The following is a 217,500-nucleotide window of genomic DNA, read 5'->3' as shown; positions in this document are numbered from 1 at the left end:
CGCTGTCATTCTAGCGGAGGACCACCTGGCGGTGCATCCCGTTGGTCTGGGGGCCATCGGTCGGATGCCGGCACCACCCCGGCCGATTCCTGCCCCGCGGAGGAGGCTTCCACCGCAGATCCTGGCGTGGCCCTTGCCGGCTCCGCGGTCGGCACCCTCGATCCGGTTCCCCGATCTTTCGACCCCAGCTGACACCGGCACCCTTCCCAGCCCACGGGGAGTCTCTAAAACACCAGGGCAGGAGTGTTGGAGGTGCGGGCAGCCCGGACACTTCCGGAGGTGTACCCCCTAATCTTGGGAACAGATTGGCCAGGGTTTAACAAGTTAATGGGACAGGCTGCGGGGGTGCGTTCATGGCCAACAGGGACATGCAATATCTGCGCTGTGCTCAGCGGCGACGCAAGGTCGTCCGAGACTGCAGATGGGGAGGGGGAACCGGCGGAGCCTCCCGTGGAGACTCCACCGGCTCCCGAGTTTTACTCCATGGAAGATTTTCCACTCGAGCAGTCTCGTCATGATACTCTATGCTCAGCCTTTGACCAAGTGATAAGAATTGATGGTCAGTTGGTGCGGCCTGACGCAGCGCAGTCATATCCGCACTTTTCATTGATTAGGGACAGACTGTACAGAGTGAGCCGTGACGCTCAGACAGGACAGGAAAACACACAGTTGCTGGTGCCGAAGAGCCGCCGGGAAATGATTTTCCAGGCGGCTCATTATAACCCGATGGCTGGTCACATGGGATATGATAAAACACTGGACCGGATAATGACCTGATTTTACTGGCCAGGCATCCGGGCGGATGTGCGCCGTTGGTGTGCGTCCTCCCCGAAGTATCAATTGGTAAAATCCCCCATCCATTCCGAGGGCGCCTTTGCGTCCTCTGCCATTAATGGAGGTACCGTTCGAGGGAATCGGCATGGACCTCATCGGGCCATTTCACCGGAGTGCACGCGGATATCGCTTTGTGTTAGTCCTGGTGGATTACGCAACACAATATCAAGAGGCAGTGCCGTTGCGCAACATTTCTGCAAAGAGTGTTGCGCAGCCGCTGTTTCAGGTCACCTCCCGAGTCGGAATCCCGAAAAAGATTCTGACTGACCAAGGCACCCAGTTCATGTCAAGAACACTGAGAGAACTTTACGGGTTACTGGGCATTACGTCTATTCGGACCAGTGTGTACCACCCACAGACAGATGGTCAGGTGGAACGTCTGAATAAGACTTTAAAGTCCATGATCCGTAAATGTATTAATGACGATGTACGTACGGATAAATGGCTTGACTCTGTTGAAATAAATGGCTCGACTCTCTGTTGTTTGCAGTACGGGAGGTCCCCCAGGCCTCCACGGGATTTTCTCCCTTTGAACTTTTTGTTCGGCAGGACTTAAAGAAAACTGGGAAGAGGGGCCTAGCACCAGTAAAAGTGAGATACAATACGTCCTGGACCTGCGAGCAAAGCTCCACACACTGGGTCGGCTGTCACGTGAGAATTTGCTCCAGGCCCAGGGGCGTCAACAGCGGCTGTACGACAGAGGGGCCAGGCTGAGACAATTCACACTGTGAGAGAAGGTACTTGTATTGCTTCCTTCTTCCAGCTCTAAACTCCTCGCCAAGTGGCAAGGGCCCTTTGTGGTCACACAGCGAGTGGGGTATGTCGACTATGAGGTGGTGCGTTCTGATAGGGGCGGAGCTACACAGATTTACCACCTCAACCTCCTGAAAGCATGAAGGGAGGCGGAGTCTGTTTCTCTGGTGTCTGCAGTATCTGAGAGAGAGGAGCTGGGGCCTGAGGCTCCAAAATCTACTAATCCGGCCTCGCTCCTTTTGTGAAGACCATCTCTCCGGGACCCAGAGAACAGACATTGCCCAGTTGCAAGAGCAGTTTGCTGACGTGTTCTCTCTCCTGCCAGGACGCACAAACCTCATTAAAGCACCGAATTGAGACGCCCGCAGGCGTGGCTGTGCGGTCGCGACCCTATAGGTTACCTGAACACAAAAGAAAAGTGATTCAGAGGGAATTAGCGGCCATGTTGGAGATGGGGGTAATAGAAGAGTCCAACAGTGCCTGGCGTAGTCCCATTGTTCTTGTGGTCAAGAAGGATGGGTCTATACGGTTCTGCGTGGACTATCGCAGGGTGAATGTCGTGTCACGGTTCGATGCTTACCCAATGCCCCGGGTCGACGAACTCCTGGACCGACTGGGCACTGCGCGTTTCTTTACGACACTGGCAGATTCCTCTGTCGCCAGAGTCCAGGGAAAAGACGGCCTTTGCCACTCCGTATGGGTTATACCAATTCACCATGCTTCCCTTTGGGTTGTTCGGGGCCCCAGCCACTTTTCAATGCCTCATGGACCGGGTGCTGCGTCCGCATGCTGCATATGCGGCCGCCTACTTGGATGATGTGATCATCCACAGCACCACCTGGGCGGAGCATGTGCAGTGGGTGGGCGCGGTGCTGGAGTCCATGAGGCAGGTGGGGCTGACAGCCAACCCGGGGAAGTGTGCAGTTGGACGGAGGGAGGTACGGTATCTGGGGTACCACTTGGGTGGCGGGCAGGTGCGCCCACAGGTGGACAAGACTGCTGCCCTCAATTCAATTCAGTTTCAATTCAGTTTATTTTTGTATAGCCCAATATCACAAATTACAAATTTGCCTCAGAGGGCTTTACAATCTGTACACATACGGCATCCCTGTCCCAGGACCTCACATCGAATCAGGAAAAACTCCCCAAAAATAACCTTTCACAGGGAAAAAAGGGAAGAAACTTTCAGGAGAGCAACAGAGGAGGATCCCTCTCCCCAGATGGACAGATGCAATAGATGTCATGTGTACAGAATGAACAGCATTTACAAAGTTACATAAACACATTACATGAATATGACAATGTATGAATGGAACTCCAATCCATGAAACAGAAGGAGGTAGAGAGGGGGGGGGGGACGCATCAGCAGGGCCAACGCGGGAGGCCGGCTCACCAGGCATCAGACACCTCCAGTTCCAATGGACCCTCTGAGACGTGAAGTCACAACGACTCCGGGGAGGAAGCAAAGTTAATAAGGTGCAATGGAGAGATGTAAATTCATCCATAAGGAGAGAGAAAAGAAGAGATGGGTGCTCAGTGTATCCTAAAACATCCCCCAGCAGCCTATAAGCCTATAGCAGCATATCAAGGGGCTCGACCAGGGCAAACCTGATTCAGCCCTAACTATAAGCACTATCAAACAGGAAAGTCTTCAGTCTATTCTTGAATGAGGTGACTGTGTCTGCCTCCCGGACTGAAAGTGGAAGCTGGTTCCATAAAAGAGGAGCTTGATAACTGAAGGCTCTTGCTCCCATCCTACTTTTTAGGACTCTATGAACCACAAGTAGCCCTGCATTTAGTGAGCGCAGCTCTCTAGTTGGGCAATATGGTACTACAAGCTCCTTAAGATATGAAGGTGCATCACCAATCAAGGCTTTGTAGGTGAGGAGAAGAATTTTAAATGTGATTCTTGATTTTACAGGGAGCCAGTGCAGAGCAGCTAATACAGGAGTAATGTGATCTCTTTTCTTAGTTTTTGTGAGTACACAAGCTGCAGCATTCTGGATCAACTGGAGGGACTTAAGAGACTTATTAGAGCAGCCTGATAATAAGGAGTTGCAGTAATCTAGTCTGGAAGTAACAAACGCGTGGACCAGCTTTTCTGCATCTTTTTGGGACAAGATGTGCCTGATTTTTGAAATGTTACGTAGATGAAAAAATGCAATCCTTGAGATTTGCTTCACGTGGGAGTTAAAGGACAAGTCTCGGTCAAAGATAATGCCGAGATTCTTTACAGTGGTGTTGGATGCCAGGGCAATGCCATCTACAGAAACCACATCACCAGATAATTGATCTCTGAGGTGTTCAGGGCCCAGTAAAATAACTTCAGTTTTGTCTGAGTTTAACATCAGGAAGTTGCAGGTCATCCATGTTTTTATGTCTTTAAGACATTCTTGAATTTTAGCGAGCTGGTTGGTCTCCTCTGGTTTGATCGATAAATATAATTGAGTATCATCTGCATAGCAATGAAAGTTTATGGAGTGTTTCCTGATAATGTTGCCCAAAGGAAGCATATATAATGTAAATAAAATTGGTCCAAGCACAGAACCTTGTGGAACTCCGTGATTACCGTTGGTGGTCATTGAGGCTTCATCGTTTACAAATACAAATTGAGATTGATCTGATGAATAGGATTTAAACCAACTTAGTGCGGTACCTGAAATGCCAATCGACGGATCCAATCTCTGTAATAGGATGTCATGATCAATGGTGTCCAACGCAGCACTAAGGTCTAATAATACCAGTACGGAGATGAGTCCTTTATCTGATGCAATTAGGAGGTCATTTGTAATTTTCACCAGTGCTGTCTCTGTGCTGTGGTGTTTTCTAAATACTGACTGAAACTCTGGCTCCTCTATTTTTACAGCCAGCTTGAAAATGTTCTACACTTCCACAGTGGTAGCAGTACGTGCAACGTTCCTCTGACCCTGCCTGCTGGCAGACAAAACACCTCCTTGGAACATAATCAGGGCGGTTGGTGTACAAGTGAGGTGCAGACTGGGGGTGAGTTGGAGTGGGGTTTTGGGGCTGGCTGTGGCTACTATGATACTGTTGTTGTGAAATATGTGACTGGGGGTCTCTCTCTGGCCTTCTAGCTGGTGGTGGATAGGGCTGCGACTGAAACCTAGGCTGCTGCAATGTCTCTTTAATCTGAGCTATTTCTGCACTCGGGCCTTTAAGAGAAGCAACACCTGTCTTCAGTTCTGCTAACTCTGTTAACAACTCATTAGCATTCAAATGACAGATAGAACCAGTTAGATTAGAACACAGGTGAAGAGTTGCTCTCTCTGTGTGGTTCCTCCAGGCCTATTAGGTTGAAGCAGCTTCTTCACCATATCACCTTTAGGAACATGTGCCACATCATTTTCCTTTATAGCAAACGTGGGTCTCTCCCACTCTTTCTTGTTTCCCTGGATTCTTCTGAGGAATTGTGTAAGAACTTTGTCATCCTCAACTTTCTCAACCATGCCAATGTAACGGAGACTCCTGTGTTTGGTTGCAAAGTTAACTACTGACAGATCTGTGTTTCCAGGATCACTTCTCTCATCCTCAGAGCTCTCGCTGTCAAACTCATCATCAAGTGGGACAGGGTCATCACTCTCCTCAGAGTCGCTATCTATGATTTTCTTTTTGGGTGCTTTCCGTTTCGGTTTTCCCTTTTCTTTGCTATTTTGCTTTTTCCCTGCCAGTTTCTTTTGTCTCTCTTCATAAGCCTTTTCTATTGTCTGCTTCTCAGGAGTATCAGTTAGGATGGCTGTCTTCACACGCTTTCTTTTGGTTTGTGCTCTAGGGGGACATTTGGGAAGTGGTAGGATTTCACGAGGAGGCACATATCCAGGTCGGCTGGGAACACGTGGCACATCTGAGTCAGCTGGCGAGGCACATCCATGTGGACCATGCGCAGTGGATGGATCTGCATCAGCGAGTGGATCATCTGCAGCAGGTGGTTCAGCTGCAGGTGGTTCATCTGCAGGGAGTGGACCATCTGGATCATCTGAAGGGGATGGACCAGTGGATGCAGGCTGCAGCTCAGGATTTGGCCGGTCTGACACCATGGATGGTGCAAACGCTTCCTCAGGAAAAATATCTTGGTTATATGGGAAAATCCCAGTGGACTTGAATCCAGAAGTGATATTCCGTGGTGTCACTGCTGAAAAGAAGGCCTCATTCACAAGTCCTGCAATCTGGTAGATGGAGACTGTTTTGCCAGGGTTAGATCTCATCCACCCATCAAGAGCTTGGCTGTATAGGGTCTTTAACGGGCCATACACGGTCACGTCGAGAGGCTGCATGCGATGGGATGTGTAGGGTGGAAGGGTGAGCAGAACAATACCGTTGCTCTTTGCTTTTTCTACTGCCTTGAGTGAGATGTGAGCTTTAAGATTATCAAGGATTAGCAGCATGGGAGGGTGAGGAGTGCATTTAGTGTGCTGTATCAAGTAATCAAGGAACTCAGGCCAGGTGTCTTCATTCATCCATCCCGTTCTGGTGGAGGCACCTTTGGCGCTTGAAGGTGCTCCTATCATGAAGTGGTCCTTAAACCTAATTCTGGGGAAGATAAACATTCCCAGCAGCATTCACTGCACACACCACAGTCACCAGTTCTCCTCTCTCAACCGATGTGATAGAACCAACTTGCTTTTTTCCTTTCTCTGTCACAACCTGAATCAAATAGAAAGTTTAGAATCAATGGCATGTGTAATCAGTAGGCTACTATTGGTCTAAAGGTACATTGTATTTCGTATCGACCCAAGGACAACAGTAGAGGCTATTTATTTTATTTTATTTTTTTGGGGGGGGGGGGGGTATATAACGCGAGGACAAATGCAGTTGAAGTTATTGACTCTGGAATAGAGGGACAATGATTCAACACATCATTCTCACATCTCTTCGCGGGGAATGGTACCTGTGTGTGTGTGTATATATATATACTTCTGTACGGTTGTGGACAGGTACTCGCGTGTGAATACATACGATGTGCACACCATTACACACACACACACAAAGTTTTGTGCATTCAGTACCTTTTTTTCTTTTTTTACCAAAAGATGGAGCCCCATAAAGAATCTTCCCCCCCAGCAGCTAATTTTTTTACACATCTTACGCAGAGGAGAATGCGATTCCATCAGGCTTTTTAATATACAATATACAACATAATTGCCAAGACTTTCAGTGACACAGCATCCATTTAATCCTCTGTTGAAGCTCTCCTGAAGGGTTCTTCCCGTTGTTGTGTTTTTTTTTTTTCCCCTTCTTTTTTCAGCAATTTATTCTTTTTTTTTCTTGGGACAGAGGGCCAGGAAGGAAGAAAATGTGTTATATTTAGTACCTTTCTCTGACCGCTAGGTGGAGTCCTTACCCTTCGAATGGGGGAGGGGAACGAGCGTATCGCTCCACGGAGATCTTTTCTTCACACTCTTCAATTCAATTCAAACAGTTGAAGCACACCAACATCACAAATTACAAATTTGCCTCAGAGGGGCTAGGTTTACCATCTGGACACATACGACATCCCTGTCCCAGGACCTCACATCGGATCAGGAATGTGAGGTGGCAGGATTCGTGGAGATGGGTATACATGCATGTGTATGCGTATAAACAGATATGCGGGTCAGTTTGACCACAGGATATCAGATGACTAAATAATAAGTATTTTTTATCCCACAATTTTAATACTGATAACAAACTGGACTTTTTTCATCACAGAAACTTGGCTATCTGAGGGAGATGGTAGTCCGCTTATAGAGGCAACCCCCCCCCCCTGATTTTACCCACCTTTATCAACCCCGGCCGTCAGGCAGAGGGGGGGGGGGGTTGCTATTACTCACAGAAAAGGTTTCAAATGCTCTCCCATCTCACATGGTAACTATACATATTTTGAACATCTTGGTGTTATGGTTAACTCTAAAGACCCTGTCATAATTGTTATAATCTACAGACCGCCAAAGTCAATCCAAGAGTTTGCCGAACTTTTAGCCTATTTTATGTCACAATATGACAAAATTCTTATTTTAGGGGATTTTAACATACATGTATGCTGCCCGTCTCAGACTCTTGTCAAAGATTTTATGGACACTTTGGAATCTTTTAACCTCACTCAATACAACAGCCGACACATTCAAAGGGTCACATCCTCGACCTCGTCCTGTATAATGGTCTAGGCCCTGAAAACTTAAAAATTAAGGATATCTGTGTGTCTGATCACAAAGCAATTTTGTTCAGTGTGGTTTTATCCTAACTTCCCACAACTCACAGTACACCTGCCCGTTGCCGGGTTTTTAATTCCATGTCTGCTAGCACGCTCACACAGCAGTAGTAAAAAAAGTGTTTTTACTACTGCTTTTAATCCACATTCTGATACTGAGGAGCTGGTCTCTCTTTTTAATCACACCGGTCAGACTGTCCTGGACTCTGTTGCCCCCTACAAGGTCAACAAGTTAAACAGAACACCACAGCCCTGGCTAAATGAATCCACCAAAGAACTTAAGAGAGACTGTAGGAGAAAGGAAAGAAAATGGGAAACAACTGCCCTCCACATATTTTATAATATTTCGAAAGAGGCAATGAATAACTATCAAAAGGCAGTTAAAGAATCAAAAACCTCTGTCTTCGCCAATTTAATTCTAAACAATCATTCAAACCCCAGAGTCTTATTCAAGGTCATAGACAAGGTCATAAACCCCTCCCCCTGTCATTTTATTGATGCTTCACAAGAGATGTGTGAGAAGTTTTTACATTATTTTAATAATAAGGTAAATGAAATAAGACAACAAATTACCCCCCCAACCCGTGTTTTACATGCCAGTAGGGACATTCAAAACTATTTTAGTCATTTTCAGCCTGTATCATTGCCCTTTTTATCCCTACTTATATCACACATGAAATCAGCCACATGCAGCCTTGATTTTATTCCTACTAAATTTCTCAAAGAGGTTTTTGGCACTCTAGGGCCCAGTATTTTATTAATTATAAATAGCTCCTTAGCAAGTGGTACTTTCCCATCGATTTTTAAACATGCAATCGTACAACCTCTTTTAAAGAAACCTAAGCTTGATCCTTCTGTTGTTTCCAATTTTAGGCCAATTTCAAAACTTCCATTTTTATCAAAAGTTTTAGAAAAAGTGATTTCAACACAACTCCTAGCTTTTATGAATCATAATAACATATTTGAGAAATTTCAGTCAAGTTTTAGAGCACTTCATAGCACAGAAACTGCCCTCCTCAAGGTAACTAATGACCTCCTTTTAGCAGCAGACAGGGGGGAGAGCGTTGTTTTAATTCTTTTAGACCTTTGATACTGTACATCACGCCATTTTAATAGATCGCCTCAAAACCTGGGTTGGCATCAAGGACACTGCACTTAGCTGGTTTTATTCTTACCTTTAAAGATCGTACTCGGTCACCATAGGTAATCACTCGTCTTCCACGACTCACATTACGTGTGGTGTACCACAAGGTTCAATTTTAGGTCCACTTTTATTTTCTATCTACATGCTTCCACTCGGCCAAATCCTCCAGCGACACAACGTATATTTTCATTGCTATGCAGACGACACACAGATATACCTTCCGCTGAGACCTGGTGACCCAGAGAGCCTGGCTGCTGTCTTAGATTGTCTCTCTGACGTTAACTGCTGGATGGCTCAATATTTTCTTCAGCTCAATAACTCCAAATCAGAAGTCATATTATTCAGTTCCCCAAACAACAGTCAACTTGGTCCCCTGGCTGCTTATTTAAAACCTGTTGCCAGAAATTTGGGTGTAATGTTTGACTCTCAATTAAATTTTGAATCACAGATCAAAAAAATTGTCCAGTCCTGCTTCTTTCAATTAAGAATAATCTCAAAAATCAAACCCATATTGTCACGCTCAGATCTGGAAAAAATCATTCATGCACTCATTTTCTCTCGACTCGACTACTGCAACTCCCTCCTTTCCGGCATAAAACAAAAATCCATCTCCCGCCTCCAACTAGTCCAGAATGCAGCAGCTCGGCTTCTGACTGGTTCTAACAGACGGCATCACATGACTCCAGTCCTGGCCTCTCTCCACTGGCTCCCTGTTAGTTTTAGAATTGATTTTAAGATTTTGCTGCTCACTTTTAAAGCACGCCTGGGTCTGGCCCCAAGCTACATCATTGAAATGTTAGCCCCATATGAGCCAGCTCGCAGCCTTAGATCCTCCGGTGGGGCCCTTCAAGGCCCTTCAAGGCCCTTCTGGCCGTTCCAAAGTCAATGCTTAAATCAAAGGGTGACCGTGCTTTTGCCATCAGAGCCCCTCGACTTTGGAACGACCACCTGAGGGGATAAGACTAGCAGAATCAGTAGCTTCTTTTAAATCACTTCTTAAAACCCATTTTTATAGAACTGCTTTTAAGTGATGTCGTCCTTTTATGCAGTTTCCCCTTGTTTCCCCTATTTTAGTTTGTCTGTTCTGCTTTATTTTGTATTTGTAATTTTCTATTCCTCTATTGTGTCCATTGCCTCATGTATTTTCTGAAATGTTTACTTGTATTGATGTTATGTTTTTACCTTGCTTATATGTAGAGCACTTTGTAAACTGTTTTTAAAGGTGCTATATAAATAAATGTATTATTACAGCATCATATGACATCATACAGCATCATATGACATCATACGACATCATATAACATCATACAGCATCATACAGAGTTTCAACAGAACAATGTCTATGAATTCTGGAAAGAAGTTAAGGTTGCCAATAGCATTAAGATGCCACTGCCATCCAATATTGATGGGGCTATTGGTTCAGACAGTATTGCAGATGCAGATCTGTGGAGTAAACATAGGGATATTTTCAACAGTGTTAAGAGTGACACATTTAATATTGGTGATTTTCCCAATGATGCTGGTGTGTGTATTATACCTGATGAAGTGTTGTATGCCATTGAAAAATTGGCATTGAACAAAGCATGTGGCCTTGACCAAATAAGAGCAGAACATCTGAGTTATGCTAGCAACAGAATGTCAGTGTTACTCGCTCTGTGTTTCTCTGGATTGTTAATGCACGGCGTACTTCTTCCTGACTCCATGCTCGCTGTTCTGTTAGTGCCAGTAATCAAAAATAAAACCGACAAAATATCCAGCATTGAAAATTACCGACCAATTGCTCTGGCCAGTATAATTTCTAAAGTATTAGAACAAATCCTCTTAGATAGGCTTCAAGATTACATCACTACCACTGATAATCAATTTGGTTTTAAAAGTAAACATAGCACAGACTTATGTATATATGCACTGAAAGAAGTTGTTAGTAAGTACAGGAGACATAACACCACAATATTTATGTGTTTCCTAGATGCATCTAAAGCTTTTGATCGAATTAATTATTCCAAATTATTTATCAAATTGCAAGAGCGAGGGGTCCCTCCATATTTGATTAGAATTTTGCACTTTTGGTATTCACGTCAAACCATGCGAGCTAGATGGGGTAAGAGTGTATCTGCACCCTTCCTAGTGACCAATGGGGTCCGACAAGGTGGAATACTGACACCTGCTCTTTTTAATCTATATATGGACGACCTTTCTAAAGAGTTAAAAGAGTGTAAGACAGGATGTATGGTCTTATTAACGTCTTATTAACCATCTGATCTACGCTGACGACTTAGTGGTCCTGTCCCCTTACAGCGCTGGTTTACAACAATTGCTCAGAGTCTGCTCAAGATATGGGGTGCACTATGATATCAAGTTCAACGCTAAAAAGAGTGTTATCATGAAAGCTAAAACCAAGGAGGATCAGAAGCTACATTTTCCTTGTGGTGCAGAAAGTCAGATATTTCACACAGCATCACACAGCATCATATAACATCATACAGCATCACACAGCATCATATAACATCATATAACATCATATAACATCACACAGCATCATACAGCATCATATAACATCATACAGCATCATACAGCATCATATAACATCATATAACATCACACAGCATCATATAACATCACACAACATCATACAGCATCATATAATATCATATAACATCATATAACATCATACAGCATCATATAACATCATATAACATCACACAGCATCATATAACATCACACAGCATCATACAGCATCATATAATATCATATAACATCATATAACATCATACAGCATCATACAACATCATTTCGTTGGAGTCTTTCGGTGGTGGCTGAAGGCGGCTGAGTATAAACATTTCCCTGTGAAAATGTGTTTTCTTTTCATACCTGTGTGCACATCTACTCGTAGATATTATAGACCGCGGACTCGGTCACACATGCACCAAAATCCTTCCTCTCTTATTTATCCCACCCGCTCTACACAGACCCAGCGCCTCGTCACAGGGGGCCTCTGGAACTGCCAGTCAGCCAACCGCAAGGCGGACTTCATCTCTGGCTTTGCTATCAAGCAATCGCTGGACTTCCTGGCTCTCACTGAGACTTGGATCACACCAGACAACACATCAACCCCTGCTGCTCTCTCCTCTGCCTTCTCCTTCAGCCACACACCCAGACCCACTGGTCGGGGTCGTGGTACAGGTCTACTCATCTCACCCAAATGGAGTTTTGCTCTCTACCCGCTTCCATTTACCCCTCTATCTTTTGAGTTTCATGCAGTGACGGTAACTCATCCGGTTCATCTAACCATTATCGTTCTCTACCGTCCTCCTGGTTCCTTGGGAGACTTCTTGGAAGAACTAGATGTCCTCCTATCAAACTTCCAAGAAAACGGCCCCCCGCTCATCCTTCTGGGTGACTTTAACATCCAGACTGAGAAGTCATCGGACCTGCTACTCTTACTGTCTTCCTTTGCTCTCTCGCTCAGTCCTTCAACTCCTACTCACAAAGCTGGCAACCACCGTGACTATATTTTCACCAGAAACTGCTCTACAGCTAACCTCACTGTAACTCCACTTCATGTTTCTGACCACTTCTTCATCTCGTACTCTCTCCCACTCTTTGGAACTGACAACCCTCCCACAACGGACTCTGCACCTGTCCGTCGCAACATCCGCACCCTCTCACCCTCCTCTCTGGCCTCCTCTGTCAGCCCTCCCTTCAACCGATTCCTTCGCACTCATGCAGCTTAACTTCGCCACTGACACTCTTCTCTCTACGCTGTCGTCCTCTCTTGATTCTCTCTGTCCTCTTACGACTCTAAAGGTCCGCAAGTCCTCTCCGGCTCCGTGGCTGTCTGAACCGGTGCGCGCCAAGAGAGCCACTAGCAGCAGCAGCGGAAAGGAAATGGCGAAAATCCAAACACGCCAGCGACCTGCTTGCCTATCAATCTCTTCTCTCCTCCTTCTCTGCATCCATCTCTGCAGCCAAAAGTATGTTCTACCAATCCAGAATCGAATCCTCTTTATCTAACCCTAAAAAGCTCTTCTCAATTTTTTCCAACCTCCTTGACCCCCCTGGTCCCCCCCCCCTCCCTCCACCCTTCTACCAAGCCACTTTGTTGACTACTTTACAAAAAAGATAGACGACATACGCTCCTCATTTACTAATCCATCTTCCATAACTACACCTCCAGTAACTTCACCTTCTTCCCCCTTGTTTTCCTCTTTTATCCCCCTGTCTCCCAATCAAGTTCTTTCCTTGGTAACCTCTGCCCGCCCTACCACCTGCCCCCTTGACCCCATCCCGTCTCACATTCTCCAGTCTATTGCTCCTGACCTTCTTCCCTTTCTCACCCATCTTATTAACACCTCCCTCTCAACCGGCTGTTTCCCCAACCTCTGAAGGAGGCAAGAGTCAACCCTCTCCTGAAGAAACCCCACTCTCGACCCATCTGAAGTCAATAACTACAGGCCTGTCTCTCTCCTCCCCTTCCTTTCCAAAACTCTAGAGCGAGCTATCTTTAACCAAGTCTCCTCCTTTCTTCACAGTAACAACCTTCTAGACCCCCACCAGTCTGGATTCAAGACAGGCCACTCAACAGAGACTGCCCTCCTTGCTGTCTCTGAGCAGCTTCACACTGCTAGAGCAGCCTCTCTCTCCTCTGTCCTTATCCTTCACACTAGAGCAGCCTCTCTCTCCTCTGTCCTTATCCTTCTAGACCTTTCCGCTGCCTTTGACACAGTGAACCACCAGATCCTCATGTCCTCCCTCCAGGACCTGGGTATCTCAGGCACCGCGCTCTCACTCTTCTCATCCTACCTCACCGACCGCTCTTACCGGGTAACCTGGAGAGGATCTGTGTCTGAGCCTTGTCCTCTGACTACTGGGGTCCCTCAGGGTTCAGTCCTCGGTCCTCTTCTCTTCTCTCTGTACACCAACTCTCTTGGCTCTGTCAGTCGCTCGCATGGCTTCACCTACCACAGCTATGCTGACGACACCCAACTGATCCTCTTGTTTCCCCAATCTGAAACACAGGTAGCAGCACGAATCTCTGCCTGTCTGACCGACATCTCTCAGTGGATGTCCGCACACCACCTGAAAATTAACCCGGACAAGACTGAACTTCTCCTTCTTCCAGGAAAAGGCTCTCCCACCCACGACCTAACTATTAACTTCAACAACTCAGTGCTGGCTTCGACTCCGACTGCCAGGAATCTCGGAGTGACACTCGACAGTCAACTCTCCCTGACTGCCAACATTACTGCAACAACACACTCCTGTAGGTACATGCTGTACAACATCAGGAGAATACGACCCCTTCTCATTCAGAAGGCGGCACAGGTTCTGGTCCAGGCTCTGGTCATCTCACGGCTGGACTATTGCAACTCCCTCCTTCAGGTCTACCTGCTAATGCCATTGGACCTCTACAGCTCATCCAGAATGCAGCAGCTCGACTGGTCTTCAACCTCCCGAAATTTACCCACACTACTCCGCGACCTTCACTGGTTACCGGTGGCCGCCCGCATCCGCTTCAAAACATTGGTACTTGCGTACCGTGCTGCGAACAGATCGGGTCCGGTCTACATCCAGGACATGGTCAAACCGTACACCCCAGCCCGGTCACTTCGCTAGGCTTCTGCCAATCGGCTTGTAGCTCCTTCACTTCGAGCTAAACACTCAACAAAATCACGATCATGATTCTTGTTGTTCTGAGTTTGGACTCATGGTTTAATGCACTTATTGTAAGTCGCTTTGGATAAAAGCGTCAGCTAAATGACATGTAATGTAATGTAATCACACAGCATCATACAGCATCATACAGCATCATACAGCATCATACAGCATCATATAACATCATATAACATCATACAACATCATATAACATCATACAGCATCATACAGCATCATATAACATCATATAACATCATACAGCATCATATAACATCATACAGCATCATACAGCATCATATAACATCATATAACATCATACAACATCATATAACATCATATAACATCATACAGCATCATACAGCGTCATATAACATCATATAACATCATATAACATCATACAGCATCACACAGCATCACACAACATCATATAACATCATATAACATCATACAGCATCACACAGCATCATATAACATCATACAGCATCATATAACATCATACAGCATCATATAACATCATATAACATCATACAGCATCATACAGCATCATATAACATCATATAACATCATACAGCATCACACAGCATCACACAACATCATATAACATCATACAGCATCACACAGCATCATATAACATCATACAGCATCATATAACATCATACAGCATCATATAACATCATATAACATCATACAGCATCATACAGCATCATATAACATCATATAACATCATACAGCATCACACAGCATCACACAACATCATATAACATCATATAACATCATACAGCATCACACAGCATCATATAACATCATACAGCATCATATAACATCATATAACATCATACAGCATCACACAGCATCATATAACATCATATAACATCATACAGCATCACACAGCATCATATAACTTCATATAACATCATATAACATCATACAGCATCACACAGCATCATATAACATCATACAGCATCACACAGCATCATATAACTTCATATAACATCATACAGCATCACACAGCATCATATAACTTCATATAACATCATATAACATCATACAGCATCATACAGCATCACATAACATCATATAACATCATACAGCATCACACAGCATCATATAACATCATATAACATCATATAACATCATACAGCATCATACAGCATCACATAACATCATATAACATCATACAGCATCACACAGCATCATATAACTTCATATAACATCATATAACATCATACAGCATCACACAGCATCATATAACATCATACAGCATCATATAACATCATACAGCATCACACAGCATCATATAACATCATATAACATCATACAGCATCATATAGCATCATATAACATCATATAACATCATACAGCATCATACAGCATCATATAACATCATACAGCATCACACAGCATCATATAACATCATATAACATCATACAGCATCATACAGCATCATATAACATCATATAACATCATATAGCATCATATAACATCATATAACATCATACAGCATCATACAGCATCACACAGCATCATATAACATCATACAGCATCATATAACATCATACAGCATCACACAGCATCATATAACATCATACAGCATCATATAACATCATACAGCATCATACAGCATCATATAACATCATATAACATCATACAACATCATATAACATCATACAGCATCACACATCATCATACAGCATCACACAGCATCATATAACATCATATAACATCATACAGCATCATACAGCATCATATAACATCATATAGCATCATATAACATCATATAACATCATATAACATCATATACCATCATATAACATCATATAGCATCATATAACATCATATAGCATCATATAACATCATATAACATCATATACCGTCATACAGTTCAGTTCAGTTCAGTTTATTTTGTATAGCCCAATATCACAAATTACAAATTTGCCTCAGAGGGCTTTACAATCTGTACACATACGACATCCCTGACCTTTGACCTCACATCGAATCAGGAAAAACTCCCCAAAAATAACCTTTGACAGGGGAAAAAGGGAAGAAACCTTCAGGAGAGCAACAGAGGAGGATCCCTCTCCCCGGATGGACAGATGCAATAGATGTCATGTGTACAGAATGAACAGCATTTACAAAGTTACATAAACACATTACATGAATATGACAATGTATGAATGGAACTCCAATCCATGAAACAGAAGGAGGTAGAGAGGAGGGGGCGGGGCATCAGCAGGGCCAAGGTGGGAGGCCGGCTCACCAGGCATCAGACACCTCCAGGTCCAATGGACCCTCTGAGACGTGAAGTCACAACGACTTCGGGGAGGAAGCAGAGTTAATAAGGTGCAATGGAGAGATGTAAATCCATCCATAAGGAGAGAGAGAAGAGGAGAGAGGTGCTCAGTGTATCCTAAAACATCCCCCAGCAGCCTATAAGCCTATAGCAGCATATCAAGGGGCTCGACCAGGGCAAACCTGATTCAGCCCTAACTATAAGCACTATCAAACAGGAAAGTCTTAAGTCTATTCTGGAATGAGGTGACTGTGTCTGCCTCCCGGACTGAAAGTGGAAGCTGGTTCCATAAAAGAGGAGCTTGATAACTGAAGGCTCTGGCTCCCATCCTACTTTTTAGGACTCTAGGAACCACAAGTAGCCCCGCATTTAGTGAGCGCAGCTCTCTAGTTGGGCAATATGGTACTACAAGCTCCTTAAGATATGAAGGTGCATCACCAATCAAGGCTTTGTAGGTGAGGAGAAGAATTTTAAATGTGATTCTTGATTTTACAGGGAGCCAGTGCAGCGCAGCTAATACAGGAGTAATGTGATCTCTTTTCTTAGTTTTTGTAAGTACACGAGCTGCAGCATTATGGATCAACTGGAGGGATTTAAGAGACTTATTAGGGCAGCCTGATAATAAGGAGTTGCAGTAATCTAGTCTGGAAGTAACAAACGCGTGAACCAGCTTTTCTGCATCTTTTTGAGACAAGATGTGCCTGATTTTTGAAATGTTACGTAGATGAAAAAATGCAATCCTTGAGATTTGCTTAACGTGGGAGTTAAAGGACAAGTCTCGGTCAAAGATAACGCCTAGATTCTTTACAGTGGTGTTGGATGCCAGGGCAATGCCATCTACAGAAACCACATCACCAGATAATTGATCTCTGAGGTGTTCAGGGCCCAGTAAAATAACTTCAGTTTTGTCTGAGTTTAACATCAGGAAGTTGCAGGTCATCCATGTTTTTATGTCTTTAAGACATTCTTGAATTTTAGCGAGCTGGTTGGTCTCCTCTGGTTTGATCGATAGATATAATTGAGTATCGTCTGCATAGCAATGAAAGTTTATGCAGTGTTTCCTGATAATATTGCCCAAAGGAAGCATATATAAGGTAAATAAAATTGGTCCAAGCACAGAACCTTGTGGAACTCCGTGATTAACGTTGGTGGTCATTGAGGCTTCATCGTTTACAAATACAAATTGAGATCGATCTGATAAATAGGATTTAAACCAACTTAGTGCGGTACCTGAAATGCCAATCGACTGATCCAGTCTCTGTAATAGGATGTCATGATCAATGGTGTCGAACGCAGCACTAAGGTCTAATAATACCAGTACGGAGATGAGTCCTTTATCTGATGCAATTAGGAGGTCATTTGCCAACTGTGGTGTTTTCTAAATCCTGACTGAAACTCCTCAAATAAACTATTCTGATGTAGGAAGTCGCACAACTGATTTGCGACTACTTTCTCAAGGATCTTAGAGAGGAAGGGAAGGTTAGAGATCGGTCTGTAGTTAGCCAACACCTCTGGATTAAGAGTGGGCTTCTTCAGGAGAGGTTTAATTACAGCTACTTTGAAGGAATGTGTTACATGGCCTGTTAGCAAAGACACATTAACAATATCCAGCAGAGAGGTGCCAATTAAAGGCAACACGTCTTTAAGCAGCCTCGTTGGGATGGGGTCTAAGAGACAGGTAGACGGTTTAGAAGTAGAAACCATTGAGGACAATTGGTCTAGGTTAATGGGAGAAAAGCTATCCAAATATACACCAGGGCATACAGCCGTTTCCAAGGCCACTCCTCTTGATGACAGATCGGTAGTAGTTAAGGGCAAGAGAGCATCAATCTTGCCTCTAATAGTTAAAATCTTTTCATTGAAGAAGTTCATGAAGTCATTACTACTGAGGTCTATAGGAATACACGGCTCCACAGAGCTGTGACTCTCTGTCAGCCTGGCTACAGTGCTAAAGAGAACCCTGGGGTTGTTCTTATTTTTCTCTATTACTGATGAGTAATAGGCTGCTCTGGCATTACGGAGAGCCTTTTTATATGTTTTAAGACTATCTCGCCAAACTAAGCGTGATTCTTCCAGATTGGTGGAACGCCATATGCTTTCAAGCTTTCGTGAAGTTGGCTATACAGCATCATATAACATCATACAACATCATATAACATCATACAGCATCACACGTCATCATATAACATCATACAGCATCACACAGCATCATATAACATCATATAACATCATATACCGTCATACAGCATCATATAACATCATACAATATCATATAACATCATACAGCATCACACATCATCATATAACATCATACAGCATCACACAGCATCATATAACATCATACAGCATCACACAGCATCATATAACATCATATAACATCATACAGCATCACACAGCATCATATAACATCATATAACATCATACAGCATCATACAGCATCATACAGCATCATATAACATCATACAGCATCACACAGCATCATATAACATCATATAACATCATATAACATCATACAACAGCATACGTCATACAACATGGACCTCTTCTATGTCCATGTCTATTTTCACAAGATTTTACTGTACAGTCTTTGAGAAGACAAACTTAGGCAACAAGAAATATTTATCTTTTAAAGCAGATCCTTAAAAGTGTATATGACAATGACACTGGATCGTTGTTCAGGACTTCTGCTATGTCCATAGTTATATACATGCAATTTTACTGTACGGTTTTTGAGAAAATCAAAGTTAAAGTCAGCTAAGAAGAAATAATGATATTCATAATATTCTAATGTATCATTTTTAAAGCAGATCCTTAAAAGTGTATATGAAAATGACACCGGATTGTTATTCAGGAGGACCTCTGCTCTGTCCATGGTTATATCCCGCCTACTAGTCCAATTAGATGTAGAGATACAATGGTGACTAGCCCCGCCCACTTACTGTCAATATGAAAAACTACTCGCGCAGCGATGTCAAAGTGTTCGTCAAAGTAAATTACACGCGCGGCTGTTTGATGGCTCTCATTTGCGCTCTGTGGTGTTCTTCATACCTCCGTCCAGCAGCTTTAACCGACGGGGAGCTCCCACTCTCTTCTCGGGCCACTGAGCAACACAGTGCGCTCAGCATCCGACCAACGTGGAGCCTCTGCTCAACATTCAAACAAAATGTCAGGGTCCCTTTCATTAAGCTTTGGAACTCACCGCCAGTTAACTGCCTCTCCTGTGTGTGGATCAGCATTAAGCTTTCCTTCACTCATAAGCTCCAACTAACTGTTGTCCAGCCTGAACATGGGCTAGTTCAGCCTCCCGAAGAGTGCAGTCTTTATTTTTTTCTAACTCCAAGATTTTTATATTCCTCTTGCATTTGTAGCAAGATCATTTCTAAATCCAGTCCGGATAACAGGAAGACATTGCTAACACAATAACTATGACCTATTTATTAAATAGAGTACAACTATATTGTATTCTTACACTGGATCTCCAGCTGACAGTTTATAACCTACTGAAATTGAACAACACACCCCTCTGGCCTCTCAAAAACAGACATGTCCACAAGTCATACATAAGACAGACAAATGATACAGAAGCTAGTTTCACTCTTTCAAATCACTGAAATAGTTACTAAAACAATAGCAGTAGACACATTATGGTTGAGTCAGCGCAAGTATTTTCTGTTTTATGTATTCATTGTTGCAACATATAATGCAGCACTTCTGGCCAATAGTATTTAGGATTTTAATGATTTGGTTTAGACCAAAGGGGCTTTTCTCAAGTCAAGCCTTTATGTATTATCAATTATTATTTTCTTTGTAGCTATAAAGAACCCGTTCAAGTGGGACCAAAGGATACACAACTACATTTGAGAGGAAAAAATCCAACTAGTACATCATTTTGTCTTTTTCACAGATTTTATTTCATCAAAAGAAAAAGCCTCTAAGCTTTGACTGCAAATGTGCGGATCGAGTAGAGGAGGTCTTTCCTCTGCTGTTTCTTGGTCCGCAGACTCTCCTCATGCTTGTTGAGCCGGCGGCGCAGAGCTCTGGTCTTCTTGGGTCTCAGATCCAGGGGCTTGTACTTCTTACCCTGTAACAAAATTAATTACTTTCAGTTGAGCTGAAAATAAAATTATAGTGATACAACCGTGAGGTTGAGGAGCTTTCCCAAGCAGAGCTTACATGTCACATTTTAATAACCTGCATGTTCACTACATTTACAGTGTAAGAGCTTCCCCTGGACAGGCTCACAGCAGGCATCACATTAAAGGCTTTTAGCCATGAGCTCATCTGGTATGTCATTTAGCAAATAATCAGCCAATCTGCATGACTGACCAGACATTTTGGGACATGCACTACTGTTTAGCTTTTACATGTTTGTATCCATCATCATTTTTATCCACTCATGCATCAAGGGAATAGTTTCAAACTATTTTGAAAAGAATGAATTACATTTTTTTTTTAAATCCAAGGACAGCTAGTCATTAATGGGCTTCTTTCTGAAAGCAGCAACCCCAGTAAACAGCCATAGCAAAGAAATATCTTAATCAGGATGTTCCTCAGACATTGATAGTGAGGAACACTCAGGTCATCTCCAGTCTCAGTCTTTTGGTAAGCAGTTGTGAATGCATCAGCAAATCATCAGCTCAACAAGTATCATCTTCGACTAGAGGACCACACAGACATGAGTTCATGCGGGGGTGTTACTACGAGCCATGGTAGCAGGTTGCTCTTACCTTGTAGAACTTCCTCAGGTTCTCCTTCTGTGTCTGGTTGATTACAGTCAGGACTCTGGCGATGGATTTGCGGACAACTCGGCTGCAATGAACAAAGAAAACCAAAATAAGACCCTATTTGTGCACGTTGACTGAAGTTAGACTCATACAGCTACACATTTAAAAGGGGTGGTTAGCCTGTGTACATGCAACTCCCTGCCTCACAGGATTGCTTAATTATGTGGTGGTTGATTGGGCTTCTGACAATCCATAAACTACAATATTGAACAGGTCATGTGTTTGAAAGTAGTAACCTTTCACAGTTCAGAATGCATTCATTTAACATACATGTCTTACGTCTTTACTTTTAACTTTGTGGTCATAAACACAGCAATGATGTTACTAGCAATCTGTCTCTTACACTACCACCCGTATGTAGCACGACCATATAGTCATGGACAGTCATGTCAAATCGGGGCCGAGTTCCCCACCAGTGTCGTTCGATCATTTCCTTACATTTTGGAAAGCTTGGAAGCGGCTCCGCCGGTAACCTTGGCCACACGGAGCTGGGACAGCTCGTTTTTCAGGTCGTCCAGCTGCTTCAGCAGCTCCTCCTTCTTCTTGCCCCGCAGATCTCGAGCCTTGATCTTGGCCTGGACACGACAGAATTATAAGGTGTAAGTAACAGCAATAACGCTCTCACCACTCAGAGCGCGTCTTCCCGACACGAGTCAGCCAGGCTAACGCAGCTCGTTGGGGTTAGCAGGCCGATAATCGCCTATTTACAACGTTATGGTGTTCATGTGTCTTCACTAACATGTACCAACATTAGACTAATTTAAGCCAACTGCTCGTAAAGACACATTGGCTTTACATTGTCCGTAAACATTTTACATCGATACCAGTTATTGTAAAGATACATTGGCTTTACGTTATCCATATATATATATTGTACACAAATACCAGTTTTTATAAAGACATATCGGTTTTAGATTGTCCTTAAATATTGTACATAAATACCAGTTTTTGTAAAGACACATAGGCTTAAAGTTATCCGTAAATATTGTACAGTAATTCTATCTAACAGGCCATCAATAATCACCCGTTGCGATTAGCTTACGGCTAGCAACTCAGGTTAGCCCCGTAGATCGGAAGCAATATACCATTTTATTACGTTCCGGCAGCAGCCTACTTAACAACACATGCACCAACGGATACCTGAGTAGCTTATGTCAACGTATAACAAACATGTAACGGGCTTTAGTTCCACTAAACCGAGTAAAATCCGAGTTAACCGACGGGTCTCGAGCTCCTCACCATGTTCCTTCTCGCTGCCCTGTTAGAAAGGCCGGACGCACCGCGTGTTCACAAAAAGTAGCTTCCGGAGACCTTCTTCTTCGTTGCTTTGTGTTTCACTTTAACGTCACGCAAACAGCGCCGCTCATTGGTGGAGTTTGGAAAAGCAGAAAACACGGTGTATCAATTCACAACAGCAATAATAAAAGTCAAGATTCATAAATAAATACACAAACTCATTGGAAAGGTAATCCATTTATGAAATATAAAATAATTATATTATCAAAGAGTTTGTAATCAAGAAAAGGGAATTATAATTTAAATATATGGTCAACATATAAAAAATAGAGTGATCATAGTGAGGAACATTTTTGAAAGGCTTTGATTTCTTCATCACCCTCAGAAAACATCTAGAGCTGAATTCAGTTATAGATGTCACAGAAAACTATTAGTCACAACAAGAGGAAATCAAAGAAAAACATAATACAACATTAACAATGTGTATCCAAATCAATGATGTAATCCACTGTGGCAGATTAAACAAATATACTACAGGAGGGGACTCAGCTGGGAGGCTGGGTAACTTACCCTATCACCTCCACACGCCCGACCATCGCTGACTAGTGGTCATAACTAATAAAGGTAATTAAGTTTACATCACACAATTTCACTCTTACATTAACAGCACTAACTAGGATAGTTAAATGGGGACTCCTAAATATCAGATCTCTGTCATCAAAAGCTCTATTAGTAAATGATTTAGACAATCACATTGATTTATTGTGTCTTACTGAAACCTGGCTGAGTCATGAAGAATATGTCAGCCTAAATGAATCAACTCCTCCAAGTCATATTAATACTCACATTCCTCGAGGCACCGGCCGAGGAGGTGGAGTAGCAGCCATCTTTGACTCAAGCCTATTAATGAATCCTAAACCTAAACTAAACTACAACTCATTTGAAAGCCTTGTTCTTAGTCTTTCACATCCAACCTGGAAAACATTACAGCCAATTATATATGTTATACTGTACCGGCCACCAGGTCCATATTAAGAATTTATATCTGAATTTTCAGAGTGTTTATTAAGTTTGGTCCTTAAAACTAATAAGGTTATTATTGTAGGAGATTTTAATATTCATGTGGATATTGATAATGATTGCCTTAGTGCTGCATTTATCTCATTGTTGGACTCGATTGGCTTCTGTCAGAGTACAGAAACCCACTCATTGCTTTGGCCGCACCCTCGACCTTGTTCTTGCATATGGCATTGACATTGAGCATTTGGAGGTCTTCCCACAGAACCCTCTTCTGTCAGACCATTACCTCATAACTTTTGACTTTATACTCCCGGAGTGTACACCGTTAGTCAAAAGTTTCTACACCAGATGTCTAACTGACAGTGCTGTAGCTAAATTTATAGAAGCGATTCCTTCTGCATTTGATTCAATACCACGTCTCAATGTGACGGAGGACTCCTGTGCTAACTTTAGTCCGTCCCAGATTGATCATATTGTCGATAGTGCTACAGGCTCACTGAGAATGACACTAGTGTTTGGCCCAATTTGATTTACCTTTTATATGCTTCCTTTGGGCAATATTATCAGGAAACACTCCATAAACTTTCATTGCTATGCAGATGATACTCAATTATATCTATCGATCAAACCAGAGGAGACCAACTAGCTCGCTAAAATTCAAGAATGTCTTAAAGACATAAAAACATGGATGACCTGCAACTTCCTGATGTTAAACTCAGACAAAACTGAAGTTATTTTACTGGCCCTGAACACCTCAGAGATCAATTATCTGGTGATGTGGTTTCTGTAGATGGCATTGCTCTGGCATCCAACACCACTGTAAAGAATCTCTAGTTATCTTTGAACGAGACTTGTCCTTTAACTCCCACGTTAAGCAAATCTCAAGGACTGCATTTTTCCATCTACATAACATTTAAAAAATCAGGCATATCTTGTCTCAAATAGATGCATAAAAGCTGGTTCACGCATTTGTTACTTCCAGACTAGATTACTGCAACTCCTTATTATCAGGCTGCTCTAATAAGTCTCTTAAGTCCCTCCAGTTGATCCAGAATGCTGCAGCTCGTGTACTCACAAAAACTAAGAGGCCTAGTACTCATTTCATGAATCATGTCCGTCATATTCATTGAATGTGCTGTAACTGTTATGTGGTTCATTCTGTAAAGATCTATTGTAGTTCTGTCAAGCCTGATCCTTTGTTTTTCCTTCTTCGTTTATCTCAGTGGCCTCAGGTTGTTAGACAAAATGTCTACATGGGTTTTTACACCTGTGTGTATAGTTCTGAGAGTCTGAACGAGTTCTGAAGGCTCTGTGGCCTTCCATGCATATAGGTTACATTACCTGGAGAACAGATGATCTTGGCATGCATCTCAGTAGTCCTCAAGGACAGCTAAATTACTGGTACTTGCAGTAAAATCACGCTGGCTGAATTACATTTTTTCATTGCCAGGTCTGACTTCCTAACTATTCAGTTTGACAGTACAGACATCTAATACATTTCACATCATGGAGCGCCAATAGAGCACTGGTAACCACAGCAAATACAGATGAATTACATCCAAGCTTTACCCTCAGGCCCCCATGACAACGACAAAGCCTGCCTGAAGGTTTAACGCACAAGCTCTCCGATTCAGGACACCAGGAGAAAGTGGACCCACATACCTCAACTTCTTTGATGATAAGCTTTATGAACATGAACTAGACCAGCTAGAGAGCCCAGTGAACATTCTACCAACTTAATGACAAATTAAGGCATTAAGACTCCGCTGATTTGGACCAAAGGGGCTTTTCTCAAGTCAAGCCTTTATGTATTATCAATTATTATTTTCTTTGTAGCTATAAAGAACCCGTTCAAGTGGGACCAAAGGATACACAACTACATTTGAGAGGAAAAAAACCCAACTAGCACACCATTTTGTCTTTTTCACAGATTTTATTTCATCAATAGAAAAAGCCTCTAAGCTTTGACTGCAAATGTGCGGATCGAGTAGAGGAGGTCTTTCCTCTGCTGTTTCTTGGTCCGCAGACTCTCCTCATGCTTGTTGAGCCGGCGGCGCAGAGCTCTGGTCTTCTTGGGTCTCAGATCCAGGGGCTTGTACTTCTTACCCTGTAACAAAATAAATTACTTTCAGTTGAGCTGAAAATAAAATTATAGTGATACAACCGTGAGGTTGAGGAGCTTTCCCAAGCAGAGCTTACATGTCACATTTTAATAACCTGCATGTTCACTACATTTACAGTGTAAGAGCTTCCCCTGGACAGGCTCACAGCAGGCATCACATTAAAGGCTTTTAGCCATGAGCTCATCTGGTATGTCATTTAGCAAATAATCAGCCAATCTGCATGACTGACCAGACATTTAGGGACATGCACTACTGTTTAGCTTTTACATGTTTGTATCCATCATCATTTGTATCTACTCATGCATCAAGGGAATAGTTTCAAACTATTTTGAAAAGAATGCAGGATAGCTCCATGACAGCTGTGCCATTGATTGAAGGAGCATCAGAAGTCATTAATGGGCTTCTTTCTGAAAGCATCAACCCCAGTAAACAGCCATAGCAAAGAAATATCTTAATCAGGATGTTCCTCAGACATTGATAGTGAGGAACACTCAGGTCATCTCCAGTCTCAGTCTTTTGGTAAGCAGTTGTGAATGCATCAGCAAATCATCAGCTCAACAAGTATCATCTTCGACTAGAGGACCCCACAGACATGAGTTCATGCGGGGGTGTTACTACGAGCCATGGTAGCAGGTCGCTCTTACCTTGTAGAACTTCCTCAGGTTCTCCTTCTGTGTCTGGTTGATTACAGTCAGGACTCTGGCGATGGATTTGCGGACAACTCGGCTGCAATGAACAAAGAAATCCAAAATAAGACCCTATTTGTGCACGTTGACTGAAGTTACTCATACAGCTACACATTTAAAAAGGGGTGGTTAGCCTGTGTACATGCAACTCCCTGCCTCACAGGACTGCTTAATTATGTGGTGGTTGATTGGGCTTCTAAAAATCCATAAAATACAATACTTTATTGAACAGGTGTGTGAAAGTAGTAACCTTTCATAGTTCAGTGTGTGATATGCACCACCAGGCCATTTTACTTTCCAATTGGGCTCAATTATCTTGCAGTTCTGCTAGTTTTGCATAGTTGCACTACAAGAATAGACAGGTTGTGCAAATCTATGCAAAACTTATGGTGGCCTGCTTGCTCTCCACCAGTTAAGATTGGTTTTGGGGGTGTCACATTAAACGCAACCTGTTTTTTTTTTAATGATACATGTGTGCTGCCGTTTTTGAAAACCAGGAGGTTTTTTTTCTTCTTCCAGTTTACAAGTGTCAGTTTCAGCAGTACTAAAGTGCTTCTAGTGCAGGTAGTGTTTTTTCTCCCATCTACTGCAATGTAAGCACTTCTAACTGCATCTTTCTGAAACTCAGATGTTCATAATCAGACGATCTTTGAATCATCACACGGTCAGTTTTGCATTAAGCTTTAACTGATGTTTGTTGTGCAAATCTGTGTAAAACTGAATAGGTTGATGAACAGGCTTGCTTCATCAAGAACTTGGTTGTGTATGAGTTTTTGGATATTTGGAGTTGTCCCCCTCCTGTGAAGGTGAGGATTAGTAGCAATGCTGCGTACCTCGAGGTATTGCACTTGTCCCGTCCTGTATAGGAACAAGGAGATGGGGCTGACCCGGATCATAACCCCAAGTGATAAGAAAACCTGCTGCACTCTATGTCCTGTAATGCTTTGCACTGTATGAAAGGCATGAAATTGTTGGGTTGTTTGAATGTAATGTTCCTTGAAATACTTTTAAACACTTTTTCCCTCTGAATCTTTTTAGTCAAATAACAAGATGTACGTTTAACGCAAGGCTGTGCTAGATGTTGCATTGTTTGAAGGAGCATCAGAAGTCATTAATGGGCTTCTTTCTGAAAGCATCAACCCCAGTAAACAGCCATAGCAAAGAAATATCTTAATCAGGATGTTCCTCAGACATTGATAGTGAGGAACACTCAGGTCATCTCCAGTCTCAGTCTTTTGGTAAGCAGTTGTGAATGCATCAGCAAATCATCAGCTCAACAAGTATCATCTTCGACTAGAGGACCACACAGACATGAGCTCATGCGGGGGTGTTACTACGAGCCATGGTAGCAGGTTGCTCTTACCTTGTAGAACTTCCTCAGGTTCTCCTTCTGTGTCTGGTTGATTACAGTCAGGACTCTGGCGATGGATTTGCGGACAACTCGGCTGCAATGAACAAAGAAAACCAAAATAAGACCCTATTTATGCACGTTGACTGAAGTTAGACTCATACAGCTACACATTAATCACGTGTGAACCCGATGCCCGTGCCTAGTGTTCTACTAGTCAGTCTGCACGTGGAACTCCACTTCCTTTAAAAGATGGCGTGTTCAAACGCGATGGGATCCGTTTAGTTCCGCTAAACGTAGCTTATGTCAACGTATAAGAGACATTGAACGGGCTTTAGTTCCGCTAAACGGAATAAAATCAGAATTAACGGTCTCGCGCTGCTCACCGTAATCCCTCGCGCTGTAGGAAAGGCCGGATGCACCGCGTGCTCACTATATATAGCTTCCGGAGACCTTCTTCTTCGTGTGTCACTTCAACGTCACACAAACAGCGCCGCTCATTGGTGGAGCGTGGAAAAGCAGACGGTAAACAACCTAAATATATGAAAACGAGCAACCTTTTATAATTCCTGTGGATTTGTAGTTCTTCCTCATGATGAGTGGAAGGAAACGAGATATACCATGTATTCAGAAACCATTCACACGTTTAAGTTATGGTACAGCGTTATGTAAAATGAACTGTTCCCTCATCAGTTTGCGTAACAGCCTCCTCATAAGAGTGAAGCAAAACATTCTTATAGCATTATGGTACATTTCATAATTGTGTTACTTTTCTAGTGATTTTGTGTAAATCTTTATAACTCTTGACTTTTAATATTGCTTTTGTGAATTGATACAGACTGTTGCTGTAAATGGTACTGTATGTACTGTATATGTGATAGCAGTTCTGTGGTTGTAGTCCTCTGGAGGACATTTGTTCAACGAAGCAGCTGATTTCACTCGATGCCTCTGTGCCAGTCTTGTTCTCTGTGAAACGGATACTATCTACTTGTTGGATTCAGCAAGATGTGCATGGTTACAAGTGTCTGAAAAGGTCATTCCTTTTTATACATTCTAAAATGCTGCTTTTGTATTATCTTTATACGGTAAAAGGGTTTAAAATGATTTTAGCATTAGGCTGCAGGATAATAGAATGTTGAAAAAGGCGAGGGGGGTCATCACAATATGGGAAAATGTATATCGTATATTCTCTACATTTTGCAATCAAATGTTTTCACCCAAACTAAAAAAAAAAGAAAAAAAAGGCTATTATACAGCAACAAGCACATCAAAAATGCATTGCTAAAACTGCAAATGACTGTGGTACTATAATAAATACAATGAGATATTTCTATTTCGTATTTGTTTGGTAGTGTAATGGGGGGTTTGCTCTGGCTGCTCCCGCAGTACAAGAACATGTCGTTTAGTTTCATTGTTCAAAACTGCAGCTGACCTTACGGACTGTTACTTGTAGTATGAATTCTATTGGAACATACCACTTCCTCATAACATGGCACCTTGATCTTTGACCCTTTGGTCATATCTGCTGCGCAAACGATTGTGGGTCAGAATAGCCAGAAAAACATGCTGGCTTGTGTACTGTAAAATGCACTAGGACATCCTGCTATTTTTGGTATACTGCATTTTACCTACTATGTATTGGAACATACTACATTTTTGAAATGGTAGGTTGAATGTCTATTGGAACGCAGACAGTCCATGTGTGGTTGACTGCAGCAAGGTCTGTCATCCAATGTCAGCTGCTCCTGTCGGCTGTGGCTGCAGTGTGTGAACGGGTAAGTGCTCAATGAACTGTTCTTGTATAGAGCTTTTCTTCCGACCACTCAAAGCTCTTTAACACTACATGTCATCATTCACCCATTCACACACTGATGGGAGGAGCTACCATGCAAGGTACCACCTGCCCATCAGGACTAACTAACATTCACACACTGATGGGAGGAGCTACCATGCAAGGTGCCACCTGTCCATCAAGATTAACTAACATTCATACACTGATGGGAGGAGCTACCATGCAAGGTGCCACCTGTCCATCAAGATTAACTAACATTCACACACTGATGGGAGGAGCTACCATGCAAGGTGCCACCTGTCCATCAGGACTAATTAACATTCACACACTGATGGGAGGAGCTACCATGCAAGGTGCCACCTGTCCATCAGGACTAACTAACATTCATACACTGATGGGAGGAGCTACCATGAAAGGTGCCACCTGTCCATCAGGACTAACTAACATTCATACCCTGATGGGAGGAGCTACCATGCAAGGTACCACCTAACCATCAGGACTAACTAACATTCATTCACACACTGTAGACACAGCCTGTGGGAGCTTATCAGGGTTAAGTGCCTTGCCCAAAGACACATCGACAAGGACTAGTGGATCCTGATTGATGGACAACCATGCTCTACCGCTGATCCAGTTAGTTGATGTTAGTTAGTCCTGATTGGCAGGTGGCACATGGTAGCTCCTCCCATCAGTGTATGAATGGGTGAATGATGACATGTAGTGTTAAAGACCTTTGAGTGGTCAACAGACTAGAAAAGAGAAATACAAGTAACCATTTAGCATTCCCACCAAATATGCAGTTCGTAGGCAGGATGAGTGAATTTATCATTTCAAGTTTATTATTAATAAATGTTGGAAAAAGAAACCTTTGCAGTGGCGGATATTAAATGATAAAAAGCAACTTGAAATCTAAAATACAGTTTTTTGTTCCTGTGACTGATAAGATTGCTCAGCATTTCTGCATCATATTATATGCATACAACTGGAAAGAACACACATTCAGAATGATGTGGCTTTTAGAAAGGAATAGAGTTGTAAAAGATTCAACATGCAGATTCCCTGGGCTTCCCACTGATGTCAAAACAAAGCTCACCAAGTGACCGACACTGAGGAAGCATGGTGGTGATGGGTAAGTGACAAGCAAAGGCAGAAACGCATACAGGTTCTGGCTTATGATTATGATGATAAATACTGCAAACTGGTCACAACAAACCATTTGCATCTACTGATTTATAAAGTTCTCAATGCATACAGTATGTACATATTTCTCTATATAAATAGACACGTGGAATGTACTTTCATTTACATTAGCAAAGGCAGGTAAAGGTAGAGCCCGTCGTCATGTATCATTGCATTCACTTATTTTATCACAATGTAATATTGCCCAAATGGAAAACCATCAGCTAACTCATTCATATTGGTGTTAAAGAACAGTCTGTGCGTACAGCCGTGGCAGCCATCTTGGTTCCTCCAGTAGCAGACTGTTTAACCCTGACCTGAGCCTCCAAAGCAGCCCTTCCAAGCCCTGTATGTGTTATCCAACAGGTAGTTGAGGTTTGGGACCATGGTGAGATTAATCCAGAGGACTCATAATAGTAAGAGCACTGGGACCCATTTCAATGAGCTGTTGAGCTGCATCCTGGCTGATAGCTCACCAATACATACTGTGTCTTCCAGAGAGCACGAACACCTATATTATTACACTGGAATATCTCCCATAGCTCTTTATTAACCAAATCCAAGGGATCCTTATCCAAAATGTGTTTGTGTAAAAGTAGATTTTACATATAATGTCCAATATATTGTCATTGATATTTTTACTCTGTATTTATTATTCTGCAATACTTGTATGAGCCTAAACAATCTGTACCAGACCATCTCAGTCTGTTTAATACACCTCAATGCAACCTGCCTGGCCTGATACCTTTCATGGTCAAAGGAGTGGCTGTAAAACATGGATAAATACAATGCATTTCCTATAAATTCTTCACAATAAAAGTCCCACATTATTTGTGCTGCTTACTCTTCCTACGTACAGTATTAGTGGACTGGTTTTTATTGCAGGATAGCCGCTAACAACGCTTTGCTGATAAAATACATTTTCCAATAATTTCTTCACTCTAGAAGTCCCCAGATATTCTGTTCATTAAAATCATTTATTTTGAAGCAGCCAAATCCTGGAACAGGACTTTGACAGCAGGCCTTCCCTTTGTGGTCTGGATTGTGTCCACATGATGTCCACACCTCACTGAGATCTGAACTCAATGTGAGCCAGGCCACCTCGGCACGTGGTCCGGTTGATCGGATCCCGATGAGAGCAAGATCCAATCTCTGAGCGTCCAGACTTGACAGTTAAAGCGTCCTGAGTGATGGACGCCAGAGGTCGCTTTGAAAAGTGGAACCAGAGTGTGAAGAAATTTGAAGAAAATGTCATTTGGAAGAGAAATAAAACCAAAGGAGGTTTTGTTAAAACCTCCACCCCCAACTTACATTTGAAGATTTAAAATTCAACACAATTAAATCACGACTTATCATCAATCCCAAAAAGAACATTTTTGAATTCGTACCGTTGGACGTAAAATCCAACCGGGAATGGATTTCCTCGATTGTGCTCGGAGCTTTGTAAAATGATCCTATACCAACTGCATTCCTTGGCCATCAGAACATAGTCATCACACATTCCCTCCAACGCCATCACCAAGGTCTGCACAGGCTTCAAGCCTATGGAGACCAATTTAGATCCTTCCGGCACAAATGTGAACCATTTGAAGGTTCTATTAAAGTCTCACTGCTACCGACACCAAACCAGCTGTGGCACCCTGTACCAGCCCCTTTCATTGAGAAGCCCTCTGATTTAAATATAAAGATTAGCCAGGTAACACGCTAAAAGGTCCTTCAGCAATCAATGCTGCACCATTTGTCCAAAGAAGACATTTCAAGTCAGATTGTTGTTTGTTTAAAACAGACGGGACAAATGAGCCGTTATTTCGTTCATATGCTAGGTCTCATTTTCTGACATGCTAACTCACTTTTTGCTGTTTTCGCAGAATTGAAAACATGTTTTTGACATATGTCAGGGAAGAAAAATTGGACTCTCAAAATTCCAGTGTGAATGTGTGCAAGTTTACCCTCTATAACATATGGCCAAACGTCTGCCTTAACCACAGAGAAAGAAATAATGTCAGTTAAAAGGCCCTTCTCTGTCCCCACAGAGCAGAACACGACAGTCCACCACACAGAGCAGGCTGCTCAACGTGGACATCTAGAGAGATCCTTTGGTTCCCATATCTCCAACATTTCAGCTCTTCCTGCTGCTCATCAGCTCCACTGAGGCGAGGTGCCTGAGACTGAGGGGCGGATGGTACCCTTTGGAGAAGGCTTGGATCCAAACCAGGACATCTGCAACCCAAACATAGCAGTCACCAGGTGAAAAAGGCCTTTGCACACGGTGTGTTGTTTTCATGAGATTAATTCACACGTCAATATATCTTTGTCATCTAAACCCAACTTTCACACAGCGCCATCATTTGTTTTTTTGGAATGAGGCTGAGCTTTTGCACGGTGAATAAAAGCATCAACCGATCACGTTGTGATAAATGGACATATTCAATACGTACATTATAGTGAACAACAGGGAGGCTCAGTGGTCCAATACAAGATGGCAAACGTCTCACTCCTTTCAATGTTGACAAAGAAAAGCGCAGACCAGATTCACTCCTTCCATTCTTACTTTTCAGAATAAAAGCCCTCGACATATGCACTGCATTCCCAGAGGGGACTGCCATTCACAGAGCATTTCATGAAAAGGAAACGCATTGAAATGTCTTGCAGCAGCTTCATGAGAACAGTTTAGCTCAGACAGCCTGCCAGACGCTGCTCTGGGTCAAGAGGAACCTTCCAGTTGGTCCTCTGCCTGCACCAGTCTACTGGATCCTTTTATTCAAACAGTGTGTCACAAATTTGCATCCCTGCTGTTATGAATACTTTTAATGTCAAATATTTGCAGGCAAGTATTTATCTTTTAGAAATGAAATGCTGGAAGCTGCAGACTGAATACCAACCTTGTACTCCAGAGTTTGTTTCAACATGTCCTCTTCTTCCCGAGTGAAGTTTAGCAGCACAGATACAGCTCGTATTAGTTGGAATGCCTGACACACAGATTCAGACACGGTCAGTCAATAAATATCAGGCAACACTTCACAGCTGCACACACACTATTTATTTATTAATTTCAGCTTACATAGGTGTTGAATTGAAGGCACAAATGGGCACTGAGGACTTACCTCAGCCTCTCTGGATGACATAAATTTGAGAACAACGTGTTTGAGATACTCAAAATTGATTTCTCGTGAGTCGTTGAGGTCCGAGGTGTTGGTCACCAGGGTGTTGGAGGTCGGGGGGCCCATGGTAGAAGCTGGCAGTGGGTCTGGAAAAACCCTCTCTCGGTTTTCTGGGAACTTCTCCTTCCCTTCAGCTTCCGACTCAGGCTTTAGCTTCTATGGAGGACAGAAGGAAACACTTGTACAGGGTATTTCACAAACTCAAATCATTTAAATTCATGTTTAGCCTCACCAATCTACCCTCAATACCCCGTAGCAACAAAGTGAAAACAAGATTTTACATCGGTTGGGTTCAAGTGTGGGCTCTGGCTCGGCCACTCACGGACATTCAGTAAATCCTTTGTGGCTCTAATTAAGGCCACCCAATGACCATAAAGTCAACTTTGTTTAGCCTGCATCGCAAATAGAACAGCCGTGTTTTGGTTTAACGAGTGACCGTGTTAACTGGTGACTCTTAGCCCAATGGGCATGGTTGCTCTGGTGACGGGCAGCTGATGAAAACAAGAACAGGGTGGACTAGCTCCCACAAATGCTCAGTTTGCAGACGTATTGTCAGAGCAAAGGACAACTCACCAGTTCCTTCTGCAGCGTCCTCTTCAGTTCCGCCAGTCTCTGCTGCAGCTGCTTGATGATCTGCAAAACAATGCCAAATGTTTTATGTGAAGTAATCGATATTTATATTTTTTCACCCCCAGGTCTGAGCGACTGTAAAAAGTGGACAAGGAAAATCAGGAGACACGGCAGCCAGAGCTGATGACAACTAGCTACAGTAGCGTGGAAAATATCTATTTAACTGCCATTTATCAGATCACAAATGAGACAATAATTACACAGTTTCATCAACTCACTCCCCACTGCTGGGAGACAACTTCAGCAGGAGAGCAGGCGGCAGCTTTGGAGACGGCCTGCAGCAACTCAAACCCTCTCCGTCTCCAGAGGGGCAGCCTGCTCTCCTCCTGCTGTCGTCTCCTAGCCACCAGCCTGCTATTCAGCACATTTCTAACGTGAGCATTACATGTGGTGGACTTAGCAAGCTAATGTTAGCATGCTAACTAGCCATTAAATACAAAGACGAATAATTAAACCAATGAATGCTCCATCTTCACACACTTGTCACAGCGTAGGAAAGCCCATGGCTATCACCCAGTCCTTAACACTGATTCACTGGTTGTTGCGATGTTGATGGCTTCATTTCCAGTCCACAGAAAAGGAGAGAGCGAGCTTGTGCTACACAGTGGTTACTGAAACCGTCAAATAGAAGAGGCGAGGAGGGGGGTCTGATTTGAGGGCGTTTACATTCTTTACACAGACTAGTCCCAAACAGTCAATTCTATCTCACAAGTTGATTTAAAAACAGCAGATGGAGTTTTGGGGCATTTTCAATTTTCTCTGAAATGCAAAAGTGTAAAAAAAAAAAAAAAAAACTGGTAAGAAATGTCAATCTCAACACCAGTCGTATCCTTGGGTTTACTCTTTAAGAGCCAGAAGGAGTAAACAAGTAACGGACCCTGTTCTTGTCGGAGAGCTGCTGCTCAAGCTCTCTGTTGACCTTCTGAATGTGATCCAGATCATCCACCGTCACACTGCCGTTCTGATCCTCCTCACACACTTCAGGCGTGTGGAGCTGTTCCGTCAAGGTTTCCACCTCAACCTCCAGGTACGAGATCTGAGCAACACAGACAACAGCACACTGACCGTTAAGTCACTTTATATTAATGGCACTTTCCTCTTTGCAGAAAATAGGTTATTAGACACGAGACAAATCAGTATGTTATCAAGATGAGAGCAAACTGATGGTGCGCACAGAGAATACATAAATAAATGTATAAGAAGTAATTACAGCAACACATCAGCAGTGCAACACAAATGATGAGGTCAAACTTAAGTACTGGTCCTTCCCTTGATGTGTTTTGTTATGTGTGATGGAAAATGAGCAAGAGACACCGACTTCTGGGAAGTATTGAACAAAACAACAATTACATATCAGATAATAAATCAAATGAATGAAATATTTTTTTTTTTAAACTGCCTGCAAACTGTATGTTAAAGTTAAATTGAATTTCAATTGTGTGAATAATTTGTCAAACTAAATATTAAAGGATACATTTCCAAAAAGCAACATGACTTCAAAATGATGGTACACTACTACCTCAGGGTTCAGATTCTAGGATCATGCTGGTATGTTCATAAGCATCATAGGGTTATATCAAACAGTTATGTTATTTAAGAGAAAACATGAAAATAGAAACATAAATGGCATAACCTGCAAATAGATATTATTAATAAGCCTTATGGCGTGCTAACCCGCGCCTGGCAGCTATCGAGCTGCTGTGTCTGGCTGAGCAGTTCCTCCCTCAGGCGGCTCAGCTGGGACTCTTTGTCCAGCTCCATCTGCTCTCCCTTCTCCTGCAGCTGGACCAGTGATGCCTGCCGACACTGCACATCTGCAACAAACATTTGTGGATATAAAAAAAATTCACAATATCAAATATTAGACCTCTTTTATACGGACAAAATATTCAGAGTAACTAATATAGCCAACTCATTGTTGTGATTGCTCTCAAGTCCACTGCTGAGAGGTTTGTCATTTGATTTGCAAGTGTCCCACTAGTTTTAGATCAAAGATACTAATAGCAGACATATGTATCACACATATCATTAGTCTAGTGGAGGAAAAGCCTTTGAAACAACATTGAGAAAATCATGTAATGTTAAATCTAAAGCCATACTTTCTTTTCTATTCTTTCAATTCTACCATTAGAATGAAATGCATATTTAAGTCCACCATTAAGACAAAGAAGAAATAACTTATGATTATAGTATGTGTACCATTCTGAAGTGTTTTGACGTCTTCCCCCGTCAGTGCTAGCTTCTCAGTGACCGTGGACAGTTCCTGCTGTGAGGTCTGTAGCGATGAGGTCAGCTCTCCCACCTGACAACAAGCAAAGGCAGGTTTTACTACACCTTATAACCTGTGGCTGATCAAATGAAGGTTCCCAGTGTTTGCAGCTGGCCCAGAGCGAGACGGGCATCATTTGAGGAGGACCACATGTTGGCTGTTCTCTCTCTACTAGTGTGAATGGTGCATGGTGTGTGTTTGCCTACAGACCCGTGTTTGAAGCTCCTCCTTCTGTCGTCTGCTGTCTTCTAGAGCTTTGGCAATTTCCGTGCTGACTGTCTGCCGACTCTTTAGCTCCACCTGAGGGAACCAAGACCAAGACAAGAGGACCGGTAATACACCGCTTTCCATTCTGAAACATACCGTTATTTGAGAGAACTCTATATTTACTAGTAGTTCCGTCAATTTTGGTTAATGTTCAGTGCAAAGTATAAGGCTGTATCACTATATGTGATTAAAATGTGTAAGGTCATGCATGTAAGCCCATAAGGGACTTTATTAAAACAATAATGTAAACTTTAAATTGAAAATACAATTTTATAATTTTCACAGGTTGTAACCTGCTGTACAGTGGACAATATTCAAAGGTAAAACTCGTTTTTTTAAAATAAAATTCAGCATAAAGAGCCTATTTTCCTTTTGTACAGGCATTCTTTAAGCAACGTTAAAAATGAAAATGCAATTTGAAAATATAAATGGCATTTGACGTTTCAGGGAATATGAAAAGAATATGACTGACCTGCTGTTAAAAGGTCAATCATTAAAAAAACAAAAACAGACAGTGTGTTGTAACTGATCTTACCCTGCTCTGTTCCAGCTCTTCAGTCCTCTGGCTGAGAGTGGAGGTTACCTCGTCCCTCTGCTTATCCAGATCACCCTAGAACAAGAGAAAGTATCCGTCACCATAGAGCAAACGGTACTCTCTCTTCACTGCAAGACATGTATTCATATCTACCGACATCAAGTCAAACAGCATGACCACTGCGTCGTGTCATAGATCAAAAAGGAGAAGCAGAACATACCAGTCTGCCATGCAGCCTCTGTCTTTCCGTCTGTAAAGAGGTGATGCTTTCCTCCATGCGGCGGGCCTTCTCCTGACTCTGCTGCTCTAACAAACACACCTGCTGATCCAGAAAGGCCTTCTCTGCACTCCACTCTGCTTGCTGAACAAAACACATACCAATGTAGAGTTAAAACCCACATTCACGTAATATGTCATTTTGAATTCCAGTTGGCTGAGAATAACATGTGACGGGTCAGTGATGAGTCGGTCTACTTGAAGTATCAAGGCCTTTTCTGTGTCCGGACTGTTGTGGGACTCACCAGTTTATCCACATGCTGCAGCTTCTCTGTGAGCTGATGCTCTGCACTCTTCAGTCTCTCACCACTCTCGACGACGTTCTGCTCCAAATGAGCTATCTGAAACAGAGAGATTGATTATGACCAGACTGTCACACAATGAATCCATTTATATGGGATTATGGTGAGGAACCAGACATATTAGTATGTCATACATATTAGAAGTTAGCCCAGCCAGAATGCCCTGGCCATTGCCTAATGTTTCACTGTTGCCAGCTGTCATCAGTCAAAAGGAACAATACGTTAATTAGGGGCCCTTAATAATTTCAGTATCTGTTATTCTGCATCCGATTGCTTACTTGTGTGTCTGTTCTCTCTTTGTAGGCTCTGGAGGAGTCGTCTTTGTGTCGGAGAAGTGTCTGCAGCTCAGTGATGCTGCAGCTCATTCTGGATACCTAGATCAGACAACAAACACACCCTATTTTTCCATGTTTTTGTGTCTCTTATGACTACATTTTTTAAATATTGCTACAGTATTGCAAGAGCACACTGCAGGCGGCAAACGCAAAAACGAACTGAGAGGGCAATTTACGCAGCGTCAGCATAAATTACTTCCATTATGTTGTTTTTGCCTCCGACAGGCTGAGACTGTTATTAGAAGTGTCTGACAAACATATTGAGAGAACCTGAAAGACAAATAAAACACTTTTCTTTACCTTCCACTTGATCAGGTAAGTTTGTGTCCAAGTCCACCCTTCTATGTCTGCCTGCCTCCCTCCCTCCCTGGGTTCAGTGAACAGATGCTGCAGTTTACCTGAGTCTCCAGAGAGCTGACAGTATCAGCATGGTTTGTCCGAACCTCCAGCAGCTCTGCTCTGGTCTCTTCCAGACTCTTCTCCAGGCTGGACTTCTGAAAAGGCAACAAATGGACTGAATAATAATAATAATAATAATAAGTGGTGTGGGTCCTATATTGTTCCCAAGAACAGGGACATAATCATATTGAAATAAACTTAAGGTAAGCTGAACATTTCATCTACATGTTTAACAAAAGGTGTTCTAAACTTCTATAAAGAGATCGAAAACTCTTGTAATTACAAATAAACAGACAAGAACCTAATCAGGTTATGCATATTTTCTGATAATGAGAAATGTGTGTTTACACCAATGCTGTTTGTAAACATAAATGATATTACTATTGGTTGCCCCAACATTATTTATCATTACAAAAACATTAATATAAACAAAGACAGATGGGACCTTTGACTTCATCCTGTATTTGACTTGTTTCATTTGATTGATAGATAACAGTAGAGAAATAGATAATTGGTCTCAAATAACTGAACGGACTGAATGTATGTACATACTGTACATACATACAACGTCTATCAATTACAGTGGAAGGAATCTTTCAACATCTGCCACATGAAATAAGGTAGTAGGTTCCTACACTGAGCCCTGTTCTAGATGTTCTTCACCTCCTGGAGAAGCTCCTGTAGATGCTCGTCCTGGCTCAGGTTCCCCTGGAGCCGTCTCTCCAGAGACGCCACTTTCTTCTGAAGGTCCAATAACGAGCGCTCCTTGTCCACCTCTGTTACAGCAGCCTGATGATGTCAAGGGACGACATGGAAAAGGCTTTGTCTAACCTTTCATTAATCAATTTAAAAACCTGAAATGTTATTATTGTCCAAAAGGCTGATGATATATTTGAAATTAACTCTGTACTTCCTGTTCGCTCCACAAAAGAATGAGGAGGCTCTGAATGTCCTGCCTTGAATAATTCTCATTCTGAATTATTTGATGCTTGAGTTCCACAGAAACCTAATAGCTTATTGGACAAATGCACACATTGTACACCATAACATTACAAATACTCTGTACTATGGCCGTCTATTCATATGCCAACATTTCCATGAGAATTCAAAAGTGGGAACATTTTCAAAAAATGAAAATTCTCACTCTGGTTAATTATAGGCTGTTTGCAAAAAACGTATGCATCATGTGCAGTTTACAGCATACATATAGCTGGAATATCTCTATTGGATTACGTCCTGACCTTTTGTTGCTGCAACTTCAGGGCGTCGTGCTCAGTCCGTAATTCCTTGAGGGACTTCTCTAAAGTCAACACCATACTCTGTGACTGAAACACAAACATTTCACAAACTCACTTGACTCTCAGTTAGCTGCCGTGAAAGGCGACTTATTATTCATAACTTGAGTAAAGACGTGGCGGTAGCTTGTGTTGAGGACCGACCTTCTGGAAGTCTTCAGAGACCTGCTGGACGACCGACTGCAGCTCATTGATCTTCTGCTCGGCCTCCTCTCTGAGCAGCAGCAGTTCCTCTCTGTACAGATTTAGTCACATGCACGTTGTCTTCTGGTGTTCTCTCACAAAAATCATTGTTCAACAACAAATGTAAACAGAGAGCAAATCTCCAATGGAACTGTAACATAAAGTAGAACTATCTGATAGCACAGCTGATTCAGAAGCTTGACCAACAGACCAAAATGAAGGTTTTCAAAAGAGCATTCGTTCTCACCGCTCTATCTCAAGCTCAGAGTTGAGACTGCAGCTCTCCTCATGCTGCTGTTCCAGAGTTTGGAGTTTCCCTTGAGCCTCCAACAGCCCTTGCTTCGCCGACTGAATTTCAGCCTCCTTTTGCTGGAGCTCCAGGTCCCGCTGGCTCAGCTGCTCCTCCTCCTTCAGCAGCTGATGAATGGGAAATAAATGGTACTCAAAGAACATACCATGCACTACACTGCTATGAACCCAGGTGAACTCAAATCTCAAACACTGGCCTATCCCGTCTGAAAGCGCGCAGAATGCCCTAGTTCTAGAAAAATTACGGCAGATCAGTTTTCTATTTAGAATCACAAAATAACAAATAGAATATAGACAAACTGGATCACAGTTTTTAACCAACTAGAAAAACAACCATCCAACTCCACATGTACGCACCATATGTTTAACTTTAGCCATCTCCTGCTGCTGAAAGCCCTCCAGTTCATCCAGGTCATCCCTTTTCTGGAAGAGTGCTAAGCTTTGCGCCATCATGTCCTCTACCCTGGCTGACAGGGACGCCTTCTCCTAAACAAACACAACAGTGATACCATGAACGCACACGTGCATTGGCCACGTTCAGGACATGAGCAGGTCTCAAGAAACACAAAGATATGACATTGTTTCCCCTTTAGTCACTCGTTTCACTGATTAAATAGACAGAGTTGGACCAATGGTAAATAAACTGTCCTTGTATTTCTCTTTTCTAGTCTCTTGACCACTCAAAGCTCTCCAACACTACATGTCATCATTCACACCCATTCACACACTGATGGGAGGAGCTACCATGCAAGGTACCACCTGTCCATCAGGACTAACTAACATTCATACACTGGTGGGAGGAGCTACCATGCAAGATGCCACCTGTCCATCAGGACTAACTAACATTCATACACTGATGGGAGGAGCTACCATGCAAGGTGCCACCTGTCCATCAGGACTAACTAACATTCATACACTGATGGGAGGAGCTACCATGCAAGGAGCCACCTGTCCATCAGGACTAACTAACATTCATACACTGATGGGAGGAGCTACCATGCAAGGTGCCACCTGTCCATCAGGACTAACTAACATTCATACACTGATGGGAGGAGCTACCATGCAAGGAGCCACCTGACCATCAGGACTAACTAACATTCATACACTGATGGGAGGAGCTACCGTGCAAGGTGCCACCTGTCCATCAGGACTAATGCAGAACACACCAGGTGTTCTCCTTTTCACCTTCTATCATGTCAGGGAACATCGGTGCAGTTATATGGTGACATGCGTGACAGCATGGTTGACATGATCTTGCAGAAATATAGTTTATATGTCACATATATCAGGATATGGCTTTCCAAACCATTCACAATCAGTGGATAGCTTTTGAATTCATGCCAAAGTCACACACCTGTTACCCCAACCTCTGAACTGTCTGAAGACCCTCCTTTTCAGGGGATGTCCATCTGGTGGTTTAGTCTGCACCAGACTTCAATACACCACTTTCCTACCAGCCCAAGCGAACCAACCAAAACAGGCAAACCAATTGAAAGTTCAACTGAGCTCCATCAAAAAGGTTTCGGTGCAAAAGCTCCCCATTCTTTTGTCCAGTGGCAAAGACTACCCACTAACATCTGGCTCTTGTCTCCAGTATGAAAGGTAACAATCAGCATTCATTCCCAGGACAAATGACACACAGGTCACAGGTCTGCATTGCCTCCAGCTCCTCACGGCAGAGAACATGACACGCTGGTAAATTTGAAAATGTTCGTCCCTTTTCTACAACTATGCATCTGATGAGAGTTGGACAATTATTATAATTAATTAACGTACAAACCATACAATCATATTCTCTCCTCAAAGCTACCAGATTCCGATCAGACAACAATGATTTTAGCTGACTGATCGTATGTATTAAAACACTTCATTCAAATTAGACAGAAAAAAAATCCTCATGTTAGTCCAACAATCAGCAACTCTGGTTTGAATAAGTTAAAGATATACAACTCAAAATTCACTGTTTACTAAACCTGTTTTCCAGCATGTTTCTGAGATTGAAACAAATAAAACAAAGTCATACCGGTCTACTGGCAATGAGACAGGAGGAGGGGAAAAATACAACTGCATATACATGCTAATTATTGTGGAAATGGTTTATTTTAGGCTCTTCAATATCACCATAAACAGTATATTATTCGAAGTCATTAAAGATATTTAAAAAAGACTTGCCTTTTCCACGTCTGTCACCTTCTCCATCCATTCCTGCAGGTAAAGGACAGAGAGAAATAAAGTAAAGTAGGTAGAGTAAACAAGCTGCAAATCAGGACTGTACAATAGTGCAACCGAGTGTCACCTACCTGGTCCTTCTTTTCCAGTGCTAAAGCCATCCCGTCTGCCATTTTGGCTCTGCTGGCCTGGTGAGACTCGTTCTGGTCTTGAAGTTTCTTTATAGACGCTGAGCAGTGAAAGTGAGAAAGAGCAAAAGGGGAAGATGGAAACCAGACAGAGGTGTGTATGCTACTAGAGAGAACATCAACATTAAATAGCACAGACAGTGGCACCGTTAGTAGCTGTGAAAGGTTAAGAGTCAGATTAAGAAGTGTGTTCACCCCAAAAGCAGAGACAAGCAAAGCCAAGCAATGCATGGCAACTGAAAAGAGTTTATCAAAAGCCAACACTGCAATATCTGTGTGAACTGAGAAAAGAAAAATCCACCCTTCAGTCTACATCTCGCTGAAGCTGCACTGTTCTTTACAATACTTCAGTGCCAGAAAGAACCGACGTCAAACTGATTAGCCCATTCTTGATACTTGAGAATAAACCTTAATAATCACTATATCAGATAAACCTTTTAAGAGACAGTTGAATCCAAATCTAAAATACATATTTGTTCTCACACCTGGAGTGCTATTTATCAATCTAGATTGTTTTGCTGTGGGTTGCCTAGTTTGGGAGATATCAGCTGTAGAGACGTCTGCCTTCTCGGACTGTGGTGCTCAAAGCACCTAAATATTATTTAGAAAAACTCAACAGCCATGTCTTTTTCCAGAAGTCATGACCTGGTAATCAAGATAATCCATTGACCTTGTTGTGGGAAGTTTTTTGTAGGAACTATGATAATAGTTCCTATTTCTGAATGATCAGAAATACATGATGGCAGATATGCGAGTCTCTCCACTGGCAGTAAGCCCAACAGACCAGAATGCAACACAGCTATAAGATATGTGGCTGCAATCATTGTCTTAATGTTGACAACCATAGAGATGGTAGCCCCCGTGAGCTATATTTCTATCATACAGTCCGTTTCTTATACGTGTACGTCTACCTGGAAGCACCAGGACAATCAAGTCTTCAGGAGCAGAAACCAAATCTAAAAAAACACTTAACTAAAGTAGTTTGTGGGCAAATTGAGAGAAAGTGAGTACACCAACAAAGAAACAGACAATGCATACATAACTCTGAAATCAATGTGCTGAAAAACTACCAGTGTAAGATTTGAGGGTGGATTTCTAGATTAAAAAGAGGATGCATTCAGCCCATGATATTAGCTTCCCACATAAAAAGATCATCTTCATGGGAGGAAGTGATGATACGCCAGGTGATGTGATTACAGCGGACAGACAGAGGAGAGATAGGAAGCTAACTGAGAGGAGAGTAGAGGTACGTACAATCCTGATGCTTTTCTAATGCAATTTCAAGCTTCTCCTTGGTCGTCTGCATAATTCGCAGCTGCTCAGCATAGTCTAGTGTTGGGAAGTAGGGTGATGGTATCAACACACACACACACACACACACACACACACACACACACACACACACACACACACACACACACACACACACACACACACACACACACACACACACACACACACACACACACACACACACACACACACACACACACACACACACACACACACACACACACACACACACACACACACACACACACACACACACACACACACACACACACACACACACACACACACACACACACACACGAGGAGGAGGAGGAACCGGCAGATGACGGTAAAGAGGAGGCAGGAGAGAAAGTGAACAAAAAGGAAAGGGAGAAAGCAAAAGGGAAAACATGATTGAGAAATAATGGAAGGTAAAAAAAATGGTCAGAAAACCATACTGGCTGAAAAGGCTGCATGAGACTGTGCGACCTTTAACCTTTTCTAAGGGTGCAAAGTCACATACGCCACCCAAAGGAAGGAGGGGCTATTACACTAGTAGAGGAGGAAAAAACTTCAACGATGTCAGGATTGTGTCCCATTGAAAATAGGTCACCAGGCAAAGATTTAAACAGAAGGAAGTGATCATATTTACTCTGAGGCACCGTGTCGAGCCTGGTCAGGTTCTCCTGCTTGCATTCAAACAGAGCTTTACATTTCAAATGTTGTGGGAAATTTAGATGGTTGAGGGAGTGAAGGACAAAATATAATAGAATTAGCATATCACTAACTTGCTATTGATTTATTGATGCTTAACACGCTTGTCCTTTCTGATAAACTGCTACCATCTTATTGGACATTGACTCACTCAAGATTAGAATCTGGATCACTGCCCAAAACATATTGTATTAACAAACTGAAGAGTGTGTAGTGTGACGTGTTTGTAGTGAGGCAAAGATCAAATCACTGAAGATTAACTTCTTAATGACAGAGGCAGGACTGATTCAATGTATTTTGCTGTAAACAACAGGAGGCAATCAAGTTTCACTACCAAGACCAGTGTTTTATTTTGCCTGTTATGAGTGCAATGTAGGGCTGGGTGCAATATGTTGATGGGTTCATCGATTACCAAAATACCGCGATTTCGGTGGAGCGTTTCAGGAAACAAGGATTCGAGACAGAGAGCCGACAATGTGGTGCTCTGCACACTCTACAAATTGGAAATGGCTTATCACAGCAGTACAACGGCGACGCACAAACACTGAAGCATCCCGAAGCGACCTGGTCATGACGCAGCAGCAGCAAGACGGCACCGTTTTCTATTTTCGGTTTACGGACATGCATGGACGAGAAAAGGGGCTTTAACTAACGTTACAGGAAGTTGTTACAGCGTGCACAAATACATTAGATTATCTTAACTGCAGTGATGGAATAAATCCATGTCATAACCATTTGAAGTTTTCAGTCAGTCTCCAGTTCAGGGAAAGGGTTGCTATGACATACATTGACAATCTTTTTAATTTGAGGTCCAGTATTTCTTTGATCAGGCATCTGACATAGGGTCTATTATCATGCTACATCTTTGTTTTTAAGAGAAGATGATTGAATAAAACATTTAAATATTAAGACAAGTTTATGATGTTTATTTTGGGTAAATTCATTGTAATATTAAATGGGAATTTTAAGAAAAAAAGATGACCGTTGGATGAATCGATAAAAAGATGACCATTAGCTATAGATCAACGTTAGATGCAGCCCTGGTGCAATGTTTGTCTTGATGGATGCTTCAGGTGGCTGGTCCTGTGAGGTTGGTCAGAGGTCTGGTAATTATAAACTTATGTGCTTTCATTTATGTGGGAGTGACAGAGAAAAGAGGCATCCAAAGTGGGGTACATTGTGAGCTTGAACATTAACTGATCATTTATGACATAATTTGCAGGTAAAATAAATCCGTGTCAAATATTTATCAACGCCGCAATGACCAATTTTGAGGAATGCGTCAACCTTGGCGATTCAGAATTGGCCGTTTGATTTTAATTCTGATATTTCATCAGTCAACAGGTATGATGGAATATATTGCTAACAGGTACACGTTGCACTTGGGTTGCATTTCTCTGGTCCCGAGTACTGGTCTCGCCTCAGAGCTACAGCTGCTCAACCTCAGTCTGACAGTCCTACCTGAGAGCTTGGCCTCCAGCTTCCGGATCTGATCATTCCTTCTGAGAAGCTGGGTGGGCAGGTCGTCCCTGGAGCTGCTGCCATCAGATGCCTGAAGACAGAGACAGACAACACAGAAACCAGGTAGGACTTATTCATCCTGTTTGTAGTGGGGCATCCTTCTGAAGTTCCTCTTTCACAGTCTGAAATCAACGTGTGTATGAAGCATTTCAGTAGTAACTTATTATTTTTAGTACATGTAGCATTGCTCTAACTGGTTGGTTTCTGATCTAGTGACTAGTCAATCATTTCTTTTCTTACCCTAACCTTCTTATGGCTAATCCTTGCCAACCCAACCAACAAAGACAAGGGGTTCTAGCCAGAGGCAGAGTAGGGCAGCTCATGACTTGACCATCCACCGCTAGTGATTTTCTCTGAAAAATCACTAGCGGTGCCTAAAAGGTTATCCAAGTTAGGCTTTAGTATTATTTGTACCAGGAACACAATGTCACATATTAGCTGGCAGTATTGCTACTTACTAAATAATTTAGTTGAGTGCAACCAAGACTACAGCCTCAGGAGTCTGGCTTCCCAGAATGTCACCTGCTATGTGTTATTCTGAACTTGGGGCCGACTGTGGGTCAGTGGTTAGCAGGTCCGTCTTTCAATCAGGGGGTTGGTGGTTCAATCCCCGCCCTAGTCGATATGTCCTTGAGCAAGACACTTAACCTTAAATTGTTCCCTGTAGCTGTTCTACAGTGTAGTCACCCCCACTGAAATGTAATGTAACCTGACAAAAAAGCATAACATTATAACAATATATAAGCATTTATATTATCAATAACCAGATGGGATGAGATAGAAAAAAGCCTAGAAATATCACTGCACGCATTGCAACCCAGTGAAACAGGTGAAATGAGCAGCTCAGGAACAAAAAGAAGAGTGAAGTGTGAGAGTGTGACAAGAGGGATGATATAACTTTTGAGTTCATACTCCCGCAGGCAGTGTACACCGTTAGTCAAAGGTTTCTACACCAGATGTCTAACTGAATTTAAAGAAGTGATTCCTTCTGCATTTGATTCAATACCACGTCTCAATGTGACTGAGGACTCCTGTGCTAACTTTAGTCCGTCCCAGATTGATCATATTGTCGATAGTGCTACAGGCTCACTGAGAATGTCACTAGACTTGATAGCCCCACTGAAGAAGAAGACGGTGAGGCAAAGGAGGTTTGCTCCCTGGTAGAACCCTCAGCCTGTAACACCCCGTTAGTTCTGTGTCTGTCTCCCCAGTGTCTGTTAATTACTCATTCCCTTCACCTGCCCTCAGCCACTCCACTGCCTCCTTAATGACTCATGCCCTACACCTGTGGTTTTCCCCCTTATATATACACTCCCATTCTTTCCCTTGTCCCCTGCCAGATTGTCATGTGTTTTCATCATGCGTTTAGTCGTTGTTAATCCCTGTTAGTCTTTTGTGTCACTTCGCCTTCCCAGCCTGAGTTCCATGTTTTTCCTTTTTCGAAGTAAAAAGAGTTTTTTTTTTTTGTTTTGTTTCCCCGTACCTGGACTCCTGCCTAATTCCTCTGCACCTGAGCTCTTGCCTCACCACTCCCCGTGACACCAGTGACACAGACCCGGAAACTAAAGCAAACATCACGAAAGCTTGAAAGCATATGCTGTCCACCAATCTGGAAGAATCACGCTTAGTTTGGTGAGTCTTAAAACATATAAAAACATATAAAAAGGCCTTCCGTAATGCCAGAGCAGCCTATTACTCATCAGTAATAGAGAAAAATAAGAACCCCAGGTTTCTCTTTAGCACTGTAGCCAGGCTGACAGAGTCACAGCTCTGTGGAGCTGTGTATTCCTATAGACCTCAGTAGTAATGACTTCATGAACTTCTTCAATGAAAAGATTTTAACTATTAGAGGCAAGATTGATGCTCTCTTGCCCTCAACTACTGCCAATCTGTCCTCTAATGGAGTGGCCTTGGTAACGTCTGTATACCCTGGTGTATATTTGGATGGCTTTTCTCCCATCAACCTAGACTAATTGTCTTCTACGGTTTCTACGTCTACCTGTCTCTTAGACCCCATCCCAACGAGGCTGCTTAAAGACGTGTTGCCTTTAATTGGCACCTCCTGTCATGGCCCTGCTGATGCCCCCTTCCTCCTTCTGTTTCATGGATTGTGGAGGTCTGGATCATGTCCCATGCCTACTCCTCATTATTCGTAATTTCTGTCATATTCATTGAATGTGTTGTAACTCTGTAACGCTGTTCATCTGTACACATGACATCTATTGCTTCTGTCCATCCGGGGAGAGGGATCCTCCTCTGTTGCTCTCCTGAACGTTTCTTCCCTTTTTTCTTTTTTTTTAAAGTGAAAAACGGTCAAAACTGTAGACTGGAAACAACCGTTTGATTGTCTGCCTGGTCACCAAGAAACTCCTCCAATGGTCACGTTTAAGTCATTACTTACTTATTTGGGATTTATATTTAATTACCACTTTCAAAAAGACCTAGACATGTTGATATTTATGAATTTTCCTAAAAGTTGTCCCCATTTCCTACTGTTGGTTGGGCAACAAATGAGTGACGCTTTAGACTTTTAGGTTTTAGACTGTATAGTAATACAAAACCAATGCAATAATGCAAACAAAGGTTGCTATTTGTGCACTGATTAAGCCAGTGACAGGTGATGAGTTCCCAATGTACTTACAAAGTCATCTCCCGAGTCTGCCCCCACTGAGGTGATGGATTCCTTGCTGATGGTGCGCGGTATACGAACACCACTCCGAGGTGCTGTGGCCGCCTCCTCTGCGAGCTTCTTCTTCAACTTGGCAAACATGTCTGTCTTTAAAGTGTGTCTTTCCGAGTGCAATTGGAAGTTTGTGTAGTGGCTTCCCGCTCCTTGTTGTGAGGTTCGAAACAGAGCTGCGTCCTCATGCAGAACCACTCAAGACAAACTTGTACTGGTAACTCCATCCTGCTACTGCTGGAAAAGAAAAGGAGACGGTTATCAAAAGGCCACCACTGATAACAGTGGCTCATTGTCTGCAACAGACACATTGTTGTAACGAGACCAACAAACAAGATAAAGATATTTATGGCATCCATTATCATCATGTCATCTTAATGAGACACATGCTAGAACCGTTTTACTAATGGCTGAATTATACTTCACTGGATGTCAAACTAATATGTCTCTCATATCCAATATTTAGCTCGTAAGTGTAACGACTCAAAGAAACCTTCTGATGTAAGTCTTAAATACTAAACTCAGTTAGCTTGTTGATGAATTACATTCTTATGAAACATAAGAATGTATCAACAATGACTGCATTGGCGAGATTGTGAGTTTGGCTGAGCTACCATGCATCCTAACTAACTCAACCTCCGATATGTGAGGAGACGTCAGGTCACCGGCTGCTGCACAGGAAAAGCTCCGCGTGTTGTCTCCTCGCCGGGGTTCGTCCCGGTGGGACACGGACTCGGTTTGACAGACAGATAGCCAGCTAGCCCCTCTCGCCATAACAATGAGAGTGAACGTTACCCCGCCATAGGGCGATGCTAACTGACGTTAGCTCGCTCCTGCACTCAGGTCGCCTCTCTCTTACCATATTAGCTCCGTAAAGTATCAGTCCGTGACTTCGGTCGCCTTCGGTCTGCCTCCACTCAACGGACAGCTGCCGTCGTGTCAGTCGGTATAACCCCGCTCATGACGTCCCCGTCTCGTCTGACCAGCTAGCTGCTGCTGCTGCTAGCAGGTGAGATACACGTAATCACCAACACAGATGACTGGAGACGTCACGGCTGCGCCTCTGCTCATTGGGCAGATCGGAGAATGTAGCAAACGGGCGCCGCCTACAGGCACGAACAGTAATGGCAGCTTTAGACGTGCACACATATTTTACAAATATCAACTGGCTGAGAAATGCTCCATGCTGGAGCTTTCCCTGCCGAAAGTGGCTGCATTTGGAGTGGCAGACTGACAGAAGAAGCAATTACTGTATTTTCTGTTGGAAATACAAAAAGTATTTATCTTTTATGCCTTATGGCCTATTACTCCCTAATTTGGTTCATTTTCTGTCACCATTTTCTAATAGTTGTAATGTTTGAACTGCCATGTGATCAAAGTGCTCAAACTCAAGATTGTGCTAAGACAAATGCTTTTGTGCCTGCTTATTGCTCATTCTTAGGAGAACAGTAACATGCTGATGAAAAATTAGAGGGAACATTCTTTACCTGAGACCTGTGAATATTCTACTATACTCCACAGTGTGATACAAATGCATATTGAGAAACAAGTCAGGTTATTTTTAAATTAATTTACAAAAAATTAAATAAATGCGATAAACATATAACTCATAGGGTTTCAAAATGTGCTCTGCCTCCATGACTGTCGACTGTAGTGGTTTACTGCAAAATAATGAATATCCAGTGTGGGGGTATTCCTGGATCTCAAAAGAGCATTTAAGTAATTAGCTACATGTCTTAGAACTGCAGCCACCTGAAGAATAATATCAATATGTTAAAATAAATAACTTGAATTATCAGTTATTCAAGGTTACTTGTGCTGGAGTTCCCCAAGTCTCAGTGTTTGGTGCACTATTTTTTTTACAACAATGATAAATGTGGGGCTTCCAAAACATTACAATCCAATGAAAAATTATCCCTGAATTTGACTGAAATTATATTTCTGATAATAGATAATAAATTGTGTTGGAAACCATATGTAAATCAAATCAAAGCAGACATTTGTAAGTCAATTGCATTAAAATTAAGGCTTTTCTAACCCAAGCTTTTTAAAATAGCTTAACTCATGCTTCTGTGTTACTTAGTGGAAGTCTGGGGGAATACATACACAACAAATACAATATGTTTACTTCAAATGAGCCGCGCACCATGAGCCAACACACTCGCTGTTTATTAAATGTAAGACTAACATTTAGAATGTCAGTCAACCTCAAAACAGCATGAATCAGGTCTGGTTAAAAAAAAAAAGTAATTACCTTCACAGGGAAAAAAGTGAAGAACCCTTCAGGAGAGCAACAGAGGAGGATTCCTCTCCCCGGATGGACAGAAGCAATAGATGTCATGTGACCAGATGAACAGAGTTACAACACATTACATGAATATGACATACATTCACGCTCACATTCACACCTATGGGGAGTTTCCAGTTAACCTGAGCTGCCTGTCTTTGGACTGTGGGAGGAAGCCGGAGAACCCGGAGGGAACCCACGCTGCTACGGGGAGGACGTGGAGGGAACCCACGCTGACACGGGGAGAACGTGGAGGGAACCCATGGTGACACAGGAAGAACGTGGATGGAACCCACGCTGACACGGGGAGAACATTACATAGTAATGTGCAATGGAAAGATGTAAATTCATCCATAGAGGAGATAGGTGCTCAGTGTATCCTAAAACATCCCCCAGCAGCCTATAAGCCTATAGCAGCATATCAAGGGGCTGGACCAGGGCAAACCTGATCCAGCCCTAACTATAAGCACTATTAAAGAGGAAAGTCTTAAGTCTATTCTTGAATGAGGTGACTGTGTCTGCCTCCCGGACTGAAAGTGGAAGCTGGTTCCATAAAAGAGGAGCTTGATAACTGAAGGCTCTGGCTCCCATCCTACTTTTTAGGACTCTAGGAACCACAAGTAGCCCCGCATTTAGTGAGCGCAGCTCTCTAGTGGGGCAATATGGTACTACAAGCTCCTTAAGATATGATGGTGCATCACCAATCAAGGCTTTGTAGGTGAGGAGAAGAATTTTAAATGTGATTCTTGATTTTACAGGGAGCCAGTGCAGAGCAGCTAATACAGGAGGTTCTCATCCCCCACTGCCCTTTGTGGAGTGTATAAACAATTGCCAGTCTGAGGCCCAAGTTACAACACATTTTTACCATTACATTTTGGTTATTAAATCACAATACATAATGCAAAATCAACTGTTAGGTTATACTAATTTTGATGTATGCTCTGTGTTTCTTGCCTTTCACTCAGGGCAGCACTTCTGGGATCTCAACTTTACTCGACAGGGGGCAGCACATCACTCCTGTACGGTCAACTTTAAGGACAGCAATTCTGAGTTGTATGCCTCTGAACAGGTGACAGATGTTTTCAGGTCGTCTGTCTGTAAATTCTCGTGAAGGCAATGTCTCAGGAATCTGGAGGGAAGTTCTTCAAATTTGGCACAAATATCCACGTGGACTCAAGGACGAAGTGATTATAGGCTTTATGGTTAATTGTCCTGGTGACCTAAAACAAATTAAATAATTGATTTACTAAATGAATGAAGATATACTTTCCTTCTAAACAATGCAGACAATACCTATCCTTTAGTCAAATCATCATCTCATGTAAACACAGCCCTGAGAGTACAGTAGACACATGGTCTAATGACAACCATTAAACTCTTTTCATTGGTTTCACGGCCCATTTAACGATAACGTTATTTACCACCAATATAAGTTATTGATTATGATGAAGCATGGTGGTGTTTTTGCCCTCTTACCCAGGTAATGATGTTTAACCTTTTTACAACTTTATTTAAAAATAGTATGGTGACACACAGAAAAAGAATAATGGTCATAAAAGGACTGATTCATATCTGGAAATCAAAGAGAACATTTTAGGTTCCACATGTTTGACAATACAGAAATGTATAACAAATTGATAAAGTCAAATTTTACACATCAACTCTCAGGTTTACATGTTTATTTATAAGATCACATGATAACACTAAGTATAAGTCCACTGAAATATGTCAGAATAGGTGAAATGGTTCTGCTCTTGTTCGGAGCTTTATTATCCAACCCTCAGCTTTAATACATAACTGTAACAAAATAAAAATATAACACTACACCTGCAATTTGCTCAGCAGAGTGAATCTCTATAGTAAAGTAAAATCCAGATTTATAAATATGAACATTTCCGTGTCATTTTAATCCTTCCTCTAAAACAACAACACAGTGATACTGCTGAGCTTTAACTCCAATATCTCAGTGTGATTTAAGCTGCAGAATAACGGCATTAAATGCCCACGTGGGAATAACAATTAGTTGGCACCAAGAAATGCACTGTAAATACTCTTAACTGTACAATACGAAATTCATATGGGATCACAAGTGCTGATGCCACTGTCCCAGTCTGCATCTGTGCACTGAACAAATGACTGCGTTCTTTTGCTTGTAATGTGCTTACAGGAAATAAGGTGTTGTTGTTCGAGGTGGAATGACCCTCTCAGAGTCAGGCACCGCTCTGAAGAGCTTTGGCTCTCTTGTGTTAGCGTCTTTGAAGACCATGATGGAGGCGATGTTGCCACAGCGATAGCAGTAGTTAGGAGCCGACCACACTGTGACCAGCTTCTCATCGAACATGAACTTGTAGCCTTCGTGGACAAGTTGATGCGCCCTGCAGATCAGCTTCAGGTTGTTGATGTGAACAAACTGCAGGTTGTTTTGGAAGATGGAGAGAAAGAGAAAAAGGTAGCCCCAATTTAGCAGACTAAAATTGAACTTGTATGCAGTGTTTTATTCCATGACCATTGATTTAGGAAGACACGCGTGTCGGTAAAAGTGCCTTTGCACTCATATTACAGAGAAAGTTAAAGCAACCTACCTCGTTGGTGACCTTTGCACCAAAGAGCCAGCCAGCTCCTCTGGGGCTGATGGCCCAAGTGTCCACATCTTCAGGGTCTGACCACACCAGATCACAAAATGCTCCTTTGTGGGGGATCTCCTGGTTCCGCTCAATGGTTCGAATTTGATCGAGAGTTTTTATGTCGGGGGAGAGGCCTCCGTGGACACACAGTATCTGCTCGTCCATCAGCTGAAAACACAAAACAGAAGAGTAAGGGCATCACATATCATTTATTAATTGAAGAACAGTGACATGTTTAAAATGACCAATGATGAGGTAAGAGATATGGAGAGATATATTTGAGCTGAGAAGTTAGTTTCTTCATTGTGTGAAAGGTAATGTCATATTTGTGATGACTTCTCTTTGGAGTGTATACAGCATCAAATTTGATTCTGAAAAAGGTGGCGGTGGCATTAATAGACTGAAATGTGAAGGTAAAGGATAAAGATGAATACTCAGACAAAATGAAGTAAAAAAAAAAAACTATTTCTCATGTATATGCAAATAAAAATGGTCTAACTCAACAAATGTTGTGGCAGAATGTCCTCGTTTTCTATCTTTGCCATTTCCCATGTAAATCCTAGGAGCTTATAAATGTAACCCAAGTCAAGTCCATCCTGTCCTTTATTAGCAATGCTTGACAGATGTATGGCCATAAGTCACACCACAATATTACCGCTTTGGTACAATACTTATTCTAAACAATGTGGAAATGATGGCTAAGCATTTACCTGGAGCAGCTCAGACAGCAGCATCATATTAAGCAATGATGGTTTTAAAGAAACCTAATTCTAGGCTTTTAAAGCATGAAGAATTGTCATTTATAAAGTCATGTCAGCCATCTTTGTTTTGAAATGACAACAAATTAACACAAAGCCCAGTAACACTTCAATACTTACAGCGGCTACCGTCAACATGTCGAACACTTTGGTACAATAACGCCAGGCATTTGCATTCCCATACTTGGTCTGGCACTCATCTGTAAGACAAACAAGTGCTCACTTATTTCTAACAGTAAGGTGTGATTATAGTCCAGGGAGTGAGGTCAGTGACAATGTCGTCATTATCTGACTGCCATAAATCAAATTTCACCATAAAAGCCATAGACTTGGGTGATCTGTCGGCTCTCATGGTTTCCACGAAGAAGAGTGATGCGGTCGGGCCATTTGGCTTTCAGCACCAGCAGGTAGGTGAACGTCTCCAGGCTGTAGTATCCTCGGTCAACAAAGTCTCCCTGCAGATGACACAGGTGTATTAACAACACTCTGCCAAAACATCAGTCGACAGAAGGAATGAAGACAGATGCCTCTCGAGTGCAAACTGATTTCAATGTACCAACCATAAATATGTAATTTGTGTCTGGAACCTGGCCACCAGTTCGGAAGAGTTCACAAAGATCATAAAACTAAAAGGAACAGAGAGATAGAAATGCAGTGTCAGGCATTGCATTGTATATGTACAACAGATACAGATCTCACGGGCTGTGTGGGACAAACAAAGTGCTTCTGGCCAAGCACTTCTTTCTTTTATACCTGTCCATGTATGTCCCCGCAGACTGTCACAGGGGTGGAAACGGGCTGGACATTGGACTCTTCCAGCAGAAGGTCACACACATAGTCACATAACCTCTGTATAGATGACAACACAAAACAGACAGAAGTGGGTCAGTCACGATTGAGAATTGGCATTCAAAATGTGACCACTTTCATGAAAATCTTCTTCTTGTGAGGCAAACGCCTCTGAAACATTGTTTACTTTGTCCCACTGTGACACATAAACTGTGTGTAAAAGAGAAGACATTATTCTTAAACTTCAGACCGGTAACAGACCGGTAACATGTCATACCCCATCACGGCGATCAGCATCATCACGTAACTATACATATGTGTTCCTTTTGACGGCTCATTGAGGCGCAGCTCCCCCTCACGCGTGCTTCCTTTTAGTCGGACTGTATTTAGCTGTTGTTGCTCAACTGAACGCGTTGGACTTCCTGGCTAACAGTACTAGCTAGCTCACCTTACTGTTAGCTAGCTCGCCTTAGCTAACAGTTATTGATGCTGTTACAACACACCGAGCTCGTCACGTGTCTTCGTCAAAGACATTTCTATGAAGTCACGTTTACCTTTAGGTCATTTTCTGGGAGGTATTTACACTGTTTTGCAATCTCCGCATATTTATCCAGATCCAGAGGCGCCATGGTGCCGAGCTAGTCGTCATGCGCAACTTCCTGCAACAATTGAGTGTTTCGCTACTGCCACCTATCGGCTGTGGAAAGGAATACAACTCAGGAGCACGCTCTCTTTTTCATTTATGACAGCCAAACTATTGAAAACGAAGCTGCAACTTCAGAACCACAAGTTGAATGAATATAGAAATATCCTCTGTCCTCTTTCTTCCCCATTCATAAACTGTATAACCTCACCGTGACGTAACACTTCCAGTGGGAACGTCACGGTGAAAATGTGTCGGACTTGAATGACAGTTCTAATTACCGTAATTATAATCCTGAGGGTTTCTAGTGATGCTCATTGTGAAAAACAAGCACATTTTAAAAATTGTAATATATCCTTTATTGATCCCCGTGGGGAAATTATTCTCAACTGCACTTTTGGAAATAATACAGATAATTCACGAATACCTTAGCATACAAGCAGAGTATATCAGGTCGCGTTCAAAAGACAGGAAAACAATAGAACATGAATAATTAGTTATATTGTTGATTACATTAAAAAAACGCTACAATTCAAAATCAAACTATTTCATTAAACATAGATGAAAACTTCACATTATGACCACCGGAGGGCACAATAACCCACAAACTAATGTAGCTCATGTATTGACCAGATATGCTGTTGTCTGCTTTCCACTAACTCACGATAGAAACACACTATTTACAAATAACTACACACCGTGATATAGTTTATATCAAAACTAAAGCCTATCTAAGTTGTTCACATGGTTGTTTGCTCAATTTAGACATTGAAATAACACAATATGTTATCAATCACCTGCACCCAGAATGCACCTGTGAAAACACCTGTAACCATAATTGGTTACTTTCACCAGAGATCAGATCACCAGAGCTTAATGAATAGGATTCAGGTTTACACTTTGGTGTGAAAAAAATGGAGTAAGAATTAGAGGACAGTAATTATAATATACAGAATTGTACTTTTTCTCTATATTCATGTCATCTTCCGGTAAAGTATTTGTCTATGATACTGTAATGAATATGAGAATAGACACATTGCATAATACAATTGAAAATGACAGGATACAAGTGTGTCATACTCAGCACAATGGGCAGTTGGCATGTGCACATCATTATTCATCTTAAGTGTTTGTAAAGTTGTGACGCAAAAATACAATTGTTAGAAGAGTTTATATAATTGTGCCTTTTACAGTAGCTCCTGCTCACTACCTAGTTTTTTTTTTTTTCTTACATTCTGTTATTTTTGTTACTTCTTGTCGCTTTTTCCCCGTCATATTAGTTACCGTTCCTAATCGGTACATTATGGCAGCTAGACACGTCGAGCTTGTCGTGGTCTATCTGCTGCTAATCGAACTTTTCACCTCCGTGTCTGGGGACCCAGCATGCAGCCATGGTCCAGTTGTTGTTTTTTCAAGGGACCAACTGTTGCTACTACCCGTGGAGAGGACCCGATGTTCCCCGTGAGTTGAGGAGGAAGAAACGTGGATGCCGGGCGGGGGCGGACCGTCGCGCCAGGAGAAGACGTTACAAACCCGTCCTACCCTCCATCATCATGGGAAACGTGAGGTCTCTCTCCAACAGGATGGACGAGCTAGCGGCGCTAACTCTCCATCAGAGCGAATACCGGCAGTGTAGCCTCATGGTGTTCACGGAGACTTGGCTAACGGAGCTAATTCCGGACACGCACGCTACGCTGGACGGGTTCCGCATCATACGGGCGGACAGGACAGTGGAGAGCGGTAAGAGGAAGGGAGGAGGACTGGCAGTGTTTGTTAATGATAGATGGTGTAACTCTGGGCACATCACTGTTAAAGAGCAGACCTGCACAACGGACATTGAGCTGTTAGCATGAGGCCATACTATCTGCCAAGGGAATTCTCGCATGTTGTCATGGTGGCTGCGTACATCCCCCCCCCTCTGCTGACGCTGAAGCGGCCTGTGACGTCATCCACTCAGCGACGAGCAGGCTGCTGACACAACACCCCAATGCCCTCATCCTTCTCTCTGGGGACTTTAACCATGCCCCTCCGTCCTCCACTCTGCCCACATTCACCCAGTACGTCACATGCCACACCAGAGACAATAAGACACTGGATCCCCTCTATGCCAACACCAAGGAGGCATACTCATCATCACCTCTCCCTCCCCTGGGCCGATCTGACCACAACCTGGTGCACCTCCTGCCTGTGTACACCACTCTTGCACAGAAGCAGCCAGCTGTGACCCGCACAGTTAGACAATGGACCGATGGAGCCGAGGAGGCTCTGAAGGACTGTTTTGAGACAACTGTGTGGGAGGTATTCAGTGATGCCCATGGGGAAGACATCGACGGTCTCACCGACTGCATCACAGACTACATCAACTTCTGTGTTGAGAACACCGTACCCACCAGGACTGTACGGTGCTTCTCAAATGGCAAACCCTGGATCTCTCCAAAGATAAAGGCCCTCCTCAAGGAGAAGAAGAGGGTCTTTAGATCTGGCAACAAGGAGGCGCTGAGGACTGTGCAGAGGGAGCTGAGGGTGGAGATCAGGGAGGGTAAAGATGTCTACAGGACCAGGATGGAGGACCAGCTGCAGCAGAACAACACCATCGGGGTCTGGAAGGGCCTCAAGACGATTTCTGGGTTCAAGGGGCTCAACAAACAGCCTGAGGGGGACCATAAGTGGGTGAATGATCTGAACTCTTTTTTTAACAGATTTGACCAGCCATCCTCCCCTCCCCCCACCCAGACCTCCCTGCTGCGGCCGCTGCAGCCCCCATCTTTTGCACCCCCTGCGGATTATTGCCCCCCCTCCCCCTGCACCTCCCCCCTTTCTACAGCACTCGGCCCCCCTTCACACCTCTCATACTCATACTCATTCTCAGCACTCTACGACCGGCAACCCACCCCCACTCCAACACCTCACAGCACCACACCCCCCAGCGTGTCCCGTCACCAGGTGAGGAAGGAACTGAGGAGGATCAAGGTGAGGAAGGCCACGGGTCCAGATGGCATCAGCTCAAGGCTCCTCAAATCCTGCGCAGACCAACTGTGCGGGATAGCGGAGCACATCTTCAACTTGAGCTTGAGGCTGGGGAAAGTACCACAGCTATGGAAGACATCCTGCATGGTACCGGTACCAAAGACCCCGCGGCCCAAGGACCTCAACAGCTATAGGCCGGTGGCGTTGACATCCCACCTGATGAAGACCCTGGAGAGGCTGGTCCTTGTCCATCTCCGCCCCCTGGTGAGCTCATCCCTGGACCCACTTCAGTTCGCCTACCAATCTGGCATCGGGGTGGATGACGCCGTCATCTTCCTGCTGCAGAGATGCCTCTCTCACCTGGAAAAGGCTGGAAGCACTGTGAGAGTCATGTTCTACGACTTCTCCAGTGCCTTCAACACCATTCAGCCTTTGCCCCTGAGGGACAAGCTGAAGCAGACTACCTCACCAACCGTCCACAGTATGTGCGGATACGGGAGTGTGAGTCAGATCGGGTGTACTGCAGCACAGGGGCTCCACAGGGAACCGTTCTGGCTCCATTCCTCTTCTCCATCTACACATCGGACTTCAAACACAACTCTGCCAACTGCCACCTGCAAAAGTTCTCTGACGACTCTGCGATCGTCGGCCTCATCTCGGCCGATGATGACAGGGAGTACAGGGAACTGAACCAGGACTTCTTAGGATGGTGCCAGCGGAACCGCCTCCAGATCAACTCCAGCAAGACCAAGGAGCTGGTGGTGGACTTCCGCCGTGGTAAACGCTCTCCTTCAACACCAGTGAGCATCCAGGGACTGGACATTGAGATTGTGAAGTCTTATAAGTACCTGGGTGTTCACTTGAACAATAAACTGGACTGGTCTGACCACGCTCATGCACTCTACAAGAAGGGACAGAGCAGACTCTTTCTGCTGAGGAGACTGAGGTCCTTTGGGGTGCAGGGAGCACTCCTGAAGACCTTCTTTGACTCGGTGGAGGCATCAGCCATCTTTTATGGAGTGGTCTTCTGGTGCAGCGGCATCACAGCAGCTGACAGGAGGAGACTGGACAAACTGGTGGGGAAGGCCAGCAGCGTGCTGGGGTGTCCTCTGGATACTGTGGAGGTGGTGGGAGACAGGAGGATGATGGCCAAGCTATCGTCCCTGATGGACCACCCCTCCCACCCCATGCAGGGTACTCTGGCAGCGCTGTACAGCTCCTTCAGCCACCGGCTGATTCATCCCCGGTGTCTGGGGGAGAGGTACCGCAGGTCCTTTCTCCCCGCTGCTGTCAGGCTACACAACAAGCTGAGCTCCCAGTAGGCCACAAACACTTGAACACTTTGGACTTCGCACTGAACAGCACTTTAGCCCAGTTGCCCAGTTGTGCAATACTAATACGTTTAAGTACTTTTTAAAAAAAATTTAAATTTATTTTATACACTTTATCCACTTTATTCTATTTCTACTCCGTCTGTATATATAATATTCTTCTTGTTTTTACTCTTTTATCTTAATTCTGTTATTATACTACTTGTTTTACTTATTACTGTGAGCAATGCTGCTGTAATCCTGTAATTTCCCCACTGAGGGACTAATAAAGGATTATCTTATCTTATCTTATCTTACATACATACATAGATACATACATACATACATACATACATACATACATACATACATACATACATACATACATACATACATACATACATACATACATATACATACATACTTAGACTTTTTTGGGACGGCTTTGCCTATTTAACCGAACCGTCAATGAAAATGTATTTTTAATTTTTTTTAATGAGCGATTTCAGGAATGTGTTGCTGCAACCTAGACAAAGATGATGGAGCCTTCGCGGAACAGGACTATCCTCCAGCTGCCGCTGGAGAGTCCATCTGGAGGTGATGCAGTCAAATGCTGTATTTTATTGGTCATATTACATATGTTTTACATGCATACATGAAATGTGAGTCATATGCACACGCATGACCACATCACTGACAAAGTAATTATATATTTACGAAATATGCGTCCTCGAGTGTGTCACTTAATGCAGCCGGTTATGTTCAGATGATCTTCAGACGTTTGATCATTTCCGACGTATTGTGTTTCAGAGGGTGTCTGTGTCTGTCCAACCAGCGAACGAACGAGCGCCCGAAGACACTCTTCAAGGTGTCCCATTGGCTGAGGAGCCCGTCAATCAAGGGAGGCCCACGGTAGGTTGCAGAGCAGGCATGTTGACTGTGGTTCATAGGGCAGCACACAGCAGCGTACGCCGCCGGGGACATCAATGGTGGAGTACGCGTCCATTCAGGGAAGGGTCTGAGAGAGACCACTACTGGGGCTTACATGGAGAGCTGAAAGTGAATATGAGGTTCACGTCCTTAATGATGTACATATCTCCGGCGCTGCTATTTATTTTGTATGTATATATTGGATTTTCTGAAGCTGCTCCCCGCATCAGACCCTACGATGCGTCGCCTCTTTCCGGGAAGCCCGGCTCAGCCTCTGACACCTGGGAGACCTTCCACACCGACGTGCCTCGTACTGTACCCGAGAGCCGGTTCGCTCTCGGGTCTCTAATCGAACTCACACCGTCGCTTGTCATTGTTTCTGCCGGCTCGACCACCACTAGCCCCATCACTAAAACTGCAGCCACCTTCCACCCTCCACCAACGGACCCGACTACCACCACGGCCCCGGATACCGGAATAATCCCAGCTATCAAGGAACAAATAACAGCGCCGGTTTCCAGATCAACCGGTAAACGATCCACCGATGCACAATCATCACTCTTTGCTCCGGAGAAAAGGCTGCAGACCATGGTGTCCATGGTGTCCCAGCGCACAGCGAACGACGCCTGGGCAGCAGATGGTACCGGCCCGTCTGCTACCTCAGTAGAGAGTCAAGGTGAGTACCGGAACCATCGACCCACACAGCCCGGAGGAGCAGTCGGGCTGCTTTAGCTTCTGCTAAAGACGCTTTGCAATAACGATGAGCTGCGTGGTGTTTTTTAATATATATTTTTTTAGCACATTCATATTCCGAACAGGAGTCTCATTCCGACTGCCAGAGAGCCGGGTGGCCGCACGGGCTTTGACGCAGAGAACGACCAAACGCACCAGGTTGCAACAATGGGCCACGGTGCCCCCCTACAGACAGTCCTGGTCTCAGACGTGCACTGTTGGCCCTGCTGCGTTTAGATGTGCAGCCTAATGTTCCAGAACACTTTTATTATAGGACAAGAGTGCCATATATTACAGTGGGCTGGGGCTGGGAGGGGGGGTGGGGGGTCTCCTGTTGTTGTTCAGTCAACGTATCCGATCCGTCAGTGCAGACCCGGGGTCCTTTTGTGCTCCGCCAGACGTGTTTGATGTTGACAGGGACTTCAAGGAGCTGCTTCCCCTCCATCCTCTATTGTTGTTTGCATGGTAGACACGGAGCAAGGCCGTGCAACCAAAATGGCCAGGCAGGCCAACCCATGAATAAGCTGCCAGAGGAGCCCCTCCTCTCACACCTCATGTCTCCATGTGGATCTGTGTTGTTCTCGGCTGTGGGGGCCTGCCCAAAATGGTTCTTTAAGGAGTGGGAAAGTCTGCCGAAGCCATATTGTTACCCTCTTGCTATCAAGAGATGGAGCTTATTCATTCTTCATGCATTAAACCAGCGATGGATCGGTCCCCTTCCAGTATTAGAATTGTAAGTCTGATATTAAGATGTAACAAATGGAACGTGCAGAAATGGTACAATATTGGTTTCTGTGTCAAGACCGTTTCACTTTATTTAGACTTTAGGCTAGGATGTGTGTGTAAAGTGCAATTAATTAAAGATGTGCTCAAACCAGATTCAAGTAGTGCTATTTACAAACTGTCACAGTTGGCAACATGTTTTCAAAATCTATTTCAGAAAATGCATAATGTTATAGTTTTAACTTCATGATGATTCATGACGCTCCAAAACACACACCCCATATTCTGACTGCCCCTCAGTCATGTTTTTACAATGACCCTTTGTTCTCCCACTGTGTACTACCTTACTGTCAGCATTCATCTCTGTGTTAGGAGGAGGTTAGTTCTTTGGTGTGCTATGATCATAAATTGCTGGTTTTAATGTTGAAGAGGGAGAAGCGGGATGGAGGTTTTGATTGATCTCCATGGTGTACCTCGTCACTTTCAAACGGGCGCCGAGTGGCCGGTTAAAGAGATCCAGATGTTCAGTGGAATATTTTTAAAGTCTGCTGTGATGCTTGTGAATAGATTTTAATGATATATTTGATTTGGTGCTGACATCCTTCTGAACAGTTACATTTGGACTCCTCCTACAGAAGGTCACACAGTCACATAACCTCTGTATAGATGAAACACAAAACACGGACAGAAGTGGGTCAGTCACGATTTCAGAATTGGCATTCCGTGCTTTTTAAATGTTACCTTTCATGAAAATCCTGTGAGGGAAACGCCTCTGAAACATTGTTTACTTTGTCCCACTGACACTTAAACTCTTACACTTATCACACAAGACCAAAAAACTGGTACTTGTGGCAGCATTCTTGAAACCACGAAGTCATGTAGCATTGAACCGTAAACAATTTCAGCCAGATTTGGAATAGTTTATTTAGTAATTGAATATTTTTATTTATTATACATTTGGCTTTTTTTTTTTTCAATGTTCTATTTAGTCGATTTAAGTCTTTCTTTTACTTGCAAAAATGCCCAACATCGTTTCCAGCTGCTCAGTCGTAAAGATGTGCTTTTTTTTCTTTGTCTCATGCGACCGTGAACTTAATGTGTGTGGGGTTCGGACTAACACGCAGTAAGAACATGTTCAGCTTCAGGAAATTGTGATGACCGTTGGACCAATCAAAAAAGCAGGGGCAGATTAATCTATGAATCTACATACTTAAGTATTTTGCGTCCCGTTTTGCAGATGTCTTGAGATAAAATGGCGGCGTGTTCAGGCGCTTCCCTTCGGAAAGCTGTCGGGTGTTATTTGTTAGTCCAAATGAAGTCTTGTGGGAGCTCACACACACAAGCCTCACCATACCTCCATTGAAAGCCCCTCCAGGAATCTCAGCAGCCGTCATTGTTCTAGGTGACGGCCACTCGCAGTGGAGGCCCATCAACAAAGACGTCACCTGGTCCCAGCACACATTCTCTGGCGAGGCTGACGCGAGGTGTGTTTTGACGCGCTCTCCTTCCTTCAACATCTCTCTGTACTTACTGAAAGCGGATCATGTGGGTTGACTCCCAAACCCAAATTCTACGTACAGCGAATGTTCCCGTGCAGGGGCGTCTTCCTCCGCACGAGAGGACTTTTGAGACGGGACTTGTTCTGAGCAGCATGTCTGAATACCACCACCGCTTCACAGCAGTCAATGAGATCGGAGAGAGGTGAACTCAGTTTCCCCCCTTCTCTGCCCACTACACACAGGTCCAGTCCAATCCACATCAAACCTGTTGTGTGGGCCGTACAGACCACCCCACAGGGCCCTATTCCACACCTAGCGGAAGCCCGACTGCAGCGTGTGAGGGGATACGCATTCACCCGAGCTCACGCATTCTCAGGCGTGATCGAGGCCGACAGTTCTTCAGTGGACCTGGCCGAGGGCGAAGGGCTTGATGGTAGACTCCACGTTGCTTTCATTATCATAGGCCTGTTTCGGTACCATAAAAGTCCACGCATCAGTGAAAGAGGAGGCGCCAGGACAGGAATGCTGTCACATTCAGCCGTCCTTTTCTCTTCATCAAACTGCTAGCTGAGGTTTTGTGTGCTACCTGTATGCATACGTACGTGACCAGCATTTTTATTTTGCCCTCACAGCTCTCGCCTGTCTGACTGCTGAGTACATGTTGTAGACAGGCAGGCGGGCAGTCGCCACACCTAACCTGAGATCAGATGAATAATAGATGGCCACTCTACTCTACGGGGTCATCCACATGTCTGTCATTGTATCCTCTGGTTTCTTTGAGTGCACCCTCCATTGATGTCTCAGCTGGACGTCAACGGTTTGCTATCTTTGTTTGGGGCAAAAAAAACCTTATGAGGTGAAGTCATCATAAAACAAAATGACATCAAATAGTACAAGACGGAGCTGATGCCAGTGTGGACCTTTCAAAAGCATGAAGGAGGACGTATGATGATATACATTTGATATCTGGAGTTCCAACCCACAACCTGTGACATAAGACAACCCATTCAGTTTGTTAGGAACTGCCTGGAGCAACAAAGCATGCTCATTTTCATATTTTAATGTTGAAAAACACTATTTCTCACCAGGTTTTTTATTCACCACCTGTCTCCTTTAATCATGTACAGAAGAGGATAAAGGCCTACAGTGGTATTAAAATACAAATTCAGTGAGGTCCAGTTTTGAGATTTCATCACGCGAGGAAAAGCACAATAATAATAATAATTACTAACTTGTGCTATGATTTTCTTTTTCCCATATTGAAGTAGCCAACCGTTGTATTAACGTCTGCATGTAGTCGATCACTGTTATTTCAAATGAAGAAAGTTCAATTTAATAATATCTCAACATTTATTGTCAGCTTTCAAATTTAACTGGATGAACTAATAGATACTCCTCTGAAAAAATAAGTAAATTAAGGGATGCATTTAAAAATGAATAACTTAAAGCACCTTGAAATAAAGTATTTAATTCTAGAAAAAACTGAATTTTGAATTGTCAAAAAAAGCCACTATATTATATTATTCTCGTCTTCTAAAAAGAGAAAATTGTGTGTAGAGATTGTATCTGTGGTTGAAACCACTTGTTTCCGCTCTAATCTCCTCTCTGTTTACATCATTCTGATCATATTGGGCTCTCAGGTTTATTTTCTCTATTTAGGATGTGATGGGATATGTTTGCGCATAAGAGTTGTGCTTGTCCCGTAGTGGAGCTTCACTTTGCTGCTTTTCATAATGGTCATGGTCTCTGGACATATGACACATACTGGTGTTGAACTGCCTTTGGGAAGTAAGAACGTATAAGACTCGGTCCATTCTTGGTCAAAGGCTCTGGTCTCACTGTCCACATTCCTCTTTTTGGAGAACGCCATATGAAATATCTGACTCATATTCTCCGACTGTTGGCTCTCTACTGATCAGAATACACATATTTGATCGGCCGAGTAGCATCACGTGATTCCTTCCATTTTAGTTGCACCATGGTTGACGTACTTCTACTGTGCCATAAAACAAGCCTTTAATTTAATAAGTATTATTATATTTCCATAGCACTTTTCAAGCTTAGGCACAACGGCTAGAAACCCTATAGACTACGACAGATGAAACATAACCTCTTTGCTAAGGTGATATTCTTTTAATGTGCACTTTCTTTACCAAATTAGCCAATACATAAATGCAAGCCTTTGTATAACTTAAGATAATTAAGAATACGAGAGTACACTTATCAAGCTGACCATGCATAAACAGATGAACGTGCAAGTGAAAAATATAAGAAAAGTTCATATAGACTTAAGGAAGATGTGGTTAAGACAAACTCCGACTGCAAATCAAAGAAAGTCTTGAATTTAAAAGAAAAGAGCAAAATATTTGTGCATAAAGAACACTAAAAGAAGCAGAGTTAAATGTAAATACCCATATATTGTTCAGACAACCTCTCATGACTTGTGTGTGTGTGTGTGTGTGTGTGTGTGTCCCCCCCCCCATCCATCCACCAGAGGATCTTTGTAACTGCAGCAGTGGTGGTGAGGGGATTTTGGATCCGGACGAGTGTGACTGGAGCAGCGGTCAGTGTTCCTGTGTGTTGGGCTACACCGGTCTGCAGTGCGAGGACTGCGAGGAGGGACACTTCACCAACGGCAGCGGCTGCCTGCCCTGCGCCTGCGACTCCTTCGGCGCAGTGAACCCCCTCTGTGACAGGTCAGGCTGCTCTCCCCCTCTGGTAGCCATGTTGGACATGTTTGTTTGTTTGTTTGGTCAACATACCTATGTTCTGTGTTTTGCTGGAAAGTGGTCATCTCAGCAGAAATAAATTGGATTTAATATATATTTGGATAGCGGTAAATAGTTTCTAAGTTTTTCACACTGCATATTCTTAGGCCTGGTCGCACAGTGTTAACCCAGGGTTGACCTGAGCCCAGGGTTATAAAATTCATAAATGAGATTAGGTGATAAGAGACATACGGTGCAGACTAATACGGAGCTAAAAGGAGAGGGAATATTGTCTTGTATTCTTTCGGTGGCCTGAAACATGAATATAAAAAAAGCTAATGTTACACTGTGTAAATAGACAACTGTTTGCTAACATAACTTAGTATGGTAATAATCCAGCATGAAAAACAAGTCAAGCTTGAACCTGGCATGGCCTAACCTTCCACAAATTTCAACGAAATCTGACGACGAATGGGATTGAAAAGACACTCTTGTAATTACTTTTTTTGAGAAGCAAGTTGGTATTGTATGACTATTTCAAACCAGCCAGTACTGAGAGGACCTGCTATTCCAGCTGCACTAGCATTAGCTGTGGCTAGTAGTTGCATGTTGGTCTCATCCACATTTGCTGAACAATCATGTGATTGGATGGAGATAACAAAACTGTTGCCAAGCATAGATTACGATGATAGATAGTGTAACAAGCGTGTGTTACCGCGGGTGGTATTACCCTAGCACAGAGACACTAGAGACAGGCACTAGTTAGGTGTTTTTATTAATTGCAGGCGGATGCGGTCTCCGTAGTGCGTTCCACTGATCTGCTCCTGTAGATAGCAGCGTAGGTCCGGCGTTCTGCCGAATCCCAGCACCGCGCTCCTTTGTCCACCTGCACACTTATAATGGGAGCAATCATCATTAGACCCAGGTGAGGCCAATTAGGCCTCCACCTGGTACCGTTCCCTGAGCGTACTCCCCTCTGCAGCTGAGCTTAACCACACCCAGCCACCACAGATAGATAGATAGATAGATATAAAGTTACAGATGGTTATGATAGCTAATACATAGCACTTTGATGTCATTTCTGTATAGGGTTTGGAGTGTTTACTAGAATTCTGCTGCTGACCCAAGACACTGGTTGAACTTGGACTTTTGTTGGCGCTAAAAGCAGGTCTTTGGATTTATTTGAGTGCAAGTGCATACTTGGACAACGCCGAACACAGTGTTCACCTAGCCTTCAGTAACTGAGAAGCAATATACTGGCAGCCATTAGGTCTGATAGCCCACCGCAGCATTCTGCAGAGCTTGGGAAAAACAGGACAGCTCATTGTGTCACTGTGATCTAAACTTTGAAAGAAACTTTGAAAGAAATCCTCTTTGTCAGACTGAGATTTATTTTGAGCCTTACTGAATATGTTCAGGTATCTCTCATATAGCCTCGTTGTATATGTGCAGTGGATTTTCATTACAAAGGTTCTGTAAGATATGTGATGCATCAGCAAAGTGTCTGCAGCTTCTTAAAGATCTTTAGCAACAAGTGCTGTGGTCTACCAAGGCCAAACGTCTGATGTGAATGAGTGTTATCTCATAAAGACTGAGACCAGGTGTTCTGGGGCTCGGCTTTGCTCAGACGTGATGTCCATAACACCAAAGCCTTGCAGAATCCTTATTCAAGGTTGTGATCCCACAGGCCTCCCTGAAGGCAGCAAAATGAACTTCAGATCCTGCTTACTCCTGAAATTCCAAGCCAGAAAACACACGGCAAACCTTGCATGCAGTTTCTCCGGAAGTCACAAGAGCTGTGACTTGGAATGAACCTGCGTGTGTGGGTTGGGAACGTGGTAAAAATAGCGACTGTACTTTCTGCCTCCTAGCCATGAAAAGGAATGCTGCAGCGTTTCAAAAAGCTCGAGTCAGTGTCCAATGTGTGGAGGATTTGTGTTGTCATGCTCTGGAACAAATACGTCACAGTGTAGCTTACATAAACCCAATCCTAATGGGTGCAGACCTTCGCTGGAAACACAAAATGTCTTTTTCCTGTTCATTACGCCTAAAACGCTGTGTCTGGAGTTCAATGTGATGTAGGTGAAGGTGCAGGCAGCTTTCACATAGTGACGTACCTAATACAGTCCTTCTCAGACAGTCTAAGCCTGGCCACTGCTAACCCTGCTAGCCTAGGGTCGCCTTCAGGAGCTTATCACCATGAGTTACACAGATTAGCCAGTTCCCCCCACCCACCCCCTCACAACATTTGGGTATCTTTCCCATTTAGTAATGAGACAGTCACAGGGCTTTAGTTGTGTCCACAGCTACGGGAATCAACACAATGACAGTGAAAAAGAAACCAATAATACGGTGATTTGAGCTAACTAGCTGCAGACATTTTGGGTTTTACTGTCATCCTGCCAGAGAGATGCACACTGGGTATACGCGCTTGTAGATGTCATGAAAAAATGCCAGTCAGAATATCATCATGACATACCCGGTGAGCTCATCTGTTTTATTGTTAACAGTCCACAATATACTTAGGATACTGTGGCTTAACCAAGGACCTGACTTGATGTGGACATCACAGAGGCATTAGAGTTTGCACAATAACTAGATGCACTGTGTTAAGTGCTTGTAGCGAAACGCTAATTTACAACACCTGTCCACAGGAGGCTTTTTTTAAAAAGAGAAAATAAGAAAATACATCCAGAAATGCATCCACAGATACATACACAAAGTACAAGTGTGTTTACAGTGTTGTTTCTCTGTTAACCATGATTTAATAACCCTAATAAATAACCTGTTTCATTTTCAATTCTGTTGGTAGACAGTTCCATGCTTTTGCTCCTTGAACAGAGAAAACTGATTGTCCAAATGAGGTCTTGCGCAATACGACAGTTCCCGTTCACTGGGGCCCATGTGTTCACTCTGCTGGTTTCTTGTAATACATTCATTAAGCAGGGAGGGGTATGACCATGTAGGTATTTAAAAAGCTAGAATAGCTTATAAAGCTTTCAAAGCTGAACATATTGTGTTTTTGCAAGATATGACAATGGTGCCACCTCATTGTTTTTTTGTCCATCATTTTTAACGTCTGGTTATACAGTGATATGATGTGTTGTATAGTTGTTTGTGAGGCTTGTGACCAGGTAGTGACGCAGCATGATAGTTGTGAAAATATAATATCATGCATGTAAAGCTAGGCTGTACTGAATGGTAGATACTTTCTGATGAATCTGAAGCAGTTGAGATTTGTTTTAACTTTTTTGCTGATATTACGCACTTGCTTATCAAATCTTAGATGTGAGTCGAGGATGATTCCTAAGTACTGCACATTGTCAACCTCACTGATTACCTTATTGTTTATTTTTTACCATGAATCTTGCATTTTCATGTCGTTTACATATTGAAAAACAAATTTGAGTCTTTTTCTTTTTACATTCAGCGTTAAGTGAGAGGACTCAAGCCATTGCAATATGGAATGTAAAGAGTCAGTAAGCTGATCAGCGGCCTTGCTAGATGTTTTGGCTGATGTATAAATAACTGTATCATCGGCATACATTTGGCAGACAACCCCCGGACAACTCTCAGGTAGGTCGTTGATATACATGCTAAATAGCAATGGACCTAGAACCGACCCCTGAGGTATCCCCATGCTATTGGCATGGATGGTGGACTTTTCCCCATTGATTCTCACACATTGTACTCTTCCCTTGAGGTACGAGTCAAACCATTGTGAGGCAAGTTCAGAGAATTGGAATTTGGGAAGTTTGGCTATCAACACACTGGTTAACAGTATCGAAAGCCTTTTTTAGGTCTAACAAAACTGCTCCCACAGCATGGCCCTTATCTAAAAGACCTTTAATCTTTTCAATTAGATGGCAGTTTGCGGTCTCAGTAGAATGTGTGGTGTAAGAGTTCAGAGAATCTCGAGCTACCTGGTGCTTGGAAGAAGAAGCTCCGAAGCCAGAGATATATAATAATCATTATTTAATCATAACAAACAAGAGTCATCTGTATACATACATGGTCCAGGCCCGGACGTGCTCACATGGCTTCGCTTCCACAGTCTCCTGACGTAGCCAACAGTTTCTGTCTGGCGTCACCACGTAAGAGACCAAATTCGCGTCTTACAATTAGTTTTATTCTCAGTCCATTCGCTGAGCTAAGCTCCCATTGGTTAGTGGAGGTATTCATGCAAATACCTTTCAGAGACACAGCATGCTACGCTGACCAGCGAATAAGACATAAGGTTCACACCTGAAGGTTAGTTCCATTGGCCACTTCAAAGAATGCCTCAAATCGATAAAGTAGCGGGGTCAAAGCTCACACTTCCGGTCAAGGACAGGAAGTTCCTCTTCAGAATAAAACCCTATTATCCTGCCTTCAGAATAAAAGCAACATCTCAGGTTTCAATCGGCATCCCTTTAACTATTGTCTAAACAATAAAACATCCATTCATTCTCATGCATCATACAATGAATCATTACATTTGTCATTAACAAACAGAATAATAAAACAGTGATCCTCTCTTATGCTTCATAATACATTCCTCAGAATATTCCAAATTAATTATCATATCTTCCTTTATGTTTTAATTTAAAACATAACCTCTCTTATCTACATGTGCAAGTGTATATAAAATCCACTACAACTCAACAGTGGGTCTGAATCCAAATTGTTGTTGATAGAGTAACTCATTTGTTTCTAGATGTATTATGAGTTGCTGTGCTACAATTGTTTCCAGTATCTTGGAGACAACTGGAAGGATGGCAATGGGTCTATAATTGCATGTCAAGTCTTTCTCACTAGATTTAAAAATCTCTAATTGACAGGTTCACAAGGTGTGTTAATGGCTCAAGTAGTTGGGTTCTGTATTTCCTTATCAGTGCAAAAACAAGATTATGGATGTCCTTGGCCTTTGAGCTACTGAAGTGACTCGTAATTTTGTTTACTTTCTCAAGATTAACTGCTTTGATATAAAATAGATTTTGAGAGTTCTGGTCCACCGTGTTGGGTGGCAGTTCTACTGGTTTAAAATGGTTTGCGAGTTCCTGTACTGAGTCTACAAAAAAAGCATTGAACTCATTTATGGGTGTTTGAGTTTGGCCAGAACTATGACAACAATGAACACAAGACATGATGCAACGTGGCCAGAATGTGGACATTAGAACGTGGACGTCATCTTTGTATTTAGTAGCCGCTTGGTCTTAGTCATCTTAGATTTCTTAAATAAATTAGTTGTGTTTTAAGCTTTCTTTCATGCTGAATGACTTATTTCCTCAACATTTATGACCACAACTCTGGTAGACACAAGATTTTAAAGTGGTGTTTTTTGGTTATTCTTTGCTTTACAGATCTGTTGATTAAATCAACTAATTGATTAGTCGCCAACATGGCATGAGTGTTAATTGACTAAGAATGGATTTTGGATTCGGTCAATGTCATTTCAGAATCATACCAAAAACTATTATATCCACCATACCAGGATAATATGCTACTGGTTGCTTGACAAAACAAGAAATAGTCACATAACTCCCTGAAAAAACTGCATCAGGGATTTTCAACCACTGATGTCGGGGGTGAAAGGTCTGTCTTACCATCGGTGTTCCAGTTCAACCCAAAGGTGTTTGAGGTAGTGGTGGGGGTTCTGTGCAGGCCAGTCAAGTTGTTCCACACCAAACTGGGAACACCATTTCTTATGGATCTGGAGTTGGACATGTTGGGCATTGTCATGTTCAAACAAACTGCCACAAAGTTTAAAGGGCACTATTATTAGCCATGTTTCCATTCCCAGACGAGGATGCACATTTTGAATTGTGGCATTACAAAAGCTTGAGGTGGTTTTTGATGCGTTAAATTGAATATGGAAACATCTTTACAGAATAAATTCCGAGCAATCATGTCACTCACATGATTACATTACATTACATGTAATTTAGCTGACGCTTTTATCCAAAGCGACTTACAATAAGTGCATTAAACCTTGAGTCCAAACTCAGAACAACAAGAATCAAGCAAGTACAATTTCTTCAATAACGTTAAACTACAGAATACTATCTGTATGTGCCATTTAAGTGCTACTAAAGTGCTAAACAACAAAGTTCTATCGGACATTTAAGTGCTACTACGGCTCTACCCTCCCTATTCAAGGTATAGTCGAAAAATATGTGTTTTTAGTTTGCGACGGAAGATGTAGAGACTTTCTGCTGTCCTGATGTCAATGGGGAGCTCGTTCCACCATTGAGGAGCCAGCACAGCAAACAGTCGTGACTTTGTTGAGTGTTTAGCTCGAAGTGAAGGAGCTACAAGCCGATTGGCAGAAGCCGAGCGAAGTGAAGGAGGTGGGGTGTACGGTTTGACCATGTCCTGGATGTAGACTGGACCCGATCTGTTCGCAGCACGGTACGCAAGTACCAATGTTTTGAAGCGGATGTGGGCGGCCACCGGTAACCAGTGAAGGTCGCGGAGGAGCGGAGTAGTGTGGGTAAATTTCGGGAGGTTGAAGACCAGTCGAGCAGCTGCATTCATGACTGATCAGCTGATGGAAAAGCATTTCTTTTTAGAATTTATTTCAAATGTTTGTTTCCAATTAGCTCGGCAGTTGAACATAATCAAGGCTATTGCAAACCGTAGCATTTCATTCATTGGAAGTTGCCCCAAACCAAACGTGCACAGGGCCATGCAGTGGGGGACGAAGCAGGTCAACGGGCACAGGAGAGCAGCCACAGCCTTTAGCTGGACATATAATTTGCACTTTAGCTGCAGTTTCCTCATGTCTTAGGACGAACAATGGACCCAATTATTCTCTCGAGCTGACTGGGCCAGTGTGCTTTCTTCACATCATTCTCATTTACAACCAGCTATGATGTACGGAGCGTTGATTGACTCACCAGCAGGTTCACTTCCGGACACCTGAGAGCTGACTGACAGCCAGCAATGAGAGTGAAAGGCTCAAAACCAAGCAGTCACCCATATGCAACTCGGTCTGAGGTGTTAAAGTGTTTGCTGTGATTGTCTGAGGCAGTATTAACTACTAGTAGTGTAATGGACCACTATTGATCTGTACGGATCCCCCTCACGGTCCGGCACACATGGGAACCGCAGATTAATAACCTAGTTTAACGTTAACCATCACAGTGTAAATAAAGGGCCAAAGGTACATTATAACACTTTTTAAATCTAGTGTTGGTGAGGAACTTGAACAAATTCAGTTGTTTGAAGGAGATGTTTTTTAAACAACATAAATAGATATTGGAAATGAATTATGAGCCGTTTAACTTCCTAACAAACTAAACCTAAACTAATTATTATACGTAATTACAAATACAACTACCAACGACAAATTTTAGGCAAAAAAATACAATAAAAAAAAAAAAAAACACTATAATTGACTTATGTAAAAGAAAAACATTTAGAATTTTGTTATGGTTTATGGACTTCAGAGCAGTTAAAATATATTTTTAGCACCGTGGCAAAAAAAACAAATGGTCTAGCGCTTCGTATAACCAAACAACAAAGCAATCTGTATCTGCCAATATTGATCATCAATTACTATCGGTGGCAAAGAACGTGATCCGGGATCTCTAAACGTTACAGTTGCTCCCTTTTTTCTTTTGTGCTGATCCGATCTGGACCATGAGTTGTATGATCCGTTGCACCACTAACTACAGTAGAATGTATATATAAAGTCAAAAAAGCTCTCTTTCGATGTGAAAACTCAAGATCTGGATTTGTGTATAGATTCAGTGATGTGACTCCAACTGTTATGGACCTCACTTGTATTTTACAGTCTCTGTTATTGTGTAGTGGTGCATTTGTCTGGCTAGCTGGCCAAAAATAGATGACATGAGGAGATATTTCCAGAATACTTATTTTCAACCATCTAAAAGATCTACGTTAACATCACAATCAAAGAGCAAGACCCTCGCTCGTGGAAATATTGTACATACCAATTTAGCAATATCATAAAAGTAGAAATGCCCTGTGGAAGATCAATTTAATTTCATAACCTCAAAGAAGCAGAATGCACAGAAGCCACAAGACATTTTGAGTGAAGCCCACTCAATTTCCTTTTCCTTTAGCTCAGACTTGATTCACGTAATAAAACTCTACCTTGTTCTCCTCAGTGTTGGAATAAGAATTGAGGTTCTTTAAAGACAAAGATTCCAGTGGGTTCATTAAATGAGGAAACTGCCATCCACCAGAACAAACAAGCTCATTTTAGATTCAAGTTTTCAGAGGGGAAATGTATCTGGCAAAGACACGCTTGTATGACTTAACAGTTATTTGCTATTTCCAAGGCACCAAAACTGCTACTTGTGACAGTTATTGGAAGCACTGACTCATGTAAACGCATTGTGTGCTTTACACCACGTTTGAAATCCTTAAACACACAGTTGTCTACATCAGACACGTCAACCATAGCCAAAAGTGTGTGTGTGTGTTTGCTAAACTGCATCCAGAATGCACCTGTGAAAACGCTGGTAACCAATTAGAAGTCAGAGCTTGAACACTAAGGTTTAATCTGGGTGTGAACCGCAAATTGTTTCAGAAATTGTGTTTTGGCAGTTATACCAACCTGTATTATACAGCCGTGTCTCTGGGACAAACGTCAAAAGTGTTGTGTGAATGGAATCCATACAAAAACAGAACAAGAATAAGGGCCGGGTGATAGAAAATAACTAGTTTACATGTTGTCCGACCACATTGGAACGTGGCGAGGTGAAAAGCCAGCTGTCAAGGAGAGGCAAATAGACACAGTTTTAATATGGGGATATTGGGCATATGTTTTCACGGAATATATGAGAAATGGATTTATAATGGCTGAAAAAAACAGTGCTTGAAGTTCAAAGGTGTTGGGGGAGGGGCTTTCAAAAGTACCGCCGAAGAGCTTTTCTGATGCAGTATACTGGTGCCTTCATAATACTAATGAAAGTAATAATGTATTCATATAGTATATACTATACTTTTAAAACCAATGTCTAAATTGCTTTACAAGACAATAAAATCCAGATAAACAAATAAAACTAGTATTTAGAGGCTACAGTCATGCTAGTAGGCGGATGTGTGACGCCGTCTCGGCACAATGATGCAAAGAACTAAATGCTAACCTCATCATACTAAGATGCTATGCATGACAACGTCACCATGCTGATGTTTCAGGTATTGGACACATTGTAATTGATCCAAGATATTAGGGACTCGATGTAAAGTCAACAAGGTCATTGGGATTTATCCTCTGGGGACCATGTACAGAATGCCATGTGCAGTCCGGTACTTGTAAAGGTCCTAAACTCAATAGTTAGAGCATTTGTAAAGCAGCAAACAACTAGTATCTTAAATTATAGTGCAGTAATTTCGACCTGAGTGTGTCTCTTTCTGTGTTATCAGAGCTTCTGTTTTGCTAACGTGGCTTGCCACACATGTCTTCTAGTGCACCTGAGCATGCCCCACTGGCAAGCTCATCTCCACTGCTCTCATGCCGCTGTCTCAGCTGGTAGCCTTAGTCAGGGAGGTGTATGACCAGTCCTCCGGTTACCCCTACGGTAATCACAGTTGGCTCAGTAAGTACTGTTTGCTCAATCAGCTCAGTCGGCACTGTTAGCAATGTTAGCACTGTCGGTACTGTCAACAGTCGGCACTGTTAGCTCAGTCGGCACTGTTAGCACTGTTAGCTCAGTAGGCACTGTTAGCACTGTCGGTACGGTTAGCACTGTTCACTCAGTAGGCACTGTTAGCACTGTCGGTACGGTTAGCACTGTTCACTCAGTAGGCACTGTCGGTACGGTTAGCACTGTTCACTCAGTAGGCACTGTTAGCACTGTTCACTCAGTAGGCACTGTCGGTACGGTTAGCACTGTTAGCTCAGTAGGCACTGTTAGCACTGTTGGTACGGTTAGCACTGTTCACTCAGTAGGCACTGTCGCCGCCTTGAGAGCCAAGAGGAGGCAATGGATATGCTCTGACTTTTGAATTGAGCACCTTTCACATATTTCACAATTTCAACCTTAAAAAGCCTGATGACTTGACTGGTACATTTACTGATATGTAAATTAATTAGCATTATCTCTACGAATGAAGGAAATGTAACTGCATCCTTATTCAATGTTCTGAACAACCAGAATATTATTTCTCCTCTTGTTCGCTGCTGATGATGCTGCAAATCATGCGATGTCAAATGGACACAAGAGAGCTGTATTAACCACTTAAATCTGTCATAACAAGTGTCAGCACTGTATTTGGGTCAGCTCCTGTGGGCTTTGCCTTATAAGGCATTCCTTTTTACAATATGGTATGGAAGGCGTCACAGTCTGTAATGAAATATTGATTTTGGGTGCAGATGTTTCGGCCTCTGCATCGTGTCACTGCAGTGGATGCATCATGCCATCGATGTATTTTTACTCCGTGTCAGTTTGATTGGATTATGTATGAGATTGGTTTGCAGTTTTAAACTAAACTGTGAAGCAACCGTACCTGTTTTCATTCATGCGTTTGAGGACCGTGAGTTGCTGCCTGATCAAGTGGATGCGGTGAGCTCCTTCCTGCATCCTGCTGTCATCACACAGCAGCAGTGGACCGCAGGACTGTGGGGGGGGGGGGGGTTCAAGCCACGTGTCCGGCATAATGGCCAGACCCAGGGGACCTGCAGTCAGCGCTTCACTGCACTGCCCCATCTGTGTCAGATACACAGATAAGCAGATTGATTCAAGGCCTCGTAGTTATTCAGTCTTTTTTTAATTCAGTTCCTGGCCTTGTACCGTTGAACATGGCTTCAAGGAATAGTGTGATATTTTGGAAAATGAGTTTGCTACATAGACGGTGTGTGTGCTAAGCTAGGCTAAGCTCGTACTAGATGGAACTGACCGTTTCATTCATAATTTTATTATTTTTCATCACTGCGGTGTAAAGTCGACACGTAATATGAGCCGTGACCTCTGACTCTGGTTCAGATTGTAAACAAACCTTTTTCCCAAACCTTTTGGATTTGTTAATTTGAGGAAACATTGTTGTAGTTTTTCAGTGCCTCATCAATGTTTCTCAAACATGGCTCTAACCCTGCACTGTATTTAATGTTTCACCAAGCTCCACCCATACATCCATGATGTAATGACAACAAAACACATCTGATTGCTCTGATTACATGCCTTTGAATGTTGGCCTTTTGTCTAAACGGAAAACGATTTGGATGTGTGTCTGGGACCGTGGAGAACAGACCAAAAGACCTGCTGCTGTGATGCTTAACACACCCTGTCAGGAAGTGACTGCACGCCCGCAATGCAACTAAACCGGCTCAGTGGAGTTCTGATTTATTTTTTCCTTTTGGTAATATAACCGGGATTCAATTCAATTCAGTTTATTTTGTATAGCCCGCTATTACAAATTCCCCTCAGAGGGCTTTACAATCTGTACACATACGACATCCCTGACCTTTGACCTCACATCGGCTCAGGAAAAACTCCCCCAAAATAACCTTTCACAGGGAAAAAAGGGAAGAACCCTCCAGGAGAGCAACAGAGGAGGATCCCTCTCCCCGGATGGACAGAAGAATAGATGTCATGTGTACAGAATCAGGGATCACTTCCCTTTTGCAGGGAGGGCGTTTGCGACTGTCTGCTGTTATCCGACACATGTTATAGCCGACGGCCGGCGCAGAATGGGGTTAAGCCTTATCGGCGTGTAATACTGACCTACTTAACATGCAGGTCTGATGCAGAGCGGCTGGGCCAGTGCAGGGAAATCACACCAAAACAATAACAACCCCCCCCTGACCAAACATGGATTACTGATCAGTGAGGGAGAAAGTTTCTGCATCCCCCAAGCCTCATCTCTGTACATAATTATCTTTGTATCCATTTACATGATCATAATATATACATTTCTATAAAAAAATTAAATCAAGTATTCTATGAAGGTTACTATTATACACTCCTATTTGGTAATGGGTGGTTGAAGGCTTAGAAATACTGTTTATTGAAGATCAGTTGTACCAGCATGTACTAGAATAGAAGTGAAGACACCTGTTGGGCTTTGGAGTGCACCCCGAGTTAAAGAAAGTAGACCCCAGTGCAGCTGCAAACATCTACATCCTCCTGCAGCATTCTTTAAAGGCTAAAGGCTTCTAGTTGTCAACAAAGATGGAGGTGTTCTGTGTCCAGACTACGTTGGCCTCGACTTTAAGATGGCCCCAGGCGTTTATTTAAAAAAAAAAAAAAAAAAACTAGATTATAGCTTGATTATTTAAAACAGAAAACTAGATTATAAACATAATCAAAGTATGTCCAATGTCGGAGTATTTTAAATGTTGTCACGTGTGTGTGTGTGTGTCCACTGAAAGAGGACTGTTGATGTCCCACGCCCCACCAAGCATCGCCGTGGGCCTCCTCATTTGCATTAAGTTCAGTTGTTTTAACAAAGCCCAGATTGTATGTAGACCCACGCACATGCTCATGGAACGTGCTCCCAGTCACTCTTGATTCGCTTCAATTGTGTTGAAGTTATTGTCCTCAGATTATGCTTGAGTCCATTGTGTGGGTTCGAGGTCTGATCATTCTTGACTTGGCGCTGTACTTGAGATCGGAGAGCCATGGAGGATTTCTCACTGGGAAGAAATGAAGCCTCTCACTGCAACTCCCTATTCCCATATGTATAAATGAGCATGTATATAAACTGGGTTTAACAGCCAGAAACGGGGTGAATCCATCCAACCTGAGGAAGACACATTAGCTAATGAAACAAGGTATTGATGTGTGCATTATATCTTTTAGTGGAGCATTCTGAGATCATCTCAGCCGAGAGCAATCATACATGTAAAACACTTGAGTTGAAATGCTGATAACTATTTGAAAGTGCAAAGAAAATCTATATTTCCCTAGAAATTGTGTTTTTAAACTGTAAACAAAATGAGTGAACTCATTGCAGATGTCCGCCAGCTGTGTCTGCGACAACCCCTGCTCTAATGTCTGATTGAATGAATACACACCTCGATTGTCTCACCCCTCTTCTAGACTCACTCACCCGTCTCACACAACGGATACACGCTCACTTTAAACTATAGAGCTGTCGTGAAAATCAAGAGGAACACTTTGTAACCCGTAGTGGTGGCAAGTGTCCAAACTGAAGCAGTTGATCACTTGCAGCCCCGACCGGCCGGCTCAGCCGAGTGAGGAGGCAGCAGTCAGTGGTGCTATCAAGCAGTTCGGCCCATTTGTGACTGCAACCACAGGAGGTCCGTGAGCATGCAGTCATAAACGATTAGATTAGATTTGACTTTATTCATCCCCAGGGGGAAATTACTTGAAGCGGTAGCAAAACATTTTTTTTTACAAACATACAATACAATAAAGAAAAAGAAAATAGCAGGGCGTATTACATTTAAGAATTTTAAATAATAATAAAGAATTTTAATTAAAGTATATACAGTGTCTCTAAAGTATAAAGTGACCGCGATGCAAGGTTTATTGATGTTCAATTTGAGGAGGATTTGACCAAAGGTGATTTATTATAAAGTCTAATGGCTGTATCAGGAATGTTCTCCTGTATCAGGAATGTTCTCCTGTATCAGGAATGTTCTCTGTCTGTTGGAGAACGTTCTCCGCTGTCCCTGCAGTAGGTGGAGAGGGTGGTCCGGGTTCTCCAATATGGACAATCATTTCTTCAGTGTCCTCCTCTCCATCACCTGTTCCTTATAGTCCTGTTTGCAGCCAATGATGGAGCCGGCCTTCCTCACCCGTTTAGTGAGTCTGTTGGTGTCTCCGGCTCCAATGCTGCTCCCCCTCGGGAGACATTGTGGGGGATCGACATGAACTGGAGGAGCTGGGAATCAAACTGCCGAACGTTTGACTGGAAGACGACCCGCTCTATCTCTGTTGCCATATAAGACAACACGCATATTCAAGCCATTTCAACTCGCATTAACTGTATATTGTATTATAAGAAAAGGGGCTCTGATCCCATATGGGTGGCAAAGCCCCTGAAGCTGTTTGGTAACTGACAGAAATGTAGTTTAGTGCCCACAGTAACAGTTTAGACCGCTAAAAGCTATCTGTAAAACAAACACATGAATGACTGGCATAAAAGCACTCGACACGTTTTGTTAGAGTCTGAGTTAAAATCACTGGAGCTGCTAATTGGAATCACTGGAGCTGCTTTTTTTTCTGTCTCTTTAATGTGACAGGGAGACAGATGGTGGATTTCAGAGTATTTTTCGATGTCATTCCGCTGCAATCGCTATGCTGTAAGAGCAATTCCTCAGATTGCTCACTTACATTGTTAAAATTGAGCTGAGTAAATATTACGTATGGGTCTTGGAGAGACTGATGTGTTTCCACCTTTTTTAACACCGTAGTCTGACTCAAACCATATTTTTGGATGACTCACTAATGGAGAATCCGAGGTGAGCTCATGTTTGTGGAGGCTTTGGTAGACCGATTCTTTACAGACAAAAAGACATATTAAAGAAACACGAGGTGGCAAACAGGCTTTGTCACAATGTGGTGCTGGACACCATGTTCAACGTGTAGGAGCCTGATATGAGCAGTGTGGAGGGATGGAAGGTGTTCCCCACATGCGTCATACCTGGAACAGAGTTCTAGAAAGCAGGAAGTCAAGTGTGGAATCACCAGGCTGGACTTCACATCCGATGACATCACATCTCTGGCATGGTTTTCTGAAATGTTTGTCTGGGACTGTATTTTCTGATTGCTTCTCTTCTGTTCTGCTCCTTTCAGCTCAGGGATATGCGTGTGCAAGACGGGAGTGTACGGACCAAAGTGTGATGAATGCCACCCGGGTTTCTTCCACTTCAGCAGCACGGGGTGCCGGCCCTGCCAGTGTCAGAACCACACCAACTACTGCCATCCCCAGTCCGGTGAGTCACGAGAAATGTTGGTGTCGCCTGAATTTCCCATTTCAGAATTTGCTTCATAGTATGAGTTACAGGATTAGTAACGATAATTAAATCAACATATAATGCCACAGCAGGTCCAGTAAGAAACATACACATTACCTTCAGTTTGTGTCCTGCATTGAAGCTCAGAGTTACCCAAATATCTTTATCCTTATCTCGTTTTGTATCAACACTTTTCTTTTCTTTATGATTGTTGTTTCATTTGGCTAAAGCACCTGTCTAGAAGATCACACATCCTGGCTTCAAATCCAGGGAGACCATCTCTCAAATAAGTGGTGTAAAGTAGCTCTGAGCTACTTAAAGAGGACGTATGATGAGGAAGTCACTTGTGCTCATACATTTGATATCTGGAGTTCCAACCCACAAACTGTGACCCATTCAGTTTGTTAGGAACTGCCTGGATCAACAAAGCATTCCCATCTGGCTGTCCTTCATGTGTCACATGCAGCCTCATTTGAACTACCTTTTGGGAAGGTATGACATATTCTTCCTGCGAGCCAATCGGAGCAGACTGGACTGTATTGGGACCCCTCCCATCCTGGCTTAAAGAGACAGGCGCTAAGACGGAGCGATTCAGACAGGGTGAATACAGGCGTATTCAGACTGTGAGAAATAAAGTGTTTTTGAACATTAAAACATGTTCTGGTAGAAACCTAAAATACAATTATGAACCTGAAAATGAGCATGATATGTCTCCTTGAGTACAGTTTATACATCCCTATACTTGAGTATTTTTAATTTTATGCTACTTTATCCTACAAGTTACTTTGTAGATTAAGACTTTTAGTTTATGAAATGAATTTCAACTAATGAGCATTGATACATGCATGATATACATTGTTATAGAATAAACTCCCCAATAGTATATGTCAGGATCTGTAGTGTTGTCGTGTTTCCTGTTTTATTTTGAAGTCCTTGTCTCTCGTGTCCTCTGTTTCTCTGCACTTCCTGTCCCTGTGCTTGTCTGCCCTGTCCCTGATTGTTTCCTCCTGTGTCCAATCACCTGCACCAGCCCTCTGTATTTAAGTCCTGTTTGTGTCATTCCCCTTGGTCGGTTCGTCTTGTCTAGATCGTGGAAGATCTTGCGTGTAAGACTGTTCTGTATCCTGTTCTGTATCCTGTTTTGGAATCCTGTTTTTGAATCCTGTTTTTGAATCCTGTTTTTGGATCCTGTTGAGCAATAAAGTTGCTTTTCCATCGTTGACGGCGTTTGGGTCCAGTGTCCTGTAGCTGCGCACATAACAGTATATAACGTAGTTAATATGAGCTCCATCTCGAAAAGCAACTTTTTCATGCTACTTACATAATTATACATTAAAGGAATATAAATCAGTATCTGCTGAGACTCTTCAGACTCTATGTTATGAAAATCATCAAACTAAATCTGTTTCATTAAAGCAGCAGAAACAGCCTACATGTCCCCTCTCCAATGGCAATACTGATGGAATGAGAGGAGCAGCTGTATCTGCCTCTTTCACCAAGCAGTTCCTTTGCAAATGGACTCTGCACAAGGAAGCTGAAGCTTAACAGTCTGGACTTTGCCAATGAAATGTTCATGAAGTTCTCCATAATTTTCCTCTGGAACTTGCTGCAAGTTGACACCTTGGTACTTGGTACACTGATGGGTTTAATTAGAGCGTATGCAAACCCTCCAGTTTGCCTAGATTAAATATTGACTGTGTGCAGAAGGAACTTAGAGACCAGGAAAGCTGCTGAATCAGCAGGCAGACATCTGTGGGATTTAAGGTGGATTTATCCTTCTCATCACATGTACACGAGGTTTGCTGCTCACCTCCGAGCAGTCAGGCTGGGGGGCTGGGGAGGGGGAAGGGTCAGAAGCCACATGTATGCCACTATAATGCCCGGGCAGATGGAGTGCTGAAGCCGAGCCTGGGCTCAGTGCTCAGTGCTCAGTGCTGTGGATTACCGTCGCTCAGGTTTGACGGCGCCCTTTTAAAGGCTGACCCCGGCCTTCCCTGCTTACACAATGAGCAAATGCAAATTATACAGTGTCCCAAACACTGTGGACCACAGATAAACATGACAGGGACTCGTCATTTCTAACAGGACAGAGACAGCTTGTCCCCGCACTGACCCATCGTTTTCTACTGACAAAATATATAAAGGCTGAATAAAAGAATGCAGAGATAAAAGCAGTTTATTATCAAGAACACACGCTTTACAATAACTTATTTACCTCTGAACCTGAGTGCACTTAAGGCTGACGTCCATGTGGCTTCAAAATAAACAAACTTCAATTTGGTCTCACTTCTCTCCTGTCATTTATCAACAGAAGTGGTGTTAAAGCTGTTATTTCTCATCACTGGTCCATCATTTGGGGGGGAGAAGCCCTTTTTTTCTCCAGGACAAACCCCTCTTCATCTCTCCTGTAATGCGTAGGGTGTGCACTTCTCAGCAGCTCCTTGAACCTGTTAGCGGCTCCTCTGTTGACGCCGTGGTGGATGCATGGTGGGAAGACTCTTCCACAGCTCATGGTTGAAACCAATGTTACGCAAAGATTTAGCATGCGCTGCAGTCTGGACGGCTTCAGTCATGTCTGGAACCTCTGATTATTATCATGGAGGCTCAACCACAGACGGAGGCTCAACTACAAATGGCACAATAGTGGTAACACCTACACAAAGATTTATAATAACAATAATTAAGGACTTTATTGTGGGAATTTCAAGTGGTTTTTTTGTCATGACGAAAAAGCAAATGTACACATTACCTTCATCTTATCCAAAAGGACTTCCTTTAAGTGCATTCAACCATGTGGATGCAACCCCAACATTGCAAGAATCACACGTATATGAAATAATAATAATAACCACCTCAAGAGTGTACTTTTATAGGTCAAGGTACAGACTGAACACTGAACATATGAGTTGCGATGGAAGATGTGTAGAGTTCCTGATGTCAAGAGGGAGTAGAACGGAATAGTTTACCCAAAATAACAATCTTTGAAACTTTCTCAATTCATGTTACCTTGAATTTGTGAAATAAAGTGTGTGTGTGTGTGTGTGTGTGTGTGTGTGTGTGTGTGTGTCAAATGTCTGGATGTCCTTGAATGCACCATCATTAAGTTTCACAAACAGAAGATGTGCATGCAAAATTTGGGCATAATAAAGTATTTCCACCTTCTCTGCACGTCGGACATAATCATGTCATCTAAATCGTAATTCACAGTTAGTGTTCTACAATTACGCTAAAATTAAACTATAAGCAGGTTTCTAATCACTAAATGTGATTTAAAATCATTTGAATTTTAACTCATTTATTTGTCCTGCCATTATTTTAAAAGCACAATAACTAGTTTATCATCATTTGGTATTTGCTTTGATATACATTTACAAACACATGAATGTTACTAGCATTTTCTTTTCTCTATCTGACAGCTTAGAATAATGACTACATTGTTCAGAGGGGAAGAAATCCGGAGTAAGATGAGCAGGAAATGATGTGCATTCACACACACATTTTGATCAGGAGTTGGCCTTCCTTAACATCCTGATCTTGTCCACTCGTTGTGATTATCCTTTGAAATGATGGATATAATGTGGTTTGGTTGGTTTCTTTGTACTGCTAAAGCAAGATAGCATCTACCTTGAGACAATTCCCATGTGTCATGTAATTGATAAAACCGTGGAGCGATATCCAAAAATGAAGTCAACCTGATGAATTACATAGAGGAGCGTGTACTTTGATAAGTAGTGCAATTCAACCATTTCTATGAAATGGTGAAATTCAGATGAAAGAAACGGAATATCATCCTTAAATAAAAGCTGTTAGCCACACCAGTACAAAGATAATACGAACCCCAGACTGGAATTACTTTTCAACTTAACTATGATTAAGAGTTATACTACCAAATGATCTCACTTTCTGTATTGTGTACAGTATACAGATCCAGATAACCTTTGTTCTGTCTTCCAGGAGTGTGTGTGAACTGTGAGGGCAACACCCAGAGATCCAACTGTGAGGAGTGTAAGCCTGGTTTCTACCGCAGTCCTGGAGCCGCCCTGACCACAGCCTGTGCACCGTGTCCCTGCTCCTACTCCACCTCTAATGGCACCTGTCACACTGGTCAGTGCTCACTGCTCACAACCACACATCAATCAGGGAATTGGCTAAACTCCACCCCATGAATGCGAACCCATCGGTTGTCAGATATTGGTTTACATATTTCTTTTTCCTAGGCCTGTTTCAGATGAAATGTCCGGATTAAGGGAGTCAATGGAGCCTTAGATAGTTTAGATGGAGCCTTTTTGCATAGGAGTCAATCAAAGATCCAGGTTGGTGATTAGGAAAGATGGGATATTCAGACTTGTCTAATCTGTAGAAAGCAGAAATTAGGCAGGTCAAATTTAGCGGACAGTCCTGCAAAATCAATAAAGTCCCTTATAAAAGTCTTTAATACTACGTAGGACTTTGTCGCGCCACGCACGAAAAGTAGGGTTAGACACAGGTGAAAATAAGTGTTTTCTAAAGACTGCAGCCAGTCCAAAATGTTTACGGAATTGTATCCAGATGTTGAGGGAGTTGGTAACTATCGGATTTTCTGAGATCTCGTGGGTTTTAAGAGGAAGTCATGCCGTGACGAGGGATTTAAGGGAGAACTTGGAAGAGGTTCCATTTGGGCCCACAAGGGACCATTTCTGAGCCCATTGTTCATCCAGTGACGTAGCTTTTTCAATGTTACAGGCCCAATAATATTGGATTATATTGGGTAAAGGTAAACCGCCTATCATTTTAGGATGTGATAAGATTGCTTTCTTAATGTGAGGAGGTTTATTAGCTCACAGAAATTAAATAAAGATTTGGAATATGTTGAATCATTTTCATGATGACACAGCCAATGAGGGACAGGGGAGCAGACCAGCGGATTATATCGGATTTACAATTGTCAACAAAAGGGATAAAGGTTCTTGGTGAAGACATCCATAATTGATGGTGTAATGACAAGCCCATGGTATCTAAATCCTTCCAAGGTCCTCTTGAATGGAAAGAGAGACTGTGGTAGTTACTTGGTTAACGCCTTTATGGAGAGAAGTTCACCTTTCTTTGAATTAGTTTAATTGATAACCAGAATATCTTTGACAACTCAAAGGGATGATTGGAGACGTATAACAAGAAATCATCTGCATATAGTGACAGTTTGTGTGTGTGATTCCCATCCTGGAAATGCCCTCGAGTCCTTCCTCACCCTGGAGCCAGATGGCTAAAGGTTCAATGGCAAAAGCAAACAAAAAGGGTGATGGGGGACAATTTTGTCTGGTGCCACCACGTAAAGCGAAAGGGCGGGATTTCAAACTGTTAGTGAGAATGGAGGCAGTCAGAGAGTTATAGAGCAATCGATTCAGGCTACAAAGTCTGAGCCGAAGCCAAATCTTCACAGAATATAGTATAGATACTTCCATTCGACCCTGTCGAAAGCCTTCTCAGCATCTAAAGATAATATTGCCGCAAGGGTGTCATGGTTTGGGGAGCTGATTATGTTAAGCAGTTAAATGAGGATCTCCTTCCTGCCATGTAGCCCGTTTGGTCTGTAGAGATCACCGATGGTAGCGCTGTCTGCAAAAGTGAAGCTAGAACCTTAGCTATGATCTTCTGGTCAACATTCAGATCGGCACTCCAAGATTGTTAGGTATGTCCTCACTGATTTTGGGGAGTGGGATAGATTCCAAAGGGTGTTCGGGTGGTTTTTAATGTGTGTATTGCATGTACCAATGTGCCACGATCAGCTTTATCTTTCTAGTGGGAGTGGAAAGCCCTTTCCTGATGCCGCCTAGCATTACGCAACTCTTTATCACAGCATGGCTATTATCTCAGCACTAAAGCCAGCCTCACCATACTCCTGCTATGCCTCTCTGGTATTAAAGCCAGCCTCACCATACTCCTGCTGTGCCTCTCTGGTAGTAAAGCCAGCCTCACCATACTCCTGCTGTGCCTCTCTGGTAGTAAAGCCAGCCTTACCATACTCCTGCTGTGCCTCTCTGGTATTAAAGCCAGCCTTACCATACTCCTGCTATGCCTCTCTGGTATTAAAGCCAGCCTTACCATACTCCTGCTGTGCCTCTCTGGTATTAAAGCCAGCCTTACCATACTCCTGCTGTGCCTCTCTGGTATTAAAGCCAGCCTCACCATACTCCTGCTATGCCTCTCTGGTAGTAAAGCCAGCCTTACCATACTCCTGCTGTGCCTCTCTGGTATTAAAGCCAGCCTTACCATACTCCTGCTATGCCTCTCTGGTAGTAAAGCCAGCCTCACCATACTCCTGCTGTGCCTCTCTGGTATTAAAGCCAGCCTCACCATACTCCTACTATGCCTCTCTGGTATTAAAGCCAGCCTTACCATACTCCTGCTGTGCCTCTCTGGTATTAAAGCCAGCCTCACCATACTCCTGCTATGCCTCTCTGGTAGTAAAGCCAGCCTCACCATACTCCTGCTGTGCCTCTCTGGTATTAAAGCCAGCCTCACCATACTCCTGCTATGCCTCTCTGGTAGTAAAGCCAGCCTTACCATACTCCTGCTGTGCCTCTCTGGTATTAAAGCCAGCCTTACCATACTCCTGCTATGCCTCTCTGGTAGTAAAGCCAGCCTCACCATACTCCTGCTGTGCCTCTCTGGTATTAAAGCCAGCCTCACCATACTCCTACTATGCCTCTCTGGTATTAAAGCCAGCCTTACCATACTCCTGCTGTGCCTCTCTGGTATTAAAGCCAGCCTCACCATACTCCTGCTATGCCTCTCTGGTATTAAAGCCAGCCTTACCATACTCCTGCTATGCCTCTCTGGTATTAAAGCCAGCCTCACCATACTCCTACTATGCCTCTCTGGTATTAAAGCCAGCCTCACCATACTCCTGCTATGCCTCTCTGGTAGTAAAGCCAGCCTCACCATACTCCTGCTGTGCCTCTCTGGTATTAAAGCCAGCCTTACCATACTCCTGCTGTGCCTCTCTGGTATTAAAGCCAGCCTTACCATACTCCTGCTATGCCTCTCTGGTAGTAAAGCCAGCCTTACCATACTCCTGCTGTGCCTCTCTGGTATTAAAGCCAGCCTCACCATACTCCTGCTATGCCTCTCTGGTAGTAAAGCCAGCCTCACCATACTCCTGCTGTGCCTCTCTGGTATTAAAGCCAGCCTCACCATACTCCTACTATGCCTCTCTGGTATTAAAGCCAGCCTCACCATACTCCTACTATGCCTCTCTGGTATTAAAGCCAGCCTTACCATACTCCTGCTGTGCCTCTCTGGTATTAAAGCCAGCCTTACCATACTCCTGCTATGCCTCTCTGGTATTAAAGCCAGCCTCACCATACTCCTGCTATGCCTCTCTGGTATTAAAGCCAGCCTCACCATACTCCTGCTATGCCTCTCTGGTAGTAAAGCCAGCCTTACCATACTCCTGCTGGTAGTAAATTGAATTGAACAATGGAGGCCAATCTTGGAGGATGGTAAGTAAAATAAACAATTTTTGTTTACAATACAATACATAAATATGTTCTTTTCATATTCAAAGTAATTTTGTCTGATACGGTTTTGATTTTGTGAGTATGAATTTGTGTTCATAGTCTAAAGTTACGACATGCAACAAATAAAAATGACAGTCTTTGTATAAAAGTGTTTTATAAAATAATGATTTACCGTATCAAGTGGCGCAAAAAAACTTTTTTTTACTTTTGCAACTTCATATAGAAGTTTGCTTTTGTAAGAAATGTGAGATATATAGTTATGTTTAAATGTTTCTAGATTTTCAACAAAATGGGGCCCGTTTTCAGAAATGGTGTTCTAGCTATTGCAAAAAAAAATAATGTTTTGATATGGTAAGAAATAATCCAGAACCTTAACTGGAGTGCTTTTGATCTCTATTCCCAGACAGTGACTGAGATTACCAGTGACCCTCCTGTATGACCTCACTTCTGTCACCTCCGGGCTGCTGCTGCCCTACTTACACAACACACCCAAAGGTCTCTGTTGGGTTGAGATCTGGGTTGAACTACAGTCACTACCATATAACCACCTTAGTTCAGCTTCAAATGCCTTCACTAATCGTAAATGAGTGCACCTAGCCCACTTTAATGCTTGAGGTACCAAATGAGCTTAATGTAAATCAGGAAAAAAGTAGAAAAACCCATATTAGTACACCAGCCTGTGCTGTGTGAGGCGTGATGGACTCATAACACAAACAACCATGATCCATTGGAGCAGGCAGTGTTCAGTCTTTTTCTCTGAGGAACGTCCCTAACTGAGTGAAATTATCAGAAGTTTTAGGCAGCCATGAAAAGAGCAGTTTATATTCTGGCTAAGGAGAATTAAGCCACACTAAAGGTGCTTCGATGCTCCCTTTCTTGTCTTCAAATGACACTGTACCATCTTCTACCAAAGGAGAAGGAGAGATGAGAGCTCATGTCATTTCACAGTTCCTTGGGGCTGCAACATTTAATGTGACACATCATCATGCTGTAGTGATTAGTCACAGAAATGAGTCAGCATTTTAGCACTTTAGCACCGGTTTAGTTTAAAAGCCTGACATAAGGTCTATGGTTAACACAAGCTTAAGAGACCTTAATGTTTTGTTCTGTGACATAAATACGTCGGTAAATTCTCCTCATGTGAATTTAGACGCTTTTACATTTCTTTACAAAAAAGTGGTTGCTAACAAGGTTAGGTTGCAATCAAGTGTCTAAAGGAGGGGACTAAACCTCCTCAATGGAACACTAGTTCTCCTTTAGCTTGGTGGTCATGTGACCGTGTTGGTTATTGTCTAACATTAGCTTTTTACCTTGCAGTCATAAAATAAAAAAAGTCATAAAATAGTGTTAATTTGTGAAGATTATCTTGCTGAACAATCATGTGAGTGTCATGTTTGTTTGCCACAGAGACTATTTTCACACCGGTTTCCTCAACGAACTTCTGGTTGGACTACAACAATATGTCTTCCCTGCAGCGCTGTTGTACAGTTAAATAAATAAATATATACATAAATAAATATATAACTTGAGTGCAGTCAGATTCTCTAAGCACCGTGGTTGTCTTTTTCTAATTTCTCATGAAGTCTCCTCGACCTCATGACGCTTTCCGTCAAGTAAAAAGGTGTTTTTTGACTCTTCCATGGCAGCCTTGGTGATAAAATGCCCACAATGCTCCGTCCACTTCAAGCTTCCACCCACTGTGTATGAAATGCCCCTCTGCATACAGTTGTTTACTGATCTGGTGTCAGTGTCTCAATCAGTTCTTTAGGTTTACACTATGGTTTCTATTAAGCCACACATGTCAGATCAAATGTACGCATCAATTATATGTCTAACCCAGTTATCAAGTAACCTAGTTCAGTGTGTTCATACGAAGTTAAGTTCATTAGGCTTTCTCATTACTCCTCTATTAAATGGGCCACGCTGCCAAGGAAACTGCTTATTCTCATCATTATTCATTATTTGTATTATTAGATGGGGTTAAAAGATCCGTCTATAAAATTCACAAAAACCTGAAGGTGTTGATCTGGTACCACTACAGATTATTTTATTAATTGTTCGGTCTATAAAACGTTGGAAAGACTTTTTGTCCAAAACCCAGAGATATTCAATTTGCAATGACGTTAAACCGAGCAAAGCACCAAATCATTACATTTGAAAAGCTGGAAAAATCAAATGTTTGACATTGATGATCCAAATAGTTGCTCATTAATTTGCTGTTGATTGACCGAATAATTGTTTCAGCTCTAGCTCAAACATTTACGTACAGGAAACCAGTAACGGATGATTATTGTGACACCTGGTTTATTTGTGCTAACGGGAGTCAAAAGATTAACTCCAATTCCAAGAGCGACCAGAAGTCATGTTCCGCCATCTGGTGCGCATGGTTTGACTTCATCTGGCGCTAACATAGATAGATAGATATATACTTTATGAATCCCCAAGGGGAAATTTGTTAACATCACACCGTGACACGGTGGCTTAGATCACAGCTTAACCACGTCAACCTGCTCCAAACCTTTTCTGCAATTGAGGTTTCCACTCGGCATTGCATCACTGATTGGCCTTCCCCTTTCTGAACCAATCATTAACAGCATTGCCACGTGCTGACGCCACGACCCGCCATTGGCAGCGGCCCGCGTGGCAACACGTATAGACGCACTTAGGCTGTCAGGTTGCGTTTGGCCCTGCGGATGTGGGAGGGAGGGGAAGGGACACAAACCAGGCCGAGCTGAGCTGGGACAGCATGAGCACAGCTGGGCCATTTCAGCGCCAGTCAGGCAGCAGCAGGGGGGGGAAGGGGGGGAGAGGGCAGCATCACGGCCGCTGTTTAGACGGTACCGCTGTAGAGCTGCGCTCCAGAGGAAATGATGAGAAACATGAGCTGCTCTTATGTTAATAGTGTGTGTGTGGCTGTGAAGGATGTTTTGGAGTAGAGGTTGCTCGGGCAACAGTGACAAATGGCAAGATGCCACAATGCCGTATCATTGCTCCACACTGGGGGAGAGATGCTCTCTAAATGTGCTGATGAGGCCTGTTGCAGTAAATGAATAACCCTCCACACTGACACACAGGGAGGTGAAATGGAGCATTGTACCAGTTCAGAATGTGGGTCACACATATTAAATCATCCATGTATGATTGCATCTCTACTCAGTGGTGTGGGATGGCTGGGCTTGTTTCAGTTCAGCCCGAGGTTCATCAAATATTTGTATTCCTGTTTTCATTTGTCCTTCCCTCTCTTTAAGTGTGTCAGACGGTGACTTTGTGGCCAGAGAGGAGGAGGAGGAGGAGGAGGATGGTGAGTTCAGTGCAGAGCAGTTCAGTTTTCCTCCTGGTTATGTAATCCAGCAGGCCGCTGCCGTTGAACCCTCAGCAGAGGTCAATTCAAGCTTCTAAGGAGAAGCCTGCTCAGTCCTGGAATACAGCAGTCGCATGACCACACTAGATAGACCAACATCTAGGCCATTGCATGTCTAAATCATTCAACGAGAGAGCTGTGGTGAGGTGAGGACTGGCTTCTAAATGAAGAGCATCGTCGGTCTTAAGAATGTGTTTGGTTACTGTCATACCATATATCCCTCACATGTATCCATCTTTGTGACTGCTTAAACTTTCAATGACCGGAGGGTCTGTTATGGCACATCCCTTTGTCCCCTGTACTGCTGGCACACACTGCATCCTGATTCTGCTCCGTACTGGGACAGTCCCACCTTAGCTCCAGCCAAGCGTCTGTCCCAGGCAAAGCTCAACAACAGCCATCGCTGCTTCCTTCCATTAAAAGGAAGTAGTTGAGGTGGTTTGGGCACCCTGAATGCCATCCTCTGGAGGTATTTTGGGTATGTCCCGATAGGAGGAGAGCACTGGGCAGACATAAAACACACTGGAAGAGGATTATATGTCCCATCTGGCAGAGGAACACCCTGAGATCCCCCAGGATGAGCTGGAGGACATAACATACCTAACGTTATCATTTATAGGTTTTATGTTTGGCCCACAGTGTACACATGTTTAAATCATGTTTTTGAAGCATATCCAGATTAATGGAACAGGAAGCCAATATAAAGTTAGGTCTTTGTCAGGTGTGGTTCCACCGAGAGCCTCAGAACAGCTCCAGTGACGTTCTACTGGAGGCAGGAACGGCACTCTTCCAAAACATATTCCCTCATTTGGTGTTTTGATGGCGGTGACACGTCACTCAAGTCTTTCACAGGGGATCCGTTGGTTTCACATTCAGATCAACTTTATTATGCAATGAGTACACCTTAGTCACATGCCCAATAAGACAAACACACATAGTGAAATGCATGTAGACTGAGTCAAAACATAGGACATTCACTTTTATGAAATTAAATATGACGTAAAAGTGCTTGTGTTTCACAACATTTTCATACTCCTCAAACAATTCAGTGGGCCCTCCTGCCATGTGATCAATATCGTCAAGATAGAAATGTGTTACTATGTGTACTTATGGAAGCATCTGTATTTGCTCCGGTTCTCCACTCATCTTTTTAGGCTTAAATCTGGTCCCCATCTGGATGTAAACTCATGTTTCAAATAACCCTTTCAGTTGAGCCTCACCCACTGGGTGGTGCAGGATGACCAGACCATGACCTCCGGAGATGAAGCAGCATATTGTGGACTGGAAGAGCTCCCCCAGATCTACTGTCGTCTGGAGCCACCTAGTGGCGCATGTTAGCTGTTGCGTTTGCATTAACTTGATCGTACTATTATTGTTATTCCACCAGGCACTGGTGTTATTTTTTTCTTCTTCAATCGTTTTATATTTTGACTATTTTTGTTAGTTTATAGTTTATTACTTCTTCTGTTGTGTTGTTTTTGAATAATCTCTGGCATACGTAGTCCCTTCAGGATTTCCTATGTTGATGAATACTCAAAAGACAGGAATCATCAGGGACTTGAATAAATGTGCTTCTTCACTGGAAACCGGCAGCGTATATATATCTTCAGATGTGTGTCTTTGCATCCGGTGGAATCCAGCGCAAATGTGTCTCAAATGAAAGCGTTCGCCACAAGTCTAACAAAAGAAGCCGCTGGTTGTGGTTCTCTTCACGGCCTCCCGTCAGCAGAGGTCAGGTGTGACGGTCGCTCTCATGTGTTTCTTTGCCTGTTCCTGTGCAGATCCCAGTGGCTCCCCGGCGTGTGACCAGTGCCTTCCTCGGTACGGCGGCCCACAGTGTGACCAGTGCAGCGCCGGCTTCTATAAAGCATCTGGGCTCTGTGTTCCATGCGACTGCACTGGGAACGCAGACCCTCTGGGCCCCCCCCAGCTCTGCCACCCCGACACTGGCCACTGCCTCCGCTGCACCAACACCACCAGCGGGCCCCAGTGCCAGCGCTGTGCTCCGGGCTTCATAGGGGACGCCCGAGCACACAACTGCACCCGCCCAAGTAAGACCAAAGCACAGTGTACCGTTTTCCATACTTCTTCTGCACATTTTCATTTCCTTTTGTGAGGAAATAGAAATTGTCCATGATGATCTTCGGGTAGTTCTGACTGCTTGTAGCATGTGTACGACTCCGACTAGAGTCCCTAGATCTTTGAGTGAGGTGTTGTTGGAGCTACTCAAAGCAGTAAAAGAAGGAACGATGTGTGCTGGTTCTGGCTTAGAAAACCCATTTTAAGGAAGTAAAAGACCGTTCTCCCCAGCAGACACTAACTAATAAACTAATAACATGAACTTATCAGACTTCTGCTCCGGTTGACAGGAGTCTAATGAGACCCGCCTTACAGGGAGATATCAATCAATCTACACAGTGCTTAGAAGCTGCTATTATCAAAGGTTTATAATACGATTGTAATAAAGTGTTTTGAACAGACCTTTTTTTCCCTCTAAAATATGTTAACATGTGCATCAGTACTTTCACAAATTCAGAAATATTAGTAAATCGGAACTAATAACATTAAGAATGAGTACATCCCATGTGAGGCAGAATTAAATAGACTGCAGCCATCATCGAGGGTTATTCATTAATGACGTTTACGGTTGTACACGGCCCGTCCTGCAGTGCCTTGTACAGGCCTGGCCGTGATGAGGCCAACACACACACACTGGTAGTTGTGACACAGGTGTTGAAAGAAAGAACTCCTGTGGCTGATATAGATCAGGTATGTTGAGCCACAAGCACATTGGCTGCTTTACACCTTTACAAATCCCAACACAGTTATCGACATCAAACGCAACCATTACATTTAAAAGCTTGTGTGTGTTGTTTGCTAAACCGTCAATCACCTGCACCCAGAATGCACCTGTGAAAACACCTGTCACCAATTAGATCACACTATGAATAGGATTCAGGTTTGCCCCTTGGTGTGCACAACAAACACTGTTGTTTACAGTACAACACAGTAATGTGTTCCTGGCATCGTCAGGTCAAGTCTTTGTGCCTGATACTGTTATGAGAATAAACACATTGCATTTGTCTTCATAGTCTATATTTACTACATGGAAATATGTACAGTTGGCATGTGTAAAGAGCTATTTATTTGGTGTTTGTGTGTCTAAGACAACAGAGACTCCTCTCTGAGACTCTTCAGAGCAGAACATCAAACCCTGTTAAAAGCTCCACACTCACGTGACCTCAATGTTAGAGCTGTGCACACTAACATTTGTATATTATCTTTACAGAAGTGTTTGTAATGTTATGTTTTATCTGTTGGATCACTTTTTTTAATTTTGCGTACATTTTCTGTGTGTCACTGTTAAGTCTGATTTTGCTACGGAGATAAATGACTTATGTTTTACGGTGGACAGTTGGACATTATCTCACATATTACTTTACACAGCTGTACATCAACTAAAATGATGACGTAAAAGCTTTTCATTGAGAACGAGAATGCAGCCGGTACGAAGAAGTAGTTCTATATCTTTGCCACAAGGTGTCACTAGTTACTTTGGTTATTCATAACCTGAGGTTTAAGCCAGCGTTCTGCTCCCTATGAGGATTGTGAGGTCCAATGTTCTCTCGTGCTTTTCTCTCCTCAGCCCCCCGGCTCCTTGCCACACCAGCATTTACGACCACATCGGAGGCCCCCGCGTGGAGTACGTCTCCCCCCTCCACCGCCACCAGCACCACGGTGACCTCCCCCACAGCGAGAGGCGTCCCGGCGTCCACGTCCAGCAGCAACACGAGCACCGCGCTGAGCACCGCTGCCACCACACAGGCGTTGGTGACCAGCCCGAGCAGCCCCACTGACAACACCACAGCGGCCCTGACGGAAGTCTCCTGGACGCAGTTCAACATCATCATCCTGGCCGTCATCATTCTGGTGGTGCTGGTGCTGCTGGGCTTTGTCGGAGGCGTGTACACCTACCGAGAGTACCAGAACCGCAAACTCAACGCCCCCTTCTGGACCATTGAACTGAAAGAGGACAACATCAGCTTCAGCAGCTACCACGACAGCATCCCCAACGCTGACGTGTCAGGCCTCCTGGAGGACGAGGCCAATGAGGTGGCGCCCAACGGCCAGCTGGCACTCACCACGCAGGGCAACTGCTACAAGGCTTAGCCATCCATCCCCTAACTTTACCGCTGACACAAAGCTGCTGGAAAGTACCAAATCCAAAGCTCCTTCATGTATGCCTGCTTGTTGTTACCCTGCTGGTCTGCGGCACCTCTAGCAGATTCAATCAAAGATATGGAAAAGAGACGCAGTGTTTCCACCTGAAACGTGTTCCCGGTTTGATATGATTTAGGGTGGAATGGGTGCTCAGTGAACATCTGTGTTGGGTTGTGGCTGCAGAGAGCACTGGTGTGCAGATCAGTGAGGTAATTGCATGGCGAGCGCCTGCTGGCTGAAACGATGACCCTGACCCTGGTTACAGGACTTACAGGAGCCCAGCATTTCAGATATTTTTCTTTTAATGGACTTTTGACTGTTTAAGTTATAACTGGATCACATTGACAGTGATCCAAATCTGAGACAATGATTGTTATTTAATGAATTTTTATTCCGTTCTTATTTAATTCAATTCAATTCAGTTTATTTTGTATAGCCCAATATCACAAATTACAAATTTGCCTCAGAGGGCTTTACAATCTGTACACATACGACATCCCTGTCCCAGGACCTCACATCGGATCAGGAAAAACTCCCCAAAAATAACCTTTGACAGGGAAAAAAGGGATTTATTGGTTGACGTTTCATTCTTGGGAGAAATGCTGCACATGTACGTGTGTTTTATTCATCGTGTTTGATCTTATGTGCTGTCCAATGGTAATTTGAATTGCCCAATATGTTTCCATGTATAGTTTGTGTATTTCGGAGAGAATCCTAGGGGAAGACGAAGGGTGCTGGCCCAAAGCCTTTGAATGACCGCATCTTTTGTTTATAGCTTCCTGTCTGTTGTTAAAGCGTGCCAGCTCACCTGCGTATCTACGAGGAGTGTTTCTTCCGACACAACTAGCGTTTAAAAACTCTCCACCGAGCACTACTGCAGGTAGTGACTCAGGCTTAAACCACTGTAATCTGCTCGGGATCTAATCTGCTCCTTGCTTCCATCCTCGACAAAAAGGTGAACAAAGCATTTGAAAAATGTTTCAGGTTTATCTCGAGGTTGGGTTCTGTGACACGTGTTCCAGTATTGACACTGTTGTTTAGAGGGCCCGGCCTGCACCGGGTCGGGCTTCCTCATCCCACAATCGAACTAGGTCATCAGCTAAAAGGGCAAGTGGCTTTAAAGTTGACTCAAAGCGTCACACCTGGTCCTGGACACGGGTCCCATGTGTTCTGTGTTGTTTAGGCTTCATTTTACCACGGATATGAGTAAAGCTAATTATGGAACTAACTCCTCAGGTACTGGCTCTTTCCCTAATGTGATCACTGTAAATATGATTATTGTACAGATGAATGTGAATAGTAGCACTATTATTGTACAGGTAGAATACTGTGTGTACACTGTCACTCAACACGCTCCTCTCACTCTCCAGGGTGTGATTCTGCAGTCGACCCGCAGCGGTTACTCTTTATTTCTTTTTATCAGTAGACTTTGCCATAAACGCAGTTGCGTGACTAAAATGCACCCCCAGAACTCCAAAACAAAGAATAAAATGATGTAAATAATACCCCAAAAGAGGTCAACTCTCAAATAAAGATGGTTTTAACTGTTGTCTTTGTGTTTCTCACTCTCAAAGCTTTTCATTTAAATCACTCGAGTTGTCACAAAATCTTGCTGGGTAGTCTTCTCGTGTGGAACTCTGCACGTCATCCTGTACGTGAAAGGCATTTGAATGAATCTGCGATTTATTGTGAGCGCGTTATGTTCCGCTCCAAAGGATGAGCACCGCTCACATCCTGATGAGTCGGCATTCAAGTCTTCTGATTCTCAAGTGTTTTTTTGAATGGGTTTCTGTTCAGAAACCTGAAGGCCAGTGTTCAACACATGTTTAGGATACTTTAACGCTTTCTTCTGCGATATAAAATACATCTGCAGATTGTATTCACGCTTCCAGAATCATAAAAGTGGTGTTCCCTTGTGAAGATTGCTTTGCTGAACAAAACGGGTAACTTTTTTTGCCACAGAGATTATTTCCTTAAATTACCCAAAATCTAAATGAAAGAATCCCATTGGCTTCTAGATCTGGGTCATCCCGGCACCACTCTTCTGGCTCCATCATGTCATCTTGAGTCCTTTCTTTCACTCACCTGCAGTCTGCTCCATCCACCAGTTGATACACACACACACACACACACACGCTCACTCTCCCTCTCTTTTCTTGTTGCTGTAATATTAAACTGCAATATTAAACTGCTGACAGGAGGGATCTTTAACGTCTTCCCTATTAATATTATGGACCTTTCGGTTTCCAAAGTGGTCTGAATTTTCTGGCCACTTGCACAACTATGCTTGAGCAATATGTGCTAATTGTTTGGGCACGACAGGTGTTATAGAAGTGGAAACTTCTCTACAGAATGCACATTGATAAAGATGAGAATGCATTTTATTTAAAATATCAGTAAAAAAAAGATCCGTCAGAATTTCTGAATCTTTTGTTGTTGTTTGGGATCCTTGATTCAAGATTTATGAAAATGAGTCATCCTCAACATGTGTTGTGTGTTATGGTTTTAGAATGATGACGACATTTCATTCGATGAAAAAAAGAGTCACCCCTGTCTCCTAAAAAGTAGGTTACCACAGCGGTTTGTGAATTGTGCCTAGAGGGAAACGTGTTCTCGTGGTCCCAAGGTTCAAAGTGGAGCCGTTCGCCACGAGATCGCGGTTCGAGTCCCGGGTGAGCCAACTCCATTAGCAAGTATTTATATGTTGCGTTTCAAAGTTGAACTTCTTTTAAACCAAACCATGATGTTTTTGTTCTAACCTTACTTTACCATATGTTACACCAACACATATATGTAACGTGATGTGTGTACCCATATCTCCTATATATACACTTTGGAGCCAAACCAACCCGAACGCATTCCAGTGGGAGTATGAAGGTGTGTTGGCACATAATCCTGTCGTGTCGGTACTCCGGAAAGATAACCTGAAAAAGAGGAAGTTGGTGTTTGAAACTCGGATGAATGAAACAATGAAACTCGGTACAAACTCGGGTTTCACGTGGGCGACCGCGCGCTCATAAATAAAGAGATGGAAGGCTGATCCGTGACCGGGACAACGCCTCCATGGAGGAAGAGGGGCACGCCGGCTACTGCTGCAGCGGGGGGGGAGCGGGACTACTTCGGCAAGACGCGCTGGTCCGACTGCTCCGCCAGAAGGAGCGCCGACAGCAGCGACTGGCTTGGGGCTTAGCCGCCGCGCTCCTGCTGCTGCTCTCCGGGGCTCTGGCTCTACTCATCACGGGGGTGTTTCGAGGAGGCCGCCCGCCAGCGGAGAGCCAGGTAACTTGGCCCCCACTCATGGTACTGCTGTTCTATTATGGGAGTGCTGCGTTCGCTGTCTGGACCGCAACACAAGCTGCTCAGGGGGTTCGGGTTCGGGTTCCCTTCAGTCCTTGTGGTTCTCTCCGGCGGCCTCCCACGGTCCAGAGACATGCAGCGCTGGTTGATCTAAAGGGCCCGTGGATGTGAGTCCCAATGGGATCGGGTCCAGCCCTGTGACCCTGAACAGGATCCGGGTGGTTGGCATGCTGAGGGGCACCAGTCTCAGATATGATTCTGATTTCATCATAATAGGATTTCATTGAAAGAAGATTAATTATCATATTGAAATATCACAGTTCTGTATTAAGACCACTTAATGTCTCAGGGACAGCTAGTGTTACTGAGCAGTATCAGCCAGGAGTGTGATATTACCATTTGCTGTATGTTTAAATTCTTTGTTTTCATATTTATTGTCAAAATACTGCCGTTCTGCTACTGCTGACACACAACAATGTCGTAGCAACATTTAAATGAACGTTCAAATATTACAATATGCTGTAGAATGAGCAATAGCAACTGGGGTCAGCTCCTATTTTATAATTGTGTTTGTTTCCTGACAGCCGATGATGCAGCCTGACAGGCATTCATCAGGTAAATATCTAGTTCAATATTCTATGCTGATTTCTGGTCAGGAAAGATCAAATGTGCAAATCATTGATCGATGTGTTGAACAACACTTTGAATCTGTCTCGTAGGGGCCAGCTCACAACAGCACCAGGAGGACTTCAGGAATCCAAGTGCCATGCTCACAGGTAACAGGCCGAGCCAGGGCCCCAGGAGAGGCCCTCCATTAGCATATACATGACTTCCTTTGCTTATATATACATATATACATATATATACGTATACGTATACGTATATATGTATATATATATACGTATGTGTGTATATATATATATATATATATATATATATATATATATATATCGGCAAGACCTGCTGATCCGACTACTCTGCCAGAAAGAGCACTTGGCTTCGGGGTTAGCCATATATATTTATATATATATATATATATATATATATATATATATATATATATATATGTATGTGTGTGTATATATATATATATATATATATATATATATATACATACATACATACAATATACATATATAAGTAAGACAGTGAAGCAGAGGCAAAAAACTAAAACTCACAAAACCTGTTTTCAGAATCAGAATCAGGTTTTATTGGCCAAGTAAGTTTGCACAAACAAGGAATTTGACTTGGTAAGGTGACTCTCAGTGTGCTTACACAAAATATACAACACAATACAATACAATACAATACAGTATACAAATATACAACTTAATACAAATATACAACACAATACAATACAGTATACAAATATACAACATAATACAAATATACAACACAATACAAATATACAACACAATACAATACACAATACAATACAATACAGTATACAAATATACAACTTAATACAAATATACAACACAATACAATACACAATACAATACAATACAGTATACAAATATACAACTTAATACAAATATACAACACAATACAATACAGTATACAAATATACAACATAATACAAATATACAATACAATACAATACAGTATACAAATATACAACATAATACAAATATACAATACAATACAATACAGTATACAAATATACAACATAATACAAATATACAACACAATACAATACAGTATACAAATATACAACATAATACAAATATACAACACAATAGTCAGTGTTTGGTCTCGGCAGCTCAGGTTCTGAAGGTTCCTCCACCAGTCAGTGTTTGGTCTCGGCAGCTCAGGTTCTGAAGGTTCCTCCACCAGTCAGTGTTTGGTCTCGGCAGCTCAGGTTCTGAAGGTTCCTCCACCAGTCAGTGTTTGGTCTCGGCAGCTCAGGTTCTGAAGGTTCCTCGCTGCAGCTGAACAATGTTGAAATTACAACACTGAAAAATCGACTTACTTACTCTGCACTCATATTTTTGGGATGTGAATTTCACTGTTGGAACCGTAACACGAGCAAAGAGAAACTAGAAAGGTCTTGAGCGGCTACCAAAGCTGAATCGGCACACTGAAGGTGTTCCTTCACTGTCACTGGATGAAGGAAGGACAGCAGATTCTGCAGAAACATTGAGAACATGAGCAATAACAGCTGTTTTTCACACTTTATTCCAAACTCAGATAGATAGAGATGAGCTGGAAAATAAACCACGCCTTTCTTTTGAAAAAAGATGACAAATGTCATGTTCTGTAGAAATGTTCCGGAAGCAGGAGCACTTCTAACCTCATTGTACCTCTCTGCTCTCCTCCGTAGCGCCTAAAGGCAACAACTTTAATGGGAAATATCTTGAATGGGAGCGGCTCGCCGGACGGGCCTTCTGTAATGGAGGTTTCAACTACTCCAGTGGGAACCTTATGGTGCCCAGGCTGGGCATCTACAGAGTCTTCCTGCAGATCACTTATGAGAGCAAGAACAACCTTGAGTGTGATGAGGAGCTGAGACTCTCCAACTCTGTGTTTCTTATCCGGGATGACTACAAGACCCATGTGCCTCTCCTGTCATCAGTGGACACGCTGAGCTGCAGCATGAAACAGTGGAGTAAGACCCTCTACACGGCCGGCCTGTTCTCCCTGGAGGCTGACAGCAGACTACAAGTGACATCATCACACCCCAGCCTCATTGTTGAGTCAGAATCCAAGGTGTTCTTCGGTGCTGAACTTCTGTCTCAGTAACCAGCTACAATCTCCTGAATCCGATCTCGAATGTGTTTGCACCTTCACCTCCCAGGGTAGTTTTCTGGTTTGCTTTCATGATTACGGCTCGTGACAAATCTAAACTCACTTTTGAATTATCAGCAGCAATCAGCAGCAGCTAATTGTATCTGCTCGACGATAGGTTTGCTTTATCTCATTGAAGTTATAAGCTGCTTAGTTTTCAACTGCTCACAGACACTAATGGCTTAAAGCAGTATTGGAGAAACCTGTGAGAGTCCACTAGATTGAGAACGTATCCATTGTAAGAACACTGATACTGTTGCAAACAGTTTCCCTGTGAAGGTAGAGCAGCACTAGCCAAAGAGTGCTAAATCTAGCAAGATAATCGCCAAGTCAGCTACATTGACAGCCTTCATGCCTCCCCTCGAAAGCCCCTCCCCCAAAATGACCCTTATGAACGTAAACAACAAACATGGCTATTCTTATAGTACTCGTAGCTTGTGGAGGACCCTAGGTAGACATGTAGACAGACAGTATGGTAGACAGTAAGGTAGACAGACAGTAAGGTAGACAGGCAGGCAGACAGACAGACAGACAGGTAGGTAGGCAGACAGACAGACAGACAGGTAGGTAGGTAGACAGGCATTGTTCTCCCAGACGAGTCAGCATTTCATCTCACAAGCTTATTTGTGCTCAGCATTAAAGTAACTTGAATACATAATAAATGGTCCGATTGTGTTGTAACACCAGACGAGGCGGAATCACTCTGTTTTATTTCTATTGCCATGGTTTGATAAGTAAGGGGTTGAAGAGTAGTAAACAGTGCAGTTTCCCGGTAGACACACAAACCAGTCCACCCAATTACCTTTTTATGGTTTGTCTAGACATGTTATGGTTTATTTAGTAATAAAGAGATGAATTGCAGAACTACATAACTAGATTAAAGTAGGTGAGGACGGCGAGGACCCCCCTGGCTGCATGTCTGAGTCCAGATGCTCGAGGAGTGTTCAAAGGGACCACGACACCTGCTGTGTTGATGCGTTCAGCTTCTGTCCCTCACATATGGAAAGGTTTTCTCCGTTATGGATCACTCACACGCTGCTGCTGCGCTTCACAGGCTCATTAATACAGGTAAAGATGTGTTTTTGATTCATTATTCACTTCATTGGTTGCACTGTGTTCTCTGAGTTGGTGCTATGCAAATCGACATGTTCCTGCTTTAAAGGCATATTATTTGTGATCTTTTATGTTTTTTTATGTGTGTTGTACAGAGTTTGTGAAAGAAAAGTCAGAAATAAAAACATAAATGACAAAACACCAAACTATTTCCTTCTTTCAGTGAGCAGCACAAATGTGTGAGGGGTTCATTCATTCCCCGAATGCTTCTCTCACTAGCTCAGTAACTCAGTAACAGATCCGGCACAATGAGGCCAAGCGGCTCCACAGTGAAAGAGGAAGAGAAGCTATTCCTTCTATATGTGGGACGATTTATTGTTTAGTAGCACCTACTGTATGATAACTGTTGTTATCATCATTATTATTATCACGGGGACTAACCACCATAATGTTGTAGAATGGTGGGTAGCCGTGATCATTGATCCATCCACGTGAATCACGTTGGGGAATGTGTTTGTGACTCAGTCAGGATGTTCCTCAGGGTATTCAGACGTGTTGGGATTTATGTCCAGTTTCTAAGCTGGGTCATTTAAAGTGAATAAAGATTTGTTTTTTAATCATTTCTAGAATGAATAATCATGTAACAGCCTAGAACAAATATCAATGTTTTTGAAAAAACATATTGATAGTATTATTATCATTAAATTGAATGTTCTGGATGAGATATCTGGTTATGTGGCACGCTTCACTGAGATTTTGTGAAATGTTCACTGGGTCACGACCTTTGTCCAAAAATGATCTAAAGAAACTACTATTCTGATGAACTTAAATTAAACCTTGGAACTTAGTTAATCATAATTAATAATGTTCATGAAACACTGTGAATGAACTATTGAATGAATAAAAGGAACTCCAGAAATCAAATATTGGACTTCCATAAAGCTGCAGGAATCACAAGGGTCAAAATAAAAAATAATGGTAAAAATCAAAGGCACATAAGTCAAGACATACTAGTAATAATAATAATATTATTGAGCAACAAATTGAGCAACAAATATATACAATATAATTATTGACATATATACATGCAACATAAAATTCAAAGTATCCTGTAAAGATTCAAAATCACAAATTACAAACTATCCTCAGAGGGCTTTACAATCTGTACACATAAGACATCCCTGACCTCCCAAATAATAACCTTTGACAGGGAAAAAAGGGAAGAACCCTTCAGGAGAGCAACAGAGGAGGATCCCTCTCCCCGGATGGACAGAAGGAATAGATGTCATGTGACCAGATGAACAGAGTTACAGAGTTACATAAACACATTACATGAATATGACAGAAAGTCTGCCAGTTATCTATGTAGCCCACATTGTTTGCAGGGCACCACCTGGACAACCAGCGGTTGGATGACGACATGTCATCATTGATCAGATTGATCAAATTAAAGATTACGCATTTTCACTCCTGCCTCCTACATGGTCTAGTTTTAAGTTACACATAGGGTAGGGATGAATTAGTCGTAAACATCATTATTAATAAGCTTGAAACCAATTTGAATCATACCGTGCTGGAGTAGAGTAATCTGGCCTGCTCTAATTTAAAATCCCCAACAATGACAGTTTACTGTGGTCTTCAATACTCTGATATTAGGCCAACAGAAGGTATTTAAAGACATTCGGGGCCGGATTCCCAGAATGAAGCTTTCTTTCTTTCCTCCGTGCCGCATGGTGTGACACATGGAGTGCATACAGGAGGAACGCCTTAGTCTGTATTTGTGTTGATAATCTCTTACAATTTGAACTACTACAAAGCGCTCATGCACTGATGTTTGCATATTTGGTCTTGTTTTTGTTATATATTTATATGTTCTTGTTATATATAATATAATACAATGATATTATTATATTGATGTTATAATTACCATTGTTGTGAAACTAATAGAATGTGCCAGAAATGTAAACTAGATTTAAGTCCAGAATTTTAAAATGATATATATATATATATATACACATTTATAAAACCTATAAAATATATATATATACAGTGCATCCGGAAAGTATTCACAGCGCTTCACTTTTTCCACATGTTGTTATGTTAGTCTTATTCCAAAATGGATTAAATTCATTATTTTCCTCAATATTCTACACACAACAACCCATAATGACAAAGTGAAAACTGTTTTTTGCAAATTTGTGCAAATCTATTAAAAATAAAGAACGAAAACATAACATGTACATAAGTATTCAGTTGATTGGACATGATTTAGAAAGGCACACAGCTGTCTATATAAGGTACCACAGTTGACAGAGCATATCAGAGCATAAACCAAGCCATGAAGTCCAAGGAATTGTCTGTAGACCTCCGAGACAGAATTGTATTGAGGCACAGATCTAGAATGTTGAGGAAAATAATGAATTTAATGAATACTTTCCGGATGCACATATATATATATATATATATATATATATATATATATATATATATATATATATATATATAAACCTATAAAAGAATACATATATATATATATATACATTTATAAAACCTATAAAAAAACTATAAAATATATATATATATATATATATATAATTTTTTTAAACCTAGAGATCATCTTATGATGGGATCCCACCAGCAGCAAAGCAAAATGGAGCCTGTGGCGTAAAGTGGTAAACCCATCTTCAAACTTCTCTATGATCTGGTCCACGGTGCAACCAGAGACATTTCTTTCCAACCTGCGTCCATTGCAACAAACTGGACGAACTTCAGAGACTTCTCTTCATTCTGAGCTTCACAGAGACCTCAGAGGTCCATCCTCACCATCTGGTACGCTACAGCCAGAGAGATGAGGGCGGCACCTCTCATCCTGGACAAATCACAAACAGCATGCACTCAAATCCGGGTCAACCGTTGTTTAATCTTCTGATACATTTGATGAGTTTTTTTTACATTTAGTAACACACATTTCTTTAGTATCATTTTACGCTTTCAAAACTGTTTAGACAGTTCTTTATACCAGTTAGGTGAAGACAACAAAACAGATTAGTTCAAATAACTATGCAACTGAACTGAAGTATGCAAGTTAGAGGACAAATAAAGCGTTGACACCTTGTTTATACAACTGTTTTATACTGTGTGCATGTGTGGAAATTATTTAATAAATGTGTCAATTTGTGATTTAGAAAAGTTTGTTTAGTTTGTCTCCCCACCCAACATATGTCTCCACACCCAACATGTGTCTCCACACCCAACATGTTTAAATTGAATATGTATTAGACTAACTACACAATACTATATACTTATTTATCATTTCATAATAGGTTGTTCCTGAATACTGAACCATGATCATGACAATACTCACCAGTGTGTGTTCATGCCTTTAAGATTAGAATCGTATCACTGATTCTGGTTTCACTTGCCACCTACACCTTGTACTCCACGATTTCAGGTATGTACAATGAAAGTCAATGCAGTTTGATGAGATTATTTTTTCATTTCCAGGGTGTGTCAGTAAATACATATTTGCATTGTACAGCCAGTTGGTCTCATCAAAGCCTCAAAAACCACCAACATGATGTAATGAAGAGGAATGTACATGGCTTTGTATGCCGGTTGTTCTGGAAATGTGTGTGGTGTGTGAGTGTTTGTGATGTGTGTGTTTGTGGCAGTTGGGTATATTTGCAAGAAAAGATGTTATTATTTTGCTGTCTGGTCTCCACAAGAGGAAATGTATATTAAAACTCCAATTGATTGAAATGGTAAAGTATAATGTGCTCTGTAGCTCTGAAGGGTCCGTGCATGCAGAATAATGTTATGTAATCACGTTATGTAATGAACAATGAGTAAAACATATCTTTCCAACTCTTTTGGTCTTACACACACACACCGTTTACCGAGATGCAAATAAGCCTGCTCAAACATTGATCTTACATTTTATTAAATCACATACATGTCATTCATTCATCATGGTAAAGGAACAGACAATACCTATGTTGACAACATATATAATAATAATAATAATAATAATAATAAAAGATGAGGTAAACAGTCACAACAGAATAACAAAAAATAATTCATCCAAAACTGTGAAATGAGCACAAGTAGAGCAGGAAACATGACAGAAAATATTCATCCGCCAACCAGAATTATTAGACGTCGTTCCCACCTCTCACTGAGTGCCGGTGAGAACACGTGTTCATTTCACTTCTCCTCTACTGGCAGATGTTTTGCATTTTCAAACGTTGTGCTCATTTGACAAAAACCACAAAAGGAGTGCATGCATGTACATATATATTGGATGTGGGCGAGCGCATTACAAACATATCGGTGCTCCGGTTGTCCGACATCATCGCCTCGTAGACGGGCTACTAGCTGTAGCACATGCAGCACGAAGACCGAGGACACTTTGAATAGTTGAGACAGAACGGCGACAGGCAGGAGCAACAGTCAATCCATAAAACAGGAACAGGCAAACCAGAAGCACACGAGTGAAAGGAGCTGCAGTCGTGCATGCCGGTATGTGGTGTCGGGGCATTGTGTTGTGAAGAGCACATTCTCATCATTTTAAGGCAGTTAGGACAGGAGTGTTCATGTTGCTCGAGGGCACATCGTCAGCGTGGAAAGCAAAAAGTCCAGACGAGAGGAGGACGTGAATGCATCACGCAAAACTGTTGCTAGCAAAGTTCCAACCAACGCTCCGCTAAATGTTACCGTCACTTCGAATAACATGGAGTTACATTCTTCAGTAGCAGTTAAGGCAAATCTGCTTCCCAAGATTTCAGGATGATTAGACGATAAAGCATCGATGATAACTCGATTTGCCGTTTTATAGTTATCGTTCTTTAGGAAGCTAATGTTTGTCATATTTAATGGATAATAAAAGATACAACACGCAAGAAATGCAATTATGTTCATAGTAGTATTGGAAGACAGTGGATTTCTGCAGCAAAACTGGGAAGCAGCCACATCGTTAACTTTTATTAATATACGTCAGCGCAGCATAATGACGCGTTTGACATGATGTGGTCAAAATGTTCACTTCTTCCTCCTCGAAGAGGACGATCTTTGATCGGGAGAATCTAGGAGGCGTGGTTATTGCATGCTTGTTTTATCCATACGGCTGTCTTCTCTGAACACCTCTAGGAGACAATAAAGACACTTCTTTTTTTTTTTCTTTTCTTTTAAAACAAAATCAGTTCAACAACATAAATTCGATGGAAATACCTCTGCAGAGAGTGTGGAAGGTCTACCTGAACCATTGGGATGCACAACAATAAATAAGTCATAAATAGGAAAAGAAAACACCATCATAATAGCCCACCAAACATCTCTAAAAGTAACGTTAACCCATCTCCATGGAGGTAATGCAGATCATTGTAACAATGTCTTCATTATCCCTTCTGTCAGTGTGTTTCACGTAACACATGTGCTAATGCTTACTGGAGGAATGCTATGGAAAGTTACAGGTTAGTGGAAGAGTGTGAAATTGAATGAAGCAAATGACGAATCCTCAAGGCTTCAGTAGTTATCACACATGCACGTGTGTGTGTGTGTGTGTGTGTGTGTGTGTGTGTGTGTGTGTGTGTGTGTGTGTGTGTGTGTGTGTGTGTGTGGGGGGGGGGGGGGGGGGGCTCTTTAGCTGAGAAGCTCCAGGTATGTGACAGGCACTTTTCCTTTTTGGTTCCCTCTCTCTCCAATCAGCCAGTCAGAGTCCATTCCCGGCACTGTGTAAACTGTAATGAGCTGTAACACAGAGAACATGGACACTTTAAGCCTAGCATTCAAAACAAATAGTGGCATGGCTGCTGTGCAGCTACTTACACCCCCTCACCCGCCCTGGTGTCAGAAAGAGCAACAGAGTGCATGCAGGGCTTTCACTCAGCAGACTGGGGTTTGTGTCCTGTGAGAAACCCATTATTACACTTAGCTGACATGTGATTGTTCGCAAGCATATGTATGTGTGTGTGTGTGTGTGTGTGTGAGTACTTGTCTGTCTGTCTGTCTGTCCAAAGCCAAGCTCACATACTGATGCAGCACACTGCATTATTTTCGGGGTGGCCGGTTATGGCTGCATGCTTGAGGATCTCTCTTGTTAGATCACACTTTTGTAGAACATATGTCATATATGAATAAATGTATGCATGCATGTCTGTAACTATCGCTTAGCAAATGACAGACTGATACAAATACAGCTAACCGAGCTAACTAACAGCTAACGGACCTGAAAACAGACTATTCAGAGGAACAGTCAACCTGAAGCTGCAGTTTAGCTGGCAGGAGCCGGAGCATTGATTCAAATGAGAGCGAACCTGTTGGGTGAGATGTGCGTGTTAAAAAAAGCATCCGATAAGCTTGCAGTCTAGATGGGGGACAAATGCATCATTTAATCAGCGATTACAGCAGACACACCTTGAGGAGATCTGCACTTTACGTCTGCATTTTCTAGTTATTTCCAGTGGTCCGTCACACTTTGGTTAGGTTTCGGCAACACAACTGTGTGCTAATAGCATTGCTGGAGCCAAAATAATGGGGAAAATAATTTGACATAACAAGACAACGGTCCGTAAAAGTGAGGGGTATTTGAGGTCATGATCCTTGAAATGTTCATCAGGGATCAAAGGTTTATAGCAGAGGGAGCCATATCGAATACAGGCCGGCTTCACCATCATAAGAAAAGCTGTATACACATAGAAAATAAAACATTAACCGTCAAGGAAAACGCCAGACGCATTACTTGAATCAGCAAATACCACAGCGAGGCTCGTCATCAGACTTGGACCCTGAGCAGTTTCTGGCGAGAGGCCAATAACCACCAGCTGCAGGTAGATGATGAAACCTTACCTCATCAGCTAAAAGTGAGAGCTCACTGGAGTCAGCAGCATCGTAATCGTAAAGGACTTTGGCCTTGCGGGTTCCTGTAGCTGGTGCCTGAACTTCCTCAATCTTCAGTGTGTCTGTCTCCACAGGGCTGCTGAGGCCTTCTGTTGCAGAGCCCGTGGTGGCTATAGTGTGAGTGGCGTTCAGTGCAAATGCATTGGGAAGCCTGAGGGAAAGCAGATGATGATCAGAACATTGATAACAAATACAAACGCACAGAAATAACACAGAAACTGTATCTGCACACAACTGGAAACCAAACATACCATAGGTTGTACTATGTCTAAATCCTGATTTGTGATTGTATTCAGTAAAACAGTTCCAAAAACTAAGCTCTTTATAACGGTTCCATTCCTAATGCATTCACAAGAAACATTCAAGTCTGGTCAGAAAACACAATTCGGGTCTTATCTAGACTGTCTCAAGCACACCTGCTATTTTGGTTCATGGCTATACAGCCGCACCAACCAGGTGGCATATGGATCAGAGGGTGTGGTGATTAATAAACACACTCAGTCAATGAAATCAATGGTCTTCTAGCTGAAGTATGAAAACAGCTGAACAAAAGGAACGATGCGTCTTCAGGAAAGCATGTTGTTGTCTGGGTGATGCAGAGACATGTTGGCTCTTTAGTAAGACTGTTTTACAGTTAATTAGTCAAATGCAGACGGAAATAGGTAATACAAATTGTCTGGTAAAAGCTGTTGATTCTACGGGAACCAGGAACCAGGTGGAGGGATGTTGCACCACAAACAGAAACTCTATAAGCTCGGTCTCATTTCAATGAACCTCCCACCTAACCAACACTTGTGGCCAAAGTCAATTTTACGTTCTGGAAAATACCAATTTGCAGCATTTACTAATTTAACTTCGATATGGATTTGGGAAGCATTGGAGAGGAGGCGAATGTGTGGGTCGGTATACACACAAGAAGATGAGCCGTACTCACAACTGAGAGCATGGGACAATAAAAGTGATTGATTAGGACTAAAGTAAAACCTCATTGGAACTGAGGACAAATTCATGTATTTCTGGAGCATTAAACAAAGAAGAACTTAATTCAGATTCAGTATGGAATATATTACATATGCATCTACATGCCTCTTCACAATATGTAATACGCGGATTTAGGTATGTTGTTGATCAAGAATGAATGGATCATTGAAAGCTACTAAAATACAAAATTCATATTTTCCCTTGTTGACTTATATATGTATATCATGAGTACTTTAGATACACTAACGTCATTTATCTGATTCAGATAATTACTTTCATTAAATATTTTTATAATTTTAATGCTGTTCCTGCTCTGACTGTTGTTACACAATTCAAAAGATTATAAAAAAAAGATATAATAAAATCATACAGTAATAGTGCAGTTCCACTTTAAAGCTTTACTAGAGGACATCAATTAGATAGTGCTTGTGAAACTTGAAACTCTGATTCATAGTAAAAGTCAAACCAACACACACATTCTGACGCTGAAAATAACTGCAACCAATGTCCAAGGAATGCACCAACTTAGTGCATCGTTGGTTAGAATAGTCTTGAGTTATCACATTTTACTCAATCCCTAATCGTTAACATGCTTGGGGTTGGCATTGAGCTAGTAGATATGCAATGCTGTTATTTAGTAACAGTAGAAGGTAGCGTATTTGCACTGCGTACTGTTTGAAGCACAGGATGGCTACGCCTGTAAAGGGCAATGAAACATGACCCATCAGTTCTCACCTTCCCAGCTCTTTCTGTAGTTCTTGCATGTGGAAATGACACTGCTTATGATAAGCGGCTTGGGCCTCCACAAACTCATGCAGGCAGCGCAAGTGGTTCACCTGCAGTAAGCAACACAATAGTCATTGTTAAAGAAACACATTTCTGAGCTCATCTACATAAAGAAGTACTCAGATCCTTTACATCCTGGGACGTTTGATGAAGAACTGTGTATCTGGAGTGCCCATTCAGTTTATTATGGGCTGCCTGGATCAGAAGACATGTGTCCAACAATCCATGTCATATGCAGACAAAGGACTCATCTCTGTACTGGTCTTGTTAGACCTTAGTGCTGATAAAGGACTCATCTCTGTACTGGTCTTGTTAGACCTTAGTGCTGATAAAGGACTCATCTCTGTACTGGTCTTGTTAGACCTTAGTGCTGATAAAGGACTCATCTCCGTACTGGTCTTGTTAGACCTTAGTGCTGATAAAGGACTCATCTCTGTACTGGTCTTGTTAGACCTTAGTGCTGATAAAGGACTCATCTCCGTACTGGTCTTGTTAGACCTTAGTGCTGATAAAATTATCAGGAAACACTCCATAAACTTTCATTGTTATGCAGATGATACTCAATTATATCTATTGATCAAACCAGAGGAGACCAACCAGCTTTTCAAGAATGTCTTAAAGACATAAAAACATGGATGACCTGCAACTTCCTGATGTTAAACTCAGACAAAACTGAAGTTATTTTACTGGCCCTGAACACCTCAGAGATCAATTATCTGGTGATGTGGTTTCTGTAGATGGCATTGCTCTGGCATCCAACACCACTGTAAAGAATCTCTAGTTATCTTTGAACGAGACTTGTCCTTTAACTCCCACGTTAAGCAAATCTCAAGGACTGCATTTTTCCATCTACGTAACATTTCAAAAATCAGGCACATCTTGTCTCAAAAAGATGGAGAAAAGCTGGTTCACGCGTTTGTTACTTCCAGACTAGATTACTGCAACTCCTTATTATCAGGCTGCTCTAATACGTCTCTTAAATCCCTCCAGTTGATCCAGAATGCTGCAGCTCGTGTACTCACAAAAACTAAGAAAAGAGATCACATTACTCCTGTATTAGCTGCTCTGCACTGGCTCCCTGTAAAATCAAGAATCACATTTAAAATTCTTCTCCTCACCTACAAAGCCTTGATTGGTGATGCACCATCATATCTTAAGGAGCTTGTAGTACCATATTGCCCTGCTTCCTGCATCCAGCCTCTGGCCTGGACCTGGCCTCCTTCTCTGTGCCTCCTGCCTTAAAGGCCTGGCCTCATTGGTCTGGCCTCTTTCACGATGCCTCCCGCCTAGTGGGCCGGCCTCCTGTCTCTGTGGCCCTGCCCCCTGCCCTGGCCTTGCTGATGACCCCCCTCCTCTCTTTCTCCTTATATATTCCAAGTTATGCTAACTGTTATTTACATGATCTGAGTTTGTCTTCATGGTCGTTTGTTCTCGTGAACGGCCGAATGGTGCGTCACTTTAAATGTTGCCGCTGCAAGGAATTGTGGGGCGGAATTATCTCCTTTCCTTTGGTAAAGGAAGGTCCAGTGTTTCCTATGCTAAAGGAGCTACGTAAGGAAGCATTGAAGCTCCTTTCCTTTGCATTTAGAGAATTTGTCCAGCACTTATCATGGCCACTTGGATACTTCTGGGTCATTTCACTCAGATAGGAACCTTCCGGACCAAAAAGGACTATTCGACCGCAGCCCTGACCTCAGAAAGAGGGTAAATACAAGTATATTCAGACGGACAATTTGAGAAAAAGTGTTTTGAACATTAGAGCATGTAGCCATAATCTAGCAGAAACCCAAAATACAAGTATGAACCTGAAATTGAGCATGATATGTCCCCTTTAAATAGTATTATCACCACAATGAGAAAAATACAACTAAAGTGAAAAGTGTTGTACACTCCATCTACTTTATTATTCATACTGATGTATTCATATGTAGGTAGCCTAAGATGTTACTTTTGTATTTGGTCATGGTGGAGCCAATTTGATCTATTCTATATCCTGTTGGGAAGTCCAGAAATCTGTGACCCCTCACCCTAACACATCTCTGTATCCTATTTCATTACTTCCTAACCTTATTTAACTAAGACAAGGGAAACGTGTAAGAATACTGAATCAAACCAGTTTTTAATCTTCAAATCAGCTTGTTTAAGAAACGTTGTAAAAAGAAGAGGCTGCAGCTTGAAACGAGGGGAAATGAGGCAGGTTGCTGCACAAGAGTCCTCAAATGAAATTAAAAGAAATACCTGAAACAGCTGATTCTTACACTGTGAGAAAGTTATGACTCAATTAAAGACTAAAGCGACTTCATAGGTGTTGTGCTATGGTTAATCTGGGTCAGTGTAACTATAGTGTGAAAAACATTTTAGGATACCAATATCACCATGGCAACAGCTTCTTTTTTACTAACAAACAGAACAGCACAATAAACAATATATCTAAAAACCTTTAATAATAGGATTTCTTTTATCGGTCTGTGCCTCTGTACATTTGGTTCGGCATTACTCAGACTCATTTGGCATTTAATGATCAACTTCAAAAGGATAAGCTTTTTTTATATTTGAGATATGTTCTTGGATGCCACAGACCATTTTCACTCTGGTGGTGTGTCCTCACTCGTGAAGCTAAAGCTACAAGTTCTCCCAGCTTTCATGCAACAATGTTTAAAATACCTCTACAGAGTGTTTTACTGGGTTTTTGTAATCAATTTAATTCTAAATTAATACGTATACCTGCTCAGGTTTAAACTAAAATGACAACACTGAAAAGAATTAACCATATATATTGTATAGGACATTTACCTTCTCATATGTTCATTCAATTGACAGCATTTAAACTATTTATTTTGCATTACTTACCGTCTCAACTAAATCCCACTGACTGCTAAAAATATATACACTACTAAAGAAAAGATAAAAATGAATAAAGTCACCACAAATGCAACTTGAAATGTGTGTGTGTGTGTGTGTGTGTGTGTGTGTGTGAGAGATAGAAGTAGTGCAGGGTGTGTGTCTGACCTACATGTGTACTACTGATGCCCTCCAAAAGCAGCCGGGTGACCTCTGCTTGGCGGTCGAACTCGGTTTGAGCCACCCGGAGCTCATGTTCAGCCTGAAACAACAGGAAGAGTATTGGTGACACATGTCCTTCGGGATATATTTGCACATCAAAAGACATGCTTAAAGATGATGACCGGTCATGACTAATGATAAGCCTGGTGGCTTAATATGGGCCAGGAAGTCTTAAGTGTTTTCATGGCCCAGAACCCTGAGGAGAGACACATTTATGTATCTCAAGCAGCAGTCATAAGGGAAGACTTTCGTTGATTTGTACTGCTGCATTGATTGAGCACTGTACTGTACTATGTGCAGAACAGTGGTCAGAGGGAAACCTGATGAATAGGAGTTGGATCCACAGAATGGGAATCAAGGCCTCAGGAAGCTTTAGACTAAGTACTTGTCAGATTGTCAAACCGTCTCTGAAAGCCTCTTAGCAACGGTGTCAATGTGGGTCGTTATCTACTATGATTGTTTGTCATGTCTAATGTTGCACCTTCCGCCAAAAAAAAATTCCTCATTTGTGTAAACATTCCTGGCAATAAACGGTTTCTGATCCCCCGATTACAATTCTTTTGGTTGGGAATGTGCCTTTTATTGTGGCCAATGGAAACAGGTATAAGTACTCTGCTATGAGACAAGGCTGGACAATATATGCTATACTGACCCTGGAGACCGTAAGACAAAGTTCACAACCACAACATTGACGTACTTACTTTGTCCACTTCCTCACTCCAGAGCTGAGAGGCCAAACATACAACAAAAGAAGCATAGAGAAATATGCAGTCAGTTATAACAAGGATTTCCCAGAAGGCCTCGACTAGTGTGACGTCCAACTGGTGCCTGTCCTCATCACTAAATGTGAAAGCTATTGTTTACGACAAAAACGTTTGGAGGATGTGTTTTCATGGATACGGCTGAGTAAATGTGGGCAAACCCTGGTTAGGGATGAAGAAAGATCGAGTTTGGCTGGAACCAATCACTGACGCATGCAGCTGCTGGTCACTTGGTTTCCTTTTTCCGTCCGTGATTTCTTGAGCTTGTGTGTTGGGCACGAGACAGAATCCATGCCGACTCCCCGTGATTACTTCCTATTTTGCAGTGTGCATTCGAACTTGAAATCTAGTAAGTACTGACTCAGTTTTGGAAATCCCCATACTAGTTCCAAGCCCTGAGACATGTAGAACATGTCATTGTTTGAGGTGGCTGAGTTGTGACAACATTGTTGTGAGAGGGTACAACAAAGCACTTCTGACCACACCCATTAGTGATGCTATAAATACATATAGCTGATAATAGGTATGTGATTTTCCCACACAATTCAGGTGGCCTTTCACAGCCAATGACTTCAGTTTTAAAGCACTGGGGTTTTTGATTGAGTAGTGCGTACCCTGAACCCGACAAGCTTCCGATCTTTTTAAAGATTGATTGTCCAGCTTTGTTTAGTAAAACACAATCGTCTCCTTACCGCAGAGGCACTGGCAGAAAGCACATAGTTGCGGGGTCTGGTCTCCTGAAAATCTGGTGCCATCTACGGAAACAGTAAGGTTATTAAACATTTACACGAGAGTATACATGGCAACCATACGCCAGAACACACTGTATATCAAGATTGCAGAGACAACAATCAGAAAGCACAGCACACTATAGTTACAAGTTAAGCTACACAACAGCACTTAGCACTGAGAAATGGTCAATCTGTGAATTAATATCAAGGATGATAATTCAGATTTTTGCAATTGCCAAGACACAAAATCTTGTTGCACATTTACTGATAGCTCTAACTCATGTCGCCCATATTGATTAGATAAACACTATCTGCTTTACACCTAGTTTGACATCCCAAAAAACAATAACTACACACAGTTATCTACATTAGATAAGACATTAAAAACTAAAAAGCCTGTGTTTTGTTTTATAAACCTGTAACCAATTAGATCACCAGAGCTTAATGAATAGGATTCAGGTTTGCTCTTTGGTGTGAAAAATAATGGAGTAAGAATTAGAGGACAGTAATTATAATATACAGAATTGTACTTTTTCTCTATATTCATGTCATCTTCCGGTAAAGTATTTGTCTATGATACTGTAATGAATATGAGTATGAGAATAGACACATTGCATAACACAAGTGAAAATGACAGGATACAAGTGTGTCATACTCAGCACAATGGGCAGTTGGCATGTGCACATCATTATGTATCTTAAGTGTAAAGTTGTTTGCTTTTGCAAGAGATGCAAGATATTTTGTTGGTTTGCACGTGTAGAGATTTGACAAAGAGGGCCCTTGTTTCAGAAATTGTGAGTTAGCAATAGTACAACCTAATATATATTTTTTATTATATAGGCAAAGAAAAATAAACCGTTTGTAGGAACCTCTTGATTAGCATCACATGATTTACTACATTATTAACTTATTGATTTAGAACCTAATATATTAGGTTCTAAATCAATAAGTTAATAATGTAGTAAATCATGTGATCAACCTCTAATCAAGAGGTTCTTACAAAAGGGTTTATTTTTCTTTGCCTATATAACAAAAAAGTGTGAAATAAAAGATTTCAAATTCATGTATTTTCATGTGAAGGGCAGTTATGGCCTTCAGAGTTATCCCAACACACTTCAAAAAAATAGGAGCGGTGGATTGCAGCATTAGGCGTGTCTGCTCATAAAAGAAAGGTGCAGAGAGGTGATGCAACACAACTGATCTAAACAGCCTCTCCAGCACCACTGGAACTAGTGACTCATCTGCCCACTTCACTGACATGAATAATCCACTGTAATATGACCAGCTTTAAAGCAGGAAGTTATCATGCACATGCTAACATGCATACAGGTTGCAAAAGTCTGACATTGTCAGTCAACCAAAACTCTGATCAAAGTCAGACTTTTTCATTTTGTTAAACAGTGAAAGTTTTGAAGGCACAATCACTCACAGAACTTAGTGAAATGAGGAACGAACTTGAACAATTAGGTTTTATATTTCAGGACTATGACTTCATTTGTACTCGAGCAGTAGAAACAAAGTTGCATAATTCTTCACAGTCACACGTACACACAACACGTTGGGCCTCTGGCTGACAGTGCTGCACAACCACCTGCTGGCAAAACAATATCATGGCGGCAGTTTGAGTAAAACTGCTTCTTGGCCAAATGGATTTGTGCCCATTATCCAGAGAAGAAAGGAAGAACACTAGTTCTTGAGTAGTTAAGCCCTGATGAAAGAAGTACTGTTGTCAATCTGTATTTAACAACATAGTCCTATTTGTAACAACATGTCACATTCAGTCCAAAACAGGAGCATTAATCAGAAGCACTGAGAACGTCCAATGTAAAAGAAACAGGCTCTCCATTGTCTTTGTCTTTGTCAGTCTCCTCAGGCCTGTCATTAACAATGGTACCAATAGTAGAGGAAGGGAACATGTTTCTTCTCAATGAAAACTCACAAGCAGGGGTCCATCCGTTCAACTATTCTTTTGTTTTTGACCCATTTGTGCCGTGTCCATTTTTTATTTACCAGATATCCTTATTTTTTCAAACATGTTTTCACACTACAGCCCTTTAAGGCTGGGTTGTACCACCAAGGTTCAATTGAATCTAAGATGAGCTCCATTTAGAGTTTAGCTAAACTAAATTAACAAGTAAATCTAGATTTGAATCCTGATCTTATCAAGCAGAGCTCTGTTACACAATTCAAAACTCATCTCTGTTCAGTAAATCATAGTTTAAACCAAAAAAAATATATAAATACATTTGTGTGCTGTTGGGGCCTAGTAAGTAATACGTTTGGGAGCTAGCTGTCTGCTAGTTAGCCTAACATTGCTCAATACTCAATGTTCAGATTAATAGAGCAATATATCCAAATAATAGACAATGCAAAACGAACAACAGCACAGTGAGGAAACAACCGTTCTCATTGTCTGTTCTTCATCATCATCATCATCAACAACTGGTACCAGCAGAGAATTCAGAAGCATCATAAAACTCAGTTGGGTTTGTCCATAAACTCTTCAAGGAAGTTCATTATTTTTGCTCAATCCATCTCAAAAAGGTTCCACCTCCTCAAGTGTAAGTGTAAGGTTAATACTGGGTCACAATTTAAATTAGAGTTTCATGTTTTGGTGCGAAGGAATCAAACGTAATTGTCACGAATTCCCCGTCATATTAGTTGTTCTCAACCTGTCTGGTTAATTTGTTTGACTGTTTTGAGTAAAGTATTAAAATGTTATATTTAGGATTTATATTTATTAGTTTTCAAAGCTTGGTTCAAAATAATTTAGAGTTAAACCATGATTTAATCTGGTTTAAAAAATAATTATATATATATATATATATATATATATATATATATATATAAAAAAAATATGTTTTAATTATTTTTCCAGTGTTGACTGCTTTGGCGAGTGGAGCGCTTTAACATTAACATTACTGGATGATAGTTTTGTATGATGACAAATCGGTGCAATATTTAAATGCATGTCAGACCTCCAGGATGATTGAATATATTGTTTCTCTATTCAGAAAAAAATATATTAAATAGTCAAATATAGAATGTTTCAGCTTGTAACAAATATTGACATTTGCATTTTTCAATTACAGACATTCATGAATAAGTTAATAACAAATACATGAAAATGCTTTGAGCACACAGATCTGAGCAGATGACAGCAAAGATCACGTCAGAGTGTTTATCCATACTGATTTTGGAATATTTATAGTCAACTTTTTTTGTTTGCTGCTGAGCCATTAACCTTATTGTGATGCAATAGTTCAATAAATCATTGGACCCCTTATGACTTGTTAAAAAAAAAGATTTCAATTGTTTAAATCACAGCTGGTAGAATAGAATATCAGAGGCCAGTATTTAGCTAAATGTGGTCAATGGCTGCTGATCATTTCCCATCATATTGTTTAATATGCCACGGTTTCACAAAGAGTCGACTTTGGGTCAAACTTGTTTTTCCAGTCCATTGCTTAGCTTTTTTGAAACTAATGATTTATAATTTATGGTCACCAATTACTGAATGGCACAAAAAATGTAATCGAAGCAAGTGAGACAGGAAAAACTCCCCAATGTGTGCATCACACTGAAAGTCATTGAAATGTATTTAATACTCACTTCACCATCGCACTGCAAAGGTTGTGAATACACAGACAGTTAGTCATGGTCAATGCCAGCATCACCAAAAGCTTTGTGGCATTGTGGGCTGTGGGTCGGGAGGCACACCAGGACTCACCCCAGCCTTGGCCTCAGCCACCTTGGCCTTCTTCAGACGGGTTTTACAGGCATCCAGATCCAAGCGAAGATTCTCCAGAAGACGTCTTTCTTTCTGAAATACAGACAAGGACCCGCGGAGACGCTGAGCTGAAAGCATCCACCACCACGCAATACACGGCAATAAAAGCAAGTCATAACGGGCCCATTGATAAACGGCCAAGTGCAGGTCTAATTCCTTTGTGTGGATGATTTCTGTGTACATGTGGATTCAGGGGAAATCAGAGCCGATCCCACCATTCCTTTACAACTAGAAAAAAAAAACCCACACAATTTCCGTGTCAACTCTCACTTTAAACTTTGTGTAAACGCACATCAGAAACACATCACGGTGTAATATTTCGTCTTCTATTGTGGTGGCGGGGCGTGTTTAGGCTCAGCTGCAGGGGGGAATTGGGGGAGTGCGCTCAGGGAACGGTACCAGGTGGAGGCCTAATTGGCCTCAGCTGGCTCTAATGATTTGCTTTCTCTATAAAATGGCAGTAGGACGGAAGGAGAGGGGATGGACGTTGCCGTGACGGGAGCAGAACGACGGTCACAGGAGGGCGCTCAGGGGCAAGGCCGAGAGCACGACTGTCTCCCAAAGAATAAAGATCCGTAAACTAGCTCGAGTCTCCTGTGTCTCTGTGCTAGGGGGGGGGGGGAGGGTAACACGGACCTGTTACATACATGTATGTCTTAAAACTCATACTGTATTACTGTTTCTTTTGATTTGAGATATTTTTCATCCTGCAAACATCATAATGTTTATGTGGTGTCATTTTTTGTTTGTTATTTTTGGTCATCTCTCTTACAAGTTATATTTTCATATATGCTCTGGATACTCTTCTGTATATCATCAGAAAACTGAGGCTTAACTAAGAACTGCTGCCACAGAACAGTCTGCAGTCAACAGCTTTGTACAAATACATCAAATGAAATGACGACGTCGACATTTCTACCGTTAGCAGAGTGGATGTCGTGTTTCAGACTCACTGAAATGGTCCTCCAGTCTCCTTCCAGAAAATTCCTGAGTGGGGTGAGAAAGCTGATAGCTGAGGTCTGGAGGAACTCCCGCTCTGCTGCTCCTAATCTTCTCTCACATTCCCCCACCTCGATCAAAGTACTCCCTGCAAGAAACAGATTCCATCCCTTCACCATAAAGTCTTATTTTACAATTCCACTTCCTTAAAATGTCGTCTGTAGCTGCAGTTTAGGCATCGACAGCGTAGTGTATGGGACAAGGCCCTGAAGTCGCACCTGGCTACGACCGCCTGTTCCACACATCTGATGCGCTACGACCGTCAAATGACTCACTGTGTTACGCAACTACTTTGTGTTGCACCTCTCTGACTGACAGGAGGACATCTGTCAAAATAAAAGACAATGTATAGAGTTATTTTACTTCTGTTCTGCAGATAAAATGTGTTTACGCCTGACAGTCCAGCCATCTCTTTTGCAGCCATAAATTTGACTTTGAAATTCTATTACACATATCACGTAACGGTGCAGCCCATAAGTGTGTGGAACAGAATTCAAGGAGTAAAGAAATTGCACAGAATAAACAGATTGTACATGGAAGACTTGGGAAATGATGAGGGATGGGTGATAACTACTTTTTGTTCCAATTTTAACAATACTGATCAACATTTTTATATATAAAATGGTTGTTTTTAGAAGAAAATAAAGAATCATTACACTCAAAGACAAATTAGGTATCAGCCATTAGATCACATTTATTACAAAAGCAAACTATAATGAATAATTAAATTAAAATGTTTGTGCCACCAAGTGTAACAAAAAGTTGTACTATCGCTGTGCTGGGTTCTGATGTCACAGACATGTGACACAGGCCAGCTAGAAATGTCAGGGCTGTTATGGCACAAACATTATACAAAAGTAGTTCAAAGGTTTGAAGTGATGCAGCCACCCTTGGTTGTAAAGTTATCAATATTTTTTGAAAGACAAATTCATAGACAACTACAAAGCTGATGCGTGCCCAAAGAGGATATGAAGCCATTGGCAGGCAACTAAATAAAACGGAACGCTACCTTGATTAAAACTACGGATTTCTCTGGCTTTGAAAATGGTTGGAAACATTTGGCATAATGCAAGTACATCACATCACAAAACATACAACATAGGTCTAGTCGTTGCAAGACAAGTTCTATATTATACCTGGATGCATACTTACCATATGGAGTTCCAGGACCAAACTCCTTTGCTGCATCCTGCATATATTGACCCAGCAGCTCTCCATTGGTAATTCTGGATGGTACCTTCCTGTCCAACTTTTCATAGAGAAACTCTTCAATTCTGGCACCTACAGAGAAAGTCAAGAAGAGTTCAGTATGTGGTACAGCAGTGAAAGAAAGAAGCACTTGATACTTGTAGTTAATTTATCCCTCATGTTGATTAAATAAGAATTATACACATACATAATAACATACAGTTTATCTGGAAAGTATTCACAGCGCTTCACTTTTTCCACATGTTGTTATGTTACAGCCTTATTCCAAAATGGATTAAATTCATTATTTTCCTCAACATTCTACACACAACAACCCATAATGACAAAGTGAAAACTGTTTTTTGCAAATTTGTGCAAATCTATTAAAAATAAAGAACGAAAACATAACATGTACATAAGTATTCACAGCCTTTGCAATGACACTCAACATTTAGCTCAGGTGCATCCTGTTTCCACTGATCATCCTCGAGATGTTTCTACTACTTGATTGGAGTCCACTTGTGCTAAATTCAGTTGATTGGACATGATTTAGAAAGGCACACAGCTGTCTATATAAAGGTACCACAGTTGACAGAGCATATCAGAGCATAAACCAAGCCATGAAGTCCAAGGAATTGTCTGTAGACCTCCGAGACAGAATTGTATTGAGGCACAGATCTGGCGAAGGGTACAGAAAAATGTCTGCAGCATTGAAAGTCCCAATGAGCACAGTGGCCTCCATCATCTGGACATGGAAGGAGTTTGGAACCACCAGGACTCTTCCTAGAGTTGGACGCCCAGCCAGACTGAGCGATCGGGGGAGAAGGGCCTTAGTCAGGGAGGTGACCAGGAACCCGATGGTCACTCTGACAGAGCTCCAGTGTTCAATGAAGAGAGGAGAACCTTCCAGAAGGACAACCATCTCTGCAGAACTCCACAAATCAGGCCTGTTTGGTAGAGTGGCCAGACGGAAGCCACTCCGTAAAAAGCACATGACAGCTCGCCTGGAGTTTGCAAAAAGGCACCTGAGGGACTCTCAGACCATGAGAAACAAAATTCTCTGGTCTGATGAAACAAAGATTGAACTCTTTGGACTGAATGCCAAGCGTCATGTCTGGAGGAAACCAGGCACTGCTCCTCACCTGGCCAATACCATCCCTACAGTGAAGCATGGTGGTGGCAGCATCATGCTGTGGGATGTTTTTCAGCAGGAGGAACTGGGAGACTAGTCAGGATTGAGGGAAAGATGAATGCAGCAATGTACAGAGACATCCTGGATGAAAACATGCTCCAGAGCGCTCTGGACCTCAGACTGGGGCGACGGGTCATCTTCCAACAGGACAACGACCTGAAGCACACAGCCAAGATAACAAAGGCGTGGCTTCGGGACAACTCTGTGAATGTCCTGGAGTGGCCCAGCCAGAGCCCTGACTTGAACCCCATTGAACATCTCTGGAGAGATCTGAAAGTGGCTGTGCACCGACACTCCCCATCCAACCTGATGGAACTTGAGAGGTTCTCCAAAGAAGAATGGGAGAAACTGCCCAGAAATAGGTGTGCCGAGCTTCTGGAATCATACCCAAGAAGACTTGAGGCTGTAATTGCTGCCAAAGGTGCTTCAACAAAGTATTGAGCAAAGGCTGTGAATACTTATGTACATGTGTATATGTTTTTGTTCTTTATTTTTAATAGATTTGCAAAAAACAGTTTTCACTTTGTCATTATGGGTTGTTGTGTGTAGAATGTTGAGGAAAATAATGAATTTAATCCATTTTGGAATAAGGCTGTAACATAACAACATTTGGAAAGAGTGAAGTGCTGTGAATACTTTCCGGATGCACTGTATGTGTCATGTCTATGGGTATGAATGTTAGTTAGTCCTGATGGACAGGTGGCACCTTGCATGGTAGCTCCTCCCATTAGTGTGTGAATGTTAGTTAGTCCTGATGTTTAGGTGGCACCTTGCATGGTAGCTCCTCCCATCAGTGTGTGAATGTTAGTTAATCCTGATGGACAGGTGGCACCTTGCATGGTAGCTCCTCCCATCAGTGTGTGAATGGGTGAATGATGACATGTAGTGTTAAAGGGCTTTGTGTCCATTTACCAAGTTCTACTCCTCAGCTGAGTGTTAGAGCTCAGCTCTACTCTATGAAACTGTTTAGCTCGTAGCTCATTGTTTATAATTCATGGATTGTTTTTTTACACATGTATAATTGAGTCTGAGCCACTCGTGGACCCTGCAGACAGCACATGAACTCTGATCAACATACTGCTCAGCAGGGCAGAGAGACAGAATTACAGGGTGGCTGCTGAAGATAATGGAGTAGAGCCTCTTGCAAGATAAACACCAAGTTGTTTTTCTCACGAACCAATGGACACAGAAAACAGAGCTAGAAGGCGGCACATTTTGGACTTCTTTCCACTGGGGGCCCATTTCATAAAGCGAGCTAAAAAGTGGGACTTAAAGTCCAAAACTTGACTTGAATGAACATGATACAAATCGGGCTAAAGCAAAACAGAATTCGATGCAGGTTCCAGTCGGCCACAACATAACAGCGCGTGCACACTATTCTTAAGCAGCAGATCATGTGGTACCCTGTGATTGCTTTATAGATATCCAATCATAAGATTGTTCTTTTTGGTGGAGTCAGATGACAGTAATTAAAGATCTAGACATCTTAGAAAAGCCATGTCCATTGGCGGGCATTTGAACAGATTCAAATGTAATATTTTATATATTTTAATTAAATCTTGGGAACAAAAAACCCTTTTACAGTTTTGTAAATAATGATGTACGTAAGTGTGCACATGACATGATGTTTAGCAACAGATATACAAAGGAGTGCATTAGCATGTCAAGCTAGGCAACGGCATCCACCACCAAAGGTCGGGAATGCAACCTAACAAACATACTGGCAAAACATATACATGGCTTTTTGCACCAATTGAACATAAATGACCATATTTGAACCACAAAGGATTGACGTAGAGACGCCACATATGGCTCTGATGGTGGTCGAGACCTGTCAAACCCTGTGTAGCCCCTCCCTAAAGCATCCCCTGCTTTATGGTCTGTTTGACTCGAAATGACCATCATGCTGTATTAAAGAAGACTCGAAACTAGAGATTGAGACCATAAACTCATGTGTACAATGTTTACTGAGGTAATAAATCAAGTGAGTGTCCTAATATTTCAAAGTCATGAGGGTTTCCACAGCAGGGCACGGCACTAAAAGAGGGAGGCAGAATACTTACCAGTATGATCAACTGTAGCATGGGGAATCAGAAAGTCACATGTTAGAGCTCCCTGTTCTCCATTGTATTTCACTGTAAGCCTATAAATAATAACAAGTATTTGACCTCTTTGAACTGAAGGGTCATTGCTAATACATATGACGTATTGTTTGCAGTCTTTTTACTGTTACATTAAGGATCGTAACGGTGGTTTTGTATTTTTCTTTTTGCACTAGTGCCGCTATGGAGCAATATCTAGCCGTTTTGTTTGGATTGTGACCCACAAGAAACACACATGCATGCAACATGAGACACAGTTGGTCCTTGTGCAGCAATGTGCCGACACAGTCATAGAAGAAGAAGACTGACTGCTAGTAAACACAGATCTAAAAAAGCACAATATTGACTATTTTAAACATGTTTGTCAGACCTTAAACTCATTGAAGAAACATTGAACGAAAAGATAACTTCACAGGGCATCTTCAAAGTCTGCTCACAAGATCAGTAATATTAGCAAAAAGGTGACTTTACAATTTTATCTTGTGAGATAGATAGTTACTTTATTAATTCCGCAAGGGGAAATTGTTTTACTACAGCAGCATTTATACATACAGGTAAGCAATACAATATTAAAACTATAAAAAGGAAAAATTTACAGTTGGAGCAAAAGCTAAAACTTGTCAAATAAAATGGATAGAAGTGAGGACTTAAGTTGAACAGCAGATGTTCAGGGGGATCCATTTAAACCTACCCCATAATAACGGTTTAACTAAAACAATTTGAAGAAAAAAAAGGTTTGGGTCCAAACATGCAATGCCACCGGTGTGGTCCTTTCAGCTTTATGTTTGACGTAAGTATTCAACTGCTTATTCTACTATTATTGTATTGTTTCATTCTAGAACTGATTTAATTACCCCGATAGCAAAAAGAAATGGAGCTTTCATCAAAACACCACAATAAAACGTGGACAGGACAGGCAAACAGCTGTTTTGATTATTCTGCAGTCCTTTAGCTCCTTCCATAACGTGCACTGTTTTATAGCAGTTGATATATCATCACATTCAGGTCCACTGCTGCAGAAAAATGTTTTCATAATTCCATCAGTCCAGCTCAGCATTACGTTGTTGGACTGTATGTTGTATTACCGTTTCATTATTGAAACAATGTACTGGTTAAGTTAATATATGACAATGCATCTCTTTTTAATAAAATCAATAACCTTGGCTAATAGTATATGGTAACACTATATAATAACCATCATTAATAAATGGTAACATTGACAGCTTATTAAACTTTGTAATCATTAGATTCCTGTTAACAAACAACAAAATCATAATATTGTTTACTAATTATAAGTAATGCTATAATTTATGTTATTTTATCATTAAATATATCTCAAGAGATAATGATAATTATGATGTAGCCACACATATATATATATATGTTACAAATATCTGGTCCATCATTCTCTCGTATTTGAAATGTGTGGAACAATAAACTGTTAAAATAACCCAAATAAATGTGTTATAGCATTAATAATTAGTACACATGAATTATCATGGCATCGTTTACTAACTAAAGTTGAATAAACTCCCCATTTGAAAACGCATGAATGATGGTTATTAAAATAGAATGATGAAAACATGAGCAGAGAGCCTGATGGAAGGCAGAAGGTTACTTGGGTTGGGCTGCAGCAGGGCCTCCGTCTGGCGGTAGATCTTCTCAGTCCACAGTTTGGTGCAGTCTGCGCGGCTCAGCAGGTTCTCAAAGTGAGCGTCCAGCTCCGTCTTCTCCGCCTGGCCAAACTTCTCCTCTGTGAACTGGGGGGGGGGGGCCACACACACACACACACACACACACACACACACACACACACACACACACACACACACACACACACACACACACACACACACACACACACACACACACACACACACACACACACACACACACACACACACACACACACACACACACACACACACACACACACACACACACACACACACACACACACACACACACACACACACACACACACACACACACACACACACACACACACACACGATGTATACAGGGGAGTTGAACTATATATCCCGGGTTCTATTCAATTATCATTCAAATCTATGGCGAATCAACGCAATGGAGTGACGTCAGGGAGGGTCCGGTTCACCTGCCAGTCCCCCGTTCCCCCTGCGTCACATTGCATGTCCGGCTAAGTTAATACGTCGATTACAGTTAAGCTAGCTCCGTGAGCAGTTCATGCTCTGGCTTGGCCTTACACACAACGTCACGTCCCAACCAGCCTTTAGACCGCGCTACGGTTACAGTAGAGTTCGTAGTTACCGAGCATTTCGTTCTGCTTAATACGCCATATGAAACTCTCCGTTAGCTCGAGCTAAGATGCTGTTACGTTAACGGTAGCCAGTAACCCCAGTAACAGCTGGCTGTCAAAACCGAATTAAGCGTTTGCTATGGCGTCAGGCGGACCCACAGTGCCGGGCAGGAGGTTTTTATTACCTGGACAGCTCGGGTGAAAAATACTCCAGCACCGGAGGCTAACTTCTTCACGTTGAAATCCATTCTTTCCGTCTCTGTTAGCTAGTGAAGTTACACTCGAAGCAGACTAGCTTAGCTACTCTATCTACACCAGCGACTGGACGTTATATGTCATGCCAGAAATCACGTGACCATTACCCCTCGTCACGTCACACATATATCAATCTGACACAAATATTTAAAAGCACAACATTGGACGAAGTGGACTAACAATGGTCCGTGTCTATAATATAATACCACTGACGATAACAGCAGTGACTTCACTTTAGCTCACGAAGGTCTCGTATTTTCTATTTTGTTCATTAACGCAATACTAAGCCTTGGCCAGCAGATGCCGCTGTTTGGATATGTAACGATTACAAACTAAAACTATTTGCAGCCAATTTTATAAAAAACAAAACAAAACCACAAGAGGAAGATTCAAGGTGTGTGTCTGTCTTCTTCCTTTTCAAATCAACGTGCCTTTTGTATTTAGACTTTTGTCATCCGATTTGCTTTCATACTCTTTTTTTGCAATGAATTGCAGTTCTTATTTTTGGATTCGGTAAAAGCGTAATTGCCTCAAAACTTATACTTGCACAACAGACTAAAAAAATTACACTTGTTTGTGGTTCTCAACCTGGGAGTCGAGACCCACAAGGGGATCACAATTGGGTGAACCTCCTGAGCTGAAAGGGTGTACAATAGCATTATTACATATAGTTTGTACAACTATTTAGTTACACATTTTGGCAGGTATACCCTCTTGATTGTAAATACATTTGCAAATACAAATGCTCCTCGGGGACAAAGGGACTAATAAAGGTCGACACAATAGTAAATAGACAGACATGTTCACACTGAGACCACAGGAGGCCTGTGTAGATACATGATTATAACCACCATACTCACACATCCCATCAAATATACCATAAGGCAAGGTAGTGGCATTAGCAATATTGTTGAAACAAAAAATATTTCGAAACAGACCGAGGTATGTGAAAGTAGACTAAAATCAATAAAATACACTTTCATACAGTTGCGGTATGTACCTTCAAAATTGGACATGCTAAAGTTAATTCAATTAAATTCAGTCTATTTTATATAGCCCAATATCACAAATTACGAATTTGCCTCAGAGGGCTTTACAATTCTGTACACATACGACATCCCTGTCCCAGGACCTCACATCGGATCAGGAAAAACTTCAACAGTTACAACACATTCAATGAATATGACAGAAAAGTATGAATAATGAGAAGTAGGTATGGACCACCATACAGATTTCCACGAGGGTGGACAAAGGTCGTCGGATGGTGCTTGATAGCTAAAGGACTATAAGATGAATCCAGGTAGTACTTTTGTTGTGATACCTGTAACTTGAATAATGAAGTAAGCTATCTCTGTAGCCCGTAACAACAATGGGTAGTCGGTACTCAAGACTACTACTACGTTTATTGTTATTGTTTTGCAATGGTCCTTGAATGCAGCATGTTGCGCAGCGATGACGTAACGACGTACACTATCGTCGAGTCGGGTCTGGCTCACATGTGAGTTTTGTTGATAATGAGTTGTTCTGTGGATATTCCGTGTTAAAAGAGATGCGAAGTGAGCTTTAGACATATCAGTTCACCCGGTGGACACTCGACACCCGGTGTCCGTGTCCACCGGGTGTCGAGTGTCCACCGGGTGCAGTGTGTCCACCGGGTGTAGTGTCTCCTGCTAGCGGGTCGGAGCTTGCTAGCTAACGTTAACTGCCAAAGAGGTGAGCTACTTCGTTAGCTCCGATAGACTCCTGGAAGCTAACGTTAGCTAACTTGAGATGGCGTTGCTGCTCTCGCGCTAACTACTTCATACACTTATCCGAGTGAACTTGTGCTTTTACAGCCCTGGCTTAACGGGGTATCATTGTGCTTCTTAGTTACTGCACCGGTACAGTGACGGCATGCCAAGGCGGTCATGGCTTGGAAGTCGAAGACCCGCAATCTGCAGGTGGTTGACACGGAGCTGAGTGCGGACACGGTGGAGTGGTGCCCTGTTGCCTCGAGCCACGACGTCCTGGCCTGCGGGACGTATCAGCTCCATAAAGGGGTGAGAATACATGCGAGCAGTCCCGGTACGTCGTAGGAACCGAAGCTCAGCGACACCGCTCTGCTATCTGACCTCTTCTCATCCACAGTGCGTTCACTATCAGTGCCAGCTGTCTGTAGTCGTTACTGTCCACAGGGACACATCGCTTCCACAGGTCATTGGTTCTGCTCTTTTGGACCACATGACTCCGACTACAACTACGTGCTTTACTTTCATCGGCAACCACAAGGATGAGGCTGCTGGAGTACCTACAGGTGGCCTGGACTGCCCAGGTGCACCGTGTGGTTATTGGTTTGTGGAAGTTTGTTGGATGTAAACGCTCAAACAGGAACCTCCTCATTGCTGCTGGAGTTCACACAGCACATTTATAGTACATACTTTTCCTGCCTTGTAAAGCCATCATCATTATAATAGGATTAATTGTGCAGCCAGAGTTATTTGTGACTCAGCAGAACACATACTGGGGCAACGGTCACTCGCCTCCTGTTGGTGTCTGACTGTTGACTGATGATGTCCCTTTGACCTACTTCCCGAAGGTAGGGGAGGCCCCCCCAAGCCGGACTGGTCGTTTGTACCTTTTTGAATTTCGGCGCGAGGGATCCATGAGCCCTCCTCTCATTGAGCTACAGCGCGTTGACACAGCGGCCATTCTAGATTTGAAATGGTAAGAAATCTGGTTTGACCAGCGTGGCTACTGATGCAGCTGTATGCTTATTTCTGGTTGATTGTTTTGAATGTTCTCAGGTGCCATGTGCCGTTGTCAGGGGGGGCCGTGCTGGGAATGGCAGCTGCCACTGGAGAGCTGCAGCTGTACTCACTGTCAGACAGTCAGGTGAGAAATGTGGCGTCTAATATTTATAGGCACAAAGCTGCTGATTGTGTAAAGAATCTGCAGGTTTTTAACAGGACACATGATCGTTGAATATTGCATTCTGTGATCTAAACTGGTGCAAGACCCAGTAATAAGTCCAAATGAGCATAACTAACCAAACTCGGTAGTAATATCGATGTGGCATTGTCTACAGAATGTTCCCATTTATTTAATTATGCAAGTTGAAAGCTCGGACACATGAAACCGCCAAAGCAGAGATTGCACCATTATGCCAAAGCTTATGCCACGCCAGAGATCTCTTGTATCTTATAAAAAACCGAACATGCATGGTTGCCAAAAACCCCAGAACCATTTTACTTCAGATATAGTGTAATTGCAGTCTAATACAACAGAGTGTTTCTATTTTTCAAGTTGTAGTCTTTGGTTTGTGCTGGACTGCATTGTTCTGGATGGACAAAGGCCTTATTACATACTACTGTCTGTGTCAACCACATCTAACATTGTAAGCTTTACTGATGTAAAATGATGTGGCTGGGCACTGCCGAGTGTGTTAACCTCTTCCTTTGTCTTATAAGACCTAGTTGTAGTCTGTGCCGTCCTTAATGAATGTGTGTACCCAGTAGGAAGGCGGCCGGAGGCTGCACCCTCTGAGCAGCTTGGAGGTGGGAGCAGAGCGGCTGGCTCTGTCATTAGACTGGTCCACTGGAAGAATGGACAGGTAACAAACGAGGACCTGCAGCTCTGTTTTTCCTTATAATGGTGAATGTCTGGATTCAGCTTATTACATCAAAGTAAACTTTATCCCTATTTTAATTATGACATAATTTCTCTAACTCAAGACAGGTAAAAGCTTACATCTATCCATATGAATGTTACATCGTCATTAACATTATGTACGCACATAAAACCCTCTTCTAAATAAACAGAAATGTGGGCTACATGAGTGTATTGGAGGCTCTGGTTGGGCGACTTTTCAGCAACATTGGTCATGTCAAACGTCCCGTTTGTGTCAGCAGCAATGATGTGCGGGTGGTGTGCAGTGACTCTGCAGGCTGTGTCAGTGTGCTCTCCCTGGCTGAAGGCACTCTGACGGCTCTGTCTCAGTGGAAGGCCCATGACTTTGAGGCCTGGATCTCAGCCTTCTCGTACTGGGACACACAGCTTGTTTACTCTGGTAACTTTCCTTTAAATCGCCACATTTTTCATAAATACTTGCAGGTCCCTGACCTCTTTTTATTTTATTTAGGCTCCCAATTATTTATTGTGGCTATCAGCCTGCCTAATAAAGAAATAACATGTCAATATGGTTCTATGTTTGGAATAACCAGTTACAGTGTGTTAGGGATGCGCATAGGTGTTCCATTAAAAAAACTAGCAAGAGGATGCTAGTTTAAAAAAAAAAAAAAAAATGGTCCAACTGGAAAATCCCACTTTGTTCAATCAGTCGCGAGCAGCTACATCTAGAAAGACAGTTCCCACATCAGCATGTCCCTTCAGGGAAAAGTATGATCAGCAAAGGTACTTAAAGTATCGTGTGTGCGTGTGTGTGTGTCCTTCCTCAACAGGTGGCGATGATTGCAAACTCAAAGGCTGGGATCTGCGGGTTGGTCCCTCCTGCCCCACTTTCACCAGTAAAAGGTAGGGTCAACATCAAGGTTTTGGTCTGTCCGTTTAGGCGAAGCACACTGACTAGTTCTGCTCTGTTCTCTTAAAGACACTCAATGGGTGTGTGCAGTATACTCAGCAACCCCCACCGGGAGCACATCCTGGCTACAGGCAGGTAAATGTCCCAGTGAACGTGTGTTGAGTGAGAGTGACCTTTGACTTCCTCCGTCTTTGTTCTTGCCTGAGCGTCTTGTGCTGTGGGCTTCTCTGTTTGCAGCTATGATGAGCAGGTGTTGCTGTGGGATGGCAGGAACATGCGGCAGCCTCTCAGTGAGAGTCCAGTGGGTGGTGGAGTGTGGAGGCTCAAGTGGCATCCGACCGATCAGCACCTGCTGCTGGCAGCCTGCATGCACAATGATTTCCACATCCTTCACTGCCAGCAGGCGCTAGGTGAGTGTAGAGGGAAAAGCATCAACTTTGTTATTCCTTTCCTTTTTTTTAATTTATTGTTTGTCATTCTAAAAGGTACCGAACTTTAGGCCACCTGATTCATAAAATGTAACAGCAGAACACAAATCAATCAGTTCATTAGACATTAGATGACAGAAAATGAGGGAGAATGAGATGCACCAAAGGTCCGGGAACATTTTTGTTCACAGCATCTGAATATAGTTATGTGTAACATCGCTTCAGCTTTCCCATTCCAATATCAGACGCTCAGATCTTGCTGGAGAAGGCGTGGTGACTGCCACTTCCTGCCTTCTCCAGTCAACTCGCCCGGCTCATCTTCCCCAGCTGCACACATGGATTGTGTAAATTAGCAAAGTCTTGAAATGAAGCAGCTCTCACACAAACACACTCCATATCTAGCGTCATTATGAGTCTTAATTATGCCGACCACGTTCAATTCAATTAATTTAGGTTAGCCCTAAACCACAAACACATACGACATCCCCTGTCCCAGGACCTCACATCTGATCAGAAAAAACTCCTAAAAAAGGTGAAGAAACCTTCAGGAGAGCAACAGAGGAGGATCCCTCTCCCCGGATGGACAGAAGGAATAGATGTCATGTGACCAGATGAACAGCGTTACAACACTTTCAACAAATATGACAGAAATTATGAATAATGAGTAGTAGGCATGGTGAGAAAGTTACAACTTCCAAACATAACAAGCAACAGTGGATATAGTAGAATAATGATGACAATAAAAGCAGTAATGGTATTGGCAATGCAACTAATAATGATAATAGCAGGAGTGTTGAGCAGAGTCCAGATAAAACCCTGATCCATGTAAACCTGTGAGGAGTGAAAGCACAGACTCCGGGGAAGAAGTAAAGTTAGTAATGTACATTAATTCATACAGAAGGAAATGTGGTTCACCACAACAAAACTCAAACAATTGATCATGTTTCCACATGATACCCAGGGTGGGAGGTACACTGATTGTATCCATCATTTCAGAATCAGTCCGATTGCTGGAAGCATATACCTCTTGAGGCGACACTTCTAATGCTTAAAGCTGCATGATGAATATACCGTCACTGCAAGGACTTTGAAAATGTAAGAATTGGGAGGGAACGATATCAGGAACCACCTCCCATTTCTGTGTCCAAGCTAAATTCTTTTACTTGGTTTTCCTCTCTGGATTTCCAAGCGAATTGCACACTTGCAGGTGTACGAAAGGTTTTATAAATCTAAATATTTTTTCATTTGGAACCGTTTGATAAATAAGACCCCATCCATGTTTTCCTGTCATTGTCCAGAGGGCAGTGGAGGAGTGTGTCCTGTCGTAGCCTCCTATATCCTCCACAACTCGCTGGCGTACGGAGCTGACTGGTCCCGGCTGACCCTGGAGGAACCGGCTCCCTGCTCCCCTGCTGCTGCAGAACCAAAGGAAAGCCTTGCAGAGAGCGGAGGTCACTTGAGGATTCAGTATGAATCTCCCACTGCCAGCTTTGACACTTCCTTGGAGGATGATGCAGGCCGATACATCCCAGAGGGCATTGCCGCGCCCCCTGACACCCCTACTGCAGGTCCTTCCCTGAAACCTAATAAGGATGCCCAATCACTATCTTATCTGCTGGCAAGCTGCTCCTTCTATGACCACATGCTGCATGTGTGGCGCTGGGACTGGACTCCAGATCAGGCTCAGCTGGAATCGGAGCCATGTTGACCAGCGTGGAGTGTGCTGGCTGCACTGACTTGTATATCTTGTATCAAACATGCCGAGTAAGGCAGAATGTATAGCCCAACAACAAGTCCCTTATATTTTCATAATGACGCTTGATTTTTGTAAGCTTGTATTTAAACATAAATTGCTTAGCATGATCAATACCACCATTCACCTACACACCGTTCCTCCATTATAGCCATTTTAAGCATTTTGTGACTGCATTATGGAAAAGTGTTCACATAAACAACTTGCTTGACTCCATGCAATGTGTGTGACTCAGAGAGTTCTCTTCATTTGTACCCTTCTACCTTCTCAGGATGATGTGCTCCTGGATTCAGTTAAGCATTGACATTTTGGAAGGATCGATTTAGCCCAGATTAGCTGCTTGACGGCTGGTAATGAACCATAAACCCCTTTTTGTGTTTGCTGCTCCCCGGAAATGGAAACATTATCACAGTATAACATTGAAATAAGCCACGCGAATTGCTGGTTAAATTCATTACACTTCCTGGTCATTAAAGCTACATTGTCAAGTTCTAGGTTCACATGTGAAAAGGTTTTTAAAAACAAGGGGATTTGAGCATAGTGAACTATATGGTAATAAAGCCCTCTGTATAGGAGAATGTGAATAACTATAAATAGCCTCAGGACAGTTATGTTCTGGTTACCTATACTTTCTAACCTTTACAATGATGAATGCACAACAGCATTGATCATAGACCCATATGATTTATTTTGCCGGATCAAGTAATCACTTGTAGGAACAAATATTTTCCTTAATATAATACACAGTCCCATATGTGAAGGTTTCGTCTCCGTCTGCAGCGGTCAGTCTACCCAGCAGTCTGTGCCTTTCTTCAGATACTCAGTACATTTTTAGCGCACATAGTTCTTGGGATACAGCTTGAAGAGCTTCCCCTCCTGTTTGGGCTCAAAACCATATTTCTCCAGCTGTCCTTTGCTGAAAATGCCCTCTTGAAAGTCTTTCTTGATCTGAGGGGCCACAACGTCAGCAAACACACTTTGTGCTGTGAGTGGAGGCTCGGTTCCACGAGGAGCGCGATATGATACGTAGGGTTTAAGCTTGAATCCCTCCAAGTTAGGCACCACAAACTCCGGGATCATGCTCCGGATGGACAGAAACTTCCTGCTGGAGAGCCTCAGTCCGGTGGGCCTTGCGCCCCTGCCTTTATTATGAGTCCTTGATCCCCGCTTGCTGGTGAACTCAGCCATTCTGTCTGCTCCTCTTACCAGACCCCTCATCATCGTGGATAACACACCCATCGTGTCAGTGTCCCCTCCTTTCAGGACAGACACCTGTGGAGAAGAAATCATTGGTTTACACCTCTATTAAAGTAAAGACAGCATACGTACAACCCCAAAGAATACCCAGATTTTGTTTTTCAATACTGACGAATGATGCATCCTTGAATACACGTGGGAATAAAGAATGTCGACCATAGAGATCATCATCATCTTGAACGAAAATGTATGAAACGCTTCCATTATCACACTAACATGACTGAAATGTGAACGTATTGTAGTCAAATGGGTTCAGGTCATTAAAACATGTGGACCATTTCTAGGTTAGCTGGGTTGTTTGAGCTCGTTACGGTAGCTAGCGTTAGCTCCCTGGCGAGAACTCACGAGCCTGCTAACGCGGTTGTCTCGTCTGCTTGCAAGCTAACTAACATGGCACGTTACTAAAATAGTCCTTCCCGTCTAAATATTTTAAATTGCCCATAAGTTCATACATTGTTACAAAAGTCAACTCCTCTCACCTTGAGCACACTGTTGGTCCGTTGAATGCAATGTTACGGGCTGTCCAAGGAAATGCTCAGTGATTGGCCGAAAGGCAAGCCCATCCACCAATTACAATCAGAGATACTAGTACTGAACTGTCGCTGCTTGTGGTGCATCAAGTTAACCGGAACTACTGAGAACCCAACCGAAGTACCCTTCAAGATAGATGCTCAAAAGGCGCATTTGGTATGCGCAAAGGAAATATGTATCTTGTTCTAATTCAATTCAATTCAGTTTATTTTGTATAGCCCAATATCACAAATTACAAATTTGCCTCAGAGGGCTTTACAATCTGTACACATACGACATCCCTGACCTTTGACCTCACATCGAATCAGGAAAAACTCCCCAAAAATAACCTTTGACAGGGAAAAAAGGGAAGAACCCTTCAGGAGAGCAACAGAGGAGGATCCCTCTCCCCGGATGGACAAAGGCAATAGATGTCATGTGTACAGATGAACAGCATTACAAAGTTACATAAACACATTACATGAATATGACAATGTATGAATGGAACTCCAATCCATGAAACAGAAGGAGGTAGAGAGGAGGGGGCGGGGCATCAGCAGGGCCAAGGTGGGAGGCCGGCTCACCAGGCATCAGACACCTCCAGGTCCAATGGACCCTATGAGACGTGAAGTCACAACGACTCCGGGGAGGAAGCAGAGTTAATAAGGTGCAATGGAGAGATGTAAATGTATCCATAAGGAGAGAGAGAAGAGGAGAGAGGTGCTCAGTGTATCCTAAAACATCCCCCAGCAGCCTATAAGCCTATAGCAGCATATCAAGGGGCTGGACCAGGGCAAACCTGATTCAGCCCTAACTATAAGCACTATTAAAGAGGAAAGTCTTAAGTCTATTCTTGAATGAGGTGACTGTGTCTGCCTCCCGGACTGAAAGTGGAAGCTGGTTCCATAAAAGAGGAGCTTGATAACTGAAGGCTCTGGCTCCCATTCTACTTTTTAGGACTCCAGAAACCACAAGTAGCCCCGCATTTAGTGAGCGCAGCTCTCTAGTGGGGCAATATGGTACTACAAGCTCCTTAAGATATGATGGTGCATCACCAATCAAGGCTTTGTAGTTAATGTTTGTAGGTTCTGTGTTAATGTTGAGGGGAACTATGATTAAAACCTAGTTATTGAATTGCACCTTCCATCCCCTCAAAACACAGTCCACAATGCCTTTATCCCGCCTGGGTCTCCTAAGTTTTCGTCGATATGAATTTTATTTTGGTAGCCATTACAGGATGTGGAGATGCTTTTACCTTAGACTTGACACTATTCTCGGGCATGTAGCTATAGACACAAACTTTGACACAAGAAAGGTACGTGGGGACTTGTTAAGGGCCGTTTGGTCGGGTTACCGTCAGTTCTATTGCTCAAGGTTGATTTGCTCACTTTTATTTGTCAGTTCATACTCTTTTGTTCCGTTTTCCGCTCGCAATGTTGCGGACCGCAGCCACAGTAGCTGCGCCCGTGGACATGCGTTTGAGAAGTAACGGGAACAAAGTCTACAAAGTCACATTTCTGTTCGCTCACTGTGCAATGTCATGTCGGCTTTCTACGTACTGTGAACACGCGAGCCCTGAGTAAACGTCACACTACAGAAGTGGAACTTCTTTTGCTTTCAACCAGGAATATGATGCTCCTCTTTAGGGTTAAATATCTGGCTCTGGTGCTCTCCTGCAAACTCACGTCGACCGAAATAGGACAAGACTACGACTACCATCCACGTTTCAATGTGTCATAACACGTGTTGGATGGAGCCTGGCTGCAGAAGACTGACCCGGGACACACGGGGAGTCAGTACGTGTGTGGTAAACAAACTAAACATGACAGCCGCGTGCAGGCAGTGTCTGGTTACCAGCACTGAGCTCGTGACCTCTGTTTCTCGAGCCAAGCAAGTGATCTCAAACCCAGATTTCGGAAGCCTTTTGCTGTGTGCCACTGGGTCAAGGGTTCGAGTCCCGGGCTATTTTGATCACTACAGTTTATTTGTATAGCAACAACAAGGCAATTTAAAGTGCTTCACATACAAACTCTAAAAACATTAACACATAATGCAAAAGAAAACCACATTCATTAAAACAGACAAACTGAACGCTGCTTCTCCATGTTTAGTTCTGACTCTTCATAAGGTAGCAGCAGATCACAAATGTATTTAGGCCCTAAACCATGCAGTGCTTTATAAACCAGCAGCAGGATTCAAAGTACATTCTTTGTTGGACAGGAATTCAATGCAAAGACCTCCGAACTGGTGTGATGTGATCCACTTTCTTGTTCTTTAGTGAGGACTCGAGCTTCTGAATCAGAGACCCGTGAACGCACCGTTACAGTAGTCAAGTCTACTGAAGATGAATGCATGGACAAGTTTCTCCGAATCCTGTTGAGACATAAATCCTCTATTCCTTGATATATTCTTCAGCTGATAGGTAGGCTGATTTTGTAATTGTCTCGGTATGGCTATTCAGGTTGAGTTATGAATCCATAACTACACCTAGATGTCTGGCTTGGTTTGTGGTTTTTAACATCAGTGATTGAAGCTGAGCGCCGACTTTCAATCATTTGTCCTGGGGACCAAAAACAATGACTTCCATTTTATCTTTATTTAATTGAAGAGAATTCTGGCACGTCCAGTTGTTGATTTTATTTATTTAGCCAGCCCTTGTATGGGATTATAGTCCCCTGGTGATATAGTTATGTAGATTTGTGTGTGTCGTCTGCATAATTATGATAACACACGTTGTTGTTTTTCATAATCTAAGCCAGTGGGAGCATGTCAATGTTGAATTAGAAATTGGAATTTAAAATGGCATTTTGTGTTGCAATATTAGGCCAATAAACATAATTTGCAATGGGGTTTGAATAATTTTGAGTGCAACTGTACATTTCTCAAGTGAAATGAATGTGCATTTGACTTAAGAAGATGACTTGTTGCTACTGAAATATCATGACACAATTTCATCCAATCAACCAAAGAAGCCTAGAAGACATTATACAACTTCTGAAATCATCCCCCTGCTGCCTGAATATTCTTCCAACACACTTTTTCAAAGATATTTCACACTGCATGACCACTGATCTTTTACAAATTGTAAATACACCGCTGTACATTTTGCCAATAAACCTAATTTAATATGGGGCTTGAATAAGTTTAAGTGCAACTGTATATGTCTGTAGTTTAAATTCTTTAATTTCCCTCTTATAGAGCGTGCCGTTTTACTGCTGCATTATCTCTGTTGAACAGAAATGGACGATGATGATGAAGAAGAGAAGAGCTGCAGTATATACTCGGTATGTCGTTCCTATGCATTGCACTTCTTTGGCCTAAAGTTATGACCCGTGTCCCATGGGCGTCTTCTCGGGCCCCTGTGCACAGACATACAAAAGCCCCCGCCACCTTTCCTGGAGGAGCAAAGCACAGAGACTCTATAATTGTTTAGCCGTTGGATATAGTTGGTTTATGTCTTGTTTTGGTCCTTTTGTAGTTTTTTCTTTTTAATGTATTTGATATTTTTGCATCTGTGTATATGTGTTGTGTCTCTGTCATCATTTTGAGTCTCTTAGTAGTTGTTTGGAGTCTCTTTGTAGTCCTTTCGTATCTCTTTGAGTGACATCATGTAGGTGAAGGCCGGGGGGCCCCTGACACTTCGGGCCCCTGTGCCTATAGACCCATTTAGTAATCCATCCCTGCCATGTCCTTGTAGGCGCACCATTTGTACACCTGCTCTGATTGAGCCCATGTCCAGTTGATTTAATTCTCAGCGTTGTTCCTGTTCTTGATGTTCCAGAGCCTGGTTCCTCTCGGCAGTGAGATCAAGGCCAGGATGAAGCAGTTTGTGGAGGAGAGGACAGAGGCCAACATGGTAACCAGGTTCTTACTCTCGAGGTTTGACTGCAACTGTGGGCCTCATTCACCAAGCGCTCTTAAGGGAAGACACCTTTATACAATTTGTTGTATCATAGGTTTTCTGAACATTTTGTTTAAAAATTAGAATATTGGTTGTTCTAAGTTGCATACATATCCTGCACAGAATTTAAAACGTCTTCTTTCATTTTGTTGACAAAATGGAGTCGAAGGTTTTTTTACACAGGGAATAATGAACCAGAAAACACTGTCAGCACTCATTAAATCCATTTGCTCCATGCTTTTAGTAATACAATGTTGTATACATCAGGCTATGGATGATATATGAACTAACCTCTTTGTAAAAACCTTCAGAGTATAAAGAGGAATGAAAACATTTGATGTATGGAATGGCTACTAAAGGAGAGATTTCTGGTTAAAAAAAAACTGCGTTTAGAGATATATATTTTAAAATGTCATACATATTGAAGACATACAGGTCAATCGGGTAAAAGAAAATGTAACTAATAGATATCACCGACATTAAGTCAAAATGTGCTAAATTTGCTCAAAAGCGTATGACACCATGCACATGCATCAGAAGTGGTTGAAATGTGAATGCCTTATGGATTCATGCCTCGATAGTGCCCCCCACACATTGCCAAGTTGCCGAACCCACCCCATACATGTCCTGTAAGTTACTGGAAAGTGTCTTGGAGATAGACCCCAAACCAAGTCAGCCTTGTTGAGTTTACAGCACCATTTTCACTGTACTTTACAAACTCCTCCCAGAGATTTCACCAGATCGACTTCAAATTTGATCTCTACAATCTTAAGACTTTTGTGATGCCAAATTGTGAAGCTTTTTCATTTTCATAGAACTATGGCATGGTGGTAAAAACAAAAAGAAGCATCTTTGCCATGAAACAGGACGTTTCACATGCTGGATCAGAGTCCAGACCTGAAGACATCTACAGGCCAATATTGACTCATAGTTATAGCAACTGGAACATGATTTATACTTTGACATACTCCTCCTAGCAGGTAGCCCAGGTCCGCCTCAAATGTTGTCAGATGAGCCTTCAGACCGCCATTAAGCCGTGTTGGTGAGCGGCGTTGCCATGGTAGCGTGGGGAATTTAGGTGTTTTAAAAAAAAAAAAGACAACTCCACTCCGCATGGTCACATTTTGTTCATATTTTACATGTTCGAGAGTCCCAGGCTGAAGACATCTCAATTCCCATTGTGCATTATGGTCAAAGCGCCATCTTTTGTCAACAGGTTACAACAAGTTACAGTTGGCGTATTACTCTTAGCAGGTTCACCAGATTCCCCTAAAATGTGCTCAGTGTAATGTTTTGACCTAGTATGAAGTATGAAGCTTCTGAGACAGTAGAAGATTACTTGAAAACAACAAAACCTCCCACAGTGATACCATTTGTTATGCCTGTGATGAGTATTCAAAGTATTTAAATTTAGTTTTTTAGTTTTTTTACATTGGTAGTGTTGGTACAAATTATTTATTTGAGTCCTTATTGACCATTTTCAAAAGAAAAGTGCAAGTGGTCAGTAAGGGCAGCTGGTGAAGTCAGCATCTATGTTTCATAAGCACTCCCACTCTGATTGGGTTGGGAGTGGACGTGGGGAGGGAGAGGGTTTGGGGCCCGATTGGAATTGGGCATTGTTTCCCACTTCTGTTTGTGCACACGGCCCTACAGTCTCATGGCCTTTCATGGGGATTTCATGGTGTTTACCTACCAATTAGGACACTGGGATGCATCAGTCTAAGAACACAGGTAGCGAGGCAACACACCTGCAGAACACGTCACGCATCTGACATCGACTTTTCTTAGAACATTCCTAGAGAACAAATTGAAGAACAAACAAGGACGATATTGTTGTTTGCAAATGGCTTTTATGCACGAGTGTCATGAAGTGCACTGGAGTAAAGGATGGAGTGGTAGCGCATGAGTGACTCCGGTGTTTCTGCTCTTGTCATTTCGAGTTGTTCTTTTAAAGAAGTGAGTTTAGCTCATTTGAATGTGTCGTGTGTTTTTCTTCCAGTGGATGGCCGTGCTGATTGGAGCTGCGACAGTTGTTTCTTTCGTTGGAGTCGTTGTGTTCCTTCTTTACAGAAGATACAAACGGTCAAGTCAGTGCCTTTCACTCTGTTCTGTTTCAGAGTACATTAGTATCTAAAATGATGCAGTGTGTAAAGATGTGCAAAGTACACCCAAATACACAGTTAGCGTATGAATAGGGGTTGGGTCAGAGTGATGATTGGATGTTTTTATCACAAGTCAGAGACAACATAAACGTTGTTAATAGTCGATACAAGCATGCATTTTAAGGGTTATGTCTCAACTGATTATTTGTTTTGTTTTTATTTAACCAGTATCAATCATTTTGTAGATAGTAAAGGTTGTTGACACTGTGTGTCATATTCAAAAAAGAAATGAAGTTAGTCTGCAGGGTGATCCAACCAGACCGTACAGTAGGTTGCAAACGGTCTGACAGCAGAGGGCTGCTGTGTTTCAGAGGCCGGCGCTCCACACTATCGCTTTAGGAAGAGAGACAAGGTGATGTTCTACGGCCGAAAGATCATGAGAAAGGTCAGTGCCTTCTTCAGCGTCCTCCTCAGTGTTGCTCCGTTCACAGACATGTACCACACTTACCAGAGGGCCACGTCTCTTTATGAAAGATAAATGATTTAAAGCTAAGATAACTATTGTCACTATATCCTGACTGTAGTACATGAGACAGATAATCTATAAGAACATTTCGGTTTGGGCTCGACTGTTTTAAACATGGCGGCCGAATCACAATCTTTTTTTATGTTAAAATATGTTTCAGAAATAGCTAATGCAGTAACGGAAACCTTTTTAGATTCATATTGATCAGCGCTGTCTAGTTTGACAGTTTGATCGTAGATGGCAGTTATTGGTTGTGTCTCTTCGGGTGCGGTGGAATCTTGCTAATGCCATTAGGAGGACCGGATTTACTGTCTCGTGAACCACTGTCAGAATAGAGAAACAGCTGAAGCAAATATGACCACATATTTTGTTATAATACATTTTTTGGAAGACACCTAACTATCTGAATGTTTTCTTGAGCTTAGAATCACAGTTTATCATCTCAAATCTGTGCAAAATTGATTCTGGCACCCAACAACACACCTTTTTGGAAGTGTAACTTTAGCGTACTACTCTTTCTTTCTTCTTTCTTTCTTTCTTTTTTCTTTCTAACATTGTGACGTCGGCTGTCAAAGGTTCTATTGACTATTTTTTTAGGAACAATTGTCTTTATGAACCTGTGATGATTCTGCAAGTTCACTAAACTGTACATTTCCCTCTCTGCTGCTGATGTTTCCATTACATTTGAACTGATATGTTGTTGGTATCTTTCTCTGTTGGACAGATGGACAGACAGAAACAGGCGATTTCTATACTTGTGTATCTATAAATATAATTCATCACTTGATGCAAACGTTTCCTGTTGCAGGTTCAGACGTTGTCCTCAGCGCCTGCCTCCACTTCAAACTCAGCTTCCCGTCAGAGAGTGAGGAAGAGGACCAAAGTCCTGTCGATAGCTCGCAAGTGAGTTTCTTTTTCATCATTTGGTTGTTGACAGATCCATAACCTGACAGTTGAAAGTTCATTCTTCAATTTAGGAACAGTTGTTTAACAACTCAAAGTCCATTTACTTGGACCTTGAGTTGAGATTACTTTATAGATAAGGTAAAGGAACAGAGAAAAATACATAATCTCCAGCTCCACTAAATATTGGATACTTTTTTATTTATTTGTAATATACAATATCTCAACCCTCGTTAACCTAAGCAGTTGTTCAGAATTTTCTTTAAAAACAAAAATAAATAAACATAAATGTATTAATAAAAAAGATTTGTAATATATACACACAGAGGTTGTTGTGTTTTAAGGAGTTCAGAAAAGAGTTAAGTTCCAGTTTAAAAGAGAGAAACTTGGTTTAGAGAGTTGCAAATCAAAGTAGTACGTTGTTAAAAGTATGAAGAATATCTATTTTACAAGAGTGTGTGTGTTTGTTTTAGGATCCTGCGCATCCGCAAGGAGCCCCCCACCCTGCAGCCCAAGGAGCCTCCTCCCAGTCTGCTGGAGGCTGACCTGACTGAGTTTGATGTGAAGAACTCCCATCTGCCATCTGAGGTGCTGTACATGCTGAAAAATGTCAGGTAAATAAAATGTCTGGTGCTTTGTTTCCATGTTCCACATGAACAGGAGCACAGTTCCAATGCAGTCCCATAGTGACAGAGAGTACTTTTACAAGAACAGTCTGATTCACAGCACCTTCTTTCTCCACACAACATAGTATCTATATTTAAAAAGGACTTTAGCAAATCCTTTTTCTGTGAAGTGGTGTTGAAGTGATGTACATCCTCTTGGGGGGGCGACTGTACCGAGTACCGATCAGGTATCAGATCGGTACTCGGTATCGGCCGACACCCAAAGCGCAGGTATCGGCATCGGTATCAACATTTATGTTGTCAGAATCAACATTTTATTTGTTTTATAGTAATTTGATACAGTTAAACTGGAATTGTCATAGTGTTGTAAATATTGTAACTATTGTCTAATCATCATTAGAAGGAATATAACTGTATTGAGTGTGCACATGTGTTGTAACCAGGGTGCTCGGCCACTTCGAGAAGCCTGTTTTCCTGGAGCTGTGTCGTCACATGGTGCTGATCCAGCTGCATCAGGGAGAGGCGCTCTTCCGACCGGGTGACATCGACGACAGTATTTACGTGGTTCAAGATGGCCGCCTCGAGCTGTGCATCCATGAGAGTGTAAGACCAGAGGACCACACCACCTACTGCTTCTCACTCAGCGATGGATTAGTACTCGTGTTCTTTGCTCTTTGGTGTCAAACGTGTTGGAACCCTTTCCTGTGTTGCTGTGACTCCCCTCATGTTGAGATGTCACTGTGTTTTACTGCAGGATGGGACGGACGCTGTGGTGAAGGAAGTTCTCCCCGGAGACAGTGTTCACAGTCTGCTCAGTATCCTCGACATCATCACCGTATGTCTACATCCTCTCAGCCTCTTTTTTAGAAGCATTAAACATTACGTACGATGAGACCGACTCTAATCTGGTCATGATAGAGTCATGATGAGTGCTTTGCCTGATGGAGATTTCTAGTTTATGGTACGAGTTCCGTTTTGTTCCGTAACTCAAGAAATCATTTGACCAATTTATATATTTATTTTATCTTTGCGAAAATTCAGTGTTATCATATTGTGTTTCAATCATTCAGCACTGCCCTTCTTTTCATTCATGTCCGCATCTTGTATATCTTGTCTTTGAATTTAATTCTGTTTTATGAAGATTTGTATTCCTCACAACCTCCTTCTTTCTTCACACACTGTAATCAGGGCTATCCTGCACCCTACAAAACAGTGTCTGCAAGAGCTGCAGTTTCCTCCACTATCCTGCGTCTTCCAGCTGCAGCCTTTCAGTCAGTCTTTGAGAAATATCCTGAAACTCTGGTCCGTGTCATCCAGGTAACGGTTTCACTGACAATGAGAAGTATAAAGCCCTTTTTGCACGGGACTAGTAATACCTGGAGGTGTTTGGCCATTTGTAATAGTTGAGGAGCGGGGTCTGTGATCCTAATCCCATGCAATTCTTCCATGTCTGTAATTTGTCATGTAAATTGACCCACTGTATTATGCAAAACACGGGTGATAAGGTTCGTCCTGTGCGTATTGGATTTCTTGCAGGTTTTTCCTTTTCACACCTTTTTTCCAGCTCTTGCCTTGTCAAGCATTTTGAATCCAAATTCAGGAGACTCAGACACGGCATGGAGAACCTTTCACACCAGAGTATTCTATAAACATAAATAGGCCGATGATCATATTTATAACATTACATCTAAATATCATGTAGTGTAATAGTTTTGATAAAAGTGTGGGGGGGGATCATTTCTAATTCCCACGAGGTCCACTGGTAATACTCGTAAAATAGAGCTTTTGATTCTTCAAGTGAGCTGCCATCATAAGCCCTATTGGCATGGAATGATTACTTTCAGGGGACCTCATGTGATTTATAAATTAGCCCACACGTCTGTGTTTCGAGCGGGGCATTCACACAGGATAAGTTAATGTCTGTATTTTACTCACATTTACTGTCATTATCAACCAGATATGAGGAGCGGAGCAAACCAAGCCAAAAACCTACATACACACATGCTTCTGTGTTTGGCAAAATATGGCTAGTAATTGGCAGTGATTACAGACATGGCAGATTCTCTCATGACCTCCGCATTCATTACAAATGACTAGAGGTGCCCATGACTAGTCCCGAGTGAATAGGGCTAGCCAGTGAATAACAAGCATTCCCTTCTGTTGCTATAAACAGTGCTGTGTTGCTGTGTGTGCCCTGTTCTCTGTAGATAATCATGGTGCGCCTCCAGAGGGTGACCTTCCTTGCCTTACACAACTACCTCGGCTTGACCACGGAGCTCTTCAACCCGGTACTGTTTTACGGTTTGGACTGACTGGGACTGTCCTGCTCTCTGATATGCAACACTGTCTCAGAGCCTTCCTAGGGCTGCGTTCACACCACGTTAGCTTAATACCAACGTCCGACACTTTCTGTACGTTAGCTTAACGTAACGCATACATTGAGCCAGTCAAGCTAATGTGTGGAGTCAATATCTTCACTTGTTCAGCCATTCTCCACAGAAGTATTTATATATACAGTATATATAAGTTGCAATCGTATTTGTGACAAATAAAGTTCATACTTTATGGTACGGATGGACAATCAATAGCCGATATTAGAATTCCACTATATACATTTAACCGTAGCACATATTAAGTTTGAGTTTTAGGAGTAGTAGTTTACAAATCCCATATTGTTTCATGTGTGTTCCAGGAGAGCCAAGCCATCTCCTTGGTGTCGGTGGCCCATGTTCTGGGTGAGGGTCATCCACACAGGGGCCTCCGCAAGCAGCCTTCCCATTCTGACGACTTGGGCTCTGAAAAAGGGGACGCAGGTCAGAAACGACAGCGTTGTCTTGACACGTCACTGTATTGTGTGTGTGTGTACTAACCTTTTCTTGTTCCACACTACAACAGAAAAGTCCAGCTTGTCTGACATGTCCACGTCTAAATACAGGAAATCTCGCTCTGCCTCCACCCCCCTGGCTGTTACAGGTATACATATACACATGCATACACAGTATACATTTTATACACATATATACTTATTTTAGATTTTTATTGTATCGGTAGAACAAATCTGCATGCTACTTGATTATCTAAATAGATTAAAGCTATTTGTAATGTTTTTAATTGAAGTTCAAATACAAACATTTATAATGTCTTCAGTATGTTTTCCTTCTTATTAGCTGATGTCAAAAAAAGCTAAATCAAATGTTGATTGTTTTTGTAGGTCACCAATAATACTTGTTGCTATTATGAAACCAAATCACCAACACTTCTACAACTTCTGTTATTGCTAATGTTCTCACACACAAGGTGTACACGATGTGTTATGCTTATCAAATGATTAGGACCACTTGCAGTGACAAGATCCGGCAAAGTCACCAAACCGGAATCAAACTATTTGATTTTTTTTAACCAGCAAACTTTGGCACAAGTCAACCTGCAAGTAGAATAGTAGGAGCCTTAGTGGAGGACATGATTAAATTAGCTAGTACAGATTTTTAACGGAGAACATAAGGAACCTTTTAATAAGTACATGTATAAACTATACTTAAGTCTTCATTAATGTATTGATAATAAATTGAACGTTAAAACAAAATGGTACTTGTACAGACTCAAAGCTCTTTAACACGACATGTCATCATTCACCCATTCACACACTGATGCCATGCAAGGTGTTACCTCATCATGTCATATACAGTCAGGTCTATAAGTATTTGGACTGTGACACCATTTTTTCTAATTTTGCCTATTTACACAACTGCAATGGATTTTAAATAAAGCAGTTAATATATGGTGGAAGTGTAGACTTTCAGCTTTATTTAAATGGATATAACAAAAATATGGCATTAACTGTTTAGGGATTCCAGCCATTGTTACACAGTCCCCCACATTTCAGCGGTTCAGAAGTAATTGGATAAACTAACATAATAGTGAATATAATGATACTTTTTAAAACTTGGAGGAAAATCCTTTGCAGTCAATTATTGCCTGAAGTCTTAGACCCATATATATACACACATATAATAAAAATGATTGCAGATACTAAACCCTAATGAGCAATACAATGACTATGTTTTTGTATTATGCAGGTGAAATGTCAGCTGACCTCAAGAGAGTATATGAACGGGCTCAAGTTTCCAAAGAAGAAACTCTGACTTACACTGTGAAGGTCTCTGGAAAATGATGTTCTTTCTTACACTTCCTGCTGGTTGTCAGTTACAGAAAACATGTTTAAACTAGTTTGTAGTGACTGGCCTTCAGTTTGCTCCTACATTAGTGTAATGCAAGTTAACAATGTTGTGGAGCCAATAAGAGAAGGGAAAAAGTTTGAGAGCACAGTAACAGGCTGGAAATCCACAGCTGTGAGTATGTCGGTCCTTTTCATTTGTCCAAGGAAAGTGTCCCCATCCTGACAGACAAGTTAACGGATGCACTTATTCCGCTCTGCTACAGATCTGCAGTGTTTCTATGTTGAGACTTAGCCTCAAAGAAATGCTATGTATTTAAGCTGTACACTACAATGTTCCACAGTAGAGACAATGGATCCCTTTAGTACACTGTATAGGTATAGACTTAAAATGAGCATTTAGTTTGTGCTTTCGTGTCTTTCTGATGGCCACTTTTCTGTCTCTCAGTCTATCCTAAAGAAGACTGTGACAATGCAGCCCGCTCCATCTGCTGTGTACCACTATAGTGATGCCGGAGGAGGAAACGTCCAGCATAATAAAGTTAACGCCATTTTCCAAGCTGCCAAAAAGGATCTGCTGCAGGTCATCCAAATAGAGGTAGAGTACACTCTTTATTTGTCTGTGAGACTGTTCAGCACACACAATTCACCTGTTTTACGTTTTCAATTGTATTCAATTTATTTTGTATAGCCCAAAATCACAAATTTGCCTCAGAGGGCTTTACAATCTGTACACATGCCCGGGACCTCACATCGGTTCAGGAAAAACTCCCAAAAACCTTTCACTGGGAGAAAAAGGGAAGAAACATTCAGGAGAGCAACAGAGGAGGACCCGTCTATCCGGTTGGACAGAAGCAATAGATGTCATGTGTACAGATGAACAGCATAACTGAAAGTTACAACGCATTAAATGCACATTCATATAAGTAGGCATGATGAAAACGTTACAACTAAATAACAGCAACAGTGGATCTAATAGAATAGGAATGATAATAAAAGCAGTAATGGTATTGGCAATGCTAATAGCAATGCAACTAATATGGTACTATGAGCTCTTTAGTGGGGGTAATATGGTACTATGAGCTCTCTAGTTGGGGTAATATTGTACTATGAACTCTCTAGTGGGGTAATGTGGTACTATGAGCTCTCTCGTGGGGGTATATGGTACTATGAGCTCTCTAGTGGGGGTAATATGGTACCATGAGCTCTCTAGTGGGGGTATATGGTACTATGAGCTCTCTAGTGGGGGTAATATTGTACTATGAACTATCTAGTGGGGGTAATATGGTACCATGAGCTCTCTCGTGGGGGTATATGGTACTATGAGCTCTCTAGTGGGGGTAATATTGTACTATGAACTATCTAGTGGGGGTAATATGGTACTATGAGCTCTCTAGTGGGGGTATATGGTACTATGAGCTCTCTAGTGGGGGTAATATTGTACTATGAACTATCTAGTGGGGGTAATATGGTACTATGAGCTCTCTAGTGGGGGTAGTGGGGGTAATATGGTACTATGAGCTCTCTAGTGGGGTAATGTGGTACTATGAGCTCTCTAGTGGGGGTAGTGGGGGTAATATGGTACTATGAACTCTCTAGTGGGGGTAATATGGTACTATGAGCTCTCTAGTGGACGTAATATGGTACTATGAACTCTCTAGTGGGGGTAATATGGTACTATGAGCTCTCTAGTGGGGTAATATGGTACTATGAACTCTCTAGTGGGGTAATATGGTACTATGAACTCTCTAGTGGGGGTAATATGGTACTATGAGCTCTCTAGTGGACGTAATATGGTACTATGAACTCTCTAGTGGGGGTAATATGGTACTATGAACTCTCTAGTGGGGGTAATATGGTACTATGAGCTCTCTAGTGGACGTAATATGGTACTATGAACTCTCTAGTGGGGGTAATATGGTACTATGAACTCTCTAGTGGGGGTAATATGGTACTATGAACTCTCTAGTGGGGGTAATATGGTACTATGAGCTCTCTAGTGGACGTAATATGGTACTATGAACTCTCTAGTGGGGGTAATATGGTACTATGAGCTCTCTAGTGGGGGTATATGGTACTATGAGCTCTCTAGTGGACGTAATATGGTACTATGAACTCTCTAGTGGGGGTAATATGGTACTATGAACTCTAGTGGGGGTAATATTGTACTATGAGCTCTCTAGTGGGGGTATATGGTACTATGAGCTCTCTAGTGGGGCAATATGGTACTACAAGCTCCTTAAGATATGATGGTGCATCACCAATCAAGGCTTTGTAGGTGAGGAGAAGAATGTTAAATGTGATTCTTGATTTTACAGGGAGCCAGTGCAGAGCAGCTAATACAGGAGTCATGTGATCTCTTTTCTTAGTTTTTGTGAGTACACGAGCTGCAGCATTCTGGATCAACTGGAGGGATTTAAGAGACTTATTAGAGCAGCCTGATAATAAGGAGTTGCAGTAATCTAGTCTGGAAGTAACAAACACGTGAAACAGCTTTTCTGACTAATTTTCTTATTTTACGTATGGAAGAATTGAACAGCAACGGTGAAATACTGTTACATTAGTGAAACATTATACTGCTGTTTGTTTAGGTGATTTGGCAACAGTTTTGTAATTATGAATCCATTTTTGTTGAGGTAGTTAGAACTGACTTTAGAGAGATTTAAAATGTCCATGTGTTTTTAATATGTACTGTTATTTCATCAGAACCCCAGTCTGCTGGAGGGGAGGGTGAATCTTCGACAAGTCAAAGCCGGTTCTGTTGTGGCCCACCAGGGAGACCAGGTCAGTGTCACCTCTCCATGTGTTGCTCTTTGTAGGACAGTTTATTAAAGCACCAAATGTCCCGGTTTTCCACAGTGATATGTCTGGGTTACGTTATTTTAACGGATAACGGAACGCATCTGACCGGGGGGGGCATAACTTCACGGCCGTAGGGGGGCGGGGGGGCTATATTACTACCGAGTAGTTACAGACAGGTGCCAGGCTGAAGTTTCTGTCATCAAATACAATCCTTAGATTTATCAATAGCCTCAGAAAGTCTGAATATAAACTACATAAGGCTACTGTTTCAAAATGAATAAATACTTTTTTAAAGCACTCTTACAAGCGCTAATTATATTGATGAGCGGTGTTAAAAGTTACATTATGGAACTGTTGATACCAAAACACTTTAGTCTCTTCATCTAGAGTCATATTTTGATAAACAAAATGTAAATGTATTAAAGGGTCCCTTTTTTTCACATTCACTGTTTCTCAGAAAGATTATGTGTATTCTTTAAGTCTAGTAAAATGCGTTGAATGCATTTCCTTCCACCTTGCAAAGCTGAAAGCATAACACAAATTCACCAAGTGAAGAACAGGACAAAAAAATGTAGATGGGCGACTGTGGTTAGCAGACCCGTCTTTCAATCAGGATCGGCGGTTCGATCCCCGCTCACGACCCGCCCTAGTCGATGTGTCTTTGAGCAAGACACTTAACCCCGAATTGCTCCCTGTAGCTGTGTCTACGGTGTATGATTGCAAGTCGCCTTGGATAAGTAGTTCAATTTAATAAAGTGTATCCCCAATCCTAATCTTTCCAATACTCCCCATAGATAATCCCATTAAAAAAAGAAAGGTCATTTGGAGCCTTCTGAGGTGCCACTGATTGAACAGTTGATTGATCTGATTCCTCAAAAAGTTAACAAGAGTGGAACACTGCACAGGACATATCAGCCAAATATTGCCTACCCTCATTGAACACCATTACATTCACATTTCTCCAGGCTTCTAAGTGAGGAGCCACATTCTCTTCCTCCAGACCACGTCTCATATTTCATCTCCACATCTCTTACAGGATGTGAACGTGGAATTTGTCATCTCTGGGTCGCTCCATGTTTACCAGCGGATGATAGACCGTGAGGAGGACACCTTGTTGTTTGTCACCCACCAAGGGGAGATGGTGGGTCACCTGGCTGTTCTCACGGGGGAGCCCCTTATCTTCACTGTTCGAGCTCACAGAGACTGCACCTTCCTCTCCATATCCAAGGCCCACTTCTATGAGTAGGATCAAGCTCACAGAGAGAAAACATTCAGCCGTTTCTTTGGGGTTTCAAAGTTGCTTCTTCCCATTACACCTCTAGGATGCAATCAAATGTGTGTTTTTGACTTGGCAGGATGATGCGCGAGGAGCCCAGGTTGGTGTTGAACGTAGCTCACACTGTGGTGAAGAGAGTGTCACCATTTGTCAGACAGATTGACTTCGCCCTGGACTGGATGGCTGTGGAGGCTGGCCGTGCCGTCTACAGGTATCTACTCTATGGAGCTGTTGATACCAAAACCATTAATGCGTCACTAACATTGACGGTAATGACATTACATTTTTATAAACTTTATTACACAGTGGAAGCAGTTATTTGTTGAGCCACTCCTTCATTTGTGTACATTGGGCCTCATGCAAGAACCAATCATATTCCGAATGTTTCTCTTAATAACAAACACAATTTGTGAGTGATCGTATAAGTCATTAGTTTTTCTCTAATGGATTGTACATGTCATTTATAGAATATAACTTACACTTCATAACCCTGTTTGACGTGTAGACTAATATCATGCTAAATGTATTCATAGAGCCTAAAGATATCACCATTTATTTAAATTGGCTATTGATGCCGTTTACTGCGAACATCTTCAATGATCTGAGCTCCTCTTGTTCCAGTCATCGATCACTTTGGAACCATGTCTTCTTTATTTGTGACAGCTGGAGCCTCAGGTGACTCTGTTGTTTTCACCATTCTTTGTCTTTAGCTGTTAAAACTGAAAGACTGTCCTTAGGCCTCTCCTCGCCTTTATATGGTATTATTGGGGCAATGACTATGCCCATTTACAGTTCTCAATAATGTGCACTTATTTCCACACATGGTGGCATTCATCATGTTCATACTGTACATGTTTACACAGATATCTGAAGTTGGGAGCGAGTTAGTAAAAAAATACCAAAATGTTCTTGTTGTGTTTTGGAGACTTGAACAACATGGAAACAATAGAAAATAGGACATACAGAAGTAAATCATGCATGTTACAGTCATGCAGGTAAAGTGACAGCAACAGAGTATCCTGCAATCATTTTACAAATTAAGAATATAAATTTATAGAGGCATGTGAAAGAAAAACATATTATAATAAATATAATGATCTAATGTTTGGATTGTGTTGCTTTCTGATTCCCTGATTGTTTGTAGACAGGGAGACAAGTCAGATAGCACCTTCATCGTCCTCAGTGGCCGCCTGCGCTCTGTCATTGCAAAGGATGATGGGAAGAAGGAGCTGGCTGGAGAGTATGGCCGTGGGGATCTGATTGGTGTGGTGAGTGGTCAGAATCTAAAGACGCATTTAAAGAGCAACACATTTTTAGGCAAAGCACATCGCAGTACAACACCTGTCTTGTGGATTGTCCAGGTGGAGGCCCTGACCCACATGAACCGAGCCACCACGGTCCACGCCGTCAGAGACTCGGAGCTCGCCAAGCTGCCTGAAGGAGCGCTGAACTCCATCAAGAGGAGGTATCCTCAGGTCGTCACCAGGCTGATTCACCTGCTGGGACAGAAGATCCTGGGCAACATGCAGCAGGGCAATGGACCCCTGGCTGGTAATTACACACCCTTTGTGTTAGGGCATCAGGATGGGGCTGAATTGATACACTTAAATAGGAACGTTACCAGTTATCAGATGGAGATGTTAGTATGAAATGAGATCCAAATCAAGATATATACAGGAGTGTAGACTATTTGTTTAAGTACCGAAGCTCAGCCTATAACAAGTGTACATACATTAATCATCTATATCTAACATCAGGATCAAATGTTAGACGAATTTTATGAAGGACTGATATGGAGGTCTGCCCACTGTGTTCACCTTTATTTAATCACCTAAAATCAGACTGCTCGCTTATACATAACTCTATATTCATATTATTTGATCAAGTCCTGTTCAGTCATCCGAGTCATCAGAGCCTCTTTTCCACCTTTCTTCTCAGCCAATGTAGCGTGACGTGTTTTAGCTTTGAAACACATTTCTGTTTGCTGAATTATCCTTATCACGTTTTGCTGGGTTTGGCACAGCAGTTTTTTTATGAGTATTTAATAATAACCACACCCGCTGAGCTATATGCACTTCCACCCTATTGGCTGTTATGCATAACCCATGCTAAAAGTGGCAGAGCCTCATTCTGCTGTGCTGCATCCACACTATACCTATAGATATATGCAAGTTGAAAGAGCATATACATACAACATTCAAATCTGAAATATCCATTGAGAAAAACACTCTTCTGACCTGCAGCTCGAAGTCTTGCTCTCCACACCCCCACCAGCAAGTGGGATGCTGGAAATCCAGCGTCCAACCTGTCTACCGTGTCCATCCTGCCTGTGTCTGAGGAGGTCCCCCTCACTGCCTTCACTCTGGAGCTGCATCATGCTCTTAGTGGCATCGGTACACACACACACACACACACACACACACACAGTGCGTATTCCACTTCTACACGTCACCTGAAGCACTATTGTCAGCTGAATCATGCATTTTCTTTCCGCTCATTGATCCCCCTGTGTTTAAGCTTTATTTATCTCTACATTAATAATAAAAACAACCAATATAATATTAGGGGCATCCTCATGGTTCCACTTCGATGTGCTGTGTCTTTCGGCAGCCGTAATAGCAAGGCTCCTTTAGGAGGGTTGATTGTGATTGGTTAAGTACCCCATAATTGGAATCGCAGGAGGTAAAGATAACTTCTTCCAGGTCCAAGGCATTACCAAAGTGGCAATTAAATTAAGCATGGATGAAGAGTAAGGAAGTGATGATTCTTTATTGCAAACACATACTAATATCCACGTTTAAGGGTTAGGAGGATCTACTTTAGAGATGCATTATACTCAAATTTAATTCACAACAACGTCATAAGTCCTATTTTAAAAACTCATCTGATCTTCTGAAGGTCCCACTCTGCTCCTGACCAGTGACATCATCAAACAGCGCCTAGGCTCTGCTGCTCTGGACAGGTACACTTTTGTTTGAGTGATTGAAACATAAATATATAAGTACTGCGTTCAGATTTTTGGAAGTTTATGAGGCATTGCTGGTTATTATGTTTGATTATCTCTGAAGACGAGACATTGATTCAGAACGTCAATGTACACAGTAATACAACTGTTAGTTCATTTTAAGTGACATACTTCATGAGAAACAGATGTAATGTACATAGTGAACATAAGTTTCTTTTAATTTTAAAGTGTCCATGAGTACCGTCTGTCCAGTTGGCTCGGCCAGCAGGAAGACATCCATCGCATCGTCCTCTACCAGTCTGACCCGAGCCTCACGCCTTGGACCCAGCGCTGCATTCGCCAGGCTGACTGCATCATTATTGTGGGCCTGGGTGAGCGGGAGCCCACTGTGGGTGAGGTCAGTTTAAATACACTCACGACTGCTCTTTTAGACGAAGGCACACAGGATGTTCTCGTTTAAAAAGTTCAATAATGCCAACAAGTTGTGATGACTAATATGGGTTCCACACAGGAAGTGGCAAAACCAAACCCGATCAAACAATTCAATTCAATTCAATTCAGTTTATTTTGTATAGCCCAATATCACAAATTACAAATTTGCCTCAGAGGGCTTTACAATCTGTACACATACGACATCCCTGACCTTTGACCTCACATCGAATCAGGAAAAACTCCCCAAAAATAACCTTTCACAGGGAAAAAAGGGAAGAAACCTTCAGGAGAGCAACAGAGGAGGATCCCTCTCCCCGGATGGACAGAAGCAATAGATGTCATGTGTACAGAATGAACAGAGTTACAGAGTTATATAAACACATTACATGAATATGACAATGTATGAAACAGAAATCAGAGATTGTATTTCACAAAGTAGAGATTTGTATTTCGCAAAAAAAAACAATATTCATAAAATGAATCGGGTAAATGAATGGGTAAGCTTTTCGTTTTCAGACTGGACCCTATTGTTTCCATGTTTTTGTGTTTAAGTAAGTAATGGGGACAGCAATGTTTGACAATGTTGTCGATGGCAAAAACAAGCACTTTTAGTGGAGTACTGTAGAGTTATGGTGAGGAGGCGCCCTATGCAATAACTAAATCAATCAATTCAATTCAATACATTTTATTTTGTATAGCCCAAAATCACAAATTATAAATTTGCCACATACAACGTCCTCTAAAAAAAAACTCCCCCAAATTGGTCCAAAAAGTCATTTTTTAAGCATTTGGCTTTTTGTAGTCTTACTTAATGGTAACACATCAGATGAGGTTAAGGTGGCTCAATAACATATTAATTATGCTAATGAGCATATGTAGCTTTTAGTGCTCATCAAAACGAAGCTTGAATAGGCTGCAAATATGGGGCAGTATGTCTGAGGCTCAACTGTACACGGTGTCAGTAGCATTTCTTCTCAAGTTGTAGTACTATTCTGTATTGTGAACAAAACTTGCATGCACATGTTCAGTTTCAGGGGAATCCAGATAAATATGGAAATAAGACTCATTGCCTCACCTTGAAAATACTAATGAAGCATGATGTAGAAAGGTTGCAAGTTTCGAGCAGTTTTGTCAGCAGTTTCTTTGCTAAATGAATTTAGTTAATCTATACAAAATGTAGGTAAGTACACCAACTGCTACAAGTTAAAGTAAAGCTACACCACAGCTAATCTGCCTTATTACACTATTCTCTTTGACTTCAGCCATACCATCCCAGTATTTATGATTATAGCTGAGTGGAAGCCATATCCGCTTCCTCTTCCTGTTCTCCACCTGTAGTTGGAGCGCATGCTGGAGGGCAGCGCAGTGCGTGCTCAGAAGCAGCTGGTGTTGCTTCACAAGGAGGATGGCCCGCCGCCCAAAGGGACGGCCGAGTGGCTGAACATGCGGAGCTGGATCTCCAGACACCATCACCTGTCATGCCCCCGCAGAGTGTTCTCCCGGAGGAGTTTACCTAAACTGGTACTAACTGCCAACCAACTGAGTCTTTTTATGGGCAATTCTGGATGAAGTTAGAAAAATGTATATATATTAATTTTTTTCAGAAAGAGTTGTACCAGCGAGTGTTTGAGAAGTGTCCAGACCGTCATTCCGACTTCTCTCGTCTGGCCAGGATTCTAACAGGAAACAGCATTGCCCTTGTCCTTGGGGGAGGGGGCGCCAGGTAATGCAGGCTAATACACAAACGCATCCAATACACCCGCATTGTAAGACTTAGGTTGCGGTCGAATACCTTCTAATGTCTATTCCTAACCACTTGTCCTTGACCTCTGTGGAAAACATAACGGGGTCATAGAAAGATGGGAAGGAGAATTCACGAGGAGTTAGGAAAAGACAACAGCGTTGTTTAAAGAACCTGACTCCACTTTCACTAACCTCCGTAGTTATGAGGCGATGGTAGGCGGATGTTAGTGACGTCAGTCTGAAACTACAATGCTCAGGAGATGGCCTTCTTAAAATCTTAGATTCCTCCCCCATTTTACAGTGTTGTGTCATGCAGGCATAAACAACCTGGTTCATAGTATTACTTTATTAACAACATAAACAACCTGGTTCATAGTATTACTTTATTAACAACATAAACAACCTGGTTCATAGTATTACTTTATTTACAACATAAACAACCAGGGCCCTATTTCTCGTACGTGGTTCAACTAAGTCGATCAAATGTCCTATTATCCAGCTGTGAGGGCTAGACAAGACATGGGAACATATCAGACAAGTTAAATGAGTAATGCTGCGTTCACATGAATATTCACAACGCTTTACTCGCGTGAGTTTACTCGTCTGACTATTTGTGGTTTATTCATTCACTTTACTCGCGCTGGAGAGGGGGCGTGGCTTATCTTCGTGGAAACAGGTATAACTTTTCCCGTCCACCATGGAAGAAATAAACACTATTTCTGCTTTATACTTGTAGTGGACATCCCACAAACGTCGGAACATCACGCCCTTGTGTCTGGGTTGATAACACACAGCTCTGTAACTTTCACAGACTACGTCTGAATAACTGGATGAAAATCCTCTTTATTCGCATCCATTCGTCTGTGCATTGACTTTCATGGAATCTACTCGCAACGCTTTTGGTGTAAACGCAGCATAAGTGTTGGGAAAATGTATCGGCTAATTTTAAGTGCCTCATCACCCTAATCAATCCGATTTATATTTCTTTAAATGTGCCCGCTGGCAGTCGGCTTAATGGAATGCATCATCCAATAAGATCTAAAATAACTATCTCAACTCTTAGGCTTATTCAGCTAGATTGAATGAGCCTGCGCTGGAGCAAAAGCCTGATTTGTGTAATCTTATCCTGAAAATTATCCAGCTAACTACGTTAGCCAGGTACGAGAAATAGGGCCCTGGTTCATAGTATTACTTTATTAACAACATAAACAACCTGGTTCATAGTATTACTTTATTATCATAAACAACCTGGTTCATAGTATTACTTTATTAACAACATAAACAACCTGGTTCATAGTATTACTTTATTATCATAAACAACCTGGTTCATTATTCTGAATTATCTCCTTTCCTTTGCATTTAGGGAATGCAGCTCTTATCATGGCGGCCACTTACAGTAGATACTTCCGGGTCATTTCACTCAATTAGGAGCCTTCCGAAGCAAAAATGACTTTTACCACAGCCTTAACCTCAAGTAGCAATTACATACATTGCAATCACAATCTGAATCAAGTACACTGTTTTGGGACTGTAGTACCTCGATCAATTTAAATCAATACATATGTGTGCAAATGATGTATATTCTAATAAGAAGGTTTAATATCATTGTTTTCTATTCTGATTGACATATTTCTGTCTCTCACTGCTCTGCATTGTCCTGGAGCTTTGACAAGGTAGGTAGTGTATTCCTCTCAGCTATGATCTGACACCTGGTAGACACAACAGCAGATATAATGCTAATAAACTGTTACTGCACCCCATATATACTAGCCTCCAGTATTTGAGTGGGTTTGTGTTGTTAATGCCTCTTGTTTGTTGACCTGAAGCTCTGGAAACCACTTTACTTCCAATGTATCCATTTTAACGAGTCCTTTAGAACAGCGGAAACTGTAAATCAACTGTTTTGATTTTTTCTTAGTTACATTTTACAATACATTCATTTAGCTGTTTTTTTGTGTTGCTTTTATCCAAAGGGTCTTACAATAAGTGCATTTAACCATGTGGTTACAATCCCAAAGGTCCAAGAATCATGCAAGTTCATCAATTAGACCTTTTCATTGCTATTCTGTTGCAATGCTGCTTTGGTTCAAAGCAGTCAGGCAGCTGCATTCTGGATGAGGTCAGAAGGTCCATTTAAAGATGTCAGTCAAACAAGCAAAGATTTGTTCTATTATCCTGAAGTTCCACTGGAGCAGCTACTCCTGTGAATGTAAAGTCCAACGTGGGAGTGGTAGTCTTTCTGGCACTGTATGCAGTTGAATAGGGTGGCTGGACCTTCAAATTGGGTCGTTGTGCTTCTGTGGGCCCTCTTCTCGTCCCAGTAAAGCAGATGTTGTTCTTCAAAGTTCTGCATACCCCTCTGGATTTCAAACCTCCAATTGCCTTTTGCTGTGGCTTCCCAAGTATTTGTGTAGATGGCTTTCTGGTTACGTTTTCATACGTCTTACAACGCCTTGGTGCCCTTTTCTCTGAAGAAAGCTCTATAAGGGGGGTCTTTAGGGATCCTGCCATCTTTTATACGGTATACTTGACCAAGCTAGCGAAGGTGTCTCTGATTAAGGAGTGTGGACATGGATGTGATCTTTGCCCGGGACAGAAAGTCCCTCTTGGGCACCTCATCTTTCCACAAGATGCAGAGTATTTGGTGTAGGCAGCACATAGACAGACTCCTATCCTGGTGAGGCTTGAGTGTCTATGTCTCAGAGGCATACAAGAGCCTGCATGTTGGTGTGCTAGATGAGTTTATTGTTTGTCCATACCTTTTTGGTCAGCCTTGGTAGAGGCGTTTCCAATCTGACTGCTGAGCTCTGTCTCCAGAGACAGGTTCTCTAAAATAAATGAAGTAGGGGTGAGTAAACTTGCTTTACTCCTCTGCGGAGTCGTCAAATGCTTGAGTGTTGGGGGTCAGCCGATTCTCTCAATGGTATCGAACAGATCGTCAATGCTGACGAGGTTGAAGGCCTTTGTGAGGTCAATGACGACCAGGTAGAGGGGCTTTCTCTGCAGAACTAAACCCTGAAGTACCCCAGTAGCGAGCGACAAGGTTCAGACACAGATCCACTACAGGTTGCCCTGTACGTGTAGTCTTTGAAGATGGCTGTGAATAAGGAGAGTGCAGAGCCTAATACACCCAGTTCTGGGAGGGTGAAGAGGGTGATCTGCTGGTTCATTGTGTCAAACGCTGCTGAAATGACCAGCAAGATAACGACCAAGGAGAGACAGGCTCCTCTACCAGTGTCAAGATCTTAATGATGGCAAGGAGGGCAATCACAGTTTAGTGGCCTGCCTTGAAACCAGGCAGGTGGGGATCAACAAGGTTGTTGTGGTGGAGATATGTTGTGATTAAAGTAAACAAAGACAGCACGCTCAAATGTTTACCAAAAAAAATGGAAGAAGAGACAGGTCTGTTATTCTTTCATCAGAAGGGTTGAGTATGGGTTCCTTTAAAAGATTGTTTACTCTAGCTGCTTTTCGGGAGAAGAGGTATTGATGAGTTGGGTGAGGAAAAGAAGGAGGTTAATAGACTGAAGGGGATAGGGTCAAGGGGCATGTGGTTAGGGGATGGGAGCTAACCAGGGCTAATACCTCATTGGTAGAGAAGGGTACAGCATGAAGTAAGAGTGGGAGATGAAGAGATGGCTATCGGACCGGTGGTGTCAGCAGCTGAGTGTGGAAATGAAGAGCGTAAGTCATCTATCTTTCTCTTTTACAAAGCAGTTTAATTTTAGCTTGAATGAAAGAGCTTTTAGCTGCAGAGAAGAGATTGATAGGCATGCAGTCTGGATTTGTTTTGCTTTATTTGACAGGAAAGTGTAGAAATGAGGGAGTGAGAGAAGGGTATGACATGCAACAAAGGTCCCAAGGCTGGGATCGATCCCGGGACATTGCGGTTGGCATGCACTGTAACCACTTGGTTACCAAAGTGTTTGGACTTCTTGGACTTGGTTCTGTCCACACAGTTTCAGACAACCGCAGTGCTGAAGAGGTTGGGCGAGCGTGCCAAGAGAATGTCAAGAGAAGACTGTCTGTGGAGGTATGAGTGAGAAGGAGTCATGTGAGGGGAGAGCTGATGGGACAGTTGAGGCAGGAGAGGAGGAAACAGGGAGTGGAGATTACGGTGAATATGGAAAGTATGTGTGGAAGAGGGAGAGAGTAAGATGTCAGATACACAAATAGGTCGGTGATAGAGATGTTCCTGGTGAATATCAGGTTGAGTTGGGTTCCAGATGTGAGGGGAGGTAAACAAGGAGAGAGCGAAAGAAAAAAGGAAAGGTGGTGGTAACACTTTATAATAACTACACACTATTTAGCATGAGTTAAACCTGAGTAAACACTTAATTCATCATTTATAAAGCATTGTTCCAACATTAACACTCATTAGTATGTAACACAGTTATACATTTTTTATTCTTGATTAATAAGCTTGACCATTATGCATTTCATGATTGGGTTTTTATACACCATAAATGATGGATTCCCCATTTGTACATTAAGTAATATATATATATTACAAACAAATTATTAAGGACTTATAGATGATTAATGAGTTGATTTATAAAGTGTTAGTAAATGTAAAGAAAAGTATTCATGCATTTTTATGCACTAATGGTTAGGGACTATTTGAACATGTGCTATATACGCGTATTTTACTCTGCAATTTATGATTATTTCAGGTAGTCACTATCTATGCCTTACAAAGCATTTATACATGTTGTTAGCTTTGAGGCACTGCTGGCCATGTCATTTATAAATGCTTTGTATAGTCCTCACTTTAGATGCATGAATAATTTACATTTACAACCATTTAAATAATTGTGTTATCATTTACTAACACTTTACACATGATCTCATTAATCATCAATAAGTCCTTAATAATTTGTTTGTTATATATATTACTTAATTTACAAATGGGGAATCTATAAAGTATGAAAACCCAATCATGAAATGCATAATAGTCACGCTTATTAATCAAGAATAAAACATTTATAGCTGTGAAGTGCATACTAATGAGTGTTATTGTTGGAACAATGCTTTACAAAGGATGAATTAAGTGTTTACTCATACTTAACTAATGCTAAATGGCATGTAGTTATTATAAAGTGTTACCACGGTGGTTAGTTAGATGTAAACTTCTCTCTCTGGATGTTGAAGTCACAGAGAAGTACAAGCGGGTGTTTGATAAAAGGATGTCTAATTGCTCTGGTGGGCAGTGGAGCACAACAATGTTTCATTTCATCAGATGAGTGAAAACATCATGACTGACAACATTTCCATATCCTTACAAAACATCTGGCTCTAAATATGAGACTGCTGAACTTGTTAGAATTGACTTCTTTTTGATAATGTTTGATCCAAATTAGATTTGATGGAGGACTCTCTTTTCAGGGGTTGCTCTCAGGTCGGTATCCTGCGGGCTCTGAATGAGGCGGGGATCCCGGTCGACATGGTGGGCGGCACCTCCATCGGCTCCCTAATGGGGGCGCTGTATGCTGAGGAGAAGAACAACAGTCGCATGAGGGTCCGGGCCCGGGAGTGGGCCATGGTGTGTTGACGTTATACTGAAGATAGGAAAGAAACATTTGAAAATGCTCTTGACATCTGCTCTAATGTTTATTTATACAATTATCTTTTCTTCTCTCCTTGACACTAGTTTTCTTTACTTGAATTATATTTCTGAGAGAGAATCTTTTGGGAAAGCTAACACTTTTCTTCATTTCCCTTTGTAAATTTGCTTCATTCTCAGGATATGACCTCTTACTTTAAGAAGATCTTGGATCTGACCTACCCTGTGACCTCCATGTTTTCTGGAGCTTCCTTTAACTCTGGCCTGAGCTCGATCTTCAAGGGCAAACAGATAGAGGTAAGGTGAGAGGTTCTCCAAATAGACAAGGAATAAGTGCTACTATGTTTTCAGGCACAAGGGATTTTTAGATTTTAGCCAAGTTTAAGGGAACATTGGTATTGTTCTGAAGCCCTTAACATGAAAAGGGTTACCTGCCTCTAATACATCAGTTCTGCTGTGTGTGTTTATCTTAGTGGATTTTATGTAACATTATGAGTTATCGTCTGGATTCAGTTACCACAGCTGAAAGTGTATTACGTCTTTCCACCTTTATTTTACACTTCAAGTGAGCACTCCATTTTATTATTCTGGGAGAATATTTACCAGTTTGCACATTTCCTTGTTGCTAAAACTAGTTGTTACAAAGCGCTTGTGAGATTGTATCGTTCAATAATAATGGTCTATATATTTCTGCCTTTGCTAGGACCTGTGGCTCCCGTACTTCAACATTACAACAGATATCACAGCTTCCTCCATGAGAGTTCACACTGACGGTCTGTGCAACTTTTGACTTTTTTTTTCTTTTTAGAAAACATCCAGCTACTTTTGAAGATGGCAAATCGCACATTTACATTTTTGTAATCCCTTCTGAAAATTCTTTTTTTTAAATTTTTTTTTTTACCTCCAAATAAGACTTGTTACTGAAATAAATGAGTTAAATGTTTACCTGGTGGTGGAGAATCATGGGCAGCAAAGCCAATGTACATGTAATGTCAAGTAAATTAACCAAAACATTAAATAATACTCCTGTGTGGTCCCTTAATAACTTGGATTTGTAATGTAAAGCATGTTCTAATAGTTCTTAAAGTCTTTCCACTCTTTTTGTAAAGCTGTTTCACGTCTCATTCACCATTCACGTCTCTCTCCTTCTCTAGGTTCGTTGTGGCGGTACGTCCGAGCCAGTATGTCACTGTCTGGTTACCTGCCTCCACTCTGTGATCCCAAAGATGGACATTTACTCATGGACGGAGGGTACATCAACAACCTGCCTGGTGAGAGACACTGACATGGTGCTTCACATGACTGGCAATGACATATTCCAGAACAAAATATAGGAACAGCATTTTTTTTAACGATGTGTTCATTGGTTTTCACTTACTGACGACAATAGTCAAATATACCAAGTCAAATAAATCATGTGTGAAGCAGAAAGAGGTGGCATTGCTGAAATAAACCTTCTGATCTCTTTTTTTGGAAAGTTGTGTTTTTTGACAGTCATTCAAATGACACAAAGGCTCTTTCATTATGCAAGACCTGTCGGGTTTACCAGGCATAAAGTCCTTATCACCCCATATGGGACTAAAGCAAAAACAAACCTGACATTAACCCAGATCCTTTTTCACAGCATGCCAGAAACCAATCGTATTCAAATGCCTGTAGAGTACAAGTGGAGGAGTAGACTAAAGGACTCCATCCGGCCAAGATGGAGAATTGTTTTAGAGGAGAAATCCAACGTAGACCCTCTCTGCCTAGATATGTGCCACGGTCTGTGGAATTAGAATATGTGTGCATGCCTCCTGACCAGGATTACTTCTCGACTCTCCATTTATTAGCGTAATGGAAGATTTCAAATGTTGTATTTCATAACCCGATATTTTGCATTGGGTTTCGAAATGCAGGGAGTTTCCCAAGTGACTAAAAAAAAGATCACTTCATCGGCAGGCCGAGCAATCTGGTTCTCAAAGTGCTCAACCAGTACAGCAGATAGACTCAGCAGTAGTGCTACTCTGTATATATATTATACTCTCTATATGTATTATACATACTACTGTATAATAGACAGGCCCAGTACCCCACAGTGTCAAAGGGGAAGACTCAACAATACCAGAGATAAAAGACAGAGGCGACCATGTCTGTCCTTTTTTCTTGACCGATAGTTAGGGACCTTCATAAATACATATACTTACATATAGAAACAAAACGTAAATCTCTCATTTGAAATGACCAAATCATTTTTTGATCATGCCAAACCTCATTGCTCACAATAAAAAGCTGATTGAGAAAATATGTTAAAACCTGGAATAAGTGTGCTTCTCTCCTTTTGGGATCTAGCTGATGTGGCACGTTCTATGGGGGCCAAGGTTGTGATTGCAATTGATGTTGGAAGTCGGGATGAAACCAACCTCACCAACTATGGTGACTCCCTGAACGGCTGGTGGTTGCTGTGGAAACGCTTCAACCCTCTGGCTGAGAAAGTTAAGGTACACTTTCATGTCAGATGTCCTCTGTCTTTATTCTTGTTTTCATTTGACAACAATAATTCATACATGTAAAGTGGGAAAATGTCAACGGTATCACCCGCTGAACTTATTTTAGGGAAATGGTGGTGAGTCTATATGAGAATGTGAAAATCTAAGTAAATATACCAGTGTCAGTCTTCACCGCCCCATTAGACTCAGCAGATTTTATCTTCCAGGTCCTGAACATGGCAGAGATCCAAACCCGGCTTGCTTACGTGTGCTGTGTGCAGCAGCTGGAGCTGGTAAAAGACAGTGAATACTGCGAGTACATTCGGCCGCCCATCGACCACTACGGCACACTAGAGTTCGGCAAGTTTGACGAGATCGCTGTGAGTTCCCTCTCTGTTTCTCATGTTATCCATGTCTCTTCCATCTGACGGCTATAAACTTCCCTCTATCCCTCCTTCATTGTGTCTGCAGGAGGTGGGATACCAGCACGGAAAGACATTATTTGATGTGTGGCGGCGCAGTGGCGTGGTGGACAGCATGCTTAAAGACAGACATCAGGAGGAGTTCCACAAGACCAAAACTGGCCATGTGAGTACAAACTGTGGACACTATAGTCTAGACTACTAGATTTTAAAGCCATGATCATTGTGTTCTTCTTTCACATAACTATGACTATAGAAGTGTAAAAAATATGCTAAGCCAAATTATTCTAAGGGACATACATGAGGGGTTTCTCGGTAATGTCTCCTATCTTGTAAGGGGTTTGTCCTTGGCTGAAAAACAATGGGGAACCTGGGGTGCCACTGGCTCTAATGCCCATTGTTTCGGTGAATAAGTGTCTTCTGTGCCTGGGGTTGTTCCCTCAGAGACCCCTGAAGGCCACTGTGCTGGTCACCAGGAGCTGTGTGTAGCCCTCAAGGTGGTAGAGGTCCCCAGACAATATTTCAAAAGGGAGTATGCTTGGTCCAGGGCTGTGTCGCCAGTTGGTCTCTGCAGTTGCTTCTCTGGGGGTATGGGGTGCAATCCACAAGGGCAGAGGCACCAGTGGGGGCTGGAGTGTCCCTTGAAAGAGCCAGCAGAACAACATCCCAGAGCTGAGGGCGGTTTACCATTTTGCCAAGCTGAACAGAGCAGAACACCGAACTGGTCCAACACAACATTGTTCTCAGGACTGAATTGAATCAGAGGCCTGCTCCCTCCCGCTTTGATGATGACGATAGGGGTCGGCCCATGCGTTTCTTCTCCCCATACATATGGAATATGTAATTTGGTGTGGAGAGATAGTCTCTTCACTCAGAGAACCAAGGTTACAATGTAACCCAGTGTTCTAAATCATCAGTATCATCAAAAACAGTGAGATTAAACTGAATTGAAGCTGATTTAAAGTAATCTTTGTAATGATGCGGCTTTTCTCTTTCAGGTGGTTACCTGTCCGAATGCCTCCTTCACAGACCTGGCAGAAATAGTGTCGAGAATCGAACCTGTGAAGAATGCCTTAATTGACGGTTGGTTATCAGTAAAATATGGAAATCACAAACCAATGCATAAATGTGATATGTACATAGAAACACAATCAAAGCCTCCTTTGACTTTAGGTGTAACTCTAAGTAGTATAAATAATAGGTGCTTATGTTGTCTCATCCAGAGGAACTGTCTGATGAATACCAGACAGACTATGATGAAGAGGCGGTGGAAAGCGCTCTATCTGACTTTGAGGCGTTCACCGCAGGAAGTGAACACACAGAAGAGGAGACAGGAGACACTGCTGAAACTGTACGTATGAAAACCAACACCATTTAATTTTAAATCATTGCCAATCTGTCACTGCTTACCTTTCTACCTTCTCATTGGCACTGATGCAATCATCCTAAAGTAAACGGAAGACAGTGATGACTTTCACTTCTTTTCCTGTTCCACAGGACGAAGAAATTCAAATCCGAGTTGGACGCCGGCAGAAGAATGCCCCGCAAAGTCATCCATCAAAGCCATGACTGCCTGTCAGGGCTGCTGAAGATGTTCCACAACAAGGGCATTTCAATTCAGTATTTCTAGAAACCTTTGATGTATTCACTGAGTTTGCATCACAAACATGTGGCCAGTACTCTTATCCAATGAGCAGCCAGGTAGCATGCTCAGTGTCTTCCTCAAAGACGCTCAAAACAGTAGAGTTGATTCAGTGACTGTTGTTAGGCTCAGGGGAGGTAGTTTGAACTGAGTGAAACGCCTCAATGTTTCCTGTACCTTGTAGATGTCAGTGGTTTAAACAGTTAAGTGCATATAAATGAAATAAGAGTACAGGAGACATTCCCATTCAAATCAACGTAGCAGGATGGCCAAGCAGCGGCCATTTTCATGTACGCCGTTGCCCTTGTGACCACTGTAGCAGGCTAACATCCATATAAACTAAAGTGACTTATGGTAAGACTAAGTGAGGTGACGACTAAAACAAGCAGTGGCGTGGTAACGTTACAAAGAGCAGAGAGTCCAATTAAAAAAACTCAAGCCTTCCTGCACTAACTCTTTTTCTTCCCAGCGTAGGGAAGCACATTGCTATCACCAGATAGGGGACGACTCCGTTGGGCTAATTTTCTGTAACCACTGTGGCCTTTAGGTATCGAGGAATTAAGAGTCTGGCTTGCTAACTAGAACACAGCTGGCTACTTAGCTATTTTGCTTATTCCGCCATGCTACACTGGTCACAAAGAATTGGCCGAACAGTGAGCTGCTGGAGGGTCGCTGGCTCCAACGATCCGTCACTCCCAGTCGCTCTGGAGAAGGACACGCTAACATTCGTTACCTAGCTAACTAGCCATCCAGAGCGACGTCCGCTCTCTTCCCCGGCGAGCTGCGACAGCACTTTAGTGTGTGTCATCACCATAACATCTAGCAAAAATTGACCACTAGAAACGGTTCAATGTCTGTTCTACTCCTATTCTATTTATATGGTTCAGTGACAACCAGGGTTTCCACTCCCAAAACATCACAAGATTCTGAGAAGGGAATATATCTGACTTCTGTCTCCGCTCTTGGGGAAGTCAGGGAACATCAAATCATTTTACAACTTGGTTAATAATTACGGGAGTCTATTTTCTTTCCACATTTGTTGTGTCTATGGTTTCTTTCTGTCATAGTCATGGAAAAACAGGGAATATGAATGGAATTGTACCACAACGTGAGCCTTGAAATGATTGGTATCCTCATACAAGCATATCATGCTTAAAAATGCACTGCAATCATTCTTTCTTGTAACAATATTTTATAATATGCAGTGGGACAGTTCTATGCATAACTGTTCCTACCATATTAAGCTCAGATCCATAAAGCACTGTATTGTATAATGTAACATATAAGTACAAACATTGTATGTGCCTAGAATGCACTTTAAGTATAGTAAATGGACTGTACTTCTCTGTTCTAGTTTCTTGACCACTCAAAGCTCTTTAACACTACATGTCATCATTCACCCATTCACACACTGATGGGAGGAGCTACCATGCAAGGTGCCACCTGTCCATCAGGACTAACTAACATTCATACACTATAGGAACCACGTCTTGATATACAAGATTGTGGAAAAACTGAAAGGAAATGTATAAATGAATGATTCTGTGGAATGCGAAATTATGATAAAAACGTTTGGTCATAATCAAATAAAATAGCTACGTTACATTACATAGCTACTGTCAGTTAAGATGTCAAATGTGATCTACTGTACATCTTAGATCAGAGACCTATGTGCTTGACAAGGTGATCAATGCTTTTTCAACCTTTACAGATTATTTGATATATATATATATATATATATATATATATATATATATATATAGCAGTAGTATATTATATATAAAAAAGTGATTTTCAACAACAGTTCTGAGTATAGTATAGTATATAATATAGTACAGAAGACCCCCTCCCCCCTTACAAACCTTTTTGTGAATGCAAACCTTACTAAACATCTTCATTATGCACCTATGTATTCAAAATTATCTGTCAAAAGAAGTAATGTACAGCTACAGATCTCTTTTCAGATTAAAACATGTAATGTTGATGAGATATGTTTGACACATTGAAATATTTGCATTTATTTGTTCAGAACATCTATTCATTCAAAATATAGATTTAGTGATACACAGCTACAACTCTACAGCAATAAGTCTCTGTCCACCTGACAGCCGTGTGTGAGCCATTGCTTCATAGGAAAGTATTATAGGAAAGTGTGAGGCTGAGAATGCTGAGAGCTGCAGAGAAAGTGTCTGTCTGTTACTTTCTGCTGTTTGTTTGAGGTCAACACTTCATGTGTGAGGCCAGATGAGCTGAACACCTTTGATGCTGGCGTCAATCTCCTCAACAAAGAGTCAGCTTGAAGTCTGCCCCGCCTCCAGAGGACCGGCCATACTCCCTGCTGAGAGTGAAGCTGCTGGGCCTGATGACCTCCTTGGCCCCGTCCCAAGAACAGCTCATCACTGACCCTGATGCTCCGCCCCCTCCCTCCTGTTGTATTTGAGGGCCGATAAATTCCCTGTGGAGTCCAGACCTGGTGGTTGATGATGAGCTGATAGAATGATGAGTTGATGAAGCTGATGAAGACTGGGTGGAGATGGGGAGGTGGAGGGGTGCGTAACAGCAGCACAAATGAACTGAAGGTAGAGAGACAGTCATATTTAAATGAGACAGCACCAAGATGATTGGCTAACCGTGTCATTGTTTCCCTGTGCTTATTGGATATGGGGGCCAGCTGATCTACACAGCTGGTGTTGTGATTGACAGCCCCGAACAATGACAGGAAGTAAACAATGAGTGAGCATGTGTGAGAAGTGATTGGCAGATGTATGAGACATAAAGTACAGGCTAGCAAGAGTCTGGTCTTCTGACTGAACTTATGCTATAGCTTCATAACCATAACATATTAGAGAAAAGGAGGTGGAGATCAGTGGAGCTGGGGAGCTTTAAGTTCCTGAGAATCAGCATCACAAACAACCTGACGTGGTCCTCACATCTCCATCCTGGTGAAGGAAGATCTTAAACTGCTGTAGGATACATTCCCGTTCCAAGTTGTAGTTAAGTTTTACCGAGGAGCAATAGAAAGCATCCTGACTGCAAACATCAGCAATGGGAGGTGCAGCTGGTGATTTAAAGAATCCTGAACTCATCCCAACCTTGTTGAACAATAACAATAAATGGACCTTGAACCTCTTCAAGCATCGGATTATTATTATTATTATTATTATTATTATTATTAAAATGTGCAAAATCAAAACATCTGTTTTCGCAAAATTGGAAATAGCTGAAGAAGGACCAATTTGTTTTATCAGTAGATGAAAATAGGAATTTGGAATAGGGAGTTAAGATGTGTAGTGTAGTGTTTTGTAGCTAGTTTCATAGTTGTGTATACAGTAAACCATATTTGTGTTCTCTGCCTGCTCTGTGGTCTCTGCGGGGTGCGGCTCACACGTCAAACTGAAACTTCATGTTCAGCCCCTGCATGTTGTCCACCATGCTTCTAACAGTATAATAAAGTCTCTCATGTAAAACAGAGATACTCATACCACAGTAAGTGTATTCAAACCCAGACATTTGCAGTTCATTTATAACTTACACAAACTCTCGTGAGCTTTACTCGATTAGAATTTCAATTTTATAGAAAGAATATATTATGTTGCATGGAAACAATGGACAATTAAAAAAATGATGAAATAAAATAATTAGTCTTCCACTGTTCTAAAGAGTCAAGCTTACCACACCTGTAAAGCCACGTCTGCAGTGAGTTTGCTAACCTATTGTGAAAATATTTTGCTTTTTGAATAAATGTAGGATATAATTTTTCCTCTGACATAATTGTCAGCTCATATGCTGCATAATGAATTCGCCATGTTTTCAAAGCTCTTGACACGTTTGCCTGTTTATTTCTGAGCATGCATATGTTGTCTAAATATAAGAAGCGTTCTGTCAGATGTTCCATGTTGCTTCTGCTGAGAAAGAGGAAGTGATGAGAAGGGAAGTGTGAGCTCGGTTCCCTCGACTCGAGAACACAGACAGATGATTATTCTCTCCAACTGGTAAGACCTAAACTTCATTTCTCATCTGTGTGTCCGAGGCGAACCGATTCTTTGAGGGTGTTTTCTTCTTTATCATAAAAGAATGTGTTGGCGAAATAGAAACCCAATAAAGAGTTTGAAAAACGTAGAAATGACTTAAAATAACCAAAACGTATTGCCAAAGTTGTGTGTAAAGGTGTACACCAGCAAACATTATATAATTCTGGCATCCTTCTTTATTAATAGATAATAATAAATAGATGAACTATTTGAGGTTTCTGATGCTGTTTAGATATTTAAAAATATATACTGTGGTTACCAAATATTCATTTCCACAGTAGACCTAACCCTTGTGATGTCATCAACAACTAGACAAGTTTATTAAACATGTCCTGTTTAATAAACTTAAAATGTATTTGTAACGCACTTTGCAAGTAAACTGGGAGGAAACACAGGAAGTGAGATGTGTCAGCACACACACACACACACCCACACACACGCAAACGCACGCACACACGCACGCTATAATAATATAATTTACTGCTTTTTAGTTCACAACAGATACATTTTTGCTTCCTTCAATTCAATTCAATTCAGTTTATTTTGTATAGCCCAAAATCACAAATTATCCTCAGAGGGCTTTACAATCTGTACACATACGACATCCCTGACCTTTGACCTCACATCAGATCAGGAAAAACTCCCTTCCTCTGTTCACATGAGATGAAGTGTGATCATCTGAAAGTTGATTTGCTTGTTTCTTGTTGCAGGTCCCAGAATGGCTCAAGGCTGCCTGAAGTGTTTAAAGTACACCATGTGTTTCGCCAACTTACTTTGTTTTGTACGTATGTCTCAATCATCCAGCGTCACATTCGGTCATGTTCAAAATAATGATTTGATAACTGAAAGTGTTGCTGGTACAAATCAATGAACCGACTGAAAAAAGGAAAAAAAGATGCTGACTGATTCTTTACTGGAAGCTAACTTTGCTATTTCTCAACTGGGATGTTTTCCCATGTTTTTGTGTCTCAGTGACTATTGGGGAAAGAAGTTTTGAAGCTGGTTCAGTATTGAGGGAGGGCGCTCCGGTCCTCTAAAACATTATGGAAAGAACCCGACAGAGAAATGGAATGTGGCTCTTGTTTGTTTGTGTGTCTCACTCTGAAGTCTCATACTGAAATCGTGTGTCACATCCACAACAGTGAAATATTCAGACGTTGAAAGTATTTTAGAAAACATCGCCGGCATCGCTCCATCTCTTATGTGTCACATGACACAGAAAGCAAAACGTTTTATTTCTCTGGATGGCTATTTCCATAATGTTGTCAGACAGTTATCCTCTGACATGTCAATCCCTTTCATTGATGTGAGGAGTTGATCTCAATACTTGAACTGGACCAATGTCTAAAAACATCCCCAATAGACACATAAACACGGAGAAAGAGGGTCCAGGTTGAAGAAGAATCATCAGTAAAATGTAAAGCATTGAAATTTGAAGTACTCATTAAGAAGAAAAGAACGCTGTCAGTGTTACAATATAATTACATAGGATATAATTGGATTATCATTGTGTAATCATTCTCATAACCCTAACCCAGATGTGTGGGGTGGCGGTGCTGATCTTCGGCGTCTACATGATGGTGAACTTCAAGATGGCTGCTCTCACCCCGACCTTGGCCAGCTTCACCTCCGCCAACATGCTGCTGATCAGTGGCATCGTCATCACCTGCGTGTCCTTCCTGGGCTTCCTGGGCGCTCTGAAGGAGAACCGCTGTCTCCTCCTGACGGTAAGACGCGCAGCACCCCTGGGTGCTCCATGCTTGTGTTGTTGTTCTCGTCGACCTGCCGACTCCTCATGATCAGCTGTTTAAGACTCTCTCTCTTCTTTTTACGTGTCACCTGAACCTGGATTACTACCTCTTCAAGTCTGACATAAATAAGTCAGTTGTTCACACTGAATCATTTTACAGCCATGACGACACACTTCATAGTAGGTCTGAGTTCCATTCACACCTGTGGACACATTGCTATGTATATTTGTAATGATATCTCTCAACCTGGACCAATGAAAGGAAAGCACATCTGCAGGCCTACACAATGACTAGGTCCAGCAGAGGCGGGAATCGAACCGCCGATTCTCTGATTGAAAGACGGACCTGCTAACCACTGAGCCAGAGTCACCACGGGAAGAAAGAAAGAAACCGTGAAGGCTTTAAGCTACTTTGCCTTCTTGATCGCTCTCACTATTGGTTATATACATCCTACCAAATATTACCAAGCACGACCAAATAATACCAAACACGACCAAATAATACCAAACACGACCAAACACTACCAAGCACGACCAAACACTACCAAACACTACCAAGCACGACCAAACATTACCAAATAATACCAAACACGACCAAACACTACCAAACACTACCAAGCACGACCAAACATTACCAAGCACGACCAAACACTACCAAATACTACCAAGCACGACCAAACACTACCAAACACTACCAAGCACGACCAAACACTACCAAGCACGACCAAACACTACCAAATACTACCAAGCACGACCAAACACTACCAAACACTACCAAGCACGACCAAACACTACCAAACACTACCAAGCACGACCAAACACTACCAAGCACGACCAAACACTACCAAATACTACCAAGCACGACCAAATACTACCAAGCACGACCAAATACTACCAAACACGACCAAATAATACCAAACACGACCAAATAATACCAAACACTACCAAACACGACCAAATAATACCAAACACGACCAAACACGACCAAATACGACCAAACACTACCAAGCACGACCAAATAATACCAAACACAACCAAATAATACCAAACATGACCAAATACTACCAAACACAACCAAATAATACCAAACACGACCAAATACTACCAAACACGACCAAATAATACCAAACACGACCAAATACTACCAAACACTACCAAATAATACCAAACACGACCAAATACTACCAAACACGACCAAACACTACCAAACATGACCAAGCACGACCAAATACTACCAAACACGACCAAATACTACCAAACACTACCAAACACGACCAAACACTACCAAACATGACCAAATACTACCAAACACTACCAAATAATACCAAACACGACCAAATACTACCAAACACGACCAAACACTACCAAACATGACCAAACACTACCAAACATGACCAAATACTACCAAACATGACCAAACACTACCAAACATGACCAAATACTACCAAACACTACCAAATAATACCAAACACGACCAAATACTACCAAACATGACCAAACACTACCAAACATGACCAAACACTACCAAGCACGACCAAATAATACCAAACACGACCAAATACTACCAAACATGACCAAATACTACCAAACACGACCAAATACTACCAAACACTACCAAATAATACCAAACACTACCAAACACGACCAAATACTACCAAACATGACCAAATACTACCAAACACGACCAAATACTACCAAACACGACCAAATACTACCAAACACGACCAAATAATACCAAACACGACCAAATACTACCAAACACTACCAAATAATACCAAACACGACCAAATAATACCAAACACGACCAAATACTACCAAACACTACCAAATAATACCAAACACTACCAAATAATACCAAACACTACCAAACACGACCAAATACTACCAAACACGACCAAATAATACCAAACACGACCAAACACGACCAAATAATACCAAACACGACCATCCATCCATCCATCCATTTTCAATACCGCTTATCCTCATTAGGGTCGCGGGGCGCTGGAGCCTATCCCAGCTGACATAGGGCGAAGGCAGGGGACACCCTGGACAGGCCGCCAGTCCATCGAGGGCAACCAAACACGACCAAACACGACCAAATACTACCACATACTACCAAACACGACCAAATACTACCAAACATGACCAAATACTACCAAACATGACCAAATACAACCAAACACTACCAAATACTACCAAACATGACCAAATACTACCAAATACTACCAAACACGACCAAATACTACCAAACACAACCAAACACGACCAAATACTACCACATACTACCAAACACGACCAAATACTACCAAACATGACCAAATACTACCAAATACTACCAAACACTACCAAATACTACCAAACACAACCAAACATGACCAAATACTACCACATACTACCAAACACGACCAAATACGACCAAACACTACCAAGCACGACCAAATAATACCAAACACAACCAAATAATACCAAACATGACCAAATACTACCAAACACAACCAAACATGACCAAATACTACCACATACTACCAAACACGACCAAATACGACCAAACACTACCAAGCACGACCAAATAATACCAAACACAACCAAATAATACCAAACATGACCAAATACTACCAAACACGACCAAATGGTACCAGAAGTAAAGCTGTCCATCAGCCCCAGCTGTACTTTGTGGTGCGTGCTAGTTGGTAGCTAGGATGCTAACGCACGTAGCTTCCACGTGATAAACAGAAGCACTTTATTAGACATGCGTTAAAGCAGGAAGTGTGATGGAGGTTCTCTGGGGACCGGTTGGGTCTCATGGGCTTCTGGCCCCACGGACCCTACACTCTTGTTGTGTAGAGCTCTCTTCCTTTCATTGTGTACATCTTCTGTGGTATGTCATGTGTTTTCAAAGATGAAACATCTTCTTCTGTTGACAGTTTTTCCTGGTGCTGTTCATCCTGATGCTGGTGGAGCTGACTGCAGCATGCTTGCTGCTCATGTATGAGGGTCAGGTAGGGTCACACCGGCTTGTGCTCATACAGGAAACACATATAAACTATCTGTAATCTGATCATTTCTCCGCACCATTTAGATCGCTAGCATGGTGAAAGACGATCTCAACAAGGGTTTGGAAAAGGCAAAAGGAAAGAACGTCAACACCACGGATGTGATGAGTGAGTGGGACGTGGTTCAGGAGAAGGTGAGCGGATCAGACAGCTCACATAAATGTCTGCGGGAAAAAACATTATCATGAACCTTTTTAATAATCCCTTTCAGCTCGATTGCTGTGGAGTCCATAATTGGACAGACTGGGGAGACAAAGTGCCCGAGTCTTGCTGTCTGACCGATTGTCGCACCCAAAACGCCAAGTACAGAGAAAAGGTAGACAGAGGCTTCAATTGAGGCTTGTTTGGACAAACTGCAGAGGTCAGAGGTCACCTTTGTGCCAGATAGATGCCTTACCATTGCATTGACTGTTGGCTACAGTTGATCTCAACTTTATGCGCTTTGTTTGCAGGGTTGTTTGGAAACGTTGAAGAACTTGTTTGAGGAGAATTTCCTAACCACTGGGATTTCAGTCATTGTCCTCTGCATTATCGAGGTAAACTGATGCATATTTAAATACTTTGTTCACTTCTCCATACAAAATTTGAGCACATTTTTGGAGGTCCAAGTGGCCAAAAATACAGCTCTCATAGTTTTTTCATCTGGTTTGTTGACAGGTCCTGGGAATGTGTTTCGCCATGACGCTCTTCTGCCACATCAGCAGATCCGGACTGGGCTACAAGCTATAGACAATATTCTCTCAAACAATATGTCAGTGATCTGCGTATCTTACGGTTAATATTGTACAGTTATTGTCCTTTGATCAAATCCCGTTGGCAGAGTTCTAGAAAAAGGGATGTTTCTGGAAAAAGCAGCCCTTTTAGGATCATTAAATGATTATTTTGTGGGAGCAATGTGATATTAATAATCTTTGTTTTGCTTTGATCCCAGAATATGTTTCAACCAAATAATTCTCAAGAAAACATTAGATTTCAGAAAGCTCTGGCTTCAGTAATGAGAGTGAGTTAGAACTAAAATGCTATTTCAGGCCGAGCTGTGTGACGTGAACGCTGCTCGTTTCTCAACATCTTTTACAGGGAATCATAAGGAAAAGCAGTCGTTTATGTAACATTGAATATATGATAGAACTTTCTTCCACAATCTTTACAAACTTGATGACTTTTGAAAATCCTATAATGTCCCACTGAAGCATTGTCTATAGTATTAAAGTCCTCCATTTTGACTAAATTCATGTTGTCACCATTTCCTGTTTCTAGCTTCTTCGAGCTGATCACTGCTCTGTGGTGGAGCCACATTTATTCACCACTTCCTCTTTTACGATCAGTTAGTTCCTCTAAAGACGTCAGACCCTCGTTCCTCTAAATGTCATCGTATGAGCGGCAGCCTCAATATACATGTTTTAAAAAGGAATGTTGGGAATTTGGTCAAGAAACTGACAAATGAAAGTTTCCCTTTTTTTGTAAACCAAAAATGCACTAAAAAAAATTAATTTAAAAAAAAAGTTGAAAACAAGCAGGTAACACAGATGAATGTATTTATTTAAAGAATAAATCCTGCATCAATATTTTAAGACAAAAACCTAAAAAAATACTAAGATTTCCTTTACACTTTAAAATAATTCTTTTTGAAACCACAAAAAAAACAATTTTTGTAATAAAAAAAAAAAAAAAAATGTAACTGTACACAGAAGAATATACCATTTATTGCAAACTGAACACCTCATAAACTATAAACACAAGTATTTCAATTCCCCTAGAGATATGAAAACACACAAAATCAAACTACTCTTCTTCTCTGAAACAAACTGCCGTGTTACATCTCCAGAAGCAGCGCAGTAGCGTGTTCAGGTTCATTTCCATGGATCCCCAGTCGCTCTTCCTCCTTTACATACCATAAGGAACACAGTCCACTCACAACACCGAGCCAAAACGATCCCACATCCTTCCAGAGTTATCCTGACACATGATGCACTTATGACATTGATTTACAGGAAACCTGCTCGAACTTAGCATTGTGACATTTAAAAAAAGCTTTTGCTCAAAGCTTATCAAAAGCATCTCATTTAGAAAAGGTGGGTTTCTTTCATGTCAGCAGCCATGAGGTCATTCAAATACTTACAAGCTACACTTCAACACCACAGGACTGGCTCCATAAGTCGTGGCCCCCCGCCAGATCACAAGTTACCCTCCCAGGAGTGTGTTATTGTAGTGAAACCCTACGAACAGAGTGTTGCTAAAAGGTTTGACACCCGCTGTGTGCTCAAGATGTTCAAAAGACAAGCCACTCCAAATGCACCTGCAGGAGACCTCAGAAGGAGCAGACAGTACCGTGGCCCAAAGAACACGGTGTGAATGTTGCAGAGAGTGATGTCTCTCTGTAAACATTTATTGGAGAACATCTGCAAAGACATTAATAAATAAGAGATAGACAGAAGCAAGTGTTTCCCAACCCTGGTTCACAAGACCCCGCCCCCCGCTGGTAAAACCCCGATCCACCGATAGAACTGGAATGAAAGAACAGTAGGGTACCCAGCCCCTATTTTCACAACATTGAAATATCAAGGTCTAAATGTCTCATCTGCCGTCAGTTCAATAATAACTGACACAAACCATAGAGAGAAACGAGGCCAGTTCACAGAACACCCCCTCACAGCTGCTAGGGTGACACTAAAAACCATATGACTCATGACTCAGTAGTATTATTCAGCAAATACTTCCATGATTACCAATTAGGCCAGAGCACTAAACTCTATTGATCACATCCCCCCCCCCAAAAAAAAGTAGCAACCACTGTTGCAAGGAAATAGAAGGAAACCAACATTCATGAAGAGTTGATGGTTTCGAAATCGTGAAAAAAAAAAGAAAAAAAAAAAAGCACGAGAATAAAACGTGGATGTGCCATCACAAGTTGAAAGAGTCGAGGCAATCTGAAGAGGTTGCTCTGCCTTCACCCAACCAACCATCGAGGTGTTCTGGTTGACCACGAGGAACTCCCCGTGGACGACAGGAACCTGTTCTCAACCAAAAGCCTGGTAGAGAAAAGCTGCCACGAAGTAGAGAACGTTCCACTCGTGTCACCGATCGGAGGAAGCCAAGATCAGGTCGAGGAGACACCGGCACAAAGTCCCTCTGCCAGGTACACTTTGGTGGACTGTGGGATCATCTTTAGAATCCACGAAAAATAAATACAAATGACATAGAACTACTCGCTGTGATCAATGGTTCCTTTTCTTCCCAATAGGAGCAGAGTCCCGTAGAGGACGACCCCCTGTCAACGTGGCATCGGTAGCCCCCAACAACGTGAGGGGGGGCGTGTCATTGATCGGCCTCTTAAGAGCCAATGCACTTTGTGGGTTGCCACTCCGGTGCATTGGTACAACAGGGTTTATCCACGGCCTCTACACACCAATAATATTTATATAGCGGCCAATTACAACAGAGGTTATCTTATGACACTTTTCCTAGAGAGCAGGTCTAGACCGTCCTCTTAATTACTTAATGCCTATACAGAAACACGCAGCAGGTGAAGGAGAGAACTAAAGCCGCATGCCATCCGTGTGCAGTTGGTTCTGAACAGCTGTGCCTGTCAGATAAGACATCTTCAAGTTGACAATGACAGTCATCTACAACCGTAACAAGGCATACAAACCTTCAACCTTCATTCATGCTACTGGCCAGCTAGCTCCATGAACAACACGCGACTGCAAAAACCAAAAGGAATGATTGGCTCGTGTCAACGGTCCGGCTACATTGCGTCTCAAACCAAAAGCCCGCCCACCCCTCTGAAACTCGGGGGCACGTCCCCATACAGCCCCGTGCATGTGAACCAGTTACCGGTGTTACTCGGTGTTCATGCTACGGTGCTAGACGACGTGGCTGCGTGTGGGCATGGCGCTGTCACAGCTCACTCAGGAGTGTTGGACAGCAGTAAGAACACACGTTCAGGTGTGTGCCATGACACCCGTCAAACACACAATACGTAGCAGCAACACAACTGACAGTAACATTCAGACTGCAGCCGTGTCAAAGCCATCTCCCCTGAAGCCTGTGATCTGGAGCCTGACGACATTCTGGTACAAGTCTAGAACGCTTTGGGAGTTCTATGTTCTTGGAGAGTACCTTAACTCCGACAGTGTGACCAAGTAGTTGCTGTAGATTGACCAGTGCTACGCTATGTGTCTATTGACATAACCTGAAGCGTCCCAATACAGTATATACATGTTTTTTTTATCTGCATCAGATTTGATTGTTAATATTCTGCGAGGTGTTAGTGGCCTGTGATGTTTTAAAGGGGTTTTCTCTGAACCGACACAAATAAAATACTTGGGAAAATCTTGTATTTTGGAATCAGAATGGCAAGTGAAATGATAAGACAAACCCTTCTGTATACATTGACAAAATATTGGTCCGAACAATGTAACCCTGTGTTCAATCTGAACGCATTACAACAAGCTGAAAGACATCCCAGTGGAAGCGACCAACATTACGAGTAGCGTTTAGCTACTTTGGAAACAACGAGTGACCCAGATGAATGTGGCCTGCTGTTCTGATCAATAAGGGTCTGAGGGTTAGAGATATGCATTGTAATTCACTCATTTCATGTTAAACTACAGCCACTTCTGCCAGGCCCTGCTGGGTGAACTGCTCAGCTTCTACATGTCAAGTGCTCCTTTGGAGTTTAACTCGATGGGAACTCGGTCATCTGAGTACGTCCATCCAAATCAGACGAGTCATTCTGAGGCATTAACCCCTTTGTGGAAGGAAAGAACCTTTTGATTTGAAGCGATCTGCCACTTTTTACAGCGTGAGCATCAGAGCTGCACCGAACGTCTTTCTGGAACTTTGGAAGCTTTGATTGAGGTTTACAAATAACATCATGAAAAAAAAAGTGTTCTGTTTTATCAGATTAAAGGATGTTCTCTTTTTTATGACTCTATCAACTGTCTTTAATGAATAGAACTTGTCAGGGTGCGGCAAGTGGGAGAGCAAACTGAATTTCTTACATATTCAATTAATTTAGACTTTTGGACACTACTGGAATCTAATTGGAACAAGCATTCGAATGTTGACTTCCAACATTATGACGAAGCGTCCAGCTGCTCGATACAGCCCTGATGTGCAGAGAAGCTTTCACTCAGTAACAAGGGAGCTCACGCTCATGTGTCATTTGCAGATTACAGACTACACGTCCTATCTTTTACAAAACACATCTCAGATCTCCCATCACACTGACTGAAAGGAGCGCATGACGAGTGAGCGTTTGAAATATGGGAGCTGATCAGGTGAGCTCCAGCATTATGACTGTTGGACTGATTACAATGTTTTGGCTACGAGTCAGACGATCTCACTACTGAAAATGGGAAACACACTTTTGCAAGATATGTGCAAAACATCCGTTTGAACCTTTTCCTCAAAACAAGTGAAAATACCTCAGAGAAGGTCAGAGTATGTAATGATCAAAGGCATTTGAACATACTTCTAGAAACAGTCAGCAATTATCTCACCTAATGAGCAGATCTTTGTCTCTCGTATAAAAAGGAAAAGATGGTTCCCTATCGGACGACAATGTCTTACAGTTAATTCTACAGTTACTGAGTTTAGCGCTCCGGGGCTCCGCGGGGGCAGGGAGTGAGTTGGGGGTCGTGGTCTGCCAGGACGGGCCTGTGGCCTCTGAGGCACGGGAACGCTGGGGTTCCAGACTGGGAGACGACCTCTCTGCCCCCTAGAGGGGCATCAGCCTGGTGGTGTGGAACAGAAGGGGGTTCAGGTCCTCAGCATGGACGGCCCGATGGAGCGACGGCTCGGAGCGACTCCGCTCGATTTTTGGCAGCAGGTCTTGAACCTGCTCAATGGCCACGAGGATCTGAGGGAGGGAAACAGGATGCAAGGCAATGGTCAACATGTTGTTGTTGTTGGAGAACAATGACATTAATAACCTTCTGGAAGTTATTACATTGTGAGATAATTACTGACCGTTTAAAGACTTGTACTTAAAGACAAGGAGAGAACTGTGTTTATATGTTATTACACTATATGTGGGCTTTGACACGGTTGAACTTATTTTGGTATTGTTTAGAATGTAATAATTTTCTCAAAATATAATAACTTATTACATTATGCACAAAACGATTATTACGTAATGCTCTCATGGATGAAGCCATTACACTAAGCACTACACACCTGTGGGAACAGGGGCCTCTCGTCTCGTAGGAACTTCAGACAGTCGATGATGAGCCTCTTCATGGACTTGGGGGAGGTACTATACAGCTTACTGAGGTCTGGGGACAAGTAGCCGCGTCCAACCATGAAGATTATCTGAGGGAAACATCAAAACTGAAGTATTATTACTTCTGATCAGCATGCATGGGAATAAATGACAATATAATGTTCTCTTATTTAGACGAGCAGGACTGCTAACAGTTAGCATTAGCCAGCGTTAGCTCCCCATGTGGTTCTACTGATGTGAAGTCAATAACTACAGACCTGTCTCTCTCCTCCCCTTCCTTTCCAAAACTCTAGAGCGAGCTATCTTTAACCAAGTCTCCTCCTTTCTTCACAGTAACAACCTTCTAGACCCCCACCAGTCTGGATTCAAGGCAGGCCACTCAACAGAGACTGCCCTCCTTGCTGTCTCTGAGCAGCTTCACACTGCTAGAGCAGCCTCTCTCTCCTCTGTCCTTATCCTTCACACTAGAGCAGCCTCTCTCTCCTCTGTCCTTATCCTTCTAGACCTTTCCCCTGCCTTTGACACAGTGAACCACCAGATCCTCATGTCCTCCCTCCAGGACTTGGTATCTCAGGCACCGCACTCTCACTCTTCTCATCCTACCCCACGACCGCTCTTACCGGGTAACCTGGAGAGGATCTGTGTCTGAGCCTTGTCCTCTGACTACTGGAGTCCCTCAGGGCTCAGTCCTTGGTCCTCTTCTCTTCTCTCTGTACGCCAACTCTCTTGGCTCTGTCATTCGCTCGCATGGCTTCTCCTACCACAGCTATGCTGACGACACCCAACTGATCCTCTCGTTTCCCCAATCTGAAGCACGGGTAGCAGCACGAATCTCTGCCTGTCTGACCGACATCTCTCAGTGGATGTCCGCACACCACCTGAAAATTAACCCGGACAAGACTGAACTTCTCCTCCTTCCAGGAAAAGGCTCTCCCACCCACGACCTGACTATTAACTTCAACAACTCAGTGTTGGCCCCGACTCCGACTGCCAGGAATCTCGGAGTGACGCTCGACAGTCAACTCTCCCTGACTGCCAACATTACTGCAACAACACACTCCTGTAGGTACATGCTGTACAACATCAGGAGAATACGACCTCTTCTCACTCAGAAGGCGGCACAGGTTCTGGTCCAGGCTCTGGTCATCTCATGGCTGGACTATTGCAACTCCCTTTCTGGCAGGTCTACCTGCTAATGCCATTTGACCTCTACAGCTCATCCAGAATGCAGCTGCTCGACTGGTCTTCAACCTCCCGAAATTTACCCACACTACACGCTCCTCCGCGACCTTCACTGGTTACCGGTGGCCGCCCGCATCCGCTTCAAAACATTGGTACTTGCGTACCGTGCTGCGAACAGATCGGGTCCGGTCTACATCCAGGACATGGTCAAACCGTACACCCCAGCCCGTTCACTTCGCTCGGCTTCTGCCAATCGGCTCGTAGGTCCTTCACTTCGAGCTAAACACTCAACAAAATCCCGACTGTTTGCTGTGCTGGCTCCTCATTGGTGGAACAAGCTCCCCATTGACATCAGGACAGCAGAAAGTCTCTACATCTTCCGTCGCAAACTAAAAACACATATTTTTCGACTATACCTTGAATAGGTAGCACTTAAATGCCGTAGTAGCACTTAAATGTCCCTTACCGATAGCACTTTGTTGTTTAGCACTTTAGTAGCACTTAAATGGCACTTACGGATAGTACTCTGTAGTTTAACGTTATTGAAGAAATGTACTTACTTGATTCTTGTTGTTCTGAGTTTGGACTCATGGTTTAATGCACTTATTGTTAGTCGCTTTGGATAAAAGCGTCAGCTAAATGTAATGTAATGTAATGTAATGTGTGCACGTCTCAGAGTGGAGAGTCCTCTTTGGTTCAGTGAACGGCGTCGACAACTTGGTGCAAACGTCAACTTAAAACTACAAATAACTAGTGTACCATGACACATTCTGCAGATATTGATGGAGCATGGAAAATTGAAATTAAAGCTAAAAGAAATAGTCAAACCACAGAAAAAGAGTCGCCAACTATTTGGATAATTAATCGTTTCAGCAAGTAAAAATGCCCCCAATTCACGTTATTCCATACCATAATCCAAACCTCTTATCCTATTCAGGGTCTGGGGCGCTGGAGCCGAACCCAGCTGACATTTTATGAAGGCAGGGTTCACCTGGACAGAGTTCACCTGGACAGGGTTCCTCTGTACAGGGTTCCTCTGGACAGGGCTCACCTGGACAGGGTTCCTCTGGACAGAGTTCACCTGTACAGGGTTCCTCTGGACAGGGCTCACCTGGACAGGGTTCCTCTGGACAGGGTTCCCCTGCAAGCTGCCACGGGGAGAACGTTCTGATTTGGGTATTGGATCGTATTTGATCGCCAGCTGCGCCACATGATTGGAAGGTAAAGTGTGTTCTTAACAACAAATCTCAACCTGATTGATCAGATACTCTTTTAGACTATGTCATCGTCGTTATTAGTCTGACTCACCACATGCAGACTACTTCAGCCACCATTCTCCTGCCCCTCTGCTATCTGCACTATTAAACATTATATAATATAACATTTTGCAACGGCATCGTAGCCATCTCCTGGGCTTGGGTATGCCCTATAAGATTGTAATTGGTTTAAAGAAATACACCCAAGCCAGCGCAACCTGTGCCTGGACCAGAATGATAATGCAGGGAGCCAGACCAGTGTTGTGTGAACACAAAGAGGAGTAGTGTCATGTAACCTGGTCTCTGTTGTTGATAATGGAGTAGGGCAGAGTCCCGGTCATCAGCTCAAACAGCACTACTCCATAGCCGTAGACATCAGACTGGAACGTGTATGGGTTGGTGTCCTGCATTCGGATCACCTCAGGAGCCTCAGGGAAAAATGAGGAAAAGACAAAAGGTAAGCATTTCATTTGTGGAAGGACCTGCCAGATCCTCATGGTAAATTAAACTTTAATTTAGCTGTCATGCTCATTATATAGCAATTGTATCTATACAAACATAAAAGTACTCGTTTTCACATAAGACGATAATATAACAATAATCCTCCGAATATGCATGAAGAAACTGGTTTACGTTTCTATCAGTTATTGAGAATTCGGTGTCTGTCATTATGTCATCACCTGACAACACCATGTGTGGAGGGACAAAGACAAAGTAAAAAGTTCAAAACAAATACACATTGTTGTGCTATGAACTGACTTTTGTTATATCCAGTCCCTGTTAATGGCAGAACTTAACTGAGCCAATGGAATCATGTGACTCGAATTTGAACCTGAAAACAGGTGAAAACATTTGAGCACGGTCCAAAAAGATGCGCCACCATTGTAGAATTATACAAAAAGCAGATGCTGAAGTTGCTAAATCCAAATAAAAGAGAAGTTTTATATTTAACAAAAAACTAAAGGCGGCTGATTGATGAAAGAAGATTCATTACGTTTACTAGAACAAAAAAAAAAAAGGAGGGGGGGGGGGGATGCTAGTGGACATGAACAGTAAGAGGCGTACCATCCACAGAATGGATCCACTGGGCTGTTCCACCTGTTGAGAGCCGCTCCACCGAGACTTCACCGTGGCCAAGCCGAAGTCACCGATCTTCACAGTCCAGCCCTCGTGGAGAAAAATATCTAGACGCAAAGCTCAGGAAACATTACAACAAAAACATGGTGTACATACATACTCATGGAATTAGTTAGCACAAACAAGCAAAAAGAAAAAAAGGGAGAGCTGTTGAAACTACCCATCGATTGAGTTGTGCTAACATTTGGATTAGTTCATTTTAACGTTGTAAACCATGTTGATATCTGGGAACATCGAGCAGCTCCTCTGCAGCGTTCAGCCGTCAGTGACCCTCTCTTGGTACAAGATGGCTCAACGAAGTGAAGCGCGTCAGTATACCGTCGGACTTGGCATTGACAGTGTTTTTGATTTATTGAGAGAATAATCACAAAAACACTGTCGACATGTGCTTTTTGTACACCGGCCGCTCATCACAGCTCCAAACTTTTTGGGTAAATTCACAAATTGTTATTTGGATAAATCAAACACATATTGGGAATCTAAATGCTTTCTTACTAGCCTAAAAAAAAATCATTCAAACCTAAAAACAAAGAACAATAAAAGCGGGCGATGCTCAACAAAGCATTTACACTTTTATAGTAACTTTACAAAGAATAAGAAGAATGTGAATTAACTTAGAATTAAATTAGCCTCGCATTCAAATTGCAGAGTGATAAGTCAAGGTTTTCTAGAAATACAATCCATAAAAAGGTATAACGTACAATATAACAATATACTGGACAACAGCAGACTAATAGTGCGTGACTCTTTCGGCAGTTCTGAACAAATCAGGAGAAGAAAACTAAACATGAGAAACAATGGGTGAATGCAGCAAGTTCTCATAAATCACTTATGAACCAATCTGTTCCTACGACCTGCTCGTGCATGACGCCCATCGTCCTGCTGCAACGCAACACGCTTTATATTGTTCAGTCCAACTCCTTCCATTCAAGCCACGGAATCTCAAAGCCAGATGTACCACAGTGTACAGAAGACAATAATGACTATTAGTGCCTCAATTCTTGGACTGTTAGACATGTCTGCATATTAAAGATTATGGTTCAAAGTGTGCTAGCTACCGAGCACGTTGGTGGAGTCTTCAGTGATCCCAACACAAACGCCCACATTGTTAAACGATAACACTTGACAAGAAAAGGATACTGTTTGATTTCAGGTCTCGATGGATGATGTTCTTCGCATGAAGATAACTGAAAGGGGGGGGGGGAAACATCATTGATTTCATCTGTATAAGGGACGAGGCAGAGCACCACGTGTTCTCAAGACTTGACTCCACTTATTGCATCCTGCACAGTATTAGAAAGCCAGTCTGATGCTAGACCATAGCTGGAACATGTTAAACGACAATAAACCAATTTGATCCCATTAGGAAAAGTAAATATGATGCACCTCATGGAATCATTTTCTCTACTAAACTGAACTTCCAATATTACAAAGTACACAACGTTGTGTACGGGACAAAACACAGCATCAAAATTAAAACTGGACTTGTTAATTCAGCAGTGATTAAGTGGTTGGAATCTAGCAGCAGGTCTTACTCCATGCCCTGTGCCGTTTGTCTGGCCACGTCAATGCGCCGCATGGTGTCAAACTTGGTTTCTGTGACATGCAGATGGCGGTACAGGCTGCTGCCTTCACACCACTGTGTGATGATGGCAAAGTTGGGCTTAGTCATGTAGCCCATGAACAGCAGGATGTTGACGTGGCGGGTCTTCCTGCGGAGAACAGAAATCACAATAAAGTTAGAAATGACATTAACATTAATAACTTTATGGCATAGTTATTTGATAGTTATATTTGAGAGGTAGTTTTAACAACCAAATAAACTGGTGTTGGTTGAAGGCCAGAGTTATTTTAATGTCCCACAAAATAGGTTCTATACATCTGCCTATTAAAAAGATCACGATTCAGGATTGTGGTTCTCCCTCAATACTCAACCAATTTAAAAGATTGTTGTTGCCATTAGTGGGAAATAGGGTCCAAGGTGAAAAACACCAAAGTGAGCCTTCAATATCGACACTACCGCTCACTCTCTGTTGAACAATGTCACGATTTAAGGTCTAGCCACGTACTAGGGTTTTATCTCGTCTTAATCAATTAGATTTGTACTGATCACAAACATTTCCTTAGTGAAAGCCCATTGATGAATAGTGCAAATACATATTTATCTGAAGAAAAGCTTGTTTTAAAGATGTTGTCAGTGCTTTCTTCAACAGACCGCACTTCTCACCGTAAGACCTGCATTTCGTTTTTGAAGGCCTGCAGCTGTTCGGGGGTCGGCTCGGTGACTTTAAGGATCTTGATTGCCACGTCTCCGTGCCACTTGCCCTTGAAGACGGTTCCAAAGGAGCCAGCGCCTATTCTCTTCTGAATGGTGACTTCTCGCGAGTGGACCTCCCAGTAGTAACTCGAGTCTCTGTAGCCCCCTCGGTGCTGAAACACCACACAGATTGAACGTTTTGAACTACGAACTCAATCGTCGTGCGATTAGCACTTCAAGGGTTTTGCAGTTACTACTAACTTCTTTATAAACCCGTCTGAAGACTACATACCACTTTCTTTTTGTCGTCGGACGAGGAAGGCTTGCGCTCCTTGTGCTCTGAGGGAGACTTTGGCGGTCTCCTCCCCGGAGAGCCGAGAGAAGACGGTGGGCTGGTGGAGGGTTTTGGTGAGGGTTCAGGACCTGCAGGGATGAGAAACATGAAGAGAGTACAATAACACCACATGTAAAATCAGAAATGACAAGAAATTCTGAATAGAGAATGCAATTTTAATATAGAAATAAATACATCATTCACGTACCCATTGTGTTGTTGAATTTTAGTGCTTCCTAAAAAAAAGGAGGAGATACCCAGCATTTAAAATTCACGTATGGTCTTTAACACACAAGTAAGAAAAAAAGTGTTGCGGTCAGCAGTTTGCCGACTTTATATGGACCAACATTTTCAAGTACTTGATCTCGGTGTTGATATCAAAAAGCAGGCAATCGTTAACACAGTTCACCTTTTCAGTTGTTGAACATTGAACAGGTACAAACAGCAGACACAATTGGATCCTCGTGTCAAACATGGACCAAGCAGCCAGCACTGACCTCTATAATGCTGGTACCAGCTGGGCCCACTGTGCTGACCATATGAACATTGGGCGTGGAGGTGGAGCGATGCCTCTGCAGAGACTGGCCATCTCCACCCGGCATGGGGAACCGAAACGCTGAGGTCGGGGACAGGAGGTCCATCCTGAGTGAACAAGTAAAACAGTCGCAATGTATGTATAAATATCGGTTTCACGGACTAAGACTAGACTGTCCCCCCTCAAGCTTAGTTGGTACTCGCCGCAGTGAAGCTGGCGCGAGGCGGAAGCGCCAGAAAAATGCATGATTACGTGATTATACAAAGTGGGCCAATTTGTTTTGAGATGCTTTAAAAATCTTCTTATGAGTAAATATTGTAAAGCCAAATAGGATAGTTTACTCGATATTCAACCTTTGCATGCGATACGTGACTTCTTTCTTTACAGGGTACGCCATGAATACGAGTTGTGAATTTATGGATAATCCCATCTGCTCGGCATTGTGGAGGTTGGTTGGTGGCATTTGCTGGTTAAACCTAAAGTCTATGGGTTCCACTTGTTGTCGTCACAGGTCATTTGTTTTGCATGGAGGAGAATAATGCAGCGCCTCCCTCTGTACAGCGGCGCTCGCACGCCGTCTGCAGAGGCTCACGCTGCGGCGCCGAGCGCTGGCATAAACAAAGCTTGAATCTACTTTGTTTAGTATAGGAGCTTACCCAGCAGGCTCTGGGGTTAAGGCTAGGTTGCTCTGCGATGGGGAATTTTCTGGCAATAGTATCCGTGGGTACTCATCAACCCTGGACAAAACATAGGAGAAAAGGGATAGCACAAGAGAAATAATGAAACACGGTGTCAGAAAAAGGAACACTCATTTACATTAAGGATTTAAAGTTGGTGAGGCTCTTGTTATTACATATCTATATGCAACCCGCACAGACTGCCGTTAACCGGTTTATATTTTTTTGAGCCATACTATTAACCCGATTATCGCATTGTACCTAATTATTATTCATATTTTAGACTTTTAATTTGCACTCTGACCACTTTGTATTGCCACTGCTCAGCCAAGAACAAAAAAAGGAAGCATTATCTGATGAGCACACCAACTAAGCAATTCGGTGGTTGGGGTTCATTTCTTTCAGAATAACTAAAATACATTTATCAACAGAAAACGATTACATCTCATAATTTCCCAGACAAAAAACAAGCACACAAACATCTATGGGACAGGCTGATATGATAATTAGCAACGGGTAATGTTCATCCGTGGCTCCTAGTCCTTGGATATGGACGCATGTTTCAGGTCATAGTTGTATTGCCTGTAGTCGGTTTGAGTCGGAGTGTTGACTCGCCCAGAAACAGTTCTGTTAACTATAAAATCCAAACTAAAAACGGTACAACTGAGCAAGCTGGGGAAGACAGTGAAATGTGGTTTAAAGCACTGGAATCAGTTTGTGGCTTCCCCTCTCATGCTATAGAAGGCAGTTATGCTAAAGAAACAATGGCAACTTAGAAAATGACTTATGCCCTCACACTTATAGATTCACACCCACTGCATGAGACTGAACACTCACCGTTTGGTCACTGTATCCATGTCCACACACACAGTAGGGACCTTGCTACTGCAGTGCTGGTGGAATTTGTAGCAGCATGTCTGACATCTGAAGCCGTTAAAAAGAAACTTGTGGCAAAAATCACAGTAGGCCAGTTTGAAGAAGGTTTTCCGTACCTGCGCGGATAAAGAAGCCACAATAGTCACTTTTACACCAGCAAAGTAATTATGAGCCCAAATATCAGGTGGCACGCCAACCAAGCCAGTTACTGATAGGTTGGCATTCTGTAAATAAAAAAGGTATTTCAGTGAAGCCATAATCATGTAAATGTTTTTGCCAGCTACTTACAAAGTTGTGCATGGTGAGGGGAATATCATCCAGGACCTCGACTAAAAGCTCCTCTCCAACCAGTGGAGTGATGTCTGTGTCCCAATCGGTCAGTCTCTTACGACTGGAGAGGCAAAGACATAGAAACATTTGGATATTATATATTTTAAACTTTTGATGTCCAAAGGTGTCTTGTTCCACCATTTGAGTTTCTCACAATGAAATGGTGTTTAACTTTAGATTTCTTATGATGTCATCTATGGTCCGTATCAGACAATACTGCATGACTCTCATCTCGCTTAGAAAGTGAGATCATGACTCGCGCCGCGTTTACAGATGTCCACAATGCAATGTTACATTTATTTATTTATTTTTTGTATTGAGCATGTAAAAATAACCTCAAACTCTGCTTTAAGTCCTAATACTCAACAAATATATCAACAAACCATACTGAACAATATGCAGATATATGACTAAAGCCAATTCTTTGCTGTTGCCTCTTGATCTGTTATGTTGGCGATGAGGAGTACAACCCATTATCCCTATAGGGTGTGGGAGGACAATCAGAGGACAATCTTACCCTTCTAGAAGGCGAAATACAGCACAGCAGTCTTGGCTCAGGCCTCTCACTTTGAGCGCTTTATCGAGCGTCTCGTACACAGTCTGTCCTTGACGAACATTCACCTGAGAACAGGAAACAGTATTTGAACAAATGTGACTTTGAAATGACATTTATTGGCAAGATAGAAAGGAGGCATATTAGAAGTACTGATTAGCAGAAATGACAGCTGCAAATTGAGTTAATGTTGACACATAGATAATTCATGTTGTGACAGAACTTTCACCAGACAAGAACTTCAGTCCTGTGTACACAATCACTTTTTTCCCCAAACTGTTACGTTCCTATTCTGACCACAACAGAGCTCTCATTGACAACATGTCAACCACAGCTGCTGGTTCCATGGTAGAATTACTGCACAATAATATGTCACAATTATATGTGCATTTCTAACATAGTAATACAAAACAGATTTGGTACATAGTGTACCACAGTGAAAACACAAAGATCTCAGCCAGACTTCGTCTGTGACGTGACAGCAAATGTTACAAGTTCCACTGAAAAGGCGTGAAAGGACTTATAGCAGGCCTGGCTCGACACATGGCTTGATATTTGACATTAGAGAGCTATGGATAGCATGAGGAGTCCATTGTCTCCACATCATTATAATGCACAACCATTTTCACTAAGATTACAATTTAGCAATTAGTTTTCTGAAAATGCAAAAAAGCAACATCCGATAGGAATAATAAGCCAAACAAACGCTGGTGACAGCACCATCTGTGAAATGTGACACCAACTGTCCATTAGCTTACTCATGACATGCTGGAAAAGATGTCACATTTTGTGTGAGTAATTACACTTTCAACCAACAGTGCTGGCCCATTGTTTACAGAGGTGGTAGTAGTCAACTATCACTTCTTAATCTTGTCACATTGATGTATTCTATATGTAAAGATGTGTTTATTAAATGTTCTGCTGATTCATTGATTAGGAGCAGTATAAGCCAATCATCTCACCACTGTCCTCTGTTTGTTAGGGAGGTAGACTCGGATGGTGCCCCCACCTCGGGGTACATCCTCTGGACTAGTCTCCCCCGAGGAGGAGTAGGAGGAGGAGGTGGAGGACATGATGAGTGGCCGGAGGAGCTAGGACACGGAGCACGTAGACACCCACAACCTCAGGAGAGCTTCATGCACAGTGGAATCCAGAAGAGTTAGCTCTTTCCTAGTTTCCTGCAACAACATGGACATTGTTGGTGAGAGAATGACATTTTCTGTTTTAGAGATTATGATGATACCATGGGATGAGGATGTAGATGCCTCGCCTAAGTACTCAACCATAAGCATCAGACACTAAGCCTGTTCCAAACACCCTCGACACTGTACATGATGCAAAAATTAAAACAAACACAAGCAGACATAGAACAAAAAAAAGCACATCCAAACAAGCAAAGCTGTAGTTCTCCCCATCAACAACACACATGTGCATTCTATAAATAATATGCAAATGACAGTATACACAAACACAAGTTGTGATGAAGAAGGTTTCTGGCAGATTTAAGTTTCTTATGACGTTTGATTCATAATGCAAAATCACGTTACATTGAATAAGCAGGGGTTAAGGGGGCAATGCCCTTATTGGTATGGAAAGTGGACACATGCAATGATCCGGACGAGCTGTGAACGGTTCACACTTAGCATCCTCTGGACACAAGCAATGTCACTGACCAGGAAAACACTTGATTGCCTTAGTTTTTAATGACGACACGAGAGAGAATGGCTCTGAACGTCAACGCACTGAACAGAAGTCATAGGACGTAGCCTAGAACGTCTAGAACGGGTCCGACGTGCAGGGCGGCCTTTGAATCAATGCTGACAGTCAACGTGCTAACTCCTCGCATGCTAATCCTAACGTTAGCCATTAGCTTAGCATGAGATTTGACTGCGATGCAATCTGACATTTGTAGTTTAGGAAGGCCGTGTTCGTCTCGGGGCGACAGCTAACTCTTAAAGAGAACTAACAAACTAAGCTAGCCCACCTTTAACGGTAGACTGGTGGTAAGTGGGTCAAAGGGGACAGCGGAAAGCAAACTAAAGTCATCAACCCGTTTGTGACTTCCCCTCAGAACGAGCTACCCGCTGCCGGGAGCAGAGATTATCCCGAGCCTCGCTTACCTCACTCTGCCGTGCAGGGCTGAATGCTAACGTTAGCCCGTTGGGGGTTTTACCAGCGCGTCAGCTTGTTGCTCCCTTCTCATGTCTTCACTAATACACCGCAGTGACGTATTCACCCGACACGAGTAAAACACCACTGAGCAGTTGTTGCAATAACGCTACATCTGCCAGGACAACAGCGAAAGCTTCTTCCGTCGGTGGGTTTAATACAGTTTGGAGAGAAGTTAAACGCTTACCTGTAGCAGCCATCTTGAATTCTTTCAAGCTGAAGTCGGATGATCTGTCAAGAACTTCGGGGAAAGCGGAAAACCTCCGAAATGCTTCTTCTTCATTGGTTGATTCTTCGCTGCTTTAGAAAGCACGGCGTAATGCCCACACTGCTCAATGGGGGGCGCCAATTCCCCGGCATGAGGTTCTGCTTGGACGCACTTAGTGTAATTATCATTACACTCGTGAGTGTGGTGAACAATAATGGATGTTTTAAATGTGGATTATTAGCCCACAGCATCACGTAACCGTGACAGGTTGGCTAGACTACCAGTGAAAGCACACCGTTATCTCCAGGAAGGGGGAGAAAAAACAAAGAACAGTGTTGGCCAACAGTGATGAAGAGTGTGGGCCATCGCAGTGAAGCTGGAGAGAGTCAAAGAAGTCAACTGAAGTGAGGAAGAGCGTGGGTCATCGTCGTGAAGCTGGAGAGAGTCAAAGAAGTCAACCGAAGTGAGGAAGAGCGTGGGTCATCGCTGTGAAGCTGGAGAGAGTCAAAGAAGTCAACTAAAGTGAGGAAGAGCGTGGGTCATCGCTGTGAAGCTGGAGAGAGTCAAAGAAGTCAACTAAAGTGAGGAAGAGTGTGGGTCATCGCTGTGAAGCTGGAGAGAGTCAAAGAAGTCAACTGAAGTGAGGAAGAGCGTGGGTCATCGCTGTGAAGCTGGAGAGAGTCAAAGAAGTCAACTAAAGTGAGGAAGAGTGTGGGTCATCGCTGTGAAGCTGGAGAGAGTCAAAGAAGTCAACTGAAGTGAGGAAGAGTGTGGGTCATCGCTGTGAAGCTGGAGAGAGTCAAAGAAGTCAACTAAAGTGAGGAAGAGTGTGGGTCATCGCTGTGAAGCTGGAGAGAGTCAAAGAAGTCAACTGAAGTGAGGAAGAGTGTGGGTCATCGCCGTGAAGCTGGAGAGAGTCAAAGAAGTCAACTGAAGTGAGGAAGAGTGTGGGTCATCGCCGTGAAGCTGGAGAGAGTCAAAGAAGTCAACTGAAGTGAGGAAGAGCGTGGGTCATCGCTGTGAAGCTGGAGAGAGTCAAAGAAGTCAACTAAAGTGAGGAAGAGTGTGGGTCATCGCTGTGAAGCTGGAGAGAGTCAAAGAAGTCAACTGAAGTGAGGAAGAGTGTGGGTCATCGCTGTGAAGCTGGAGAGAGTCAAAGAAGTCAACTAAAGTGAGGAAGAGTGTGGGTCATCGCTGTGAAGCTGGAGAGAGTCAAAGAAGTCAACTGAAGTGAGGAAGAGTGTGGGTCATCGCCGTGAAGCTGGAGAGAGTCAAAGAAGTCAACTGAAGTGAGGAAGAGTGTGGGTCATCGCCGTGAAGCTGGAGAGAGTCAAAGAAGTCAACTGAAGTGAGGAAGAGTGTGGGTCATCGTCGTGAAGCTGGAGAGAGTCAAAGAAGTCAACTGAAGTGATGAAGAGTGTGGGTCATCGTCGTGAAGCTGGAGAGAGTCAAAGAAGTCAACTGAAGTGATGAAGAGTGTGGGTCATCGCCGTGAAGCTGGAGAGAGTCAAAGAAGTCAACTGAAGTGAGGAAGAGTGTGGGTCATCGCCGTGAAGCTGGAGAGAGTCAAAGAAGTCAACTAAAGTGAGGAAGAGTGTGGGTCATCGTCGTGAAGCTGGAGAGAGTCAAAGAAGTCAACTGAAGTGAGGAAGAGCGTGGGTCATCGCTGTGAAGCTGGAGAGAGTCAAAGAAGTCAACTGAAGTCATGGCAGCTAGTTGGACTCCACTGAGACAGTTCGTTAGTCCCTTTCACTGTAACTGGGTCCACGTCCCCAGGGCCTCGGCGTTCATCCAGCCGTGACTCCTCACTCCCACACAGCAGGTGGCGCTGTACGCAGAGCTCCGTTTACAACTGAAGAAGAAGACAGATATCCCAGCGTGCACTGCTGCCGCGGTGTCCGACGTTACCAAACAAAGCAGACGCGATGCTGAAAGTGACGAGTTTGTGCAGCCGCTGAGACTCAGACATTAAGCAGGAACTGCGCTTACTTCACCCGCTCCAGGATGAGCGCCGTGCGGACCCTGTGCGCCACCGCGGTGATCGCAGTCGTGGGGCTCGGCTGTGGGCTGTGGATGGTCATAACTGCCGGAGAAGAAAGGCTCATCAAGGTGAGTCCTGAATATCATGCAGCGTACAGACCAACCAAGGGTGTTACATGACACAGCCAGGGTGGTCCCACAGCCAGAGGGGTCCCACAGCCAGAGGGGGTCCCACAGCCAGAGGGGGTCCCACAGCCAGGGTGGTCCCACAGCCAGAGGGGTCCCACAGCCAGAGGGGGTCCTACAGCCAGAGGGGGTCCCACAGCCAGAGGGGGTCCCACAGCCAGGGTGGTCCCACAGCCAGAGGGGTCCCACAGCCAGAGGGGGTCCCACAGCCAGAGGGGTCCCACAGCCAGAGGGGGTCCTACAGCCAGAGGGGGTCCCACAGCCAGAGGGGGTCCCACAGCCAGGGTGGTCCCACAGCCAGAGGGGTCCCACAGCCAGAGGGGGTCCTACAGCCAGAGGGGGTCCCACAGCCAGAGGGGGTCCCACAGCCAGAGGGGGTCCCACAGCCAGAGGGGGTCCCACAACCAGGGTGGTCCCACAGCCAGGAGGAAGAAGCTGTTCTGAAGTCTGCTGGTTCCGCAGCTGATACTTCTGTCTCTCTTTCCAGGCGGCAGCAGGTGAAAGTGGTTGGGACTGAGAGGGTTTAGTTTTTTAATATCCTTTAGCACTTCTCCGGCTCCTCTTCTCACCAACATCACTGATGCTCATTATCTGAACAAATGATGCTCTAAAAGCAACCGTCAGCTCCTTGGTTCTACTGACGATGAGCAGCAGCTTGTTCTCTGAGCTCCTCTCTGAAGGTTGTGGATTTGCTCTTTACATAAAGTCCCTTTTTGGTTTGTAATCCGGCCGTTGGCCGTCGTGTCATCAGGAGGGAGCACACAGCCCTGGGGGGCTCCGGTGTTCAACACTAGAGTGGAGGAGGTCTAATGAGCAGCTGGGGGGGGGTGCTCAAGCCCAGGTCAGTGATGACATCAGTTAGCTGGTTGGACCATGTTCCTGGGACAGGACATGGGATGTCATCAGGACCAGCAGCTCTGTTCAAATCATCAGTCAGAAAATGGCCAAGATGTTTTATGTATTTACATACAAGCCATTCGTTTTATGTATGTAATTATATAATACCTCATTCTTTGCATTACTTTCTAGTTGTACTTTCTCTTACTATGTAAAAGTTATTCACAACAATGTCAAGGCACATTTTTTACAATCCTACTTTGACTCTTAATGAGCTGAAAGTCCAGTTTTCAGTAAATTCTCTTTGTTTAAGTTTTCAGAATAAATCAAACAATATGGACAGAAATTGTCATCATTGACCCTTTAATTACATACAAGGGGCATCAAGCTGTTAAGACCTGCTGAAGCTTTACTAACTTTTCTGCAGATATTATAAACTGAATATAAGAAGTGTACGTAGTCATGGTGATCCGATCCAATAGTGTGCCGTAGTAGCTATGTATAAAGTGAAACATTCATGCTAATACATTCTATAACCGGCTTGATTTCATGTGGTCAGATATCGTAACTCACTCCTCTTGCTTACCACCCATCAGAATCTGCCTGAATCGAATCCAGTGAGAATGGAAGAGGCGAAGAAGAGGATGGCTCTAGTGATGCAGGCAATGAAGGAGGCTGCTGCAACCGACGACAACATTGCAAAAGGATATGGAGGATCTGAAAAATAGCCGGGCCCAGCTCTGTGACCCATTTGGAAAAGCTCCGCGTATTGAATGCTGCTGGCACGTTCAAATAAAGATGGACATTATGAGATTTTACTTTTTTTTTTTTTTATTGTTGTCCGATTTGTGAAAACAATTTACCGTCGGATGTAGAAATTGTTTATTAAAACTCTCCAAAGACAACCACATGTTTTCAGTCTATTTCCAGGCTCCGTTATAATCGGATTCTAGCATTTACGTGTTCACACGTTAGTTTAAAAGACAGGTTTGATGATCATTTTGATTCTTAACAAAATCCCATCAAAAAATCAAAACCAACAATGGGTGTATCTTCAAACAAGTATTATGCATTGTGTGTTTGCATCAAGGCATGTTTGACCCTGAGTCTTAAGACACTGAACCCCAACTCCCAAATGGTTTGGCAAGCGCCTTGCAAAGAAGACCCAAACATCTTTGTGAGACATTTTAAGGGTTTATGTCTTCATTAGGAACCTTTGTGCTTGGTGCTGAGATCAACATCAATAACCCTCGCACCGCTTTCACTTTATATACACTGTATATAGTATGTCCTGCTCTGATATTTTATTGTATTGTGAGTGTGTATATATTGTAACCTTGTTTGCTGCTGAACAGAATCCCCCCTGGGGATGAATAAAGTATCTATCCATCACAGACATGGGAGGGAAGTCGGAGAGTATTGAGAGAAAAACGCATTGTTGGTTTTTAGTCTTCTCTGAGAGTAATGGAAAATCCAAATAATCGTATCAGTCTTTATTTGATGCACACATGTACAATTTCTTCCATCTTTTACCTCCTGGGTTTTGAGGTTCTATATAATTAAAGTTATCACAATCTTAGTTCAGCACATTACAAAATATAGTGAATCAGCGTTTAGGAATTATCTGACAATAGTGTACAGATGAAGCATTTTGCTACATACCTGTAACACCAACTACTACAAGCCACCTCAGAGACTGGAGCCCAATGAATGAGATGAGGTCAACGGGTGCCTTCTATAACCTGGCCCTGATTAGGACATAGTTTGGGGGGACATAGCGGTGATCTTCAACTGCATGTAATCCAATCCCCACGCTTCCATTTCCAATGTTGATGAATGTATACAACAAATTATGGAAGCCGCAGCGTGTACATGCACTGACGGGAACGCGACGGGAGCACGTTTGAGTTCTATTTTGTTTAAACGCTGCCGTCCTGACTGCTTTGTTACGAGGATTGGTGCGCATGTCTGCTGAAGAGCAGACCCTGCTTCAAGAGCAACGACCGCAGAACGCCCGTCTCCATGCAGAGACCCAACAGTGTATGGCGGCCGCCCCTCCAGCACCAAGGGAGGGGACCGTGCAGCCAAATCCTTGTTTTATTCCCAAAATGCCTTTTGAGTGCAAGCTAAAAGGGGGGGCTGGCCCGCAGATGCCTGGGCAGACCCGGTCGGGCCCTTCCTACTCGGGCCAGCACAGCAGGCATACCTCGACCTCCCTACAGCCTAGTCCAAGGTTTACGCAGTCTTGAAGAAGGGAATCCTGGCAAGGTACGGCTACAGTTTAGCTTGGCTGACATCCGACCCGGAGAACCTAGTGGTTATCATGATGGACAAATACATCTGGTCCCTACCATATGAGGCCAAGAAAATGACCAGTCAGCAGAATCCCACCAATCTGGATAGCCTGGTGGAGGACCAGAGGGCTACAGCCGAACTATTGAAATCAACGGGAGCGGACCCTTACGTGACCTCTTCCCTAACGTAAGGGTCGAGGTCAAGGGCCAGAGGTGGGACCTAATGGTGGTCTCAAAACCACATGTTTCCACAGTGTTGCACCTAGCCCATAGCCATGTCCTGGGGACCCAGTTCAATTCAGTTCATTTTGTATAGCCCAAAATCTTGAATTACAATTTTTCTACATTTCCTATCTACATTTTCACATATAAATTGTACTTTTGTGGGAGTTCCCATCCGATTCCCTGTCATGAGTGCTTTATACCCACAGATATCAGTAGAGGGCTCTGCCTCCTCAGTTAATATGACTACATGGTTTTGAAATCTGGTCAAAATGCACTTTTCTGATGTGATCAATGTATTAATTATGTCTGTAAAGTAAACTAATGGTCACAACTCTGGCCTAATGCATTTGTGACGTATAACCACAGGTATCCAGCAGGGTTCATTCCCCAGGAATGTGACGGCATGTATAGTCTTCATTGGTTCATAAAATGCAGCTCAATTACATTATATTTCATTTAGCTGACGCTTTTATCCAAAGCGACGTACATTCATAATATGCCATGGACACAGCTACGAGGAGCAATTCGGGGTCAAGTGTCTTGCTCCAGGATTTAACAGCTCTGTGAGGGACAGCTGTTTGACATGGCGAGACCCCTATTTTAAAGAGGGTCTTTACTCTAGGCCTCGTACATCATTTTGCATTAGGAAAATAACAAACAATACTTGGGACATAGGTTTTACATCCCACTTGCATGTAATCAATATGACGTGTAGGAATATGAAATGCCTCATTTCCATTTGTAGATTATGAAGTTGAATTTAGAGCGACATGATGGAACCATCAGCTGATGAGTCTGCTATACTGAACAGCAACAACTGTATCTGTGAGCAGAGGACATATGTGAAGAAGCTAATTATGATTTACTAAAAAATGATACAACGTATTTCTGTGCCCATAGAAGATATATTGGGTTTCAAATTCCAGGTGTCATATTATGGCATTATAGAGCCTTATTCAATTGATTAATGGCAAATGGACTTATCCTTGTATAGCACCTTTCTAGTCCTACGATCACTTTAAGTGCTTTAACACTCCATGTCATTCATCCATTACCATTCATACACTGATGGTATATCTGGCCTTAACACACCCAGATTGATATCCTGATCTTGGGTAACCTGATGAGAAAGATCCCATCTGAAAATTCTTTAAAATAATGGGACAAAACCTATACAATCATTTAACAGATTAAAAAGGGATTACAAATTCTAGATGCGTCTGATCTATTCTAGACCATAGGTTTTGAAAAAGTGCTCCCATGAGAATCCGCCTCTCTCCTCTTGTCTCTTTCTGTATCCCTCTGTGTGTGTGTGTGTGTGTGTGTGTGTGTGTGTGTTGGTAAAGAGAACTGTGTGAACCAGTATAGATTAGTGTGACCAATTCAAAAATAAGGTTAGGTTTTACGGTTAAGTTAAATTCTGTAATAACCCCTAAAATGATGGTATGGATACTGACGGCAAGCAATACAAACATCAGCATATAACATATAACAAATAAATCGGATTAATTTACAATTTACAACATGCACAGAGTGGGTACTGCAGATATTTTGGCTCATTTTGACTAATTTCAGTCAAATAAATAGAGGATGTTTTATTCCTCTAACAGGTAGACACAGCCACGTGGAGCAATTCGGGGTTAAGTGTCTTGCTCAAGGACACATCGACTAGGCCAGCAGAGCCGGGGATCGAACGGCCGATCTGATTGAAGGTTGGACCTGCTAACCACTGAGCCACAGTCTCCCCACACTTGATACGCATCTCAGGATCAACTCTTGTACTTGAACACTTACAACACTTTGTCACTCATTACACAACGACCCATGACCTCTGGTAGCAACAGGTAGCTACAATATATATCACTATTGTCTTTGAAGTATATCTTCTATTTATTAGTAATGTATTTGGCATAAACCAAGACTCCATTACAACAAAAAGAGGGTCTCTTCTTAAAAGCATGGATTGTGCTACCTCAGTCATTCCAAGTACATAAACTACAACTAAAGTGATTCCAGTAATGATACAAAAGTATAGTTACTCTACATACTTTTATGGGTTAGCTCCAGAGATATAAATGTAAAAGTCAACCCTCTGTTCTGGATTTGGCCACACGTTCTCATTGACCTTCTGTCCTCTATGGACCAGGTGGAGTTTGACACTTATAGTTTGCTATACATGTCTTCAGGTTAATATGAATGATTTCATACATTATCCTGTTTTACAACCACGTGATTACAACATGGGCCATTTATTTTGCATCTTATGGATACAATAAACTAAAAATGTGATTACATGACAACACACCTTTAGGCTAATACACATAGACTGGGATTACACAGCTAGTGTCTTCACAAACAACAACCTGTTGGACAACACGGGCGCTAGAGAGAGCCGGCTCCTACTTCCCAACAACACCGCGACAGTAAACCTGTGTGCACATCTGGGAAGACGCCTGAGAATGAATCTGTGTGCATGTCTGAGTCATCTCTGGCAATCTGCAGACATGTCCAGACATCTAGCATTCATTGTATCCAAGAAGGACATCTGTTGGTCATAAACGGTCCCCAGCCATGAGGTTAAATAAATAATCCCTTATGGGATCGAAGAATGGAGAGAACGATGGAAGGTGAGGTGAAACCATCCTGGCAGTCTGTGTCTAGAAGAGAATGGTGGAAGACTACATAGTCCCGTCAAATTACAAAACGTTTTGGATTCCACCTTTTTGTTGTTTGGATGTGCTAAAAGCTGTATTGAACACTTTGACTCTACTTCACCAAACCCTGTTCGGATGCTGCTTCCTGGAAATATTAGGAGGGCTTTTGTTCTGAAAGGCCAGGCCGGAAGTGCGCGTCCCCATTCTTCTGGTTAGCTTCACACCGGGCGGTCTGGCCGTCTCCTCCGGTTTCCTGATCCAACCCGCACCACTGCACAACTCAAGTGAACGGATTCCGCAGGAGTCGGTGCTCCACCGACACGCAGAGATGACAGCGGCAACACGAGCCGCCCCCTTCCGGCTTTCAGCGCCGGCCACCGGCTGACGAGCGTGCTTCAAGTCACGGAGAACCGCGAGCTTAATACTAGAGCGGCACATTTCAGCGGCGGAACCGCAGCTCGGACGGGATGCCCGGGGACGGTTATTGACCTCCCGGTAACGTCATGCTAATCTGGTAAACTGAGTGGAGGCAACATGGGATTCCTGCACCAGCTCCATCTCCTGCTGTGGAAGAACATCTCTCTGAAGAGGAGGGGGCCGGTAAGTAACCTCTGCTGACCCCATGACAGTGAACGGAGCTGATCAGCGGCACCGCGGCCATTATCTGGGCTCTCCTCCATCCTACCAGCACCTGCTGTCTCTATCTGCACATGTTAATAACCCCGCAGTGAGCGTCATATGGAGGCTGATGCTGATGCTGATGATGCTGATGATGCTGATGATGCTGATGCTGACTGTCGCGGTGTTGTTGGCAACAGGAGCCGCTCTCTCCAGTGCCCATGTTGTCTAACAGGTTGTTGTTTGTGGATGAAGTACAGTTGTGTAATCCCAGTCTCAGTTTTACAAAAAAGGCCCACACAGATAAACTCAGGGTGTGTTGTCATGAGGTATGGAGTTTATCATATGCATAAGATGCCACAAAATGGGCTGATGAATGTTGTAATCACAGGATTGCAAAATAGGATCATGTATGAACTCATTTATAATAACCTGTGGACTGTCAAACTCTTAACACTTTATGATCACCTGATGAACAATATTCTGGAGACTTGCATTCTGATGGTCATGTTTTATGAGAATCTTCTGGTTTTGTTAGTTTTGTAGTGTGTTACTTGTCTGTTGTGCTCTGTGGACTGTGTCTATTGTTGTCTGTATGAATGTCTGGTGGCAAATGAGTTTCCCCACTGGGGATTAATAACGTTTTCCAAATTTAATCTAATCTAATCTAAATATCCTGTAGCCTAATATTTCTGTGAATATGAAGATTATATATATATATATATATATATATATATATATATATATATATATATATATATATAATTATTTAGTTCTGACTGTAGGATTTAGGTTATTATAAGTAACCACAACAATATGTTGGTTTCAGTCATATGAATGTTCATATGACTGCATCTTAAAATGCTCATAGGGTACTCAATTATCTGCTGTGGTTTCTGTAGATGGCATTGCCCTGGCATCCAACACCACTGTAAAGAATCTCTAGTTATCTTTGACCGAGACTTGTCCTTTAACTCCCATGTGAAGCAAATCTCATCTACGTAACATTTCAAAAATCAGGCACATCTTGTCTCAAAAAGATGCAGAAAAGCTGGTTCACGTGTTTGTTACTTCCAGACTAGATTACTGCAACTCCTTATTATCAGACTGCTCTAATAAGTCTCTTAAATCCCTCCAGTTGATCCAGAATACTGCAGCTCGTGTACTCACAAAAACTAAGAAAAGACCATATTTCCCCACTAGAGAGCTGCGCTCACTAAATACGGGGTTACTTGTGGTTCCCAGAGTCCTAAAAAGTAGGATGGGAGCCAGAGCCTTCAGTTATCAAGCTCCTCTTTTATGGAACCAGCTTCCACTTTCAGTCCGGGAGGCAGACACAGTCACCTCATTTAAGAATAGACTTAAGACTTTCCTCTTTAATAGTGCTTATAGTTAGGGCTGAATCAGGTTTGCCCTGGTCCAGCCCCTTGATATGCTGCTATAGGCTTATAGGCTGCTGGGGGATGTTTTAGGATACACTGAGCACCTCTCTCCTCTTCTTTCTCTACTTTACATCTCTTCATTGCACCTTACTAACTCTACTTCCTCCCCGGAGTCTTTGTGACTTTAGGTCTCATGGGGTCCATTGGACCTGGCTATGTCTGAAGCTGGTGCTGGGTCCTGACCCCTTGCCCCTGCTTCCTGCATCCAGCCTCTGGCCTAGATCTGGCCTCCTTCCCAATGGCCCTGCCTCCTTCTCTGTGCCTCCTGCCTCAAAGGCCGGCCTCATTGGTCTGGCCTCTTTCGCGATGTCTCATACCTGGTGGGCCGGCCTCCTGTCTTTGTGGCCACAAACTCTTTTTCCAAGGTCAAGAGTTAACATTCAAGATCAACCGTGCCTCTGGTTTGGAATTACTTACAGGAAATAATGCCTCCAGAGTTGAGAAAATGGTGGCATTGGTCGTTTGTTCAAATCCTAGGTTTAGCAACCTTAGCTAGGTTTATGTTTCCCTCATGCGACTTCTTGTGATCAGGCAACAACATCACTTTTGAATTGACACAATTACACTTACAACAGACGAGAGACGTTCAAATAGCATTCCTCAAATGTTTGGTATAATCCAATGTGATGACCCTCACAACCATACTATCTGAGTGCTTATGGCGATAATCCTTACAGGGTCTATTATTAGCAATCAGAAATCATAATGGCTGACAGCTGGTTTATTTTAGTGATGTCCGTGTTTTTTAAAGCCGAAGCTGAATCTGTCCTCAGGCAGCCTGCTTTTTATCACCGCCTGATGCCTTTGCTGGTGTCCTGATAGAGGGGGTGGTGTGCGTGTGGGTGGGGTGCAGCTATTTTTAGCCCATCTACCTTCAGACGACAAACTCTGAGGAGGCAAAAGAGATGCATTGGGGAGCCTCTGTCATAATAATAGTAGGAGCTGCGTCATTTTTCTCTATTGATTTAAAATCACGCTGCCCTGTTTATTCCTCACTAAAACTGTCCTTAGGATTGATGATTGGAGCAGAAAAGTCAGCACTTAGCTGAGATAGCATCAATCACATATGTGGTCCCTTCTGAAAGAGGCAAATTCATGCATACATAAGGGGCACATAAAAATATGAATTAATTGAAAGTTAACATATATTGTACATAAGGGCATATTTTGGACTTGCAACTGGGACAAATTGGTAGCTGTATGTCTTCTTCAGTTACGCTTAAGAACTTCCGTGTGTGTGTGTAGACTTTGTGTCGCAGTTTGCTGATATACAAATATCCTTATCATGTGTAGTACTAGGACCGGTAAAAAATTCAGAACATTGAGTTGAAAGCCGTCCATTTTCGATTTGTTGGCGCATCTCTAACTAAATATCTGCCATCTGCTCTGTAAAATACGTTTTTCAGCTGTTTTTAAAATTTTATTTTTAGTCCGCTTCATCTAAAATATAGGCTGGGCCTATTTTTTTTTATCTTAATAGTTTCACCTAAAACTATGTTCATTTTGCACTGAAGTTCTTACAAAAATGAGAAAATACTCAGTACTTTGAATTTGTCACATATTTAATTCACACAGGAGTACACAAAATAGGCCTTACCATGTATAAAAGGTAAATGGACTGTACTTATATTTCTCTTTTCTAGTCTTCCGACCACTCAAAGCTCTTTAACACTACATGTCATCATTCACCCATTCACACACTGATGGGAGGAGCTACCATGCAAGGTGCCACCTGTCCATCAGGACTAACTAACATTCACACACTGATGGGAGGAGCTACCATGGAAGGTGCCACCTGTCCATCAGGACTATCTAACATTCACACACTGATGGGAGGAGCTACCATGCAAGGAGCCACCTGACCATCAGGACTTGTGGAGCGGGGAATCGAACTGCCGATCCTCTGATCCTCTGATAGGTACATCATAGAGAAAGGAAGATAAGTAGAAGACAGTTTGGTTGCTTAAGAAAGTGCATTCCATGCACACTGTGTGTTTTACAACTTTGAATATTTCTTATTCATTTTTTAATATCACAACAATAAAAACCTTTATCAGGAATGCAGTGTTTGTTTGGATGAGGACAGTGTGGGGCAGCTTCAGGCCCATTACAGTTGTGGAGGCCTGGCTCTTGGCACTAGAAAACCTGCAACAAAAAAAGATACATCTGTGGAAAAGCACAAGCTGGTGGGGAGCAAATATACATTGATCTCAAGATATGACAGGGCAAGGGATGTATTTGGAACACAAACATTCATTTGGAGTTTTGTTTGTGTCCACTTAATACATGTAAGGCCAACATTCACTCTCTTTTAGCCCCCCTCCTCTTTTCCTCCTTCTGTTTCATGGATTGTGGAAATCTGTATCATGGTCCATGCCTACTACTCATTATTCATAATTTCCGATGGATGTCGTATGTGTACAGACTGTAAAGCCCTTTAAGGATAATTTGTGATTTTGGGCTATCAAAATAATACTGAGTATTACAGAGTGTAATTCTGTAGCAGAAGGTTAACTGAATTATCAATGCCATCTGTAAATTCTAACAGACTACCAGCTGAAGACAGGTTGTCTACACACCATGTGAGGTAACTGTGCTGCAGCTCTTCCTCTGGAGGGCCTTCATTCATCGTGCTTTTTATATTCCCTGATAAGTAACATAAAGTGGTCTCCTTTACCGAAACAAGCCAAGATCCTTTAAACACGCCAGATATGATTTTCAGTTTACATCCAATCTTTCTTTGATCATGAAGCCCAACGCTTCTGAAGTACACTGCAGACTAGATTCTGTAATAACGGAGACAAACAGAGTGAAGGCTGACTGAACGCAGGTTTAATGTGCATCGCTAGGTTTGCGTTATATACGTGCAGTGTATGAAATGTCTAGGACTAGGTCTTGGTCTATTGAAACTTCTCGAGTCAAACGATACCTGCATGCGATCCTTTTGTTACCCAGATATAGAAATAAACGACATATATGTGTGGTGTTGTTTGCAGTCAAATTAAGCAAGCGTTCTTCCACCATTTAATGGGACGTGTGATTGGCCAGATTGAACCTGAGGGTGGACCACAGGATGGACGTTGTGCTTCCTTGACAGCGCTGTTGACACTACGGGTCGGGATGGTGTTATCAACGGTTATCGCTGTATGAGCGTATGAGTATGAGTGCATAACAACGTGATTTGCTAGCCAGTGGAACACACACAGCTTCCATTCCCATGAATGGGATACAATGAAGGACCCTACTGGTAACCATAGCACTTTAAGGCTTCTAGCGTTGGTACTGGCATTGTTTTTATTAAATTGATATCCAGCCCTTATCCTCTCCAATGCATTTTGGAAAACTATAATCTAGTCAAGGGTCACATGAGACTATCGTTAAAAATACAAATAAAGAATTAAAGCTGTATTTTATGTTTTGGCCACTTGGGACTAACACAACATTGACATTGTATCACCTTATGAAGATGATATGTCGACCTGAGTCTCCCGTTCACTCAGACATTTTATTTAGACTCTGTAGTTTAATTATTCACCTCCAAACAACAGCAATAAATAGAGGATACAAGCTGCAATTATTGATTTGGGGGAACAAAAGTAGCAGAAAAGTGTTTTGTCATATTTACAAATCCAGCAGGCACAGAGCAACTGACATTTTTACATTACATTACATGTCGTTTAGCTGACGCTTTTATCCAAAGCGACTTACAGAAGCCTAGCGAAGTGAACGAGGTGTGAGGTTAGACCATGTCCTGGATGTAGACTGGACCCGATCTGTTCGCAGCACAGTATGCAAGTACCAATGTTTTGAAGCGGATGCGGGCGGCCACCGGTAACCAGTGAAGGTCGCGGAGGAGCGGAGTAGTGTGGGTAAATTTCTGGAGGTTAAAGACCAGTCGAGCTGCTGCATTCTGGATGAGGTGTAAAGGTCGAATGGCATTAGCAGGTAGACCTGAAGGAGGGAGTTGCAATAGTCTAGACGCGAGATGACCAGAGCCTGGACCAGAACCTGTGCCGCCTACTGAGTGAGAAGAGGTCGTATTCTCCTGATGTTGTACAGCATGTACCTACAGGAGCGTGTTGTTGCAGTAATGTTGGCAGTCAGGGAGAGTTGACTGTCGAGCGTCACACCGAGGTTCCTGGCAGTCGGAGTCGAAGCCAGCACTGAGTTGTTGAAGTTAATAGTCAGGTCGTGGGTGGGAGAGCCTTTTCCTGGAAGGAGGAGAAGTTCAGTCTTGTCCGGGTTAATTTTCAGGTGGTGTGTGGACATCCACTGAGAGATGTCAGTCAGACAGGCAGAGATTCGTGCTGCTACCTGTGTTTGAGATTGGGGAAACAAGAGGATCAGTTGGGTGTCATCAGCATAGCTGTGGTAGGTGAAGCCATGCGAGCGAATGACAGAGCCAAGAGAGTTGGTGTACAGAGTGTCCTGTGTCCTCCTGTCCTCTTTCCTCTGTCCTCAATCTTCCTGTCCTCTGTCCTCTTTCCTCTGTTCTCATTCCTCATTCCTTCTGTCCTCTGTCCTCTGTTCTCTGTCCTCTGTCCTCTTTCCTGTGTCATCTGTGATGCAGCTGATACTGAACTAGCTGTGGCTTTGAAATAGACTTTGTTTGGGTTAGGGTTAGAGTCCAGTCAGCATTCGTCCGCAAGTGTCCTTGGGCAAGATAGTGAACCCCAAACTGAGTTGAAAAGCTGTGCCATCGGTGTGTCTGTCACGGCGGCCCCTGTGTAATTGTGACATAGTGTAATAGTGACATGTAGTGTCACAATTACACTAGAAAGGCTCTTCATATGAATGCAACAGCATTATGATCAACACATACACTGCTCTTTCATGTAAACCAGACCTATGTGATATGAGAAAATGGGTTTATATAGCTATTGAAATGTGGAAACCCCCCAATCACGGTAGAATATTATAACTTGTAACTTCCAGCCTTGTAAAAATGTCATGTAGTCATCGTGATTTAAATGGGATAAAAGAACAACAGTTTGTCTAGCTCGTTATGACAGATCATCCCTGTTTATTCCACCACATTGTCTTTTCACCTTTTATATCTGGAGCACGTATGGCATATGACAACATCCATTAATGAAGCTCGGGATTGGATGAGTGGACCTTGATCCAGCTGCAGGAGAGCTCAGGACTCAAACTCAGTTGATAGAGAACATTTCCCTGATGCACACTTTTTAAGATATCACTCATACTATATGCCCAGACTTGTTTTTGCTGCTGTTTACATTCCTCCTTATGCAAATAAAGAAAAACACTTCAGGAACGCGCTTCTCTTTTAGTCGACTTCAGTTTGTCATGTTTTTCTTATGAAGCAAAGGAGCAACAACTGAATTCCGTTGTGCATCCCTGTGTTGCATAATGACAATAAATGATGCCACATACTTGAATACTTAAACACATATCACAACGTTCCCACTGCTCTGGGATTCTTTTCATAGTGTTTTTGGACTCCTGTTAATCCGTCACACAGACTGATGTCCTTCAGCTCCATTACTGGAGGACACATTCATACTCATCCACCCTAAAACCATAAGCCAAATGAAATTGTGCAGTGGTGGTTATGATTTAGGGATGTTGTTTTGGCAAATTGCCCCTTTTAAAACACTGGAGTGGGATCAGAGGGGAGGCTGACTAGAAGGAAGGGAGGATTCCTCCCAGCAAAGGGGGAGCAGGGGAGAAGGGAAGGCTTTCAGTGGGCTTTAGACTTAATGTAGGATCATTAGCTTGTTGTGATGACTGAACTGAAGTGTAAAGAAGGGGTCATGGCTTTTGGTCAGTGTTCATTGGGCCAACTCTCTTTAGACCAGATTCCTTGTTGGAGTCATAACTCAATCAGAGTTGAACACAGAGACACAATACACTTGTTTTAGATTTAGTGGGATTTTGCCCGTTTAGATCTTAGAGGATATTGTCCTTAAAAAGATGCTCCTTCTGACTCCAGAACTTGCCTGAGAATCCTCACATTCTTCAGTACCCAGGATCTAGTCACTGTGACGGTGCTGTCCACCCATTGGTACATTGCAAACTCCAGTCGAGAGGGTGGTGCTGATGCAACTGAAGCTGTTTGACTTCCACACTTTAGCAGTTGCAGCAATACCAGTTAAACTAACACTTACCTTAATAACACAAAGCCATGGAGGCATTTTATTGATGAACTAGGAGCAAGACGAGAGGCTCACTCATGCTGCTCCCTCACCCATACACACCCAAGGCTCTCTCGCCCAAACACACAGGACCGGTGTGACATTTGTGCCGAGGCAGACCAAACACCAGAGCACAGCAGGGACGAACTGGGACTTGGACATGGACTAGTCCTTCTTCGAGCATCTGATGACGCTGAACACACTCTATGATGTCCTCACTACTGAGCTGGAACACTAGTCACAGTTCTCTTGTATCCAGTGACTGAATGTTTTATGCAGTGATCTATGCTAATGAAAGGCTCACTGGTGTCTAGCTTAGCTGTGCTTTTCACCAGTCCAGATACTTTTCCACATGCACGAGCATATGCAGTGAAATGCTTACACTGTTGAATCCCAATGAGCAATACTGAATTGATCTCTTGGTGGTAAGTGTCTGTGGACAACCCCAGGTTTCTCTTTAGCCAGGCTGACATAGAGCCACAGCTCTGTGGAGCTGTGTGTTCCTATAGACAGCAGTAGTAATGACTTCATGAACTTATTCAATAAAAAGATTCTAACTATTAGAGGCAAGATTGATGATCTCTTGCCCTCAACCAGTGCCGATGTGTGTCCTCAAGTGGAGTGGCCTTGGAAACGGCTGTTTCTACTTCTAAACCGTCTACCTGTCTCGTAGACCCCATCCCAACGAGGCTACTTAAAGACGTGTTGCCTTTAATTGGCACCTCTCTGTTGGATATTGTTAATGTGTCTTTGCTAACAGGCCATGTACCACATTCCTTCAAAGTAGCTGTAATTAAACCTCTCCTGAAGAAGCCCACTCTTCATGGTCGGCTGTAGCTCAGTGGGGAGAGTGGTCGTCCCGTAACCACACGGTACCCGGTTCGCTCCTCCCATAGTTGCATGTCGAAGTGTCCTTATCCAGAGGTGTTGGCTAACTACAGACCGATCTCTAACCTTCCCTTCCTCTCTAAGATCCTTTAGAAAGTAGTTGCAAATCAGTTGTGTGACTTTCTACATCATAATAGTTTGATGAGTTTCAGTCAGGATTTAGAAAACACCACAGCACAGAGACAACACTGGTGAAGATTACAAATGACCTCCTAATTGCATCAGATAAAGGACTCATCTCTGTACTGGTCTTGTTTGACCTTAGTGCTGATAAAGGACTCATCTCTGTACTTGTTTTGTTAGACCTTAGTGCTGATAAAGGACTCATCTCTGTACTTGTTTTGTTAGACCTTAGTGCTGATAAAGGACTCATCTCTGTACTTGTTTTGTTAGACCTTAGTGCTGCATTCGACACCATTGATCATGACATCCTATTACAGAGACTGGATCAGTCGATTGACATTTCAGGTACCGCACTAAGTTGGTTTAAATCCTATTTATCAGATCGATCTCAATTTGTGTTTGTAAACGATGAAGCCTCAATGACCACCAACGTTAATCACGGAGTTCCACAAGGTTCTGTGCTTGGACCAATTTAATTTACCTTAAGTATGCTTCCTTTGGGCAATATTATCAGGAAACACTCCATAAACTTTCATTGTTATGCAGATGATACTCCATTAAATCTATCGGTCACCAGAAAACAGGTGGGTTCCAACAAAAAGTTCTACATAACGGTCGAAGGCTGGGTCCATGATGGTCGGTTTCTTCTGTCACGACTCTTGTAGCCAGAGAGAGAGAGGACCGAAATGCCGACAACGGTGCAAAAGAAACTTTATTCCTTTCGGAAAAAACAGGAATCACAAAAAATGGGCTCTAGGCCATCAAAGGACAAAACAGGACGGACCGATATGTTGAAGGAGACAAACAGGGTTTAAGTACACAGGGAAGGTCCAGGTGATTAGATGCAGGAGACAATCAGGGACAGGGCAGACAATCACAGGGACAGGAAGTGCAGGGAAACAGAGGACACAAGAGACAAGGACTTAAAATAAAACAGGAAACAAGACACAAAAACCCAGACCATGACAACAGGTGGTTTGGCCCCACCCATCAGTTGCAATGTTGTATCTGTGTTGATATAATTTTCAGTTGTCGCAGAAGAACTGTCGTTTCGATAAGTCAGCTTGTCCTCTCTGTCCTCTTTTTTGTTGCCCTTATTTTGAGTGGAAACAGATCCAGTCACTTACTGCATTTACCAGTTTCTCATACCTGCCTCATGCCTGGTGGGCCGGCCCCCTGCCATGGCCCTGCTGATGCCCCTCTTCTTTACCTCTGTCTGTTTCATGGATTGTGGAGGTCTGGGTGGTGGTCCATGCCTACTACTAATTATTCATAATTTCTGTCATATTCATTGAATGTGTTGTAACTCTGTAACTCTGTTCATCTGGTCACATGACATCTATTGCTTCTGTCCATCCGGGGAGAGGGATCCTCCTCTGTTGCTCTCCTGAAGGGTTCTTCCCTTTTTCCCCCTGTCGTATGTGTACAGATTGTAAAGCCCTCTGAGGGGAGTTTGTAATTTTGGGCTAGACAAAATAAACTGAATTGAATTGAAATCCTGTGACGAAACAGGTCCCAGACAGCTAAATGATCAAGTCGTCAAAAAGATGCACCGCTATTTTTACTACTTTTTACATTTACAAAAGGCAATAACAAAGCTGAAGCGGCAGAGGTTTGATGGTGAGGTGGTGTGTGTTTGACCTCGACATGTACATTTGGAGAGAGACTGCAGCATTAGACACATTACAGAGTTTTATTATTCAGATCGGAGGTTCGCTTTTGGTCTACATGAAAATAGACTTTTAACAAGAGAAGTACGTAGCTGTTTTAGAGCATGTGTGTTCAGTTGTATGAAGCTGTTTTCTAAATGGAAAAGCAATCAAAGGTTGAAATGGAAAGCTAATTTTGAAGGAAGTTGTTCAGACCTACAATGAACATATTTTTGATCAGCTGGTGAATCATGAAAAAAATCTAATATAAAACTTGAGTTTAGTAATCTGTGACTCGTCTTCACTATGAAACTCCAGCGATCAGTCCGATCAGCTGCAGCGTCCAATCAAATACCTGATGAACAGTGAGGGGGCGTGTCCCACTGGACATGGGAATTGTCGCAAAGCACCCAAAGAAGAGCGCCCCTCCTGCATAACGGCTGCTGGACAACAAGGTCAGCGAGGCTTCTAGGTCCTTATTCATATTGAAGTAATCACTGATTTGAGGCTTCTGGAAGTTTCACGTAAAGGACCCCATCAAGAAGCAAGCGGGGGCGTGTCATCTTGACTGAGACACAACCCCAAAGTTTGCAAACTAAACCGGCTTCAACAGCGCTTTCAAAAATCTTTTCAAAAAAGGATGTATTGAACATGTTTTATATTTTTTCATATTATTTATTGTACATTTTCTATTTCATATTTATGATTCTTGACTTTTTCAGTATATGTTTTTCTTTATATGTTTTATTGGCAATAAACTAGTTTCTGATACTGATGATGTGGTTATCTAATGCTAAATAATTGATGTATAAGCAGTCATCACTCTGTTGGTGTATTTGAAGTGACTTCTATCTTTAAACATCAAAAATAATACCTCCTCTCCAGCCTAAATGTGATTTATGAGTTGCCAGTTTGGGCAGGCTGCTGTGTGCACTTGAGAGGCTGGCTAACGGATTTCTTAGCTACTGACTGTATTTGTCCTACAGCAGGAATAACAAGAGTTCACTTGGTATTTGTCGTATTGATGAGATATGAATTAGCTCATGATCAAGCCCAGTGAAGAAGTGTGGGTAGGAGGATGTGAACTCCACTATGGTGATACCGCATGTATAGAAGATTACGTCATCCACTCCCGCCCTGATGGAATGAATGGATGTGTGAATAATCTATTTTGTCCTTTTCCCCTTCCAGTGGGTGCTGGCCTTTGAGATCTTCATCCCACTGGTCCTCTTCTTCATCCTCCTGGGTCTGAGGCAGAAGAAGCCAGCGATTCCTGTCAAGGAAGGTAGGCAGACAAAGCCGAACATAGACGGAGACAGCAGGGGGATGGATCCTATCAATTCAACCCACCGTACAGTAATAATATGTACTGAGGGATTGGTTAAAAGGGACATTTACTCAGGATTTGCAGCCCTTTTTAGTTTCTATACAGCCAAATTGTGCTTGTTCTCATTATGAAAGGACCAAACTGATTTTGCGCCAGTAAAATGGAAGAAATGGTGATATATTCTTCTTATTGAAATAAATCTCCAACTGATTTCTCAGAACGTATTCAATCACAACACAGTGTGCGGGTAGGCGTGTCTTCATGATGGTAATTAATGGGTCCTGGGGTGGAGAGCAGGGATTGGTCCCCAGGTCGGTGGGGTCGGGAGGTGAAGTAGAGTGTGCTTAATGAATAAAATCATTTAAAAATACTTCACTGGTAAAGTAAAAGATCTAAATACTCTTTCCACCACTGGCACAGGTTGGAAATAATCATAATTAACAAAAGGTCGGGGTTAAGGTAGTGTTATGGTGAATAATAAATACACCTCAGTCAGTTAAAGCAGTGGAGGACAGGACAGCATGACAACAACCGCTCAGCAAATGAAAAGAGCTTTCATAGATCAATGCTGACTGACAACATTCCTGATTCAACCACATTGAATATAATAGATGGAGCTGCCGGTTAAACTGGACTTGTTGATTTTTTTGACACTATTCTTTTACTTTTTGTACCGACTGGAACAACACTACCTGATGTTTATGACTGCCACACACTGCTAAACATCAACACGTATTACTCACCATATATTACAGAGATCCTGCCAAGCGCGAAGAGAAAGAGAACACCTCTGCCCAGTATCCTGCTGGGCAATTTCCAGTCCTTGGGAAATAAGCTTGAAGACATAATGGGCCATCAGAGACTTCTCTGTGTGGCCCAGATAGGCCAAGTCCCTGAGT

The 217,500-nt window shown here is 42.5% G+C and overlaps 14 protein-coding genes across 39 annotated transcripts in view; 7 read left to right on the top strand and 7 right to left on the bottom strand.

Annotated features, from left to right (window-relative positions):
* Positions 1–20,768: 20,768 nt before the first annotated feature.
* On the bottom strand, positions 20,769–23,009 carry LOC117735809 (60S ribosomal protein L35). The gene is made up of 4 exons (XM_034540684.1): positions 22,905–23,009; positions 22,104–22,240; positions 21,609–21,690; positions 20,769–20,962 (listed from the first exon to the last, which is right to left on the bottom strand). Exons 1-4 carry the CDS (start codon positions 22,905–22,907, stop codon positions 20,813–20,815), a joined length of 372 nt encoding a protein of 123 aa, XP_034396575.1. The 5' UTR covers positions 22,908–23,009; the 3' UTR covers positions 20,769–20,812.
* A 2,825-nt stretch (positions 23,010–25,834) lies between these two features.
* Positions 25,835–31,436, bottom strand: LOC117736201 (60S ribosomal protein L35-like). Its single transcript, XM_034541362.1, has 4 exons — positions 31,367–31,436; positions 28,465–28,612; positions 28,094–28,175; positions 25,835–26,028 (listed from the first exon to the last, which is right to left on the bottom strand). Exons 1-4 carry the CDS (start codon positions 31,434–31,436, stop codon positions 25,879–25,881), a joined length of 450 nt encoding a protein of 149 aa, XP_034397253.1. The 3' UTR covers positions 25,835–25,878.
* A 246-nt stretch (positions 31,437–31,682) lies between these two features.
* Positions 31,683–50,665, bottom strand: golga1 (golgin A1). Of its 3 annotated transcripts, none has more exons than XM_034540681.1 (24): positions 50,414–50,616; positions 49,516–49,791; positions 46,815–46,905; positions 44,622–44,696; positions 43,311–43,408; positions 43,183–43,215; positions 41,368–41,496; positions 40,949–41,118; positions 40,663–40,753; positions 40,465–40,548; positions 39,887–40,012; positions 39,223–39,318; positions 38,768–38,863; positions 38,433–38,528; positions 38,132–38,272; positions 37,912–37,986; positions 37,320–37,409; positions 37,040–37,142; positions 36,515–36,654; positions 35,718–35,876; positions 34,784–34,843; positions 34,154–34,366; positions 33,932–34,018; positions 31,683–33,269 (listed from the first exon to the last, which is right to left on the bottom strand). In XM_034540681.1, the coding sequence occupies exons 2-24, from the start codon at positions 49,642–49,644 to the stop codon at positions 33,189–33,191; spliced, it is 2,463 nt and encodes an 820-aa protein (XP_034396572.1). In that variant the 5' UTR covers positions 49,645–49,791; positions 50,414–50,616; the 3' UTR covers positions 31,683–33,188. The 3 variants fall into 3 exon arrangements, with proteins under 3 accessions (XP_034396572.1, XP_034396574.1, XP_034396573.1); XM_034540682.1 differs by having other exon boundaries at positions 31,911–33,269; positions 49,516–49,788; positions 50,414–50,623; XM_034540683.1 differs by lacking the exon at positions 41,368–41,496 and having other exon boundaries at positions 50,414–50,665.
* Positions 50,666–53,503: 2,838 nt separating this feature from the next.
* Positions 53,504–56,700, bottom strand: LOC117736488 (serine/threonine-protein phosphatase 6 catalytic subunit). Of its 2 annotated transcripts, none has more exons than XM_034541855.1 (7): positions 56,567–56,700; positions 55,977–56,072; positions 55,784–55,849; positions 55,537–55,678; positions 55,344–55,423; positions 54,424–54,633; positions 53,504–54,251 (listed from the first exon to the last, which is right to left on the bottom strand). In XM_034541855.1, the coding sequence occupies exons 1-7, from the start codon at positions 56,639–56,641 to the stop codon at positions 54,003–54,005; spliced, it is 918 nt and encodes a 305-aa protein (XP_034397746.1). In that variant the 5' UTR covers positions 56,642–56,700; the 3' UTR covers positions 53,504–54,002. The 2 variants fall into 2 exon arrangements, with proteins under 2 accessions (XP_034397746.1, XP_034397747.1); XM_034541856.1 differs by lacking the exon at positions 56,567–56,700 and adding an exon at positions 56,290–56,544.
* Positions 56,701–61,321: 4,621 nt separating this feature from the next.
* Positions 61,322–99,026, top strand: si:ch211-158d24.2 (multiple epidermal growth factor-like domains protein 9). The gene is made up of 7 exons (XM_034540977.1): positions 61,322–61,529; positions 61,743–62,538; positions 67,311–67,512; positions 82,239–82,378; positions 86,354–86,503; positions 95,038–95,307; positions 96,903–99,026. Exons 2-7 carry the CDS (start codon positions 61,863–61,865, stop codon positions 97,424–97,426), a joined length of 1,962 nt encoding a protein of 653 aa, XP_034396868.1. The 5' UTR covers positions 61,322–61,529; positions 61,743–61,862; the 3' UTR covers positions 97,427–99,026.
* A 1,502-nt stretch (positions 99,027–100,528) lies between these two features.
* On the top strand, positions 100,529–104,813 carry LOC117737008 (lymphotoxin-alpha-like). The gene is made up of 4 exons (XM_034542713.1): positions 100,529–100,756; positions 101,359–101,389; positions 101,494–101,550; positions 103,098–104,813. The coding sequence occupies exons 1-4, from the start codon at positions 100,541–100,543 to the stop codon at positions 103,514–103,516; spliced, it is 723 nt and encodes a 240-aa protein (XP_034398604.1). The 5' UTR covers positions 100,529–100,540; the 3' UTR covers positions 103,517–104,813.
* Positions 104,814–109,794: 4,981 nt separating this feature from the next.
* On the bottom strand, positions 109,795–129,906 carry LOC117735782 (endophilin-B2-like). 10 transcript variants are annotated; one of them, XM_034540603.1, is made up of 14 exons: positions 129,568–129,906; positions 128,720–128,861; positions 127,063–127,074; positions 123,772–123,900; positions 122,574–122,707; positions 121,561–121,653; positions 121,443–121,454; positions 117,792–117,854; positions 117,040–117,063; positions 116,289–116,378; positions 113,225–113,325; positions 111,458–111,659; positions 110,448–110,516; positions 109,795–110,359 (listed from the first exon to the last, which is right to left on the bottom strand). In XM_034540603.1, exons 1-14 carry the CDS (start codon positions 129,628–129,630, stop codon positions 110,252–110,254), a joined length of 1,242 nt encoding a protein of 413 aa, XP_034396494.1. In that variant the 5' UTR covers positions 129,631–129,906; the 3' UTR covers positions 109,795–110,251. The 10 variants fall into 10 exon arrangements, with proteins under 10 accessions (XP_034396494.1, XP_034396500.1, XP_034396498.1 ...); XM_034540609.1 differs by having other exon boundaries at positions 110,438–110,516; positions 129,568–129,905; XM_034540607.1 differs by lacking the exon at positions 117,040–117,063.
* Positions 129,907–131,008: 1,102 nt separating this feature from the next.
* On the top strand, positions 131,009–136,571 carry dph7 (diphthamide biosynthesis 7). 4 transcript variants are annotated; one of them, XM_034542027.1, is made up of 10 exons: positions 131,009–131,135; positions 131,507–131,676; positions 132,213–132,340; positions 132,421–132,508; positions 133,132–133,226; positions 133,525–133,682; positions 134,074–134,146; positions 134,223–134,288; positions 134,391–134,563; positions 135,880–136,570. In XM_034542027.1, the coding sequence occupies exons 2-10, from the start codon at positions 131,545–131,547 to the stop codon at positions 136,287–136,289; spliced, it is 1,323 nt and encodes a 440-aa protein (XP_034397918.1). In that variant the 5' UTR covers positions 131,009–131,135; positions 131,507–131,544; the 3' UTR covers positions 136,290–136,570. The 4 variants fall into 4 exon arrangements, with proteins under 4 accessions (XP_034397918.1, XP_034397921.1, XP_034397919.1 ...); XM_034542028.1 differs by lacking the exon at positions 131,009–131,135 and adding an exon at positions 131,161–131,350; XM_034542030.1 differs by lacking the exon at positions 131,507–131,676 and having other exon boundaries at positions 131,074–131,135.
* A 427-nt stretch (positions 136,572–136,998) lies between these two features.
* On the bottom strand, positions 136,999–138,156 carry mrpl41 (mitochondrial ribosomal protein L41). Its single transcript, XM_034542032.1, has 2 exons — positions 138,071–138,156; positions 136,999–137,606 (listed from the first exon to the last, which is right to left on the bottom strand). The coding sequence occupies exon 2, from the start codon at positions 137,571–137,573 to the stop codon at positions 137,166–137,168; it is 408 nt and encodes a 135-aa protein (XP_034397923.1). The 5' UTR covers positions 137,574–137,606; positions 138,071–138,156; the 3' UTR covers positions 136,999–137,165.
* Positions 138,157–139,337: 1,181 nt separating this feature from the next.
* pnpla7b (patatin-like phospholipase domain containing 7b) lies at positions 139,338–170,990 on the top strand. Of its 9 annotated transcripts, XM_034540888.1 has the most exons (37): positions 139,379–139,416; positions 139,748–139,897; positions 140,380–140,523; positions 141,300–141,385; positions 141,883–141,957; positions 144,002–144,089; positions 144,476–144,549; positions 145,439–145,533; positions 146,007–146,147; positions 146,603–146,762; positions 146,914–146,994; positions 147,348–147,476; positions 148,367–148,447; positions 148,852–148,972; positions 149,055–149,132; positions 150,236–150,315; positions 150,782–150,931; positions 153,040–153,117; positions 154,172–154,377; positions 154,491–154,622; positions 155,556–155,679; positions 155,773–155,962; positions 156,655–156,804; positions 157,310–157,373; positions 157,605–157,773; positions 159,147–159,329; positions 159,413–159,531; positions 164,937–165,093; positions 165,295–165,411; positions 165,818–165,887; positions 166,269–166,385; positions 167,446–167,594; positions 167,810–167,962; positions 168,054–168,170; positions 169,003–169,087; positions 169,228–169,355; positions 169,502–170,990. In XM_034540888.1, exons 4-37 carry the CDS (start codon positions 141,341–141,343, stop codon positions 169,571–169,573), a joined length of 3,978 nt encoding a protein of 1,325 aa, XP_034396779.1. In that variant the 5' UTR covers positions 139,379–139,416; positions 139,748–139,897; positions 140,380–140,523; positions 141,300–141,340; the 3' UTR covers positions 169,574–170,990. The 9 variants fall into 9 exon arrangements, 8 of the variants coding, with proteins under 8 accessions (XP_034396778.1, XP_034396783.1, XP_034396779.1 ...); XM_034540890.1 differs by lacking the exon at positions 140,380–140,523; XM_034540889.1 differs by lacking the exon at positions 139,748–139,897 and having other exon boundaries at positions 139,387–139,416.
* Positions 170,991–173,520: 2,530 nt separating this feature from the next.
* On the top strand, positions 173,521–179,708 carry zgc:64051 (leukocyte surface antigen CD53). Its single transcript, XM_034540899.1, has 8 exons — positions 173,521–173,638; positions 174,388–174,458; positions 175,216–175,404; positions 178,352–178,426; positions 178,507–178,614; positions 178,692–178,796; positions 178,933–179,016; positions 179,138–179,708. The coding sequence occupies exons 2-8, from the start codon at positions 174,396–174,398 to the stop codon at positions 179,207–179,209; spliced, it is 696 nt and encodes a 231-aa protein (XP_034396790.1). The 5' UTR covers positions 173,521–173,638; positions 174,388–174,395; the 3' UTR covers positions 179,210–179,708.
* A 453-nt stretch (positions 179,709–180,161) lies between these two features.
* On the bottom strand, positions 180,162–196,327 carry araf (A-Raf proto-oncogene, serine/threonine kinase). Of its 3 annotated transcripts, none has more exons than XM_034540896.1 (16): positions 196,200–196,327; positions 194,806–195,021; positions 193,808–193,911; positions 193,249–193,351; positions 192,922–193,076; positions 192,064–192,144; positions 191,370–191,514; positions 191,081–191,108; positions 190,831–190,961; positions 190,509–190,711; positions 189,817–189,993; positions 189,422–189,468; positions 188,210–188,328; positions 187,441–187,572; positions 184,661–184,795; positions 180,162–184,343 (listed from the first exon to the last, which is right to left on the bottom strand). In XM_034540896.1, exons 2-16 carry the CDS (start codon positions 194,914–194,916, stop codon positions 184,203–184,205), a joined length of 1,812 nt encoding a protein of 603 aa, XP_034396787.1. In that variant the 5' UTR covers positions 194,917–195,021; positions 196,200–196,327; the 3' UTR covers positions 180,162–184,202. The 3 variants fall into 3 exon arrangements, with proteins under 3 accessions (XP_034396787.1, XP_034396788.1, XP_034396789.1); XM_034540897.1 differs by lacking the exon at positions 196,200–196,327 and adding an exon at positions 195,964–196,071; XM_034540898.1 differs by lacking the exon at positions 192,064–192,144.
* Positions 196,111–200,128, top strand: LOC117735959 (ubiquinol-cytochrome-c reductase complex assembly factor 3). The gene is made up of 2 exons (XM_034540900.1): positions 196,111–198,329; positions 199,820–200,128. The coding sequence occupies exons 1-2, from the start codon at positions 198,225–198,227 to the stop codon at positions 199,949–199,951; spliced, it is 237 nt and encodes a 78-aa protein (XP_034396791.1). The 5' UTR covers positions 196,111–198,224; the 3' UTR covers positions 199,952–200,128.
* A 4,507-nt stretch (positions 200,129–204,635) lies between these two features.
* The window catches only part of abca2 (ATP-binding cassette, sub-family A (ABC1), member 2), a 71,375-nt gene continuing 58,510 nt past the window's right edge, over positions 204,636–217,500 (top strand). The window contains exons 1-2 of the mRNA XM_034541928.1: positions 204,636–204,996; positions 216,466–216,559. Coding sequence (XP_034397819.1) covers positions 204,931–204,996; positions 216,466–216,559 — 160 coding nt within the window. The 5' untranslated portion in view covers positions 204,636–204,930. The remainder of the gene's footprint in view (positions 204,997–216,465; positions 216,560–217,500) is intronic.

Source organism: Cyclopterus lumpus, chromosome 9 (assembly GCF_009769545.1).
Source record: "Cyclopterus lumpus isolate fCycLum1 chromosome 9, fCycLum1.pri, whole genome shotgun sequence".
Taxonomy (NCBI): domain Eukaryota; kingdom Metazoa; phylum Chordata; class Actinopteri; order Perciformes; family Cyclopteridae; genus Cyclopterus; species Cyclopterus lumpus.
Note: the sequence above shows the minus strand (reverse complement) of the source record. Positions and strands in the feature narration are given on the sequence as shown.

Bases quoted from the DNA above. Each gene is read 5' to 3' on its own strand.
- mrpl41 (XM_034542032.1), bottom strand. From the start codon at position 137,573: ATGGGTGTGTTATCCACGATGATGAGGGGTCTGGTAAGAGGAGCAGAC.
- LOC117735782 (XM_034540603.1), bottom strand. From the start codon at position 129,630: ATGGATTTCAACGTGAAGAAGTTAGCCTCCGGTGCTGGAGTATTTTTC. The intron at 121,654-122,573 runs GTGAGTCTGAAA...TCTGTATTTCAG, and splicing joins GAGACTGGAGGACCATTTCA to AAAGAAAGACGTCTTCTGGA. The intron at 116,379-117,039 runs GTAAGTACGTCA...CTGTTGTTTCAG, and splicing joins GGAGTGAGGAAGTGGACAAA to GCTGAACATGAGCTCCGGGT.
- dph7 (XM_034542027.1), top strand. From the start codon at position 131,545: ATGGCTTGGAAGTCGAAGACCCGCAATCTGCAGGTGGTTGACACGGAG. The intron at 132,509-133,131 runs GTGAGAAATGTG...TGTACCCAGTAG, and splicing joins ACTCACTGTCAGACAGTCAG to GAAGGCGGCCGGAGGCTGCA. The intron at 134,289-134,390 runs GTAAATGTCCCA...CTCTGTTTGCAG, and splicing joins CACATCCTGGCTACAGGCAG to CTATGATGAGCAGGTGTTGC.
- LOC117736488 (XM_034541855.1), bottom strand. From the start codon at position 56,641: ATGGCGCCTCTGGATCTGGATAAATATGCGGAGATTGCAAAACAGTGT. The intron at 55,679-55,783 runs GTTGGTACATTG...TGTCATCTGCAG, and splicing joins ACACAAATTACATATTTATG to GGAGACTTTGTTGACCGAGG. The intron at 54,252-54,423 runs GTAGGTTGCTTT...AACAACCTGCAG, and splicing joins GTGCAAAGGTCACCAACGAG to TTTGTTCACATCAACAACCT.
- araf (XM_034540896.1), bottom strand. From the start codon at position 194,916: ATGTCCTCCACCTCCTCCTCCTACTCCTCCTCGGGGGAGACTAGTCCA. The intron at 190,962-191,080 runs GTACGTGAATGA...TCATCCCTGCAG, and splicing joins AAAATTCAACAACACAATGG to GTCCTGAACCCTCACCAAAA. The intron at 189,994-190,508 runs GTGAGAAGTGCG...TGTTCTCCGCAG, and splicing joins AACGAAATGCAGGTCTTACG to GAAGACCCGCCACGTCAACA.
- zgc:64051 (XM_034540899.1), top strand. From the start codon at position 174,396: ATGGCTCAAGGCTGCCTGAAGTGTTTAAAGTACACCATGTGTTTCGCC. The intron at 175,405-178,351 runs GTAAGACGCGCA...TTCTGTTGACAG, and splicing joins ACCGCTGTCTCCTCCTGACG to TTTTTCCTGGTGCTGTTCAT. The intron at 178,427-178,506 runs GTAGGGTCACAC...CGCACCATTTAG, and splicing joins TGCTCATGTATGAGGGTCAG to ATCGCTAGCATGGTGAAAGA.
- LOC117737008 (XM_034542713.1), top strand. From the start codon at position 100,541: ATGGAGGAAGAGGGGCACGCCGGCTACTGCTGCAGCGGGGGGGGAGCG. The intron at 100,757-101,358 runs GTAACTTGGCCC...GTTTCCTGACAG, and splicing joins GCCCGCCAGCGGAGAGCCAG to CCGATGATGCAGCCTGACAG. The intron at 101,551-103,097 runs GTAACAGGCCGA...TCTCCTCCGTAG, and splicing joins TCCAAGTGCCATGCTCACAG to CGCCTAAAGGCAACAACTTT.
- golga1 (XM_034540682.1), bottom strand. From the start codon at position 49,644: ATGTTTGCCAAGTTGAAGAAGAAGCTCGCAGAGGAGGCGGCCACAGCA. The intron at 40,013-40,464 runs GTCAGGACGTAA...TGACATCATCAG, and splicing joins TGAAGTTGCAGCAACAAAAG to GCTGCTGTAACAGAGGTGGA. The intron at 38,529-38,767 runs GTAAGCAATCGG...TCTCTGTTTCAG, and splicing joins AAGAGAGAACAGACACACAA to ATAGCTCATTTGGAGCAGAA.
- LOC117735809 (XM_034540684.1), bottom strand. The intron at 21,691-22,103 runs GTAAGGAAATGA...TGTTCATTGCAG, and splicing joins GCTTCCAAGCTTTCCAAAAT to CCGAGTTGTCCGCAAATCCA. The intron at 20,963-21,608 runs GTAAGAGCAACC...ATTTTGTTACAG, and splicing joins ACCTGAGGAAGTTCTACAAG to GGTAAGAAGTACAAGCCCCT.
- si:ch211-158d24.2 (XM_034540977.1), top strand. From the start codon at position 61,863: ATGTTGACTGTGGTTCATAGGGCAGCACACAGCAGCGTACGCCGCCGG. The intron at 67,513-82,238 runs GTCAGGCTGCTC...TGCTCCTTTCAG, and splicing joins GTGAACCCCCTCTGTGACAG to CTCAGGGATATGCGTGTGCA. The intron at 86,504-95,037 runs GTCAGTGCTCAC...GTTCCTGTGCAG, and splicing joins TAATGGCACCTGTCACACTG to ATCCCAGTGGCTCCCCGGCG.
- pnpla7b (XM_034540887.1), top strand. From the start codon at position 141,341: ATGGACGATGATGATGAAGAAGAGAAGAGCTGCAGTATATACTCG. The intron at 150,316-150,781 runs GTCTCTGGAAAA...TCTGTCTCTCAG, and splicing joins CTCTGACTTACACTGTGAAG to TCTATCCTAAAGAAGACTGT. The intron at 154,378-154,490 runs GTAGGATCAAGC...TTGACTTGGCAG, and splicing joins TCCAAGGCCCACTTCTATGA to GATGATGCGCGAGGAGCCCA.
- LOC117735959 (XM_034540900.1), top strand. From the start codon at position 198,225: ATGAGCGCCGTGCGGACCCTGTGCGCCACCGCGGTGATCGCAGTCGTG. The intron at 198,330-199,819 runs GTGAGTCCTGAA...ACCACCCATCAG, and splicing joins GAGAAGAAAGGCTCATCAAG to AATCTGCCTGAATCGAATCC.
- LOC117736201 (XM_034541362.1), bottom strand. From the start codon at position 31,436: ATGGTCCCAAACCTCAACTACCTGTTGGATAACACATACAGGGCTTGG. The intron at 28,176-28,464 runs GTGAGCAGCGCG...TGTTCATTGCAG, and splicing joins CTACAGCGCGAGGGATTACG to CCGAGTTGTCCGCAAATCCA. The intron at 26,029-28,093 runs GTAAGAGCAACC...ATTTTGTTACAG, and splicing joins ACCTGAGGAAGTTCTACAAG to GGTAAGAAGTACAAGCCCCT.